This window comes from Meles meles, chromosome 6 (assembly GCF_922984935.1).
Source record: "Meles meles chromosome 6, mMelMel3.1 paternal haplotype, whole genome shotgun sequence".
Taxonomy (NCBI): domain Eukaryota; kingdom Metazoa; phylum Chordata; class Mammalia; order Carnivora; family Mustelidae; genus Meles; species Meles meles.
In genome coordinates, this window is record NC_060071.1 from 62141677 (window position 1) to 62430034 (window position 288358).

The 288358-nt window shown below is 41.7% G+C and overlaps 2 protein-coding genes across 3 annotated transcripts; one reads left to right on the plus strand and one right to left on the minus strand.

Annotated features, from left to right (window-relative positions):
* Positions 1-87706: 87706 nt before the first annotated feature.
* Positions 87707-121990, plus strand: FAM98B (family with sequence similarity 98 member B). The gene is made up of 8 exons (XM_046007972.1): positions 87707-87799; positions 93105-93250; positions 94408-94542; positions 101528-101706; positions 105447-105527; positions 106095-106211; positions 118367-118534; positions 121203-121990. The coding sequence occupies exons 1-8, from the start codon at positions 87729-87731 to the stop codon at positions 121602-121604; spliced, it is 1299 nt and encodes a 432-aa protein (XP_045863928.1). The 5' UTR covers positions 87707-87728; the 3' UTR covers positions 121605-121990.
* A 2185-nt stretch (positions 121991-124175) lies between these two features.
* RASGRP1 (RAS guanyl releasing protein 1) lies at positions 124176-209976 on the minus strand. Of its 2 annotated transcripts, none has more exons than XM_046007971.1 (17): positions 209702-209975; positions 205015-205199; positions 160844-160949; positions 154971-155033; positions 153867-153998; positions 151853-152006; positions 148410-148583; positions 147153-147269; positions 144606-144881; positions 142787-142867; positions 141366-141470; positions 140444-140553; positions 139640-139784; positions 138869-138905; positions 137812-137964; positions 136046-136431; positions 124176-127355 (listed from the first exon to the last, which is right to left on the minus strand). In XM_046007971.1, the coding sequence occupies exons 1-17, from the start codon at positions 209734-209736 to the stop codon at positions 127221-127223; spliced, it is 2394 nt and encodes a 797-aa protein (XP_045863927.1). In that variant the 5' UTR covers positions 209737-209975; the 3' UTR covers positions 124176-127220. The 2 variants fall into 2 exon arrangements, 1 of the variants encoding a protein (XP_045863927.1); XR_006818656.1 differs by lacking the exon at positions 124176-127355 and adding an exon at positions 134991-135734 and having other exon boundaries at positions 135946-136431; positions 209702-209976.
* Between the last annotated feature and the right edge of the window lie 78382 nt (positions 209977-288358).

A 288358-nucleotide genomic window follows, 5' to 3' on the forward strand; every position in this document is an offset into this window, starting at 1 on the left:
TGAAGAACTGATTTAAGAAGAGAAAGTTAAAACAGAGAGCAGGAAGGCCAATTAGGAGGCTGTTATAGTAGTCTTCATGAATTATTCTTGTTTGGATCAGGGGTAATGGTGGTAAGACTCAACAGAGGTGGACAGACTCCACATAAGTTTTAGAGGAGGACTTCCTAAGCAGAAGGACTTCCTAATGGATTGAAAGGGGGATGTGGGAGGAGGGAATCAATGAAGGAAAGTAAGTCTGGAGAGATGTTGATATAAGTAGACTTGGGGAAGGAGCAGGTCTTGGTGGGGGTGGAAAGGAAAGGCGTATCGCGTTTGAGGTGACTCTTAGACACCGATGTGGAGATTTGAATAGGGACTTAAATATAGGAATTAGTTTAAGGAGCAATCAGATTTAGAGAGGTAAAACTGGTATATAAATTATTTTGCTTTTGCCTTTCTTTAGCTTTCATTTTGTGGGGCTCATATGATTAGTAATTAATAAGTAAGCTTGATCTAATGAACACATACTGCACCTCAAAATTATAGAACATTCTTTATTTTCAAGCACATTTAGAAAAGTTACAGAAGTTGACTATATATTGGACCATAACACAAATTTCAGTACATTTAAAAGATTGGTCATAGACACACCTATGATCTCACAGAAATTAGGGAATAAAATAATAATTAGAAAAAAGGAAACTACATAAGGTGTATTAGAATCATGCTGTTAAATAACTTGTGGTTCAAAGAGGGACTTAAGATAAAAATTTAAGATTCTTTAGATCAGAGAAATGATAAAAATTACAGATAACAAATATCAAAACATGTAAGATACAGCTAAAGCAATACTTGGAGAGAAATATATAACTTTAAATTCTAATATTAGAAAAGAAGAAAACCTTAAAACTAACTTGCTACTAACGAGCCAATAGGAAATGTTAGAAAGAATAGTCTAATAAAGTTGAAGAAAAGTTATAAAGGAAGAAAATATGAAGATAAGCTAGGAATTAAATAAACTGGAAAATATACAGTAGAGAAGATTAACAGAGTCTAAAGTTGGCTTTGAAAAAAAATTAGTACAATTGACAAACCTCTGGCAAAATTGGACCAAATGAAAAAGGAAAAAATAAGATTGGCGCTCTATATCCAACGAAAACATATTTCAAAAACAAAGGTGAGACAAAGACTTGTTCAGATATAGGAAAGCCAAAGAATTCATTACTAGCAGTCCCACACTGTAATAAATGTGAAAGAAGTCTTAGCCAGAATAAAAATGATACCATATGGAAATCTGTATCTAAACAAAAGAGTGAAGACCACCAGAAGTAGTAACTACATGATCAAATAAATATTGCCCTCCTATTTAATTCTTTTTTATAAAAATATTGACTGTTCAATCAATGTAGCACGTGGTTTATAACAGATGTAGAAATAGAAATTATGACAATAGCACAAAAGCTGGGAGGGGAGAAATGGAATTATAATAATCTTAGATATATATGAAATGTTATAACTTAAAGGCAGACTGGTCGATATTTATACTATAAATTCTAAAGTAACCTCCAGCAATATAGAGTTAGGCAACAATTACCCTCTCTGTAAAGGAGATAACAAGTAACCTTTTAGACTATTAACCTTTTAGACTATTAACCTATTAACCTATTAGACTGGAAAACTTTCATCCTCCAGACTGGGCCCTAGGACCTAATTTGCATAAAAACACTGTCTAAGGTATTTTCTTTCCTTTTCTTTTAAAGGTTTGTTTATTTATTTGAGAGAGAAAGAAAGAGGGAGCATGCATGCACATGAGCAGGGGTGGGAGAGTAGAGGGAAGGAAAGAATCTCCAGCAGGGTCCCCACTGAGCACAGAGCCGGATGCGGGGCTTGATTCCACAACCCACAAGATCATGACCTGAGCTGAAATGAAGAGTTGGATGCCCAACCTACTGAGCCACTTAGGCGCCCCATCTTTAGGGTGTTTTCTTACACAAAGGTGCCAATTTCCTGATCCTTGGCTATCAGCACCACCAGAAAACCGGTCTTTAAAATGATAGTTTCCTGAGGCAGAGCTTCTAGCTCTAGTAATCTCAGCCTAGAGAAGGAGGTCGTCTTTAACAATCCTTTCGTGTACATATGGAAACTTCCCTAACAAGGTATGATCTCCCTTGGGCAGGGACTGAATGTTATTTAAATGTTGTTTATCGGGCACCTGGGTGGCTCAGTGGGTTAAAGCCTCTGCCTTCAGCTCAGGTCATGATCCCAGGGTCCTGGGATGGAGCTCCACATCGGGCTCTCTGCTCAGCAGGGAGCCTGCCTCCCTTCCTCTCTCTCTCTCTGCCTGCCTCTCTGACTACTTGTGATCTCTGTCTGTCAAATAAATAAATAAAACTTAAAAAAAAAATAATAATAAATAAAAAAATGTTGTTTATCGTTCAGCCTGACGGAGTACTCATTTTGATTTGTATCTCAGCTTAGAAGTTCACTTAATATTAGCTGAATAAGTGAATAATTGGTGACATATTATTTAAAGCCATGTGGAACAGTATAAGTGAATCACAGAAAGGGGGAGGTCCCTGCGGGTCCCACCTTCCACATTCCTAATTCACCAGTTAGAAATCTGTCTTCTCAGAACCTGTCACATGATTGCACTACTTTTGCCTTCTTTTGAACTACATCATGAACTCTACTACTTCTACTTTTTTGTCATTTTTATCCTGGCCTCAATTTGCAAAATTATCTGTACTCACTTCTAATACCTTGCTTGTCAAATATTACTGCCTGTTCTGCGCAGACATTTTATGTGCCAACAAATCTATCATTCTCTACGCCCCCAACACTGGATAAAAAGTATGTTCATTACTTCAGTTATTTACCCAGTGTTAGCTTCCCTTCTTTGAAGAAGTTCTGAACAGATTTTTGAAGATTAAAGTGGAGAAAATATAGTTAAGCAACTTCCAGTCTTTCCAAAAGGCTGCAATTTAGTGCCTCCTTTACAGAAATTTTATTTTCCTTCTCAGTCAATAAAGTGCAAATAATAATGTGTTCAAATACTAATTCATATGGTTAAATTTGTTTGTCTGTTTCTGTATTTGGTAAACCATTATGGTTTGTAGCTATCTGTTATGCTAGCTTTAAGAAAATCTTAACAGGCAATAATGCCACCTAGTATTTAAATAACATATGATTTCACAAATGAAATAACTGTATTTTTTGCATGAATGAATGGGACAGAAAGGAGTGTGAAGCATATCTCCTCCAAATTACAAGTGTCCTATGCCTTGCTGTCTAACTCACAATTTGAAAATAGTGTCTGGGGGTGGAAAATTGGTGTTGGGGACAGGAGCAGGAGGTGGGGACAAGAAGATGGAACTGTAGAGTGGAGAAAAAAGGTGAAAGGGAAGCTGGGTTGTGGTTCTCCTCTGGCCTTTCCTCATTAGCCCCTCAAATCACCCCTTGAATGCTTGAGTTCTGAAGATTCTGTTCCAGGATATCTTGGCTTCCTACAAAATGCGTACTTGTGGGGAAATCTCATTGGTCTTGGGGGCTTCAGCTGCGACTCACAGGCAGGTGATGCTTAACTCTATAATGCTGGCCCAGATATTTCTTACGAGTGTAAAACTTGTGTTTCCAATTGCCTGTGGACATAACCAGCTGGACCTCTCTCTAGTAGAGCAGGGCTTGTCTAACTATAGCATGGGGGCCAGTTCTGACCTGATGCCTGTTCTTATATAGCCTGTAAGCTAAGAAGTTTGTTTTCATTTGAAAGTGGTTGAAAAAAAATCAAAAGAATAATGTTTCGTGACATGAAAATTATATGAAACTCAAACTCATTGTCCATAAATTAAGTGTTCTTGGGATTTGAACTGACCATGGCTACTTTCATGCAACAGTGGCCAACTTGTGTAGTTATGAGTGGTTGTACCAGAGACCATATGGCCCACCAAGCTTAAAACATTTATCTGGGGTTGTAGAGAAAAAGGCTATCAATCCCTGCTGTAGAGTACAATGGAAGTGATGGTATGTGATTCCCTAGGTTAGATTATAAAAGGCAGTGCAGCTTCTGCCCTGCTGACTGTAGTACTTAACTTTGAAGCCTTCGCCACCGCATAAGCAGACTGAGTGCCCATGTGTAAGAAAAAACAAACCAGATGACTTGGAGAGTCCCTGAGAAGGAACTGCTCCAGTCCCCTTAAACTCCAATTGCAAGTGCATTATAATCTCCCAAACTAGAAATGCTCCGCCAAGTCCTTCCTGAATTCTAGAGCCACAGAAACCATGAGCAATAATAAGATGATTGTTTTTGCTTTAGGCCGCTACATTTTGGGATAATTTGTTATGCAACCAGCACTGTTATCACTTTTCACGACTGCAACAGCCTCTCCTTGTTCTTTCTCAATCCGTTTATAGCTCATTGTGTTATCATTTCTAATCATCCGTTCCCTCTCCCGAAAGAGTATTTTACATCACCGTCCTTGTTATACCTTCCTACCTCCCTGTAGACTAATTATACTTCCTCATTCCTCTGTTGGCCAAAGGAAATATGAGTAGACAGGACTCCTAAGCAGAAGGTTTTAGGGATATGGGAACTTTCCTCCACACCCTGTGACATGAGAACAGCGAGTCTCCTAAAAGGGCTGCTTGGTCAGCCTGTGTCCTAGAATGGGAAGACGTGGGGGGCTGACATAAGTCCACCTGAAACCTAGAGCAGTCCCTCAGACTCAGAGGGCTGCCAAACCTCCTCTGGTCCTTTGCTGATATATAAAGCAAATGACGAATAACCTTTGTTGTTACAAACCACTGAGATTTCGGTTACTTCCTTAGCATCACTGTAGCAAAACGAGCTTCTTCAGGGTGTGGGAAGACCCTGAGCATATAGAGAATATATTGTGGTGGAATGCTTCTGGTCCTTCTTCTCCTGCCATCACCTGACAGTTATTTTCCCAGTGGTTCCATGTTTCTGTGCCTTCAGTGTACATGATTTCTTCTTCCTGGGATGCCCTTGGCTGCCTATCAAATTAGATGTACTCCAACTTCATCACACCGTATCCTTCGTAATGTCTCTCCCAGTACCTTCTCCAGCACTTGCTCATGAGCCAATGAGCACCAATCTTTGTACAGTGTTATCTGTTTAGCAGTCTGAGTCCCCATTACACTGCACTCCCCTGGAGGACAGGAAAAGTGTCTTTTTCCATGTTTGTGTCATATCCCCAGATCCTAACACAAAGCCCAGCATTGAAGAGAACTCAAGGAACCTTGGCTGAACAAGTGACCTGAGGTGGAGGCAGAGGGAGTCCTGAGTGACAGATAAGATGTAAACTTGAGGCAAATCCTCTGGAATGCTCTCATTTCTTGCCTCCAGCATGTTCCTGCAGAACCTATCAGATTCAGATAAACATCAAGGGCAACTCAAAAGGTAAAGGAGTCACAAAAATTCATCTTGAAGACTGTTGTGGTCTTAGGAGTTTTGGAGTTGATTTTATGTATATGGAGCTCTGTTGGTTGGTTGGTTGGTTTAGCACCACGGTGCGACTGACTCATCATCTCCCATCTCTGTCTCCATCTTCTTGTCCTCAAATCCCCTAACCAGTGAGTTCCAGGAAGCCACCTAATTTACAGTACCCCAGCATACCTTCAAAGAATGATCCTGGGTCCCTGCTAGAGTGGACATTTCTGATTCACCTATTCACCCTTTGGGGGTCTCTATCAAAGTTCCAGGGCTGGGGAAGCTTTCTGAAAGAGGACAGTTGATGCCAAGTGTGGGTCAATCCCCGCCCAGGAGAGGCAGGGGTGAGGGGAATGAGGCTTTTCTGTCTTTTAGTGCCTACAGCACATTGCATGGAGCCATATACTTTTTGATGACTGATATCAGAGGACGGCTTGTTAGCAGAACTGGACTGTCATGTCAGCATGATGGAGACATGCTGAGGTGAGTCTTAAAATTTCCATGTATTTTTTAAAAACCCTATATGAAAGTAATACAGTTACTGTCAGAGATTGTGAGTATTAATTGGATGTGTACTTGTTTTATTTGACTATCATCCTGGCTCTGTCTCTAGCGAGCTCTTTGGGCCTCAGTAAAATGAGTGGTTTGGAAGTAACTGAGAGCTAATGTTCCCTTAAACCTCTGAGATTCTAAGATTTCATAATGGATTTAGCAGCTGCAGGTTTTTGATGATGTGCCCAGAAATACACACCACAATTGGATCAAGATTGTGAACGCGCTGATCTTTAAATAAGGATGAGTAGGGGGAACTCATGAAATTATGGTGAGGATAAAATAAAATGCTGGATGTGAACATGCTTTGAAAATGTTTAGGCATCTTATGCAAAGTCCTGCCCATCCTCAAGAGTGAAACACTACATTCAGCAGCTTGCTATCTCCTTAACGAAACTGGTGATTATTTTGTACTGATGGTAGCCCACAAAGGAGAGCAATGGCTGAAAGCAGCTTCTACAGAGAGATGGTTTAAAGAATAAAATGTTCCTCACATTCCTCGTGGTCCTCTGCCCTTGCCTTTCTCCATGAATCAGTGATTGTCCTTGCCATCTGACCAGTCGGTAAGCTAGAAACCCAGCGTCCTTCTGGACCCACCCTGTTCTACATTCCCATTCCTGGGGCCCCTGCTCAGCACCATGTCCTTGGCCCATGTTGCCGTCACCTCTTGCCCAGACTTAACCCTAGTCCATGCCACCTACACCCATCTGTGCCCTGGCCCATCTCCCTCAACTCCTTCTCTATACTTCAGGTCTGACCGAGTACCTCCCTGACTCTGAACCCTTCCATGGCTTTCCACTGGCCCCTTAGTACTTCTGGGGGCTCTCTACAGACCTCTCAGCCTCAGAGCTCCAGCTCCCCTGTCTTTCTTTTCATTCCTTCTGTCCATACTGTCACCACAAGTCCGTTGCTTGTGCAGTCTCCAGCTTGACAGTTCCCACTACATCTCCTCTCCTGATGAACTCCTACTCACCTTTTGAGAAGCCCTGCATTATTTTCTCAAAAAAACTTTCCCTGGATTCCCTGGTTGGTTATGCTCTCCCATAGGTTTAGGCATACATTTGACATTTACCCATGTGATTATTTGATAAATCAGAAGCTCTAACTCCCATGAGACCAGGAGCAATGTTTATTTTTTGTTCATTATTCGAATCCCCAACACCTAGTAGAGTAGGAGCTCAATAAATACCTTCTAAGAGATTTTTTATTTATTCTTTTGAGGGGTTGGGGGAGAGAGACAGAGCACAAGCAGGGGTAGAGGGAGAGGGAGAAGCAGACTCCCCGTTGAGCTGGGAGCTTGATGTGGGTCTTGATCCCAGGACCCAGAGACCAAGGCCTGAGCTGAAGGCAAATGCTTAACAATCTGAGCCACCCAGTTGCCCCTCAATAAATATTTTTAAAATAAATTAATACTGTTAAGCATTGCCCTCTTCCTATGGTTCTCCCCCGAGGTCCAAGTACCTCAAGACTAGAACACTTCAAGTTAGTAATCTGTTTTCCTCAGGACTGGAATCATGTAGAAGGGCACTGACATCATTTAATACACAGTATTGCGGCAGAAAGCAAGTGACCCCTGGGAAGGGAAATGAGGAGTGCTGAAGGTTAGGTAGGACATCCCTGCTGCCCCTGGTACCTGGGATAGCTTCTGCATGTGGATTTGTCTACTTGGAGATCCTGCAAGGACAGAGTGCATCTACCCACTGGTCCTTGAGCTCTAAGAGCCTGTCCGGTTCTGAAAACCAAAAGAAAGAACATTCAGGAAGCCATGAATAATTTAAGTAATTATATCTGAGAGTAACCAGAAAAATCATGGGCCTGGCCTAAATTCTATGCCTTTGGGTGAGGCAAAATTAGTCAACTCAAAAGAATTATTAAGGCAATTGTGAGAAAGGGATGAAGTTGTTTTTTTGTCGTGCCCTAAAGTTCTACTTACTCAATGGAATGAGTACATTTTTATAGAGTATTTTTTATACTTTTATGTCTATGTGAAAGACAATCAGGACCCTAGATGTCTCCTCCTTCTCTTGAAACATGCATTTTTTAGCTCTGAGGATATCACTTTCTGGTTTTGCCTAAACTCTTGGGGCGTCCTCTTCAGACCCCTTTCTTAGCTACTCCTCCTCTGCTAAGCTGCTGTATTATGCTCCAGGTCTCAGGCCTCAGCCCTTTTGTCTTCTCTGAGTGATCTCATCTGCAAAATGACTTTAATTACTATCTATTCACTGAAGAGCTCCCAAATTTCTATCTCTGATTCTGACCTTCCCCGACTCCCAGACTTGCCCAACCAAAAGAACCCTCTTAACATCTCCATATGGATGCGGTGCTGGATGTTTTCCATATTCCTTTCCAGATCCACTCTCCTCCCATCTTCTTTCTGCTCTGTGTCCTCTCTCTGAGGCTGACCATGACACACAGCACCACCAAGCTGTCTGTCTTCCAGCTTCCTGTTGGGTTTGCCTAATGGGAAGCATTGGCAATAGATGGGAAGGTAGAAGAAGAGTGAAGGCCGGTGTGCATTCCTTGTCTTCCTCTGCACCTGCTCACCATGGGTTAGATGTTTCCCTCGATCACGGGGAACCCTCCCCAGTGGCCACAACTCTTCTCTCTGGCTTCTGGTGAGCCCATCCTTCCTCCCCTTGTCCCTTCAGGCCCAGAGCCAGTCATCCTTCTGTGCTATGGTTGGTCTCAGGGAGCTTCCCCAGGGCCTACTGTTCTCTTTGCCCATGCTCTTGGAGCAGTCCGTTCACTGACCATTCTGCTGTGCCCCAGTTGAGAGTGCATCTGTTTCCTGCCTGATCCAGATGGATAAGGACACCAGCAGGCAAAGGTAACACAGCCCCAGTAGGACACCCATACCTCCTAGACCTCAGTTCTCCCACCACAGGGCGTGGTACCAGCATGCATCCCCTTCCTTAAGCCAAGAACCCAAGACTTGATGCTATTATAAAGTGTTGGCATTTTGTTAGGTCTTCATGGTTTTTATGTAGAGGTTGCCCATTGGTGGTTCTGCATCTTCAATAACTGCAGAATTAGAAGACTGAGGCCTGTCTGAATGCTGCGTAGCCCATCGGCAATGAGAATTTCGTGCCATTTTTCCCTGCACTGTGCGCCCTTCAATGGTGAAATCTTACTCATCTTTGTATCATTACCTAGCACAATATTTGAAATATACTAGATGCCCAAAATATACATATGTTGGATTTATGAGTTAATAAGGTTTGCTGGTTACTGGTCTAGTTAATGGGACCCTCTTTGTTCTTTTATATTTAAACTTTTAACAAAACAAAATAAAAGGGTAAAACTTTTATGTGATTTCAGTATTGTCTCCACTTACCTAGAAGTAATTCTCCCTCAGCTTTTGTAATCTGCGACTGTTAGTTTGAATTCTACAGTGCAAGGGATGAGGATTAAGTAGGACTGTTTTTTGGCTTTTGGGTTGTTTTCAAGCTGAATGAAGTTCACAAAACTACTGGGAGATTCTTCCATGAACAGCTGTTATGTGACCCTGTTGAAGGAAATGTGCATTTTAAAAAAAAGCAGAGTATAAACAATAAACATACTGGGAGGTCAAACTGAGAAGGGGAAGGGAAGGCTGGGAGTGGGAGGGCTGAGACAAGGGAATATTTCACACCAGCTCGGAAAGAGCTAAGCATTTTTCCTGATGTCTTTAAAAGAAGTTATAGCCGGTTTTGGAAAAGACATGATTGTGGCTATTTATGAACATCACGTTGCTAGGTGACACCATGGGATGAGCACCAGGCTAACCTATCACTCACTGATTTCCAAAACTAGCAATGAAGGGGTTCTATCGGGGTGGCGGACAGAATCCAGGAAGGAACATGGAGGCATCAGGACAAGAAGTGTCTGGAGTAAATGAATCAGTCCTAGAAAAACCATTTTTCTCTCTCTATTCCAGTAAAATGATCTGTTTAGGATCTTGGGTCCAACCTTTCTCCTGCTCTCTCACTTGGGGCCCCCTTGTTGCTTGCAGCCTTTTCCTCTTTTATGACATTTGGCCTCCTCTGGGAGAAAAGCAGATCTGCTTCCTGCAGAAGCCAAGTTGGGAAATCACCAGGGAGGAAGCCGGGAAGTCAGGCTCCCCGAGCAGTGAGTCTGAGAACGGACATATTCTTTTTGGTACACATGAAGTGTGGGAATGTACGGAGGCTCTGTGTCCATGCTTGAATGTGAGGTGTGGTGTGGGGAATGTCACCATGTCTACGTTGTGATGACATGGATTTCCAATCAACTGACCACCTGAAATTTAAACACATTTTTGGCCATTCTGAAATAATAGTGAACTGAAGCAAAGCCAGTCATCATTCAGAAATGCATCTATTGAAAACTAGGCTCCTAATGTCTAGTCACTTAATAAGCATAGATTTAGGTCAGGAATACCCAGGTTCACACAGCTGCCTGGAATCCGTGAATGGCCACCTGTGGGATATCAGCCAGCATCCTGTAGATAGCAAGAATTTATGAATGCTTAGGGACAGACTGGTATGTGTTCTGCAGGCTTATGTTTCCTGAGGCTCCCCCAACCTAGGGCCATGAGCTTGTGTATAACTCAACGTGGGTGCTTTGAGCCTTATCCAAAACTTGTCAGATGCAAGTTTGTTTTCCTTTGGTGAGAAGAATTCATGGGTGGCATGCTTCTATCAGGAAATGGTGTGGGTTGTTTCTCTTTTTCTGATATTATTAGCCATCAGTGTTCACTGTTTGGTTCCAATAATTCATTAAGTGCTATAAAATGATGCTGTTCTAATTCTTCTGTTCCTTTTTCATTTTATAAACTGGGGTGCTTCCATAAAGGGGAAGGTCTCTCGGCAACTATCTTGGTTACCATGAGGCTTATATCATGTGGAACAGGCAGGGTAAATGCTTCATTCTTTCCCTCAACTTACTAGTTTTCAAAATAGTGAGGTGGTTCCCTAGAATACTTCAGAAGCAGCCAATGAGGCGGCTTCTAATAATAGCTAATAATAACTAATGAGTTAGTTCCACGAACTTGTGGACTTAAACATACTTGATGGACTTTAATCCATGACTGATATTATTTTTATAATGTTCAAATTGTCCTCTCTTTGATCAATGGAAAATCAAGTGGTTTGACTTCCCCAGTATTATCTTGTTGTTGTTACACTATTATTTATTCATTCATCAAAGTCATCAAACTTTCCCCTGCTGATTTTAAAATCCTTTTGTACATTTTTTGTTGACATTCTACTGTAAGATGGAGCTTTCCCTTTTCCACATTTGCCTTTTATTTATTCTATTATGTGAGTGTGGAATCATGGTATTTCAAGGAGTTATGATATATTATTATCACTGTTTATGTTGATGACCTATTGTTTTAGATTTAGCCAGTGTGATCTCCTTCAAACTAACTTCTGATATGTCCCCATCATGTTTTGAGTGCTTTTAAATTTTCTAGCCTAACAAATGTTCCAGGCTTATCTTGTACTTTCCCTGTCCCAGCCCTGGAACTGGCCCATTTTTCCAATAAGCTCTAGCACCTGTTAGTGGAGGATGGCAGTTAGAATTCCAGATCTGGGCACAAGGTACTTCACTGTTACAGAGGTATTTTTGTTTCCAGGCGTTCTCAGTGGACACACATGGGAATTTATGTATGTATGTGTGTATGTGTGTACACAGGTGTATGCATGCACACATTTACATCTCTATCAGTCTATCTGTGTATTTTAAAAACACGTGTTCAATCTGATATCTCTGATTTCAGTCTAATACCACAGGGTTCATTCTTTCCTTCCTTCTTCCCATGGTTGTAAATTCCTTTTACAGTGAGAAGCCTAGGTCCCATTTCCTCAATGTATCTACCTACTTGCTCAATCCTTCGTTATCCCCCTGAGCATATATTCCTGATGTGGGCCCTCTACCTGTCTCTGAGATGTCACTGCCCACACTGGCATACTTTCCTTATGCAGGTCCTTGTTATTCCCCAGGGATACCATATGTATCTTTTTCACCCAGGTCCCTGACCCCAAAGATTTTTTGGACTAAACTAGCAAGAGAAGGGGAAAAGGAGGAGGGGATAAAGAGGTGGGATGGAGTGGGAGAAGAGGGAAGGAGGAGGAGAGGGAGAGAGGAAGAGAGGAAGGCAGGAAGGGAGAAAGGAAGAAAGAAAATATTTATGATATTTATGTTCCTTTTTTTAAAGTACTGTGTGATCTTTATTCCATGAAAATCTTGAACTCAACACAAATTTCATCTTTACATGGGATGGTAACTATACAAAGAATTAAAACGTCTTTAATAAATCAAATTAAATCATTCCTCCCGCCCTCCACCCCCACTCAAGGGAAGAAGACAAGATTGAGGGTAAGACAGGCAGAGGCACTCAGCTGACTGGGGAGTCCTTTTTAAAGACAGATTCTATAGAATTAATCAAGTTCTCCAAAGAATCCAGATCTCAAAAAAGCTGAGAGCTACTACTTATATAGTTTGTAGGAATATAGTTAAATGTTTTGGAGTTCTCAGATAAGAAAAGTATTTTAAAATAACAGGGTGCCATTGTTTTAGATGTTCTTTAATTTTTACATCCATGGTTAAAGTGGGAGTAAATCACTCAACTAATAAGTAACAATTCACTAGGGTCTGAGAAGAAAATAATAGAACTTCTAAGTATCTTTACTTGTAATTAAAAATTTAAAAAACAAATTAAGCTTTATAAGTATTTACTAAAACAGATAGGTATGTATGTTAATCACATTACATAGATGTTAACCAAGGCATTCTGAGATCAGGCAAGAAGCTCACCACCTCTGAGATCTACCCTTTTCGTAACTATGTGCTATTTGTGTATACTCAGTTGAGGGGGACTTACCCGTAATGTTATTTACTTCTAACAAATAAATTATGATAAATGGACAAATGGCTTTAAAAATTACTGCAAAGAAGATTAAGATTGAAGATAATACTATGAATGTCAGTTCATGTTTATAAAGGAAATGGTAGACAAGCCTTGGCCATAGCCAGTACAAGCTCCTCAACATGAGATTAAAGCTTAAAGTCAGCCTGAAGGATTAGAGACTGCCAAGAGACCATCTGAAGTATGAATTTCTATCTTCTGTCTTCAGTAATGACCCTCTCCTGGCATGGTTACTGAAGATACTATGAACACCATGTTCATAGCAGCATTGTTCACAATAGCTAAAACCAGGAAGCAGCCCATGTTCATTGACAGATGAATGGATAAACAAAATGTGGTACATACATACAGTGGGATATTATTCAACTTTAAAAGGAGGGAAATTCTGATATATGCTGTCATGTGGGAGAACCTTAAGGCCATTATGCAAGTGAAGTAAGCCAGTCAGAAAAAGGTAAATACTACATGATTCCACGTATATGAGATACTGAGAATAGTCAAAATCACAGAGACAGAAAGTAGAACTGTGGTTGCTGGAGTCTGAGGAGGAAGAGGAATGGAGAGCTGTTGTTTAATGAGTACAGGGTTTCAGTTTTACAAGGTGGAAAGAATTATGGAAGTGGATCGTGGTGATGGTTGCAGAGCATTACAAATTACTCAGTCCAGTACCCTATAGATTTCTCTGAACTCAACGATACATTTCTAGAAGACTCTTACTTGGTATTAACAAAAGATGGTTTTAAATTTCATTTGGAAATGCATTGTTAGGAATGGCACAGGAATCAACATGACGAAGATATAAATTGCATTGTGTTGATAGGATATACTGTTGGAAGACAGAAATCATTGCTGATCCTATGAAGATAGAAATACAAGAAAAAAATATGTAGAATGGGAGATTTGCTATCCAGTCAGATCAAGGGGTGAGCAAATTATAGCCTGCTTGTCAAACTGGCCTTTTGCTTATTTCTGTTGCTGGAACACAGCCACACTCATCTGCTTATCTGTTGCCTATGACAACTTTCATGGCAGAGTTGAATAGTTATGACAAAGACTGTAAGTGGCCCTCAAGGCCCAAAACATTTATTATCTGGCTTTCTACTGAAAAAGTTTACTGATGTCTAAGTTAGTTAATTAGGACTTAGATGATCCTGGTATATCAAAGTATATTGTATATCTTAGAATACTTCAATAATGAAATATAGAAAAACCTACTTTTGTGGGTGAACTTCTATGTAAGATTATATCACAGAATATGTGGTCTCAGTAAGAAGTGATATTTTAAAGGTAAAAAACACAAATATTATGGAAAGTTTTTATACATGTTACCCCACTGAATGGAGTGGCTGTGACTAGAATAAATAGATAAAGGATTCTGGAGTTACAAATATAGCACCATTTATGAAATTCATTCTCCACATGATTCACAGGGAAGCTATTGCTGAAACAAATGGATAAATCCAGACATTTATAGAGAGCCCCAGGTGCCATTAATTAAGTGAATTTTATACAACAAAACTGTTTAAAAATGCTTTGTACCTCACAGAAGCTTGTGTGTTTCCTGTGTCAAAGTCCTTATAACTATATTCTGTAGTTGAATGTCTATCATCAGTTATGGGAAATTCTCCATTATTGTGTCTTCAAACTTTTCTTTTGTCTCAATTTTCTCTTTTCTAATTATAGATGTTATTCATATTTATCACATACAGACATATCTAGCTTTATTGCTCCTCACTGTATTGTGCTTTGTAGATACTGTGTTTTTTTTCCAAATTGAAGGTTTGTAGCCACCCTGCATCAAGCAAGTCTATCAGCACCATTTTCCAATAGCATTTACTTACTTCATGTCTCTGTGTCCCATTTTGATCATTTTCACAATATTTCAAGTGTATCAATTACTATTGTATTTGTTATGGTGATCTGTGATTAGTGATTATGACTTACTGAAAGCTCAGATGATAGCATTTTTTAGCAAAAATATACATTTTAATTAATTAAATGTACATTGGTTTTAGACATAATGCTATTCTCTACTTAACAGACTGCAGTAGAGTATAAACTTAACTTCTATATGTACTGGGAAACCAAAAAATTAATTTGACTTGCTTTGTTGTAGTATCTGCTTTGTTATGGTGGTCTGGAACGGAACCAGCAGTATCTCCAAAGTATGCCTACACTGTCTATCTCCTTTCTTTATTTTCTATCCTTTCATTTCTTCATGCTTCAGTCTAGATATTTTCTTCTGACTTATCTTCCAGTTTACAGGGTTTTTTTTTTAAGCTGTGCTTAACTTGCTATTAAATCCACCCTTTGAAGTCTTGATTTCATTTATTATTTTTCAGGTTTAAAATTTTTATTTGATATATTTTATACTTTCCTATTCCCTGCCATCACTCTCAGATTTAAGTCCTTAATTACTTGAACTTATTAACTGTATATATTTTAAGGGTGTATATGAAAATTTCATTATTTGAATCCCCTGTTCATTTATATCTATGGCGTGCTTTTTCTCTTTTTTGATAGTCAATTATGCCTTGTCCTCTTGTATGCCTGGTTTTTTTGTTTCTGTTTTGTTTTTTTGAGATCTTGACACTGAAGAAATATTCTAAAGCTCTGGATTACGTTATCTTCAAGAAGATTTACTTTTGCTTAGGCAGTTGTCTAGGCAAGGATGCTAGCAATTTCATATAACTTTAATTTGAGCTAGAATTGACGTGCTTCAAAGCTGGGCTCCAGTCTTTGAGAGGGATGATTTTTTCTGTTCACCTTACTTACAGGTTTAGCCCATGAATAGGAATGTTAATAGGAATGTAGTTCTGAAACAACCTAGTCTACCAAAGATAGAAGTAGAATTCGCCTGAACGGGAAGGACAAAATATGAGATTTGATTTGTGAAAGATGAAGTGTGCTAAATGTGTTGATGTTTTTTCTGATGCCATATAGTTGTTGATAGCATGGTGGCTAGCAGATTCTTGAAAAAATTATAGTTGACAATTTACATTAGCTTCAGGTGTATGGCATAGTGATTGGACATGTCTATATATTACCTAACAGCTTTTTTTTTTTTTTAATTAAAAAGTGAACCAGTCTATTTGTGGTCTATTCCTTGGTCTTTTGGTCTATTCCTTTAAAGTAAAGGTGATGTTTAACAGTAAGCAAGGAATCACTTTTTAAAAGAAATTTGTGCTATGGAGAATTTTAAAAGAAATGTTTGAAAAACTTTTCCATCATCTCAAGATTTTGTTTTTGCAAATGGTATCAGGTTGGCACTTACAAAAATCTCTCATCGGCACAGCAGTTTAAAAGTAGGAATCATGGTTTTCTAACCTATTTAAATTTTTCTTTTTTTAACTTTTAAAAATATTTTATTTATTTGTAAGTGAGCACAAGCGGGAGTGCAGCAGACAGAAGGAGTAGGCTCCCTGCTGAGCAAGGAGCCGAATGCGGGGCTCGATTCCAGGACCCTGGGATCATGACCTGAGCCAAAGGCAGTTGCTTAACTGACTGAGCCACCCAGGCGTCCCAAACCTATTTAATTAATTCTAGCTAAAGAAATTTCAGTGAGTCTTGAAGTTAAAAATACAAAAATGCAGCACCTTCCAATTTTTGCCCAATAACAGCAATAGAAATTTACTAATCAGATCCTTTCCTCCCCCCCACAAAAACTTTTGTATATTTGGTAGATGAGATTTAAATAATAGAAACCGTAGTTTAATACACTTGGCCAGTGGTGATGTACTTTTTCCATTTGGATTTACATATCTTTGTGAATTTTTTCAAATTATAACTTCCAGGGGCGCCTGGGTGGCTCAGTTGGTTAAGCGACTGCCTTTGGCTCAGCTCATGATCCTGGAGTCCCGGGATCGAGTCCCACATCGGGCTTCCTGCTCAGCAGGGAGTCTGCTTCTCCTGCTGACCTCTCTCCTCTCATGCTCTGTCTCTCTCATTCTCTCTCTCTCCCTCTCAAATAAATAAATAAAATCTTTAAAAAAAAATTATAACTTCCATAAAAATCAAGTATAAAAGTTGAATTTGGGATCAGATGTTTGAAGCATATCCAGTAACATCACTCACATTAATAATTTTTAATGAAATAAAAAATAATTTTGTATTATTTTAATAAACATTATTTTAAAGTATTGTTAGTTTATCCTTTCTCCCAGTTTTTAGATGTTATTTAGAATGTACACAATATATAAGTATTGTAGTATATATATAACTTATAAATATAATTAAATATACTAGAATAATGCTCAAAAATATTTGCTAATGGGTATGTGATCAAAAAAGTTTGAATACTACTGCTCTAGGGAATATATCAGAGGCAGTGCATATAATAAAAAATCCAGTGTTTATATGTCAAAAACAAAACAAATGGTTATAAAGAAAAACAAACAGCTGGGTTAGCATTCCCTTGAATTGAAAGTCCAGGAGGAAGTTGGGAGTCTCTGCTTCAAATTAGTTCTCTTCTTTGTTTTCAGATGGGCAGTATGGTTTCCACAAAGCTCTCTTGAGGCTGGAGACATTTTCAGCCATCACTGTGTGGTGGTTGGGAGCACAAGTTTTGAGTCCTGCAAAGTGTGTGAACTCAGAAAAGTCAGAGAACCTCTGCATGCCTCAGTTTTCTCATCTGTAGGAGGGGTTGATGATAGTATTCTATTTATTTTTGTCACCTGACATCTGAGCACCTACCCCACTCTCCCCCTGCCGGTTCACAGTTGTCCCTTTGCCCATGTGGGAATCTCTGTGGAAGCCCGAGGGGCAGCTGGACATGGGCTCTGGCAGAAATAAACACCCAGTGCTAGCAGGGGGTTTCTCTAGTATCACCTTCCCAGTACTAGTTCTTTGCCCTTGTTAATTCCGTGAGCTACTCAACAATCTTCAAAATAAAAATCCTTTCCGCCTAAGTTAGCTGGAGTCATTTCTGAGGCTTGCATCTCCAAGCAATGTGAGAGTCATACTATCTTGCTGGGAGTTTGTTTTTGTTGTTAATTCTATTTTTTAAATTATCATGCAAAATAGGGGCGGGTTTTGTTTTGTTTTGTTTTGTTTTCGGTGTACGATGTTAGAATTTTAATACCTGCATGGATTCATTCACCATCACGATCAGGATCCAGAGCAGTTCCATACCAAGGAAGACTGCCTCCTGCTATTTCTTTCCAGTCATGCTTGCTTACTACCTCACATATACACCATGCAGTCTGCAACCTTGGTAGTGATCTATCGTTAGACCATTTTGGTATGCCCAGTAGGATCAAACCCATTGGAGCACAAGTAGAGCGTGAGCCTAGCAGTTCACAAAAAACTACTGGTTCACTTCGCCGAGCTCCTTCCTCTGTGCAATTTTCCTATAATTTCTGATTGCCTGGGTTTCACGTTTTGGTCCTCTAGCCAGAATGATGTATCTTTAGTAATCCCACTTTGCTGTCCATAGGGCCAAGTGGTAGAAGGTTGGAGAAAGAAAGAAGAAAACTGGCAACCTAGTTCACCGCACTCTTGGGATCACAGCTCCATCAACTGGAGAGGAAAGCTTCCTTCTGTCCTAGTTCTGGCTCCTGTTGAATTGTGTCTGTGATGGATGGCTGTTGTAGGATTGTGGGATACAAGAAAATGGACAGAAGGAAAATAGATGGAGGGAGACCTCTGAACCCTCTCTGAGTTTGAAGAGTGCCTTTTTCTGAGCCTGATCTGGAGAGCTTCTCCGGGAACTCTGTTCACACTAATGCCCACTTTCAGGTTCCAGGCTGCATTGAGTTCAGCCCCAAGGATACCACAAAGGAAAAAGAAAATGGTAAACATCACCAATTTGGTGGTCCTTTGAATTCTGATGTTCTTCCTCAGTCCATCTGCAACCATTTACCTTTGGAAGCTTCAGATCACTGCTCCATACATTCTGTCCAGAGTTTGTAGGAGTGTTTTCCGAGAGACTCTGGGTTTTTGTAAAGATTCAGTGGGACATTTTATGTTGTATCAGAACGCCTGACATAAAGTAAAGGCTGGTTAAATATTATATATTACTGTCTTTACTAACTTTATTTTAGTTAATTAATCTATTTACCAAGATTAATAAGAAATGTCAAATTCCTTTTGAAATATTTAAAACTGAAAGACTGAGAGCCTGGGTGGCTCAGACCGTTAAGCATCTGCCTTCCACTCAGGGCATGATCTCAGCATCCTGGGATCAACTTCCTGCTCAGTAGGGAGTCTGCTTCTCCCTCCGCCCCTCCTCTGTCTCATGCTCGCTTGTTTGTTCTCTCTCTCTTTCTCTCTCAAATAAATAAATTTTAAAAATGTAAACAACAACAACAACAAGCCACAATTCTGCCCAGGACCACATATGATAAAGTCTTCTTTTGAAAATTATTTGTGAGAAATACCTTTTGTCTCCATCCCTCCATTCAACTTGATCAGAAGTCATGTTTATTTACAGTTAGGATGTCCTGCTTTTAGTGGTATCTATGTCACAGGACATGGTGATTTCGAGATGCCATCCCCCTGTCATTTGTAGATCCAAATGGAGATACGAGGAATGGATAGGGCAGAGAAGCTCTGGTTCAAGGATGGTGTTTTTCTTTCTTTTTTTTTTTTTAAGATTTTTTATTTATTTATTTGACAGAGAGAGAGATCACAAGTAGGCAGAGAGGCAGGCAGAGAGAGTGAGAGGGAAGCAGGCTCCCTGCCGAGCAGAGAGCCCGATGCGGGACTTGATCCCAGGACCCTGAGATCATGACCTGAGCCGAAGGCAGCGGCTTAAACCACTGAGCCACCCAGGCGTCCCTCTTTCTTTTGAGTCCTTGTTTGTGAGCACAAGCCAATTCCCGTGTTTACTTATTTATTTGTAACTTAGCCCTGAGGAAAAAGAACAGAGTTTAGAGTCTGGAGAATTCAGTTCTTCCATACCAGAGTTCTTCTATGCCACCTATAGCTTATGAGCCAAAGAACTTTGGCTTATACACCACATGTAACTGTATACATAAGATAATAAATAATGTAGCAGGTAAAGGAAATTTCACTGGAAAACAGGCATGCTCAGTTCTTTACATACTGTCTACTTTCTCTTTTTTTTCCCCCACGGTTTTATTGAGAAATAATTGACATACATTGCTGTACATGTTTACAGTGTAATGGTTTAGTATATTGTGAAATGCTTGCCCCACCAGGTTTAGTTAATACCTATCATCCCATACAGATAAAAAAAATAGGAAAGAAAAAAATACTCCTTGTGATGAGAACTTTCAAGACATGTTGTCTTAACAACTTTCCTATGTAACGTACAACAGTGTTTATTATGGTCATCATGTTATATGTTACATCCCTAGTACTTATTTATCTTTGAACTGGAAGTTTGTACTCTTTGACAGCCTTCCTCTAATCCCTGCCTCCCACCTCTGGTAACCACAGATCTGATCTCTTTTTCTCTGACTTGGTTTTGTTTTTTGTTTTAGATTCTAAATCACACAGTATTTGTCTTTCCCTGTCTGGCTTATTTCACTTCAAGTTCCATCTATGTTTTTGCTACTGGTAGGATGTCCTCATTTGTTGTGGCGGACTAATGTTCCACTATATGTACAACTTCTTTATCCATTCATCCACTGATGAACACTTAGATTGTTTCCATGTATTGGCTGTTCTAAGTAACGCTGCTATGAACATGGGGGACAGATATCTTTTTGAGTTAGTGTTTTCATTTTCTTTAGGTAAATATCCAGTAGAGGAATCGCTGGATCATATGGTAGCTTTATTTTTAACTTTTTGAGGATCCTCCATACTGTTTTCCGCAGTGGCTGCACACTTTACAATCCCACCAACAGTACACAAGTGTTTCCTTTTCTCAGCATCCATACGAGCATTTTTAACTCTTGTCTTTTTGACCATGGCCATTTCTAACAGGTGTGAGGTGATATCTTTTTGTGATTTTAATCTGCATTTCCCTAATGACTAGTGATGTTGAGCATCTTTTCATGTATCTATTGGCCTCTTGCTTATCTTCTTTGGAAAAATGCCTATTTGGGTCATTTGTCAATGACGATTTTCATGCTGTAACAGTAGAGTTTATTATTACAATAGAAACCGGCCTGCAAAATCTAAAATATTTACTATATGTTTCCTCACAGCTTGCGGGCCCCTGTTCTAAACATACCTCTGTCCATTTGGGCCAACACTTTTTTTCTCCTAGGGTACCACTTTCCACATTTAAATGCAAAGAATAAGCTGAATTTGTTGATCTGTAAGGACCCAGGAGCCTAACATGCTAGGGCTCTGCCACCATTATTTTTTTTTTTTTTCTTCTCATTTTATTTATTTTTTCAGCGTAACAGTATTCATTCTTTTTGCACAACACCCAGTGCTCCATGCAAAACGTGCCCTCTCCATTACCCACCACCTGTTCCCCCAACCTCCCACCCCTGACCCTTCAAAACCCTCAGGTTGTTTTTCAGAGTCCATAGTCTCTTATGGTTCGCTTCCCCTCCCCAATGTCCATAGCCCGCTCCCTCTCCCCCAATCCCACCTCCCCGCAGCAACCCCCAGTTTGTTTTGTGAGATTAAGAGTCATTTATGGTTTGTCTCCCTCCCAATCCCATCTTGTTTCATTTATTCTTCTCCTATCTCCTACCCCCCCATGTTGCTTCTCCATGTCCTCATATCAGGGAGATCATATGATAGTTGTCTTTCTCCGATTGACTTATTTCACTAAGCATGATACCCTCTAGTTCCATCCACGTCGTCGCAAATGGCAAGATTTCATTTCTTTTGATGGCTGCATAGTATTCCATTGTGTATATATACCACATCTTCTTTATCCATTCATCTGTTGATGGACATCTAGGTTCTTTCCATAGTCTGGCTATTGTAGACATTGCTGCTATAAACATTCGGGTACACGTGCCCCTTCGGATCACTATGTTTGTATCTTTAGGGTAAATACCCAGTAGTGCAATTGCTGGGTCATAGGGTAGTTCTATTTTCAACATTTTGAGGAACCTCCATGCTGTTTTCCAGAGTGGTTGCACCAGCTTGCATTCCCACCAACAGTGGAGGAGGGTTCCCCTTTCTCCACATCCTCGCCAGCATCTGTCATTTCCTGACTTGTTCATTTTAGCCATTCTGACTGGTGTGAGGTGATATCTCATTGTGGTTTTGATTTGTATTTCCCTGATGGCAAGTGACGTGGAGCACTTTTTCATGTGTCTGTTGGCCATCTGGATGTCTTCTTTGCAGAAATGTCTGTTCATGTCCTCTGCCCATTTCTTGATTGGATTGTTTGTTCTTTGGGTGTTGAGTTTGCTAAGTTCCTTATAGATTTTGGATACTAGCCCTTTATCTGATATGTCGTTTGCAAATATCTTCTCCCATTCTGTCAGTTGTCTTTTGGTTTTGTTAACTGTTTCCTTTGCTGTGCAAAAGCTTTTGATCTTGATGAAATCCCAACAGTTCATTTTTGCCCTTGCTTCCCTTGCCTTTGCCGTTGTTCCTAGGAAGATGTTGCTACGGCTGAGGTCGAAGAGGTTGCTGCCTGCATTCTCCTCAAGGATTTTTAGCCAAAGTTGGTGGCATTACAATTCCGGACTTCAAGCTCTATTACAAAGCTGTCATCATCAAGACAGCATGGTACTGGCACAAAAACAGACACATAGATCAGTGGAACAGAATAGAGAGCCCAGAAATCGACCCTCAACTCTATGGTCAACTAATCTTCGACAAAGCAGGAAAGAATGTCCAATGGAAAAAAGACAGCCTCTTCAATAAATGGTGCTGGGAAAATTGGACAGCCACATGCAGAAAAATGAAATTGGACCACTTCCTTACACCACACACAAAAATAGACTCCAAATGGATGAAGGACCTCAATGTGAGAAAGGAATCCATCAAAATCCTTGAGGAGAATGCATTCTGCCACCATTATTAAGAGCCAACCCATTTGGGACCCAATAACAACCAAGACGTTGACTTTAAACTCTTGTTTTTGAAAAATTTCGAACACATACAAAAGTAGAGAGAATGATATAACAGTTTCTTCTGCTGTACTTATCAAACAACTTCAATAAATATGGTCTTATGTCCAATCTTGTTTCAACCATACCCTCCCAGTTCCCAAGCAAAGCCCCCACTCCCCACCCCACTAGATTTTTAAAAAGCAAATTCAAGGCATTGTCGTGCCATTCATAAACATACTATGCAGCTTTAAGGGATGAGGACTCTTTTTTAAGACATAATATATGATACTATTTCAAAAAAATTTTTATGGAGATGAAATTCATGAAATATAAAACTCACATTTGAGCCATTTTGAAGTATACAATTCAATTGCTTTTAGTTTTATTTACAAATGTTTTCCTTCACCACTGGTGAACACAGAAAACAGGAAATTCCAATGTATTTCCAGCATCCCATTAGCAGTCACTTCTAATTCCATCCTCCCCCACATCCTCACAACCATTAGTCTACTTTCTGACTGCATAGATTTACCTACTTTGGACATTTCATATACATGAAATTATATAGTTGTAGCCTTTTTCGTCTGGCTTATTTCACACAACATGTATCTTTTTGAGGTTTATTGATGTCAAAGCAGCCACTAGTACTTCATTTCTTCTGGATACAAAACATTTTGTTTATCCATTCAACAGCTGATGGACATCTGGGTAGTTGCCTCTACTTTTTGGGTATTGGGATTAACGCTGCTATAAGGATTCGTGTATAACTTCTTGTGAAAGTATATGTTTTCATTTCTCTTGAGTATATATGTAAAAGTAGAATTACTGGATTGTATGGAAAGTGTACATTTCGCTTTTTGAAGAGCTGTTGAACTGTTTCCCAAAGTGGCTGTACCATTTTACATTCCCATCAGCCATGTGTGTGGTTCTGATTTCTCTGCATTCTTGCTAACACTTGTTATTATCTATTTTTCTGATTATAATCATCCTGGGGATGTGAGATAATATCTCACTGTGGTTTTGATTTGCATTTTCCTAGAGACTAATGATAATGAACATCTTTTTATGTGCTTATTAGCTATTTATAATTATTTTTTGGAGGAATGTCTATTCAAGTCCTTTGCCCATTTTTAAACTGGGTTATTTGTCTTTTTTATTGTTCCATTATAAGAGTTCTTTATATTTTCTGGATATTAGACTGTTGTCAGAAATATGATTTGAAAATATCTTTTTCCATTTGTGAACTTTCTTTTCATTTTCATTATGGTGTCCTTTGATGCATAAAATTTTTAAATGTTTATGAACTCCATTTTCTCCTTAGTTGTTTGTGTTTTGGGGTCATATTTAAGATTATTACCTAATCCAAGTTCACATACTATTATTACAACTAAACAAATGACAACAATTTCCTAATGTTACCAGATTTGTAGTCAATGTTCAAGTTTCTGTGATGATCTCAAAAATATCTTTTTATAATTGCTGTTTGTTTGACAGAAGAACCCAAACAAAGACCACAAATTGCCTCTGTGTGATAAGTCTCTCAAGTCTCTTTAAAGCAAAGAGGTCCTCCTCTGGGTGTCCTTTTTCCTTGTCATTCATTTATCTCTAGAGTTTCCCACATTCTGGATTTTGCTGATTGCATCCACAAGAGAGCTTCACCATGTTTCTCTACTTCCTAGATGTCTCAGGAGATGAGTAGTTAGAGCCAGAAGCTGATCAGATTCAGGTTCCAAATTATGCCAGGAAGCCTTGTTAGGTGGTGCCATGGACTTGGTACTACCTCACATCAGGGAGCACATACTGCCTGGTTGTTTCTCATTTTGTGATGTTAAGTTTGATCAGGGATTTCCGATGTTGTCAACTTAGCCCATCCATTTTATAGTCCCTATCAGCTTTTAGTGAATGGTTTTAGCAGTCATTGTTGAGTATTGTCTAGCTCCATTATTTCATTAGAGGTTGGAAAGTACAGCTGGTTAACTTGCTCAATGGTTGCTGTCAACTGAATACCAAAACTTCCAAAGGGATTATTTATTTTGAATAATGTCACACAACCTACCAGTACCTGTATTCACCCTCCATCTCATACTCTGACTTTTAGCCTCCTTACTTTTTTTTTTTTTTTTTTTGAGCTAAATTGCAGCTGAGATCATGTGGTTCACATTCCACAGAATTGTCTTGTCATTTATTTACTATATGGTTTTAGACACCCAGGGAATGCATGTCCTAGATATTATTTACACCCATTGTGCTTGTCATAATTATGAAACCCTGAGATAGTCTTTCGAGTCATTCTTTTTTCTCTTATTTCCAACTCTTCGGTTTCTTTCCTCTCCCCCAACACTCATGTCTTTCATCTTCCAAAGACTTTTGTAGAGTCAGGAATGGAATAGGATAAGCTTTACACTAAAGTGCAAAGGATTTACTCTTGCCTGTCTGTGAGTTTGCATTTTTAACGGGAAAGGTACCTAAAGATTTAACCTAAAAAAATAAAACCCTAGTGATGAGATATCAAGCTGGAATGCTAAGATTTTTCTTTCAGCCAGAGTCCTCCCTGAAAAAAGTGAGCAATGACAAGTCCTTTTTAACCCTCAAAACACAGGGTGTGACCTATACATTGTGTCTATTCTTGGTGGAGAAACTCCTGCTCTCAGTCGTTCCATTTCAGAGGTCTTCCAGATCTCTAGTAGGTATTGGAAGCCACAGAGTCAAATGCCTAAATAACAGATAGGGATAAGATAGCCAATTATGACCATGTCATCTTAAAACCAGGTTTAAGTTGTACATATTAGAGAATTTTAGACTTCTCTGCTACTCCCCCAATAAAGCAAAAACACTTTTAAAATAGATTATTAGCTAGGCTTAGCTTTGGCTGCAAGTAACAGAGAAACTTAAAATAACAACAGCTTAAGCAGTAAGGGTGTTTATTCCTCTCATGTTCCAGGAATCTAGAGACTGTCAGTCTAGCACAATTGTGGCATTGTGCTGTGTCAGAGACCTACGCTTCTTCGATCGTGTTGCTTCACTGTACCTGGCTTCCATTCTCAGGGATCCCATGGCCCTAACTGATTACTAGTACTGCCCTGCCCTCATTACATCTGAATTCTGACCTCCACAAAGGAGGAGGAGGGCAAAGATGAGCATGCCTCCTCTCTTTAAAGATGCACTCTAGGGGCGCCTGCGTGGCTCAGTGGGTTAAAACCTCTGCCTTCAGCTCAGGTCATGGTCCCAGGGTCCTGGGATCGAGCTCCACATCGAGCTCCACATCGGGCTCTCTGCTCAGCGGGGAGCCTGCTTCCTCCTCTCTCTCTCTGCCTGCCTCTCTACCTACTTATGATCTGTCTGTCAAATAAATAAATAAAATCTTTAAAAAAAAAAGATGCACTCTAAAGTTGTGTATGCCACTTCCTCTTTGTATCAGCCAGAATTAGCCACATGACCACACCTGCCAGTCTTTATTCCAAGCAGCCATGGGTTTAATTAAAAATCATGGGTTTTATTATGGAAGAAGAAGATGGATAATAGGGAAAAAGTAATATCAGCCACAAAAGAACCCATATTATACCAGCAAACAAGAAGCTATGGGGTATTTTGTGCCCCCCTCCCCAAATTAAAAACAGGATGCTCTTTTTTTCTTTACAATTTTATTTATTTATTTGAGAGAGAGAGGTATCAAGAGAGAACATGAGCAAGGATGGGGGGTGTGGAGAGGGAGAAGCAGACTCCCTGCTGAGCAGGGACCATGACGACGCCAACACAGAGCTCCATCCCAGAACTCTGGGATCATGACCTGAGCTGAAGGCAGAGGCTTAACCAACTGAGCCACCCAGGGCCCCCCCAAACAAGATACTCTTAAATTATTCACTCACCAATGCTTAACTGTTATGTTATTTTCAATAGGACTGATTTTTCTTCCTAACATCACACCAAACTTGGATCCCTAATCCTCCCACAGAAAAAGACCAATTCTTTCTGGTGCCTTTTTGATGTCACTTGAAAGCCTACACTTGATAAAACAAAATTATTGTGGCCAGTTGTCTCTATTTCAGGAACTTTCCGTTTTAGGAGAAAAAGCTTCTAAAATAGTTTCATATGTATTGTATTTTTAAAGTTGGAGTAAATGCATGCTCATTGAATCTATTTAGTACTTGGGTTTGTCAGCTTGGGTTTTTGAATTGGTCATGTGGGAGAGGAATTCCTTGAAATCTTTTATTTATTTTCTGCTTTATATAAAGCACACCATGTTCCCAGGCTCAAATGTTGTAAAAGAAATCCTCACTTCCAAAATAACATATTGTCCAAAGTGGTTGCCCTAACTCACTCCTCTGGTTAATGGCGGCTGACTCATTGTGTGCTGGCAAGACTTCCACCTTCCACAAACAGTTTGAATTCTGTAGACATTAGGACAAGCTTCCTGTTTGGTCAGGCAGTGGCTAAGAATCAAATAAAGGTTGTGGTTTTTCTCTCTGGATATGATATCCAAGATGGAACTCACTGTGGGAGAGCTTCAGTGTTATTCTTGTTGTATGGCAGAGAATGGCCTAGGGATCCTGCCATCAGTCATCCCTTGAACCTCTCCCATGGTAGAGATCCAAATTCTCATATTTCCACTAAAAGTCTCCCCTGATCATCATTCAAGTCCCTCTGGTCTGTACCTCACTTTTCCAGACATGTAATCTCAGACGAGTATAACAATTTGCAAGCTTGTCTTCCAGGATTCCATCTATGACCAAAAACTTTGCCTGCATTTTCTTTGAGCTGCTCCTTTCCTCTTCAACAGCTCAGTCTGTAGAGCCCTTCCTATGTATTATGTATCACACATTTTCTTTCCTAACTTGCTCGCACCTTCTCCCTCATCTTTTTTTTTTTTTTAATCATTGTTAAACTTGGATATCCTCTCACTCCCCAATCACCACCACCAATTTCTGATTCTGTGAACAATGGCTCTTCTTTTGCAATGGGTTTGATCTGGAATGACCTGATGCTCTATTTGTATATGATATCTCTCTCCTACAAGAGTTATCTAAATTCTTGCCTATTCAAGATGTTAAGGATGAAGGTCAGAATTGCAAGTCAAAGAGAATCAAGGGAGTGATTATTATTCCTTGCCATAACTCTAGAATATTACCATATTTTAAAGGATAACACACCTAAAATTAAAGTACAACCCACCCCTAAACTCATTGATTCAGGGCCTTTTTTCCACTCCTTTTTTTTTTTTTTTTTTTTGCCACCACTGTTTTAGAGGACTGTGCTAGAGGGTAAGGTAGGAATACTAAGTCAGCTTCTGCATTTTTCTTTTTTTGGTTACCACTTTCTAAGGATTATAGCATGAGTTTATTGCCTATATTTCTCACTTGATTATGCTTATTTGTGGATACTTTTTCTTGGGTTTTGAAGGATATAATTAATATCTGACTTCTATTCTAGAAGGCTTTATTATCCCACAGGATTTTAGGGGGGGAAATGAACTATTCAACTGATTATTTCTCAAAACCAGTTTCCCAGAAGACTTTACCAGCTCCACATTAAGGTTAAGAAATAGTGATGATAGGGGTGCCTGGGTGGCTCAGTGGGTTGGACCTCTGCCCTCCGGCTTGGGTCATGGTCTCGGGGCCCTGGGATCAAGCCCCGCCTGGGGCTCCTTGCTCAGCAGGGAGTCTGCTTCTGCCTCTCTCTCTCTTTGCCTGCCTCTCTGCCTACTTGTGATCTCTGTCTGCTGAATAAATAAATAAAATATTTTTAAAAATAGTGATGGTAGCAAGAAAGATACAATAAAAGAAAATGAAACATTTTGGTGCTCTTATCCAGTCAAAAATTATTTCTAAGATGAAGGACAAAACCAGATTACACTTCCCAAGGCAAATGCTGATGAGTTACAAAATAACTTCAGTAAATAACTACTCTTTACCTACTTGAGTTCAATCTATTCCTTTTTTTAGTTATGGCAAAATAGACATAAAATATACCATCCTAACCATTTTTAAGTGCACAGTCCAGTGGCATTAAGTACATTCACAATATTGTGCAATCATCACCACCATCTCTAGAACTCTTTTTTTAAAAGATGTATTTATTTGAATGAGAGAGAGAGAGAGAGAGAGCGCGCACAAGAGAGCCAGCATGAGTGCGGGGAGCAGCAGAAGGAAAGAGAGAGAAAATCCTTCAGCAGGCTTCCCACTCAGCAGCGAGCCAAATGCAGGGCTCAATCCCAGGACCCTGAGATCATGACCTGAGCTGAAATCAGGAGCAGGCTGCTTAACCAACTGAGCCACCCACACACCCCTTCAGAACTCTTTTCCTCTTGTAAAACCAAAGCTCTTTACTCATTAAACATTAACTCCCCATTTTCCCCTAGGTCCTAGCAGCCACCATTCTACTTTCTGTCTCTATGAGTTTATGAACTCTAGATACCTCATACAAGAGAAATCAGACAGTATTTGTCCTTTCTGTGCTGGGCTTATTGCACTTAAAATAGTGTTCTCAAGGTTCATCCATGTTTTAGCATGTGTCAGAATTTCCCTCCTTTTAAGGCTAAATAATATTCCATTGTACGTATATGTGTACACACACACACACACACACACACACCATATTTTGTTTTTTCATTTATTTGTCTATGGACATGTGGGGTTGCGTCTGGTTTTTGCGAATAATACTGCTCTGAACATTGGTGTACAAGTATCTCTTGAGATTCTCTTTTCCATTTTTCTGGATATATATCCAGAAATAAAATTGCTGGATCATATGGTAATTCTATTTTTAATTTCTTGAGGAATCATCACACTGTTTTCTATCAATTTATTCCCTTTAGCTTAAAATGGAATCTCATGATAGGGAGCAATTCACCCAGGATTTAGGTTTGCTTTTGAAAAGACTGCTGAAAACAGAGTCTAAATATTAGTAATTTAATAGTAGCCCCAAGTTAGAAAAACTATATGGCAATTACAACCAACTTAGCAAAACACTAGGGGAAAGAACATATGAAATAAATAATGAACAATGGATTTGAATATAATTACTCTTTCCCTACTTGGAACTGTGCTGTGGGTAATGCTCACTAATTTTCTTCTATGTTAGGTATCCCCAAAGAGGCTCTGGGTGATCAGCACCTGGCAAAAGCTAGGATGCTCTCCCCAAAGAAACACTTCCATGGGAGTGAGACAGAAACAGTTTGAAGTCTATTCACCATGGTTTGGTATCCTGTGGATTTCACTGGAATGAATCACTAAGTTGGGTTTCCAGAATGCTACCCTGAGAAAAGTGGGCAGAGCTCTCTTTGAATTAAAACCAAGGGTCTGGAATACATCTTGTGTTCCCCTGCCAGGCGGAGGACTGTCTGTGGAGGAGGCAGAGTCGGCAGCAGGGTGGGCTTTCTTCCCACAGCTGCTAGGGGACTTCTCTGGGAAATGAGAGAACAGATTTGTCTGGACTTCAAACTTGTCACTTTTCATACTCTAGGTGAGGCCTGAGGTTGCCTGTTTTCAGGTTCTAGGCTTAGTTTTTATTGAGAAAAATATAACTTCCAGTTTTACGAATTATGGATAAGGGTGTGAAAGTGTGTATTTTTAGGTGCTTGTGATTTAAAAACGAAGAAAGAGGGGCACGCCCAGGTGGCTCAGTCGGTTAAGCATCTATCCAAGTCTTGGTATCAGCTCAGGTCATGAGCTCAAGGTCGTGAGATGGAGCCCCACATCAGGCTCTGTGGCTGAGCGGGAGGTCTGCTTAAGCTTCTCTCCCTCTGCCCCTTCCCCCACTCATGCTCTCTCTCTCTAAAATAAGTAAATCTTAAAAAAAAGAGAGAGAGAAAGTACATCAGGCTTCTTAGATGTCAAATGGGTCTTATAAAACTACATTTTGATGGGTTTAGTAGAAATGATCTCAAAACATGTGGATTAAATTTTCCAAGAAGCACACACGGATTTAGAAATTAGAAGGAAAGAGATCTTGGCAGTGCTAGTTTGGGGCCTTCCCAGCCTCCAAATGCTTTGCTGTTTTTGGTGCCTGGTGGGTTTCTAGAATCACACTCGGTGTTTTTTGGTGCCAGTGACTCACAGGATGGTTGACTGAAGAGTTGCCTGAGAAATGAGGCATCGCCAGTGGCCAAACTGAGAAAGTTAGACAGAAAACTACTCGAGCGCTCATCATTCAGGTTGGCTCTCCCTATACCAGATTCCCCGGTGACTCAGCCATTCTTATCCTATTTGTCACTTGGCACGTCCCTGGAACGAGCGCCAACAGTTCTCTGCCACCAGCAGCACGTCCTCAGTCAAGGTCAGGACGTGCACAGGGGTGCACTCACCCACCTCCTGCTTCACACAGTTGAAGCGGTGAAGGAGGCAGCGCAGAGCAGGAAAGGAAAGTAGGCCTGAAATCACAGGTTTGCCTCTTGGTGCCACCACTTACCAGCACTTCTTCCTTCAACTCCACAGCGCCATTTATCACAGCATTGTGAGGACACAAGGAGGTAACTGGCATAAGGGTGCCTAAAAACGTGCAGGGCACGTAGGAGGTGCCTAATCAATGGCAGTTGGTGGTGGTACGAAGATGCCTGTTTCAGTTCTTTGTTCCTTTTTTATTATGCCTCTTCCTGCTTCCTCTGGAAAAGCAACCTTTTACCCAGTGGTCTTGTCCCCAGATCAGAATCATAACATGCAAGGGTGGTACAAATTGCCTCAGGTGGTTTTCTAAGCATGCAGATTCTTGGGCCCCATGTCTGTTTGGAAGTGTATTAAAATAACACACACACACACACACACGCTGGTCCAGGCATAAATAAATTCTGGAAATATACACAAGAACTCATTACACAAATCCTGAGAAGTACAATGGGGAGTGGGGGGTGAAGAGAAGGTAATGCTTCATATTCCAGCTTTCTGAACTGTTGGGTATATTTTCTTTAAATATGGACATATTTTTATTTTATAATTTTAATTTAATAACTACAGAAATAATAAAAACAATTAAAAGAAGATACAAATAATGAATTATCTGATTTTGAGAGGGGAAACCATGAAAAGAAAATAATTACAAAGAAAGAAAAGGATGGGGGCACCTGGTGGCTCAGTCATTAAGCATCTGCCTTCAATTCAGGTCATGATCCCAGGGTCCAGGGATAGAGTCCTGCACTGGGCTCCCTGCTCAGTGGGAAGCCTGGTTCTCCCTCTCGCACTCCCCCGCTTGTGCTCCCTCTCTCGCTGTGTCTCTCTCCGTCAAATAAATACAATCTTAGAAAGAAAGAAAGGAAGGAAGGAAGGAAGAAAGAAAAGGATGGACTTGTGTCCATCACTACTAAAACTTGTGTAAATCAGTATACTACCAATACACACAAACACATGTAAAAGCAAAGTGACTATGAAAATGGACAGTCGCCTGGCAAAACTCATCAGGGAAAAAAGATATCACAAAAATTATTAATAATAGGAATGAAAAAAGGGACATCAATACATATCTTACAAATTAAAAAAGTAAAAAGAGGATATTATAAAATTGTTCCTGGTAAATAATATGGAATTTTAGATGAGGTGCACAAATTGCTAGAAAAACATACAAAAACAAAACTGATTCAAAAACAATTAGAAATCTGAAAAGTCCTATACCTACTGAAGAAATTGAATCTCTGATTAAAAACCTTCCCGCAAAGAAAACTGCAGGCCAATATAACATGACCAGTGAATTATACCAAACACTTAATAAGGAAAGATCTATAACTGATAAGGGACTAAAATACTTACTAAGTAGCTCTCTTAAAAGTCAATGGATTATGGACATTGAGGAAGGTATGTGCTATGGTGAGTGCTGTGAAGTGTGTAACCTGGCGAGTCACAGACCTGTACCCCTGGGGCCAATAATACATTATATGTTAATAAAAAATAAAAGTTTTTTAAAAAAGTCAGTGGAAAGGAAGTCTCGTTAAAAACAGAAAACAGGGAACCTGGGTGGCTCAGTGGGTTAAAGCCTCTGCCTTCGTCTCAGGTCATGATCTCAGGGTCCTGGGATCCAGGAGTCCTGCATCAGGCTTTCTGCTCAGCAGGGAGCCTGCTTCCCCCTCTCTCTCTGCCTGCCTCTCTGCCTATTTGTGATCTGTCTGTCGAATAAATAAGTATCTTTTTAAAAAAACAGAAAACATCACAAGAAGGCAATTGACAAAAAAAAAAGGAAAAGAAACTAAAACTACCTATAAACATATTAAAATGTTCATTCTTAATAATTGCACGAAGAAGGAGTTACCATTTTTGTGTTGTTGAAGGAAGGATTCATTGCTGATCACTAGGCACCTACAGAGAGCGATTCAGTGGTAACTACAAAATCTATATGTCGTTTGACCCAATACTTCCACTTACAGGAATTTAAGAAAATGAACATAGACAAAGAGGAAAAGTGTATAAGAATGCCCATCTATGTGTTATTAATAGTAAGACAATTACAGAAATCTTAAGTGTCCAATGATAAGTTAAATAAAATGATCTCCACCATATCCATACAATGGCATATTATGCGGACATCAGAAGTAATGTCAAAGAATAGTAAAAAGAACCCTTCAGCCAGGGTCATGATCTCAGCGTCCTGGGATTGAGCCCCATATCAGGCTCCCTGCTCAGCGGGAAGACTGCTTCTCCCTCTGCCTGCAGCGTCCCCTGCTTGTGTTTCTTCTCTCACTATCTTTCTCTGTCATAAATAAATAAAATCTTAAAAAAAAAAATAGTAAAAAGAAGACATTTGTAGAAAACAGTGAAAAAACGTCAGAAAATAGGATTGGCTTGCTTCTGTTTATGTGTACCCACCCCTCCCCCCACCTCCCCCACCACGCAAACGCTCATGGGAGGAAAACTGAAAAAAACACAGGAAATGTCCAAGTGGTTTTTCTGGATGGTGTGATTCTAGGTGATTTGTATTTATTTTCTTTTTTGTTTGGCAACATTTTCCAAATTTTATACAATGAATATTCATTAATCATATAAGAAATAGGAAAATTGATAATACTTGTGGCAATAAAGATGGAAACACAACAACATGAAGGATATTTGCATTTCCTGTGTGACAGAGGCTTAACCCAATTATTTCCATACACATTCTGACGAGTGCACACTGGTTATCATCCCCATTTTACAGATGAGCCTACCAGACTTGGACATAGGAAGTAAGTTTCCCCCAGGTCAACAAGCCAGTGTGTGGAGAAGCCAGGATGCAAATGAAAACCTTTCTGACTCTGGAAGTCTACATTATGAAGACCACCTCCCAATGTTGGTTGACTACAAGTCAACCCAGGGCCAGAGTCTGGAAGAACTTCACAGCGATTACAAAGCCCAAGTAGCTGATTTTGAGAACACCATTGGGCATCTATTCCATGCTACGCAAAACAGAACAAAGATGGGATGAGCCACCTTTTCATCTGTCATTCAGAAACAGAAGATCTGCACCAAATGAAAAACTGGGCCGACTTCCCTCTCCTGTGTTGGCGCTTTTCTTTTGAAGCAGCCAGTGTTGTCCCTATTTCCCATCTGTAGCTCTTTTTCTCTGTGTTCAGCAGAATAAAACACTTTCAGGAAACAACTGGGCAGGAAGTAATGGAGGACTGAGTTTCATCCTGGGAGGTTTGATTCCCACAAGTAAAGAGCTGTGGTGGGAGTGGCTGGGGAGTATTGTCAGCACATGGGGACTGTCGTGCTTTATGAACTCCATCTGTTCAGCGCATCTGGGACTCATGCAAAATGGCAGGACAGGATTCTATTTCATTTCAGCTTATCCCTATTAGAGCAAATCCTGTTAGAAATTGGGGGCTAGCTAAAAATTTTGTGCGTCAACTCATCAAGCACAGACATCAGATGTAGGTCTAAGAAGGTACTTAGTCCACCCCACTTGGAGTGGGGCCAAGTGAAAAGCATGCACTCCATGTAGGTATTACCAAACACAAGCTCTGAATGGAGCTCACCTCATTCTAGGATGAGAAGACAGAGAGAAATGTGGGTCTCATGGGGAAATGTGGGTCTCATGTCACCAAGTAAAAAGAAGAAAGCATCATTTTCAAGACTCAGAGAAATCTGAAATCTGAAAAATGGTTTATCATAAGAACCAGGAGAAAATTGTTTGGAGGTACTTCTAGGATATAGAAAGACATGACTCTGTGAAACATGTACAAAAACTAGAAAAAGCATAGCTTCCATTAAAAAATAATGGCATTGAGTGAAAAGAGATACATGAGAGGAGAAAAGAGAGCAAATAGAAAAACTGAAATCCTAGAGTCATCATTCATTTATTATTTGTTCAGGAAACTTGTAATGTTCACGTATGTGCTGGGCACAGAAATAGAAGCAGTAAGGAGTGGAGTTAACATGGTAAAAATTAAGTCGGAGAGGTAGAAGACAAACTTCAGAAGATTTTAAAAAATTCAGGGAGAACAAAGAGATGAACATTGGAGAGAAGATGAACGACATGGAGAACAGGAATTGGAGGTCTAATCCAGCAGCAATATATCCTTCTGGTGATTAAAAACGACAACAAATAAACAAACAGATAAAAACAAGGACAATGGGGGCATATACCATAACCAAAGATAAAGATATTTTCCTAAGCTTAAAAAATAAATAAATATGACAGAAAAATGAAACTAGTTTATTACATTCCAGGCAAAATCAATGAAAAGAGAACCATCTTTTGTCATAACATGAAGTTTTTAAAAATTAACAGTAATTTCTAGAAATGATTTCAAAAATACTCATGCAGGAGGAAAATTACCTATAAGGAAATAGCACCCAGGCTGGCCATAGACCTTTCACTTGTAAAACAAAAATCCCAGATGAAAATGTAGCAAAACTGCCAAAATTCTGAGACAAAATGGTCGGAAAAAAGTAAGTTTAGGCACAGCATAACTGTGCATAAAAATGTAAAGATGGTTTAAAATATGTTAGAGTTTGGAAAATATCATGAAAATTACTGTAAGTATTCCAACTTATTGAGGGTTTGGGGAGCAGTGAATAACACCCATCTTCTCTGCCCAAGTTCTTAACTGATTTAGAAATACAAGTTGGGCAGATGGGCTAAAATATTCACCTTCTGTTACTGATAAAGCTCCTGTTGGAGAATATGCCTTATGTCTATGTACTGGATTTCCTAACTGAACCCTAGGATTAGACACCTGTACCCACAAATATCTCCCTGATATTGATATCTGTCCTGGTAAACATTCAGCATGCAGGGGGCTGAGCAGAACAGATGCTTTCTGAAGGTAGGCTTGGTTTAGAATGGCTGATTTTTCACTCTGAACTGCTCCACTCCCACTCCTATCCAGGAAAAGTGAGAGAGAGGGTGAGAAAGGAGGCCAGGGGTTCTACTGGTGACCTCAGGACTTACGATGGAAGGGATGGAAGGGAAGGGATGGAAGGGAAGGGAAGGAAGAAGCACCCTTCTTCTCCCTGTCATATCATTCTGTATCTCCATTTCCTGCCCCTTTGCCCTCCCCACCCCGCCCTACCGCAGCTGCCTGAGAAGTAAGTACAAATGAAAAACTGAAAATTGAGGAAGTTGTGATATAAAAGGTTTGACATTTATGGTTCCTACTAGAACCTGTTCTAAGTTAAAAAAAAAAAACAATAGAAGTCAAGACAAAATTTATGTTATTCATTACAGGATTATGTATTATTTAAAGATAGCCCTGTACTGTTTATAATAGGAAAATACTTCAACGATTTAAATCATTATCTTTAAGAAATGGAAAAGTGCCTTAAAAATGATGTCTTTAAAAGCTCTCTAACAACATGGGGATCTGCAAGAATCACAATGATATGTTGCACAGGAGTTGTATGTAGTTTTAGCCCATCTGTCAACCAGAGCTGATGGTGAGTGCTTTTTTTTTTTTCTGGTAGATTTTGAAGGCATATCTGGGGTCAGTGGGAAGAATGGTGTGATTGAGAGTGGACATGGGATGTTGTTGTTTGGGGCAGGATGGGGGTCAAGGTAGGAAATGGTGTGATACCTGCCAATTATCTGCCCTCTATGTTGTTGGTGTGTAAGGAGAAGAAGGCAAACAAAACAAGATGTGAGGAAGTTAGACCAAAATATAAGTAAATGTGGCCTCAGGGAGCCAGGATCATGTGTGATGTAATTCCAGCTTCCCTTATGAGTTTCTACTATGGATGATCTAAGAGTTGGTCTCCCTGACTCTGGCTCCCTGGTTCTGGTTCTGCCACTTCAGGGCACATGTCACTTAACTTCTCAGGGCCTCGGTTTCGTCTCCCAAATAAATGGTGGTAATAATTGCACTTATGTCATGAGGCCAGGACTAAGGCACATAGGCCAAGACTAAATGGATTAAAATATAAGAATGTGTGTAGGACAGTGTCCAGCACACATCTCATACAAAATTTAGCCATTAGTATTAATAGTAGTAGCAGTGAGCAAATCTTTTTTCTATAATGAGCTAAAAAGAAAAAACAGGAAAGATAATGCAGAACTGTGAAAAAAAGTTTGATAACATGTGAACTAGCTAAAGCCTTCATATAAGATTTTTTATTGAATTTGAATGCAATTCTATAAATCTGTTATACAAGTGGGAAAACATTTGAGAGAAATAGCAAAAAATAAAAGACTTTTAAGAGATTAAAATAGGGGTTTTAAAAACCATTTCCTTTTAACTTTATTAAGTTATTTAAAAACATGCATGTGATTTAAAAAAACAACAACCCTCTCCCATTTCCTTACAGACAAATATCTTCATCTGTAGTAGATGTTCATAATTGTGTTTGATCAGAATTTCTCTGCCTTTGTTCTGGGAAGAACAGTGCCCCTTTTCTGGGCTTCATCCTCATTGGTAATCATGGGGGTTTGTAAAATACTGTTAAAGCTGATTGATTCAAGAGAGGGCACTTGACCCAAACCGAGCCAATTAGAACCCTTCCTTGGGGAATTTTGAACCTGGGAGTAGAGAGTATGAAATACATATATATGTGTGTATGTATAGATATGTGTATTTGTGTGTGTGTGTGTGTGTGTGTGTGCACATGTACATACTATCTGTCTCTCTTATCATCTGATCTGTCATCTGTTGAGTGTGTCTTGGTAACATTTATGTCTTTGGTCCCAGATATTCCACTAACCCTGCCTTTCCTACAGTTTCATTGTTTAATCCTTGTTCCATTTATGGAGAAACCCTAATATCATTCCAATAAACTTCCCTTTTTGCCTGAGCTAGTTTGAGTTGTTTGCAACCAAGAACTGTAACTAATTCACATATCAGTTTTGCTAATAATAGCAAAAAAATAGGGAACTGTCTTAATCAACAATCTTAGGGAATGCTTAAATAAATGGTGTCACATCCACATGATAGGAAATCGTGCGGTCTTTAAAATAATACCTTCAATGTATATCTGAGAAATCATTTGGAATGTTCTTAAATGAAAACAAGAGCCCACTACCTGACATTGGAAGAGGGGTGGAGATTGAGCGCCATTCAGGAAGAAGGACCAGCATGTGCAGAGGCCTGGAGGTCCATGAACTTGGCTTGGGAAGGTATTGACAGGAGGCTAGTTTACTTGGAACAAAGAAAGCATGGAGAAATATGGAATTAGATGAAAATGGAAGGTAGGCACTGTAGGCCAATGTCAGGCATTTGAATTTTAACTCAAAGCCATGAAAAGTCATTGAAGGGTTTTGTAGAAGAAGAGTAACATGGAAAATTTATATTTTTAGCTTCTGGAAGAAGAACATGTTGAAGATAAGCAAAAGTAGAAGCAGTAGAAATGGTCAGGAGGCTGCCATTAGACTGTCAAAATCTGGACAATTTTGAGAGTAGAAATGAGACCTTTTACACCGGGACCATAGGTTTAATCCAGGACTTCCTGGCCAAACCAGGGCAGATGGTCACGGAGCTATGATAGTGGTCCAGGCAACAGTGGTACTTGAACTACGGCGGAGAGATTGGTAAGCGTTCTAGCTATGGGACTTAAGGCTGAATCACAGTTTTCAATTGGCCATATTTGGCATAATGCTCTTTCAAGGTTCCTTGCTGTGCTTTACTGTGTTCAATAGGTAGCTTTTCCTGATGATTTTAGTGCCTCCGGACCAGTGGCTCTGAAAATTTAGTGAGTATCAGAATCACCAGGTGGGCTAAAGCCCAAACTTCTGGGCCTCACTGCAGGGGTTTGTGATTCAGTAGGCCTGAGGTAGAGCCTGGGAATTTGCGTTTCCCACAAGCTCCCAGGTCCTGCTGGCGTGTGGGACTGGGGACCCTACTTTGAGAACCATCGCTTTAGATGTATGTTGCTGGTGAAGGGTACTCAGGCTCTCCATGGACCAGCTGCAGGCCAGTTTCCATTATGTATGTTTTTTATGCCTTTTCTGATGCAAGTTTCCTGTTTTGGTTTTTAAATCTCTAGTGTATCTGTTTCCTTACATTCATACATTTGTGTATTGCTTTACACAATTGACGGGAGGATCTCTGTGATCTAGTCAGGAAAACTAGGACTATTCTTATCTTTTGCACTTTGTTCTAAAACTGCCCTGGGCTTAGAGGTTTTGTGTGTTTTTGTTTTGTTTTGTTTTTTGATGGTGTTGGCTCTAGGGTTTCTCACGTCTAAATCATTCCTTACTCCCAATGTCCAGTACCCATTTTTTATGATGCTGCAGTTTTCCTGTACTGGCCATTGTTGACTAAGCTCATCTTCTGCTCTTTATAAGTTTTCCATGAAGCTGCACTTTTTCTTCACCTACAGTCCCTGAGGTCTCCCACCCTCTGGCCTCCCGGGACCCTCGTCCTTACCTGCAATGGCTGTCAGCCTAGTGAGACCTTTCTGTTCCTACCTCACTGCCGGCCTTAGGGGACCCTGTGGCTGCAGTGCCCACAAGACAGCAGTGACTGTGGCAAACAGTCTATCACCGCTTTCTGGCCCACTCTGACTCTCTGCTTCAGCTCAAATCTCTCCTGGCCTCTGCTGATTTTGGGTCCCATGAATCCTCTGAATTCATCACTCATGAATCCCAACAAGACCATGTAGGAAGGCATCGCCTCTGAGAACAGTGTTGCCAGGGAAACATTAGCCTAGAAATAGCAGCCACTTTTCTCAATAGTCTTTTCCTGTTCCTGCTTTCAGAATCTTTCCCCTTTTTCACAGCTTCAGGATAAGAGACAAAACAGCTGCGCTTTATGTTTGAAAACTGCAACTCACATTCAAAATGCCCCGATCCCAGCGGAAAGCCTGTTTTCAGCACTTTTTTTTGGAGAAGTAGGCAAAACGTATTCTTTTATTTTAATATAAGTTTGCGTGTGTTTTAATTACCAAAGTAAGACTTTTTCATTGTTGAAAATTTGGAAGATGCTGCAGAGGCCGCTTTTGGGCAACCAACTTGAACAATGGAAGCCTGAGTCAGGGAGAGGGGCCCACAGGGAACCCCCACCCCCGGCTGAAAACAGACACATTGGGCCACCCACCTGAAAATAGTCAGAAGCCCTAGCTGAGCATAGGTACCACAGAATTCCATATGTTCCATTACCTCCTCACTTCCCTCCCTTAACTCCAGCACCCCCCAACCCCCAGCTGCCTCCTTGGGGACAGTCTCTCCTTTGCTGTCCCACCCACTGCTTCTTTCACCACGGGTGCTGCTGGCCTCCATCTGACTGGGGACGCCCCACAGATGTGGAATGCAAAAATAGGAAAATAACCACTGATGACACCCAAAATAAAAACCACTCAGAGAGAAGCTTCAGCACGTTTAAATTCCCTAATTAATATTTTTTAGCAGCAAAAAGCTTTTCTTCTAATAAAATTACACTTGGAAACCCAATTGGTAAACAGATGTGGCTGCTTGGGTTGGGTTGGAGGCAGGAGACTTGGGGTGCAGCTGCTTAAACTGACCCACGCTGCCCACGGCAGACCCGCAGGTCCATCTGCTGGACGTTCTGCCCGAGTGAAGACTGCCGCTCCAGGTCAATCCTATGCAAAATTTAAACCCTCCGGGTTCTCTGCCAGAGGCATTCTCTGCCTGACACTCTGGTTGCCTGGGGGCAGGAGGAACAGATGCTATTTTGGGGTGGATGGGCCTCTCCGCTTCCCCATATTCCATCTTTTCTTAGGGCCTATGTCAGTCAGAAGCAGAGATTATTAACGAGAAGCTCAAATCTTTCCTGAAAAATGTATATCCATAGCTTTAATTAATGTGGGGCTCATGCGATTTTTTTTTTTCCCTTTGTAAATGATAGTTTTGAAGATCTCAGCAATTTCCAGTTCAGTGGTATGATGGAAATCTTTGCATTTAAATAGTAAATGGTTGAAGTGTTAAGTATTCAGGAACAAAGGAGAAAACAATTTGAGTAGAGATTTTGTTCCCATTGCTTTTAAAGCTTGCCCTTACTGTGTCTGTCATGTTTTTTGAACAACTGATTTTTCCTCCCCAAATTTAAATTGTAATGTCTTGCATCTAATATTTTAATTACCACCATTACGAGATGATTATGCTGTGCATATAACTAACTTTCGCATAAAAAAGCAATGGGAATGGGACTGATGTCATATCAAGAATATGCTTTCCCCCCTGTTATTAGTGTAATTCAGTTTGCCATAAGTACATCGCTGGAAAGATATGTTGCTAAAATTTTGGTCAATTCACACCTTTTAAATTTTGGCAATTTTCATCTATCTTAAATGTACTAGGAAGTCTTCTTTCTGATGAAAGCCCACAACAAAAAGGGATAGTGTTTTTGTACTGTGAGCACATCTGTAACGTGAATAGAGGTCTGTATTTTGTTATTTTATAGGTTCCATCTGATCTCACATTTATTTTGAATTTTCTGAAAGTTGAGCCCATTTTGTAGTGGGCGTTTTTAGCTAGGCACTTGTCCTACACAGGGAGAGGCAAGCCTCACATTCTTGGACTGTTAAGAGAGGCAAGTAATTGAGATGTCTCTCACCTCTAAAGCATTCCCTTTGCCAGTCTGTAGCACAGTTTGCTGCCTTGAGGGTTTTCGACCTTGGTGGAGCAGGGCTGGTCTACTCTCCATCATGATCCTGTCACTGGGTCTCAGCATCTTTGCCCCCTAACAACATACAAAATATTTTACCCCCATCTATGCCTTCTAGCTCTTGTTTTGTGTTCATGCTAAAACTGAGAATCTAAAAAAGAAATGAACAACAAAGAAACAAAAACCAGATTCTTCTGGGTTTTTTTGAGACAGAGAGAGTGTGCGGGTGGGTGGGGGGCAGAAGGAGAGGGAGAGAATCTCAAGCAGGCTCATACTCAGTGTGGAGCCCATCGTGGGGTTCGGTCTCACCACCCTGAGTCCATGACCTGAGCTGAAACCAAGAGTCTGACGCTTCACCGACTGAGCCACCCAGGTCCCCCCCATAGAACAGATTCTTAAATACAGAGAAAAAATTGGTAGTTTGCAGGGGGAAGGATCGTAGGGGGACGGATGAAATAGATCACTTCCAGTTATAAAATAAATAAGCACAGGGATGAAAAGTACAGCGTAGAGAATATAGTCAATAATCTGTAATAACATGGGCTGGTGACAGCTGGTGACTGCACTTACCGTGGTGAGCACTGAGTAAAGCACACAACTGTTGAATCAATATGGTGTACACCTGAAACTAATATAACATTGTATGTTAATTGTAGTTCAATTTTTTAAAAAGTGAAAAGAAAAATTATGATGGAAATTAAAAGAATAAAAAAAAAATAAAAGGACAGATTGAGATGAAACCCTGAACTTCCTGGTCCTTCATGGAGACCTCAATTACTTTGTATTTAACATCCTTTTGTTTTCTAATGACTGTTTTTAACGCATATATGCAGCACCAGGCGCTCTCCTGTTCATGGATATTCCAGAAAAGAGGCAAAAATCCATGGTTAAGAATTTTGAAATTAACGCCTCAGCAGCGTCCATGGCCTCTTGGCATGTGCGGGAGTCTCCCTCTGCTCCCCGGAGCTGCAGTCCCCCCTAGTGGCCGTTTCTCCTAGAGCCTCCTCCTTATTCTGTAGGGCCGCCCTGCCTGCCAGCTGGTGGCTTCAGTGCGTTTGAATTAGAGAATCCCAGCGAGTCCTGCATCTCTTTGAAATCAGTTATATTCAGGGCCTTTTGTGTTCTGTTGCGTGGCTTTGGATGAGAAAAGGTCCTTGGAGCATGGAGCAGTAGGTAATTGAAATTCTTCATTTCCTCTTTTGTTAGTTGCCTGCCCTCTGCAAATGAATCCTTCCCCTGTTCTGCCGGAGAGAACATAAGTGAGGTGTACAGAGACACTGAATATGACGGTTCAGGACACAGCACCTCCAAAAATCCACTCCCGGGAAGCCTGGCTCTCTGTGAGCACGGCTCTGCTGATCTGTCTTCCGAAACCCTTCAAGAGAGCTAAGGAGGGGCCTGGGTGGCTCAGTGGGTTGAGCCTCTACCTTCCGCTCAGGTCATGATCTCAGGGTCGTAGGATGGAGTCCCACGTCAAGCTCTCTGCTCAGCCTGCTTCCCCCCATCTCTCTCTGCCTGCCTCTCTGCCTACTTGTGATCTCTGTCTGTCAAATAAATAAATAAAATCTTTTAAAAAGAGAGAGAGAGAGAGAGCTAAGGAGTTCTTTTAAGCTCTTGAAGACTCTGGGGCCCCCAGAAATTTCTTCTGTTGAATTGTAGACTAGCTCATGGAGTGCTGGACTCCTTTGTTTCTGAGCGTAAAGTCTTGCACATAGGATGCGCTTAATATGTTGAAACAATGTATAGGTACTCATGTATCTCTGACACCCCATCTCGCAACACGGTGCTCCCTGTGTCTTCCGATAAAGTTCTTTCATTGGGCCAGATATCACAGTTAGTTGTTGCCCTTGGAAAACTGGGAAGCCAGCAAACCAGAAAGCAAAGCCCCAAGGGGAGAAAGTGGAACAATTGTCGTAAGGAGATCAGGCTCTCCTGGGGTAGAAGGAACCGATATCCCAAACTGAAAGAGTCCTTTTGTGATGGACCAGTGAAACGGACTCTGGCTATGGGTCCTTTGAAGAAAAATTGCCCCAGCAATTTTTCTGACTCCTGGTTCACAGCAAACAATGCCGTATGACCTCATCACTCTAAGTAATAGGGCCAACATCTAAATCATTGGAAACTTGTCACAAATTATACAGAAAGAAGGGACCTGTGACACACCTATGCTTTTGCTCATTTTAGGTATAAAGATACTGTTTTGAGAGATTACTGCATTTCCAACAGTGTTAAATCTTACCTATTTTTTTTTTTTTAGCATGCACTTTAGAATGACAAGAAAATTGCTTGGTTCTTAAAAAATAGTTTTCCTTAATAATATCTTAAAGCAAGGATTATTTTGATACTGTTTCTTTGGGGAAAGGAAAAGTATGTTTTAAAAGAAATCACATCCAGACTCCAGGTAAAATCTTAACTTCAGAAATCTTAATCATGCTCCCTTCTAGTTTAATGATCATTAAATTTATCTTGTAATCAATTTGAAATAAACAGAAAAATAGTAATGAATAGAGATGGCTACAATTTAGGAAAAACCTGGCATCTTTGGTTAATAAAACAGGATTGATGAGAATGGAATGAAAAACGAGTCTCCTGTCAACATTATAATTTACACAGGACTTGGGCTCTAGGGTATTTCAAAGTTACAGGAAGCAGCTAAAGAACTCTGGATAAAGGTATTCTTTCCTTTTAAATGTATCTAAATGTTATTTTATAACATTTACTCCTAAATTTAATGTTGTTTTACTATACATCTTAGCTTCAATTAAATAGTTATTGAGTGATGTTTCCCTTTTTCTGGTTGTTTGCAACCAAATAAGAAATTAACTTAAACTAAAAATGAATTTTTGGACAATTGCAGATAGCCTCATGGGATTGAACAAAAAGCTGAAATAATATGCTGGAGTTTTAAGGACCAGTCTATAACTCCTCTCTTCTTCTCCGTGGTTTGGAAGCAGGTGAAAGGTATTTATAGGATCTATAAAGATGTAGATTCTGAAAATCATCTTTATTACAGAATAAAGCTAATTGGACAGTGTGACTTTCAACGTGTGGCCAAGTGGGCTTACTAATATAACATCGCTGAATTAAACTTATACATGGGACCTCGGCGCACTGGGCAACCACAGGTCTCTCTCACAAAGGCAGGCTCCTTGCCATGTGGCAAAGAGCAAACAGAATGAACTCTCCTTGTAAGCAAGCAATGCTGAAAAGACAAAGAGGAAGTGGCAGTCTTGGGCACACCAGGTTCCCTCTACAATCCCTTCGATCAAGTAACTCATTCCTGCAGAGAGGTCTATTAAGGGGTGGAGACAGCCCAGAAACTAGTGGAAGTTCCTCCATATTGAAGCAGGAGGCCAGGGAATCAGAGCATTATCTATTGAATAATGTGGGTTGTGCAGTGTACATCCTGGATGGCTATAAGGTGCAGCCCTATTAAATAGGTCTTCCTAATAAACTAAGCTAACACAAGATCTCCACTGTGAGAAACCTTTCCTCATGTCCACCTTTTTAAGAGATCTTAAAAAGAGATTCCTTTTTAAGAGAAACTGACTGCTCACTTTCTCTCCCACATCTGACTTTTGGAAATTGTGGTGTCATCATTAGGTGGCTTCTTCAAAGCTTTTAAAAAGCAGACTTAGGAATAAACAGAGAACAGCATTGGACAAAGCCAAGAGCATGAAGAGGAATTTGTGGGAAGATTTGGGGAAAGTCGACGTTGGAGAAGCTATGAGTCCTGAAAGAAGCACATGGCAGGGGGATGGGGTGTTTCTAAGAATGTTACTGGGAATTATGCATCACCTTCCCCCACAACCCCCACCCACGGTGTTTGAGAAATTCAGGAAAGAACTTCCATTACTTTGTAATTGGGCTGTGTTCCTTTGACCATGATACATCCACAAACCGTTGCATCCAGTTCAGTATGAAAGGTGGTTAATGGGAGGAAACAGGGTTTCCAGCAGGGCTACTGAATGATTTGGGGTGTCTTTAGTTAGGATTAAAAAAAACAGCAGGCATTCTTAGGGGACAGAGGGTACTGATTTTTAGCTCTGTCTTTTGCTTTGGGCAATTTAAATTCAACATGTCATTTTAATTTGGATGGGGAATTAACAACCATATTGAGGTATATAGCACACACACCATACAATTCACCCACTTAAAGTGTTTAATTCAATGTATGTCATTATATTCACAGAGTTGTGCAAACATCACCACCACCAATTTTAGACTATTTTTTTCACCTCAAAAAGAAACCCTGGACCCTCTAGCTATCATTCCCCAAATCCCTCCCCTACTCTTGCCAGCTTTAGACATCCACTAATACCCACGAATACATTTTTTGCCTTTATGGATTTACCTATTCTGGACATTTCGTAGAAGTAGAATCATATCATACACAGGGTTTTAAGGCTGAGTTTTTCCACTTAGCCTATTTTCAAAGTTCATCCGTGGTATAGCATGCGTCAGTTATTTCATTCTTCTTTGTGACCAAGTAATATTCCACCGTGTGAACGTACTGCCCTTTCTTTATCCACTCATCAGTTGGTGGATTTGTTTCCTCTTTTTGGTGATATGAACAAGGCCACTTTGAACATTCACATACAAGGGCAGAAGACACGAATAGACATTTTTCTAAAGAAAACATTTTCTAAAGAAGACATCCAGATGGCTAACAGACATATGAAAAGATGCTCAACACCACTCATCATCAGGAAAATACAAATCCAAACCACAATGAGATACCATCTCACACTGCTCAGAATGGCTAAAATTCACAATACAGGAAATAACAGAAGATGGCCAGGATGCGGAGGAAGGGGAACGCTCCTACACTGCTGGTGGGAATGTAAGCTGGAGCAGCCACTCTGGAGTGTTCTCAAAAAATGAAAAATAGAATTAACCTATGACCCAGCGATTGCACTACTGGGTATTTACCCAAAGGATACAAAAATACAGATTTGAAAGGGTACGTGCACCCTGATGTTTACAGCAGCCATTATCAACAGTAGCCAAACCATGAAAAGAGCCCAAATGTCCATCGACTGATGAATGGATAAAGATGTGGTATGTATTATATATATGTTTACACACACACACACACACACACACACACACACACACACAGTGGAATATTACTCAGCCATCAAAAGAATGAAATCTTGCCATTTGCAGCAACATGGATGGACCTAGAGGGTATTATACTAAGTGAAATAAGTCAGTCAGAGAAAGAAAAATACCATGTGATTTCATACATATATGGAATTTAAGAGACAAAACAGATGAACCTAGGGGAAGGGAATTATTATTTGTCTTTTTGATTATAGCCATTCTAGTGGGTATGGTTTTGATTTACGTTTCCCTGATGACTAATAATGAGCAGCATCTTTTCCCATGTGTTATAAATCTTGGGAGAAATGTGTACACAGATCCTTACCCATTTTTAAACCGAGTTATTTGTCTTTTTATTGTTGAGTTGTAAGAGTTCTTTACATATTCTAGGTACAAGTCTCTTATCAAATATCTGATTTGCAAATATTGTCTCCCATTATATGGGTTGTCTTTTCACTTTCTTGACAGTGTCCTTGAAGCACAAAAGTTTTTCATCTTGATGAAGCCCAATTTATCTATTTTTGTCTTTTGTTAACATGTTGATTGTTAAGGACTAATCATTTATGAATGAATTACCTTATGTTTTGCTTTCTATTGCATGTGCTTTTTAAAATATCTTGCCGTTACTGAAAATTTTACAGTCCACATATATACATCCCATACCTTGACAAAAACTGTTGTTACATCTATAGTGCTTCTTGTGTAGTGCTGTCTTATAAAGAAATAGTAGTGTTGAATTTTTCTTAATAACCATGACCGACTATCAGTTATTCTTTACTCTGACCCAGGCCTTAGTTCTAGAATTTGACTAGTACATATCTTTATAACTTGCACCAAATTCTATCAGACCTTTCCTGTCACTAGCACAGGCTCAAAGTATTTTTTAGCTAGCATGAAATGTTTAAAAAATCTTTGCACTTTTTCTCCTTTTCTTGAATCCAATGGCTAGTTCAGTTGAGGGAATCAAATGGTCTATTTGTTGGTAAAGTCAATTTTTTCTTCCACATCCTAAAAGCTGAGAGAGAGAAATGTTTGTTTAGATATGTTAAGTCGCTAAGCGCGCGCGCACACAAACACACACACACACACACACCACAAACAACTTCTCCTTAATGAAGTTAATGAAGTCTTTCTGATCAGATGTTTCACTTTGCTTTAGAAAGATCTCCCCAAAAGGTATTTTCACAAGTTACAGCTGGCTGGGCCAAATTTGAGTTGATACATGATAGCATTTCCTTATTTCATTTTTAGGTGATCCTTTGAACTCAGAAACTGTTGCCCTTACAGAATTTTCAGTTTTAAATCCCATCAGATTAGAACTATCCAGTGAAATTTAAACAGAGTGCTTTTAATCTGTTTGTTCCCAGTACTCCTAACTCAAGTGTAGGAAACCTTGTAACTCGAATCCCTCTTTCCTTACAAACCCATTCGTAAGAAGGTCTTATCCCTTCTTTTCTGCATGAGGAAGTGGGTTTTAACTGATACACTTACTCAGGGCTTAGATGTTTGCACGTCTCTATCGATATCTGCGTGAAGAGATGTGTTTCAGATTGTGGAACTAATGTTGCATTGATGTGTTTCAAAACCTTCCAAAGGAATAGGCTTTCTCTCCTTTAGTATTCTCACCTGTGAGAGACACAACACTGTTGAGAAGAGCTAAGGTAGGCTATTGAAAACAGCGCTTGGCTGATCATTGGCATTACCCGAAGAGCCTGTAAAAGCCTGGCCGGAGCAGCCGCGTCCCTCGCTCTCAGGATGAGACGCCAGAGCTTGGCTGTGGCAGCAGTGGCCCAGACTGGAAAAAACCAGGGAAGGCGAAGTACTGAAGGTATAATGAAGACCTGCCCTCTAAAGGCGGGAGGGGGGCGGGCTTACTGGACCAGTAGGGATCAGAAGCTGTAAAACTTGTGTGTGATGACCAACTGGTGAGAGAAGGATGTATGTGTGCATATTTTGAGAATTGGAAAGACCGGAGCCTAATACAAGGTACCTCACTGACTCTCTTCACCTTTCCCTGCTCTCCCTACCCTTTAGGAATATATTTTAAAAATCTATTTATTATTAATATTTTAAAATGTACAACTGAAAGGGGAAGCTAGGTGATCTATGCGATGGTTTAAATTCAAAATATTTGTAAATATTTAGGACAATCGCTGTTTTTTATTTTTGTTTATTTGTTTTCTTTAGATTTTATTTATTTATTTGACAGAGATCACAAGCAGGCAGAGAGAGAGGGAGAAGCAGGCTCCCCACTGAGCAGACAGTCCGATGCAGGGCTTGATCCCAGGACCCTGGGATCAGAACCTGAGCCGAAGCTTCAACCCACTGACCCACCCAGGCGCCCCACAATCATTGTTGTTAAACCTCAGTCTTTGTTAGATCATCTGAAGAATTTTAAAAACATGGATTCATAGGCCCCTTCTCTTTTATTGAATTGGAATCTCTGAAGCTGGAGTCTGGCTATGTGTTTGCGTAGAAAGTTCTCCAGGTGATACTAAGTAGCAAACATCCCTGCTTCTGGGTTAGGACAGGTGAAGTAAGTCAAGTTTCTGTGTTTTCACATATTTTCATCAAATAACACTGAGAAACTGGGATCCAAAATGCAGCTGGAATGCTGCCTTGCAGTAGTGGCCCTCAAAAATGTTAGAGGGGCACCTGGGTGGCTCAGTGGCTTAAAGCCTCTGCCTTCGGCTCAGGTCATGATCCCAGGGTCCTGGGATCGAGCCCCGCGTTGGGCTGTCTGCTCAGCAGGGACCCTGCTTCCCTCTCTCTCTGCCTGACTCTCTGCCAACTTGTGATCTCTGTCTGTCAAATAAATAAATAAATCTTTTAAAAAAATGTTAGAAATCTTTGTTCAAAGCAACGTTAGCTTGGTTTGTAAAAGGGAGAACAGCAAGAAGGTAAACTGGAATTTCTCTGTTTGGTGGCAAGGGGGGAAGCAGAGGGACTGGAGATGAGCTTCATCTGCCCCCTGGCTGGAAGAGGACAGGAAAGGAACCCCTGAGCTATGAGGGGGGCATTTACAAATCTGTACTTCATTTCTTTCTCTCCGTCTTCCTTCCCACTGGGGAGTCCCGGTTCTGTTGACCTCTCCATTCTTTTTGCTCTCAGGAATCAGAACCAAGAAGTCAGGAGGCTGCCTGTTAGGGGGCCCTTACTACTCCAACTTTTCTTCTTTTTTCTTCCTTGGGACATAAAGCCATTGATGCCCTAGACATGGTCCTTATTCTCGGGCATGGTGCCTACCAACCTGGATTTTAACTCTTGATCCTTCCTGGTGAACCAAGCAGGACAAACTAGAAGGAAAGGTGATGGTTCAAACTGAGCAGCGTCCTTAAAAGCCCTTCCTCGGGCTTCACTCTCTCCAGGTGAGCTTCTAAATGCTTTCCCTTCACAGATATTTCTCAGAGGGCCCTGTCCTATCAGTTGTCCAATACTCATAACCCCTTAACTTCCAGTAGAAACTCCACCCCCTAATATCTTGATGGCTTCATGTTAGAAACAAATTAGGGGGAGGCTTAGATCAATACGACTTCCTGCAGCCTCTTCTCCCTGGGCTATTATCTCTTCTCCTTCTCGTTTGTCAGTAATTACTATCCACTCTGCTCTGTGGTCTTTCCAGCCTCCTCCACTACTCTATCCTCTGATGTCCTGATGCCCGCGTCTTCACCCGGAAGACCTTGGAGCCAGGAGGATAGGCTTGGGTTTTATGGCAGCTCCTCAGCTCTGGTAGTGACCAGCATCACATGTGTGACTTTGGAAAGGTCATTCAGCTGCTCTGGAGCTGACTGCTCACCTGCAAAATGGGTCTAGGTTAGATAATCCCCAAGCACTCTTTAGTTTAGAAAAATGGAACTACTTCATCTGTGATTCTTCCTTCTTCCTATCCCTCCTAATCTATCGGTGGCAAGATCACCTCTTCCCCCATTTCAGTAAGTACTAGGCTGTCCCTACTCTTGCCTTCCTTCTGCTCCAAGGACCATCCACAACTTCATCACCTTACATGTTGACAATAGTAACAGGATGCAGTGTTCTCCATTTTATTCCCCAATCAAGAACTTCAAATCGCCAATTACATTTTTCTAAACACCTGTTTTTGTTTTTATATTACTCTAATCGGAAATCTACAATGGCTTGTTGGTTCCTTCCAAAGAAGACCTTTATCTTTTGTCTGGTATTTCAGAGTCTCCACAGGCAGATCTGAACTTATATTTCCAAATTTATGTTTCATTCCTCTCCCATTAGGAGCTCTTTTCCTGGCCCAAACTGTTCTAGTCATTCTTTCCATAATTGTTTTTACACCTCTTCATCTGGATCTATTCCAAAATATCTTCTCTCTTATCCAGGTTTAAATCTTACCTTCAGTAAAGCCCAGATACCATCCTGTTCTTGGTGGGGAGTTCCCTCTGGCTCTGCTAATCTGTAATGGTCTTTGGTCCCACTGAAGTAGTATTAAGGCTCACTGCCCACATGACTTTTGGCTTTGACTAAGAATTTGTAGGTAACTATACTTTTGAAGACCTGGATGATACTGGATCATTATCCATTCCTCCCCAAGGTATAGTTTAGTATCTTGTACAAAATGTGTACTCAATTGACAGAATCTGTTGACTATCAGATGCTTAGTTATTGGCTACCTAGAAATAGAACCTCATGTAAATGTCAAGAGTATGTGGATTGTAATGATAGTTCTCCTACACCAAAGCAAAGTGTTGCAGAATGCAGCCTTGTCTATGCACGTATGCGTGCACACATGTTCATGCACACACACAGACTGCAAGATTCTCTCTGGGGTCAGCTGAAAGAGTGTCTAGAGACCGGTCTGATTCGTAGACTCTTAGGAAACGTTATCAGGGTTATATTAGTCACAAGTAGCTCTTAAGGAGTGGCTTAAACAAAAACAAGTATGTATTGGCTTCTGTGATGGGGAATTCAAAAGAGAGATTTCAGATGCAGCTGAATTTAGGGATTCCAGTGTGTCCCAGCTCTGATTTTAGTGCATGTTGGTTGATTTCCTCTTCGGACAAGTTCTTTCCACATGTTGATAAAAGGAACCTTGGCAACTCCAGGGTGAAGCAGTCTTACAATGAGCAATCTCAGAGAACAGCTGTTTTCCAACAGCATGGTGATGTGCTCTTGGACCACTGTTTTCTTACTGCTAGGACCTGCTTTACCACACTCCTGTAGCAGGGGACACCTCATGACAGCACCGAAACCCTTGGCAATCCGCATTTCTCCTAATCCCTCTCAGAAACGGCAACCAATCCAGAACTGATGGCTGCTTCCTAGACCAGCCTCACAATCCTTCATTGGGACCCACACTTTCCATAAGATGTTTTCTTCTTGCTGAGTGGCATGGCATGGTTCCTGTGATGGTTCATTTTATTAGTCAGCTTGACTGGGCTAAGGGTGCCCAGAGAGCTGACAAATCATCATCTCTGTGTATGTCTGTGAGGGTATTTCCAGAAGAGATAAGCATTTGATTCAGTAGAATGGAATGATAAAGAAGATCCTCCTTCACCACTGTGGGCAGGCATCATCCAATCCATTGGGGACCCAAACAGAATTTAAAAAGCAGAAGAAGGGCCAATTCTCTCTCTTTCTCTTTTCTTGAAGTGGAACATCACCTTCTCCTGCTTTTTGGACATCTGAGGTCCCGTTCTTGGATCTTTAGTCTCAGACTGAATTATACCACTGGCTTTCCTGGTTCTCCAATTGACAGTTAGCAGACTGGAGGATGTTTCAGTCTCCATAACTGTAAGCCAATTCCTGCAATAAATCTCCTATATATATCTACATAGAAATCCTATTCTGTTTTTTCTGGAGAATCTTGACTCACACGTTCTTCTATAGTGCACCCCCTCATTGCAAATCAATCTATCTGATTTTGTCAGATAGAAGTTCGTGCTTTGTTGTCTCTAACTAATTAAATTTTAACAGACATGGGAGGAATGAGTCTATCTGTATAACATTTACCCTAAGTTAGTTCTTAGAGGATGTTTTCTGATTATATTTTCTTGTGGGATTTTGACTTCTTATGTTACACAGCACCTATCCATTTTTACTGGAAATTCTCCACATGGATCTGAATGCTTTTAACTGTGTCACCAAGGGCATCTCCTCCTGATATCTAGCAAAAACCGAGATTATATTGTCCTACCAGTCCCAATTCCACATAACTAATTTTCAACACAAAAACCTAATGTATACAGGAATGTGGAAAGGTAGGTGTTAAAGATCAAATGAAAAGGGAATATGGCAGACCAAGACAGTGACTATTGGCAACCCAATATAGATCTTATCTGTTTGATTATCTTTCTTCTAGAAGTTTTTCCTTTACTAGTGAGTTCAAGTTATCTATTCTGCTTATCAAATCAACTTAGCAGCTTAAAGTAACTATTTCATCATCTTTATGGATTCTATGGGTGAAGAATTAAGACTACAATGCGGATGGCTGATCTTTGTTCACAAGATTTAGAGCCTCAACTGAGATGACCCAAAAACTAAGGGTGAGGATTCTGGGGAACAAGTATCAGCTAGAAGTGTCATCATTCACATGTCTGGCAGTTGATGCTGGCCATATGCTGGAACATCTGCTGAGGCTCTAGGCCATGCTTCTTCAGGTGGATTCTTCTTCCTTTTACCATGATGGCCTCAGATTATCTACATGATAGATGAGAGCGCTAAAGGTCAGTGTCTCAAAAAGCCAAGTCATGAACAGTGTTGCCTTTGATGGCCTAGCCTAGAGTATAGCACAGCATACTTTCCAGTGTATTCTATGGGTCTATCAGTCACATGTCCTCCCACATTCAAAGGGAAGCTATAGCTTCCACCCCTTGGTGGTACAGATGTCAAAGAATTTGTGGGCATGTTTTAAAATCGCCACACTTAATGACTAAGATAATTATTTCCCACCCCTTCATCCCACCCCTCCATCCTCTGTCTTTATATGTATGCTGGTGGTTTCTATCATGTTAAATACACGGTTAAATGTGCTATGTAAATTACATGGTGTAGTGGTGTCAATCCAGGGTTTCCTTCTGGAACCCATGAATTTTTGGGGAAATACAGACCACAGTTTGGATATTTTTACATTTACGTTCAACTAAAACCGAATTTACTGAGAAAAGTGTTCTTTCAAAGAGTTGAATTTAATTTATACCAACTTGAGCTGGGGACTGAAGAACAGAGTTGTGTCCCATAGAGCAGCTTGAGGAATGGCATTGGCCTCCATTGTGAGTGGCTGCAATGCCTTTTTAAATTGAGCAATGGGATAGAGTTTAGGGAAAATAAAAGTCTATCTTTGTTGTTAGAAAACTACTAAAGAGAAAAGTGCTCCCCTACCAGTAGCTCTGACAGGGTGAATCTCAGGACAGTGGGAGAAGATTATTCAAAGATGGAACCAGTTAATAAGTGGTTTTGGACTCTGACTATACAAGAAAAAAAGAACAGTAACTAGAGTCCAGCAGAGACAAATGAGATTGATCCTAGTAGTCTAAGTATATACAATGTCAGCAAATTTCTTTAAAAAGGAATATTTGGTGAACTTTCCAGGGGAGTGTTTTACTGGGAGAATCCACTTTAGTGTTAAAGGAATTTTTATTGCTCTCCATCCAAATCTTTTGGAAGCAAGTAAGGCTTTTGAATTCTAAGCATAAGCCTCGGCAGTTTGGTAGAGGAAGAAATGACAGACTTCTGTTTTTACAAAAACAAAATTATTTCCTTCTGGGAAAACAGTATTACCAGATACAATATTTCTGAAATTGCTTTCCTTTTTAAATTACTTGTTAGTTTTACTCACAAGACAGGCATCACAATTCATGGAAGTTCCTAGTGGAATGGCAGTTACACAACATTGTCAATGAAGATTTTCTTTTTTCTTTTCTTTTTTTTTTTTTTTTAAAGATTTTATTTATTTATTTGACAGACAGAGATCACAAGTAGGCAGAGACGCAGGCAGAAAGAGGAGGGAGCAGGCTCTCAGCAGAGCAGAGAGCCCGATGCGGGGCTCGATCCCAGGACCCTGGGATCATGACCCGAGCTGAAGGCAGAGGCTTAACCAACTGAGCCCAATGGGTACCCCCAATGAAGATTTTCTGAAGTTGAACCAACACAGGGAAGAATACCATCCTCTATAAAAGGCAATATTGAGATTTGAAACCAGAACAAATTATGTGGGTTAAAATACCAAGCCTTCTGCAAATACTTTATATATTTCATGATCATGAACATGATGTTCTTCCTCCTCATTATAAACGATTGAAACTAAAAACCAGGGGCACCTGGGTGGCTCAGTGGGTTAGAGCCTCTGCCTTTGGCTCAGGTCATGATGTCAGGGTCCTGGGATCGAGCCCCACATTGGGCTCTTTGCTCAGCAGGGAGCCTGCTTCCCTCTCTCTCTGCCTGCCTCTCTGCCTACTTGTGATCTGTCACATAAATACAATCTTTTTTAAAAAATTTATTTATTTATTTTCAGCGTAACAGTACTCATTGACATAAATACAATCTTAAAAAAAAAAGAAACTAAAAACCAATCCAATGTTAATAAATTAGATATCTGATTTTGCATTTTTCTTTACACAAGAAAAGACTGTTGTAACTGTTTTGTAGTGGATGGTAATTAAGTTTATTGTGGTAATCATTTCATAATCTATACATAAATGATTATTGTACACCTTAAAGTAATACAATGTTTTATATCAAATCTCAATAAAAGAATATGGTAAAATTTTTTAACCTTAAGAATGGTACTATTTCTTTGATCCAGGAATCCCACTTCTAGATATTTATCCAAAGGAAGTAAAAGCAGGATCTTGAATAGGTATCTACACGCCCATGTTCACTGCAGCATTATTTACAATAGCCAAAATATGGAAATAACCTAAGTGTACATCAACAGCTGCATGGATAAAGAGGGTGTGGGCTGCGTGTGTGTATGTGTGTGCATACATCTAAATTTCAATATTATTCAGCTAAGAGAAAGACAGACATCCTGTCATTTGCCACAAAATGAATGGACCTTGAAACCATTATGCTAAGTGAAGTAAGTCAAAGACAAATAGTGTATGATATCACCGATATACGGAATCTTAAAAAGCCTAACACATAGAACATGGACTAGAATGGTGGTTACCAGAGTGGGGGGGGGGGTGGGGTGAGAAAAATATTGATCAAAGATGACAAACTTCCCATTGTAAGGCGAATAAGGTCTGGAGATCTAAAGTACAGCATAGGGGCGCCTGGGTGGCTCAGTGGATTAGGCCGCTGCCTTTGGCTCAGGTCATGGTCTCAGGGTCCTGGGATCGGGCCCGCGTCGGGCTCTCTGCTCGGCGGGGAGCCTGCTTCCTCCTCTCTCTCTGCCTGCCTCTCCGCCTACTTGTGATCTCTCTCTGTCAAATAGATAAATTAAAAAAAAAAAAAATTTAAAGTACAGCATAGTCATTATAGTTAATAATACTGTTACATACTTGAAATTTTCCAGGAGAATAAATATTAAATGTTCTTAGCACAAGGGGAAATAGTAGTTAGGTGATATAATGCAGGTGTTTCCTGGTGCTGTAGTCATGATTACTTTGCAGTATCTAAGTGGATTAAATCAACACGTTACACACCTTAAACCTGCATGTTACTGGGTCACTTACGTCTCATTACAGGTGGGGGAAGACATACAGTTATCTACATGATATTTACTCATGTAATGCTTGCCTTCATGTATGAATATATATATCCTATATTTGCACTATAATTTGGAAAATAAAATAACATCGGGTGAATCTTTGCTGTTCGGGTTACCCAGCACTCATTCTCCTTCCTCTCAGGAAGGGCTCTCTTGCTGTTTGGGTCTCCCCTTTCTATGTCCACACAGCCATGTGCTCAGAAGAAGCTAATCCTACTGTCAGCTTCTGGGATTGTGCCTAGTAGGCTTAAATCAATCAGCACAAACTTTCTGTCCAGCCTCAGGGATTAGTACAAGAATGGGGATAGGACGCAGACTCGGCCAATGAGAAGCAAGAGGATACGGCTGAAAATTCCCTTTCACAGGCACTTTCCCTTTTTGAGAGCATCCCCAGAAGAAACCCTCCTTTGTGATGTAAAGAGGCCATAAAAGAAGCTGGACACAAAGCCTGCATCAGAGACTTCAAAGCAGAGAAATAGAGCCAAGGCCTTCATAACAGTATGCAGTGTCTGGTTCAACCCCTTCCCCAAACCTTGGACTCATAAATTTACTTTAGCCAACACATTCCTATTGTAACTTAAGCCAGTTTGGATGGAGATGTGTTTCTTGCAGCACAGAATCCTAAAGGTGTTCTAGGCTAAAATGGTCAGTATAAGGAAGAGCAAGATGTTTAGCTGACTTGATCATCTTATTTAAATATAAAGGTTGTAAGCTAGAATTCATAATATTTCAATACCATCTTACACAGGTAGCTTTTCTTCCTCCCATCCCTCGCCTTTGTTTGCTCTCACAGACAGAGCTCAGAAAAGGAGCTGCGTTAAGAATGATGAAGTCCGGGGCGCCTGGGTGGCTCAGTGGTTAAAGCCGCTGCCTTCGGCTCAGGTCATGATCTCAGGGTCCTGGGATCGAGTCCCGCATCGGGCTCTCTGCTCAGCAGCAAGCCTGCTTCCCTCTCTCTCTGCCTGCCTCTCTGCCTACTTGTGATCTCTCTCTGTCAAATAAGTAAATAAAAAATCTTTAAAAAAAAAAAAAATATTTTAAAAAAGAATGATGAAGTCCACCCCAGGCTTGGCAGATGGGGCGACTGTCCCCTCCTGTAAAAGTCATAGGTGCCAAAGAGGGTCGTGATAGCTGCCATGCCATACCTGTGTCACCTAAATTAATTTGTAAATATAGTTTCATTAAAGTATAGTTGACATAATAAATGGCATATACTTAAGGTATACAACTTAATCAACATTGACATATTTACACATATTGAAACCATCACCACGATGAAGTGTTTCTTTGTGTTCCTCTGTAGTCCTCCATCTCTCCCCACCCTGACACCCATACCAGGCTCTAGGCCACTACTGATATGCTTTCTGTCAGTCTAGGTTATTTGGCATTTTCTAGAACTTTATATAAGTGGAATCGTACTCTATGTATTCCTTTTCTGTCTGGCTTCTTTCATCGTAATTATTTTGAGATTCATCCATATCGTTGCATGTATCCGAGGTTTGTTTCTTTATGCTGAGTAGTGTTTTATTTTATGGGAGTATCATGATTTGTTCATCCATTCTATTCAGCTGTGGATTGACATTTGATTATTTCCATTTGGGGCGATTACAAACAATGCTATGAACATCACAAACATTGGCTGTACCTATGTCTGCCTTTCTAGTGCATGAATGTCTGGTTGTGAATGGAGGCTCAGATGGTAGATATATGTTTAACTTTTTTAAAGATTTTATTTATTTATTTGACAGAGAAAGAGAGATCGCAAGTAGGCAGAGAGTCAGGCAGAGAGAGAGGAGGAAGCAGGCTCCCTGCTGAGCAGAGAGCCCAATGCGGGGTTCGATCTCAGGACCCTGAGATCATGACCTGAGCCGAAGGCAGCGGCTTAATCCACTGAGCCACCCAGGTGTCCCTATGTTTAACATTTTAAGAAGCCACCATACTATAGTCCAAAGTGATCGTGAAATTTCACATTCCTACTGGTGGTACGTGAGAGTTCTAGTTGCTCCACATCTTGCCCACATTTGGTATGATTGGTCTTTTGTTTGTTTGTTTAAATTCAGTGTAGTTAACATAGTGTAATATTGGTTTCAGTGTAGAATGTAGTGATTCATTAGCTGCATGTAACACCCGTTGCTCATTACACCACATGCCATCTTTAATGCCCATCACCCAGTAACCCCATCTGCCCAACCCCTCCCCTCCAGTAACTCTCAGTTTGTTTCCTATAGTGGTTTGCCATGATCAGTCTTGTAAATATTAGCCACCCTCAAAGATCCAGAGTGTTCTCTTACTGTTATTTTAATTTGTATTTATGACGAAGATACCGAGCCTAATTTTATGTACTTATGTGCCATCCACATATCGTCTTTGGTGAGGTACCTGTTCAAACCTTTTGCCCATTTTTTAAAGAGATTTTTATTTTGAGAGGGGGGTGGTGCACGTGAACATGGGAGCAGGGGAAGGGGTAGAGGCAGAGGGAAAGAGAGAATCTCAAGCAGACCGAATGCTGAGTGAGGAGCCTGACTCAGGACTCAGTCTCACGTCACTGAGATCATGACCTGAACCAAATCAAGAGTCAGACACTTACCTAACTGAGCCACCCAGGTGCCTTTTGCTCCTTTTTCATAAGTTTTTGTTTTAATTCCAGTTAGTTAAATTACAGTATTATATTAATTTCAGGTGTGCAATATAGTGTTGTACAACACTCAGTGCTCATCACAACAAGAGTCCTCCTTAATCCCCATCTGTTTAACCAACCCATCCCCCATCCCACCTCCCCTCTGGTAATCATCGCTTCATTCTCTATAATTATGAGTCTGTTTCTTTTGGTTTCTCTCTTTTTTCTTTTTGCTCATTTGCTTCTTAAATTCCACATATAAGTGAAATCATATGATATTTGTCTTTCTCTGGCTGATTTATGTCACTTAGCATTTTAATTTCTAGCTCCATCCATGTCATTGTGAATAGCAAGATTTCCTTCTTTTTTATGGTGGAACAATATGCCATTATGTATATATATATATGTATATATATATTATATAATATATATGTAATATCATAGATACAGATAAATATATATATATATGACATCTTAAAATTTTTATTTTAATTACAGTTAATGTACAGTGCTACATTAGTTTCAGGTATATAATATTGGAAGTGATTCAACACTTCCATGCAACATTTCCATTTTTCTACTGATGGACACTTGGGTTGTTTACATTTCTTCACTACTGTAAATAATGCTGCTATGAACACACAGGTGCATGCATCCCTTTGAATCAGTGTTTTTGTATTCTTTGGTAGTGTGATTGCTGGATTATAATTTAGTCCTATTTTTAACTTTCTGAGAAACTTCCGTACTGTTTTCCATAGTGGCTGCACCAGTTTGCACTCTCACCAACAGGACAGAAGTGTTCCCCTTTCTCCATACCCTCACCAACTCTTGTTTCTTGTGTTGTTGATTTTAGACATTCTGACAAGTGTGAAGTGATATCTCATTGTAGTTTTAATTTGCATTTCCCTGATGCTCAGTGATGTTGAGCATCTTTTCAACTGTGTGTTGGCAATCTGTATGTCTTTCTTAGAAAAATGTCTGATGGCTTCTGCCCATTTCTAATCGGATTATTTTGTTTTTTGGATATTGACTATTTTTATATATATATATTTTGGATATTAAACCTTTATTGGATATGTCATTTGCAAATATCTTCTCCCATTTTAGTTTGCCTTTTAGTTTTGATTATTTCCTTTGCTGTACGGAAGCTTTTTATTCTGGTGTAGTCTCAGTAGTTTATTTTGGCTTTTATTTCTCTTGCTCAGGGTACGTATATAGAAAAGAGATGGTACAGCTGATGTCAAAGAAGTTATTGCCTGTGTTATCTTTTGCCCATTTTCCTTTTTTTATTTTTTATTTTTTAACATTAATTCAAATATGCCTTTTAATGTTTTCTCATAGTCCTCATGGTTAGATAATCATTCCATCATATTCATAATATCACAGTCCCTGTAATCACTTTTCTGTTCCTGGGCATTTCTTTCTTTTTTTTTTTTTAATATTTTATTTATTTATTTGACAGACAGAGATCACAGGTAGGCCGAGAGGCAGGCAGAGAGACAGAGGGAAGCAGGCTGCCTGCTGAGCAGAGAGCCCAATGTGGGGCTCGATCCCAGGACCCTGAGATCATGACCTGAGCCAAAGGCTTAACCCACTGAGCCACCCAGGTGCCCCTGGGCATTTATTTCTACTACTTTCAGTTTTAAATTTTTTTTCCTCTGTATTTTATTTTATTTTCCATTTTTTAGTTAATTATTTTTATTAACATATAATGTATTATTTGCTCCAGGGGTACAGGTCTATGAATTGTCAGGCTTACACACTTCACAGCACTCATATCACATACCCTCCCCAATGTCCATAACCCAACCACCCTCTCCCTATCCCCTCTCCCCCCAGCAACCCTCAGTTTGTTTTGTGAGATTAAGAGTCTCTTATGCTTTGTCTCCCTCCTGATCCCATCTTGTTTCATTTTTTCCTTCCCTACTCCCCAAACCCTCCACCCTACCGCTCAATTTAAATTCAACTAACTAACATATAATGTATTTTGTTTCAGAGGTAGAGGTCAGTGAATCACCAGTCTTATATAATGCCCAGTGCTCATTATATCACGTGCCCTCCTTAATGTCCATCACCCAGTTACCCCATCTCTCCACCTCCCTCCCCTCCAGCAACCTTCAGTTTATTTCCTGTAATTAAAGTCTCTTAACTTTTGTCTCCCTTTCTGGTTTCATCTTGTTTTATTTTTTCCCTCTCTTCCGCTATGATATTCTGTTTTGTTTCTTAAATTCCACTTATCAGGGAGATCACATGATAATTGTCTATCTCTAATTGACTTATTTCACTTAGCATAATACACTGTAGTTCCACCCACCTCGTTGCAAATGGCAAGATTTCTTTCTTTTCTTTCTTTCTTTCTTTCTTTCTTTCTTTCTTTTTATAGTTGAGGAGTAATCCATCTTTTGCCCATTTTGAAAGATGAGTTGCTTTCTTCTTTTTTTTTTAGTTGAATTATTTATATGTCCTGGATATAAGATCTGTATTAGATGTATGATCTGTAAATATTTTCCCCAGGTATGTGGCATACTTTTTGTTCTCTTAGTGGTGTGTTTTGAAGAGCCAAAGGTTTTCATTTTCATGAAGTACAATTTATCAGTTTTTCCTTTTCTGGACTGTCCATTTGGTGCCATATCTCTGAAATCTTTGCCAAGGTCATGAAAATTTTCTCTTATGTTTTCTCCTAGAAGTTTTCTATCATTAAGGATTTACATTTAGGTCTCTAATTCATTTGAAGTTAAATTTTGTGTACAGTGGAAGTTATAAATTCAAGTTATTTTTTCTTTGTCCTATGATTATTTAAGTTTTTCCAGCACCATTTATAAAAATAACCTATCCTTTCTCCACTGAATTGGCTTCATACCTTAGTCAAAAGACAAAGGTATATATGTGTAGGTTTGTTTATGTATCGTCTGTCTATTGTTATTGATATATCTGTCTATCTTTACAATACCACACTGTCTTAATTATTGTATCTTTGTGAAAAATCCTGAAATAAAGTAGTCTTAATTCTTCAACTGTGCTCTTGTCCCCCAAGTTTTATTGAAAAATAATTGACCTACCTCACTGTGTAAGTTCAATATATACAGCATGATGGTTTGATTTACATATATTGTGAAATGATCGCAATAGGTCTAGTGTCACTCATCATCTTAGATAGATACATTAAAAAGAAAAGAAAAACAAATTCTCCTTGTGATAGGAACTCTTATGATCTACTCTTAACAACTTTCCTATGTATCCTACAACAGTAAAAATGATAGTCATCCTCTTGTACCTTATATTTCTGGTTATTTATGTTACAACTGGAAGTTTGTACCTTTTGACCACCTTCCTCAAGTTCCCCCCTCCAACCCTCTCCTCTGGCAACCATAAATTTAATCTCTTTTTCTATGAGTTTTATGGTTTCTTCCTTTTTCCTTCCTTCCTTTCTTTTCTTTTCTTTTTTCCTTATTCTACATAGAAGGGAGATCATATGGTATGCTTCTTTCTCTGACTTATTTTACTTAACATAATGCCTTCAAGGTCAATCGTGTTGTTCCAAATGGTAGGATTTCCTCATTTTTTTTTATGGTGGAGTAATACACCATTATATTCCATAAACTTGTGCATATACACCCACAAATACACCACAACTTCTTTATCCATGATGCATTGATGGACACCTGGTTGTTTCCACATCTTGGGTATTCTAAATAATGCTGCCATGAACACAGACCTACAGATACTTTCTCAAGTTAGTATTTTCACTTTCTTTAGGTATATTCTCAGAAGTGGAATTACTGGGACATATAGTAGTTCTATTTTAAATTTTGAGGAACTCCCATACTATTTTCCATTGTGGCTGTACCAGTTTATAATCCCACCAACAGTACACAAGGGTTCCCTTTTCTCCACATCCATGCCAGCATTTGTTATCTCTTGTGTTTTTGATGATGGCCATTATAACAGTCAGGAGGTGATATTCCATTGTTTTAAATTTGCATTTCCCTAATGACTAGTGATGCTGAGTAACTTTTCATGTATCTGTTGGTCATTTATATATCTACTTTGGAAAAATGTCTATTCAAGTTCTTTGCACATTTTTATTTTATTTTTTTATAAAGATTTTATTTATTTATTTGACAGGGATCACAAGTAGGCAGACAGCCAGGCAGAGAGAGGGGGAAGCAGGCTCCCCACTGAGCAGAGGGCCCAATGTGGGGCTTGATCCCAGGACCCTGAGATCATGACCTGAGCAGAAGGCACAGGCTTAATCCACTGAGCCACCCAGGTGCCCCAAGTTCTTTGCACATTTTTAAAGGATTTTTCTATTGAGTGGTATGAGTTCTTTTTTTTTTTTTTTTAAGATTTTATTTATTTATTTGACAGAGAGAGAGATCACGAATAGGCAGAGAGGCAGGCACAGAGAGGGGGAAGTAGGCTCCCCGCTGAGCAGAGAGCCTGATACAGGGCTCGATCCCAGGACCCTGAGATCATGACCCGAGCTGAAGGCAGAGGCCCAACCCACTGAGCCACCCAGGCGCTCCGAGTGGTATGAGTTCTTTATGTATTTTGGATATTAACTTCTTATCAGATATGTGGTTCACAAATGATTTTTCCTATTCCATGTGTTGTCTTTTCACTTTGTTGGTGGTGTCTTTTGCTGTGCAGAAGCTTTGCAGTTTGATGTAGTCTCACTTGTTTAATTTTTATTTTGTTGCTTGGTTTTTGACAGGATTTCCAAAAAATCACTATATATCAGTGCATATTATGGTTCTGTACATTTTAGGAGTATTTTTCCTATTTTTGTAAAAAATACCATTGGAATCTTGATAGAGTTTGCATTGAACCTATAGATGGCTTTTGGTGGTGGTAACATTTAACAATATTCTTCCAATCTATGAATACAGAATACCTTTTAATTTATTTCTGTCTTCTTTGATTTTTTTTCCTTAAGTGTTTTACAGTTTTCAGAGTAGAAACTTCCTTGGTGAAATTTATTCCTTGGTATTTTATTCTTTTTGAAGCAACTATAAATGAGATTGTTTTCTTAATTTTTTGATAGTATATTATTAGTGTATGGAAATGCAACAGATTTTTGCATATAGTTATTGTTTCCTGCAACTTTATTGAATTTGTTGATTAGTTGTAACAGCTTTTTGGCTGAGTGTAGGATTTTTCTACCTATAAAATCATGATCTGCAAATAGAGACAATTTAATTTTTTTTTTTTGATGAATGCATAGATACAGAGAGTAGACTGATGGTTGCTAGAGGTAGGGGTGGGGGGGTGGTGAGCAAAATAGGTGAAGGTGGTCAAAAGGTATAAACTTCCAAATATAAAATAAATCTGGAGATATAATGTACAGCATGGTGACTACAGTTAATAATATTGTGTTGCATACTTGAAAGTTGCTAAGAGAGTAAATCTTAAAAGTTCTCATCACAAGAAAAAAAGTTGTAAATATGTTCAGTGATGGAAGTTAACCAGACTCATTGTGGTAACTATTTTCATATATATATGTGTGTATATATATGCGTATACATATGAAATATATAGATGAATTTTCATGCATATATTTCTCATATATATTATCATCATTGTACACCTGAAGCTAATATGACGTTATATGTCAATAAAAACAATTTTTAAATCAATTCTATGTCTATAACAAGAAAGAATCAGAAATTGAAATTTAAAACTACCAGTAAGTTGTTTTCATGTCTTGACTATTATAAATAATGCTGCAGTGAACAGGGGAGTGGAGATATCTTTTTAAGTTAGTTTTTTTATTTCCTTTGGATAAATACCCAGAATTGGACTTGCTGGGTCACATAGTAGTTATATTTTTAATTTTTTAATTTTGAGGAACACCCATCCTTTTTCCACAGTGGCTGCACTAATTGACATTCCCACCAACAGTGCACAAGGATTCTCTTTTCTCTACATCTTTGCCAACACTTTTGTCTCTTGTCTTTTTAATAAAGCCATTTTAATAGGTGTGAGGTGTTATCTCATTGTAGTTTGGATTTTTATTTCCAAGGTGATTTGTAATCCTGAGTATCTTTTCACATTCCTGTTTGCCATCTATATGTTTTCTGGGGGGAGGGGGGAATGTCTATTCAGAGTCTGTGCCCATTTTTAAATTGAATTGTTTGTTGGCACTGAGTTGTGTGAGTTCTTTATATGTTTTGATATTAAGCCCTTATCGGATAACTCATTTGCTAATATCTTCTCCTATTCAGTACATTGCCTTTTCGTTTTATTGATGATTTCCTTCACTGTGCAAAGCTTTTTAGTTTGATATAGGCCCACTTTTTTTTTTTCTTTTGTCGCCCTTTGGTGAGGATACAGATCCAGAAAAAAATATAGCTAAGACCAATGTCAAAGACTGTTTTGCCTATGTTTCTTTTAGGAGTTTATTGGTTTCGGGTCTTACATTTAAGTCTTGAATCCATTTTGGGTTTATTTTGTATACAGTGTAAGAAAGTGGTCCAGGTTCATTCTTGTGCATATAGGCATCTAGTTTTTCCAGAGCCATTTATTAAAGAGACTGTTTTTTCTCCATTTTATATTCTTGCCTCCTTTGTCATAAGATAAATGACCGTGTAAGTATGGGCTTATTTCTGGACTACTATGTCCTATTGATCTGTGTGTTTGTTTTTCTGCCAGTATCATACTATTTCGATCACTATAGCTTTTTATACAGTTTTTAAAATCATGGCGCATGGAGGTGTCTGGGTGGCACAGTCAGTTAGGCTCTTGGTTTCAGCTCAGGTGGTGATCTCAGGGTCGTGAGATAGATCCCTGCTTTGGGATCTGTGCTCTGGCAGAGTCTGTTTAAGATTCTCTTTCCCTCTCCCCTTCCCCTCCCTGCTTTTGAATAAATAAATCTTTAAAAAAATCATGGAGCATGATATGTCCAGCTTTGTTCTTTTTCATGATTTCTTTTGCTATTTGGGGTCTTTTTTGGTTCCATACAAATTTGGGGATTATTATTCTATATCTGTGAAAAAGGTCATTGGAATTTTTGTAAGGATTGCATTGAATCTGCAGACTGCTTGGAGTAGTGTAGATATTTTAACATTAATTTTTTCAGTGCATAAGCATGGTGTATCTTTTAATTTATTTGTGTCATCTTTAACATTTATTTGTGTTAATTTATTGTGTCCTCTTTCATCATTGCCTTATAGTGTTTAGGGAATAGTTTGTTTTTTTTCCCCTGCATCCTTGATTAAAGTTATTTCTAGGTATTTTATTCTTTTGAGCAATTGTAAATAGAACTGTTAATGTCACTTTCTGATAGTTCATTGTGGTGTACAGAAATAGAACCAATTTCTATATGTTAATTTTGTGTCCTACAACTTCATTCTAATAGTTTTTTAGTGGAGTCTTTAATATCATGTCACCTGCCCATAGCAACAGTTTTGCTTCTTCCTTATCAATTTGGATGGAGTTTACTTCTTTTTCTTCTCTGGTTCTTCTAGCTAGGATTTTCAGTGCTATGTTGAATAAAAGTGTGAAGAGTGGCATCCTTGTCTTGTTTCTGATTTTAGAAGAAAAGCTTTCAGCTTTTTATCATTGAATATGATGTGAGTTGTGGGTTTGTTATCTATAGCCTTCACTATGTTGAGGTTGTTCCCATTATATACACTTTGTGAGAGTTTTTATCATAAATGGATGTTGAGTTTTGTCACTTTTCTGTATCTACTGAGATGATCATATGACTTTCAGCATTCATTTTTGTAACACAGAGTATCCTGCTGATTGACTAGTGGTTATTGAAACACCCTTGCATCCCTAGAATAAATCCCACTTCATCATGGTATATGATCCTTTTAATGTATTGTCCCTTTAATGTATTGCTAATATTTTGTTGGGGATATTTCCCTCTGTGTTCTTCAGGGATATTAGCCTGTAATATTCTCTTTTTGTGGTGCCTTTATCTGGTTTTGGTTTCAAGATAATGCTGGCCTTGTGAAATGAGTTTGAAAACATTTCTTCCCCTTCAATTTTTTAAAAATTGGACTTACTTAAAAAAGTAGTTTCAAAGGGATTGGTATTAACTCTTCTTTAAATGTTTAGTAGAATTCGCCGGTGAAGCCCTACAATCCTGAACTTTTATTGATTACGAGTGTTTTGAATACTGATTCAATTTCATTACTTGTAATTGGTCTGTTCAGATTTTTTATTTCTTTCTGATTGAATTTTGGAAGATTGTATGTTTCTAGGAATTTATCCATGTCTCCTGGGTTGTCCAATTTGTTGGTATATAATTGTTCATAGTAGTCTCTTAAAATGTTTATTTCTGTGGTGCTGGTTCTAACTTCTCTTTCAGTTCTGATTTTACTTACTTGGGCCCTCTCTCTTTTTTTGATGAGTCTGGCTAAAGCTTTATCAATTTTGTTTATCTTTTCAAAGAACCAATTCCTAGTTTCATTGATCTTTCTGATAGTTTTTTTTACTCTGTATTTCATTTATTTCTGCTCTAATCTTTATTTTTGTCCTTCCTTCTAATTTTATTTTTTGTTGTTGTTCTTCTTTTTCTATTATCTTTCATGTGAAGATAGATTGTTTACTTGAGGATGCCTGGGGGGCTCAGTTGGTTAAGTGCCTGTCTTTGCCTTAGGTCATGATCCCAGTGTCCTGGGATCAAGTTGCACATCGGGCTCCTTGCTCACCAGGGCGGGGTGGTGGGGGGGAGGAGGGGAGGGGTGCTCCTTTGCCCTCTGCCTGCCCCTCTCCCTGTTTGTGTGCATTTTCTCTCTCTCTCTGATGAACAAATAAAATCTTTAAAAAAAAAAAAGGGAGGGCACGTACTACATGGAGCACTGGGTGTGGTGCAAAAACAATGAATACTGTTGAAAAAAAATGTGGAATAAACAATGAATACTGTTATGCTGAAAATAAACAAATAAAAAATGAAATAAAATTAAAAAAAGAAAAAGATAAAAAAAAGATTGTTTACTTGAGACTTTTATTTCTTGAGATAGGCCTGTATTGCTATAAACTTCTCTCTCAGAACTGATTTTGCTGCATCCCATAGACCTGGGAACATTGTGTTTCCATTTTTATTTGTCAGCCCACACATTGCCCCTGCAGCAATCCTCAGTTTCTTTCCTTAGTTCTTTCCTTTCCTTCCTTTCCCCTATGTTCATCTGTTTTTTTCTTAAATCCACATGTGAGTGAATCATATGGTATTTTTCTTTCTCTGGCTGACCTACTTCACTTAACATAATACCCTCCAGTTCCATCCACATTGTTGCAAACGGCAAGATTTCATTCTTTTTGATGGTTGAGTAATATTCCATCATTTACCGCATCTGCTTTATCCATTCATCTGTCCCTGGACACGGGAGTTCTTTCTATAGTTTGCCTATTGTGCACATTGCTGCTATAAACAATGGGGTGCATTTGCTCCTTGGAATCACTACATTTGTATCCTTTGGATACTAAGTAAGGCAATTGCTGAAGGGTAGCTCTAATTTTAACTTTGTAAGGAACTTTCATACTGTGTTTTCCAGAGTGGCTACACCATTTTTGCATTCCCACCAAAAGTATGAGGGTTCCCCTTTCTCTGCATCCTTGCCAACATCTGTTGTTTCCTGTGTTGTTAATTTTAGCCATTCTGACCACTGTGAGGTTAGGTATCCCACTGTGGTTTTGGTTTGTACTTCCCTAATGCCAAGTGATGTTAAGCACTTTCTCATATGTCTGTTGGCCATTTGCAGGTCATCTTTACAGAAATGTCTGTTCATGTCTTCTGCCCATTTCTTGACTGGAGTTTTTGTTTTTTGGGTGTTGAGTTTATTAAGTTCTTTACAGATTTTTGAATACTAGATATGACATCTTTATCTGATAAGACATTTGCAAGTATCTTCTCACGTTCCATAGATTGCCTTTTAGTTTTGTTTACTACTTAATTTGCTTGCCAAAGCTTTTTATATTGATGACGTCCCAATAGTTCATTTTGCTGGTGTTTCTCTTGCTTTTGGAAATGTATCTTGCAAGAAGTTGCTGTGACTGAGATAAAAGAAGTTGCTGCCTGTGTTCTACTCTAGGATTTTGATGGATTCCTGTCTCACATTTAGGTCTTTCATCCGTTTTGAGTTTATTTTTTGTGTATGATGTATGAAAGTGGTCCAGTTTCATTCTTCTGCATGTGGCTATCTAATTTTTCCAACACTATTTTTTGAAGAGACTGTCTTTTTCCATTGGAAATTCTTTCCTCCTTTGTCAAAGATTAGCTGACCATAGAGATGAGGGTCCATTTCAAGGTTCTCTAATCTGTTCCATTGATCTGTGTGTCTTTATTTGTGCCAGTACCATGCTGTCTTGATGATTCCAGCTTTGTAATAGAGCTTGAAGTTCAGCATTGTGATGACTCCAGCTTTGGTTTTCTTTTTTAGCATCACTTTGGCTATTCAAGGTCTTTTCTTGTTCCATACAAATTTTATGATTGTTTGTTCCAACTCTGTGAAAAATGCTGATGGTATTTTGATAAGGATTGCATTGTCTGTATAGATTGCTTTGGGTAACATAGACATTTTAACAATATTTGTTCTTCTAATCCATGAGCATGGAATGTTTTTCCATTTCTTTGTGTCTCCCTCAATTTCTTTCATGAGTGTTGTATAGTTTTCAGAGTATCAATCCTTTACGTCTTTGGTTAGGTTTATTCCTAGGTGTCTTATGATTTTGGGTGCAAAGGTAAATGAGATCAATTCCTTGATTTCTCTCTCCTGCTTCACTGTTAGTGTATAGAAATGCAACTGAATTTTCTGTACATTAATTTTATATCCTGCGACTTTGATGAATTCCTGTATCAGCTGTAGCAATTTTTTTTTTTAAGATTTTATTTATTTATTTGACAGATAGAGATCACAAGTAGGGAGAGAGGCAGGCATAGAGAGAGAGGAGGAAGCAGGCTCCCTGCCAAGCAGAGAGCCCGATGCGGGGCTCGATCCCAGGACCCCGGGACCATGACCTGAGCCGAAGGCAGAAGCTTTAACCCACTGAGCCACCCAGGCGCCCCAGCTGTAGCAATTTTTTAGTGGAGTCTTTTGGGTTTTCTTCTAGAGTATCATGTTGTCTGTGAAGAATGAAAGTGTTAATTCTTCTTTGCTGATTTGGGTGTCTTTATTTCTTTTTGTTGTCTTATTGCTGAGGCTAGGACTTGTTGAACAACAGGGGTGAGAGTGGACATCCTTATTGTGTTCCTCACCTTAGGGGAAATTCTCTCCGTTTTCCCCTGTAAAAGATGATATTCACTGTGTGTCTTTCATATATGACTTTTATGATATTAAGGTATGTTCCCTCTGTCACTACATGGTGGAGAGTTTTTATCAAGAAAGAATGCTGTATTTTGTCATATGCTTTGTCTGCATCTATTGAGAGGATTGTGTTTCTTGACCTTTTTAATTAATATGATGTATTACGTTGATTGATTTGCAGATATTGAACTACCCTTGCAGGCCAGGGATAAATCCCACTTGGTCCTGGTAAAAATTCCTTTTAATGTACTGTTGGGTCCTATTGGCTAGTATTTTGGTGAGAATTTTTGCAACCATGTTCATCAAGGATACTGGTCTATAATTCTCCTTTTTGGTGGGGTCTTTGGCTGGTTTTTGGATCAAGGTAATGTTGGCCTCATAGAATGAGTTGGGATGTTGTCTTTCTAATTCTATTTTTTGAAACAGTTTCAAAAGAATAGGATTAATTCTTCTTTAAATGTTTGGTAGAAATCCCCTGGGAGGCCATCAAGCCCTCCACCCTTATTTTTTGGGAGATTTTTGATTACAGCTTCAATTTCCTTGCTGGTTATGGGCCTGTTCAGGCTTTCTATTGCTTCCTATTTCAGTTTTGGTAGCTTATGTGATTCTAGGAATGCATCCATTTTGCCCAGATTGCCTAATTTGTTGGCAAATAATTGTTGGCATATGATGTTGTTGACATATAATATTATTCTCTTATAATTATTTGTATTTCTTTAGTGTTGATTGTGATCTCTCCTCTTTTATTCATGATTTTATTTATTTGGGTCCTTTCTCTTTTTCAGAAGTCTGGCTGGGAGGTTATCAATCTTATTAATTCTTTCAAAGAACTAGCTCCTAGTTTCATTGATCTGTTTTACTATTGTTTTGATTTCTAGATCATTTATTTCTGCTCTAATATTTATTACTTCTTTCATCCTGCTGGATTTAGGCTTTAGTTGCTATTCTTTTTCCAGCTAGTGTAAGGTTAGGTTGTATATTTGAGACTTTTCTTGTTTCTTGAGAAAGGCCTGTATTGCAATATAATTCCCTCTTAAGACTGCCTTTGCTGCATCCCAAAGGTTCTGAACTTTGTGTTTTCATTTTCATTTGCTTCCATGTATTTTTAAAATGTTTAAATTTCCCATTCATTTTTTAGTAGGATGCTCTTTAACTTCCATGTGTTTGTGGTCCTTCCAAGTTTTTTCTTATGGTTGACTCCAAATTTTAAAGCATTGTGGTCTGAAAATATGCATAGGATAATCTCAATCTTTTTGTACCAGTTGAGACCTGATTTGTGACCCACTATGTGATCTATATTGTAGAATGTTCCATGTGCACTAAAGAATGCTTTAGAATGAAATACTCTGAATATATCTGTTAAGTCCATCTGGTTCAGTGTGTCATTCAAAGCACTTATTTCCTTGTTGATCTTCTGTTTAGATGACCTGTCGATTGCTGTGAATTGGGTTTAATGTCCTTATTATCTTATTATTATAGATGAGTTTCTTTAATTTTGTTATTAATTAAATTAATAATTCATAATTTGTAATAATTTATTAAATAATTAAATTTGTAATTAATTGGTTGCTCTCATGTTGGGATCATAAATATTTACAATTTTTTGATCTTCTTGTGGATAGACACTTTAATTACGATATGTGTCCTCCTTCATCTCTTATTATAGTCTTTGATTTAAAATCTAGTTTAGGACTCCTGGGTGCCTCAGTCTGTTAAGTGTCCGCTTTGGCACAGGTCACGGTTCTGGGGTCCTGGGATCGAGCCCCACATTGGCAGTCCCTGTTCAGTGGGGAGTCTGCTTGTCCTACTCCCCGCCCCGACCCCACTCATGCTCTCTGTCACCCTCTCTCTATCATAAATAAATTTTTAAAAATATTTCAAAAAATAAAGAAAATCTAGTTTGTCTGATGTAAGGATGGCTACTCCAGCTTTCTTTTGATGTCCTTTGGCATGATAAATGGTTTTCCACCCCCTCACTTTCAATCTGGAAGTCTCACTGGGGCTAAACTGAGTCTCTTGTAAGCAGCATGTTGATGGATCTTGTTACTATTATTATTTTTTTAATTCATTCTGATACCCTATGTCTTTTGATTGGAGCATTTCATCCATTTAAATTCAGAGTAATTATTGGAAGATACGAATTTAGTGCCATTGTTTTACCTGTAAGGCTGCTGTTCCTCTAGACTGTCTCTGTTCCTTTTTGGCCTTTGTTACTTTTGGGCTTGCTCTTCCCTCAAAGGATCCACTTCAGTATTTCTTGCAGGGCTGGTTTAGTGTTCAGAAACTCCTTTAGCTTTTGTTTTTGCTGGAAACGCTTTATGTTTCCTATTTTGAATGACAGCCTTGCTGGATAAAGTGTTCTTGGCTGCATATTTTTCCCCTTAGCACACTGAAAATATCATGGCAGTAATACTAAAAGACTAAAGAATAAAACAAACAAACAAAAAACTAGGAATGCTATATAGGGTTTTCCCCAAGATCTGAAGCTTTGTAGACTCTGTGATCAGTAAACTGGGTGGGAGCCGCTGGTTCCTACTGGTCTTCTGCGGGAGGGTCCTGTTGTGCTGATTCTCAGGTGCCCTTGCACTTGTGGAAATGCACTTCCTTTGCCAGGGGGCTGGACTCAGTGTACGTGGCTCCAGATTCCACCGTGTGGCGCTGTTTTGCTCTCTGAAGGCTTTCAGCACCCTGGGGCGGATGAATGTGGTTGCACCCTGATCTCTAGCCCAGGTGCTGAAAGTTCATGGCCCTGCTCTTCAGTGAGCCCTCACAGAAAAGCAGTCCATCTCTCTTGTCTCCCCAGTTTCTGTCAGAACTCTGTTCACCCGGCCTATGACCAAGTGTTTTTATCTCGGGCACATGGCTGAGTTTCAAAACTCCAATTTTTACCCACTCCTGTGGTGCAGACCCATGTTCTTCCTTCTGGGGGAATGAGGGGAACTCTCCTCATATTTCTACCTTTTGCTGGACCCCTACCAAGAAAGTGGTCACACGACCGTGCAACAATTCGCAGTTTATGGCAACACCAAGCAGAAAGCCAGCACCAAGACTCAGTTTTCAGCCAACTTCCCCACTCTTATGCCTGGAAACTCTCCCTCACTGAGGCACTCTCGTTCTTCTTGTGACCCCGGGGATCCTGAGACCACACTGCCCCACCTGGGACTCTGCCCCGCTTTGCCACCTAAGTACCTTTAAGCCAGGGACCTTCCCCACTGTAGCAGACTTCTGGAAGTTCCAATTTTGCATTCTGCTACATATAATACTTTGCAGTAGTTTCCGTAAGTAGGCTCCCTCCCCAACCCCATATCCTGAGATATATAGCACCTTGGATTCAAGTCTCCACACTTCCTACCTTCCAAAAAGTGGTCACTTTTCTATTTGTAGAATTGCAGCATTTCTGTCATCAGGTGCTTGATTGATTTTTCAGATGTCCAGAATGATTTGATAACTATTTAGCTGTATCAGAAGGACCAGACAAACTTAGGGTCCCTGACTTCTCTACCATCTTAACTCCACCTAGCCACCTTGTGTGTTTTGATAGAAGCATTAGGTCCACTTACATTTAAAGTAACTATCGATAGGTATGTACTTATTGCCATTTGTTCTTTTCTGTTTCTGTATTTTTTTCTCTATTTCATTCTTCTTTTGTTTTCTTTCCTTGTGATTTGACATCTTTAATGTTATGTTTGGATTCCTTTTTCTTTATTTTTGTGTGTGTTATTAGTTTTTGCTTTGTGACTACCATGAGGTTCATATAGAACACCCTATATATAGGGACACCTGGGTGGCTCAGTGGGTTGAAGCCTCTGCCTTCTGCTCAAGTCATGATCCCAGGGTCCTGGGATTGAGGCCCGCAGTGGGTGGGCTCCCTGCTCAGTGGGGAGCCTGCTTCTTCCTCTCCCACTCCCCCTGATTATTTTCCCTCTCTATGTATAGCAGTTTAAGTTGATGGTTTCTTAAGCTCAAATGAAATCTAAAAGCAATACATTTTCACACCCTCTCCCATATATATATATAATTATATATATATATAATTATTTGACAGAGAGAGAGAGAGAGAGGTCACAAGTAGGCAGAGAGGAAGGTAGAGAGAGAGGAAGAAACAGGCTCCTCACTGCTCGATCCCAGGACCCTGAGATCACGACCTGAGCCGAAGGCAGAGGCTTAAACCACTGAGCCACCCAGGTGCCCCCCCCCCACCCATTTTTGTTTTCGATGTCCTATTTTACATCTTTTTATTTTGGGTATCCCATAAGTAATTATTGTAAATATATTTGAATTTACTACTTTTGCCTTTAATTTTCATACTAGATTTAGAAGTGCTTGATCCACTGCCTTTACTGTTTGCTTTTACTAGTGAGATATTTTTTCCTTTCATAATTATCTTCTAGTTGTGGCCTTTCTTTTCCACCTAAAGAACTATGTTTGATATTTGGTGGTGATTAATCCCTTTAGTTTTATTTCTCTGGGAAACTAGCTCTTTTTCAGTTCTGAATGATCACCTTGCTGAGGAAAACATTCTCCATTGTAGGTTTTTGTCCTTTCAGCACTTTGAATATATCGTGCCATTTTGTTAAGGCCAGTGAAGTTTCTGCTGAAAAATCGGCTGATAACCTAGTGGAGTTTCTTTCCCTTGTATGTATCTAGTTACTTTTCTCTTGTTGCCTTTAATATGCTCTCTTTACGTTTAACTTTTTTTTTAAAGATTTTATTTATTTACTTGACAGACAGAGATCACAAGTAGGCAGAGAGGCAGGCAGAGAGAGAAGGGGAAGCAGGCTCCCCGCTGAGCAGAGAGCCCAATGTGGGGCTCGATCCCAAGATGCTGAGATCATGACCTGAGCCAAGGCAGAGGCTTAATCCACTGAGCCACCCAGGTGCCCCTTATGTTTAACTTTTGACATATTTTGGGGAGGGCTTAGAGGGAGAGAGAGAGAGAATCTTAAGCAGGCTCTACACCCAGCATGAAGTCCAACACAGGTCTGGAACACACAACCCTGCAATCATGACCTGAGCAGAAATCAAGAATCAGACTTAAACGGGGCACCTGGGTGGCTCGGTGGGTTAAGCCTCTGCCTTCAGCTCAGGTCATGATCTCAGGGTCCTGGGATCGAGCCCCACATCCGGCTCTCTGTTCAGCGGGGAGCCTGCTTCCTCCTCTCTCTCTGCCTGCCTTTCTGCTTACTCATAATCTCTCTCTGTCAAATAAATAAATCTTAAAAAAAAAAAAAAGAATCAGACTTAACCAACTTAGCCAGCCAGGCATCCCTCATTTTTGACATGTTAATTATAATGTGTTATGATGTGAATCTCTTTGAGTTCATCTTGTTTAGGGCTCTGTGTGTTTTCTGGACCTGGAAGTCTATTTCTTTCCCCAGGTTATGGAAGTTTTTAGCTATTATTTCTTAATATAAGTTTTCTGCCCTTTCCTCTCTCTCTTCTCCTTCTGGGACTTCTATAATACAAATGTTAGTATGCTTGAGATTGTCCCAGAGGACCCTTAACGAGCCCTTATTTTTAAAAAATTCTTTCTTTCTTCTTTTGATTCAGCTTCGTGATGCCCACTCTCCTGTCTTACAGGTCACCAATCTGTTCTCCTGCATCCTCTAATCTACTTTTGATCCCTTCCAGTATATTTTTCATTTCAGTTATTGCATTCTTAAGCTCTGATTGGTTCTTTTTTGTATTTTCTATTCTTTATTGAAGTTCTCACTGTGTTCAAATATTCGCCCAAGTTTGGTAAGGATCTTTATTGGGTAGATTGTTTTATTTCCATTTCTCTTAGGTCTTTCTGTCAAGTTTATCTTATTCTTTCATTTGGAACATATTCCTCAGTCTCTTCATTTTCTCTGAGTCTTCTATAATTAAGTAGATAATCTATGTCTCCCAGTCTTAGAATGGGCTTATTTTAAAGGGGTACTATGCAGCCAGACGTGTAATCCCTCTTGGTCACCCTAACCAGAGTCAGGCACTCCAGTCATGTCCTCTGTGTGCACTGCAAGTGTCCTATTGTGGCTGGGCTGTGACTTCTCCAGGTGTTCTGGTAGATGGGGCTGGCCCAGGGGCTGCTGACTGTAATGCCAGGTCATGTGCAGGGCTGGCCCCGGGTGTGGCGGGCTGAGAGGTGTGTTGGAGGGTGGTGGTAGCCCACCTCCATGGGCAGGAGACACTTGTGAAGTCACTAATCCCTTCTGAGATTGCCCAGCAGGTAAAATGGGGTGGGAACCTGAGAGCTGGCTTTCTCATCTTTTTCCTGCTCTTAGAAAAGTAGCCTTCAGCATTTTACCCTTGATATTGGTATAAAGAAATGCAACTGATTTCTGTGCATTGATTTTATATCCTGACACTTTACTGAATTCTTGTACAAGTTCTAGCATATTTGGAGTGGAGTCTTTTGGGTTTTCCACATATAGTATCATATCATCTGCAAAGAGTGGTAGTTTGACTTCTTTGCTTTCATCATTAAATATAATGCCTGCTACTGTTTTGTTTTGTTTTCTACAGATGGCCTTTATTTGAGAAACTTCTTGTTTTTTAATAGCTTGAATTACCCTGGGAAATAATCACAGGTGGTATCATGGACTAAGCAGAACTTCCCACCTCCATTTATTGCAATGAACTTCCCTCTTTGCTTCCCTCTTTGAACTTGGTTCCCACTGACCATAAAGGGAGTCATCCTGAAAATGAAGCCAGCCATGGGGCTGAAGCACAGGGATTCATACAGAAATGGATAATGAGAGCTGGAGCCCTGACTAATCTACATGTAAGGGAAATAATCACAGGTGGTATCATGGACTAAGCAGAACTTCCCACCTCCATTTATTGCAATGAACTTCCCTCTTTGCTTCCCTCTTTGAACTGCTTTTGCTGTACCCCACAAGTTTTGGTATGTATCATTTCCATTTTTATTTGTCTTAAGGTGTTTTTGATTTCTCTTTTGATTTCTTCTTTGACCCATTGGTTGCTCACTAGCATGCTTTTCAATCTCCTTATATTTACGAGTTTTCCAGTTTTCTTCATGTAATTGGTTTCTAGTTTCATGTTGTGGTTGGAAAAGATGCTTGATATGATTTATGTCTTTTTAAATTTACTGAGCCTTCCTTATGGTTTAACATGTAATCTATCCTAGATAATATCCCAGTTGTGTTTGAAAAGTATGTGTATTTGTTGTTTTTGCATGAAATATTTTGTATATGTCTATTAAGTCCCTCTGGTCTAATTACCAATTAAGGCCAATGTTTCCTTATTGATTTTTTTGTTTAGAAGACCTATCCATTGACAAAAGTGGAGTATTATATTCTTCTACTACTGTCGTATTGCTGCCTTTTTCTCTCTTTTGGTCTGTTAGTATTTGTTTATATATTTAGGTGATCCTATTATGGCTTCAAAAGTATTTACAAACATAATATGTTTTTATTGGATTGATCTCCCCACCCCTTATTTCGTACTGATGAAGATTATATCACACTCTTACTCTCACAAGGAAGATGGGGGTGATATTAGACCAAGTGACCCTGCCTCTGGACTGAGGATGAGACCAGCTTTCTTGAAAGTATATGGTTGCATGGAGAAGGTGTGCATGTCTAAGTTGAAGTTCTATTGGGCAATTTCAATGGGGAATGGATGTCAGGGAGGTAAGCAACCCTTTCCAGTATACCTGAATGATTGGAGGGAGCCCATTTAGATGAAGTTCTAGTCCCCACCCCCCAAAGGTTGTGGAAAGCAATTCTTTTCTTTGCCTTTGAGTACAAATGAAGAAGCATGTGGCCTTGGTTCCCACTGACCATAAAGGGAGTCATCCTGAAAATGAAGCCAGCCATGGGGCTGAAGCACAGGGATTCATACAGAAATGGATAATGAGAGCTGGAGCCCTTACTAATCTACATGTAAGGTTTAAACTTGGACTTTTCAAGTACCCAAACCATTATTACTTAAATTAATCTGAGTTGAATTTTTGTTGCTGATGTGTTTTGATTTTGTTGTAAATTAGTATGTTTCTAAGCAACAGAATTCTGAGATATGGAGGCTGATAACAGCAAAGGCCAATATTATAATCCATGATGTTAGAAAAAATAGAACTTTCAGGAAAGAGCCAGTAATGAGAGAGTTATGTCTAGCCAGCAAGTGGGATCAAGGGGATTCAGTCAGATCCTTTCTGCCAGATATTTCTAACTGGGGAGATAAGTCTTTTGAAAGAAAACTGTGGTAGAAAAAATGCAATGGCTTTACCAACCACTTATTTTTTCCTTCTAGGCACACAGGAAGACTATATTTTCCAGCTTCCCTCCATAGAGGCTGGGATAATGTGAGTGTGACTGAGTTTTAATCTGTGCAGTGTAAGCAGATAGTGTTTTCTTCTAGGCTTTACCATGAAACTCTTCATATAATCTGCCGTTCTCTCATTTTTCCTTTCTATACTGACTTTGGTTGCTATGTGTCCAAATAGCAGAGTTACAATAAGGATCCTACGTCCCTGAATTACTATATAGAAAATCATCATTTTGGTTATCTATTGCTGCATAGCAAACCACCTCAAAACATATTATTATTTGTAATGATTCTGTCCATTAGCTGGGCTCACCTGGTGGTTCCTATTTGAGATCTCTCATGCAATTGCAGGCAATTCTTGGCTGAGACTAAGTCATCCGATGGATCATCTGAGATGGGTGACCTAGAAGGTCCACTCATATTGACAGCTGAGGTTGGCTAACTGCTTGCTATGCAGATGGGGCTGTCCACTGGAGTGCCTACATGTGGTTCTCTATGTGGATCAAGAGTCTCTTAGCCTGGTGCCTGGGTTCCAAGAGGAAGTATCTTGGAAGTGTACGTTCTAAAAGGCAGGAAGTAGCGGACAGTTTAAGGACTTTACCTGGAGTGGCACAACATCATTTCCACTGTATATTTTTTAAAGATTTTATTTATTTACTTGAGAGAGAGAGAGAGAGAGAGAGACAGAGTATGAGTAGGGTGAGGGGCAGAGGGAGAAGCAGACTCCCTGCTGAACAGAGAGCCCAATGTGGGGCTCAATCCTGGCACTCCAGGATCATGACCTGAGCAGAAGGCAGACACTTAACCAAATGAGCCACCCATGTGCCCCTCCACCATATTTTATTGATTGAGGTAGCCACTTGGCGTGCCTTGATTCAATGGAGAAGTAAACTCTACCTCTTGATGGGGGAGTGGCAAAGTTACTTTGCCAAAGAAAATATGGTATTTATTTGTGACATTGTCATGACCATCCTTGGAAATGTAATATGCCATACCCTCCCACCAAATGCTTCACTGGACTATGACATGAGGAAGACATAAACTTATCTTAATTCACTGAGATTTTGAGGTTATTAGTTTACCGTGACTATCATACATCACATTAAAAATGTTTTTTAGTATAACTGACACACAATATTACATTAGTTTCAGGTATACAACATAGCGATTCATCATCTTTGCACATTATGCTGACTACCACAAGTGTAGCAACAATTTGTCACCATACACTACTACTATTGAATCATTGACTATATTCCCTATGCTGTATCTTTTATTCCCATAACTCATTCATTCCATAACTGGAAACCAGTAACAGACATAACATTGTGTTAATGGGGAACCACCTTTTTTCTCCTCTGGGATTCACAATAATACCTCTTCCCCGCTTGGGCAAAGAGCCTTCCACTACAAATGCAGATACTATAATTTAAAACAGAATATTCAGTCCTAGGTGCAAGGAGGAACCTGCCACCTCCACTTGCAAAGCCATCGGTTGTACCAAGTTCCAGGTGCCACACTGAAGGTCTGGCTTGAGTTGCACTGGAAAATAATCACTAGTGATGTCATGGAACAAGCAGAACTTCCTACCTCCAGACATCAGGCTAGCTCAAGTCAGGCATCCATCTCAAATCCTAGGTTCTATCATGCAAATTCAAGATCTTATTTCAAATGCCAGTGTGTTTTCCATAGATGTTCCCCCCTCACCTAATTTCCAGGATAGCAAGTGTCCAAATAAATTTTATATTTGCATTACTTTCAAATATCCCTCAAGAGATTATTGGAGCCCCTGTGTAGACCTCCTTATGTAGGTATACTTCAAATCCACCTCAAATTCTTTGCATGGTAGGTAGATACTGGTCAAGTGTATAGTCTCACATTTCTACTTTCTTAGAGTCTTCTTTCTGTAGTTTAGGAGCCTACGAAGCTGGTATCAAGGAGAGTTCATGGCTACTGTTGTTTTCTCTAGTTTGTATGATGCTCTGTAGAAACTCTCGTTGGATTTTCTATACATACAGTCTAGGAGGGCCCACCCATTCTTGACAACTAGTAAGGTAGAGGTAGTTTCCTTGGTCCAGAAGATAAGTTTGAACATAGATCATTTTCCTGAATATATCAGTCTATATTAAGATCAGTCAGATAAGTTCCCTGGGTTGATGCCAAAAAAGGGGGGAGCAGTTTTTGCTGTAAAGCCTTCAGTGTTTCAAGGTTGGAATTCATACACTACTTTTGGACTTTTGATGGGTACAAGGAGGCCAGCTTAAAGGGCATGACCTGTGCAGTTGCACTGAACTGCTCTTCCCAGAGCTCCATGCTTGGTTTAATACTCTGCTGTTGGCTTTCTTGAAGTTCTTAATAATTTTTTAGCTTTTTCATTTTGCACCGGGACTGGAACATGATATAATCAGTCCTGAGTACAGGGACTTTCATTTCCTTTCTCTAATCAAACCCACCAGTAGCTGTCTAAACGTGTTCTAGGATACTACTGATGTCTTTGGGATAAAATTCATCTGAATGTAATCTAGGAATTGCCAGGGAAGTTAATATCTTCTGATAATAGGTGATACCAAGGCCAGAAATTTTAGAATATTCACAAAATCAAAAACAGTGTATCTCTGGGTCCTGTGGTTCTATTCTATCCCATTCCATTCATTCCACAAATTGTTACTGAACCCTCTCTAGGAATGAGGACACAGTTCAACAGAGAAACTCATCAGGGACCAGTGTAGTGAATGCCGTGGAGATGAGCTTGGGGAGGTTTGCAAGTCAAATCCGGCATGGTGTATTAGGCCATGTGCTTGTTTTTCACAGATTTTATGTGCCTCCTCGGATTTCTCTCTGGACCATTAGCTGCTTGTTTCATCCAAAAACCTGAGTTTCCTTTCATTAAGTCTGATGAATTCCATACTCATTCACATATTGCTTTGTTTTCAATTTCTTTTAAAAAGTTTACTTTAAAAATGAGTAAATCATGGGGTACCTGGGTGGCTCAGTTGGTTAAGCATCTGTCTTTGGCTCGGGTCATGATCCTGGAGTCTCAGGATCGAGCCCCTGTTGGGTTCCCTGCTCAGGCAGGAGTCTGCCCCTCACCCGGCTCCTGCTCTCTCTCTCTCTCCAATAAATAAATATAATCTTTAAAAAAATGAGTGCATCAGGTAAAGTGTTTTAACAGTACATAGTAAACACTTAATGCTATCAATTCTCTGAGCTTGGATTCCTTAAAAAAAGAGTTTGAGGTGAAAGCTTCAGTCCTAACATTTTATTGGTCCATCCAATCCTACGGAAGCAAGGATGATGGAAGAGGGCCATGGGGCAGGCTGGGAGAGCACACAGATGGCAGTGCATGACCGCACTGCTGAAGGTGAACATGCTGCCAGCAGAGACCTGACTAGGGCTTTCTCCTGAGGGGTAATAGCTGGCCACCTGGTAGAAAGTTGGTTATCTTCTATTTTGGAGAGGGTTGTGATTCTGGATTGGGTGGGGCTTGCCTTTTTTCTCCGTTTCTCTGCTTGCATCGCCAACGGAAGGTTCACAGAATATCCCACTGATGACAAGATTGCCTTGATAAGAGGCATGTTTTATGGCAGAGATGCTGAGACAGTTGGTGAAACATGGAAGTATTTATAGGTGCTACCTACCCTGTACCTTACAAGAAGCAGATGTCCTGAGAGAATGGCAAAGTGGTCTATTGAGCGCTCATGAGATTAGGCTCAACATCCTGGAGACTGAGGTGCTGATTTCCTGTAAAAGGTATATGGGGTTGAACCAACAGCTGATCTGTAGTGCTGTACCCATTAGTTAGAGTACATGGGCTCAGGGTCTAAGGGCAGAAAGTAGGATTGGCTCCATGCCCATCACTCCCGAAGATACTTTTGGTATTTTTGCTTAGTGTTTCCTCAACTGTAGGCTCTTAGAGACCCTGGCTTCCAGGGTGGGAGGCTGTTGACTGAGTTAGTAGCAACTAACTCATTCAAATTTGGGCTCCTCCTGCCTGTGAATTTGGAGGCAAAGAATAGTTACATTAGGGTAACCCCACTGGGACCTCTCTCACTCTTGAGACCTTTTTCTGTGCCTTCACTTAATTAGTTTTTCTATCGCTTTACTCACACTCCATTGTCTGCGAGATTCATTCCTCCCCTAGAAACTAGCTCTATTGATTCATTTTGGTGCTGAGATCCAGGATCACTTCCACCAAAGGGTGAGTAAAAGCAGACTTTTTTCTTTTCTTTCCAGGGAGACATATCGCACTTAGATGACCTCTTCTCATAAACAGCAAAACCAGGCACTTGTGGGTCAGTTAAAGGGGTATAGTGTAGCTGGTGGTTTTAAGTTTCAGGTGACGGGCTTCTGGACAAAGGTTTGGTCAAGCCCCCCTCCTCAAAAGAAGGGAATGTTGGCCTAACCTTACCCAGTTCTGCTTTCTGTTCATTGGCTTTTCTTAAATGGCTTTCTTCTACCTAAGGGACTGCCTATAGTGGGGACTTTCTAGTCTCCCGTGATCACTATGCCTGTATAATCATAGATTTATTTCAGGAAGGGCATTGCCTATGTAGATAGAAGGTTTTTTACATTTAAGATGTCTTTTGTGAGAACTTAGGTTAGGAGAATCTTTGCCTCATTTTTGCTGCCCACTAAGACATATGTTTTTCTGTTAGGTACAGTTTAGGTTCAGTCAGGGCCAGGGATCAAAACCCAAGTTATTGGCAAATAGGATTAAAGCTATCTCTTTATATGTAAAGTTGGAGGGAGCTGAAGATGTCCTGTGCATACTCCCCTTGGAATACTTTGGGCATTAAGGAGGGAATTACAAACTCCCAGCCATTTTCCTCGATTGGTTGCATTAGCAGCTGGAACTTTAATGGGTCATATAATTGAGGCTTTTTTGTTCAAACGATAAAAATGTGCAATTATGAAGATGCTCGATGCTAAATCTTGATGTCTGTACTCGTCAACAGGGCCGTGCTTGTAAATGGGACCTCAGGTATATGGACAGAAAAAGCACCCAGGTGTAAGGTGAGGCAACATAATCGAATCAAAGTTTAAGCTCTCAGTCCTGCTTAGCTTTTACGATTGGGCCAGATTTGGGAGGGGAGAGGATGGTGGGGGGGGGCTGGTGTGAAACCTAGAGGAGAAAAGGAGGATCAAGTGACCCATGGGTAATCGAGTGGCTACTCCCTGGGGGCCTGAGCCCTGCTCAACCTAAGATATTAGACCATTTTTTCACCTTGGGTAGGAAACCACAGGATGCCTTTGTTCCCAGGGGAGAGCTGCTATGTAGGGATGCCTTTATAGTCTCTATAACAGGCACAGGATAACTCCTATTGGGATCACAAGATGGGAAACAAACCATTCTCCGTGGGGACTCCACTGGATTGTGTACTGCAAAATTGGATAATTTCCCCTTATAAAACTTTCTGGTGTTTTACATGGGTTGGTTAAACACGACAGGATCTTCAACGCAGGGTAAAAGAAGGTGTGGCCTTTGCAGCAAGGCATGGTCTCTTTAGGAGCTGCTGAGGTGTACAAGTAACCTGGAAGTGTGAGGGAGTCCTCCTCCACATGGAGGGACTTTGACAGATGGAGACAGGAGCTAGCTCTTAAATTCTTCCTTCCTCACCCAGAGAGATGTCTGAGAAATATGTTCACTTCATAAGACATCAGTGCAGAGATAGCAAACCAATTGTTGTTCTAAGCTGTGACCAACTTGGTAATACACTTCATATATTGGCTTTCCTTTCCTGTCCCACTCCCTTCTCGCATTGGCTCTGCTTTCTAGGGTTGAATTTCTAGGTCTTAGTGCCTAAGCTTTTTGCCTCAAACTCAGCTTTTTAAAAGACCCAGCCAAAGATTGTTGATACCATTTATGAAGTGCTTGCCATATACTGGACACTGTTGCAAGCACTTTATAGTAATTTTTTTTTTTTGCAAAGTATATATAACATGAAATTTGCCATTTTAACCGTTTTTAGGTATAAAACATTATTTTTAAAAGTAACTTAAAAGTTAAGGAGAAACATACATAGAGACAAGTAAAGAATTATTATAGGTATAGCTCAATGGATTTCTGTAAATTAAACATCTGTTCAAAGATTTATTTACTTGAGAGAGAGTTCAAGTGAGCCCACAGGGGTGGGGGAAGGGCAGAAGGAAGGGGAGAAAAAGAGAATCTGATGCAGGGCTCAGTTTCATGATCTGAGCTGAAATCAAGGGTTGTGGGTTGCTTAATTGACAGAGCCACCCAGTCTCCTCAGATATTCTTTTTAGTGATGTCCTTATGATGTCTGTGTTAAGGTAATTTTGTCCTCATAAAAAACATTGCAAAATGCTCTATGTTCTCTAGTCTCTGGAAAAGTTTGTATAAGACGGATGTTCTTTCTTTCTTGTTTGGAAACATTCATCAGGAAAGGAATCCTGGCTTGATGTGTTCTTCACGGGTGAATTTTAATTAATAACTTGATTTCTTTGATACGAAATTATTCATTTTTAATAATAATTTATATTATTTCTGTTAATTGTCTCTCAAGGAATTTGTCAGTTTCATCTAAATTTTCAAATTTATTGCATAAAGTTTTTCCTAACATCCTCTTATTAACTGTCTAATGTCTCATGTCTAATGTCCTCTTTTTCATTTTGGATATTGATTATTTGTGTCATCTTTTATTTTCTTGATCAACTTGACTGAAGTTTTGTTATTATTAGTTTTTATAAAAAAGATGCAAATTTGACTTAATTTTCTCCCATTTCTTTTTATTTATTTATTTATGAGAGACAGAGAGAAAGAGAGAGAGAGAGAGAGGCAGAGGGAGAGAGTCTGATGTGGGACTCGATCCCAGGACTCCAGGATCATGAGCTGAGCCAAAGGCAGATGTTTAACAGACTGAGCCACCCAGGTACTTTTTTCTCCCATTTCAATGATGTCTGTTATTGATGTCTCTTTATTATTTCTATTTGTTTTTCTGGTATTTAATTTGTTTTGTTTTTCAGCTTATCTGGATTCACATTTAGATAATCAATTTTCAATCTTTTAAAAATTTCTAATATTTAGGGGCGCCTGGGTGGCTCAGTGGTTTAAGCCACTGCCTTCGGCTCAGGTCATGATCTCAGGGCCCTGGGATCGAGTCCCGCATCGGGCTCTCTGCTCGGCAGGGAGCCTGCTTCCCTCTCACTCTCTCTGCCTGCCTCTCTGCCTACTTGTGATCTCTCTCTGTCAAATAAATAAATAAAATCTTAAAAAAAATTCTAATATTTACATTTAATGCTATCTCTTTTCTTCAAAAAAAAAAACCAACACAAAACGAGTCTAGAATCTCTTCTAGCATCTGGCCTTTTTTCTTTCCCATGTACCTGTCATGCTTTTTTTTTTCCTTGTATTTTTAATCTTTCTTTTTTTCTGTGCTTCAGTTAGTAAAAATTGTAGAACACTCGAGATCAGCGTTAACAAAGAACAGTTACCTCATTTCTATTTGATATTTGTAGACTTAAGATTTTATTTATTTATTTGTCAGAGAGAGAGCGAGAGAGCAAGCACACACAAGCAGGTAGAATGGCAGGCAGAAGCCGAGAGAGAAGCAGGCTCCCTGCGGACCCTGGGATCATGGCCTGAGCTGAAGGCAGCAGCTTAAATGGCCTGAGCCATCCAGACGTCCCTTGTAGAGACTTTTTTGCCAAGATTACTAAAAATAGTGCTTTTTATGACTCTGGAACTCTTTAAAGGAGGCAACAACCATCCAAAACATACATTCTCTCTTTGGTTTAGGGATAAATTCATATACATTAAACTGCAAATAATTTTATGTTTAAAGCCTGGGTTATATGGTAGAGTAGTCATTACTGACATGGATTCAAATTTAGAGTTTTACAGTTTTATGGGTAAGCTTTTTATCTGTAGCAATAATAGAGAGAGAGAGGTGAGGGCATGACTTTTAGTGAACTGGGTCAAGGGATGTTATCTTCCACAAGGGAGGGGACAGTACGTTACAAGGGCCAATCATTTTGTGTCTGCACAACTCTCCCAAGACCCACTGGATATTCATGTAGGTGATATAACTGGTTTTTGTTTTGTTTTGGTTTAGAGAGGGGGAGAAAGAGAAAAGAGGGGCAGAGAGACAGAATCTTAAGCAAGCTGCATGCCCAGCACACAGCCCCATACAAGTTTGGATCTCAGGACCCTGAGATCATGACCTGAGACCAAATCAGGAGTCCCACTCCTCACCGACTGAGCCACCCGGGTGCCCAATGATAAAACTGTTAGTAATGATTTTACCTTAAATCCGGACTCTTTTACATATGAACGATTAAGTTTTTTGGTTTTTGGTTTTTTTTTTTTTTTTTTTTTTTTTTTGCATGGCTTAGAGAGTCTGAATTCTCCATGAATAGTACACAGAAGGAATATTGTTTGGTTTGGAACTTTATGGAGAGTGAGTCACAATTTTGGAAAATCACATCAACCACCCTACTCTGCCCACGCATTTTTGTTTCCTATGCCGCTCGCGTGTACTGTGTCAGCACTACAACACGCTGTCTGTGTGTGCGAGAGGATTCCACACAGACGGAAGCACCCCATCACCCCGCTGACCCACGTTTCACAGCCTAACAATATTTTCATACATTCCTTTTCCTTTATTCTTTTAAGTTGGAGCATTGCTGTGCATACTGATTTAAAAATAAGTGTCTCTGGATGGTATTACGTACCAATTTTAGCCCAAGATAACGATTCCATTTTGGGACTTTCGTTATTAAAAGAGAGATCCGGAGCCTGATAGGTTGAGAACAACTTGGGTGGAATCACGGTGTTTGCTAGGATTGAGTTCGACACACAGAAGAGACCCAGCACAAAGAAACCTTTTTATGTCTATAATTTACTGTTATCTTAAACACGTCTCACTGTTCTCTCAAGCAGCTTTCCTCACCGCCAGCGGATCCCCTGCGCCGGGAACAGTTAAGCCCCCAGTCGGAGGCGCTCCTCGGCAGTCCTGACTGAGACTCCGCCCGGAACCTTGGCGCCGTGACGCAGGTTTCCGGCGGGCTTCTTAGAGCGCCGAACAGCTTTGGGCCGAAGGACCATGAGAGGGCCGGAGTTGGGTTCCGAATCTACGATGGAGGGGGACGTTCTGGACACCCTGGAGGCGCTGGGGTGAGTATTCCCGGGGACGCCCTTCCCCCTGCAAACGTAAGCTCTCCCTCCGCCTGGCTGCTGCGGTCTCCCGCCGGTGGGCCTCCGCTGGGCTCCGGCATCTCGGTGGAGGCCTCCTTCCCCGCCGTACTCCCGCCGGCGCCGACGGAGTTAAGAGGGAGGCGGGAGAGAAATCCGTTTGGGGGGTGGAGCAGGGCCGGAGAGCTGGGGCGTGTGGCCCCCTCTTCCAAACTCCTGGCCCCGAAACTCCGTAGCCACGAGCCGCGGCGTTGGGGTGGAGCAGCAGGGCTCGCACCAGCCGGTCCGAGGAGGAGCGTTTCCCTGCCCCACGGGTGCTGTTTGTGTTGACGTAGTTGTCCCGCCTGGGGCTGTGGAGTGCTGGAACCTCGACTGCGGCTGGGGGCTGTTGTCTCCTGCCAGGTACAACCTGTGGCTTAATTAGGGCTGGGGAGGGAATCTCTTGCTTCCTTGACCGAGCAAGTGTCCAAGTTAAGTGTGGGTCCATTCATTCAACCGTTTCATCCATTTGTTAACTGCATATTACTGTGGCGTTAATATGCATTAATTAATGCATATTTATGTGCTAGGCAGAGGAAGGAGACAGTTTACAGATTACCAGTAGCTCACATAGTTGTTGAGGGCTACAAAGAGTCTACCAGAATTTACAGTTCAGAATGCCAAGTGCCGAGAGAACTCCTGGAATGACGTTAAATACTTCGAAGAACTGGGATCAATGCATGCAAAGTAGTCTCCCTCCCGCTGTTGTCATCCCAAACTTGTCCTGTGTATTTATTTAGCCTCTCTGGTACTGCCACCTCCTTATCCCCCTCCCCCCCACGCTCCAGGAAATTAGGTGCCTTTACCAGTCTTGTTCCAGCAACCTCCTACAGTGTGTTCTGGGAGAATAAATAGCGGCCGAATAAATGGGTAAATGAAGAGAAGTTCAAAGAAGAGAGTGCATAGAGATAGACATAGGGACAGATAGTTTAGGATTAAAAAATACACCTTACTTAAAGAGATTGGAGCCATCTGCACAATTGTTTGCCTTGCCAAATGCTGGAATTTCTTGAATGGGAAAGGCTGTGCCTTTGCACTTTACAGTTCTGTAGTGAAGTTTGAAAACCCCACCACCACCCCCTTTATTTTTTTCTAAGACTGCACTTACCTCTTCTCCAGTTGCTTCTTAGAGACCCTAGGATTATCTACTTTGTGATGTAACAAAAGCCTTGCACTTAGTAGATAGGTCCAGGATAAATGTTTGTCAACTGAAAGAACTGAGCCAGTGATCATTTAAGGGGCATTTTTATTCTGTGAAATCTCTTGTAAATTTTCACCTGACTTGGTTAAGGAGGTAAGCAAAACAAGTTAAAATACTAACTAGAAGTGTGTAGACCCCAAATAGTTTCAGATTCCAGGGCCTCCAGATAAAAATAGTATGATTCTGTAAGTAGTTTATGACAAAGAGAAAGTGCTTTTTTTTCTTATTTCATTCCTTGAATTTCTCCCCCCCCCTTTTTTTTTTTTAAAGATTTTATTTATTTATTTGTCAGAGAGAGAGAGGGAGAGTGAGCGAGCAAGCACAGGCAGACATACTGGCAGGCAGAGGCAGAGGGAGAAGCAGGCTCCCTGCCGAGCAAGGAGCCAGATGTGGGAATCAATCCCAGGATGCTGGGATCATGACCTGAGCCGAAGGTAGCGCTCAACCAACTGAGCCACCCAGGCGTCCCATCCATTTTTTTTTTTTTTTAAAGATTTATTTATTTATTTTGGAGGGGCTGGGTGGAGAAGCAGAGGGAGAGGGAGACAGAACCTTAAGCAGACAATACCCTGAGCACAGATCCTCATGAGGGACTCAATCTCATGACCCTGAGATCAGGACCTGAGCCAAAACCAAGAGTCAAATGCTTAACTATGCCACCCAAGTGCCCCAGATTTCTTTTTTTGTAGGCATTTTGAAAAATGAACTTTGCTATAATCTTGACTTTTACCAAGGAAAGTTAGTTTCAGATTATTCCATATAGAAAGTAAAACAGTTTATATACTTTAGAATTGATTTTTCCTGGAATAGCTGAGGGTAAAATTTTGAAGTTGATTTTTCTTACAATGATAATGAAATGTGGAAGGTGGTATTTATTTACAATATATGTTGTATTTGAACACTGTAACATACCCATTTAGTTTGTGAATAATGAATTTTCTGTTGTGACTGGACATTTAGCCTATTAGTGAAAGTTCTTTAGTTTATAAGGTAAAACTGGATACTAAAGGGAGGTGTTAAAAGGGAAAATGTATGTGAAAGAAGAGTTCAGTGATACACGTGAAAACTGGGTGGAGATAACTTTGCTTCTTCATCTGAGAGGAGGAGGCTGAAGCACATGATTTCAGAAGTCTTTTTTTAGTTCTGACCATCTACGATTTTGGAGAGGGGATCTCAGCCCTGGTTGTGCATCAGAATCATGTATGGAGCTTGTGAAATAAAAGGTTCCAGTCTGTTCTGTACAATATTGACTGGATCATGATCTTAAGGGGTACAGTACGGCATGCATATTTTTAAAAATCTTCACATCTTAGTTTGGAATCAGCATTATGGAAGGACGTTTATTTCAGTTATTTATTGAACACAGCTGTATGTTGAAAACTGTTCTGAGGAGTCATTTGTGTGCAGAACAGAATTGATCTCTGTCCCCGTGGCGCTTACAGTTCAGTGGAAAAACGGATGTGATCACACAAGTACTATAAACTTTAATAAGCTCTTTAAAGGAAAAGAGCAGGGTGACATGACATGACAGGAGGTGGACAGGAGTGAGATTCGTAGGAAAAGAGGACAAGGGTATTCTTAAATTGGGAACAAAAGATGAAAGCTCTTGAAGTGGAAAGGAACTTGCTGTATTAGAATAACTAGAAGGAGGCCCATGCACCTGGAGAGCAGAGAGCAGTGGCCAAGATAGTGGAAGATCTGATTGAAAAGTTAGGGGAGGATGAAAGCATGCAGCACTTTTTAGGCTGTGTTGTGGATTTTGTTCTTTGTTTTAACAGCATTGGGACATGTTTGAAGGATTTTAAATAAAAAAGGGAGAGATCAGATATCTAGTTTGAAAAGTTACTTCAGTAAGGCGGAGGTGCTTGGAGAGTTTAGTAGTCAGGGCAAGAAGTGATGACTGCTCGGTGGAGATGGAAGTGGAAAAAAGTGTGCACTGTAGAACTTAGTGATTGATTGGATATTAGAGCTGAAGGGGATGACGGTATCAAGGATTCATTTCTTCAGTAAGTATTGAGAACCAAAATGAAATGATACACCTTGGAATCTAATTTGGAAAGGGAAGAAAATGAAGATAGCAGGGAGGTAGGAAATACAGAGAATATGGAGTGACCAGTGGAATGGAGGTAGAAATGAGATCCAAGGAGAGTTGAAGGGGAGTGGTCAAAAGAGCAAGCTAAAAGAATAAGTAGTAGGTTGTGGTCAGGGAGTGACAGGTTTGATTTAGTGATTTTGGAGGTAGAGTAGTTCCCGGTGATGGCAAGGTCTAAGGGGTGCCTTACTGACATCTCATGGCAAAGGTCTGAAAAGATGAACTTCAGGAATTGAGAGCTCAGGATATTGTATAGGGTATGCATACAGGCAAATAGCAGAAATGGGATTGGAGAGAAAAACAGCACAAGGAATTTTGGAGAGTGTCCAAGTAATTAATAGGTGAAAACCACAAAAGGGAGAGTGGCAAGTCTGACTGGCCTCGCCTAAAGAGAGAAGGAGGTATTTATAAGATGGTGGGGGACCAATAATATGGATACTGTTTTGGGAAGCAAGAAGGGCAAAAACCCTACCATCTGTCCTTTAAGAACTTTCAGAGAGCAAAATCACCAAAGCTAGAGGTGGTAGGGATAATCTTTCCGACTATCAATCTAGAATAGTTTTTTGTAGATGAAACATAGTGGAAGAGTTTGGGTCAGTAAGTGGAGAGCTGGATCAGAGGTAAGCCAGTAGGGCATACAAATGACAAAGGGAAGGAAAGGGTCTCATATTTTATATGTTGGCTGATGGAAATGGAAAAGAGAAAGTAAATTAGTCATCGCCTGTGTCTTTGTGGGGGTTTGCCAGTGGCCCTAATGGATTGAAGATTGGATCACCAGAGCTCGAAGCAACTGTGTTTCCCATATAAGTGGCTCTGGGGGAGTCTAGGCCTAGGGGAGGTGTCCCCAGTGTTTGGAATAAGAGTAGCGCTTTCCTACTTAAATAAAAATACCTGAATGAACTAAGAACATAATAATAATCCCTATCTTATTAGATATGGCACTTAAGTGAGGTGATATACATAGCACATATACATAGAGCACTGGCCTAGTGTAAAAGCAGTTTTTGGTGTTAGTTGCCGTATAATTGTGATTATTATTAGATGTTTGGTTTTGTTAAATGCATTTTTTCTTCTTTTTATTTTTATGTAATTTGGTGAGCTGAGGCACTAAGATTTGTAGGAGTTTTTCCCCTTCTAAATTCAATATTTTTGGTGATCTGAAAAATTTTATTGAATTTTATAATCAGCATTTCAGTTAAAAATAACCTCACCAATGATAAGAATTAATTAAATTTATTCAGGAGTTTATGATTATTTCTTTATTGTAGAGATGAAAGTAATTAGGGGAAAGAAGATGTTTACTATTAAATCTCAGTAAGAGGCACAGTGAGATATGGAGGAAAGGTAACGTATAGAAGAATCAGTCTTGCCTGTAGAAGCAGAGACAGTGGTCTAGTCCCAGCTCTCTCTCTACCTGGCTGTGTCAACTGCCCAGGTTATTTCATTAACTTCCCTTATTAGCATAGACAGAAGTTTGAGTTCATATGGAGTGTTTGGGTTCAACTCTGGATTTAAATGCTAGTGTCATCACCTAGCTATTATCTTCTGATCCTACAGCATTAAGATCATGCTGACTTCACAGCATTGCTCTGAAGACCAAGTGAATTATAAATAAATATAATTATGGCTGTATCTCTATCTGTGCATGCCTGTTACTGTGCCTAGCCTGCTACTTAAGGCAGGTCTTAACCTCATTAAGCCTTAAGTTCTTACCAGCCCAATGAGGATTTGAAAATACTCACCCTTCATGACATTAATATGCTGACCATATTAAGAACTCTGCAGTTGCATTGTGAAAGCAGCCAGAGACAGTCTGTGAATGGATATCTTTATTGGCTGTGTTCTGCTAAAACTTTATTTACAAAAATAGGCAGCAGGCCTTGGTATAGATTACTATCAGGTTTTTTTTTCTTTTTTTTTTTTGTTTTTTAAACCTTTTATGTCTTCCTTTCTAGGTATAAGGGACCACTGTTAGAAGAGCAAGCCCTTACCAAGGCAGCAGAGGGTGGACTGTCTTCACCTGAATTTTCAGAGCTCTGTGTTTGGTTAGGCTCTCAAATAAAATCATTGTGCAACTTGGAAGAAAGTATCACTTCAGCTGGTATTGTCATTGTGTTTTATTTACTTTTGTATAATAGTAATGAAATGATAGCTTATGATTTATAGTTTTGCCTGTGGTTCATCTACAAAGAAAAAGCGTTAATATTATAATAAATATTATATTAATAATAATAAATAATTAATATTATAATAATAAATATTAATATTACGAATGACTACAGTATATAAGATTAAATATACTTAGGTTAAATTATATATTAATTCAAAGTTGGTTCTTAAGTTTATATAAGATTATAAATAACTGCTTACAGTGTTAACCTTAGTATTCTTTAGAAAAAGTAGAGTCTGAATTTGATTATTTAAACAGTTTAATTTTTGAATACTGCTTGTTTTAAATTAAGGTTTTGTTTTTGTTTCATTGAAGTAATTTGAGTTGCATTAGCAAGCCTGCAACTCAGGACATGGGTTTACATAGGAATACATAAAAAAACTCCTGTGCTACCTCAGAAAAGTTTAATTCATTTACTGTCTTGGTAACTGGAGTCCTTGTGGGTCTTCAGTTTGTAGAATTTCAGTGAGAGAACTAAAATGAAAATTTTTTTATGTTTGAGCATTTGATGGGGTACAAAGTAGTCTTCCCTTTTGAAGCTACCCTACTTTAAAATTTTCTTTTCTTGCCACATCCAATAGAATTCAAAGTAGCAAAGTAAAATTAGCTGAATTTAAAACATGTGGCACAAATTTCTACATAGTTAGATTGTGAAAGGAAGATAAGCAATGAGGCTTAATTAGATGATTGCATTTGTTATCTGAATCTGTAGAAATACAGTAGAAATAGATCATTTGCTCTGAAGCCAGTTAATAATTATAGCCATAGTAATGCTTTTAATATTTCAGTTACTGACATAAAATATTCCCAGTTTATCTGCTTTTGTGGAAAGTCTGTTGGAAAATATCCATCAGGGATTGAAATACAAAAATACATATCTCATGATTTGATACTTAAGTTCTTAAATTTAAGTATTACTTTCTCTAGAAGTTGTTTGATTACCTGAGCATTGGGGTCACATGTGTAAGGATTTAATTTCAAGTTGAAAAGTTATAATTGAATGTAAAATTGAAATCATTAGAGGTAGATTTTATAGTTTCAGATTAGATTGTAAATACTTAGTGTTTTATGACTTTTCTTTTTTAAAGGGAGAGATGATCTAGAAAGCTTCCAGCTTGAGATAAGTGGGTTTTTAAAAGAAATGGCATGCCCATATTCTGTACTCATATCAGGAGATATTAAGGACCGTTTAAAAAAGAAGGATGACTGTTTGAAGCTTCTATGTAAGTTACCTTTCTTTGAACATTTAAACTCGTGTGTTTTTTGTTATTTTCAGTATTTATGAAATTTCATTAGTGAAGCTTTAGAAATTTTGTTAGAAAAGTTTTAATCTGAAGCTGACTTAGAGATACTTACATAAATGTGGTATAAATTCTAGAGTGCTAAGATTTCAACTACTTATGATCAATTTGGCCAATATAGAATGCCCTGTGTTTGTGATTTATATATTATTTTAGTTATTTTTCTTTATGTAATTCATCTCTGAGCATGCATGACTAAATGACTAAAGTTGGTCATTTAGAGTCCTATTTATTCTTAAAACTCTCTGAAACTAGGCAGCTAAGTAGATTATTACAGCTTGTTTGTAGTGATAGACGTTGAATGACAGTTCAAAAATATTTACTGATCATCAATTACTGTACTAAAAACTGCTCTAGGCACAAGGGTTATATCTGTTTTTTAAAAAAATTGTGTTCTCTGGGCATTTGAATTCTAGTGAGTGTGGCCTATTTTTTTCAGGGGTGAGTTTGGAGTATTGATTACCCTACATCCAGATAGTTACCATAAATAATATGTCTGTTTGTATTGGGGTCCTTTAAATTTTTTTTTAATTCAGTTGAATTTCATGTTGTTTTGAAAGTTCAACAGTGACCATTTGAAAGAATTTTTGTAGCATCCTTATTACTGAAGATTTCTATTATTTTGGGTTGCACCATTTATAAAACGTTCCATGTGATATATTCCTAATAGTCTCTAGTGTTAGTAATGTTTGTTTCATTGGTGCAGGAATCATAAATGTTGAGTGGTACTGATAGTAGTCTAGACATTTGAATTACCTTGTGTGTGTTGAGGGGATAAAAATTATGTGCCCCCTGCCCCTATCTCTTGCCCTGTTTCCCCATCTTCCATTTAGTATGAGTCACTGACTTAGTGAACCATTGTTAATAATGGTAGGTTGTACAGTATCCCTTAGATATATTGGGACAGAAAGGAAGCTAAGAAGCAATGGCCTAGAGGAACTTTTATGCTCTTTCAGTCAGTGAGAACTATGTACTCAATTGTGTTTCCCTTTTTGCATTATCTGCTAAAAATCTGAGCAATAATAGCAATACAGATTTATGGTACAAGTAAAAGTGAAGAGGAGATGTAAGAGAAATTGGTATAGCTTTTTCTGATTCTGAAAATGCATGCCTGCAAGGTGGAGCATAACAGGGAATTAGTGTTAAATGGGTGTAGTATTTGTTGGGGAAGATAAAAATGTTCTGGAGTTGGATGGTGGTGATGGTTGCACAACAGTGTGAATGTATTAGATGCTGCTAGTCCTTGAAAATAGAATGGAAAATTTTATATGTTAAAAAATGATATAATCATCCTAGAAATCTTAAAAAGTAGAAAGAATTGTAAGGGAAAAAATCATTGATAATCTCACTCCCCAGAGAGAATCATTAATAACTTCTTGGTATATTTTCTTTTCCAGCTCTTTTCCTTTACACACATACATTTAAATAAGATTAGAGTCTATTATAGATACAGTTCCTTCTCTTCTTTCTTTTCATTTAATGTGTTGTGAGCATTTTTTCATTACTTAAAATTTTTTTTGGAAAAAATAATTTAAATTGGCTACATAACATTCTATGCTATGGGCATAACATTTTTACATAATGGTATTTAGATTCTTTTCTGTTTTTAATTTGTTCATATTTTTTAATTTGCTCATTCATATTTGTTGTTACTTTTACTTAGATATATTGCCATATTTTGATTCAGAGATATACCAGTTCACAGTCTTACCATCATCTCTTCCATCTTGAGTTCGACTGTCTTTAGAACATACTGATTAATAATCCTCTTCATATTTTTCTTGGGTGTGTTTGCAACATGTAAAAGATAAAAAGGTCCTTACTATGTGAAGAGCTTTTATAAATCAAGAAGAAAAAGATAAAAACTCACTGGAAAAATGTGTAAATTACAAAAGACATGAACTGGCACTCTACAGAAAAAAGTTTTAAAAAATTGCTTCTGAGGGGCGCCTGGGTGGCTCAGTGGGTTAAGCCTCTGCCTTTGGCTTGGGTCATGATCTCAGGGTCCTGGGATTGAGCCCCGCATGGGGCTCTCTGCTCAAGAGGGAGCCTGCTTCCCCCTCTCTCTCTGCTTGCTGCTCTACCTACTTCTGATTTCTCTCTCTGTCAAATAAATAAAATCTTTAAAAAAAAATGCTTCTGAACATGAAAAGATGCAACAGTATTTCTAGAGTTAAAGAGTTACAAAAGTAAAATGACAGAATACCATTTTTCACTTTAATAGGCGAGTAAATACCAAAAAAATTCATTGGATTAGGCGGGAATAAGCATTCTCATATATGATAGGCATGAAAATATGGGAGAATAACTGTATAACCTTTTAGAAGGGCAAATTCTCAGTATCACTGTTAAAATTCACCTACCTTTTTTTTTTCACCTACCTTTTGACTTGGAAATTCCATGACTCAATACATACCTATTTCCCTAAGTGTACAAAGATATACAAAAATGATGTTTGTTATGGCATTATTCATAGTAGTTAAGTAGAAATGGTATATTCTGGGTGCCTGGGTGGCTCAGTGGGTTGGGCCTCTGTCTTCGGCTCATGTCGTGATCTTGGGGTCCTGGGATCGAGTGCCGCGTTGGGATCTCTGCTCGGCAGAGAGCCTGCTTCCCCCACCCCCACTCCTCTGCCGGCCTCTCTGCCTGCCTCTCTGCCTACTTGTGATCTCTCTCTCTCTGTCTGTGTCAAAGTAAAAATAAAAAAAAGGTATATTCTTCCAGTGATACCATTATATAGCCATGAGAATGAAAATAGATCAAATGTACTGATATGGACTGATTTCTGCTGTATTGGTAAATTAAAAAAATATACAGAACATGTGCCGTATGCTCTTATTTGTATAAAAGAAAAGTGTGTAGATGGTAGATGTGCATTCTCCATATACATACACATATGCCTAAAAAGATACCCAAGAAATTAGTATTGATTGCCTCTAGGGAGGGGAAATCTGAAGATCTGTGGTGGGAAGAAGACTTTTTACTATATTGTTTGCTGTCTGAATGGATTAGCACTTGAAGTATTAGACTGAACTCTTGTTTGTAGAATTACATGGAACACATTTCCCAGAACAAAGGCAGACCAACTTGGGTTCTGTCCAAAATACAGATTTTTGAAGAACTGGTGATCTGTTTAAATGAAGTTTTGAAATCAGAAGGACTTTGGCATAGTCCTCATAAACTTGATACATTTTGGTATTAACTTTTTGTGGGATCTTTTGACTGTCACGTGTAAACTTTGTGAAAAAGTCTTTAAGTCAGTGACTCTCAATCCTGCCTGCCCATGAGAATTACCTTAGTTCTAATAGCATATAGAAGCTCAATTCCTGCTTCGGATCTACTGGTTCAGAATCTTTGAGGGTGGGACCCTGACACCTCTACAGGCATATCTCAGAGAATACTGTGAGTTGATTTCCAGACTACTGCAATAAAGTTAGTATCATAGTGAAGCAAGTCAAATGAATTTTTTGGTTTTCTAGTGCATAAAAAAGTCATATTTACAATATACTATAGTTTATTAAGTGTGTAATAATAGCATTATGTCTAAAAAATGTACACAGCTTAACTAAAAATGCCTTATTGCTAAAAAATACTAGGTGTCATTGAGCTTTCTTTTTTTACTTATTTTTTAATTATTTTTAAAGATTTTATTTATTTGACAGAGAGGTCACAGGCAGGCAGAGAGAGGGGGAGGCAGGCTCTCTGCTAAGCAGAGAGCCTGATGCGGGGCTTGATCCTAGGACCCTGAGATCCCGACCTGAGCCAAAGGCAGAGGCCCAACCCACTGAGCCACCCAGGTGCCCCTGTCATTGAGCTTTTAGTAGGTTGTAATCTTTTGCTGGTAGAAGGTCCTGCCTCTGCCCTAATGGCTGCTGGCTCTTCAGGGTGGTGGTTGCTGAAGGTTAGTTGGCTGTGGCAGTTGCTTAAAATAAGGCAGCAGTGAAGTTTGCCACATCATTCGACTCTTTTATAAACAATTTCTCTGTAGTATGTGATGCTGTTTGATGGCATTTCACCTACAGGAGCACTTCTTTCAAAACTGCAGTTTATCCCCCCAAACCCTATTGCTGCTATATCAACTAAGTTGATGGAATATTATAAATCCTTTGTTGTCATTTCAACAGTCTTCACAATATTTCACCATGAGTAGGTTCCATCTCAAACCATTTTCTTATCCATAAGAAGCAACTCCTCATCTGTTAAGTTTGGTATGCGACTGTAGCAGTTTGGTCACATCTTCAGCTCTACTTCTAGTTCCCTTGCTATTGCCACCACATCTGCAGTTACATCCTCTACTGAAGTCTTAGACCCCTCGAAGGCATCCACAAGGGTTGGAGTCAGCTTCTTCCAAATTCCTGTTAGTATTTTGATCTCTACCCATGAATCATGGATGTTCTTAATGGCATCTAGAATGGTGAATTCTCTTCAGAGGGATTTCAATTGACTTTGCCCAGATCCACCAGAGGATTCATGATCTATGGCAGTGATAGCCTTAGGGATTATATTTCTCAGATAATAAGACTTGAAAGTCAAAATTACTCCTTGATCCATGGGCTGCAGAATGGATATTGTGTTGGCAGGCACGAAAGCAACATTAATCTCATTATAGAGTTCCGTGAGAGACCTTGGGTGCGTTGTCAATGAGCAGTTCTGTTTTGAAAGGAATCTTCTTTTCTGAGTAGTGGGTCTCAGCAGTGAGTTTAAAATAGTCAATAAATCATGCTATCACCCAGGCTTTGTAGTTCCATTTACAGAGCACATGCAGAATAGATGTAGTATAGCAGAATTTTTAAGGGCCCCAGGATTTTTACAATGGTGAATGTACATTGGCTTCAACTTTAAGTCCCCACCTGCATTAGCCCCTAACAAGAGGTCAGCCTGCCCTTTGAAGCTTGGAAGCTAGGTATTGGTTTGTCTCTGTGAGAAGTCCTAGATGGCCTCATCTTCCAGTAGTAGGCTGTTTAATCTGCACTGGAAATCTGTTGTTCAGTATTGTCACTTTCATTACTTAGCTGGCTCTTTTGGATAACTTGCTACAACTTCTGTATCACACTTGTTGCTTCACCTTGTACTTTCATGCTATGGAGACAGCTTCTTAAACCTCATGAACCAACCTCTGCTAGCTTCAAATTTTCCTTCTGCAGAGTCCTCATCTTTGTCAGCCTTCATAGAATTGAAGAGAGGTAGAGCCTTGCTCTGGATTAGATTGGTTTAAGGCATGATGTGGCTGGTCTGGTCTTTTACTCAAGACCACTCAGACTTTCTCCGTATCCGCAGTAAGGCTGTTTCACTTTCTTTTTTTTTGTTTGTTTTTAAAGATTTTATTTATTTGACAGAGATCACAAGTAGGCAGAGAGGCAGGCAGAGAGGAAGCAGGCTCCGTGCTGAGCAGAGAGCCCGATGCAGGGCTCGATCCCAGGACCCTGGGACCACGACCCGAGCTGAAGGCAGAGGCTTTAACCCACTGAGCCACCCAGGCGTCCCCTGTTTCACTTCTTATTTGTGTGTTCCCTGGAATAGCTCTTTTAATCCCCTTCAAGAATTACCAAAATGTGACACACAGAGCAAATGTTGGGAAAATGGCACTGATAGACTTGCTTGACACAGGTTTGCCACAGACCTTCCAATCTGTAAAAAATGGAATTGTCTGTGAAGTGTAGTTAAGTGAAGTGCCATTAAATCAGGTATGTCTGTACTTTAAACAGTTTTCTCAGATAGTTCTCAGCTGGAGTTGAAACTACTGTGTTGTGGAGTGTGTTTGTAGTGTGTATATAATTTTAAACAAAAACACAATCCAGTATTTTAACTACTACAGTGAAAGTTAATTTAAAACACAACTGTAACCATATAAGAGTATTGAGTAATTTTCTTCTGTATAGCTATTGAAAGGAGTAAATGAAATGATGGTAAAGGGGCTTATGAACAGCCTGGGGTGGTCTATCCTGAAGGCCAGTGGTTATTCAGGTTGCTCTGTCAGCTTATAGATCAGTGAAAGCTGTGCATTCTCCCCTGAGTTGAGCACTCTGTGCATATGAGAGAGCATGTTTTTAGTTTTACACATTCTACATTATTACATTATTGATTTACTGATGGGTCTCTCCTACTAGACCTTAAATTCTGCAGTAGACATGATCTCTTTTTTTAAAAAGTTTCCTCCTGCCCTCTTTATATATTTTTTTGTGATAAGAACACTTAACATAATGATCTACCCCTTAGCAAATATTTTTTAAAGATTTAATTTATTTTCAGAGAGAGAGAAAGGGAATGCAGAAAGAGGGGCAGAGGGAGAGGAGGAGGGGGAGAAGCAGACTCAGATTCCCTGCTAAGTGGGGAGCCTGATTCAGGGCTTGACCTCAAGACCCTGAGATCACTGACCAAAATGTATCAGATTTGCTTATGAGTACTGTGCCACGGTCCTTCGGATTTTAAAACCTTATTAAAATAGATCACCTGTTTCGTAAGAAGTTGTTTGATAACTTCCAGTTTCCCCCCTCCCCCAGCCCCTGGCAACCACCATTCTACTTTCTGCTTTATGAGTTGGACTGTGTTAGGTTCCTGATAAAAGTGATACTACATTATATTTGTCCTTCTGTGTTTGGCTTATTTCATTCACTTCGCATACTGTCCTCCAGGTTCATCCATGTGGTTGCAAGTGGCTGGATTTCCTTTTTTGTTAAGGCCTAATATTCCGTTTTGTGTATTATACCACATTTTCTTTATTCAGCTACTGAAGGGCACTTAGGTTGTTTCCTTCTCTTGGCTATTGTGAACAGTACTGCAGAGGACATGGCAGTGTAAATCTCTTTGAGATGTTGATTTCAGTTCTTTTGTATATATACCTAGAAATGGGATTTTTAAGTAGTTCTTGTATGTTTTAACATTATGTTTTTCCCTTTTTTTATTACAGTATTTTTAAGTACAGAGCTTCAAGCTTTACAGATACTACAGAACAAGAAACATAAAAATTCTCAGTTAGATAAAAACAGTGAAATTTATCAGGAAGTTCAAGCTATCTGTGATACTCTTGGTGTGCCCAAGTCAGCAACTTCTGACATTCCGCTTATGCTAAACCAAGTGGAATCAAAGGTACTGTATTTGTTTTATTTTTCATTTCCCAAAAATGGAATTAAATGCTAACATGTAAATGTTGCATTAAAAATGCAAATATTTCCTTTAAGATACATTCTATTTCTGGAGAAGTGTATCTTCCTGTAAACCAAGTTTGGGATTTTGACTTAATATGCATGTGATTTAATTTACTTATAGCTAATATTCAGGAATCAGATCTTTTTTTTTTTTTTTTAAGACTTTATTTATTTTGACAGACAGAGATTGCAAGTAGGCAGAGAGGCAGGCCGGGGTGGGGGGGGGCAGGCTCCCTGCTGAGCAGAGAGCCCGATGCGGGGCTCTATCCCAGGACCCCAAGATCATGACCTGAGCGGAAGGCAGAGGCTTTAACTCACTGAGGCACCCAGGTGCCCCAGGAATCAGATCTTAATGAGTGAGGGCTCTTAGGCCTTTCCAGAGTTTTCTGTGCTAGAAATCACTTTGCAAGTTAAAGGATCCCTTTCCTAAATAAAGTTGTGCCATTGTGTAATGAAAGGAGTAATCCTCCAAAGTCAAAGGCAAACTACATTTAAAAAAATATTGATGCAGACGGGGCACCTGGGTGGCTCAGTGGGTTAAAGCCTCTGCCTTCGGCTTGGGTCATGATCCCAGGGTCCTGGGATCAAGCCCCATGTCAGGCTCTCTGCTAGGCGTGGAGCCTGCTTCCCTTCCCCTCTCTCTGCCTCTCTCTCTGCCTACTTGTGATCTCTCTCTCTGTCATATAAATAAATAAAATCTTTAAAAAAAAAAATTGATGCAGAATTGTAACATGGTTGTCTTTGGCAGTGAGCAAGCAGTTTCTGGTGGATAAGGTTTAGTAAGTGTTTGTTATATAGAGAATGAGTGAATGAGTTACCTGATATAGTTTAAAAACAACCATAAACTGTATACCTTAAACTTCTTGAAAATTTCTTTTCAGTTATTAAAACTACCTGCCATTCTTCCCTGTTGAGCCACATATTAGAGAGAATGCTACTCTTGCACCAAATTCCAGCCTAGTTTCTAGGAGTCCTCTAGGGGAATAATACAGGATTTATTTTAAAGAAAAAGAACACTTGCACTCTCAAGAATAGGTACTAGGTAAACTCCATTTTTAGACACACTGTGTTATTCTAAATCCGTGAATAAAATAGCTTTGCTTTGATAATTTTTGAACTGAAAAATAGATTTGTCTTCATTGAACGTAAGATAATTTTGGTATCATTAAGATGAAAAACCCATTTTAAAAACATTTTTTTCTTTTTTTGTGAAACCTGCAGACCAAAGAATAACACTGTGAATCGCTCAGAAACATTGTTTTGGGGGGCGCCTGGGTGGCTCAGTGGGTTAAAGCCTCTGCCTTCAGCTCAGGTCATGATCTCAGGGTCCTGGGATCGAGCCCCGCATCGGGCTCTCTGCTCAGCAGGAAGCCTGCTTCCTCCTCTCTCTCTGCCTGCCTCTCTGCCTACTTGTGATCTCTGCCTGTCAAATAAATAAATAAAATCTTTAAAAAAAAAACAACCCAAAAAACATTGTTTTGGAATTAACAAGTTACTCTTCCATGTTTATTTTCTCTTTTCATCTGGATTAAGAATGATATGGAATTGGCTAAAATGTCTAGGATAATTTCAGATTGAGACAGATTTGTAGACTCTTTCTAATCTTCCCATGCCTCTAAATGTTGATCCCAAAGAGGCTTTTCCCTTTTATGGGTTTCAGTTAGTATTAAAAATATCCCCAAACCTTTTGTTTCCCTACTTGAAGTAGGCTATAATACCTGTGTTCAGATGCTGGCAGGCTAATTATAAGGTAGTTGTTACTTGGCCATTGTGGCCAAATATTTACTTAAAAAGATTTTTTTCTCCATTCAGTTCATATCAAAAGCAAAAATTTCCTTATTATATATGTGATGTGTCCAGAATACTCTTTGTCACCATTGAGAAAGAAAATTATTATTTTCTCACTTGAAGCTGCTCAGATGTGAATCTAATGTAATTATAGTAATATAATAACAGACCTACAGCATTTACGGCTCTAAATATTTATATATAATAACTCACTTATTTCTCACATTATAGATAATGAGGTAGTTACTATTATTCTCTATAATAGCCATATGAGGAAAGATTTAATAAATGGGATAAGTGTGTTTCTGAGCAGTAGTGGTAGACATGAGGTTTGAACACAGGCAACTTCCGGAGTCTGTGCTCTTAACTCCATCTCTATTTGGGTTTAATTCTGAAACTTACTAAAACTGTTGTCCAGTGTTGAAATCCTGAGAGTGGAGCTGAATGTGATTATGTGTAAGAAGTTGTAAGTATGCATTCAGAATCCTACATGAGTGAGGAGTTACAAATCATACTTATAGTAATACATGGAATGATTAAAGTTGGAGTTATATACAGTATTTGGGAAATCTACAGAAGTTGACTATCTTAAGAAAATAATTCTTGGGGCGCCTGGCTGACTCAGTCGTTAAGCATCTGCCTTTGGCTCAGGTCATGATCCCAGGATCCTGGGATTGAGCCTCACATCAGGCTCCCTGCTTGACGGGAAGCCTGCTTCTCCCTTTCTCACTCTCCCTTCTTGTGTTCCCGCTCTCACTGTCTCTCTCTCTCCTCCCATCAATTAAATAAATAAATAAAATCCTTCAAAAAAATCATTCTTATTGATATGTAAGAATTGGATCATTGTACAGGCAGATTTGCTGTGAGGCTAAGAAAGCTTAAACTTTGGGGCTCCTCATTTGCACAAGTTCTTTCTAAGCTAATTTTTAAAAAATAGCTTTCTGAAGATATAGTTTACATATCAAATATACTCATTTAAAGTAGGTCAATTTTAGTATTTTTTAGTTATGTTTAGCGTATTTAGAGGCACAACCATCATCCTAATAGAATTTTAGAACATTTCCATCACCCTCAAAATAACCTATGCCCATTTACAGTCACTCGCCATCACCACCACATTTCTAAACTAATTTTGTGTTCAAAATTTTTAACTTTTTCTGAAGAGTGTCCCTAACATTAAATAAGCTTCATATTCCTCAAAATCTCTTGATTATTTTCCCTAGTTACCTTATAACTAAGAAACCATAGATAGACCATTTGGTTTTGAAATTGTTTCTTTAGATAAAGTTACTTAAGATAGGAGCATGGGCCCAACTTAGGCTATTATTTTTCAGTCATTTTCTTAGGGCTAAATTACTATTACTGGAATGGGTGATATTGCTAAAGTAAAAACAAATGTCTGATATTTTGTTCACTAAAATAAAAGTGTTTGTAAAAGTAACCAAGTGTGTGTGTGGTCACTATAATTTGGAGGGATTGCTCTCCTAGGTTGTCTTGCTGAACTGTGAAACCATAATGCTTAGAATTGTACCGTGTATAAGAGTGTGCATAAGAATGCGCCATTTCAGGGAGAGATTCCGAAAATTATATCACATAAGACCATATAGATTCTCATAGTATAACCTTTCAGCAGCTATTCTGTAGTCATCTGTGTATATTATTTGTTACTCTGGAAGAGAGCTGTGCTGTAGTTTGAATTAATATAATTAATGCATTTGAAAAAGGTAATCTGCATTGTGGTGATACTCTTTCTTGGTATGTGAAGGGGAATTTCAGTTAATTCACTTCAACATTTCACTTACTTTTTGGCATTCAAAACAACATTTTAAGAAAGAATAAGATTGTTTTAAACTGGAGATAGACATTTTCACAATCTTCTATATTTACTTTTAGGTGAAAGATATACTCTCAAAAGTCCAGAAAAATCATGTGGGAAAACCACTGCTGAAAATTGACTTAAATCTGCAACAAGCGGTAAATTCCCTCCCTTTATTAGAGTAGTGAACATGGCTGAATTTTATTAGTGGACACCTAATTTTACAATGGGTAGCATGTGTTTATTATTTTGGAGAATTGATATCCTAAAGTAATAGGTCATAACATTTCTTCAGTCAGATTGTAAATTAGTTTTAATAATGCTTGGCCAAGAGTATGTATAGCACCCAATATGTTAGCATAGTTGTGATTTGAAAAAGTTAGTAGCTCAGAGTCAACAAGGTGGAAACATGGGGTATTTTTTTTCTTTATTGGTCGACCACTTAGCAAGTAGATATTTTACTTAACATGCTTGAAGGTGAGGTAAAGTCTCCCAGTGTAAGAGTTTAAGTCTTATGTTTACTATCTTCTGAATATCATAAATGTTCTATCAGATACTCTTTATTATGTAAAAAATTTTACCATAAAGTCATGGGAACAGAAAGTAGTCACCAAGTACAATATCTTTTGAGTCAGTAGGAAGTATTGAGTACAGTTTTCAATTTCCTTTCTGGACTATGCCAGAAAGAGTATAAAGTTTATGATTTTTGTTTCTGAATTCTTTAGGAACAACTGGAAAGAATCAATGATGCGCTTTCTTGTGAATATGAGTGTCGCCGGCGGATGCTAATGAAACGGTTAGATGTGACTGTGCAGTCCTTTGGTTGGTCTGATAGAGCAAAGGTAAGACTGTTTTCCCATATGTGTCCTGTAGGTGGTACTCTGTGACAGCTCTTCAGGTTGTTTTGTCTCTTATTGTATAACTTGCCACATTTGCACTGACCATCCTGTCTGAAGCACATGCCCAGGCCAACTGGTCTTATATAATGATCCTAGTCTTTTGTAAATTCTGTAAATTCTGTCTGCAGATAGAATTTCTGCTCTTAATTTCTCTCCAAATCTCTCACATTTATTTTAAACTCCTAGATGTGATTTATACAATGATATTCATAAAGAAAAGGACATTATATGAGACAATGACATAGAATGAGCAACTGGTCAAGAAAGTAGAATATTGGAGTAAGTACAGGTAGTACAGATACCAGAACAGATTTTATTTATTTATTTGACAGAGAGACAGCGAGAGAGGGAACATAAGCAGGGGGAGTGGGAGAGAGAGAAGCAGGCTTTCCGCTGAGCGGGGAGCCCCATGCGGGGCTCGATCCCAGGACCGTGGGATCATGACCTGTGCGGAAGGGAGATGCTTAACGACTGAGCCACCCAGGCACCCCAAGATGAAAAATTTTAAAAAAGTTTTTGTCTCAGATTATCTCTGTTTCCTCCAGGGTAATTTTTTGTTTGTTTTTCTTAGTTTCTTTCTTTCTTTTTTTAAAAAAAGATTTTATTTATTTATTTGACAGGCAGAGATCACAAGTAGGCAGAGAGGCAGGCAGAGAAAGAGGGAGAAGCAAGTTCCCTGTCGAGCAGAGAGCCTGATGCGGGGCTCGATCCCAGGACCCTGGGACCACGACCTGAGCTGAAGGCAGAGGCTTTAACCCACTTAGCCACCCAGGTGCCCCTCTTAGTTTCTTTCTTATGGTAGTTTTCTTCAAATGCAGAGTTTGGTTCTTGGTTGTTGGTTGTTGGTTCTTGGTTGTTCCTATTTAAGAGCAAGACACTGAAAACTCTGTGTTTGCTTTTTAGATTTCATATATGTGAAATCACACATATATGTGATTTCACATATATGTTACATATATTTCATATAAGTGAAATCATAGTGTGTTTTTCTTGGTGTGGCTTAATTCACTTAGCATTATACCCTCCAGATGCATCCAGGTTGTTACAAATGACAAGACTTCTTTCTTTTTTATAGCTGAATAATAATCCATTATTCATGTATATGTGTATATATATACACAGATAGCCTCCACACATCTTTTGTATCCATTCATCTGTCAGTGTCCACTGATATGTTAGGTTGCTTCCATATCTTAGCTATTGTAAAATAATGCTACAGTGAACATAGGAATGCATGTATCTTTTCAAATTAGTGTTTTTGTTTTCTTTGGGTAAGTACCCAGAAGTGGTATTGCTGGATCAGTTCTATTTTTAATTTTTTAAGGACCCTGAATACTGTTTTCCACAGTGCCTACACAACTTATGTTTTTACCAGTAGTGCATGGGGGTTCCATTTTCTCCATATCCTTGCCAACACTTTTTGTTTCTTGTGTTTTTGATAATAGCCATCCTGACAGGTGTGAGGTGATACCTCATGGTGGTGATTTGTATTTCCCTGATGATGAGTGATGTTGAGCATATTTTCATGTGTCTCTTGGCTCTCTGTATGTCTTTCAGGTCCTCTGCCCATTTTTTAATCTAACTTTTTTGGATACTGAGTTGTATGAGTACTTTATATCTTTATATCTAACATTTTTTGGATGTTAAACCTTTATTGGTAACATCATTTGCATATTAACTTCTCATATTCAGTAGGTTGCTGTTTAGTTTTATTGGTTTTCCTTGCTGTGCCTAAGCTTTCTTATTTGATATTGTCTCATTTGTTTATTTTTTTGCTTTTGCTGTCTCTGCCTGAGGAGACAGATAAAAAAAAAAAACAACCTGCTAAAACTGATCCCAAATAGCTTACTGTTTTCTTTTAGGAATTTTATAGGTTCAGTTCTTATTTTAGATCTTTAATCCATTTTGAGTTTATTTTTATGGATGATGTAGGAAGGTAGTCCAGGTTCATTCTTACGCATGTAGCTGTCCAGTTTTCCTAGCACCATTTATTGAAGAGACCATCCTTTCCCCATTGTATATTCTTGCCTCCTTTGTTGTATGTTAATTGACCATATAAGCGTGGGTTTATTTTTGGGCTCTCTATTATGTTACAGTGATCTATTTGTCTGGTTTTTGTGCTAGTACCATACTGTTTTGATTTCTATAGCTTGTGTATAGTTTATAATCAGGGAGTGTGATATGTCCAGCTTTGTTCTTTCTCACAATTGCTTTTGCCATTTGGTATCTTTTCTGGTTGCATATGAATTTTAGTATTATTTTAGTAGTAATAGTCTGGTTTTGTGAAAAATGCCATTGGTGTTTTTAGAGATTGCATTGAATCTCTAGATTGTTTTGAGTAGTATGGACATTTTTTTTTAAAAATTCTTTTTATTGGGCGCCTGGGTGGCTCAGTGGGTTGAAGCCTCTGCCTTCGGCTCAGGTCATGATCTCAGGGTCCTGGGATCGAGGCCCGCATCGGGCTCTCTGCTCGGCAGGGAGCCTGCTTCTCTCTCTCTCTGCCTGCCTGTGTACCTGTGATCTCTGTCTGTCAAATAAATAAATAAAATCTAAAAAAAAAAAAATTCTTTTTATTAACATATAATGTATTATTTGCTCCAAGGGTACAGGTCTGTGAATCGTCAGGCTTACACACTTCACAGCACTCAGCATAGCACATACCCTCCCCAATGGCCATAACCCAGCTGCCCTATCCCTACCCCCCCGCCCCCCAGCAACCCTCAGTTTGTTTGGTGAGATTAGGAGTCTCTTATGGTTTGTCTCCCTCCTGATCCCATCTTGCTCATTTTTCCCTTCCCTACCTCCCACAGCCCCCTGCCCTACCTCTCAAATTCCTCATATCAGAGAGATCATATGATAATTGTCTTTCTCTGACTGACTTATTTCGCTCAGTGTAATACCCTCTAGTTCCATCCATGTCATTGCTGATGGCAAGAGTTCCTTTCTTTTGATGGCTGCATAATATTCCATTGTGTATATATTGAGTAGTATGGACATTTTAACAATACTAATTCTTCTAATCCTTGAGTATGGTATATCTTTCCATTTATTTATATTGTCTTCATTTTCTTTCATCAGTGTCTTATAATTTTCATTGTACAGTTCTTTTCGTTCCTTACTAAATTTATTCCTATGTTTTGTTTTGTTTTTATGCAGTTGTAAATGGAATTATTTTCTTAATGACTCTTTCAGATAGTTATTAGTATATAGAAACACAACAGATTTCTGTGTATAAATTTTGTATCCTGCAACTTTACTGAATTCATTTATTAGATTTAATAGGGTTTTTTTGGTGGAATCCTTAGGGTTTTCTGTATGCAATCTCCTGTCATCTACACATAATGACAGTTTTGCTTCTTACTTTCAGTTTGGATACCTTTTTATTCCCCTTGCCTGATGATACCTGTGGTTAGCACGTCTAGTACAATGTTGAGTACCAGTAGCAAGAATTAGGCATCCTTGTTTTGTTCCTGATCCTAGAGGAAAAACTTTCAGTTTTTCACTGTTGAGTGTGATGTTTACAATGGGTTTGTCATACATGGCTTTTATTATGTTGAGGTACATTACCTATTTTGTTGAGCGTTTTTATCATTAATAAATGCTGGATTTTGTTAGATATTTTTTCTGCATCTATTGAGATGATAGATCATACAATTTTTTAAAAAAAAATTTTTATATATTTATTTGACAGAGAGAGAGACAGAGAGCGAGAGCAGGAACACAAGCAGGGGGAGTGGGAGAGGGAGAAGCAGGACCCCCGTGGAGCAGGGAGCCCGATGCGGGGCTCAATTCCAGGACCCCAGGATCATGACCCAAGCCAAAGGCAGACACTTAATGACTGAGCCACCCAGGCACCCCTGATCATGTGATTTTTATCCTTCATTTCACGAATGTGGTATGTCACGTTTGATTTGCAGATGATAAACCATCTTGTATCTGTAGAATAAATCCCACTTGATTATGTATTTTTAATGTATTGTTGAATTCCTTTTGCAAATCATCTGTTGAGAAGTCTTGATTCTATGTTTATCAGGGATATTGACCTGTAATTTATTTTTGTTAGTGTCCTTGTCTGGTTTCAGGTTAACGGTGGCCTTTAAAAATGAGTATGGAAGCATTCCGTCCTCTTCAATTTTATGGAATAGTTGGAGAAGAATATTAATTCTTCTTTAAGTTTTTGGTAGAACTTAGCTGTGGCACTCTCTTGTCCTGGACTTTTTTTTTGTTGGGAGTTTTTTGATGACTGATTGAATTTCATTGCTAATAATCAGTGTATTCATATTTTCTATTTCTTCATGGTTCAGTCTTGGAAGATTGTATGTTTCTAGGAATTTATTAGTTTCTTTCAGTTGTCCAATTTATTGGCATGTAATTGTTCAATAATAGTCCGTTATGACACTTTGTATTTTGGTACTATTGATTATAACTTCTCTTTCATGTTTAATTCCGTTTGGGCTCTTTCTTTTTTTCCTGGATGAGTCTGGCTAAAGGTTTGTCAGTTTTATTTATTTTCAGAGAATCAGTTCATTGTTTCATTGGTCTTTTCTTTCTTTCTTTTTTTTTTTTTTTAAGTCTGTAGTGCATTTATTTCTGTTCTGATTTATATTATTTCCTTTCTTCTGGTGGCTTTGGGCTTTGTTGTTGTTCTTTTTCTAGTTCCTTTAGGTGTAGCATATTTGAGATTTCTTTTGTTTTTTCAGGTAAGCCTGTATTGCCATGGACTTCCCTCTCAGAACAGCTCTTTTGCATCCCATAGATTTTGGCATGTTTCCATTTTCATCGTCTCAGTATTTAAAAATTTTCTCTTTGATTTCTTCATTGACTCTTTGGTTGTTTAATACATGTTGCTTGGTTTCCACATGTTTGTTTTTTCCAGTTTTCTTCTTGTAATTGATTTCTAGTTTGGTGCAGTTGTGGCTGGAAGAGATGGATGGTATGAATTTATTCAGTCTTAAATTTATTGGTACTTGTTTTGTGGCTTAACATCTGTTCTATCCTGAGGAATGTTCTACATACCTTTGAAAAGAATATGTATTCTGATTTTGTATGGAATGTTCTATGTATATTTTTTAAGTCCATTTGGTCTAATGAGTTTTTTAAGGCCACTGTTTCCTTGTTGATTTTTCTGTTTGGATGATCTATCCATAGTTGTAATTGGGGTGTTGAAGTCCCCCACTGTTACTGTATTGCTCTCAACTTCTCCTTTTATGTCTGTTAATTTGCTTTATATATCTAGGTTGCTCCTGTGTTGGGTTCGTAAATATTTACAAATGTTATGTCCTGTTGTTGGAATCCCCCCTTTTCATTATGTAATACCCCGGTTTATCTTTCATTATGGTCTTTATTTTTGTTTTAAGATTTTTTATTTATGTATTTGAGAGAGAGAGAGAGTGGCAGAGAGAGAAGCAGGCTCCTTGCTGAGCAGGGAGCCCGATGTGGGGCTCAATCCCAGGATCCCGTGATCATGAACTGAGCTGAAGGCAGATGCTTACCTGGCTGAGCCAACCAGGTGTCCCTTTTCTTTGTTTTAAAGTCTGTTTTGTCTGATACAAGTATGGGTATCCAGCTTTCTTTCCTTTTCCATTTGAATGTAGTACCTTTTTTTTATTCCATTACTTTAGTCCCTGTGTATCTTTAGATCTGAAGTAAGTCTCTTATAGGCAGCATATAAATGGATCCCGTTCTTTTATCTGTTCAGCCATCCTGTGTGTTTTGACTGGAGTTTATTTTATTAACATTTTAAGTATTATTGATAGGTGTGTACTTAATTGCCATTTTGTTAATTGTTTTCTGGTTATTTTTGTAGTTCTTCACTGTCTTTTCTTCTTGCCTTGCTCTCTTTCCTTGTAGTTTGATGCCCTTCTGTAGTCTTATGTTTGGCTTCTCTTTGCTTCATTTTTTATGTATCGTAGGTTTTTGGTTTTGGTTACCATGAGTTTTATATACAACAACCTGTGTGTATAATGGTCTGTTTTAAGTTGATGGTCACTTGGAATGAGTTGATGAATGGATATTAAAAGCACTACATTTTTTACTTCCCGTCATCGTACATATTATTTTATTTTATGTATCTTTTAACTAATTACTGTAGTTATAGTTGATTTTACTACTTTCGTCTTTTAGCCTTCATACTAGCTTTGTAAATGGTTGACCCACTACCTTAATTATATAATTGCCTTTACCAGTGAGATTTTTTTCTTTTATATATTATTTCTAGTCATGGCTTTTCATTTCTGCTTAAAGAATCATTTTAACATTTCTTATAAGATCTGTATAGTGTTGATGAACTCTGTTAGCTTTTGTCTGTCTGGGAAATTCTTACTTCCCTGCTAATTCTGAATGATAACCCTGCTGGATATTCTTGGTTTTAAGTTTTCCTTTCAGCATCGAATAGATCATGTCACTCCTTTCTGGCCTGCAAGAATTTTGCTGAAAAAAATCAGATAATATACTTATGAATATACTTTTGGGAGTTTCCTTGTATATAACTAGTTGTTTTTTCTCTTGTCCATAAAGTTCTCTCCTTATCTTTAGCTTTTGATATTTTACTTATATGTCGTGATATGGATCTCTTTGTTTGGGACTCTTATTGCTTCTTGGACCTGGATGTTGCTTTCGTTCCCAGGTTAGGGAAGTTTACAGCCATTATTGTTTCAAATAAGTTTTTTGCCTCTCTTTTTTTTCTCTTTTCTCCTTCTGGGACCCCTGTAATGCAAATATTGGTACATTTGATGTCTTGGAGTTCCCTTAAACAATCCTCATTTTTAAAAATTCTTTTTGCTTTTTGTGTTGTGAGCAGGTGATTACCACTACCTTATCTTCCAGGTCACTCTCTGTTCTTATCATTTAATATGCTTTTGATTCCCTCCTATCTTCTTTATTTCATTTATTGAGTGTTTCAGCTGTGATTGGTACAGTCTTACACTGTTGAAATTCTCACTTCACCCGTTTTTCTCCTGAGTTTGATGAGCATCTTTATGCCCATTACTTTGAACTGTTTCAGATATTAAGATCTGTTTCATTGAGATCTTTTACTGGGTTTTGTTTTTTATTTCATATGGAACGTATTTCTCTGTTTCCTCATTTTGTCTGACTCTCTCTGTATGTATTAGGCAAATCGGCTTCCTCTCCCAGTCTTAAAGGACTTTGTGGCTTTGTGTAGGTGATGTCCTGTGGGGTCCAGAAGTGCACTCCCTCCCGATCACCAGTGCCACCTGCTCAAGGGGCATTGTCTCTGTGAGCTTTGTATGGGACTCCATTATTTATGGGACCCTGCCTGTGAATGAGGCTCTCAGTGGAGCACTGCCAGCATTAGCACCTTAGATTGAGAGTTCCAAGATGGCACCTGCAAGCATCAACACTAGCAAAGTAGAATGTGATCTCAAAACTGTCACATAACAGTGTTTCCATCCCTAGAGTATATCTCAACAGTTGCCTGCCTCTCTGTGCCTGCCAGGCATCCCCAGGACTAGAGAGTGGACACGTTTACCCATGGTCTGGGTTCTTTTCCAACCTGTATTTTATCTTTGGGTTCTGGGTTCAGTGAGCCCTTTAAGAACAAATTTTCTCGGGACGCCTGGGTGGCTCAGTTGGTTAAGCGGCTGCCTTCGGCTCAGGTCATGATCCCAGCGTCCTGGGATCGAGTCCCACATCGGGCTCCGTGCTCGGCAGGGAGCCTGCTTCTCTCTCTGTCTCTGCCTGCCACTCTGTCTGCCTGTGCTCACTCTCGCTCTCTCTCTGACAAATAAATAAATAAAATCTTTAAAAACAAACAAACAAATTTTCTCTTCTGTGTAGCTCAGTGGTTTTCCTGGTTGTAATCTCTGTTTCCAAAGTCTGACTTTGGGGGGCTTATCTCTCTTGTGCAGGATATAATTCTTGGAGTGCCTCTGTTGAGCTCTAACCCTCCTCAGGGGGACATTCCATGTTTTTGAGATTCTTTTCCAACTGTGGATGGCTGTGCCTGGTGTGGGTTTTTTGGGGTTTTTTTTTCCCCCTTGGTGAGAGGAGGTCTCTGCTACTCCTACTTCTCTTGATGCTGCCTCTTAGTTCCTCTTTGTGGAGGCTCTGTTCATTCAGTTTTCAGAGCTTTTTCTAAGGGAATTATTCCTCGTGTATCTGTGTATTGGTTTTGACCAGGGGAGGAGGTGAGTTTCAGGATCCTCTTATGCCACTGTCTGATCCCTCCTCTGAGAAAAAAATTTTAGCATGGTAATCGAATAGCTATAAGGCAGCGTTGTAGACTGTCATTCATGTCTTTTCTCTCAATAAACATTTATTCAGCACCTCATATATGTCAGGCATTATTATGTACCTGGTTCTGGATGAGCATTTCAGTATCCTATATGATGAGGTATAGAACATTTTTAGAAGATCTCTGTATCCACCATACCTAATCAGCTTCTCAGATGGGGTAAGCCTGTTTGTATTCTCCATGTGCACCAGGATAAACTCCAGAAATGTGTGTGTGTGTGTCCCCGTCCATGTCACTGGAGTGATTGTTGTATGCAAGATACCCAGACACTCTAAGAGCTGTGAGTTAACAAAGAAGTAGATGACATGATTGGGGACCTCAAGAAATGGAATAAAGTTCAGATGTTTGGGAAATACCAATTTTATTCACCTCTGGTAACTTTAAATGGAGTTGCTTTAACTTTAAATGGAGTCTCCAGTTTAATATGATAGAACTTTCTTTTTTTAAAGATTATTTATTTGAGAGAGAGAGAAGGAGAGTGTGCCTGTGCCTGAGTGTGAGTGGGGTGGAAGAGCAGAGGCAGAGGAAGAAGCAGACTCCTTGCTGAGCTGGGAGCCTGATGCAGGCCTTGATCCCAGGACCCTGAGTTCATGACCTGAACCAAAGGCAGGCACTTAAGTGACTGAGCCACCCAGGTACCCCTTAACCTGATAGAATTTTAATGGGAAAAAGGAATTTGAGAATATAAGGAGAATTGCAAAATGTAGTGCATTAAAGGTGTCTTAACATGCTAACTCAGGATTAGTTTTCACTATTGTCCTTAAATTTACCCAGAAATCCAAAATGAGTTTTGGTATGTTGTTTTAACATTAGGAGGGGCAGTTCCTTCCAACACCATTTAAAGCACTATAGACATGTTGACTCTTTCCTAGCCTTAAACTTGGGGACTTTGAGAAAATATGCCTTTAGGCAATACCTTGATAATTATCTTCTCATCTTGGTCTTTTTTTCATCATGCTTAGGTCAGAAATTGTCTTTTTGTTCTTTATTCCTTAGTCTGGATGATTTCTCGAAATTCTTCTTCTTAGGCTATTTTCAGTCAGTTTTATCCTTTCAGTTGATCCTTTCCAATTAATTATATGAATACTTGCAATTATACACGAGTTTTCTTGTTAATTTAATATATCGTCATTTCACCCCATTTCATGTGTCTGAGATTGTTGAATGACTCATAAAATATTGTTCTACAGCATTTAAACTCTTTGTAGAATATTTTATCATGTAAGTATACTGTATTGATACTGAGGTTTTCTTTAATTTTGTCTGACCCTCTAATGATATGTTCAGCAGTTAAATTTTTGTTCATGTCCATGATGTATTCCTAAAATGGAATTTCTTGATGAAACAGTATGTATAAATAGATTTTAATGTTTTGATGCATACTCTAGAATTGCCCTTTGGAAAGATTATATATGTTTATTAGTCTGATTAATCAGATTTCTTCATTATTTTGCTAGTATTGAGATAAGACTGAGTATAATTTTATAGTTTACTTTTTTCCCCACTGTATTATGATCATTGTCCCATACCTCTAAAAGTTTTAATATTCTTTTTAAAGTTAATTTTTAGGGAGCGCCTGGGTGGCTCAGTCATTTAAGTGTCGGACTTCAGCTCAGGCCTTGATCCCGGGGTCCTGGGATCAAGTCCCATGCCGGGCTCCCTGCTCAGCTGGGAGCCTGCTTCTTCCTCTGCCTGCCTCTCCTCCACTTGTGCGTGCACTCTCTCACTCTCTCTCAAATAAAGAGAAAATCTTTTAAAAAATTAATTTTTAATTTTTTTTGCAATAAAATTTGCCATCTTAAAGTGCACAGTTGGGTGGTTTTTGGTAAATTCACTGTATTTTTGTAACCATTACTATTGTCTAGTTCCAAAACATTTCCATCACCCTAAAAAGAAACATGTACTCATTAGCAGTCATTCCCAATACTCCCTATCTCCCTTCCCTGACAACTACCACTGTGATCTGCTTCTTTCTTTCTGGATTACCTATTCTGACAGTTCATGTTAAGTGGAATCATATAGTATGTGGCATTTTATGTCTGATAGCTTAGTATAATAATGCTTTCAAGGTTTATCCATTGTTATTGAATGTAGCAGTACTTCCTTTCAGTATCCTGTTTGCATTATATTTTATCATATAATGATGCCCTAATTTCTTATTTTAAACATTTTTTCCTGTATTAACTACTGCTAGGAATATTAATGCTTGTAACTTTTATTTGTAAATTATAAGCTATATTCTTACGGTGGATTCCTAAGTGGAAATTTACTGTGTCAAAGGTTATGACTCTTAATGGTCTTGTTTCCCATGGCCAAATTATTTCTGGGACGTTTTTATAAATTTAAACTCCTACCAATAGAGTAAATAAAATTTTGTCCTTACTTTAGTTTCTTTAATATTTAGACTATCAAACAGTATGATTGCTAATTTGATGGTTAAAAAAAGATTAAATTGTTTTAAGTAAAGTTCAGCCTTTTTTCATAAGATTTAGTCCTTTGAGTTTCCTCTTATTTCGAAATTTCTTTTTGCGTCTTTTCTTTTTATCCCCTTAGGATCTTCCTATTTTCCTTTTGATTGAGCTTTTTATATACTAAGGAAGTTAGATGGTTGCTTTATTTGTTTAAAATATTTTTACCAGTTTTTTTGTTTTATGTTTTTGATGTATAGAAATTTTAATCTTTGTAATGTAGTTAAATTTTTCAATTTAAAATTAAACCTTAAACAATGAACTCTTTATTATATTTGGCATTCTCTTTGCTATATGGTGTGCCTCATTGTTCCTTTTTTTTTTTTTTAATAAATAGCAGCTCATTCCATCCAACACCATTTAAAAATTAGTCCATCCCTTTTCTCACTGATTTTTTTTTTTACGTCCTACCCATTTCTCACTGATGTTTGATGTCTCCTCTGTCATTTATTGCATTCATATATTTATGAAGCTCTGGATTTTAATCACCTGTTTTTTTTCATCTGTTTATTTTTTCTGCCAAGTTCCATTTAATTAGACTGAGGTAGGATATTATATTGTTATCTATACCTTTGCCTGGGAGTCAACTAGAACCTCTATTAGTAGACAAAACTGGGACTCTGTGTTTTGGGGAAATTGTTGAAGCTTTCCAGGTCTCATTTCTTTTTCTATCTGCAAAAGGGGATAATAAAAGCAACCACTTTAAAAGGATGTTTTAAGGATTAAGGAAATGACTATTAAGTGGATAGTATCCTGGCACATTTAATAAGTACTCAAGGAATGTTAACTGTTAAGACAGTGATAATGATTTCATATTACATATTAATATCTGGTAGAACTCTTCTTTTTCAAAATTCTTTTAGTTATAATTACATATTTAGCTCCTGGATAACTTTAGATTCCTTTTTTTCCCCCCTCCATCCTCTCAAAAAAAATTCCATTAGTATTACAGTAAATCTATAAGCTAATTTGGGGGAAAAATGACAGTACTCAATGTCCCTATCCAGAAGCTTGGCATTTCTCTTGATTCATTCAAGTTTTCTTTTTGTTTTTAAAAGCCTTACTAATGTTTCCTTCTTAAAGGTCCTATATGTGTTTTTGGTTAAAGCTATTTTTAAGTATTTTTTTGTTAGTATTGATGGAATCTTTTTTGTGTGTTATTTTTTAATGACTTGTTATTGGTAATTATGTATTTTTTGGCATCTGTTGGTCTTTTTTTTTTCATTCTGCGTACAAATGATGAGATTTAAATGTTTTATTCTTTTATGTTTCTTCTTGCGTTATCTCTTTATTCTTCTTTCTGAAGATGACGATTGCCATTGTTCTTTTATTGAAATGTTTTTTGGCTCTTTTTTCCTCTATCTTTGGTTATTTAGGTAAAAACAGATGACATAGCAAGAATTTACCAGCCTAAGCGTTATGCTTTATCACCCAAGACAACGATTACACTGGCACATCTGCTTGCTGCTCGTGAAGATCTGTCCAAGATCATTAGAACAAGTAGTGGCTCCAGCCGAGAGAAGACAGCATGTGCCATTAATAAGGTTGGTTTTCTTTCAGTATGGTGGAAAATGAATTTATATCTTCCTTTGATGTTTTTACCGATTTCAATCCATTTTTCTCTTACACCCTGATAAACTTCTAGAACAGAAAGTGGCAAAATTATTCCAGTTCATCCAGGCTTAGTTATGTTTTGCTTGTGCATGTTCATTTGAATCTCTGTGTTCATAAATCAAACCACAGTTTTATTTGAATTAGAGTAATTAAGAATTGATTTTATCAGTAACTTTAGCAGGAATTTTTTGCCTTCTTTTTCAAGAATGTATTTATTTTTTGTCAGTAAAAATCTGCAGTAGTTGTTTCAGGTAATGACAGGTTCCTTATATCCTTGGTGTAAAGGAAGAGTACATGCTTTGGAGACCTATAGGTCTGGATTCCTCGTCCAGTTCTGTCATTTACATAGACCTTGGGTGTTACTGAATCTTTTGGAGGCTCCATTTTCTGATGAAGAGTGTAGATCCATTTCTCCAACATTGCTTTAAAACAAGCTCAAAGAGATTGAATCTTTTACAACAGCAGTGATGGCGATAATCTAGATTTGTCAGTTTGACTGTCATGTACTCTGTATTTAGAGTACTTTATGTATTTAGAGCAAAAAGAAGGGATTTGGGCAATTTTGAAACATTGTTACTCAGCAAAAAAAATGTACTTGATACAGTATATCTTGCTATTGGGGTTGTTGTATATAAAGTCGATTTGTTGATTATTGCTAAGTTAGTCACCAGTGTTTGTTCCTCCCTCTTCTATTTTAGATCAACCTCCTCTGCCTTTTGAAACTGTTCTGTCTTTAAAGATTATTTATTTATTTATTTATTTGACAGAGATCACAAGTAGGCAGAGAGGCAGAGAGAGAGAGAGGAAGGGAAGCAGGCTCCCCGCTGAGCAGAGAGCCTGATGCGGGGCTTGATCCCAGGACCCTGGGATCACGACCTGAGCCGAAGGCAGAGGCTTAACCCACTGAGCCACCCAGGCGCCCCAAACTGTTCTGTCTTTAAATATGTTACTTAGTATCTTATATCAGGTCATGACCTAGTCTGATGGGATTAAGAGTTCTACTTTAAGTGACATTGCCCATTTCTTTTCCAAGTTTATAATTTGTAGTCTATTTGAAGGCAATTTTATCAGTTCTTGGAGCAGTGTCCCCATATGGTCACCAACATAGCACCTTTGTTTTGTGGAGAGACCAATGAAAATAACCACCAAGAAAAGCTGTTTTTTGCATTTGGTAATTAGGACATTATTGGTGACTTGAATAAAATGTTTGCATTCTTCCAACATTGCCCCACAGTAAGGATATTGTACTTTTTGTCTTTAATTTATGACATAAATTACTAAAACATGGTTTTGATTAGAGGATCAATGGAAGTAGAACCAAACTGATTTGTAGATCATTTTGGTTGAGGCAGTTACTGTTTTACCTTCTTTCCTGAAAGAGACAAGCAGGAAGCTAGTCTCCTAGCTTTCCTTGTTAGCGCTGTCTGTCTGTATTTATGGACATATAAAGTAGCCCCTTTCTACAGAAGGCTGGGGACTTAAAATCAAACTCTTCCTGGCTTATCCTTCAAGTATTGTGAAGCATGGTTAAGAGAGCCTATCAAGACTTTATTTTCTCTATGATAATATAGTAACTAGTATCATCATTGAAAATTAGTGAGCTTAAGTTTCATAAGAAAGGAATAATAGTTCATTGAGAATCCCTGTGTCTTTAGAAGGATACCTTGGATTATAGTCATATTCATCTCTAACAGCTTATTAAATTCACATGTTACCATATATACTTAATACTTTTAAAATAACATGTGCTGGGGCGCCTGGGTGGCTCAGTGGGTTAAGCCTCTGCCTTCGGCTCAGGTCATGATCTCGGGATCCTGGGATCGAGCCCCGTATTGGGCTCTCTGCTCAGCGGGGAGCCTGCTATCCCCTTTCTCTCTGCATGCTTCTCTGTCTACTTGTGATCTCTCTGTCAAATAAATAAAATATTTAAAAAAAAAACAACAAACATGTGCTTAGGAATAGAGTTTTTTATTGGATAATCCATGACCAAATGAATGGCAATGGAAAGTCCAGAGTTGTGTATAAATAGATACGAAGTTAATGAATATAGGGTATATAATTTATGTATATTGAAGTTATTTTGCTAAAAATGTTTTAGTATGGTGGGTACTGCATTTGTTACAGAATTTGGAAAAAATTTGAACAAGAGAAGATTAACAAGCCCTTAAGTTTCAGCAATATTCCCCAGATTTTTTTTTAGTTTTTGAAAAAATTTTATTTGTCAGAGAAAGCATCAGAGGGGGAGCAGCAGGCAGAGGGAGAAGCAGGCTCCCCACTGAGCAAGGAGGCCGATATGGGAATCAATCCCAGGACCCTGGGATCATGACCTGAGCTGAAGGCAGATGCTTAACTGACTTGAGCCACCAAGGCTTCCCTTCCCTGGCTTGTTTAAAAGTAGTCCACACTGTGAGGAATTTGTCATACATTACATTTCTATTTTCAGTATTAATTCATGCTGCATGTCTGATGCTTTCATGTCGTTAAATATTTGGCTTCTGTTGCTTTATTAGAACAGTAAGTTTAATATCACTTGAATCCTTAATATAAATTGTAAATTCTAAAATACTAGAAACTGAAAGACAGTGTTTCTTCACACAGGTGTTGATGGGAAGGGTGCCTGACAGAGGAGGACGGCCGAATGAAATTGAACCACCACCCCCTGAAATGCCCCCTTGGCAAAAGAGACAAGATGGCGGCGGAAGGGGTGGTTGGGGTGGCGGAGGTGGTGGGGGTGGTCGAGGAGGTGGTGGGGGTGGAAGAGGAGGTTGGGGAGGTGGGGGAGGTTGGGGAGGAGGTGGAGGAGGAGGTGGAGGAGGAGGAGGATGGGGAGGAAGTGGGGGAGGGGGTGGTAGAGGAGGAGGTTTCCAAGGCAGAGGAGATTATGGGGGGAGGGGAGATTATGGTGGAAGAGGAGGGGGCTATGGTGGAAGAGGGGGCTATGGTGGAAGAGGTTATGGAGATCCATATGGAGGAGGTGGTGGTGGATATAGAAGATATTAAAATCTACCAAAATTAGATAGCAGTGCTTACTTCTTGGCAGAGACATTAGCTGTAGTGTTCTAGATAACATACTTGAATGTCATTTTTGAAGTAAACACCATGTTAGATTCCCTATACCATTCTTGAATTGGGTTAATCTGTAAGAGCATTGTTTTATACTACCATTTGATCTCTTAGAGTGATGATTTTTCCATATTCTGTGTACCCTTGAGCATGTCTTTTTAAAAAACAAAAATGAGCAAAAATTATTTTTAAAAAATGTAAATATTTATTATCATCAAACTTGGAAAATGGAAAGTATTTTATTGTCATGATTGAATTTAGATTGTTACCTGTATTTTATTCAGGTTTGAAACATAAATTACCCAACTTGTAATGGAAAGGAATATAGACTGTTGCCTCATCTGTATTCCTGTGGCTGTGTTTTGTATTTGATTATTATACTTTATGAAATAGGGAAGGGGACTGATCTAATAGTTGTGTTCAATAGATAGTCGCCATGACTTGTTTGTTCTTTTATAGGCAGCAATTCCTCTGACCAGGGTTTCTGTTAAAGGTCCATTAACTGAAGCTCAAGCATATTTTTTGCTATGCATATTTGATTTATTTTCCAGGTGGATTTGAAATTCCTCTAAAGGGATGAGGATAAGTAATAATTTTACATGGTGATGTAAAAAATATTCATCATATAAACCCATCTCTTCATCATTTGTGCCATCACCTTAGGTGTTTGAATATTAAAAGCAGGCTGAGCTGCATTGCTCAGGATTAGGGCAGTAATTGCCAGTGTCAGTCCATCAGAGGTAGGATCTAGGCATCCCTTGGAAATTCTGATTCATAGCTCAATTTGGGAAATAGAGTCAGGGAATGGTTACATGTGATTTGGTGGTTGGAGCAGGTTTGGAGATCAAGAGTTGTGAATGAATCATGGCACTAGCCCAGGGGGTACTGTGGGCTGAAATGACCATAGTTCTCAAGGATTGATTTGTCCTCATTTGTCAAGTGAGTAATGGTGACACTTGGACTCTTCTCAGATCGTTTCATAAAGACCTAAGTACAAGTACCATTTATTGAGGGCTTGTTGCGAAGTGGGCCAAGTAACGCATTTTTCTCTTAGTATAGAGAGTTAGATAAGATAGTTACTCACACTTTTTCATTCACACTGTAAAATGTGTATCCCAGTGTGGGCTCTTGGTTGACCTGTGCGTAACAACTTTTTGTGATCTAGCAAACTCAACAGATAGAAAGCTGTTTACCAGTGGACACATGATATTTGATACTTGGCAGTTTCATTGTTGTTTTCTTTTGCTTTATAGTAAACCCTGTAGTGAAATCTAAAATAATTGTTAAAACTTTAAATATTGTGTATATACTGCAGTCTTTGCCATGTATTTTTCAAGCTAACTCTTTAAAGGAATTTGTTCAGGATAGGAAAACAAACTTTAGGTTATTTGTAAAATAATTTTAAAAATGTGTTTATATTTAATGAAGATAATTTCATTTGTGATAGTTCGGAAAAAAAGGATTCTTTTCAATAGCTATGAACTCTGAAAAATAAATAATTTTTAACAGTATGTAATCAAAGACTACTGGAGTATAGTTGCTGATATAGAAGGGGTTTACAACTGCTTTCATCACTAAAGGTTTGTGGTAAACAATGGCAGAAATGTTAATTTATCCATTTCTGTAAGATTTCCTTGTAACTTTACAGGAGTGCTGTTGAGTTACCCACTATACTCACTGTAAATCTTACCTGATTTTATCATTCCTGGAATCCTGTTGGAGCTGGAACCACTCCTATTTACATATTCCTATAAACTTCACTCAAAAAAACAGGGTGATCTGGACCCTAATATCTTATTCTTCCCTGGAAGGTAGGATTTTCATGATATTCTTTTTTATGAAAAAATTGTTTTGTAGAAGAGTGTGCTGAGCAGTATCTAGACTAATAAGCAGTAGGCAGTTTGGGGCTTTGATATCAACAGCCATAATGTGAAAGTTTTATAAATTGAGTACAATACAAATGCAGAGTATGATGAATGGTACCTTACTGTTTCCTACAATCTAAACCTTTTTATGGGCCTCCTCTTCATTCCTTTTTGCTTGGATCTCAGTTTCATTTTCCCCTATTACCTCATTTACCCCCCCCCCCTTTTTTCCCCTCCCTGCCTTAATCTAGCCTTTGGTATCTTAATAGCATCTACAGACATGACTTAACTGAGAGATTCTGGATTAAAGTAACTAACCTCTTGCCTGGACCTTATAAAGAATATGTGTCCCCATCCATTTTACACATAGCTCTTAGTAGAAGAAGAGACCAGGTGTTTTCTTTGAACCTATGGCCTTGTGTTCTGCAGATCAGGGAAACCTGATCTTGCTTCACTAAAGAGAAAAAAACCTTTCAAACAAGAACATTTCATTACCTATATTTATGTCAAGAGAAGGTATGATGACCCAAAAAAGATTTGTGACCAGGGAATGTTCTGAGCAATGAGATTATACCTTATAAGGAGCACAGGATAGATTAATTTGGGATGGAATCTGGGGATGGAAGAAAGGAGGCAGTTTAATCTCTCCTTCAGTGTCAGGTTGTCAGTGTGACTTACTTTGTATGAATTGTTAGGAATTGCCAAAATGATAAATACACCCACATCTGAATGTACCAGAATGCATTCCATAGTGGAATTTGAATGACTGAATTTACCCCTATTCTTCATTGGTCTGCTTAAACAAACGTTGGCTGGGGATTAAGAGGAAGTCATAGCTATCTCTTAATCACTCTAAGTAGTCATGAACACAAATGAATTGCTCTGGGTGGTCTACACTGGACTGAACTATATTTCAGTGAACCAATTTCACGTACAACTTCAAAGTTCTAAACTTGCTAGTTTTCTTAGAACTGTTGAATTAAAGACAAAAGCAACAGAAAGACAACCTTACATTTGTCTCCATTCTTAATTATTTATAGGCTTAATATTTGGGGATTGCTCTAAGTCCTTATGCAGTAAGAAAGGAAAAGGTTGAATATTTCTGTACTGTTACTTCATGTTATAAAAAGATTTAGAATAACTTAAATGAATAATTAGTTGCTTTGCTTTTCCTTCCAGGAAAACCCAGTTTGGTTAATAGAATAGGGAAGTGGTGTCAGCTTGGATTTTAGTAAAAATTCCAGAGAAGCTTCTACATATTCATGAACTAGAAGAAACACAAGACAGCTATGTGGTAGGGATCCTAATGTCTTTTATCATATAAATATTACACGAAAGCTTACATTATGTATAAAAAAAAACCCTTTACAATCTGTACACTTGTTTTTTCCTTGCATTTCTTTTACATTATAATCCTTAGACAGAAATTCACAAATGGTCAGTAAAAAGGCAAGTCAGTTACCAAAGAAAATGAGACATGATGTTGCTGTTGACAAAACAAGATTTGTCCTTGTTTTGATGGATAAATATATGCACAAACTTATTTCAAGTCAAGTCCGTATAAGATAGAAAAATGTGTATCCTAGGCTTGACAAACCAAGAATTTTTTCCAGATTATTTCTGTAGATACTACTAATCCCATGTAGCTCAGTGCAAATATTAACTTACATGCTATTCGTCTTTCGCCCTTGCTGGACTGCAAAAAGTTGTGATAAACCTATTGCTTTTTATACATTTCAGTGGTAAATTCTGGAGTGCTTGAGACCCTCTAGCCATATTAATTTAACTGATTAAGGGATCTCTGACCTTTGGAATTCTAGAATTATAGATTATGTACACAGGAATTAACCTGGGGTCTGTATTTTGGATGGAGGGTAAGGAGAATGAATAAATTTGTGTCACATGTCTGTGTTTATAAAGAAATTATGCTGTACCACCTTTGGTCTGTATCAGAGAGAAAGAATAATAATGAAGAACATGAATTTTAAAGATTATCATAAATTCATGTTTGCTACTAATATGGACAAAGTACTTCTTAACTTGTATACCAGGTGATGGACCTAAGCAGCCTGCTATGGGGATTTCTGAGTTTGGAATTAGGAAAGGGTGTAAATTTGTGTGTAAAGTAATTCTTTAAAACACTAACTGAAAGCTACTCATTAGTTTTGTCACTAAAGCTCAGTACAAGTATGCAAATGGAAACTGGTCTTTCATCAAAGAAACTTCTCAAGTGATTTGACTCCTCCAAGGAAGTTACACTGTATATATATACTTTGAATAAGATTTGGTGTTGCTGGCTTTAGGTTTCGACCTTTTAATTGTTGAGATTATGTTCTTGGCAGTTGGTCAGCCTGCGTATGAATTTCAAGTCTGCTTGGTACCAAGTTTTCCAAGTATGGAAGGTAAGTTCCCCTTAAAAAGAAAATGATTATATGAACTTTTTGGAGAAATCAAGAGTGTGGTAAATTTTGTAGATTGGGAGTTTGTAAACAGTTGTCCAGACAACTAATTGAGCCCATTTATCCTTAACCTTCATTAATAAAAACTCCTAGGATTCTTAATTGTAATTTTGTAATTGTAATTGTAATTTTGCTAAACAGTACATTTTACATTGTGAGCAATTTATGTATCCTGTAACAAACTAACTTTATATTTGTGCATTTGTGTAAATGACAAAGTTGTTTAATTCATTTCCATATTTTATAAAGGAAGAAACAAAATTCCAAGTCACATGCATGCTTGATATTGTATACACATAATATATACACATATACACACTCTCAGGTTCTTATTGAAGGCTCTCATCCAACTAGCTTATTTCTAAATAATATTAATAGTGAAGACAGTACAGCACAAAATCAGTTCAAAATAGTTACTTGAAAGAAAAAAAGATAAAGATGGCACATGAAAAGTTAAACGGACTCCTTCAAAAAGCCATAAATTCCTAATTCTATCCAGTGTAGATATACAAGGACAAATACCATGTTGGCAGTAAAAACAGCTACCTGGCCAGTCATGTATTAGGTGGTATTAGCTATGTTTCCAGGTTTTCAGTTTGCCTACTTATGACTATGAGACTAAAACTATGAGATATCCTCATGTGAGTATGAGCCCAGTGAGGAAGGAGTGGGACAAGGCTAATTGATTAGATATCTGAGGTAGTGAAGTGGGAACCAGATTCGAAAAGAATGCTGGAATACAGAGGAAGTGAATCTGTTTTTGGAATGTGATTATCTTCCCATTTTAAGCAAGCTTTGGATGGAACAAAATAAGTCCCTCAGTTCAAAGAAAACCTACAGAAGGAAGCAAATTGATTTTCCAGGGATTTTAGTTCTGAGGAAGTAGTAGTAGCTACACAGGCCACGTAGGAGAAGCAGCCTTGTCAGAAATCTTGGTCATGTATTTATCAAGCTGTTGGTATTAGTCCCAGGGGAAAAAAAAAAGTTTATGGTGTGAATGGCAAAAATTCTGCATTCTTCAGCTTTTCTACCCATTGATTCACTGACTGAAGACAGTTCCACTCATTAGGAGTCTTCTAAGTAAAAAAAGAGTAACTTGCTTTTCTGTGTTAAAGTACCCTTTTTATATAACTGGTTGATCTAAGGTTCCCCAGGTGTTTGTGTTACTCATTTCACTTAAGAGATCTCTGATACATTCCTCTACACATTGTGATCCTTCAGTTTCCGGGCTAAGAACAGTCACTGTGATCCATTTGAGCTAAGACATGATTTTTGCTTGCAAGTTGGAGGGTTTCTATTTTCTTCTGTGCATATTTCAGTTGGATCTTTAGAGCATCATTATCTGCTTTCAGGGTATTTATTTCCTAAAGGGAAGGAGATGAGGTATGTTAATAAAGCAGCAATGAATAGCAAATCAGTTACAATATTGGAAGTACTACACTTGATTGGCATTTTCTGTTCACTGTGGCTGAGAATTAAAAACTATTTTCAAGACATTTATTTTGTTCTGAATAGAAAATAACAAGTTAAATATCAAGTGAACGCGTACAAACAGCAGTTTTTGTTATCGTATCAAAGATGGCTAGCAGGCAGAATAAACCATAAGAGGGGGATATAAAAACCTTTGAATGCTGTATAGCGAGAGACCTAAACTTGGCAGAAATGGAGTCTCTGGTCAGTTCTGAGGTATGAAAACAGTGACTCAGAATATTGTCATATAAAATATTATAGTTCTTTTAGTCTTCAATCCCCCCCCAACTCACTGAAAACTAATGGACTCCTTTGATAAAGAATTTTATCCTACCCCCTAAACTGGGATTTAATTATCTAATTTTCTGAGGCAGTTGCGGTTTTTAAACTGAATTATGTCTGACCTATGGCATAGTATAAATTTAAGATGTACAGCATGTTACTGTGATATGTTGTAATACTGCCATTGTAAAGACAATCAACACCTTTCATTGTTATATTATCCTTTTCAATAATTGGAATAATTTAAGTTCTGGACTCAGCAGGTTTTAGGATGATAATGCAGTATTATCTACATTCATTGTACCATGCATCGTATCTTTCAGGCTTATTTACCACTTGTAAGTTGGTACCGTTAAACAACATCTGTACTTCCTGTCTTTACCCTGGTAACCACCATTTTATTTTTTATTTTCATTTTTTAAAGATTTTATTTGAGAGAACGAGAATGAGCGAGGGAACACAAGCTGGGGGAAAGGGCAGAGAGGGAGAAGCAGCCTCCCCGCTGAGCAGGGAGCCTGATGCAGGACTCCATCCCAGGATTTGGGGATCGTGCCTTGAGCTGAAGGCAGAGGCTTAACCAACTGAGCCACCAGGTGCCCTGTACCCACCATTTTAATCCGTTTTTGTAAGTTTGGCTTTTTAAAATGCCATATATAAGTGATGTCATACAGTACCTATCTTGCTCTGCCTTGTCTCACTTAGCATAATGTGTTTGAGGTCCATCCATGTTGTTGCAAATTGCCTTCTCATGGCTGAATGATACTCCATTGTGTGTATATATACATTTTCGTTGTCCATTCATTGATGAGGTATGGACACTTGGGTTGTTTCCATATTTTGGCTATTGTAAATAATGCTGCAGTGAACATGGGAGTGTATCTGTCTTTTTGAGTTAGTATTTTTATGTTCCTCAGCTAAATACCCAGAAGTGGAACTGCTGGGTAATATGATAGTTCTGCTTTTAATATTTGAGGAACCTCCATGCTGTGTCCCATAGTGGCTGCACCAGTTTGCATTTTCACCAACAGGGCACAAGGGTTCCCTTTTCAGCACATCCTAGCAAGCACTTGCTCTCTTGTTTTCTTGATGCTAAGGATTCTAACACGTGTGAGTTGATAGCTCATTGAGTTTTGATGTGCATTTCCTTGATTAGTGGTAGCGACCATCTTTTTTATGTACCTGTTGGCCATTTGTATGTGTTCTTTAGAAAAATGTCTCTTTACTCTTCTGTCCATTTTAAAATCAGATTTTGTTGCCATTGAGTTGTATGAATTCTTTACATAATTTGGTTATAACCCTTTATCCAGGTTATGGTTTGCAAAAATCTTCTCCCATTCTCTATATTTCTTTTTCATTGTGTTAATTCTTTTGCTGTGCAAAAACTTTAAAGTTTGATTTAGTCTCTTGGTTGAAGAGACTATCCGTTCTGCCTTGGCTGCTCTTGGCGCCCTTATATTAGCTCACTCTATAAGCAAGGTGTGATTCTGGGCTTTCTTTATTCTTCCATTGGTCTTTGTGTTAGTTTTTGTGTGAGTACCGTACTGATTTTATTACCATAGCTTTGAGTATACTTTGAAATCAGGAAGTATGATATCTTTAGCTGTGTTCTTTTGTGGTTCCACACAGATTTTAGGATTGCTTTTTTCCTATTTCTATAAAAGAATGCCATTGGTATTTTAATAGAGATTGCATTAAATCTGTAGATGGCCTTGGGTAGTATGGACATTTTAACAATTCTTCGGGTCATGAACATGAGATATCTTTTCATTTGTTTCTTTCACTTCCTTGGTCAAATATATTCCCAAGTATTTCATTGCTTTTGGTGCTATTGTGAATAGGATTGTTCTATTTCTTTTTTTAGATATTTCATTCTTAGTGTGTAGAAATGCAGCTGATTTCTGTATGTTGATTTGGTAGCCTGCAATTATACCTAAATTTTTGATTGGTTCAAACAGTGTTTTGGTTGTTTTGGCAATTTTATATATACAGACTCATATCATCTGTAGGTACTTTTACTTCTTTCTTGATTTGGATGCTGTTTATTTCTTTGTCTTGCTTAATCGCTCTAGCTAAGATTTCTAGTAATGTGTTGAGTAAGAGTGATGAGAGTAAGCCTCCTTATGTCTAGTTTCTGATCTTGAGAAAAAGTTTTAACTTTTTTCCCACTAAGTATATTAGCTATGGGTTTGTCCTTTGGGGCCCTTATTATGTGGAGGTATGTTCCTTCTATATCCAGTCTGTTTTTTTGTGTTTTTTTTTTTTATTTTGAAAGGGTGTTGTATTTTGTCAAATGTCTTTTCTGCCTCTATTGAGATGATCATGTGATTTTTCTTTTGTTTTACTAATGTGATGTATTACATTTATTGAGTTGTGTATATTTGTTTATGCTTGCATCCAAGGGATAAATCACACTTGGTCATGGTATATAATGAGGTTCCCTCATTATATATTGTATATATTGGAAGTGTTCCCTCCTCAATTTTTTGGAAGAGTTTGAGAAGGATTGGTGTTAATTCTTCTTTGACTGTTTGGTAGATTGCACCAGTGAAGCCCAATGTTGGGTGCATATATGTTACAACTGTTATATCTTGCTGATGTAGTATCTTGATGTATCGAGCCTTTTATCATTATATAATGACCTTGTCTCTTGTTAACATTTGTGGCTTTAAATCTGTTTGACATAAGTATGGCTATGCTCCATTTTCTTTGGACTTCTATTTGCATGGAATATCCTCTTCCATCCCTTTATTTTGAGCCAGTATGTGTCTTGAGAGTTGAAATGAGTTTCCTATAGGCAACATAGAATTGGTCTTTTTTTAATCCATCCAGCCGCTCTGTGCCTTTTGACAGGTGAAACCAATCCATTTTTTTTTTTTTAGCATGATTATTGTTATGTAAGAATATACTACTGCCATCTTATTCATCTTATTTGCCTGGTTGTTTTATATCTCCGTTTTCCCTCTGTTTCTGCTTACCCTTGCAAAGTGTGATTTTCCATAGTGATTTGAGCCTCCTAAACATTTTTATTTCAATTTAACATATATTGTATTATTAGTTTGAGGTAGAATTTAGTGATTCATCGGTTGCATACAAGACCCAGTGTTCCTTACATCCAGTGCTCTCTTTAAGGCCCATCACTCACTCACTTCAACCCTCCTCGCCTCACCAACTGTCAGTTTGTTCCCTGTAGTTCAGGATCTCTAATGGTTTGCCTCCCTCTCTGTTTTCCTTATTTTTCCTTCCCTTTCCCTATGCCCATGTGTTTTGTTTCTTAGAGAATTTTTTTTTTTTTATATTTTATTTATTTGACAGAGAAATCACAACTAGGCAGAGAGGCAGGCAGAGAGAGAGGAGGAAGCAGGCTCCCCGCCGGGCAGAGAGCCCGATGCGGGGCTTGATCCCAGGACCCCGGGATCACGACCTGAGCCGAAGGCAGAGGCTTTAACCCACTGCGCCACGTAGGAGTGAAATCATATGGTATTTGTCTTTTTCTGACTGACTTTGCTTAGCATAGTATCTTCTAGTTCCATCCACCTCATTGCAAATGGCAAGATTTCATTCTTTTTGCTTTGTGATTACCATGTGGCTTATATGTAAAACATCTCATAATTAAAATAGCCCTTTTTATCTTCAAACTTTATAGGTGACCAAAGATAAAGTGCTATCGCCACTCTTTTATTCCTTCCCTTTTATATTTTTGACATTACAATTTATCTTTTTATGCTGTGAATTCATTTAGAAATTATACTAGCTATAGTTACCTTTTAATGTTCCTTTCCTTAAGCCTTTCTCCTACAATTAAGAGGTTGAACACCTCATTCTAATATAGCTAGTTTTCTGATTCTGCTTATTTCTTATCATTGCTGGTGTATTGTGTACTTTCATTAGCTTTTATGTCACTATTTAGCATGCTTTCATTTCAGCTTGAAGAACTACTTTCAGCATTTCGTGCAAGGCAGGTCTAGCAGTGGTGAGCACTTTCAGTTTTTGTCTGAGAAAGCCTTTATTTCACATTCATATCTGAAAGGTGACTATTGGATGACGTACTCTGAGCTGGCAGTTTTAATACTTTGTCATTTCACTCTCTCATAGCCTGTGGAGTTTCTGCTGAGAAACCTGCTGAGAGCTAATGGGGTTCCTTCATAGTTTTCTTTTTTTCCCCCCAATTTTTAAGATCCTTTCTCATTGGCTTTTGACAATTGCATTATAATCGGGTGGCGCCTGGGTGGCTCAGTCGGTTGAGTATCTGCCTTCAGCTCAGATCATGATCCCAGGGTCCCAGGGGTTGAACCCTGCTTTGGGCTCCCTGCTCCTTAGGGAATCTGTTTCTCCCTCTGCCCTTTCTGCACCATTCATGCTCTTTCTCGTTCTCTTGCTCAAATAAAATCTTTTAAAAAAGTAACAATAATTGGGTGGTCCATTAGCTTCTTGGACTTGTATATGCTCCAATTTCTTCTCCAGATTTGGGAAATTCTAAGCTATTATTTCTCTAAATATGCTTTCTGCTCTTTTTTCCTTCTATATTTTTTCCGTCATAATGATAGCTCTTATAGGGTTTCTTCACTTTTTAAAAAACCTTTGTTTTTTTTTGCCTCTTCAGAGTCATTTCTAAGTTGCTAGTTCTTTCCTTGATTTGCCTTATTTCCTAAGCTTTCTAGTGCATTCTTTATTCTCATTAAATTCTTCAGCTCTAGAATTTGGTTCTTTAAAAATTTCAGTCTTTTTGACAAAGAACACCTTCTGTTCATTAATTTTATTCCTTAGTTCACTGAATTACCTGAGTGTTTCTTTTTTTTTTTAAATATATTTTTTTTAAGATTTTATTTATTTATTTGACAGATAGAGATCACAAGTAGGGAGAGAGGCAGGCAGAGAGAGAGAGAGGAGGAAGCAGGCTCCCTGCCAAGCAGAGAGCCCGATGCGGGGCTCGATCCCAGGACCCTGGGATCATGACCTGAGCGAAAGGCAGAGGCTTTAACCCACTGAGCCACCCAGGGGCCCCTACCTGAGTGTTTCTTGTAGCTTGTTGAATCTCTTCATAACAGCTATTTTGAATTTATCAGTTAGGCCCCAATATTCCATGCCTTTGAGTTTGGTTGCTGAAAAATTTTTTTTTTTTTAAAGATTTTATTTATTTGAGAGAGAGAGAATGAGAGAGAGCATGAGTGGAGAAAGGTCAGCGGGAGAAGCTGACTCCCTGCCAAGCAGGGAGCCGGATGTGGAACTCGATCCCGGGACTCCAGGATCATGACCCGAGTTGAAGGCAGTTGCTTAACTGACTGAGCCACCGAAGCGCCCCTGGTTGCTGAAATTCTTTTCTGTGATACGTGAGTTTCCATAGTGTCCCAGGAAATGTGCCTCTGGCATCGTATTTGAAGTAGCATACACCTCTCTAAGTTGTTTACTTTGTTACCATTCAGCAGACGGGCAGTTAAAGTCCTTTTGGTTTTCATCAGGTGGCCACATAATATAGCTAAGTTTTGGGTTTCTTTTTACCTTAGCTGGCTCTGATACTGCACTTGGGAGTGTGCATTAAAAAAGCTGGTGTCGGGGCGCCTGGGTGGCTCAGTGGGTTAAGCCGCTGCCTTCGGCTCAGGTCATGATCTCAGGGTCCTGGGATCGAGTCCCGCATCGGGCTCTCTGCTCAGCGGGGAGCCTGCTTCCCTCTCTCTCTCTCTGCCTGCCTCTCTATCTACTTGTGATCTCTCTCTGTCAAATAAATAAATAAAAAAAATAAATAAAATAAAATCTTAAAAAAAAAAAGCTGGTGTCACGAGTGCTGGCAGCAGAGGTGGAGGGCTGCCCATGGCATGATAGGGGGATCCTCAAGTGGGGGTACTCCCAGAGGTCCATGGGCAAACCTGAAACCCCAAGGTAGGGGGCGGTGGGGAGAGGAAGGATGTGTTCCTTTGATGCCTTTTGTTATTATATCTGCTTCTTTCCCTTTCTTCTTCCTTTCCTCAGTCCTGGAGGTCCCTTCTCAGAAACCTGAGTGCAGTTGGAGAGAAATGGATCCCTCCAGCTGTAGCCTGTGCTGTCAGGGGGATCAGTCACTCACCACTTTTGCTTTCCCTGTCCTCTGTGAGGGAGGAAGACAGTGCATTGCAGTGTCATCCTGGGGAAGGAGGCTGAGTCCTTAGATTCTCCTCAGCGTCTGCCCCCAAACTCTACGTGGTCGGGCTCCACTCCCATGGTGCCCCAGCTGGTGGGAACCTCCTCAGCTTGTATATCTGTCCAGCATGTCTGACCTGGTTTACACTTTCCAGGGTTGCTCTTGCCTGATCATGACAAGATAGGGTGGAGCAGGCTCACCCCCTCGTTTCTGGAGCACAGGCAGGTATAGATCCCCTGGGTATTCCGTGAGGTCACTTTTTTTGGTTATGATAACCAGTTTGTTGTAAATAAAAGGGGAGAGTAGAAAGGTACAACTCCCGCTGCCATGATGATGTCTCCAGTCTATGAATCCGGTGTTCTTACATTATACCATATTGATTACTCCCTCCCTGCAATGGTAAGCAGTTTCTGGGTAATATGAGTTGTTTCTTAATGGAAATTATCTGGATTGCTATGTGCTAGGTAAATGCATTCCATGATAACAGAGTAATTATTCAAGATCTGGAGCAAACCATAGAGTGCATAGACTCCTGGCCTTGTATTTTACAAAAGACTAAGCCAGGCACAGTATCTCTGAGATTAGAATCACAAATCTGTGTCCCCAAGATTAGTTCTTGTTAAGTTGCTTTTGGCAGTTTCTACGCCTAAAGAGAAAGGGCTTTGTGTAACCCACATTTTGTCACCTTCTGATTGATTTCTTAAAGCAGGTCTTAAAAAAAACCCACTCTGAGCCAGAGAATACCTTTCATCAAGAAAATCTGTTCTTTTTTCCTGTGTTCCTCCTACTATTATGTTCTTTGTTCCAGGCACCAAACCAAGAGTTTCACATGTATTATCTTACTTGTTTCTTCAATTATTTCTGTATTTCAGTTTCTAGGAGTCTGACAGGGAAGGTACAACACTGAGAAAAATGCAGGGAATTCTGAGGCCATTTTGGGCAATTTCACTATGTAGTATGTTGAATTATTTAACGAATCCTAGCTAGGTGGTTGTTGGTTTTGTGTTTGTACTGCTAGGCCTCCAAAAACACATTGCTAACCTTGACATTTTAATTTTTTTTTAATATTTTATTTATTTATTTGACAGATCACAAGTAGGCAGAGAGAGAGGGAGAAACAGGCTCCCCACTGAGCAGAGAGCCCGATGTGGGGCTCGATCCCAGGACCCTGAGATCATGACCTGAGCCGAAGGCAGAGGCCTAAACCACTGATCCACCCAGGTGCCCCTAACCTTGACATTTTAGAAAAATCTATGATGAAGTTGGATCTGAGCTTCCCTATCATTGGTAGGAAACCATCTGAGCCAGGCCTCACTCACCAGGAGCCCTGTACGCCAAACAAAAAGTACATTAGTAATTTTCCCTACAGAATTGAGTGTTTGGGCAACTTCCTGTTGTCCCCTTTCCTGTCCTCCTCTTTCATTATGCCCTTTTCTCTAACCTTGGAACCATATTCCCAAATTTGTGTTCTTTTCTTGATAAACTTTTTTATAATGCCTTTATGGGGCCCCTTATAATTAGGACATTGTAAGCTGAACAGAAGAAAAAGCAGCTTCTTCTGTAGTTGTTCATAGATTATATACAGCTGTTTATATGCACTTTCCAGATACTGTCTAATGCATATAGAAGATCTGTACATTCTCTGATGTGTTTGAGTTTCATTTAGAAAAAAGGGTGTGGTGTCAGCACTTTAAAGCTGATCAGTAGAAACTAGTTTATTTCTCAAAGCATCTACTTTGAACAGACTTTGTGTCCTGGCACCAACACTTGGGAAGGGCAATAGGGAGCCTGGTATATCTTGTTCTACTCATGTAATGTGAGACATGGTCTCCACTGGTTTGAAAGAAAGCCAGAATCCTTTCTTTCCTGTTTTGGTCTTTTTTTTTTTTTTTTTTTTTAAAGATTTTATTTATTTATTTGACAGATAGAGATCACAAGTAGGGAGAGAGAGAGAGAGGAGGAAGCAAGTTCCCTGCCAAGCAGAGAGCCCGATGCGGGGCTCGATCCCAGGACCCTGGGATCATGACCTGAGCGAAAGGCAGAGGCTTTAACCCACTGAGCCACCCAGGCGCCCCTCCTGTTTTCGTCTTATTCTGCTATTAACCAACCTGGTTGGAATTTTTAGCTTACATATTCTTCCCTGGTTTAACCCCATTTCTCTGAGTCTGAAAGAAAAGAAAAGGAAGGTACCTGTTCCAGCTCTTGGTAGGTTGGAGATCTGAGATGACGGAGATCCTCCTTTGACTTTATGAGGGATTCTTTGTTTTCCCACTTGACAAAAGCCCGCTTTCTGATCAAGACGGGGCTGGGGCATGGAGATGTGGGACTGGGAAGCACATACAGAGTATCCTGAGCTGTCTTCCTTGGAGAGGACAGCATGAAGGAACTGGAAGGGCCCTCAGTGCCAAGCCAAGGCAGTGATTCTGTCTGGGTGGCCTTGTGGGCAACAGTCCTCTTTAGCCGAACAGAAATCTTCTGTGAGGACACTCCCATGAGCATGATGGTCCGATCTTTACTTTCCTCACTGTGTTCCACAGTCTCCCCATTAAGGAATGTGAAAGGTCCTTCCTCAGGAGCTGTAGAAAGATACATGATGTATTAGTACTCTATCTCAGAAAAGCAGAGACTCAGGATTGACCTATTAGTTTCAAATGAGACCCTTCTTGTTGTTATAGGAGTTCCATGGGTCCAAAGTGGATTCCTTTTCAGGCACCCTCTTCAGGGGGTGAAGGGGCCTGAAGTCCAGGGGCTTTTGCTGGTGAAGCCACAGCTGCTGGTGCCAGGCTACATCTACCCCGAGGACAGGACATTTTTCTGTTTGCACAAAAGTTGCCTAGAAGATTTCGGTTTCTGTATTAGCTGAAGTGAGGCCCTGCTTCATTGCTCTAGAAATGGTCCATGCAGGTTTGCTGTGGACATTGGAATGTGGTAGCTCTCAGCATTCAAATTTTGGTCCTCATGCAGGTGGCCTCCAGGAGCTGGTACGAATTTTCTTTGGGACCTATTTGTACAGTTGAAGTGGCTTAACTGTGAGAGTTAATGTTCCAGCTTTGTGGAAATACGTCTCAAAATGTATTACCCTTAGTATGATACTAATTGGTAAAAGGAGAGAGGAATCATTCTGGTTTTCTTCTTTCAACGAACACCCTTGCCCAGGACGCAGCCTGAATATTGACCATTAGGAGTAATTTCTTGGAAAAGTAAAGAGTGGATATATTTGAGATGATTGGTAGGCTATAAGGTAGACTACTGATCATCTACATTTATTGTTTTACAAAGACTCAACAGTAATTCTGGGATGACTGAAACACATTTATAAATAGATTTTAAATTCTGTTTAGCCTTTTTCATTTAATGAGGATGAAAAGCTTACCTTCCAGGATTGGGGGAAATGAAACAAAGTGTTTTTTTAAGAAACATGCATTTCTATTAAAATGTTATATATTTTCATTACTAAACTTTATAGCCACGATACTGGATTGGTGTAGTCAAAATGGCTTCCGGACAACAAAAAGTTGTTCAAATGACAGTTATAATTTAAACCAGTAGTTCTAATACTAGAAATCTTATAAAGATCGTACTTAATTTTTCCCCAGGGGAACATAAATTGACTTGAAGTATTTACCCAAATAAAGCTCAAAATTGTAATTATACTGTTTCAAGTGTCAGAATATTTAAATTATTTACCCTAAAATAACAACCCTATATTTTTTGGAGTGTTACATTGATTTTTTTTTTTTAATTTCCCATTTTACAACCTGACCTTTGTGCTGCTCTCTGCCACATTTGTATTTTATGTGCCAGAACTGTGGTCCCCAAAAGTGATATGTAATTCTTGAAATATGTCTGCGGTGGTTTTTACTAAGAGGGAGAAGGACAAAGGTAATCTTTGCTCCCCAAAAACTTTATCCTTCCCACTGCATTTTCCAAGAGAAATGTTCTCCATGCCTACTTACCATGGAGCAGGTCTTTGGCTCCCAGTGAGTAAAAGCTAGATGTTGGCCCTCCACCGGGGCTGTTCTCTGTGAGAGCTGCTGGGTTCTTGGCTCGCTTCTTGCACTCAAACACCACCAGATCTTTGCATTGTTTGTGGCAGTTCATCCCGCAGTCTGTGGACAAGACACTCTGGTCAGGAAGTCTTTCGCTTTCTTCTCCAGAGTCTCAAAACCACGTTTGTGCAGTGCTGTCTTGTCACACATGCCTGTCCTAGTCTGGAGTTGCCACCTCCTATTCCTTATGCACCTAGTAGTCTTCTCATCATGAGTCTCAGAATCAGAAGCAGCATCCATTATCTTGGAGACAAGTGGTTTCTTAGTCATCCTACGTATACTGCCTACTTTACAGAGACGCCCTGGTGGCTCGCAGCTCTTACGTCTTACTCTTTCTTCCTCGCCATAAAAATCTCCTCTCCTTCACTCCTGAATTTTACTAGTTATAAGGAAGGACAGTTAGGTCCAGAGGAATCTACTGGTAAGAGAAAAGCTGAGGGGCACCTTGGTGGCTCAGTGGGTTAAAGCCTCTGCCTTCAGCTCAGGTCATGGTCCCAGGGTCATGGGATCAAGCCCCGCATCGGGCTTTCTGCGCGATGGGAAGCCCGCTTCCCTCTCTCTCCGTCTGTCTCTCTGCCTACTTGTGATCTCTCCCTCTTTCTGTCAAATAAATAAACTCTTTAAAAAAAAAAAAAAAGAAAAGCTGACAAGGGCCTTTGGTAAATACTTCTCTTCCCAAAATGCCTTTCTTTGGAGACCCACCATCCCTGTTTCCAGGACAGCCCACACAGAGAGAGGACCTTGCAAGGTGGGGGGAGCTTCATAACTGGTTGCTCAGGCATTCCTCTTCTCTGTGGTGGCAGTCATTTCAGTGGGTGCTCTAGGGAAACCAGTTTGGGAATGAGGCTGGGAGCTGTGCTGAGAAGTTGTGGATTCAGTGGACAACTCCTCTGGTAAAAAATGCTTTATTAGGAGAGCCTCTGAGACCAGGGAAAACAACACAGTAGACAAAGCTGAGCCTTACCTTTACATCGATATCCTTGTTTGATCACTCCCCAGAGCTATGAGACAGACAAGATACGGTTAGAGTGTGCCGGCCATCATTCATCTGTTTAGTATGAGGCTACATAGTGGCATCCAATCTTCATTTTCCCTCATTGTGTTCTCTTCCTCAGGTGGGAAGAAAATCTCCTTTATCTTCCCCATCTTAACTCTCCTGACCTTAAATTGCAAACAGGAAGAGTTTGTGCTGATCAAAGTAAAAAATTCTCAAGAACTCACTAGCTTGGACTTAGGAGGCCTTCCTGAGGCCTGAAGTAGATGAATCAAAGAACTAACCACTTTCTCAGGACTCCAAACTATAGAACAAGCATGCAGAATCCTGGGGTCATGGACTGGGAGAGCCGGGGTGGGAGGTCAGAGAGGAGCAGAACCACATGACTTCTTAAAAGTAGTTCCTTTTGAAGGGGAATGGGCAGGGATGTCTCATACTTCTTTTCTCTTACAATACCAACAGCATATGACTATAATTACTTTAAAAATATATCCACAATTCAACATTTCTTACCATTTGTCCCAGGCCTCACGGACCAAAGGAAGAAATCAGTCCGGGAGAAATGTAAAGAGGAGTTCAAGTAAAAGCCATGCATTTGAGAACGAGCTTATTCTAGGTGTTTGCTTAGGCTCTAAGCTGGGATGGTTGATAAGGGTGGTGAGGTCTCTGCCTGGCTTAATCATTTAAATTGTCTCATATCCCACCCCCAGTTCAGCCTCAAGCATTCAAACAACTACTTACAAATCCAGCACAGTTGTCACAGAAAGTAGGTTTCAGGTAGGTGGTCTCTTGAAAGTTGTGAGGAAAGCCTAGGCCCAGTTTGGAGTAGATTGAGCTGGCCCTCATGAAGTAGGCTGTGATTTCGTCTCTGCTGATGAGGCCTTCCCTGCCAGTAAGGGACAGACAAGGTGTAAGTGGGGTCTGGGGTAATGAAAGTGGCTTCTAGCCTTAGAAACTCATCTCTGTTTTTACCCTTCTTTGGTAGGTATAGTACTTAGTACTGGGGACTGCCTCCACGAGCCCCGCTTTTCTGTAGGAATACGTGGATAGCACGTCATTAGGAGAGAAGATGGCAACAGTCATTCCTACAGAGGTGTTCCTTGGCTAAAGTAAGTTTTCCTAGCCAATGTGAACACTCAAAAAAGACACAGAAACTGTAAGGGAGAGAAGTGCCTTATGCTGTGGTTTCTGACTTTAGACCGCACCTGACACATAACTGGAGCCCACCAGCCATCCTTCGATCTTACACAGAGAACCAATATAGAGCTTGTGTAACCTTCCGAAAAGTAATGGGCAAAGTGTTAAAGAATTGTTTCTCATAATCTGTCGGATCAAGCCAAAAGGAACACTAAAGGTTTTCTTAATTTACAGTTGACAATTCCTTAACTGGCAGATTTATGAAACCTTCAATTCTGACGCATTTAAAACACTTGTATTTTTCATGGTCTGTGGTGGTCCGAACCAACACCAGAGAGCAGACAGCCATTCATGTGGTGCTCGCTCCTCAGCACCAGGAGCCTCCTATTCCTGTTCACAAACACTCACCTATCTTTGTCCATCACACAGAAGGAAAAGGGAAAACTGGCAGCAATCTTTTCAAACTCTTCCTGAGAAATGTATCCATCCTGGTCATGATCATAGTTCTTGAAGACGGACTATGGGGAAAAAAGGAGTTTCTCTGGTGATTACCAAAGCAAAACCAATCGTTTCTCTCTGGGCCTGGAATATCTGACAAAAGCCTCTCCTCAGCCTGAATGAGAGAACGAGGAGACGTGCTCCCAAAGCCGCAGAGAAGCACTGGGGCACGTGGCAGGTCTGCCCTAGGCCCATGTCTGTGGGGGCTGGGAGCTTGCAGGTCCAGCAGCCCATCGACAGTGCCACCTCCCTGGCCACTGGGTGCTCCCTGCTCATTGCACAGGGGCTGCTCTCCCTCTGCTCTGCCCCCTTTCCAGTGCTGCTGCCATCAGCCCAGCGGAAGTGCTCCTTCCCCCTTAGTCCTCCACTGCTCATGGTTCTGTCACATGCTGGCTCTCACTTTTCTATTGGATTGGTCCACAAGGATGAATATAGATACCCAAAAGGATGTACTCCCTCCTCGACAGGAATAGTGAAGACAATCAAGAGGCCCCAAATTTTTGGTATTAGATTCTCCTTATTATCCTTACTCAAACCTTTTCTAATGCCCCTCTGTCTCACAAATCAACTGCCAGCCTTTAAATACATGCTCTCCTAACTAGGTCTTCAAGAGACAGCACACCTCCCCCCAACATGAGGCCTGAGTGTGTTTGCAAAATGTAACTTGTGAACTGTCCTGCACAGTATGAGAAGTGGCTCCCCATGCTCACTAGGAACAGGTTTCAAGTTTCCCACCTTTGTGTTTCTGCCATTGTGGGTGTGCCTCCCCTACCCCCATAAAGCTAAGCCAGGCTGTGCCTTGCTTTGTCTGCTGAAACATAGCTGTACTTACATCCACCATCCTCTGGACGTGTTTGCTTATGGTCTTTGGGTCCGGTTTGGGAGATACTCCAGAGGCCCAGTCCACTACGACTGGTGGTTTTGAGGGTGTTAGTGGCTGAAATGAAATATTCAGAGAAATCCCCATGACTAGAATGCAGTACAACGTACAGCTCTTTCCTTTCCCACTGCCTCATGGACGCACTGCAGACAACTGCCCACTCTGTGCAGGGGCAAGGAGCTGAGAGCCCATGTGGAATTGAAATCTCCCAGCTGTCATCGTGGCCAATGCAAGTGTGCTTCACAGCTGACAAAGTGCTCCTCATATATATTCAAAAATATGTATGTCTATTTGACATTGACAATTTTGAGGTAACTCAAAATTCTCCATTCCCTCTGCATTAAACCTTTTGTCAGAGCTATCAGCAAAAGTACAGTGGCTCCTTCAAATTTTCTCTCTGTTCTCTACTTACTAAAGACATAGATGAGAAGAAAAATAGCTGAAACAAAGGCAGGATGACAAAGAGAGGTCTAAGGCCTAGACAAGCTGCGATGGAATCCATTCCTAACATGAGACTTGGCCCCCATGAAAATCTTTTCCAAACATGGGAGAATGTACCCTTTCCACTGAAATGCCCTCTAATGCCCTGAAAACAAACTGCCAACTATTTTCAGTGAACAGCTTTCATTACAGTAGGACCTAGAATGTGATTTTTCTGTGTAGAGACAATGAAATCTAGCCACCTGAACAGAAAAATTGGATTACTTATGCATGCGTACCTCCCCGCTTGTACCACATGGTTGGGGGCTGAGAAGCTTCGCAGGAGACTGGAGGGTGGGGTGGTGGATACCCATCCTTCGGAAGGAAGGCTGAAATTCTCACCTGCCTAGAGGAGAGGCAGGCCAGACAACCTGTGAGGGTCCTACCAGGCAGCACCTGGACTGCGGTTTTGAGGACTCCTCCGCACAAGAGGTCAAAGGCCCCAGCAGACTGCTCTTTCTGACCCAGATGGATATAGGATGATCGGTCTTTCCTAATTGTGATGCATATGCTTATCAACAAATCAGAGAAAAGAAACAACTGATGCAGGGATACTCTCTAATAAATAGGAAGGAGAGGTCACTACGGCCAATGACTCTCCCTTCTCTACTGGGTAAATCACCAGCCACTCACTGGGATGTGCTTAGGGCACATGGTCGTTTGCTGTTCCTATATTCGTCTCATCCCTTCAGGCAGACTACAGGCTTGCTATGGTCAGGAACTACTGATACATATGTTGAAGCTCTGTTCCTAGCACAAGGTTGGGCACGTAGTGGAAACCCAATACTTATTAAACTAGATAAATATGTTCCTTAAGATGATGGCCTCGATGAGCAGCTTGTAAAGTACATGTTACATGCAGTAATCTTAGCATAAAAATATGCACAACTCACTGGGGCTTTGTGGTTCCTTGGTTCCCGAGCATAGGAAAGCTCATAGATTTCATCTTCGGTATAGTAGAGATCTAAAGACAACTGCAGGTCAAAGCAGAACACAGTTATTTGCTAGGATGCCATTTGTCTGTCCCACAGCTGATGTGTTTCTTTACTCTTCTAGGCCATTCTAGTAGCTTGTTTTTACAAGTCACAAAGTTTGGGGGTGTAACACTTACTACTGTAATTGGGCTAGCATTAGCTCCTTGTTAAAATGTTTTTAAATTGTGGGGAAATATCAAGATGTCCTCTTAAAATATGATATAATATCTAAGCCTTTAGAGCTTAGGCAAAAGGCTCTATCTGGTCAGATGGTCCACACCTCACTTCTCTACAGCCGGACCCAGTTTAAGTGATAACAGGTATTATTAAATGATATTAAGAGTTAATCAATTTGGGCACCTGGGTGGCTCAGTGGATTAAGCTGTTGCCTTCAGCTCAGGTCATGATCTCAGGGTCCTGAGATCGACCCCCGCATCGGGCTCTCTGCTCAGCAGGGAGCTTGCTTCCTCCTCTCTCTCTGCCTGACTCTCTGCCTACTTGTGATCTCTCTTTCTCTGTCAAATAAAATCTTAAAAAAAAAAAAGTTAATCAATTTCACATATCTTAACACCATAAAATCTAGAAGGGTGAGTTCTTAAAAATAATCTTATTCTTGGGCGCTTGGGTGGCTCCGTGGGTTAAAGCCTCTGCCTTCAGCTCGGGTCATAAACTCAGGGTCCTGGGATCGAGTCCCGCCTCAGGCTCTTTGCTCAGCAGGGAGCCTGCTTCCTCCTCTCTCTCTCTGCCTGCCTCTCTGCCTACTTGTGATCTCTGTCAAATAAATAAAAAATCTTAAAAAAAAAAAGTTTAAAAAAAAATAATCTTAACCTAGAGCCTGTGGATGACTTCAAGAGATCCAGAACTCATGTATATTTTTCTGGGAAGAATGTTCACAGTTTTCATCATGTGATTTTGTGATTCAAAAAAGTTAAGATCGGTATATCTTCACAGGTGACGCTTATGGCTGAGACCTGCCATGGTCACCTGGCCAACTGCCAAAAGGGCTAGGATGTGAACCATGGAGCTCTTGGAATTATCCTGTAAGGGCAGAAGAGGTTCTAATAATTATGCCACTCTATGAAAGCACAGATTAAGAACTGTGTAATTTTAGAACTGAAAGAAGTTACAAGTTATCCCAGATAACTGATCTCTGATTTACAGAAAAGGCAACAGATTTAGAGTTACACACCCACAGTCACACAGCTGGTAAACTACAGAACTGTGGGTCTGGAAGGGAGCTCATCTGATCTTACTGTGGACCCAAAGCACAAATCATGGTCTCCTGTACCACAGGTGTTCACATATTCTTGCCCTGAATGCCTCTTTTTTTTTTTTTCCCTCACTGCCTTACTCTTTTTTAAATGAGAATACGCGGTCTCCATCCCTTATGAAGCTTAGGTCCTGATTTGCTATCGGCTCCTCCCAGATAGTTAAGGATTGCTTTTGTAGAGGGGTGGGAAACAGTTTTAGAAGTCCTAAGGGCATACTGTTTATAAGCACGGCCTCTGGAGTTCCACTACCAGGGTCTGAATCCAGGTTCTGCTGCTTAATCATGTGCGGTACCCTGACCAATTAAACCTTTGTGCCTCAGTATCCCTATCCATAAAATGGTGACCATCACAGTATCTATTTCCGAGAGTTTTTATGATGATTAACTGAGCTAGTATCTTTGAGGCTGCAGGGAGTGGTGAGTGGCACACAGCTCGTCCTTAGTAACTGCCTCCTATGGGAACCTCACCGTCAGCAGGTGCACCAAGTCCTTGTTGGCCTCCAAGGGTGGGGCCACCTCTTGCAGCTGGACCAGTTCACTGATATGATTATAAAGGGCCAGCAGCTTGTGGACGTTGACCTTCCCATCTTCCAGATAGTCGGGCATGGCTTCGTACAGGGAGATGAGATCCTTGAGGTGCACCCCCAGAATGGGGATCTTGAATTGAGTGCACTCCCCATAGGCTCGCCGGTAGTTGTCATAGTTTCTACAGGAGGACAGCAGCTCGGTCATCTCACCCAGAACCTACAAAATAGAAGATACCCAGTCACAGGTACCCACCAGGCAGTGTGTGTTGTCTGCAATACTCTCAACTCCTCCCATGATTTCACCCCATCCCGAATGGGGCAGGAGCTGATTCACCTAGAAGCTGCAGACTGTGACTCCCAAGTTAAAGCTCTGGTTTCTTTCAAATGTCAGAATGCGTCTACAAACACAAGGTATGCTTTACTTGATTATACTATGTAACTGAAAAATTTTAAGTGCAGTCTTATCATTTTATGCTAGGTTTTTAAAAATACAAACCTGAGATGAGAACTAAAAAGGTACAAGAATATATCGTACATAGTAAATGTCCCTCTGACCTCTATCCCCGAGCCATGCTGTTCCCTCTCTGGTATCATCTGCACGCTTCCAGAGACACATGCGAAGTGTGCTGTTGGGAGCGCTGACTACTGCAGACATGAGGGGAAGCTGTGGGGTTTCAGCGGTCCACACATGCTCTGCGGGCTTTATCTCAGGGATTCTCAGATGGGCCTAAGTCAGAGGAAGCCCATGTACTCCATTCACAGACTGAAATCCTGCACCGGAGACTGATTCCCAGCAGAGGGCATGCAGGAGGACCAGGCAGAAGGCCTAGGGAGCTCTTCCCGAGAGCCCACCCCCTGCCCCAGCCCTGAAAGGGGCACGGCTGCTCACCAGCATGAAAAGGGAGCAGCCAGCTCTGGGTGCTCCACAAACATGCCTGGTTCAAGTGGGCAAGCAGTTCACAGAACCCCAGTCCTCGTGCATGACGAACAGCTTCCTCAGACGCAAAGGCAGGGAGGCAAAGACTGTCCACCAATCATGTTAGAGCACAAAATAACTTTTAAATGCTGCTGGAAATTCTTGTGGCCTAACAAGTACCATTTCTCTCCAGTGAAGGATTTGAGACTTGGAGTTAGCTCCCCTCAATCCCTGTGAGTGGGCAAGAGCCTCCTTCCCATTTACCTCTCAGCGAACAGTGCCCGTGAGCGTGAAGTATGGAAGGGGCTCACATGACGACAGACGAGCAGCAAAAATGAGATAGTTCTGCTCCCCTTGGGAGGTGAAATAAACTACTAGAGGAGAAGGGGGTTCTTGCTTTACTTCTGGCCTCACTAATGGGCTGTGCAGACCGCCCTGAAGGCCGAGCAGCTCCAGACACGGAAGCACTGCTGTGGGGGCGCCACACTGGAGGAGCAGGCTCGAGCTTGCCAGTGAGGTGACACGAGGGCATATTCATCTCCAGAACCGTCTCCCTCTGTCACTGCTTAGACATGGGCAATATTTTTGAAGGTTCCACTAAGTTTCACCAGAACTGGTAGGGACGTGGAAGGGGGATGGTGGGGAAGCATCCCCAGAACTCAGGATGGTGAGAGCAGGGGATGATGAATCCGAGACTTCCCAAGGTCGGCTGAACAGCTGGGAATGACAGGACAATGGTACACAGACATGTCTCCCGAAGAAGAGCCTCTGTGCAGCTCGGGAGGACAGGTGGGGGGCCTGGGGGTTGAGGTTAGTAAGGGAGGGCTGGTAGGTCCTCATGTGAGATGAAAATGCTCAAAGAGCCGTTTTTAGCTAATCCATACCATACATAAATGCATTTCTATCTTCAGTGTATCTTGTGGTTTGTATTCATAATAACAGCCCTATGTTATAAAGGACTAAAGCCTATTCTGTAAAATCTAAAGAACTGTCTGAAAAAATAAATTAATTAAAAAATCTAAAGAACTGAGAAAAGTGCATAGGGGCATTTAAGAAAAATATTCCTCAATAAAACACTATTACAAAATGGCACCTGAAAAGCTCGTTTTCAACTCTCTGGGAAAATTCAACTATCTGGAATGTCATTCTCCGAAAGATTTGGATAGGTAGTTTTCTCATGTGTCACTCACATACAAACTGAACTACGGTCCACCCAACCACTGTTTTAGGAAACCATTTTGGAACAAGTTGCTGGATCAAGGGAGCTGATAGTAAAGACTGTGACTCTGCATATTCATGGGCATACGGGAGAGAGGCACACATTATTTCAACTGACTCATAGGGACATGTGCAGTGACACTGAGGTCCGACTGAATTACAGTCACTCTCAGACCTGGGATATTCCCATCCTATGGGTTTTTGCGGGGGTTTGCCTCTCCAGTATTTTGCCTAGTTAGTTAACAAAGGGTGATATGGTTTGGAAATGCCTTCTGGTTGCCTCTCAGTAAGTGCTGAGGCTGGTCCTGGGAAGGCGGCTAAGCGGGCCTGGGGGAAGGAAGCAGTGACACTGACCTTATTGATTTCGTGCGGGACGTGCGAGCTTGTCTCCTTGAGCCTGGAGATCGAGCTGTGACAGAGTCCGCCTATCACAGCCATCAGTGTATTGAAGTTCTGTAGCTGGTGGAGCTTCTGTGACATAGAGAAGAGATGAAAGTAGTTAATGCACGTGTCAGTTACATGCCTCTCTGCTCTGAGTCTTCCTAATACCGCGAGTCTTCCTAATACTGGTCAAAGCCTAGCAGGCAGGTGCTGGGGTTTTCTATTTTCCCCTGTAGGCTTATCTTCGGACCGTATCTAGCAAGGTGTCACATCTCCTTCCTTTGTTGCACTAGTTCCGCGGGCCATCCTCTACATCAGTGTTTCTAAGAACAACCCAACATACTTGCTTAACGCAGATTTCTGGATCCAAGTGCAGCTATTCTGATTCCTGAGATGTGGGGCTGAACTTAGGTTAAATCCTCAGTTAACCATGAGCAAGTGGCCCATGTACCAAACTTTGAGAAACACTGGTCTTGACCATCTAGAGGTAATAATGTTTTATATTCTTCATCTCAAATAACCAGACTTTTATTTTTAAGGACAGAGACTTTGTCTTATTCTCTTATGTCATGCCAGTGCCTATGCAGGACAGTCACTGGGAGAGAGGAGCCAGAATTTCTGGGGAATTTTAATTATGTGTTCTTACTACCTGTTTTCCTCTCATCGGATGCTCAAACTCTGCCTTCATACATTAAACGCAGCCATTCAACACAATATGGGCTCAAAGAGCTAAGACAACTGAGGTGGTCCAGCCCCGTTAAAACCTGGGAGACTGCCCTTTGCCATGTGGGCCAGATTTGGGGAAACAATGTGGGCTGGGAAGCATCTTCTGAAAATGTTGAAAGATCTAAACAGACATTGGAACACCTGGCTGGCTCAGTCAGAAGAGCGTGTGACTCGATCTTGGGGTCGTGAGTTTGAGCCCCACATTGGGTGTAGAGATTACTTTAAATAAAAAAATAAGTAAAAATATTTTTTTTTAAAGATCTAAACAGATGTAAAAGAGTATCCTGACCCCTGAGATAATCAGCATGGTCCTCCCACATTGCTCTTATGTGGGAAATAGAAATGTCACCTTATCTAAATCTGGGACAGTTCACATCACACAAATTCCACTGTGGTTCGGGAGGGGAAAGCAGCTCTAATGGACAGACTGGCTGGGGGCGGGGCGGGGCAGGAATGGGGGGTACTTTGCCTCACAGGGGTCAAATTCTTAATCTAGTCACTGACCTGAGCCACCTGGATGAACTTGATGAAGACTTCTGCCCGGAGCTGCGGGGTGGGGCGGCTGAGAACCATCAGTTGTACCCACTGGGAGATGCCGTTACACAGGGCAATGGACCGCTCCATGGTGGGGTTCTCCTTCACACAGCTATTCACCAGGTAATTCTGATAGTCGGAGAACTAGGGGGAAAAAAAAAAACCCATCAGGACTGGCCCTCTGGTCATCTGGGAGATCCGAGAGGCACAACACTTCTGCTCCGCGGACAGTTCAGTCGATGCTATGGGGCTGAGGACCTTGTGGCCCCACTCTTGCAAGTCTTCCATTTGGCTGATGAGAATGGTGGGAAGGAAATCTTCCTTATGCTACCCAAAGCATGGTTTCTCTACATCCAAAGTCAGCGGCCCAAGTGGATGATGTGTCCACACACTAGCTAATCCAAATACTGTATTCTGAGTAAATAATGATACTGGCCCTTCTACAGAATACAATATAGAAGAGAAATCTCAGTATAGACAGTCCCTGACTAGAATGGTTTGACTTAGGATTTTTTTTTTCCAGGATTTTAAAATTGTACAATGTTGCAAAAGCCATATGCATTCGTAAGAAACCATACTTTGAATTTTGAATCTGGATCTTTTCCCAGACTAGCCACATGCAGTGCAAAACTCATGATGCCGGGCGGCGAGCTGTGGCTCCCAGGCAGCCATGTGATCACAAGGATAAACAACTGATATGCCTACAACCATCTTGTACTCCTATAAACTTTTTGACTTTCAGTACAGTATTAGTAAATCACGGGAGATACTCAACATTTTATTACAGATAGGCTTTGCATCAGATGATTCTGCCCAACTGTGGGCTAATGTAAGTGTTGTTTTTTTTTTTTTAAGATTTTATTTATTTGACACACAAGATCACAAGTAGGCAGAGAGGCAGGCCGGGGGGGTGGGGAGCAGGCTTCCCGCTGAGCAGAGAACCTGATGTGGGACTCGATCCCAGGACCCTGAGATCATGACGTGAGCTGAAGGCAGAGGCTTAACCCACTGAGCCACCCAGGCACCCCTAATGTAAGTGTTCTGAGCGCACTGAAGGCGGGCTAAGCTGAGCTGTGTATGATGCTGGCAGGTTAGAAGTGTTAAATGTGTCTTCAACTTGTGATATTTTCAACCTACAATGGGTTTATGGCCCAATAAACCCATCATACATTGAGTAAGATCTTTACTAGCTTGAACTCTGTTGATGAAGTTAAAGGGAAAAAAATCTCCCCTCACTCTCCTCCCACCCCGTGTACCTGCACCTGTTTTCTTGAAAGTGGGATCATAAACTCTGCCCTAAGTCAGGGAACTGTTATGAACATAACAATGTCTGAAAGCACTTTAACTTTTCAGAGTGCTGCACCTGTGAGGTGGCAGTGACAGGATAATCAACCTCGAGTGACAACAAACTGTTTGGCTTCCCTTTGACTCACCAGCTGGAGCAGAGGCCGTGTGGCTGGCTGTTGTGCAGTGGCCAGAGTTTTCCAACTGGACAGTGACACTGACTAGGGCTGGCAGCGGTCAGCTCCTGTGAAAGGGGAGCTCTCTGGGCAGGTCACTGGCTAAGCAAGGACTCTCCCTGACGATCCCCTGTTCAAATGGTACAACCAAGAGGGAGGAGCCATCTGCTCGGGGGAAGCTTTTGGTGCGGTTTCTCAGCTCTGTGGAGCTCTCTGCTTCTGAACCACCCGCCCCCTTAGAAATCAGACCTGGGGGAGCCAGTGATTGCTGCTGGGTGGAAAAATATGAGCAAAAATGACTCAAGAGGGATACGTAAGCAGTCTTCTTGGTTCCGAGAGAAAGCTCCCATGACTTTCTCCAGTGAATACATGGATATACCCCTCCCACTGTAAATAAAACATCAAAACCACTTAGTTTTTAGAATAAGTCCTATAATAAGGCCTATAATTAGCAGAAAATATCAAATGCCACTCTGTTCACAGCAGACAGAAATTTCCCTCCAACTACACTGAAGGAACATATTTGGGGAAACTGCTTAGAACTGTGTAGGAAAATGAAAAAATCCCCCACCCACCCACCCACCCAAATCCTCTCCTAGGAGGGGATGATGCCGCCCAAAAGAAAGTTCAAAGGGACGTTTTCATTGGCAAAGGGAGCACGGCCTCCACCTGGGGGAGCACTAGTGCTTAGTCCTAGTGCTCGGGGCCCTTCACTCCCACTTCTGTGGAGCTGAGCCTCCTGGAGGCTGCAGGAGCCGCCCTGCCTGCTGGGACCCCGCATGGCTCACACCGCTGTGTGCTCAAGGGCTCTTTTCAGTGTCCTTCCCTGTGACAGGAGCCGCACTGCCAGATGGAAACTCCCCAGGTGGAGCTTCCTAATAGGGGCCTGTGGTTTTGTTTGGGAGTGCCGGAGCCGGGGGGGGGGGGGGGGGGGGGGGGTAGGGGGCCCTGGAGGGCTTGGTGGCTTGTTTCCACATGGGAGCTGAGGGTAGGGGGGTCACGGTCAAACAGCCCAACCACTGTGAGAAAACAGGACGACGTCAACATCATGGGAGAAAAAAACTCTGAAACCTGGTTTGTCCTTCTTCCAGATACAAATTGGAGCTGAGTGACCAGGAGGCATGTGACTCCAGCCCCAGCTCTGACTGTGATGAGCTAAGTGACTTTGTTTAGACCCCTTTCTGAGCAGCACCCATCCCCACAACTGGGGAACCCAGGTCATTCCAAGAAACACATCCAACAGCTAGCTACGCTCTATTTTTAGAGAAAAGCCGAAGCTTGTATGTACCTCTGGGAGTGGTGGGCCCTGAGTGGGCTAAGGGTGTCACTTCTCAGGTAAGCCCACTGGCTGGTGGGGATCTGTTGATCTGACATGTTGACAAGTTCTCTTGGGTATCACATACAGAGTTTTAAGGAGCAAGATCTGGGGCAGCCTGGTTTAGATCTAGAATCATGGGTGACCGCTGGGCCCGGTCGGCACTACTTCAAGAACTTACGTATATTCTGGGTTAGACCATTAGCATCTACTTTATTTTGGGATTTCCCTGAGCCATTCAAAGCCTCTTCCAATAAAACTCTGAGAAGTCATATCCCTATTTTTTTTTTTAAGGAAAATTAAAAAAAATTCTGGAAGCTTAATGGTTATGAGGGTAAGGTTTGTCTGTGTGAGGGTGTGTATGCGGTACGCACACGTGTGTGTGTCTGTGTGCAGGGTGTCCCGTGTGCCCACAGTACTGGCACTGGAGTGAGTGGTGGGGTGGCACGGAGGATGGGAGAAGGAGAGCACAGCTCAGCTACAAAGGAATTTCTAGTGTACTCATTTTCCAGACTACACTAAGTCTGACGGGAAAGTTGACCATCCCTGAGGGGAGATCCAGGGTAGACGGGCCATTGAATTTCTCTCATTTTCTGAATAACCGAGGTAAGTTCTTTTCCTGCTCCTTAAATACATACGGATATCCTCCGGAAAGACTTGAACTCCAGGTAGGTGAGGTGCTCCGACAGCTCCTCTGGTTCCAGATGGTCAAAGAGCAGGGAAACTTTACGTTTCTTGCTGGTGTTTGATTTTATCCTTTGAGTCAGTTTCCTGGACCAGTCACGGGCATTGCTTTTGTGGGTAAACATGAAAGGGAGAAAATGGGGAAAAGTAAATCAAAATTACTTTTTTAATTCAAGTAAGTTCATTCACATTTCCCACAAGGAGATACAAAGCACCATTAATTAGCTAACTTTCCTCGGCCAAAACAAAGCATTAAATGGTTTCCCCCAATCACTTTTTTTTTTTTTTTTTTTTTTTTTTTTTTCTGTCCTATGGCACCAAGTAGGAAAGCCTTGCTGGTTTTCAGTGAACCTTCTGAACACATCATGAGACCTGGGTAAAATGTTTTTACTTTAAGGCCGCGGGAAGGACAGTCTCAGGCATGGGTCACAGTTTCCTGGCCTTTGGTCCTTGCTCTCCTTTGTCTAGCCCCTGGCATCTCTGCTCTCTCCGTGCCTTCTGTGGGTTCCTTCTTTCTTAGGAGGGTGATGGGGACTCTATCTCAAGGTGGTAGGGCAGCTTTCATGCCAGGAGAGCACAGAGAAGCACAGAGATGAGAAGCCATGATGCAGGGAATCGTGTAGGAACATGTCACCACTCTGGGCAGACTTGGGGCATTTTCCTCAAATATTCCCAGCTGAGAAAATGACCAAGGAAGGCTAGCTATCTCTAGAGTGCCCTCCACCCCCACATTTTCTTAGAATTGACCCATGTATTTCTTAGTTTCAATTGCTTTCACTAAGGAAGCAAAAGGAAGCAGCATTTTGAGAGGTAGCAGGATACAGATCTGTTTACCAAACTGGTATTGATGAGAACCTTGTCCCTTGACACAGGGTTCTGTGGTCAAGTGAGTTTGGGAAAGGTTACAAATTCTGTAGCCCCATTATACATGTTATAACATGTTACAGAGTGAGTACCAAAGGGAAGATTAACTCATTATTCCTCAAGTATATTTGGTTGGACAATATCCCACTGACTGCTTCCTTAAGAATATACTATGGAAAATCTTGGGAGATGACAGTCAGCTAGGGACACCCTAGGACAAGGAGATCAGGGTCTGAGAACTGCCCCGTGCCCCACGTTCTACAGCTTTAAAATAAGAACACTGTTACTTTGAAATTTTCTTTTATCTTTCAAGTTGTAAATTCTAAGCAGAGAAGTACAGGGAATCTAAACTGGCATCCACAGAGAGGTATCCAGGACGATTCAGTGTGATTCTGAAGTCAATTCTGTGGGGCTGTGGCTCAGTGCATAGAGGACTGCCCGAGTCCAGCTTCTGCTCTGCTGCTGTGTGACCCCAGACGACCTTGCCAAGCCTTTGGTTCCCCGGATGTTGCATGACATGATCTCTAGAATATGCTTCAATCCTAGAATTCTATGTCCTAGGGATTTCTATCATTGCAAAATAAAGTGGTCATGTTGCAAAAAACTTTAGCCATGACTGTCCTCTCTCAAAATCAGGAAAGGCCCTCATTTTTACAGAGGGCACCAATATCATAGATAAGAAACCCAAGGAATAATCTGAACTATTCCCGTGAGCCTTCCCATCTCTGCAAGTCTAAGTGTCTCTTGTAGACATCCCCATAGATTAGAAACCCACCACTCAATCCATTTCTCAGCAGTCCCTTCCCCCAGGCTGTAGCTGCTGAGGAACCTTCTAGGGGTGGTACTTTCAGTTTCTCATGATCTGGATACATTTTAGTCACTATCTTGCTACCTGATTTCTTCTTCACTGGGGCTTTTTTTTTACCCGCTCTTTGATATTAGTCACTCACAGCTTTATCACGGGGGTGGGGAGGAGGGGGGAGCTCTCTGCTTTTCTGCTAAACATCAGTCTTTTCCCTTTGGGGATACAATTTGAACCTGTCTGAGCAGGTTTTTGTACACGTAAGGTGGTCTGGAAAGAACAGTCAAAACCTTGACACTCACATTTGAGTTGTGTCGATGAGGCGGCAGTGTAACTCCTCACCACTAGCCTTCACCAGTTCCTGAAACTCCTCCATGGTGTCTGTCAAGCTGGCATCCGTTTTAAACATGATCCAGAATTCTGTTATCCAGTACCTGCGGGAGGGAGTTAAAACAACAACAACAACAATCCAAAACTGAAGCCAAGGACTCGTGCTTTTTGGTGGGTTCCTCCCATGAAGAGGAATCAGAAAAAGACAGAGGCTGCTTTGTCCTTCTATGTGCCTGGGAATATAGAATGTAAATTCTATATACAGAATATAAGGGGGTGGGGTGATGGTGTGGGGGATGGAAAGAAAACCACCTGCTGAGAGTCCTCTGCCCTTCCACACACCATATGCTTTGACAGGATAGGCACAGCACAGCAGAAAAAGCCACGGCAAAGATTTAGGCACAATCATGTGTATCAGAGATAATTACTAGGAGTATGGTTGCAGAAAAACCAAATGTCCAAAGATGGGGGAGTGAATCTGTAAATCACACTTTCTCGTATCTTACAATATATTACCATGAAAAATAATGTCCACAAAAAAGCTTTTAATGACTAAAGAAGATTCCTAGGATATAAAATTAAGTGAAAAATACAGGATACAAAATGTATTTTGATCTCAACTATGTTTAAAAGAAAAATAAAACTGCTTAGAAAACTGACAAAGGAAATATTCCAAAATAGGCAGTGGGATATGGGTAACTACTACTACAGTTATACTCTTTACTGAATTTTCAAAATGCTCTAATATAAGCTGTATTATTTTAATAATTAGGAACAAAACGAAATGACAAAGAGGTCCTTCATTATCTCTGTATCTCTCCCTATGCCATTTGATACAAAAATGCTTTAAGACTGAATAAAATGTCAGTATCAAATATTAAGCTCAAGTACACCAGCCAAAACCGTGTTCCAATAAGGAATCTCCAGTAGGCTGCACCGCCCTTTCCAGTCTGTCCAGAGCTGTCCTATAGACGGTACAGGAAAGATGGGGAGCATGAGGAAAGAACTAGAATCCTGTGCTTCAGGCTTTCATTTCACCCTACTCCACAAGTCCCAACTACACACAGAAACATTACCTTACAAAATAGCAGATTTTCAGGCAAAGCCCTGGGGAATTCTTCGCCAAGGCATCCTTATAAGTAGGGCTATAGTTAAGGGAAATAAAAGCCTTTGTCATAGAAACCAAACAACACCTCATCTTTGGAAGTATTTGCTAAAACACCCCGCACCAATATTTTCTTATTTTTCTGACCATAGGATAAAACCATTTTGATACGTGCAGCTGCGTGTGAATTACTACCTGGGTGATGATGGGGACTTTCTGTGGAGTCCACACCTCCTTATGGAAAGATGTCCCCAAATCTTCTTTGCAGAAGGGGAAGTAGGAAGCCAGCAGTGTGGGAAGGTTCTGGCATAAGGAGCCTATATGAACTGAAGACGGGGCACATGACCTCCTGCCAGTGCCCAAGAGATTAGGAGTCCCACTGAAACAATCTCAACAGAAAAGCCCCTTCTTCTCTCTTAAAGTGTGTTGAAGAATGGATAAACAATTTGTGCAGTGAATTAGGAGAGGAACGAATAAATATTCAGCTCTACTGTCATGATAATTAAGAGCAGTAATGTGAAAAACGATAATCTATGCCTGGAGGAGGTCAGCAGACAGACCTTGGAAGTGAGGGCAAGTGAGACAAAGCTATGTGAATAATCGAAAATGCGATCCAAGATCACGTTTAAGGGTCCGTGGAACTTGGAATATTCCATGAGAATGCGGCCATCCTAAGAATACGAAAGAGCAGTAAGATCACATTATGTTGAACTCCTGAGAGCTCTGTAGAGAGCATTTCATTCATTTTACAAGCCAAAGAATTGCAAAATCCAATCCAGTGGTACCCTGGGTGGGTCTACCACCCCTGGTCACTAGACTGAGGAATCAGGCTATGTGCACCATGTGCCCTGTGAGGCTGTACCCGTTCTCTCTTCTAAACACTGTGCCATCCTAACTGCGGTACGCGGTTTAGCGAATTCCTGCAGGGCCCCTTCCAGGAGTCCAGTGAGCAGGCTAGCAGAGAGCTCGAGTAACTGGGTGGAGTGGTCTTCCTTCAAGGGGAGCATGTGTATTTTAAACCTGGGAAAATGTAGAGGTAAACATAGCAAAGCCAAAGTTCACATCTTAGGATCCGTACTTTTGATTAGGAAGGAATCTGAGCATTTGGGGATTTTATATCCCTGTAATGTTTAAAAAGCATACTAGGATGAGAGTCTCGAAACTTCCCTTTAGAATATATAATTAAGTGCTTCAAACTTGTGGTTTTAAATTGAAATTTTGGAACTTCTAAAATGATGTTATCTGTCTATAACTTTAATAGTTATAAAAAACTATTTAGAATTCCGGAAGGCATCTGAAGTATTTAAAAATCATCCAAAATGTAAAATTCATAACTGTAGTTTACAACCATCAGAAGTATTTAGTTAATTAGCATTATTCAAATTAACCAAACATTTTTCAAGGCCCCTTAAAAACGCTAGGAGAAACATGCTAAATATATAGAAAGAATTGTATTTGCAAACTAAACTTGAAGCCGGCCTAAAGAAGAGCTAGGGCTGTAAAATTTGTACTTTTAATAAAAATCACTTTAGTTTAAAAACTAAATTTTTAATAGATTTAATGCCTATAATATCTATCCTCAAAAGCATCAAAACAAACAAAAAACCCACAAAAACGCACATGCACAGCAACACAGAAAAAAAAAAAAAAAGTCCAGGCAACTGGCAAACTGGATGAAATAAAAGGCTCTGTCTGACGCCTGCCTTTTCTTTAGGCATAAAAGCTAAAAGTGAAAACAAGGACTTTATCTTTAGTCCATATCACTGAGGAAGTGCGTGCCTTCAATGCAAAGAGCTCCAAGCACAGGGCACATTCTAGATAAATATGGCCCAGATTCTGTGTTTTTATTATTTGATGCACTTGTTGACATTTTATTCTTCCCCTTTTAATGAAGAAGGGACGCAAAACGCACTTCTCTTTTACAACAGCCAAGTAGCTCTCACAGTGCCTTTTACCGCAGAGCTTTTAGCTGGTGGCTCCCTGCCACTGTCCATCCCTGCCGTGCTCGGCAGCAGCGGAGGCAGCGGAGGCAGCGGCCCCTGAGTGCGGTGCAAGGCCGGCGGTGCGCGCTGGTGCGCAATGGCGGCGCGTGGCCGAGCCTGTGGGTAGGGCCTGAGTGAATGGCTCAGTATGCACAGGAGCGCTCCCTGCGCAGGGCAGGACGCTGGGCAGGAGCGCAGAGCACCTCCCTCATCAGAGCCCCTAAGCTACAACAAAGGGAGCCCTGAAGTGAGGCCAGGCGCCCGCTTTCTCACTTGGGGCCCTGAAGCGAAAGCCCAGCACGTGGAGGCGGGTATCAGAGGCTCCGGCATCCACCTCGCAGGGGTTCATGTCACTGCCGGAAGACTCAGGCTCCACACATCTTCTTTCTCTCCACAGCCAGTATTCTGACTGTGTGGTTCTGACTGTACTTTTCAGGCATTTAAGCCATTCAAAGCATGTTTTAAAATCTTTTTAATTATGAAAAACCAGGAAGCATCAGGAAACCATGAACTTACTTAACTAGTAATTCTATTACCTCCAGGTCAGAAACAGAGACCTTAAGCATGAAGAAAAAATTGTTCTGCTGTCAGTGTTTAACCCGGGTTTCAGTGACAGGCAGTCTCTCTTCATATTCCCTTCTTAGACTCTTGCTCCCCTGCCCCAGAACAAAGCCTACGTTTCTCACCTAAGAGTCCCAATACAGAAAGCGTATCCAATGTTTTGCTCCCATAGTCAGGCAACATTCATTATGTACTATCGTGAGATGGCCCCTGAGCTAAGTTCTAGAGAAACAAATCCAAAACCTCTGTTTCCCCTGAACCCTAACCTCAAAGAAAAAATAAAATTGCAGATAGAGAAACAAATATAAATAAGCCCTAGTTCCTGAGGGGGGCCAGACAGACAGACTACTATGGGAGACAGGTAAACAGGTAAGTTACAGCGTACGGATTTCTAAATCTATGTTAAAAATATATTTACATTTTTTTCTTAAGGTAACTTATAATTACATTTTTAGTATCTTTGTAACTTTCTACAATACGAAAACAACTCAAACTACAACAGCTAGACACAAAGTTGCTGCGGCGTCCCTGAAATAGTCACCTATAGAGGCCAGAGCACGGAAGCAGCACACTGCAAAACTTACAGACTGAAGTCTGGGTCCATCAATGTATTTAGCTAACAGAATAAAAATACTTGGCACTTTCTGCAATCGAAGATGAAAAGCTTTTCAAAGCAGATTACATCCAGACTAGAGATGTGAGAGGCACTCACTTAGGCAAGACGAAACGAAAGGCACAGGAATTAGATTTTCGAAGCACTGTCTAAGCTCACTACATGTGTTTTTAGAAGGGAGAGGTGTGTGGCAGGCTGACAATGTCAGGAAAGACTTCACAGAGGGGTCTGGAAAGAGTGTGCTAGGCAATGAGGGAGGAAGATTATTCCAGGCGCAGGAACCGTAAGAGGACCCGTTCCATCTGGTGCACCAGGAAGTTCAATGTGGGGGAGACAGGCCCTCTGAGAGAGCTGCAGAGAGAGTTGGGCATCCCCCTGCTGTCTGCAGAGGCTCTGAAGCAATGGCCTTCATGGTCTGCTTCTCAGGAAAGTGACTTCAGAGGTGGGTAATGAACTGGGTGGGAGGTGGGGAGGGCAGCACACCGGTGAGAACAGCAGTCCGGACAGAGAGGGGCCTGGGAGAGAAGACACAAGCCCATATTAAGGCCGCAGCAAGGCGATGGAGATAAGAAAGCAGCTAAGAGTCATTTCTGGGGTAGAAGCCCTGGGATTGAGTAATGGACTCTGTAGGAGGTGAAAGGGGGAGGAGTCAAGGGCACCTCTGAGGTTTCTGGTTTGGCTAAGTGGATGGGCAAGGACACCACAAACTGAAATTGAAAATGAAAATGCAGGTGTCAAAACAGAATTAATGGGTAGTAATTGGGGATGAAGATGAGAAAATGTATTAAGTTTTGGGCTTATTAAGATGGAAGTGTTGCAGCACAAACTAGTCCAAGTATTTTTTATAAAAACGGTCTGGGCTAAAGAAATACAGACTTGAGACAAACTGAGGGCCGCAGAAGGGAGGGGTGGGGGGATGGGGTAACCAGGTGATGGGCATTAAGGAGGGCACATGATCTGATGAGCACTGGGTGTGATATGCAACTGATGAATCCCTGAACACGATACCAAAAACTAATCATGTACTATGTGTTGGGTAATTGAACTTAATTTAAAAAAACAATACAAGAAACACAGACTTGAAAGGCCACAGCACAGAGGGACAGAGGTGGAAATCCTGGTGGGAAATCACCCAGGGAAGGAGGTAGAGTAAGAAGGACACCAGGACGCTGACCCCCTGTGTGAGAGGTGCTCAGAGAAGGGGCTAGATGGGAGGCCAGACAGAGGACTGGCCGCCCAAGAAGGGGAGGCTCTGGAGAGGTGGAAGGGTGTCCACAAAGCCCAGAGTAAACAGGGACAGGAAAGAGCCAAGGGGCTGAGCCACCAGAAGGCCAGTGGTGACATCAGAGGAAAGTCTGAATGCTGGGATGGGGCCCCAGCTGAGTGAAGGAGAGAGTGGGAGTCAAGAGACGGGAGATAGTGATGCAGACTATTTTAGGAGGTTTGTGCATCAAATTTCTAACCCTAACAGGGGAGGGAGGGCAGGGTGGAGAATTAGTTCTTAGGCTGGGGAGAGGTGAATGTGTTTTAGATTGATGGGCAGGTATCACTGAAGGGGCAGAGGTCAAAGTGAGGAGAAGGGACACAGGGGAAGGGTCAGACCCTGCGGGGCGCGGAAGGGAGCAGGGAGCGGGTTCTGCGCAGGGTGGAGGCAGTCCGGGGGCACAATTCAGTCCTTAGAGCAACAAGTTTCTCACTGAGGAGGTTTTAACCGCTGACACTGTTTAGAACTGCTGGTACGTGGAGTTAACAGAAGTCAACCGCCTCTGAGTCAGCTTTATAACGGCTTGAAAATTCTCTGCAGACCAGACACCCACTTATTACCTGCAGCTCTTACGACACAGACCTCTGCCAACACTCCACCCTTGGAATCCTTTGATACGAGAAGTGAAGATGTGTAAGTAGGTTTAGAGAAGAACTCAGTCTCTTCCGGTGACTTTTATTTTTCTGTGTGCCATGAGGCGAAAAGGAAGGAGCCAGGGGAGGGGTATGAGAATGAGAAGAGCCACCAGGCGTGACTCAGTGCCAAGGGCACGGGCTGCAGGTGCTCCGCGGTCTCCTCCCACCTGCAGTCCTTCCTCCCGGGCCTGTGGCTTACAGCGTCCCTCGTGGCGAGAGGGAGAGGGCAGGCTCCTCTCCATCCCACTCGAGTCACACCCTGTAGGAAGGTTAAAATCCAGCAGGGTTTACTTGGCCCACAGCCAGCGCCTCTGCCTGAAGCATAAAAGCACCAGCGGCCGCGTCAGATACTGTGGTGTCATGGACCCTTCCTCAGAGCCCGGGGAAAGGGGGCGGAATGGGACAGGACAGCCAGCTCATCACTGCAGTCACGGCTGCACCCATGGCAACCTGCACAGGACGAACAGGAATGCTGACTAACCTACGGGAAAGGGACTTTTACTCGCCAGACATACTGAAGACCAGTGATTTCTTGGACGTCTTGCCCGAGCCATCGGCACGGACGATATTGCCCTGCCCAACCGCAGTGACACATATGTGTGCACCTGTGTGCTCACAGACACACGTCGACACCCCCACGCACAACCCCCCTACCTCCGAAAGGACATTTGAACCCACTGACCACTCTGAGTGGTTCCAAATCACTCAAAACGAAAGCAAGTTTCAAACTTCAAGGTACTTCTGAATGAATCCCACTGGGGAATCGGCTGTCACTGTGCTAAAGGATATAGGGTGATGACTTTCTGGAGCAGTTCGGCAGAGGAAATGATAATTCGGTGCATGGTCAGCATGACTTGCAACAGCTGGTTACTCCGACACAGGTTTCCATCCGCATCTGAAAACACAAAAAGCAGCATCTGAGAAAGGCCCCCTGAGAGAAAGGAGTCCCCTGCTGACAGCCTCCATTACTCGAAGGTAGAAGGCTGGAGTGGGGGCCTCGCCACTCGCTTTACTGCCTTCTCCCCCTGCCTTGAGCACCATGAAACCCCCTTCTTTGCTTCTTACCCTCCTGATGCATTAACCACCCCGCCAGGAAGATGGTAGGATCTTGGGAAAGGGATAAACCTTGCACCATACACTCGAGTCTCTGTTGAAAGCAGAAACACACTCAAGTTTTATGCAGCCCAAAGCGCATATAAGGTGGGGGGTGGGGGAGTCCTTTCCAGGGTCAGAGTGAAAAATATATAGTCTTAAGAGGTTACAGTTAAACACCTAAACTTTGAGAAATTTACAAGAACAGGTGACCATAGGAATACATTTCTAGGGCTCTCTCACAGTCTTGGAAGGGATTCCTGCCATTGAGGGAAATCTAAGCTTTCCTAGTTTTATGGGCAAAATGCCTCCAGATGAAAATAAAGGAGGAAGACTAGAGGCAAACGTGACATTGGAGATGATGGCTGGATTACGAGCATCCATGACGGTTCATTTCCAAGATCATGCTTAGCTAGGTTTTCCAAATCCCAGCAGGTACCAAATGGTCAGATGCATTCTATACATGGGCACTGGGTATACAGATTCCCTTTGCAGTGACTTCCAAAATCTTTTCAACACTTACACCATGAAGTGTTAGGGGCTGTGTTGCATGGATTGCTTCAGCCTTGCCAGCCAGCTTCCAGGTGGGTTCAGTCACAGCCACGGGGAAGCATCAGCAAGGGGCAGGAGGGGAGAGGCGTCACAGTACTTCTCTCTTGTGCCCTCTCTGCTTTGTGCCACTTCCCTGATAGCAGCTCTAGGTCTCTTCAGTGAACGGCCTATCCTTCATGACCCCAGCTCTTACCGAGATCTAACCCTGCTGATCCTCACGGACCCCTGGGCCATGGGGGAGGGACAATGACATGTGGTTGGTGACAGTCTGGGTCCAGCATCCCTTAATTGCACCCTCATCTCTGTAAGCGGTTCCTTCTCTTCAGTGATCTCCTTCAACCAAGCTGTGTGAACTCGATTCTCTGATGGGAACTTGGATGACTCAGGGCAAAGCATCGAAGGAGAGAATGGACATGACTTGCTGTAGCACTTCAAAACTCTTTAAAACACATTATGCAAAAGAGGTTGTTATTTTCACTCTTTCCAAGGGCACCGGATGATAAATGAAGGGCACCGTGCACTTGGGTTCCGGATTTGGAAGTCCTGGCTCACCCTAGATGATGACCTAAAGTCATAGTTCATTGAGAAATTGCACGTTGATGGGCCAGATCGCTCACCTTCCCCTCACCAAATCCACGGATTTGTGTGTGCTGTTGCTCCCCCTGCTTGCCCTCCCTGTTTCCATGGGAGGCCGTTCTGAGGCCGTGGCTTCCACTGGGCACATAGTCTTCTTTCGCGAGGATGCCGATACTGCCTCCGTCCACATTCTCTCCTGTATCATCCACTTCCCTCTCCCTCTCCTGCTTTCCTCACCCATGCCATTAAACACAGTGTAACATGGGGCGCCTGGGTGGCTCAGTGCATTAAGCCTCTGCCTTCAGCTCAGGTCATGATCTCAAGGTCATGGGACTGAGCCCCGCTCCAGGCTCTCTGCTCATCAGGGAGCCTGCTTCCCCCTCTTTCTCTGCCTGCCTCTCTGTCTACTTGTGATCTCTCTCTTTCTCTCTGATAAATAAATAAAATCTTTTAAAAAAATAAGAACAATTAAAAAAAATAAAAATCATTAAAAAAAAATAAAAAACACAGTGTAACAAAACCTTAGGCTCTCACCAGCTCTAGGACTTCCCCTTTATAGCAAAGTTTTGTTCTCATCAATTTCCCACCTTCTATTCCATTTTCAACCATACCATTTTAACTTCTACCTCTGTTATCCCAGTGAACAGTTTATTTTCAATGCCACCAACCAGGTCCACGTTGCCAAATCTAATAAGTTTGTTTCACTGGCTTCGTCTGACTTCATGATTCAGGTTGCATTCAACCCAACCCAACCCAAGTTGACAGTCCTCTTTCCTGGAACACTTTCTTCTCTTGGCTTCCATAACATCACACTGTCTCAGCTTCTCTCTCACACTCTTCTTCTGTCTCCTCTTCCTCTGCAGAGCATTTAAATGTCACCGTGCTCTGTGGCTTAGCCCTCCTACTTCCTTTTAAAAACAGTTTTAAAAAATTGAAACTTCTTAAATTTTAACTTAAAAAATTTAACTTTCTTTTCTAGGGTGAACTCATCTAGTTCTTTGGCGAAAACGCCATCTATTTGCTGATGACTGCCCAAATTCCATCTTTAGTCTGAGTACCAAACTGACATGTTCAACATCCTCCTTGGCAAAGCAACGCAGAGGTCCAATTTCAAACTTAACTCATCCCATCAAAGCTCCTGACCTCTCTCTCTCTCCCCCTAGTCCATTGCTCCTCCATTCTTCCTCATCTCAGGAATGGCACCACCAACCATCCTCAGTTACCCAAACAGAAAACCTAGAAGTCATCCTTCATTTCTCAGTTGCCCTCACATCCAGTCCATCAGCGGGTCTTGATTCTACTTCCAAAATGAGCCTCAGACCAGTCCATTTCTCCCTATCCTTGCCATTGCACAGACTAGTTGTAACCAGCACCATGAGGCACGAACCCAAACGACCCCCTGCTTCCTCTCTTGTCCATCCTCCACACGGAAGCCAAGAGGCAGCCCGTAAGTCAGATCATGGGGTTCATACCCTTTAACAGATTCCATTCCACTTGTAATGAAACACAGACTCCTTGCTGTGGCCAGTGGAACTCCACATGTCCCACTGGTCACAGTGTTCTGGCCCCTTCTAACCTCTCCCACGTTTCATACCACATCGCTCCTCTTCAGAGGGGAAATACCTCTGTTTCTACCTCAGAGACTCCAAGTTTCTTCCTAACTCACAGACTTGCATTTGATATTTCCCGCAGTGTGACCTTTCTTCCCTCGGCCTTTCACGTCATTCTGGTCTCAGCCTCGATGTCACATCCTCGGAGAGGTCTTCCTTAAACTGCTGACGTGGCCATTATCCTGCCCGAGAGTCTTCGTAGCACTTACCAGGATTAGAAGTTATCTTTTAAATTTTTATTTTCTGAGTCTCCCCTAGAATGCAAGCTGTGTGATACCCCAGCCCTGTTTCTCCCACAACCTTGTTTCCAGGGCCTAGAACAGTGAGCACACAGGGCAGGTATTCAATAAACATCTGTTGAGTAAATGAGTGAAATGTATCAGCTAGGACATCCCTTTTCTTAGGTCTTTGGATATTGGATTTGCTTTTGCTTTTGTCATTATCTATTTCACTGATGATATACATAATATATGTATTTCTTTTCTTCTTGGCTGAAGTTCACCAAAAAACCCTCGAGGTTACAACTTGACGTATCATTTTTATGAAGTATTCAGTTAGGCTGGTTATAGTTTTGTTCATCTTCTTTTTTTAAAAGATTTTTTAAAAAATTGTATTTGGGGGAGAGAGAGACAGAGTGTGTGAGCACATAAGCAACAGGGAGGGACAGAGGGAGAGGGAGAAGCTGACTCCCTGCTGAGCAGGGAGCCCGATGCAGGGCTGGACCCCAGGACCATGACCTGAGTTGAAGGCAGACGCTTAACTGACTGAGCCACCCAGGTGCCCTCACTTCGTTAATCTTTCATGAATTCTTCTCAGCTTAGTGAGGCACAGTGGATATCATGTCAGGTATTTCTCATCATAAGCATCTTTGCCACAAGCTTTTTCATCACATAAGTAACAGGCAAAACTAAGGCAATTTTGCTGTAAAAGATAAAAAACAAAAAAACCCCAGTTGACAGTTTGGCTTCATCTTTCCATGCTGCTGTGCTCCCCATTTTTATAGGAGATGAAGCTCAGCCCTCACAATGGTCTATACAGTGGCACCGAGTTTTGAACCCATGTTTCCCACAGAACTTGGAATGTCCGTCAGCGGACACAGGACAATATGCCAAGAACAAACAGGAGTGGAGAAGGGCTTCACAATGCGGTCTGGAGCTCAGGTACAAATATGCATCCTGGTATTTGGAAACTGATACCTCTCTTAATGATGGAGGATATTTTATTTTATTATTATTTTTTAAAGACTATTTTATTTATTTGACAGAGACACAGAGAGGGGGAACATAAGCAGCGGGAGTGGGAGAGGGAGATGCAGGCTCCCCGCCGAGCAGAGAGCCCAATGCAGGCCTTGAGCCCACGACCCCGAGATCATGACCTGAGCAGAAGGCAGATGCTTAACCAACTAAGCCACCCAGGCGCCCCTGATGGAGGATGTTTTAGCAAGGAGACAAATCCATAAGAAAAAAAAAAAAGCTATAGTAGGAAAGACTTTGAAGACTGTGCTTTGCTACAGCACAGAGAAACACTCAGTTATCCGCACGGTACTGCCACGGCACATGTTAAAGACACTCAAACGTTTTGTATTGTGCAATAAAGTCGTTTTAATTTTGTTATTCAGTTTTCATGTTTTCTCATGTCCTTTTTTTTTTTTTTTTTAATTTATTTGACAGAGAAAGATCACAAGCAGGCAGAGAGGCAGGCAGAGAGAGAGAGGGAAGCAGGCTCCCTGCGGAGCAGAGAGCCCGATGCGGGACTCGATCCCAAGACCCTGGGATCATGACCTGAGCCGAAGGCAGCGGCTTAACCCACTGAGCCACCCAGGCGCCCCTCTCATGTCCTTTTAAATGAATATCCGTGTGTGTGTGTGTGAGATTTTTATCTTTCATGGCCAAATTGTCTTTCATCTGATTAGTTATGCAGCAAAAATGCTTGTGGGGAAAATGCTCACTGCACAGGTGTTGGTGCAGAAATTGCCTGGAACTGGTTAGCGTTGCGCTCTGTTTTCTGGCCCAATTTCTGTAACGGTGATATCTTGCCACGGAAATTCCACATAACAAACCACCCCAAACCTCAGTGACTTAAAACAGCACTCAATTATTTTTTCTCGAGTGAACGGGCTGGTGGGTCAGCTGCGAAAGGCTGGGCTTTGCTGAGGGCCTCTGTTACGCGACCCCCTGCCTCCTCCCCCCACCCCCAAACCAGGACCAGCTGGCTGGTTGAGCTCTGTTCTTCCATGGTGACGGCGGGGCATGAAAGGGTGACTGGGAATACGCAGGCCTCCTAAGCGTAGGCTTGGAAGCGGCGTGCTGTCACTTCTGCCTCGTTCTGCTGGCCAAAGCAAGTCATACTGCTGAATCTCCAGCAAAAGAGTAGGAACTTTAAGGTCACATTAAGAATATCACTGACACACAGAAGGTGAAAAATGGGGAACAGGTATAACAATGTCATCAAATCTATCACAATTATGAGGAAGCTAACTTTTCATTTTTTAAGATTTTATTTATTTGAGAGAGAGAATGAGAGAGTACAAGAAAGCAAGGTGGGGGGGAGAGGTGTGAGGGGCAGAGGGAGAAGCAGACTCCCTGCTGAGCAGAGAGCCTGATGTGGGGCTCGATCCCAGGACCCTGGGATTATGATGTGAGCTGAAGGCAGATACTTAACTGACTGAGTCACCCAGGTGTCCCATGGGGGGGTGGCTAATTTTTCCAATTCAGCATCGGACAATATGGTTTCTATAATGCTCCTTTCCTCACCAAGGTAGTAGGATCATATTTCAGGATACTATGGTAAAAAGCAGGGAAAATGAAGTATCTTTGTGGGGTATGCATTAGACCATTCAGGGGAGCTGTAGACACAGTGACAGGCTTTTTCGGTACGGGCAGGCTTGCTATCTCCACCATTCTCTGTGGCTGCCTCGCGTCTTTCCATGGATGCTCATGTATTAGGGAAAAGGGCTTAGAAGTGTCCTGGGTGAGATCAAAACCAGTGACATGTGGAAGGATTCGAGGAACTAAATAGGTTTATTCCAGAGTAAACTGAGGAGAGCTGTTAGAACTATCTTCAAATGTCTGCAGTACCATCTGTGGGAAAGGGTTTAGATTTGTTCTGTGGGGGAGGCTGAGAGGAACCAGGGGGCAGAACCAGGGAGGCGGAGGAGGAGAGAGGACTGAGCACCACACGGGGCAGAAACTTCTAACCACCAGGACTGCCAACAACGGGAGTACTCTCACCACAGAGGTGCTCACGGGGGGGCTGCACCCACAATGGCAGAGCCGCCATTACCCACTGAAGTCCTACTAATCCCAGGGGCTGCGCTAAGCTCTTGAATGTGTCATCTCTCATTCTTAATGTTGGTGTGGCCCCACACTGAGAGCTGAGGAAATCAAAGTATAGAAAGATGAGGTAATGTGTTCTAGGTCAAAGAGACAAAGAGCGAGGATCCGGATCTGGCTCTAGGTCTATCTGATTCCAGAACTCCAGCTCTCTCCACTAGACGCAGCTGTCTGCCGCGCGGCCATCCGTTAGGAGAGGGAATTCAAGTGCGAAGAGGGGACTGAAGGAGACCAGCTTCAAGATCTCTTCCAGTGCTCAGGGCTGAGTCTAAGACATGCTGCTGGGCTGCTAGATTGGGAGCAATGCACGTTTGGAAGAAGAGTTTTTATACTCGATGATTTCTGAAAAACTTTTGGATGCCTTGGCTGATACACACTGATCATTAAAGTTACCCTTAAGGTAAGAAGGGTGTTGTGCCTAAGATGCCAAACATATTTGCTCTCCGCTGCTACCCTGCACCCCCTCTTCCAGAGCTCCACAATGTTCCCCCACTGTGGCGTGGGAATCGTCACATGCTCTCTGTGGGCGTGAAGGCTGGCAAATGGTAAGGCCAGGAGTGGGTGACTCATGCAGCAAAGGGAGGCAGGAATGGGTTAAGGGAAGAAGCATGTCTGCACCTACACTCAGACTCCCTCCTTGGCTCTTCTTTCCGACAGGAGGCATTCGGCACGTTCCCTTGCCCTCGCTCCTGCCACCATCTCTCCGCAGTGCGATGTGCAGCCTCCGTGGGACCTCATCAAGGGTGCCTTCCCTTCCTGACTTCATCTCGCGAACAAGCACTTCTTTTTTGAGAAGAGCCTCCCTTTGAAAGTCAGATTTCTAAGTGGGTGGTCAATGGGAATTTACCTTCCAGACTGCAGGATTTAATTTTGATATTTCAATATAATTGCTGTAAGCGGATTTAAATATTTCAATGAATAATTTCATTTTGTTTGCATCTTTAGGCTTTTCAAAATGCAGGGTATCATACTAAAAATTCTAATAAGTAAAATGTGCAATGCATAATAAAATGTGCATATTTTCTCAGTACCATCTGCTTCTCACACTTCAGGGGAGACTTCTTTAAGGGGCTGAAACCTCAGCGGGTTATAAAATGTCAATCTTCTATACTCTATCACTAGACTTGGGGAGCAATACATGCTGCTGGGGAAGTATATTAGTTAAAGATCCATCCAACCTGTGGACCATTTGGTCTACAAAGCAAAAAGAAAAGCCACGTGGCTTCTAGATAGTCATTTATCCATGAACCAAAAAAAAAAAGAAGAAGAAGAAGAAAGAAAACAAAACCATTTTCCATCATTAGGCTCAGTGGCAGCAACAGTTGCACTTTATGGAATCACAAAATCTCAGGGTGGAAAAGACATTTGACATTTTCTACCTCAACCTTCTAACTCAGGAAAGCAAGTGGGTATCCAGCATCTACTTGTACCTTTCCAGGGAAAGGATATGGCTCCCCAACTATTCTAGGTAGTGACTTTTCATTCCATTTCAACTAAAGATTTTTTTTTTTTTTAAGATTTTATTTATTTATTTGACAGAGATCACAAGTAGATAGAGTGGCAGGCTGAGAGAGAGAGAGAGGGAGGGAAGCAGGCTCCCTGCTGGGCAGAGAGCCCGATGCGGGACTCGATCCCAGGACCCTGAGATCATGACCTGAGCCGAAGGCAGCGGCTTAACCCACTGAGCCACTCAGGCGCCCCATCAACTAAAGATATTTTCTGATGCAATTAACCTCTACTGGTGACTAATCTACTCTGTGTGAGGCACTGTCTTAGGTCCTAAAGGAGAGCTGAGGAGCGCTACAGAAGCCCCTCGTCATTAAGGAGCCCACAACCTACTTACGGAGTAAGACGCACACGCAAGACATAATCTATCAGGCAGTAAACATTAAGAGTGAGCACACAGAAGAATGCAAAGTTCGGAGGAGGGAGAGACCCTATCGAGTCATGATGGTTCAGGAAGCATCTTGGTGTCTGAGGAGAAGGGACTCAGAACTTGGAGATTCAAGAGGTCATCTGGTTCAGCCCTTTGCCCCTCAACTGGTCTGCACACTCTCTTCTTCCTTTCTGTGGCTTTATTTTAAATAAGTTATTTGCCTCTGATAGCAATGAACTACTCCCCAGTGATGAGAATCCCATGAGAGTAAACTAGCAATCCGCTGCATTCCAGGAACCGCTTCTTGCTGACAAGAGGTGGGGATGACTTTCCTACAGCAAATGTCTGTCCGGGCATGAGGCATGAATGACTTGCAGCAGAATGGACATAAAACATGACCAACACCAGAGAAACTGCAGAACGCAGTCTTTGCTTCCTCTTTGTTTTGGTTTCCATGGACATCTCTTGATATATGGAGAATTTTGTGTACAGAGGCAGAAGCTCAGAAATTGGCATACTGCGAGCAGGCAAGCTGCTGGTCTTGGGGGCACAGCACCAAATAGCAGTTGTGTCAAAACCAGGGACCAGAAAAAATGGTAATGGGAACTCTAGGGTCAAAAGCATGGGGTGCAGAGGTGGATCTAGAGCCTCGAGCAGAGCAGAAACCGTGAGTGGAGGTCAGTGTCTCCAGAAATGAGAAGACAGGATCCAGGGAGAAGTTGACAGACACACAGAGAATCGTGTTTAACACCAGATAAATGTTCTAAAGAAACAAAATCTACTTGACAGCGATACTAAAAATCCCGTTTGGAGAGGATACAAAAATCGGCAAGCTGAAGAATACGTCAAAAGTTTGTTGCCGTTCCTTGTTTTGCTTTTTAGCACTAACAGCTGCCACCAGGGCAGGGTGTCCACGGGAAGAGAGAAGGGGGTGCTCTGTACCCTGAACTCCCACAACTCCCAACCACCTGCACAGCCGAGAACACATGTCGGGTACCACCTTGGTCCTGCTTTTGGCCCTCGGGCCCCCGAGCCAGCGTGCCGGGGTGGGGGAGGTGCAGGGCTCGGCAGCCCACCCGAGGTCGAAAAGGTTGGTCTTGTCCAGCAGCCTGCGGTGCTCCTTCCTACCAGGTGCTCCTGAACCCACGTTCACCCCCCTCCTCGTCTCCCTCTGGACCTTGCCTAGTGATGGAAGGAACAGTTAATCCAGACCCAGCAGCTCCGCTGGTGGAGAAGGATGTCGAGGGTGAAGCTGCTCGGGAGCTGCAACAGCGATTTGCCCGTGGTCCACGCTCTAACCCACGGACAAAAATTTTAATGTAAGGTGAGAATTTGGGAAGAGGGATGCTCCCAGTTCCCTGTAAATCCAGCCTCGGCCTTATTCCCTTTGGGATAACCTGGCCCATCACAGCTGGGCCAAAGGTGCGGGGCCGGCCATGGGAGCGTGAAGACGTAGGCAGAGTATCTGCTAACCCGTGGCCCAGCAGGGCGTCCAGGGGCTCTGAGGATCTCGGTGACAACTGGCTTTATTTATTTGCAGTGGCCGGGGGACATCATGACATGGACAACACATAAGCCTCAATTTAACGATGACCTGCACCTGCAAACTTGACCAACAGGCCTCTAGAGGCAGAGTCCTCCCCAAGTGGGAAAGGGGCCGGCCAGGCTCACCTCTTCTCCCTACTCCCACCCAACCGCTGGGCCAGGGACCGGGAGAAGGTGAAAACCTGGCTTATCAGTCTCTACCATAAAGGGGATTTGGTGCCATCAGGCCTCCCTCGTCTCCTGTCCCAGAGAGGCCGACCAGGAAGACACTTGGTGGGGAAAAGCCCTTGTGCCTCCTCCCTTCATTCTACCTACTCTCCATCCTACTGGGGCTGGGTGGGGGTGCGAGGAGGGGCAGGCATTTCAAGTGGCACAGCACTTAGACACTTCATGCATGCGTGCGTGCGCACACACACACACAGACACACAATGTGCACATGAGCAAACCATTCCTGAAGCCAGCGGACAGAGAGCCACGCTGGCCTCCGCAGATGACAACACCCAATAGCAATACTTGGTTTTTACCGCACTTAGGTACCACGAACAGAATCACCCGTGTTGAACGTGGGAGTTTCACAACTCCATGCTGTGGCAGGGGCTGTGGGCTCAATGTTAAAGATGAAGAAACAAGGTGTCATGCCTTGGCCATGGTCACAGGGCTGGTGAGTGGAGGCTCTTGGGCAGGAATGGCCTTCTGACCCCTGCTCAGGGCTCCTCCTTGGCACAAATGTCTCCTCAGGAAGTAGGCAAATGGGGTGAAGACTGGCTATATTGGGAAGAGCCCTGCCTTTCAGCCATCCATGGTACAAGGCGAACCCCCTTACCCATAGCCCTACTTCTCTTTCTCTCCCCAAGAAGCCCTGCCCCCGTACGGACCAGTTCTCTCACTGCAGTTAGGGTACATTCTCTAAAAATCACCCCAGAGATCCTAACACTTAAACCTACCACTTCTCATGACATCCACGCAAGGCAGCTATTACTGGCACCATTTAGCTAGGACAGCCAGAACCCAGAATGCCCGCGGAGCCAGTGGCTGTGTGGGTGGAAATGCCAAGGCCCCCGGGAGCTCCCAGCCCTCCCGTGTTGGCCCACCTCCCCCCTCTGGCGCAGCAGGTGCTCTCTCCGCTCCCTTGGCCCAGCCAGCAGCAGGAACATTCCTCCCTGGGCACGGCTGTTCTTCCAACACGTGAAGCTCTACGTAAAAGATGACCCAGATTTTTTGGATGAGTGACTGCAATCTTTAAATGTCTAACCAAGTGCACGGACTGCCTAACGTGAAAAAGAGCTTTTAGCTGTGTTGTCTCTGCTGAGCAAGACAGCCGGCCTTCCTCGGGGACCGCTGCCTCAGTCTGGGCCTGTCACGTCTGAAGAATCAGGGGGCTGGCAAGTCGTGAGGGAAGCTGTCCTCTTCAGTTCTGCAAATGAGTCACAGTTGAGGCGGGAGTTGGGCTGGCACTAACAGGCCAGGGGAGGGAAAGCTGTGACCAGTGCCAGGCAGGCCCAGTGATCTGACTCTGGGATAACACCATGACCTCAGACTCTCTGAGCGGCCGTCAGAAGGTTGCACCCCCTGAACGCTGTGCGTGGCCGCTTCTCTGGCTCCACTCCCCAGGGAACAACTGGATTGTCTGCCTGGGGAGTTGGGCCGCCACTTGATTCTTGGGTGAGCTGCCGTCAGCAGAGCCTACTTGGCTCCGACAGCGATCATTCCCCAGCACAGCACCACAGGAATGCGGCCGGCAGAGGCCTGTCCCTGCTCCCTAGAGGACACACACACACAGCTGCCAGCAGGTGGCCGGGAGAGAGGCCAGCAAAGGGGGGTGGACCCAAAGAAAAAGAGACAGTGCCAACACAACAGGCAGGAAAATCTGGGGCAGCACTCTCACTTTGCTCACTGGAGCGCCTTCCTATCGCTTCATTCTGGTCTGTTAAATTTGGGGCCTCTTTTGCATGTTCGTTGACAGGCTGAAGAGGTACTGAGGAGCAACTTGGGGAACTTCCCACATACCACATGGTGAATTAACACAAGGCCTCCCTGAGATGGACTGGGTAACCCCACAATCAACCTTCTTTAAAAAGTTTTTCTCAACATGTGACTCGATCCTAACAGACCTACATGCCTTGGGCCCCTCGTTCCGGGGCACGATGGGGCTGAAGCAATCGGTCTGTGCTGACACGAACAGCAATACACTGAGTGTGGTCGTTCTCCAAGGACATGGTTCTCAGCTTATAATTCTCTGCCATGAACAGTCCTGTATGAAACCATGGTCACCTCACCACATATGGCAAAGGTAACTCGGCGAAGTCTTTCGTCATCAGATAGAAGTTACTCTGAGAGTCTCCCGACGCCTTCCTTAGTTGTAGTTAGGATTAGATTATGTTTGATAAAGGACAAAAAAGGGTCTAGTGGCCCATGAGGCGTTACAATGGTCGGTGAGCTGTTCTTGTTTCTCTGGCTGGATCTGGAACACCATTTTGTTTTTCTTTTTGCTTCTGCTGGTCTTCCGCTCCTCCAGCTGGAACTATAATTCTTCATGAAATGCTGTAATCACGACTCTGAGGGGCTGTCCACGGCGGGATGTCACGCTGCCCAGGCCAATGACACTGGACTTGGCTTCCTCTCAAGGGTGGTCCCACACCACGGCAGAGCTAACTGGGAGGCTTTCCAAACTTCCTCACCATCCTAGGTTTGAAGTGCCCCTGCCCCTCAGACCCTCAAGACAGGAGGACAGCTTAGAGTTTGGTGAGGTGCTAGAGAGAGGTCTGCATGAGGACCTGGGAAACAGTTCTGGTTCTAAGAGACCCACACACCTAGATGACCATGCTATCCAGACAGGACTCTCTTCCAGTCTGAAGGAGAGCAGCAGCCTCCCTCTACTCAGGAGCCAAGAGCGAAACAAGAATGTTCCAACACACCCCAATTCAGGAACCCGGGCTTGTCAGCATCTCACAGAAATAGCCCACACCGACACTGAAACTCACAATGTTGGTACCAACTGGAAGCTGGGTGAGCCAGGTGGGCTATTTGGTGCTGCTGGAGTAAAGGCAGCATCTGATTAGAAGAAATGAACTATATTCAAAAGTTAACCTGATGCTGTCTCTTTCTATCTTCTCGTTAACATACACGAAATGCTTCGTGTGTACGAGAGAGGCCTTACGTGTATTAACTCTATGCAAAAGGTAGTATTATTGTCATCTGACAGATAAAGATACTGAGGCAGAGAGGGTCTAACTTTCCCGAGTCCAGGTAGGAAGTGGCAGACCCGGAGTTTGAACCCAGGCTGAAGGGGCCTGAGGTAGCTCATTTCTGAGCCTCAACTTGCTCATTTGCATAATGAGAGCTTGGCAGTATCTTGCCCTCAGCAGCCCAGCAGAGAGCGATGATCATCGGGAGATCGGTTGAGATAAGGAAAGAGCTTTGATATCTTTGGGGGAGAAAGAGGTCCTGAACTGAGTCCAAACCATGTGACATCTGGTTGACTTGTGGGTCCTGAAAACCTGGGCTGCCTGACAGTTGTCACGTAGGCATATGAAACCCTCGCCCTGTGGCGGAGGTACCATGCACATGCATTTACCAGTGCCCTCTTGCCAACTACAGCCTCCTTGCATGCTAGCTCATTTGAGCCTCACCACAAATCCGGGGGACAGGTGTTAGTTTAATAATTTTATAGGTGTGGAAATGGAGAGTAAGGCGATGGGATCAACATGAAGTCACACAGCCCATGGGTGACAGTATTGGGACTTGAGTTCTGGTCTTTTGACTTAAGCTCTGCCCTTTCCCCCACAGCCATGGCTGTTCATCCTGAGAACTGGGAAGATCACTTCCCCTCAGCTCCAGAGGGCTGCGGGAGCCAGCTTCCCTGGTAAACGAGAACCCTGACATCAACAACCACCGCCAGGGACTGAACCTCTGCGTGCCAGATGCAGGCGACGCCGTGTGACATCTGCTCTATCGCCACGGCTCTGAGCTACACGTGTCTCTGTTTCACACATGGAGAAACACTCAAGAGGGGTAAAACCACTCAGTCATGGTCCCCAAGCAAGGACGTGGGATGAGGGAGAACTACTGTTCTGGTTATCCTTTTGACTCCAGGGTTTTCAGTCTATGATGGGTCTCCGTTATCTTTTAAATGGGAATCCTCCAAATGATAAGGAAAAGGGTTGGTTTCCTACAGTCTCTAGTGCCCTGCTGTACCCATTACACTGGGGCCATTTCCTCCCCCAAAAATCACAGTATAGAAGAACAGTCATTGACTAGCACCGATGACATGAAACAGTACATGCACACTTACTATGAGGAAAGAGTAAAACACCTTTCAAAGGAAGAAACAGCTAGGGATTTCTAGTCCCAGGACTTGGAAACATGAGAGGATGCAGGGAGGTGATGCTGAGGAAATTAACATAGTTTTAAAAAAAGAAAGGGTAAAAAGAGTCAAGAAACTTAAGGACAAAGCACAAACTAAGATTTAGACTGTTCTTTCGATCTGTGTTAATGTCGCTGGTGTTTAATTTTATTTACAGAGCTAGACAGAGCAGCCCCTTGACACAGTGACAATAAGAGCTTCTCGGATAGCTTTTAAGAATCCTTAATTTTAAGGTCATTGTGCAAGAGAACAATATGTCCTCCAGTGAGAAACCCAATCAAGATGGCAGAGTAGGAGGGTCCTGAGCTCACCTCCTCCCAGATACACCAATGCTACAGTTACATGGAGAACAACTCTCTCTGAAAATGACCTGGAGCAGAACAGCTCTTTTACAGCTAACAATATCAAGAAAAAGTCATATCAAGAAAGGTAGGTAGGGCAGAGATGCAGTCTGGGTCTATACCCAGACTGGATCTATACCCCCAGTGTGGCAGGGGTGCACAGTGAGAGGGCTATCACAGGCACTGATGTCCTCCCTGAGGAGTGAGGGGCTCAAGCCACACTGGATGTACCCCACCCTGGGGACCAGCACTGGGAAGAATAACCATTAGAAAGTGTGGCTTTGAAAATCACCAGGGCTTACCACTGAAAAAACCTGAGAGCTATAGGAAATCAAGACTCCACTCTTAAAGGGCCCACATACAATCTTACTTGCTCCAAGATCCAGCACAGAGATGGCAGATGAGAAAGTGTCTGGGCCATATGTAAAGGAGATCTACTGGTTTCGGGCATGTGCTGGAGGGGCAGGGATCTACAGGAAGTTTCTCTGGGAACGACATACTTGCAGGCACCCTATTTCTCCCCCTGCTTCTGCCTAACTGGCCCAACACTGGATACTAGTTCGGACACTGTCTACCTTGTTAGAACTGTTCACCTAACTCCAGTGTTTCCCTGCAGACCTGCGCCACTCAACTCGCTATGTTGGCAGACACCCCTCCAAAGGGGCTCTTGCCCTACTACACCAGGCAGGCAGCCTTGGCTGAAACAGTGCCCTCTCAAAATGGCTCCTATCACATCACACCCAGCAACTGGCCTTAGCCAGGACTGGCCCCTTCTACATAAGCCCAGTCCTTCAAGACTAGGAGACAGAGATAACCTATCTAATCCATAGAAACAAACACAGAGAGTTCAATAAAATGAGGAGACAGATACATTCCAAATGAAAGACAAAAACTCACAAAAATTACTAAAAGAATGGAGAAAAGCAATACTTCTGATCAAGTGTTCAAAGTAATGGTCATTGGGCACCTGGGTGGTTCAGTTTTTTGAGCAACTGTCTTCAGATCGGATCATGATCTTGGAGTCCCGGGATCGAGTCCCACATTGGGCTCCCTGCTCAGCAGGGGTCCGCTTATTCTGCTGACCTTCCCCCTCTCATGCTCGCTCTCTCTCAAATGAGTAAAATCTTAAAAAAAAAAAAAAAGCAGGACTTACATTAAAAAAAATAATAATAATGGTCATAAAGATGCTTACTGAACTCCTCTGAGAAGAATGGATGGATATGGTAAGAACTTCAAAAAAGAGAAAATATAAGATGGAACCAATAATACCCTAGCGGAAATCAAAAGCAGATTAGAGGATGCAGAACAACAGATCAGTGATCTGGAAGACAGAGCAGTGGAAATCACCCAAACTGAAAGAAAAATGAGGATAGGTTATGGGACCTTTGGAACAACATCAAGTATACTAACATTTGTATTACAGGGATCCCAGAAAGAAAAGAGAGAGAGAAAGAGGCAAAAAACTTATTTGAAAAAAAATAAGAGCTGAAAACTTCTTTAACTTAGAAAAGGAAATAGAGATATAGGCAAGGAACTTCAGAAAGCCCCAAACAAGATGAACCCAAGGAGGTTCACATCAACACACATAATAATTAAAATGTCAAAAGTTAAAGATAAAGAGAGAATCTTAAAAGCAGCAAAAGAAAGGCAACCAGTTACATACAAGGGAAGAACACCCATAAGACTATCAGCTGATTTTTTTTTTTTTTTTTTTAGCAGAAATTTTGCAGTGCAGAAGGGAGTCTCATGATATATTCAAAGTGCTAGGGGAAAAAAACTACAACCAAGAATACTCTACCTAGCAAGGCTATCTATTAAAAACTGTAGGAGACATAATTTCCCAGACAAACAAAAGCTAAAGTAGCTCATCACCACTAAACTGGTTTTATAAGTAATGTTAAAGAAAGCTCTTTAAGAAGAAAAATAAGGCCATAAACAAGATAATTATTAAAGAAAAAATATCACTGGTAAAAGCAAACATACTAAAGGTAGTGGATCAACCACTTATAAAGCTAAATAAAGGTTAAAAGACAAGATTGGTAAAAACAATATCTACAATAATTGGTTATGTGATACACAAAATAAAAATGCAAAATATGATGTCAATACATACATTTGGGGAAGGAGAGATAAAAGTATAGTGCTTTTAGAATGTGTCTGAACTATGTGCTATGCACATAGGGTGTTTGTTATATATGAACTTCAGGGTAACCACAAACCAAAAACCCAAAATAGACATACCAAAAATAAAAAAGAAAGAAAGATAATAAGGAATCTAAAAATAACATTAAAGGAAGTCATCAAACTATAAGAGAAGAGACCAAGAAGAAAGGAATGGAGATGAACTACAAAAACAACCAGAAAAATAATTAACAAAATACCAGTAAGTACATATATATCAATAGTTACTTTAAATGCACTTGGTCTAAATGTTTCAACCAAAAGATACAGGGTAACTAAATGGACTAGAAAAATAAGACTCATCTACATCCTACCCACAAGAGACTCACTGCAGATCTAAAGACACACAGAAACTGAAAATGAGGGGATGGAAAAAGATATTCCACAAAAATGGGAACAAAAAGCTGGTGTAGCAATAATTAGATAAGACAAAAGAGACTTTAAAGCAAAGGCTATAGCAAGAGACAAAAAAAGGACATTCCATAAAGATAAAGGGATCAATCCAACAACAGGACATAACAACTCTAAGTACCTATGCACCCAACATGGGAGCACCTAGGTGTATAATGCATATATTAATAGATGTAAAGGGAGAAACTGATATCCCATTTATATCAATGGATAGATCATCCAGACAGAAAAACCAATAAGGAAACAGAGACCTTGGATGACACATTTGACCATAGGGACTTAACAGACAGACACAGAACGTCTCATCCAAAGACAGCAGAACATACATTTTTTTTCACCTGCACATAGAACATGCTCCAGGAAGATCACGTTAGGCCACAAAACAAGTCTTAATAAATACAAGAAGACTGAAATCATACCATGAATCTTTCCCAACCACAACAGCATGAAACTAGAAATCAAGAAGAAATGAAGAAGAAAACAGGAAAAAATTAACACAGGGGACTAAACAACATGCTACAAAACAACCAAGGCGTCAGTGAAGAAAAAACAAAACAAAACAAAAAACCACCTTGAGACAAATAAAAATGGAAATACAATGTTCCAAAATCCATGAGACAGAGAAAAAGCAGTTCTAAGAGGGAAGTTTATAATGATACAGGTCTACCTCAAGAAACAAGAAGTCTCAAACAATCTAACCTTACACTTAAAGGCAAGAGAAAAAGAAGAACAAGGACCAAAGTTAGTAGAAAAGGAAATAACAAAAAATCAGAGCAGAAATAAATGAAACAGAGAATGAAAACAAAACAATATAAAAGATTAATGAAACTAAGAGCTGGTCATCAAAAAGGTAAAACTGATAAACCTTTAGCTAGATTGAAAGAGAGAGAGAGAAGGAGGAGGAGGAAAAGCAGCAGCAGCGGCAGGGGTAGGAAGGAGGGAGGGCTCAAATTAAAAAAATGATAAGTTATAATTGACACCACAGAAATTCGAAAGATCATAAAACAATACTATCAATGATTATATGCCAAATAATTGGACAACCTAGAATATATAAATTTCCAGAAACATATAATCTTCCAAGACTAAATCAAGAAGAAATAAAAAACCTGAATCGAGTGATTACTAGTAATGAAATGAAGCCAGTATCAAAAAACGCCCAACAAAAAAAGAGTCAGGACTAGATGACTTCATAGGGGATTCTACCAAACATTCAAAGAAGAGCTAATACCTATCCTTCTCAAATTACTCTAAAAAACTGAAGGAGGAAGGAACACTTGCAAACTCATTCTATGAGAACAGCATTACCCTGATGCCAAACCTAAACAAAGACAATACAAAAAAGAACATTATAGGCCAATACCTCTGATGACAATATATGCAAAAATACTCAACAGAATATTAACTAAATTTAACAATACACAAAAAAGACCCTACACCACAATCAAGTGTGATCTACTCCAGTTTTCTATGAGACCAGCATCACCCTGATGCCAAACCTAAACAAAGACAATACAAAAAAGAACACTATAGGCCAATACCTCTGATGACGATATATGCAAAAATACTCAACAAAATATTAACTAAATTTAGCAATACATAAAAAAGACCCTACACCACAATCAAGTGTGATCTACTCCAGTTTTCAAGGATGGTTCAATATCTACAAATCAATGTGCAGTATCATATTAGCAAAATAAATGATAAAAACCTTATCTCAATATATGCAGAAAAAACATTTCACAAAATTCAATATCTATTTGTGATTAAAAACTCTGAACAACATGGGTATAGAGGGAACATACTGAAACATAATAAAACATATATCACAAACCCACAGCAAACATCAAAACAACAGGAAAAGCTGAAAGCCTTTCTCTAAGACCAGAAATAAGAGAAGGATGCTCCCCCTCACAACTTTTATTCAACATAGTACTAGAAGTCCTTGCTGCATCAATCAGACAAGACAAAGAAAAGGCATCCAAATTGGTAAAGAGAAATAAAACTGTCACTATATGCAGATGACATGATACCATATATAGAAAACCCTAAACTCTCAACTAAAAAGCCATTACAATTAATTACATGAATTAATTAAAAACCATTAATTAGGTTTAGAAAACCCAAAACTCTCAACTAAAAAACTATTACAATTAATTACATGACTTAATTAAAAACTATTACAATTAATACATGAATTCAGTAAAGATTCGGGTTACAAAATTAATATTCAGGAATCTATTATGTTTCTATACACTAATAACAAATTATCAGAAAGAAATTAAGAAAACAATCTCCTTTACAACTGCATCAAAAAAGAAATATCAGGAATAAATTTAATGAAGGAGATGAAAGAGCTGTAGTCTGAAAACTGTAAGACAATGATGAAAGAAAGTGAGGATGACACAAATAAATGGAAAGATACACCATGTTCAAGGACTGGAAGAACGAGTATCATTCAAATGTCCACACCACCCAAAGGAATCCACGGATTCAATGTAATCCCTATAAAAACACCAATGACATTTTTCCAAAGAACTAGAACAAATCATTCTAAATTTTGTATGGAAGACCCCAAACAGTCAAGAAATCTTGAGAAAGAAGAACAAATTTGGAGGTATCACAACACCAGATTTCAAGATACACTACAAAGCTATTGTTACCAAAACATTATGAGAGTGGCACAGAAACAGACACCTAGAGCAAAGGAACAGAATAAAGAACCCAGAAATAAACCATGCTTATATGGTAAATTAACTTATGACCAAGGAGGCAAGAATTTACACTGGAGAAAAGATAGACTCTTCAATAAATGGTGCTGGGAAAACTGGACAGCCATATGCATGAGAATGAACCTGGACCACTTTCTGACACCATACATAAAAATAAACTCAAAATGGATTGAAGACCTAAATGTAAGATCCAAAACTCTACAACTCCCAAAAGAAAACAGAGGCAGTAAACTCTTGGACATCAGTTTTAGCAATATTTTTTTTTTTGAACTGGGCAACAATCCAAAAAAGGCAAGGGCCACAAAAGCAAAAATAAATATTTGGGACTATATCAGACCAAAAAACTTTTGCACAGCAAAGGAAACCATCCACGAAACAAAAAGGCAACCTAATGACTAAAAGAAAATATTTGAAAATGATATACCTGACAAGGTGCTAATATCCAAAATATATAAAATACTCATACAATTTAACACCTCCTGAAATATCTGATTAAAACAGGGGCAGAGGGCATGAATAGATATTTTTCCAAAGAAGACATACAGATGGCTTATGGACACATGAGAAGATGCTCAACATCACTCTTCATCAGGGAAACAATCAAAATCATGACTCACCCCTGTCAGAATGGACATTGTCAGAAAGATAAGAAGGGGCGCCTGGGTGGCTCAGTTTGTTTAGCATGCAACTCCTCGTGGAGTCTGCAGAGAAAAGGCAACACTCATGCACTGTTGGTGGGAACTCAAACTGGTGCAGCCACTGGACAAAACAGTATGGAGGGTCCTCGAAAAATTAAAAATAGAAATACCATATGATCTAGCAATTCCACTTCTGGGTATTTATCTGAAGAAAAAAAAACAGTACTTCAAAAAGATATATTCAACCCTATGTTCACTGCAGCATTATTTACAGTAGCCAATGTACAGAAGCAACCTACTTGTCCACTTATCAATAGATGAATAAAGAAGACGTGGTGTACATACACAGTGGAATATTTCTTTTTTTTTTAAAGATTTTATTTATTTATTTGACAGACAGAGATCACAAGTAGGGAGAGAGGCAGTCAGAGAGAGAGAGAGAGGGGGAAGCAGGCTCCCTGCCAAGCAGAGAGCCCGATGCGGGGCTCGATCCCAGGACCCTGGGATCATGACCTGAGCGAAAGGCAGAGGCTTTAACCCACTGAGCCACCCAGGCGCCCCTCACAGTGGAATATTTCTCAGCCAGAAAAAAGAATGCATCTTGGGGCACCTGGGTGGCTCAGTGGGTTAAGCCTCTGCCTTCCGCTCAGGTCATGATCCCAAGGTCCTGGGATGGAGCCCCACATCAGGCTCTCTGCTCGGCAGGGAGCCTGCTTCCCCCTCTCTCTGCCTACCTCTCTGCCTACTTGTGATCTCTGTCAAATAAATAAATAAAATCTTAAAAAAAAAAAAAGAATGTATCTTGCCATTTGCCACAATATGGATAGAACTAGAGGGTATTATGCTAAGTGGAATAAGCCAGAGAAAACCAAATATGTTATGACTTCACTTATACGTGGAAACTAAAACAAAAAACCACAAAAACAAAGGAACAAGCAAAAGAAAACAGAAATAGACTCATAAATACTGAGAACAAACTCGGGGCTGCAGGTGAGGGGGTGGGAGGGGGACGAGTGAAATAGGTAAAAGGGGTTAAGAGGTATAATTTTCCAGTTATAAATAAATAAATCACAGGGATGTAAAGTACAGTGTAGAGAATATAGCTAATCATACTGTAATCACTTTTATGATGACAGACGGTAACTGGACTTGTGATCATTTTATAATGTATATAGATGTCAAATCACTATGTAGTACACCTAAAACTAATGTAATATTGTATGTCAACTACACTCCAATAAAAAATAATTATAATGAAAGCTTCAGTGAGAAAAGCTTTAGATTAATGTTCAAAAAGCATTTTCTTTTGATTTTGATTAGGTCTTCCAAAACTTATTTATTGAAAATTTAAATTTTCAGGGCTGAAAGTTAAAGGGAGATGCTTCAAAGAGTTGATATCCTGAGTTTCTGTAGGCTCCAAAAGGTTGATTCCAAGATTTCTCTAATTTCTGTGTCCTATTCAACTGACCAACAACTCCCCAGTCAGATCCTGAGATCCTGCTCTGAGCAAAGCAGAAGGAAATGCTAAGGGCAGGGTAACCAACCCCACACACACAGCCCAGAAATCCCACTCAACAACCCTGACTTACATTTGCTAACACTTCTCACTTTACAACATACTTTCAGGTGCATAATCTCATTTGACCATCACCATCCCCTTGGGAGGTGGGGAGGGGCTGTATCCGTCTTAGAGATGAGAATGGCACAAGAGGGTGGGTGTTCAGTCTGACCAACTGGCATCTGCTTCATGTTGATGAGGGCCTGTGCCACAGTGGGTAAGTATTTCGGGTATCACTCCCAGATAGACAACGGGCCCGTGGATAACACCATCACCGAAGTGCGCAGGTGGAGTTTCAGATTCAGTTGGGGGTTTTCTGTTTCAAGAGTGCTGGACTAGGTACTGGCGGAGGGGACGGGGGATGGGGGTGGGGGGGCTTGCAGAGATAACCAGGATCCTGTCCCAGGAAGTATCCAGAAACAACCAGCTAAAATACGGTACAGAATACAGTAAGAGCCGGGAGAAAGGTGTGAACAAAACAGTAAGACAGTGTGGAGAGGCAAAGCCAGGTTTGGCTAGAAGCAACCTCTTCATCTTCATGAAGATCGGGCCTCTGAGATGGGCCTTGAGATTGGGCATCTGAGAGGGCTGAGATTTTGACAGATGAAGATGGAAGTGAGCATATTCTGGGTTGCGGAAGAAACATTTTGTGGGAGACGAGAGAGGTCCGAGTATATCTGGGAAAAGATGTGAAGTCCAGTTTGGTTGAAACAGAAAGCACTGGTGAGGCAGGGAGAGAAATGTGGAAATGTCCCTCAGGGTTGCAAGTACTGAGTTGGGGAGCTGCCCTTGCCCTGACATTTACCTTGAAATTCTGCCAGGGTAGATGGTATACAGAAGGAGCAAAGCAGTGTCCTCTCACCCCACATTCTGTCCCAATTGCCAGGCTATTGCACCTCACAACCTTGGCTTTAAGGCCTCTTTCCTGGTAGATCATTTCTAAAGTACCTTGAACTTATTTTCATCTCCACTTGCATAGTCTCCCCTAACCGCAAAGCCCCCAAAGAGGAGACACAGCCACCCAGGGAAGCCTTGGAAGTGTGTGAGTGTGTGTGTGTGTGTGTGTGTGTGTGTGTGCCCTTTCTGTTACAGCAAGTGACGTCGGTGTAGGATGAAACCCCGTTTTTTTACTAAGCTCAGCTGATTTTGCTATTGGAGCAGCACTATTATGTGTAGTCACTATTCCTCCTATCTCGCTTTGCTGGCATCAGCACCGTGACTCCCAACCTCCCTCCCTGTCCACGTGCTTCCCTGCCTGCTTAGAAGCTCAGGAACCAGATGGAAGCCAACCATGATTACAAGGAAGCAGAGACTTTAGGGGTCCCCAGAACGGTCGCCAGGATGCTGGATCACTCACTGTCAAACAAATTCAGACACTCCCCCCTTCTTCCCCGTCACGTATTAGAAGTCGGCAAGGAGGGGGCTCACGGTTGGCTTTCACTTCACCTGCGTGGCTGAGTTTTATCACAGGAAGGTAGACATCGTCACTTCATCTTTGCTCCCTCCTAAGGACCACCTGGCACAGCTGCCCAAGCCACGCTCGTGACTTAGGGAACATGACACCCTTTCGCCAGTCCAGACAGGTCTAGGGCTGAGCACGAAGGAGGTAAGCACTTCGATGCTTTCCCCACTTGCTGTGTTTACTCCCTTTCGCTTCCATGTCTCTGCACACCAAGTGACTTATGGGAACCTTAGAAAGATGTACTTATGTTAAAAGGTGTTGGAGACTTTAATATTCTTCCAACTCATATTTGCATAATAACCGTCATCCTGAGGGGAGATAACATAATGAAGAACAGTTTGCAATTTAGGGTAAAATTTGGGGCTTTGGTGGGTGAATCCCTTTTTTTAGTGAGGAGGCCTTAATGTTAATGGGGAGTTTCAGGCAGGAGGTGGGGAAATCAGTGGTTTTCTCTATTAGAATGAAGACCTTCAGGCTTATCCAGAGCAAATGAATATATGAAATCTGATGGACTTTTTGAAACCTCCTGGGTAGCTTAAACACAAACGAGAATAAAACGGACAACCTCCCCCCAAATAGGCTCCTCATCTCAGGTCTGCTGGCATCAAGATATCCATGGACGGGGCACAGAATTTATACTTTAAGAAATCTCTTTGGGGTGCCTGCAGTGGCTCAGTTGGTAAGCATCTGACACTTGATTTTGGCCTGAGTTTTGGCTCAGGCCAAAACCAAGTCATCTCAGGGTGGTAAGATCTAGCCCCACACTGGGCTCTGTGCTGAGCGTGGAGCCCACTTAGGATTCTCTCGCCCCTCCCTGCTTGCACTCACTCTCTCTCTCTCTCCCCACCACACCCCCCCCCAATCTCTTCAGAGCTCTGATGACCAATCAAGTTTGAGAAGACTAATTGAAACCATTTAGCTCATTCCCTGCCCTGGGGTAGGTCTATGAGCTACTGAGGGACCCCGTGAGGACACCTGTGGTTTCAGAAATCAGTGGTCCTTCAGTTGTCTTCAGGGCTAGAAACAAGGGAAGTACTTAAAGAGGTGACTTGGTACCAATATTACTGGTTCCTGGTGGGGCTGAGTTAGTTCTAACTTATAAAGCACAATCAGTAGCACACCAGAAATCAATCTGGGGCGAGCCAGAGGCCCACCATCAAAGGTAAGAGATCTGGGCCACAGAGTTTCCTACTGTAGCTAGCAAAGCTCACCTCTGGATAGGGCCTGCACAGCCATATGCTGAGGTGACATTTTATCCCTGAGGCCAGAGAGGAGGGCCCTTCATACTCTCCAAAACAAAGATGTCAGTTCTCCGGGGGCCTTCACAGGACCTTCTCTTCAGTGGTGTCTATGGTGGTGTGTGGGCAGTCTTCTTCCCCTCCACTCCCGGTATCCTAGGAAGTGTTCACTGAGGTCTATCACTTTCCAGGCATTAATGAAGGGACACCAAAATCTCAATCCCAGGGATGACGCTGGTCTCCTTTGTTTAAACTGGGGAATTTTATCCAGGATATTAAAATACTTCTCTTTCTCACCACCCAACTCTTGGGCCTCTTACCACTAATAACACTTCTGCCTGAGAGGACTCACAGGGGGACTGAACCCTAGTTATGATATTTCACAAAATAATTGGAACTCAAAAGAATGATTAAAACAAAATGTGTGGAGTTCCTGGTAAATTTCAGGGAACCTCTCCTGTAGACTGGTGTGGTCTCCTGAACCCACTTTCAAGAAATCTGGCATTTCACTTCCTTGGTTCCTAGGTTTTCTGAAGGGTATTTCGTTAGCAGCCAGTTGGCGGATTAAACAGAGATGTCCTCTCCCACAGGGTCTTATTTATCTCCCCACCCCTGCCCAGTGAGTCCTCGCAAAGGAGGTTTGCAAGGTTTCTGATTTACTGGACATTTCATCCTCAGATCTGGGCCCTCAGATATCAGATCACACACGACCGCAGAGGAACCTGAAGGATTAAACCAGAGGTGAACTGGAAGTTAGTCATTTTCACTGGTCATCTACTGTGGTCTTGAAAGGTCTCAGTCTGCCTCCTAACAAGTTCTGCTACAGGTGCATGGATTGTTAAAAAGACATCTCCCCTCAAAATTCCTATAGAAGGAAATTCTACAGTTTTCTCACAGCCTGCCTGGGTGTTGCTGTTTTTTTTTTTTTTTTTTCCAATAACTTTTTCTACTTTAACTGAAGTACAGTGAAAGGCACGTATCTCACTGTATAGTTCAATGTCTTCTGACAGATAGACCCATGCAACCCAGACTTCTCTCAAGATCTAGCATATTTCTAAGACCCGGCAAATTCCCTAATCTTCCCAGTCAGCTCTTCTGACCCCAGCCACCATGAAGTCACCACCGTCATTTTTTCAAATCCCAGATTAGTTTTGCCTGTTTCAGAACTTCATATGATTGGAATCCTACAGTATGTATTTTTTGTGCGTAACAAAGCAAAATGTTTTAGAGGTTAACCCATGTCAACTCTATTGGTGGTCCATTCCTTTTTATTGATGGGTAGGCATTTTGTTGAATAAATAACATATTTTTCTTATTCTTTTTGATGTTGAACAATAATCTGGGTTGCTTCCAAGTGTGGGATTTTTAGGTCCAAAGCTGCTGTGGACATTGTCGTATAGGTCAGATTGGGGATATAGGTTTTCCTTCCTCTTGCATCAATACCGAGGAGAGGACTTGATGGGCCATAGGGCAGATACATGTTTAACTTTATAAAAAACTGCTAAACAGTTTCTCAAGGTGATTCTGTCATTTTATGACCCTTCCAGACGCTCCACCACCTCACCAGTTGCTCTTGGTGGTCTCCAGGTGTCATTAGCCTTTCTAGTGGGTGTAGCGTGGTAACTCAGGGTTATAATTCATATTTTCTAGTGATGCTGAGGATGTTTTATGTGTTTATTTGCATTTTAGGTCTTCCTTTGTGAAGCGGGAGTTCAACTATTTCTTCCATGTCATTATAGTTGTCTTTATTATTCGGTTGCAATGGTTCTTTATATATTTAGTATATAAAATTATATACCAAATATATAAAAGTATACATAAATATATATATTTAATAAATATAAATATATATGATATATAACCACATATTATAATATATAATGTATATTTTATATTTTTATATGATATATAAAAATACAAATATATGAAATATTTATTTATAAATATATATATAAACACATAAACGTATATAAAATGATATACTTTTATATAATAAAAGTTCTTGTAAGACATGTATTACCAAGCATTTTTCTCCAATTTTGAGGTTTGGTCATTTCTTTCTTTCATGGTATCCTTCAATGAGCCTAAGTCTTTTATTTTTATGAAGTCCAACTTACTACATATATCATTTAGAGTAAGTCCTTTGCATTTTGTCTAAAAATACCTACCCCAAGTTTACAAAAGTATTCTTTTATATTTCCTTTCAGAAGCTTTATTGTTGGAACCCTCCTACACTGCTGGTGGGAATGCAAGCTGGTGCAACCACTCTGGAAAACACTATGGAGATTCCTCAAAAAACTGAAAATAGAGCTACCCTATGACCCAGCGATTGCACTACTGGGTATTTACCCTAAAGATACAAACGTGGTGCTCCAAAGGGGCACGTGCACCCGAATGTTTATAGCAGCAATGTCCACAATAGCCAAATTATAGAAAGAACCTAGATGTCCATCAACAGATGAATGGATAAAGAAGATGTGGTATATATATACAATGGAATAATATGCAGCCATCAAAAGAAATGAAATCTTGCCATTTGCGACGATGTGGATGGAACTAGAGGGTATTATTATGCTTAGCGAAATAAGTCAATCGGAGAAAGACAACTATCATATGATCTCCCTGATATGAGGAAGTGGAGATGCAACATGGGGGGCTTTGGGGGGCAGGAAAAGAAAAAATGAAAGAAGATAGGATCGGGAGGGAGACAAACCATAAAAGACTCAATCTCAAAAAACAGACTGAGGGTTGCTGGGGGTAGTGGGGACGGGAGAGGATGGTGGGGATATTGACATTGGGGATGGTATGTGCTATGATGAGTGCTGTGAAATGGGTAAACCTGGCGAGTCACAGACCTGTACCCCTGGGGATAAAAATACATTACATGTTTATTAAAAAATTTAAAAATTAAAATAAAAAAAAGAAGCCTTATTGTTTTAACTTTATATTCAAGTCCCAGGCTCATGTCAAATTATTTTTCATGTATGGTACCAAATGTAGGTATCAGTTTTTTGTTTTTTTTTCATGGATATCAGTTTGCTGTTCCCATTTGTTGAAGGGACATGCCATTTCCACGGACGTGCTTTGGTGCTTTTGCTCATGATCAGTTGCCCGTATATGTGGATTTCTGAATTCACTCCTCTTTTTTTTTTTTTTTAAGATTTTATTTATTTGTCAGAGAGCAAGAGTGAGCACAAGCAGCAGGAGTGGCAGGCAGAGGGAGAAGCAGGCTCCCTGCTGAGCAAGGAGCCCGATGTAGGACTCATTCCCAGGATCTTGGGATCATGACTTGAGCTGAAAGCAGACACTTAACCGACTGAGCCACCCAGGTGCCCTGAATTCACTCTCCTATTCCATGGTTATGTTTGTCTGTCCTTACGCAGTCTTGATTTTTATAGCTTTAAAGTTAATCTTGAAATCAGGCACTGTAAAATTTCCTTCTTCATTCTTCTTTTTCAGGTTGTTTTCGTGGTCCCAGGTCCTTTCATCCCCCATATCAGCTCTAGTTGTGTCACCTGAAACTCTAGTTTTTGTTTTTTTTTTAACTTTCACTCTTTTCTCTCTGAGATACTGACTTGCCTTCAAATTCAGATCTTTGTTTTTTCAGTGTCCAATACAGTATTAAGCTCATTCAGTGGATTTTTCCTTTTGGTATTTTTTTTCACTTCTAGAATTTCTACTTGGTTCTTTTAATTGTTTCTATTTCTCCGTTAAGGTTACCCATCTGTTCACGTTATTTTGAATCCTTCAACATATTTCTAATAGCGCCTGTAATTCCTTAAATACTAGTTCCAACATTTGCATCAACTTAGAGTTCATTTCTATTAAACTTTTTCTTCTGATTATGGGTCACATTTTCCTGCTTATTAAAAGGTCTGGTAATTTTATATTACACGCTGGGCACGGTGGATACAATACTGAGGATTTGGATCATGTTTCTTTACAGAGGCATTTAATTGATGGGAGCCTTAAATCAATACTGTCAAGGCTTAGATTTAGGCTTTGTTAGAATCGGTAGCTCTTAATCTAGGGCTAGAGTACCTCAATGCCTACGTTGCACTTATTTTTTATTTTTAAAGTTTTCATTTATTTATTTGAGAGAGAGGGCACAAGAACAAGTGGCAGGGAGGGGGAGAAGCAGATTCCCTGCTGAGCAGGGAGCCGGACAAGGGACTCAATGCCAAGACCCTGGGATCATGACCTGAGCAGAAGGCAGACCCTTAGCCAACTGAGCCACCCAGGTGCCCCTGTTAAGATATTTTTTATGTTTCAGAGCGCCTGGGTGGCTCAGTGTGTTAAGCCTGGGATTAATTAATTAATTAATCCCCTCCTGGGATTGAGCCCCGCATCAGGCTCTCTGCTCAGCAGGGAGCCTGCTTCCCCCTCCCCCTCTGCCTGCCTCTCTGCCCACTTGTGATCTCTGTCTGTCAAATAAAAATAAATAAATAAAAAATTTTTATGTTTCAACTGATTGTCCAAGGCGCTCTATCTTTCCGTTTTGGTTGGTTGGAACTGTAATATTTCCATTACAGTTCCAACCAACCAACTTCCTCTGACTCACAGATTTCCGTAACTATTTGGTATCATGGCTTTCCATCATATTCGTACACAGTTTAGTATTGAGCCAAAGACTAAAGGAGATGCCTCCTCTCCAGGGCCCAACTCCTCCAATGCCAGCCACCCCGGAACCATAAAGTCTGTTCCCTGCATCAGGTGAGACGCTCCTCTCTGGGCTCTGGTTCCCTGTACCACAATTTGTAAAGTGCCCCCAGGCAGAGAGCCAAGATGAATTTTAAGTTTACCTCTTATCTTTTGATTTTATTCACCATCCCAAGTCTGTCCTGTTCTCTAATACCTCAAAGTACTTGCTTCACATCTCTTATCCAGTCTTTATAGAAAAAATAGAATTCCAGTACCCAATATTTCATTATGGCCCAAACTAGAAGTCCTTATTTTGATGTTTAATACCTTTAGAAATGGGAAGCTGCAGTTCTTTGCTGAAATATAAATCCAATGTACTCTTTATCTGTCCTCTTGGAAGTAAATAACTCATTCTGACTCTTCTATGCTTAACAGTATTGGGACAAACATGTGCTTAGCCCTGTGAAGACAAAGGAAAAAGAAAGAGCCACTTATCTGTCCTCTTTTCAGCTGCTGCCATCTTTTATCCTCACAGGTTCTACTTCTGTATTTCTGTATCATGTCTTAACTGTTTATCGCCTCTGTCCTCTCTAAGCATTCCATTCCTATCCCGAGACTCAGGGAGCAAGCCTGAATTTAATAACACTCCCTAGTCTAGTGTTGGATCGGATCTTGGCGCAAGAGGCAGATACTGTTGTGTGTGCCCAGAATATCAGCCTTCCTTTGGGAAACATTATTTCCCCAACTTCACTCATGTGATTTTAGGCAGGAATGCTCCATTCCTAAATTACTCCATCCTTGTGACCACAGTTAATTGGTTCAAACAGTAGCCACCCGCCTCAATTTCAACCACTCAAAGTTCTTCCCGGCAATTTTTTTCACTGAACTTGAGGGGGAAAAAAACTAAATATTGATAAGAGATCCAAGATTTGTAGTCATTAGTACCGTATTTCCTACCCATGAAGGAAAACAAATCTTCAGTGAAAGAGAATGATTAACTGACAAGCAGAGAGAAGCAAGTTTGAGAGAGAAGAGGGGGAAGAACGAAGGGAGAGAGACAGAAAAGTGCTTGTGTCTCCTGATGCTGTTCTAGTCTCTGATTTTAGATGTTCCCAAGGCCTGCACAGGCATCCTATATCCGTCCTGTGCTCTAGTTACAGGAAATGTCTGTATTCCTTCTAATAAATTCCGTAAGATAGCTCATGTTGAATTTCTGTTATTGACCTGGTATTTTGAAAGATAAGAGAATTACTTTTTGGGGTCTTATTTACTCAATACATGTTAATATAGCGTAAATTAATGTAAAATTTTAAAATATATATAGCAATATCTACTAGACTCATCCCTGCTTGTCTATTATGACAACATTCTGGTCATTTCTTTGACACAGTCATTCCAGCCAGGTATCTCCAACTTATATTTCTATAATGTGGTTTTGGATCCCTAGACAGTTTGCATTACTCTGAGGGAATGAAGTGTTACACTAACATTCAAATCTACAGTAATAATGATTACTACTATTTTTGAGTATCCACTATGTAAAGGCACTTTGATAATATTTTATGTAAATGCATTGTACTAAGGCAACTATATTTATTTTCCAACCAAACTAAAACCTTCACAATTTTTCACCATTATCATCCATTTTATAGATTAAAAAAACTATAGTAAAATAACTTGCCAAATAATCTGGTAAATGGTTGAGCCAGGAGTAGATTCCAAAGACCATGAATGCTATGTGGTCTCCCAGGGCCCCCTCTGTAATCTGTTCACTGCCCCCTGAAATCAGGCTATGCCACAAGCATGGCATTTTCCAGATCAAACCTGGGTGTGTGTGAGGTAAGGTGGGGTGGGGAAGAAGAGTATTACATTCTCTCACTTACTTAACTCCAACTCCTACCTCTGATAGTGAGATTGAAGATTAAAGATTTCAGTTTTGTTTGTCTGTCTTTCTGGATACCAGATATTCAACATCTCTGTGTTGAATAGGGAATGGGCTGAATGTGATGGGGAAAATCAAGTGGAGGACATGAATAAATTATTTCTTTGGTAGGGAACCAAAGTATCCCATTCTTATTTTTTTTGAGATTTTATTTATCTGACAGAGAGGGAGAGATAGCCAGAAAGGGAACACAAGCAGGGGGAGTGGGAGAGGGAGAAACGGGCTTCCCGCAGAGTAGGGAGTCGGACGCAGGGCTCCATCCCAGGATGCTGGGATCATGACCCCACGACCTGAGCCAAAGGCAGATTCCTAACGACTGAGCCACCCAGGCATCCCTCCCATTCTTATTCTTTACTCTTTGCCTCCCTCTTTAATATATGCATAATATTCTATTTCATCATCCAAGAAAGTTAGAATAGAACATTCCTTTGAATTTTCTGTAGTTCTTAATAATCTATTTTTCTTAGGTTTGAGGACACTTTTTAAGATCTTATGGAAAATTACTATTTTTGATTTTTAAAAAATATTTTAAAGTAATCTCTTCAGCTAGCACGGGGCTCAAACTCACAACCCTGAGATCAAGAGTCACATGCTTTTTGGACTGAGCCAGCCAGGTGCCCCAAGATCTTATGAAAACCTATAAGCATTTACCCCAGTGGGCAAAGCAATTTAGAGAGCATTTATGGACTTAACCCAGCTTTAGCAATGATTAGCACATAGCCAGTTTTGGTCCCTGTGTACCACACTCACTTCTCTGTCTCATATTATTTTAAAACAAATCCCAAACATAGAATGTCATCAGTTAAGTACTTCAGCATATACATTTAAAAATAAGGATTCTTAAGAAAAATATACATTAAAGTGCCTAAAACAAAATGAATATTAATTCCTTAATATCATGGAATACCTAGTCAGCATACCAATTTCCAACTACAAATAATTATATACTAATGTAATATGAATCTATGTGTGTATGTATACATATACACACAGTTTTTAGAAAAAATATTCACTATTTTTTCTTTTAAAAATATTCACTATTTTTAAAAGAAAAAATAGTGAATATTTTTAAATAAATTAAATATATTTATAAATATATTTAAATATATTTATTTTTAAATTTTTTTTAAAATTTATTTTTAAATTTTTAAATTAAATAAATATATTTAATTTAAAAATTAAATATAAATAAATAGTGAATATTTTTAAATTAAATATATTTATTTTTTATTTAATCAATAATTATTTAATCAATAATTATTTAATAATTATTATTAATATTAATATTATTATTAATTAATATATTTAATTATATTATTAATATATTATGTTTTATATATTTATATATTTATTAATTAATAATTAATTATTATTGCTTAATATTAATTAATGTATTTAATCATATTATTAATATATTGTATTTATATATATTTATATATTTATGATATTATAAATATTATATATTTATATATTTTATATATTTATATATATTTATATATTATTAATATATATTATATCAATAACAATTAATATTAATTAATAATAATTAATTAATAATATTATCAATATTAATATTATTAATTATTAATTATTATTTATAATAAATATTATAATATTTAATATTATATTATATATAATATTATATTATATATTATATATATTTCTATATATAATATATAATATATATTATAATATATATAATATATATATTATTATATATATAATATATGATATATAATATATTATAATATTATATATATAATATTAAATATTTATAATAAATATTATAAATAATATTTAATTATTTAATTAATTAATAATTTTTATTTAATTAATTTTATTAATTTATTTAAATTAAATATATTTAATTTAATTTAAATTTATTTAAATTAAATTTAAATTTTATTTTTATTAATTAATTTATTTATTTAATATAAATTAAATTATTTAAATTTAAAATATATTTAATTTAATTTAAAAATTAAATATAAATAAATAGTGAATATTTTTAAAAGAAAAAATAGTGAATATTTATTTATTTATTTGAAAGCATTCACTATGACTGAAGTGTCCCTTAAGTCTCTTTAATCGAGAGGGTCCTCCTCCACCTTTCCCGGGATTTTGAGGGCACACTTTCTTAGCTAACTGAGGCTAAGTCCATCTCAAGTAGACATGGGTGGTTGCTGGGCAGGTAACAGGACTCAAAGCCACTAGGGACAGAGAGGGTTGGGGAACCACAGGCACAGTAAGTGTGGGGAGCTCTTTCTTTGGGGCTTAAAGCAGAACCAGACGGTTGAACCCCAGGGTCACTCTCTGAGACCAAGCACCCTGCTTCTCCTTGGCAATAACAGAAGAGCCGGGCAGCCGGCAGCATGGGTGCTCCAGCCATGCTCTGGGAGGCAACACATCAGAAGCTGGACTGACGCACTGTGCCACCTCAACTACCTGCAGGTGTTAGTAAATGGTGAACCCACCAGAGCAGGTTTGGATGGAGTAAATCTCGAGCCCGTGATGCTGATGAACTGAAAAAAGCCTCTGGCATTGAATAACTGGATGCCAAAGTCACCAGAACGATTAACTGCTCATCAGTTGGAAGGATGCTCTGTAGGCTGCACCCCATTCTAACACAATGGACCCATAAATGCTAAAACTAGAACACTTCTTGGCCTCTTCAATGGCCTTGGTGCCCTCTTAAAATGGGGTTGTTCACAAGATGACAAAAACAAGTCCTGGAAGGGGGTTCAGGGAGATCAGTGAAGGGAAGCCAGACCTGGCTATCGTTGCTCCTCCACCCCAGAAATTCCCGGATGACTTCGTCTCGGAGCACCTGCCTACTCTCTGGTTAGTCCATTCTCTCCCTCACCGTAAAACCGGTCATCTCTGCTTCTCCCTCCCCTGCCAAGAGCAGTGCCTCTGGTTTCCACTTCTTTAGTCCACTTCAGTGAATCACTGGTGTCCCTCAATCCAAGCTCCGTCCCGGCAGCTTCAAGATTTTAGAAATACCTCTGCAATCTCCCCAAGGCCTTTGACTGTTCTCTGGAAAAAACCAAAGTACTCAACATGGCCTGCCACACCACCACCCACCACCTCTTTCACTCTGCAGAACAATCAGAGATGAACCAAATTGTAGCATCTTTGTTTCTTCTATGTACCTTTCCCAGTTTCTATGTCTTAAGATTCCTTCAGAAAGTTTATTAATAAAGACAGATTTTCTCATTGTTTCTGAAAGTAAAGCTTCTTTTCAACAAAAGCCACCTGACTTTCTCTACGCATTAAAATAAAAGAAACACATCTTGAATTTTGAGTTAATGGAAGTATTTTTGTTTCCTTGTTTTGGATTTTTGTTTTTTTTTAAGATTTTACTTATTTATTTGACAGAGAGAGAGAGAGATCACAAACAGGCAGAGAGAGGAGGGGGAACCAGGCTCCCTGCTCAGCAGGGCTCGATCCCAGGACTCTAAGACCATGACCTGAGCCAAAGGCAGAGGCTTAACCCACTGAGCCACCTAGGTGCTCCTGTTTCCTTGTTTTATTTCAACTATGGTCAGCCATGGTTATCATAATTAGCACTCAGCAGTAAAAAGAAATGAGTAGCTACTCTTCTTGTAACGCCGTTCATTCCTCATTAGACCCATTTTAGTTGCCAGACAACCCTTACTTTTATGTCCCACATTTGAAGGGACTGTGCTGAAATCATTCCTCAAAAATCCATTTTAGGTTTGAATAGCAACTCTGTGTGTGAGCACAGCTCTACAAATACTAATACTGACTATAAGATCGTAACCATTTAAACTGCGAATGATGGAAAACAAAGAGTTAGTTACAGTGACTCTACCACGGAAAAGTTACCATGATTATCGCACATGTGAAAAACACGTATGGAAGAGAATCCAGAGAGATACACTGAACAACGTTAGTACGGCTTATCTTGCTCTTGGTGGTAGAATGGATGACTACAATTTTCTTCTTTTTGCTACACTGTGTTTTCTAAATTTTCTGTAGTGAGCATAAATAAGTTTTAAAGTTATTAAAATTTAAAAAGTAAATGAGGGCTGAGTTACAGTTAGATCTTTGTAAACGTAAGAACTGATCAAACGGTGCAGATTAAGTGACAATATATGTCTAAGGTGTATTAATACGAACACCAGGGGCGCCTGGGTGGCTCAGTGGTTTAAGCCTCTGCCTTCGGCTCAGGTCATGATCTCAGGGTCCTGGGATCGAGCCCCGCATCGGGCTCTCTGCTCGGTGGGGAGCCTGTTTCTCCCTCTCTCTCTGCCTGCCTCTCTGCCTACTTGTGACCTCTCTCTCTGTCAAATAAATAAAATATTTAAAAAAAAAATACGAACACCATGTTGTTCACAGTAAATACTCAGGAGTTAACTATTACTAAATAATATTGTAAAAGTTTATGTGAGTGGTAAAGTGGATGCTGTGTACTTTTTTTAATTGCAGTAAAAAAATAAGAACACACTCACTCTATATTAATAATTTAGAAGAAATGGATTTAGATTTGGTTGGTTATGTACATCTCCACGGTGAGGGTACTTCAAAGAGGTCAAAAGTATGTTCTTTAAATACATAAATAGGTAAAGGACTTTCTTCAAATTTACAGTCAATATCATGATCAAGAACACATGACAACTTCCCCCAGACACTGTCAATACCCAGAAATCACTTCAGTACCATCATAGGAAGGGGAAACTGAGGCTCTGAGTTACAAAGAGACTGTCCAAACTCCCTAGTTCTAAGCCAATGACAGTCTCAGAAACAAAACTGGAGCCTTCTTTTTTTTTTTTTTCCTCAGCAAAAACCTACTGACAAACTTTCACTGATCACCTGAAAGACTAGTATATGGAACTATTATCATACAATGGATTTATTTTGTTTGAAACTTTGATTAAAATGACAATGCAACATTCACTAACACTTTGTAATAAAGATCTTTTTTTCAAGTTTAGAGTATATAAAGGAAAAGATTTTAAAAATGAGGAACAACATAAAAATGTAAAATTTCTAAACATTAAAATCCTAAAACTGACATAAAAAATGGAAATGGGATGCAGGTGCGGGAAATGTCCATAGCAAATGGCATTCAAAGAGTTAATAGCTTTATCATATAAAAAGCTTTTGCAAACCTCTAATAATAAGAACACTAAACAGCGAGTGATAAATAGGTAAAGGATATGAACAGTCCACACAGTTGGAAATACAGTTAGCAAACAAACTTACGAAAACATACTCAAAGGAAGCTTGGATAGAGATATACATATATATCTCAGTATACCTGTTACCACATAGCGGGAAATGGAGGTAAATGATTACATAGATGCAATCAGAAAGAGAGACAGCATATAACGCATTTAGAACAGAGGTCACAAAACTGAGACTGGGTTGGCCAAAAATAAGGGATAGTTTAATGACGGAGAATTTTTAGAGGATGTAAAGTTAAAAACAAAACAAAACAAAACAAAAAAACCCAGATAGCTTCAACTCCAGAATGAGACTCCCTGAGTTTTTAAGTTCCACTGTGGCTTTAAGACAAATTTGCAACTTCACTGTTGTTTCATTCCCTTATCTCTCAGGTAAACTGTTCCTTTGTGAAGTTATTTTATAGGATACTTACAGGAAGGAAGACAAAAGATGACAAATAATTACTTCTCCTACTTAGGTGATACAAAGCAACCTTTCCAGTTTTCAGCTCTCCTTCCCACAGACACTTTGCTAAGAACCCTCAGCAGCTAGAGGAGTGGTAGGCTGGGAAAGGGTTAACAATGCCTCTTGGTTGGGGGTGGGGTGGTTCATCAGGAGTAGCATTTGTCTATTTCCATAGTAGGAACAGGGGCCGGAGGAGAGGCACACACCACAAAGAGACTCCCCGCAAGGCATCCACACTGTGTGGATACAACAGGCAAAACCTTGAGAGCACAGAGAACAGTAAAATGCGATCGTACGTTAGGAAATGGTGAGTCTAGAGACTTCTTGCCTTCATTTTTAATATAATTGTAAGCTGACACGCTTTTAATTTTTAATGGCTTAAAAACTCCTGAAAACGCAGCATTGCTTTTGCAGGTTAAGACTTTCGGGGCTGTTCCAGTGCGGAATCGACTGCGGTGCCTGTGAGGCTGGTTGGCCCTGCTCCCGCTTGTGGTCTTTCCCTAACTGGGAGGCAGCCCAAACTACCTGCAGACCAAGGCTCACAGTCCAGCAGTTGGAACTGGTCCAGGCAGAAGAGGGCCTGGGGGAGGGCCCTCCAGAGGCCTCTGCCATCAGGACTGTTTTAGCCAACTGCTGAGGACAGTGCGTTTGCTTTCACACCATTTCCTACTGTGTTTCTACCATGGACTTAATAATCTTCATGTCAACATGTGGCCTTAAAAAAATCTGTTGGATAAGTGGCACTTTTCAAAAAATATTATTTATTTATTTATTTATTTGTCAGAGAGAGAGAGAGAGTATAAGCAGGAGGAGCTGCAGGTAGAGGGAGGAAGCAGGCTCCCCACTGAGCAGGGAGCCCAATGAGGGACTTGATCCCAGGACCCTGGGATCATGAGCTGAGTTGAAGGCGGAGGCTTACCCAACTGAGCCACCCAGGTGCCTCAGAAAAGTGGCACTTTGGGGAAGTACTTAGATGAAGCACCTCTCCTGCTTCCCAGCATTGCCACTACTTCCAGGCATCCGACCTCTGGGGAACACGCACACAACAAGGAGCAATGCCCTAAAGCACCCCAGTTAACTGGTCTGAGTGTGGCTGACAGGTGGAAATGAAGGCAAGGAATACTGCCTTGGAGTTCAAAGAACGAAAGTGTAGTTGTAACAGAAAACACCCATGTTGTTTATTTCCACGGTTAAACGACTAAAGGGTGGAAGTTTTGAAGGGAGTCTGCACACCTGAGAAGGGCCAGCAATTGTGCTAGAGAACAAATTTCTCAAATCAATTCATGGGTCGCCTCCCTCAAAACCATAGCGACTGGGGCGCCTGGGTGGCTCAGTGGGTTAAGCCTCTGCCTTCGGCTGGGGTCATGATCTCAGGGGCCTGGGATCGAGCCCCGCATCGGGCTCTCTAATCAGCAGGGAGCCTGCTTCCCCCTCTCTCTCTTCCCGCTTCTCTGCCTACTTGGGATCTCTCTCTCTGTCAAATAAATAAATAAAATCTTTAAAACAAACAAACCAACCATGGTGACTGTGCGGTGAATGAAAAAATCTCTGGAGGTGACCTTCAAGAATCTGAATGAAACCCTCCCTCCTGGGGACAATTACTGCTCAAGTTCAAGTTGGAGAACCTCTAGTAGAGTAGAAAGAACAAGAGTCTCCGAGATAAGCCAACCAGAGTTCAGACGCCAGCAGCTCTCCCACTAATGAGGTGGGCCACTTTCCACAGGCTATGTAACATCCCCAAGCTTCAACACGCTAGTAATTAAAAAAGCAAAATAATACCCACCTCATAGGGTTGCTGTTAAGATTCACGGGCCTGGCTCAGGTAAAGGCCCAGCACCCCACATAGCCCACAGTTAGTGTTTGGCTACTGTCTGTCAGTCTCTCAGCAGTAACCCTTATCTCTCTGGATGGACTCACCGACTTAACGTGCTCAGGATTCCTGAGACACTGTCAACCTTATGCACTGACATTTTTCTGTCACGGAGGGAGGGCTGCCATGGTCACCACCACAGAGGAGAGAACAGATGAGAGTGAAGGGACCTCCCACCTCCTCCTTTCTCGAGCCTCGCAATCACTGTACCTCACACCCGAGAGAGGGCAGATGCGTCAGGCTGGGGCACTGGGTGCTGCCAGCCCGTCGAAGATGCAGCAGAGCACTCCTGGGAATCAATAGCATCTTGGTCACAGAACGCTGATACGCTCCAAAGGGTTAACAACAGTCATGACTGGCAGCTTCTCTGAGGCCTCGACGCCTTACAACATGGGTGTCCCAAGGACCATTCTCACAAGTGACACCCCAGCAACTGGGGGTCCCACTGAGGAGGCTACTGGGTGCTCTGGTCTTCCTCACAAAGGACCTGTCATGCACAACAGACAGGGCTTTAAGCCTCTTCTTAACACTTGGCTTTGTTCCTTGGAGCTGCCCGTTCTTGGGTCGAGTGCCCCTCAAGATCATGGCCCTGGGCTTCTGGTCATGTGTCCTTGCTGCCTCTGGGCAGCTCACTTTGGTGTGCAGACTGTAAGTTGCAGAGTGGTGAGGAACACCTCGCCTTCCCTTTGCCACAGAGGGAACTGTGTGTGGTCCCAACACACGTGTGTCTGCCTTCTTTGGCTCTGATTTTTAACAGTTTTTGCCTTTACTAAGTTGAGGTCGATAAAATGCTTTCAACACCTAAGTGTTCCATGGTGCAGAAAATATCCCTATTAGCTTGGGAGGTCTTTGTATAGCACTAGTACAATGCGTATGGTTATTTTAATTAACACTTTGTTCAAGATAGAGTTTCGGGGGACATATACACAGGGGGTCCAATGAATATTTCTCATATTGAACGGAGTTTAATTTCTCACCTGGAGGACTCCAGACCTGCAGAATGTGGGTACAGGGTTCAGGCCTATTCTGTGTCCCCTGCACGAAGGGAGGCCTCCCTAGCAGAAGGCTCTGAGCGCACCCCAGCTCAGGTCACAAGTGGCTGGTGGGGACAGAGGAAAAAGCACCCAAGCAGCATGTTTTCTCTCTAGACCTGGGGGCATGAGGCAAATTGCCACAATCCTCAGAGACTCAATTTATTTTCTCATTTGTCCAATGGAGACAATACCACCTGACCTGTCAATTTCAGAGTGGTTTTGAGTTTAAAAGAAAACCAATACATATGGAACTCCAAGAAAAATTAAACACTATATAAATATAAGATATTAGCTAAGCTGCGTTTCCCTTCACACTGACAGGTACGACAAAGACGCTGAATATCCTCCCACACTCCACCTGGGAGCAGGAGGGCTCCTTGCTGGGGGTCCCTTCCTGGGACATGTTTGCAGTTTTCTTTCTGATGCAGTTGAAAGCTGTCTTGCATTCAGAAGGCAGCAAGGGAAGAGTTCTGTGAATTGGGACATGCGAAGCCTTCCATTTTGCCCCAAATGCTGGCAGCCCTCTTAAAAAGTGAAAACATTAAAAACCAGATGATCTCATAGGTCTTTTCTACCCCTTAAACAGATGGTGTGATTCACATATGTTTGACATAAATGTACCAGGTTGTGATGATGTGTCTCATTATGCTTAGCTGAAGAGTAGATTAACGAGCAATAATATGCAGAGAAGGTAAAGCATGCCCTCTGATTACTACCAAAGGTGGGAGTGGCTTGTCTCATGGCTGAAGCAGCCAACTATGACTCAAGGCTCTGAGTTTCTCATCACAGGTCTGTGACCTTGTCTGTGACAATGGGAGGCTCGCTGGAGACCTTCAAGAATGCCCTTAGTTTGAACGTGCTGGTCAGCCACCCTCTAAAGCACTGTAGCAAGTCCCTCCTCGGAGAACAGTGTGGGTGGTAATTAACGGTTAAGAGTACTAGAGAGGCGTCAGTAAAGATGCTAGATCCAAATGTCCATGACGCCTTCTACAGCTCTCAGACTATTATCTAGAGATGCTAGCAAAATGCAGATCCCACAGTTTCCAGGAGGTCTCTCTGTTGCTTTTCCCCTCCAAGTCCACCATCTACCCCATGTAACTGTCCAGCAGACCTTCTGCTGTGATGGAAATAGTTTCCATTTACTCTGTCCAGCAGTAGTTACGACTCCTGGCTATTGAGCCCTTGAACTATGGCTAGTGAGGCTTACTGGGAAATGTTGGGAGGAACTACATTTTACATGTGATTTAGATTTAATTAACTGAAGTGTGTATGTGAATAGCCTCATCTGGCTAGTGGCTACCATACTGGACAGCACAGACCTAGCTAATCCAATCCTCCTCAAAGTACTGCATGAAGGTGAGGTTGAGAAAGCTGGGCAAAGTAAATTAACTAATTACTCTTTAGGTTCAAAACAGGCTTTTTTCCCCTTTTTTTTCCCCCAAGTTGGTGCGAGTAGCCAAAGCCAGAGTCTGAAGTGCGAGATTACCAAAAAACAAAAGTTTTGCCTCATTTCTGTACTATTTCCCTCTCTTTTCACTGGTTTTAAAATGAGAAGGCATCTAAACTCATTAACAAAAAGCTAGACTAGATTTGTTTTATGCTGCAGCAAAACTTTTCGGTACAAACCTAAGAAAATAACCAGTAAGATAAGGTTCAAGAGAAACACGAAGCCGGTCCTGCACTATTTTCGGATCACCTCTGAGGAGACCTGCAGAAGCACAAGCAGGCATTTTGCCCTGGATTGTTCTTTGTCAAGGGCTGCTAGCCATCCATCCCCAGCTCAGCTCACCTCTGTAGTTCAAGATCCGCTCCCCTCCCCCACTACACAGGGCCCGCACAACCCAGCACTCAAAAATCACTCTGCGTCTCCCGCTCCCTCCAGACAAGCTGTGGCTTTTCTTTTTCACCTATTTCATATAAATTTCTGCAGCACGAAACTGTGTAGTACGTACTCTGCAAAACCTTGAGATCAGACTTTCTCGCTGCAGTCCCATGGCCAGGGAGCAGTGAGAACAGTGGCTGTTCTCCCTACTGTGTCCTCACCCATGAAGTGAATTTCCTCAAACTCTACGTGTATGAAGAATTTATTCTTCCTGCATTCCTTGCTGATCGTTGTCTTGCCTCATGTATCTATTTTCTTCCTGAATAGTGCATCCCCCAGGTCTTCTAAGCTCTAATAACGGAACAGGGGTCTGTCTGGTCCCTGTAATTTCCCTCATGCACTGCCCAGCCTGTGTCAGATGCAAGGGGCAGGGGGCGGCGGCTTAATCAATGCTTCCTGAGTGTGGATGAAAGACTATTGGACTCGATGGGATTTTTACAGCTTTTGGATGTTAAGATACTTTTTTCTCAGTTTAACATATTCCAGAAAACAATGTATCTTTCGCCCTTGTAGGATTTGTTGTGGGGTGGGGGGTAGATTAGGTTTGATTCTTTCGGGGAAGGACTTCAGAATTGGTCCTGGATTTCTCAGGCTGATGTCATGATTATTGGAAAGTTAGGAAAACAGCCTTGACCTCACCTAGCAGTTGCCAAATTGGCACACGAGGAAGAAAGTTAGCACGATAAATACCATTTCTCCGTCCCTGGTCCCTATTTTCTCAACAATGAAATGGAGAAAGAAGAAAAACCCTTATTCCTGAAACAGTTCACAGCGCCCTGCAGCAGACACAGCTATGACTCCCAACACCCTGTAAGGAACTTTGCAGTTCATTCCACTGGGGAATTGAAAGTAAAGTACCTGATGAACAAGGCTGCTCACAGCCATGTACCCACCAGTCTCCTGACTGCTAGCTCCCCACCTTGCCTGCGTATTTTCTAAAGCTATTTAAGAAGAGAAAACCACTCATCCTGCTCCCAAAGTCATTCCTTACTGAAAGATTAGAGATAAATACAAACTTAATTAAAATTTAAGACTAACCCAGGTATAATAAAAATGTTCCCTCTTTTCCAAGTTTTAAAAAAAGAAAACTCTACAACAATAAAGCAGCGATTCTCAAAGTGGGTTCTTGGGTCAGCTGTACCAGCATCATCTGGGAACTTGTTAGAAATGTAAATTCTCGGGTGCCACCCCAGACCCACCAAAGCAAAAACTTTGGGGGTAGGCCCCAGCAATTTATTAAAAAAATAACACCTCCATGTGATTTTGCATGAACATTTGAGAAGCAGTGCTTCAAATCAAGGTTGAAATCATTAAAACTACTCAATGTTGTAGTAGAATATACTAAAGGAGTATCCCTAAAATGTTGTATCTTCTCTAATTCTATAAATAAGGTCTGACCAAGCAGTCAACATGTCCAGCCAATAACCCCTAGCTCTGAATTCTAACCCACGTGTGCTCTCCGTGCCATGCTGCCTGGGATCTGGTCACACCACCCCTGCTCCCCCAGGAGGCTCCATGAGGGCCTGGGCTGAGAAGGCACTTGGGAGCTGAGCCACATGTCCACGTCCCCTTCAGGGTGGGAGAGACACAGACTCAAAGGGGGCACCGAGAGGGGACAGTGATGCTGGAAATCTATGAATTTCCCATCAATTGTAAGCATACCTTTTTTGGAGCAGAGCCCATACTTAGTTCTTTCCCGTCACTACTCACAAATCACAATCCCAAGAGAGACAGTGCTTATAAAATTTTTTTTTAAATGGGCATCTTTGCAGATAATTGCTTGTGAGCTACACGAAGCGGTGCATCCTTCATGCTGAGGATGGTGATGACCGCGTGCAGTGTTCTAGACAATTCACAGTCAGTGTGTGTCTGTCTGCTTCTTCCCCAGATCCTTGACCTTCAATCACAATACTTACTGACCAGTATCTTCCAGCCACACCATTCTAGCTTCACCCTGTCCTTCCCTAGTCCATCACAACCACCCTCCGATTGTAAGGAGAATTATGAAACTTGACTGTCCCCATAACCCAAAGGCTTTCAAATTTCTGTTTACTGACAGTGTTTTCTCATGGAACCGAGGCTTTGTGAGCCCTAAGAACACCAGGGCAGAAAAATGTCCCAGCACCAGAGGCACAGTAGCATTTTATGAGATTTCTCATCACGAGAAAAACCTCCGTCCTAAGAGAAATAGAAATGCAAACTCTCCTCAGTAACTTTTCTCACTTGAAATCACACCTCTCATCACGACCTATTACACCCACACAGTCACGTGCCAGCAGCGCTGCGCACGTTCTCCACCATTTCAAAGGCTCAGAAGATATTTTTAAAGCCCAAATACAATCTAGGTTGCTCTTCTACAAAGCAACTTTTTAGGGAAGGACAAAGTAATACAGAGATTTTTATGCATGTGGGCAGTTAGCCAACTCACCGAATGACTGAATGCAGCTGTCGATGAGCTCGTCCAGGCTGGCTCCTTTGGCTAAATGTCCCAGAGACACCATCATTCGGAACTGGGTGATCTGGGCCGGGATGGGATGGGAGGGGACGGGGCTGCCGGCTGGCTTCGCCTCTAGTCTGGCTTTTGTGGCAGCTCTGCAGCCATGAGAAGGTTTCCTGGGGAAAAAGAGGAGGCAGTGAGAGCGAGCGGAGCAGCCAGGCAGGGGAAGGCAAACCCGCAGCTCCAAGAACTGAAGGCAGATAGGACAGGAAAGGAGTAGAGATAAGACAATTAATCCTGAGAGCTGGGCTGATAGAAGACATACCCCTCCCACTTGGCAAAAGCACCCAACGGACTGGTTGGCTGTTAAAGAGATAACTCCCCAGTGAGTAAGGAGGTGAGATTTCAGGGCTGCAACCGGGGCTCTTCATCGTGGGCTGCAACTGCTTTGGCCTGCTGGCTGCAGCTCCCAGAGGGGAGATGCTGAGGCGAGACCATCTTGAAAATCCTTTGCGCCTAGCCATAATTGATTTTAGCGGGGAGTCCGCTGACTTGGTTCTGAAGAATTGCTTAATTCTGTCTCGTCTTCGGCTAAATTAATTCAACTTTAGAAATACCAGAGATGCTGCAGAAAGGCCAGGGACCCCCAGAAATACCTTTGGCCTTTGGGGGAGAAGTCAAAGACTAAGGACCCGTATGTAGAGGATTATGGTGGTGGTGGTTAGATTTGAAGCTAATCCTGCCTTTCTTACAAATCTTGGATTTAAGGTTCTGTTTTTCATTGCTGATAATACAGGCAATCACTGAATCATTTCTTACCACTAAATATTCTATTAAGTCCTTACTGACTTAAAAAAAAAAAAAAAAAAAACACCAAAAAACCCACAGAGCTAAAGGGAACTTTACTCCAGAACTGAATGTAAAAGGAGAAGTCTGGATCTGGAAATGGCTTAGGAGTTCAACAGGGTACCCTCACCCACTCTCACTTAGCTTTATCTTTGGTCATGACCTCATGAGTACATGTCAAGTTGTTTGAAAAAGGATATATGAAAGTTACCTAAGCATTTTACTTTCCTTCCCATTTAGACACACTCGCAGATACATACCTATAATCTTTTCAAGTTTAATAGTGATGGGTGTTGTTGCTAGTAACTTCTTCAAAGATATAATTAATTCTGTGGTTTTGGTTATTTCATAGTTTACCAACAAAGAGGAGACAAAAAAATATGTACCTCAGATCCATAACTCCAGCTACTCACTCTATATTTTGATAAACACCTAATGGCATCAACTAACAAGTGCTTATTCTATAAGTGTGATAGGCCAGAGGGGCAGGGGACCGCAGTCGGGGAGTCTCCGGGAGGGGTCTCTGTAAACTGGAAAACGTACTCATTATGTGTTAGTTGTTGCTGTTGGCGTATAAAGGTGAACGAGGAGTTCCTTAATTCAAAAATCTAGTTGGAGAGTCAGACCTAGTCCTTGAAAAGACAACCCTATAAATCTAAAGTGTCCTGTGGGTGTCAAGCCTGAGAAGTGTGATGTTCTTAGAGGAGAGAACCAGTTCCAGGTGGAGTGGTGGGGAAGCAGCTCCAAGAAGACTGAATCTCATCCAGAAGGAGGAGAAACGCTCAGATCAAAACAAAATGCTGGAGGCACACGTGGATTTCGGGAATCCAGCTAAGGGATCATGTACTAAACTCTGGGCCACTCTTAGTCCACAGCCAGACTAGTGGGAGGAAGACCATGCCCTTTGAGCTCTGTTTCAAACTAGCTCCAGGACGCTGCCTAGCAGTGGCCACTGGACTCTGCTTTTGACCTGGGTTGAGGCCACGGAAATTGCTTCAGCTACTGGCTTCTGAGAATATACTAACCCAAGGAAGTGATTTCTGAAAGATCAAGTTGGTGCTACCGGATCTGATCAAGTGTCTGACCATTACTGATTTTTATCTAGGCCCTGTGATAACCCTAGGATCAGATCAGTATCTGAAAACAAGAGAAAATAATGAACATAATCAATTGAGTACCTATGATATGACAAGCACTGTACTGGGGATTTAAATGATTTTCAAAGCTGATACCCCAGAAAGATCTTATCTCCATTTCATGAAGTTGAAACTAATTCTCAAAGCTGGTAAAGGACATAGCCAAGGTTGTACAACTCACCCGTGCTACATCTGGGCTTTGTACCTGGCGCCTCTCTGGTTTTATTTAATAAAGATGTACTGTGCTTGGAACCATGTGCCCTTTGCTATACAAGAATCTGCAAGTAGACAGTCACAGAAGGGCTGGAAAATTCAAGACAAAAAAAATCCTCCCAAAGCAATGCTGCTACCCTAAAGACTGAATCTCAGGTCTTACTCTTCCTGCAGGCCTCTGGAACAGTCCTCAGACACCAGAGCTAGGCAGACTCTTCATTGTCATTTCTAAATGGGGAGGTCCAGGCTCCGAAAGCCAGTGCCACTGGCTGCTGGTGCGGAAGCTGGTAGAAGCCTGGCCTCCTGTACCCCCAGGCCTTGCTCCCCAGCCAGGCTCCCTTCCCTTCCTGAAAGTACTGACAACTCTCTAAACCTGGAGCTGAGTGTCCAAAGGAAATGGTCAGCTTCTGTCTTCACTGTTGCCTGTTCACCATGAAGACCTCCACCCAAGGCAAAGCAGGGAAAGATGAACACAGAGTCCTTTTCAAGAGGAGTCCTTTTCTCTTAGGCCATCCTCATAACTTCTCCTCAGCCCCTCAAGAGGAGGCAACTGCTACTGGAGGCTGGGTTTCCACATCCGGCTTTTGCCCCTGGGGCTCACAGGTGTTAACTCTAGTCTCTCAACTGTTGGATCCAGGGAAAATTCCATTTTGTCTCTCGGTTGGTGGTATCGACCACCACCAAGGACTACTCTGAAAACTGCCCCTGGCTCTAATTCTAGTCTCCTAATGTCAGCGGGGGGGGGGGGGGGGGGGGGGGGGGGGGGACACGGGACACCACTTTGGTTCCCAAGGTAATTCTCAGAGGTAGATGCATTTACCAGAACATAAGAGGGATCGGGGGAGATAAAAGCAGAAAGAAGGAGTGTGAAGGGAGTATTCAGGGTGGGGGTAAGGGAAAGTGAGAGACCTAGTCTAGGAGTACTGGGGCGAGACAGACTCAGAGGCTCCGGGCCTGAGACACGACAGAGAAGAGAGGCTACTAAAAACCAAACTGCAATCTGAGAGGTCTGGGAAAATGGGGTTATCTGCGCCATAAACTAGGAAACTCTGCTCTTTTTGCTGGCAGTCTCCTGACCAGCTGCTTCCTGTCAAACCTGCAAACCCCGTTCTCTTCTGGTGAAATGGCTGTAGGTAAGGATGCATAAAATGTTCCATTACAGGCATATCTAAGGGTATCAAACAATCCACAGAAAGAATAGTCTAAATCTTCAAAGGCATATTTTTAAAGGACTGTATCCAAATGTTCCCATGTAAATTAAAAAAAAAAAAAAAAAAGCCGAGAGAGAAGCAGGTAAACTTGAAAGTGTTTTCTGGGACCAGAAGCGGCCAAAGGCCCATTGAGGTTTGCCAGAGGAGGCTGTCAAAATTCCGAAGTGATTCAGGTCAAATCCTCTCCAGGCACAGGTGCCTCCCTGGAGGGCACACACACTTTTGGGTTGAACTTTTTATGAAATCTAGCCAAGACGAGGAAGGGACGAAATGGAGGACGAGAACACAGATTTCCCCAACTTTCTCTGCAGTGGAGGGTGGCTTTAATTGGCTTCTGGTGAGGATTCTTTCCAGTCCTGTCCTCTCCCTTAGCCCCTACAGTATAGACGGAATGTAATTTACCAATGCCCACCCCCCTACCCCAAACTAGCTGAAGGTGCCCTGCTGTACCCTTGGGGCAACAATTCCCCTACCCGCCGCTGCCTCCCCCCCACCCCCCCCATAGGAGGAGTGCAGAGAGGGCCAAGAGCCTTTGGCTGCATAAAGTCCAGCAGGTTAACTCTTCCTGCCGCTCTGGGCCTGTCTGTGTGGGCTGGGCACAGCGCAGTCACACCGGAGTCCACGTGGAGGGAGCTGGGCAGAGCACCACTTGTATGCTGTGGCCAGGCCCTCCCTGCTCTAGGGGGACACGCTCCAAGTTGCCTGGCCCCTCCAGGCCTCCTTCTCCTCTCAAGAGACTCACTATCACCCTTCCTTCATCTTCAAGACCCTCATAAGACATCTCTCTTGAATCGCAGCTGGGGGGAGGGGGGTACGGTTTCCACCCAGAAAACTGTGTGTTTAGGGGGGCCGCCACCAGCCTTTCCGGGCCCTGCCCGGGGTCCGCTGGGAGCCGGAAGAGGCCGCCAGGTGGCGCTGCCCGAGCCCCGCGCCCCGCGCCCATAGGAGGTGCGGATTTTGCGTAAAGTCTGCAAGCGAGAGACCCAGGTGCCGGACGCCGGAGAGCCGGGGGAGGCGGGGGGATCGGTGCAACTCCGGAGCTCGCGGCGCGCACAACCCAGTTCCCTGCCCCACTTGCCCCGCGCGCCGCTCCGCCCGAACTTGAGCCGAGCCCCCGGCCTGCTGCCGCTCGCACCTAGGGTCAGCAACTTCCCGTAGAAGGAGGCGCCCTCGTCGTCCTCCCACTTCCCACCCCCTCCCCGAGAGGGCTCAGGGGGCCACCCGCCCCGAGAGAGGAAGCTGGCGCCGCCGAGGTCCCGGACCCCTACTCACCGCGGGGCCTCTCTCGCCTTGCCCAGGGTGCCCATGGCCACGGCCGGCGCTCCCGCGGCCGCCTCACCTAGCGCGCCGGGAAGGGCTCGGCGGGGCGCGGCGCATCGCCGCCACCGCAGTCGCCGCCGCCCGCGGGGCCCCTCCGCCCCGGCCGCCCACCTGCAGCGCTCCGAGCCGGAGAGCCAGCCCGAGGCGCACCCGCAGGCACAAAGTTTCTGGGAGCGCGCCCTCTCGCCCTCCCGCGCGCGCGCACTCTCGTCCGCACCAACCACCTGACACGCGCTGATGCTATCGGCGGAGGAGCCGTGTGGCGCTCCTCCGCTCCTCTCCGAAACCCGCCCCCATCACTCGCGAGCGCCCCACCGCGCCGCCCGCGGCTCCCAGCCCCAGGCTGAAGTCCGAAGGGGAGCGGACGGCTGGGGAGGCTCGGGGAGGGGGGGGGGCGCCGCGGAGGAGGCGTGAGCCCGAGGGCTAGGGGCTTCGCGGAGCGGCTCTGGGGAGGGGGACCCCCCCGCACTTCAGTCCCGCTTTGCCGGGCCCCCTGGCCCCTTCGCAGGGCCCCCTGTATCTATCTGCGCGCCGCAGGGGTGGGGTAGGGAGCTAACTCCCAGGTGTGGCTCTGTCTTGGCCCGCGCGTGCCATGCCTTCGTAGTAGCAATTTGCAGGACTTTGGCTGGGGATTGGCGCCCTGCACCCTGCGGGAGGCGGCGGGTGTGGAGGTGCGCGCCGGAGGTGTGATCCGTATCTGGTGGGAGACAGCTGCCTGGCGTCTGTGGGTGTGGGAGATGCGGGGAGCGGTGGGAAGAACTTCCTGACAGCAGGCAGGGCCAGGAATGGTGCCCTAGCTCTGCTTGGCCCAAACAGCGATGATAGCAGTAGCTGACTGACGGAGTGCATTGTGCTGAAGGACCTTCTATAAGTTGCCTTACTGAAGCCATCCCCCCAAATCCGGAGAGGTCACTCTTTTCGAGATGGGAAAATGACGGTTTAGAGAATAACATGCCTCCTGTCACACAACCAGTAGACAGCAGACAGAAATGTGACCTGGGCTGAGATCTGTCTGACTCCCTGTAATCCCTGCGGGGCTGTCCTAATAACACCTAATAACACACCCATTATCACTGTCACATGCCTTAATTCTGGCCACAATAATAGGTGTCTTCCCAGCCATAATGTTCTGGACCTTAAAGTCTCCCTCTGTGATTTCATTTCCATATGTCTTCATGTTTATATGCCACCTCCTAGAAAAAGAAACTTGCAAAGGTAACTTACAAAGGTTCACAACTTACAAAAAAAAGTGTGTGAAATAAAAAGTGAAAAATAAGTCATATAAAATGGAGCCAGAAGTGAGTCATTTTTTTTAATGCACCTAGAGTCCAATGCACTTGGCTACAAGTGGGACCAAAATTTATCTCCCAGATTTCTAGCAGTCATGTTCAAAAGGAAGCTTTGTATAAAAATCAATTTCTGTCACATGCAAGATAAAAAAAAAATTGTTCAAGAGAACATCAACTCTTCTTAATAGTAAGACCACTAAGAAATTTCTCCAGAGAATCCTCATGAACATTAGGTAATTGAACCAAGTTCTAGTCACAGCCATATATATAGAAGGAGCACGTGGATATTTAATAGACATTAAATTATAACACTTCTAGACTATACTGTACATGCATATGTATATATGTGAAATGGATGAACATACCCTTATGTAAATGCAAAATTATATGAAAGTATATGTTCATATCTACATATACAGATAACTAGGCTATTTGGTGTATTTGCACAATACTAAACACACATGTAAGCAGTTGCAGACACCTGTACATCTGAGTCCATTGTGTATGTAAGTATAGAAATTATTAGTTATTCATTCAGTAATTGAGTTTTGTTGAATTTTTCTAAAGAAAGAGGCCTACTTCTGCCTGGAAAGCATCTTTCTCTCTGGGTCCCTGAGAGCCCTGCATTCTGCATGCACCTAACTCTGTGTCTGGGCCCACCCTGAGCTCTTTGATGAGGCTTTCTAACTATTCCTACTTAAGCGATTTGTCTTTTCCAAACATCTAAAAAAATCAGAAGTCAGCTCTATCTCTTTCTTCATCTTCTGCCATGTGGTTAGTCTTCCTGGTGTTGTCTGAGGCACCTCTGACCTCAAGAACAAAGTTCTCCTTTTCTCTTGTTCTCTCTTCTGCTTCTCCTCCCTCTCTGATGGGCAGTAGTCAGTGTCTCTGTAGTAGTTGAGAAGGTTTGGGGACCATTGTCTTCCTCTGCCTGCTTCTTGGGTGAGCTCATTCCTTGGGACTCTGTCATTCTTCCTCTTTTCAATCAGGTGTTCTTAACTGATTGACCTCTTTTCAATCAGGTGTTCTTAACTGATTGTCCATGGACCTTTTACTTGGCATTTTGGTGGGTATCTGTGAAGCTTCTGAAACATAAAACACCCGCTTTTATCAGATTTTCTAAATGATACATTACTCGATTAGGTGTTTTTATTTTCTTCCATGACTTCCACAGGACCCATGTGACTTCTGTCTGAATATTCGACTTCAATATCTAATATCCACACCCATGTTTCCAGCTGGTAACCTCCTTTGATTGTCCCAAAGGGCTTCCTCGCCATCTCCCCTGCCACATGGTGGTCTTGACCCCCCATTATCTCTGAATCTGGACATGTGTCATAGACTTATAATTGGCTTCCCTAATTACAGGACATCCTCTTCTCTGATCCTGCTCTCATTTCACTTTCAGAATTACCTGATCATGTCATTTCTCTGCTTCCAAACTGCCAAGAAATCCCCGTTGCCTACAGAATAAAGTGTGAACTTGTCAACATTGTGCCCCTTCAAAACCAGAACTCATCTGTGCAGCCTAGCCTCTGACTGTGTCCTCCCAGGCACCTGACCTCTTAGGTTGCACCGCAGCACTCTTGCTATAGCTGTGCCCAGTGCCCTCACAAGACTCGGTGCTTTTGCTTCTGCACTTCCTTCCTTTCACCTGGTAAACACACGAAGGCACAGTTTTACCCAAAGCATGTCAAACTGACAAGTCACCCCAGAGGACACATACAGGGCTACCTCCCAGGTGCAGAGGGGTGCAAACCCAACTGCCTGCTTGTGCTTGGAGAACCTATCAGAGGTCACAGCTTCTACTCTGCTGCTTAACATCTATTCTTCCATTTAAGATATATATTCACTGGTTGCCTACTTAGTGTCAGATGCCATCCTTGGCATTGAGCATCAGGTAGACAACAAGACAGACAAGATCCTAGTACATAGCTAACAGGCAGACAGGAATCAAGTCAACAAATGAACAAAGACACCACGGTTTTACACTCTCGATTTCCAGGAGCTGCCACTTCTGAGTCGGGTTAGCCCCCCGTGATGAAGACACCATGAGGTGTCCCAGTTGAGGCCCCCACATGGACCTGTGAGGAGGCAGCTGCTACATTTAGGGGCACAGAGTTCCAGCGGAGAGTGACGAGAGATGGAGAGGGAAAGGAAGAAGCCAACGTGGAACCATCCTTTGCTCTCCTGCTGAGTGCTGCTCCTTTTCTGAGACACAGAGAACTGGCTTCATTATTTTGCTGCTATGTTCCCAACATGTCCCAAGCAACACCGCACTGAACACTGTAACTTCCCGCTGCTGCTCACCTTGGACCAAGGCTAGAGGGCTTGTCCACATAAGAAGCAGCGCCATTTTGCTCCGTGCCTGTAAGCTGGGGGCTTATGTTGGAAATCCTGCTGGTTCCTTTCTCCTTGTGTGTCCTCTCATGGATGCAGCAGCATGCCTCCCTAGGAGCCTCTCTGGTTATAGGCCAGCTATTCTGGACAGTATTCTGTCCCCTTGAGGCACCCCCAGAACTCTCCAAGGGAGACTTATGAATGTCCTAAAATTATATTTTAAGATAACTCATCCCAGATACAGATCTTAATTGCAAATATCCATTCTTAATTTCAGCTGCTTTGAAGGATACTGCCCGGCTCTGTGAAGCCCTTCCCCCACAGTCAGATTTATTTATATCACACAACCGATATTTTTTATTTTGGATTTTTTTTTTGGCTTCTAACACAACAAACAAGCAGAAATCCCCATTGTCTCATGGCTTTTATTCTCCTCAGATGGGCACCCCTTGAAGGGGGCTTTGAACAGAGGAGGAAGGGGATGGAACTTCTGCTTTAATGGGGTCACTCAGGTTGCTCAGTTCCAAAGTGACTCATGAGAGGGAAGGATGGAAGGTTCTCTGTGGAAGTGGCTTTCATAGTTTCCAACTCCTAGGTTGCCCAGGCCAGTGGCTTTCCAACTACTTTGAACATTACCTCACGATGAGAAGTACAAAATTATATGTTTTACACTCTGTGACTCAGATGTACATTGACACTACACATGAGACTGAAACACAAGCTCTGTGAAACACAATCCTTTCAAATATATATTTTTTGAATGACATTAAGACATGAATTCTGGTCAGGACCCACGAGATTGATCCAGGACTGGGTTGGGATCATAGTTTATGAACTATAGCTCCCAAGCCTACTTGTCATGATAACAATAGATCTTGATGAATACCTCTGGAAAAGGGAACTGGTTGGCTCTGCGAATGGGGGGGCTGGCATCTACAAGTTCATTGTTTCTCCTTTCATAACTTTTATTTTTGTATTATGTGCAAGCATTTACTCAATAAATAGATCCTATTTTGAATCATTCTGGCAGAGAGCTTACTTTCTGATTCTGACCCTCATGGCTTTGAAAAACCAGAGGCTGGGGCCAGTAAAGGTGAGTTACCAGTGAATCTATTTTGTTCAAATTCATGAAAAAAAAAAAAAGAAAGAAAGAAAGAAAGAGGGGCGCCTGGGTGGCTCAGGGGGTTAAACCTCTGCCTTCGGCTCAGGTCATGATTTCAGCGTCCTGAAACCCAGCCCCACATCAGGCTCTCTGCTCAGCAGGGGGCCTGCTTCCTCCTCTCTCTGCCTGCCTTTCTGCCTACTTGTGATCACTCTCTCTGTCAAACAAATAAATAAAATCTTAAAAAAAAAAAAAAAAGAAAGAGAGAGAGAGAGAGAGAAAGTCAAACAATATGTTTTCCACAAGTATCTGGGAGGCAGAATGGCACAGTAGTTAAAAGCAGGAGCTTTGGAGTTCAACTGATTTTGGATTTCAGCCCTCACGCTTCCTGGTAATGTGACCCCAAGCAAGGTAACTTTTCTAAACCTCAGTTTTCATGTCTATAAAAATGGACGCAAGCAAAGCCTACCTCATGGGACCTTGCTAAGGATGATATGGCACGGTCTATGCCTAGCATGCAGTAACCGCTGAGGACATACTGTTTGGAGTGATGATTCTGTGCCAAGTTGTGGGCATTCAAAGTGATTGCTTTGAGAACCTAGTTAAGGGCTAAGAGATCACACCGAAGGGACAGTACCATAGCTCTTGACTGATGGGGAGCCAGCTTCTCAGAGGAAGTGAGGTCTGGGTTAATATGCAAAAGGTAAGATGAACAGTGAGCAGAACAGAGAGCAAAGGGGAGGATGGGGGAAGAGAAGAGAGGATGGGGGAGGGGAGAGAAGAGGACGGGTGAGGAGGGGGGTGCTGGGGACTGAGGAGGGGAAAGTCTTTCAGAGAAAAAGAAGGTGGGGGAAGTGAGGAGAAGGAACACCCGCTTTGCTGAACTACAACACTCAGGGACTGACTCTGATTCCCCCCCACCCCACCCCTGCCAATGTATAAATAAGGTTTTCAAGTCTGACTTAATCTTATTGCCTTGGCAGAATCTGAGAGGCTTCACACCTTGAAGAGTTCCCCGTGAGCTCTTTAAATCCCCTCCACTTTAGATGCGATTCAATTAACACCACTCCTCAAGTCTGCCTTTGGGTGCTTGAAATGAACTGTTGAAAAAGGACCCAGTTAATTAAACTCCAACACTGGGCTCCTTTTCAAGTGGCTGGCATTGCAAACCCAAGGGCAATAACTTAAATGCTAAAACTAGTTTTGTAATGCAACCACTGTCTTTAAATAAAACTCCAATTGTGCACCCAGGACCGTACCCACATTAATGCTACTCAATAATTTAACATGTACGAAGACACATGGGTAAAAGCTGGGGAAAAAAACCGTTCATAGAAAGATTCAAATGGTCTGGACCCGTCAAAGGATGTGGTTTTCTGGGTACAAAAACTGTTTAATATGCACTCAAAAAGGTACTGTAATAAGTATGGTATAGAGATGAGAACTCCTGAATATTAATACATTGTATTTGCATATGGGCAGTGGAGAAAATCATTGTAAACTAATGGGGTAAGTGCTTTTCAAACTGGGATCGTCTGCAGACACATAGTTAAGAATCTAAAAGAAAAATGTTTTCCCTTTAAAAAGGGATCATTCTTCCCTCCTATTTAGGAAATACTAAAGTAACTTATTTCACGCCCAATTTACGAGCAGTAGGTGGGGTTCGAACACCCAATCCCACTGTTCTGTGCTAAAGCTCAGTCTCCCCCTACCCCACCACGTGGGGAGTATCTTTTCGTTCAGTCTGATCCTTTGTGATCCTATAACGGGCTTCTGTATTCCTCTGGTTTTGGAAGTAGGAAGTGAGGCTCTGTGGGCCCCACTAAGAAGGGTGTTTCTTTGACCTTGTGGGTAACTGTGTTGTGTTTCATGAATAACAGAGTCACACCCAAGAGAACATCATGCCAATTAGAAATGCATTGACTAAAAAACAAAGCCCAAAGCTTCAATTTGCTGCAAGTATTGATTGACATTGATCGGCCTCCATGCCTAATTGGCAACTGACTCAAACCTTTTGGTCAAAGTAATTTCTCAGCATGCATCCGAACGATCGCCAAAATTTACTGTAAAGGAAAACTGTCTTTTTTGTTTTATATTGCCTTTTTTCCCCTGCACCTTGCACAGACTGGGGATCCTTTGAACAAAGCCTGTAGCCTGAGAAGTCTGCGTTATGGCTTCGTAAGTATGGATAGAGACCTCACTGCCAACCAAGGAAGTCAACTGGCTGTTCAGTTGAATTGATTTTAAATTAATCAGTGAAAAGCACTGCCAGATGATGTGATAAATCCAGTCAGTGCCCATTTAGGTGTGATCTTTCAAGTGTTCCAGAAGTGAGGCTTCGCTCCTTGAGAAAGGTTACCACATGCTGCACCTTAATTTGGCCCAGGCAGGTGTGATCCTGCTGGAGTGTTACTGCTTTGACGTCATAAGTTTATATTTGGGTGGGGGGCGGTAGGGTGAAGAATCTGGGTTAGATTTATGATGGAAAGAGACAAGTTGTATATAATCAATGTTGGCAGTTGTCTAGAAAGTTCTCCTAAAAATCTGAGTTGTTGTGACTTTGGCCTGTTCCAGCCAGAGGGAGGTAATGGGTTGAGGAGGAGGTGGGGATGGATGGTAGTTGAGTTTGCCTCAGGGCTTCCCCATAGTAGAGGCCATATTTTGATATTTGTGGGCCCCTTCCTCCATAAAAATGTATTTTATGGGGACTCCTGGGTGGCTCAGTCGGTTAAGCGTCTGCCTTCAGCTCAGGTCATGATCCCAGAGTCCTGGGATGGATTCCCACATCGGGTTCTCTGCTCAGCAGGAAGTCTGTTCTCCTTCTCCCTCTGCCTCTCACACTGTTTGTGCTCTCTCTGTCTCTCTCTCTCAGATGAATAAATAAAATCTTTAAAAATATATTTTATGATTGTATTAGCATAAAGATGAATATCGTCCAGGATGAATTTATTATTATATATTCACTCATCAATTTTTTTTCCCTTCTAATTTTGAAAGAAATTAAATTAAAACAATTTCATGAGCCTAAACAGTGGGGTCTAGGCACTGCACCTCCTGGATTCGCCGGCCCTGGGAGTTAGGCTGTCTTCATGAAAGACAGAGTGTTCTTTCTTGGGTCCAGGCAAGGCAGTGGCTTCTAGATGTTGAAAAATGTTGGTATAAAATAAGGGACAAAGTGAGCTTTAGGAGGAGCTCCCTCTGTCACTTTTGGACATGCAGGAGGGAGGCATAGGAAAGATTACCTGGAGAACAGTAAGATGAGAGATGGGATGGAAAGCCAAGGCTTGCCTGGAGAGGAGAGGTTAAACGAGGGGCTCTGAAGCGTCGTTCAAGGTCAGAGGATCCAGCCTAGAGGGACCAAAACAGTAGTACTTACTGACCAGCTGCCTTAGGGATTAAGCAATGCTTGTCCTATACCTATAAGTACCTATTGTTTCCATGTGAGACTTGAACTTGGGGCTAATGTATCTGAGGCCCAGCCAGAAAGGGCTTGCCAGCCCCCAAGGTACTGCAGAAAGTAGGCTCTACCCTTGGGCACAATTGGTATGTGGCAAAACAACAAGCAGACAGTAAAGGGCCAAATTCCATGTCAAACTACACTGATCTAGATCGTAGGATCATGTAGAATGCTTTTTATTTTTTTCTCTGCATTTTCAGTTTACCCTGAATCCCTAATGATGATTATATGAGCCAACATGGTGAGTACTTCCCACATGTCACTCACTATGCCAAGAAATAAGTAAACATTATTTTATTTCAACCTCACACAAAAAATCTATGATTTACCTTTGTTGTCCCCACTTTATAAATGGGGATTTAAGGCTCAGAAAGGTTGTGTGATTCACCCAGGGATGCATTACTAGTGGAAGGTGAATCTGGGTTTCAAGTCCATATGATTCTGGAGTTTATCATCATGTGCTACATTGCCCACTCGCAATTAGATTTTGCACCCCAAAACAGTTGAGTTTGTTGGCAATTACTCATTATGAAATTCTGGGTAGGCACCCAGTGCTAACCATATTGTTGAGGACCCCAGTGTTGGGATGTTGATGCTATCTTTCATCTGTCTTACCAACCACAAGTTATAAACCCGAGCATCACAGGCATCAAAATTTTGGTCTGTTACAGCTGCTCCCTGACCCAGCTCAGGCTAGAACTGTCCCTAAAAAAGAGTTGGCCACTGGTGTGGGGACAGAGAGCCACTGATTTAAGCCTTCTTTGGGCCCTACCTCAAGGTTTCAATGTAAGTTATTTGAAAAAGCAAAGTCTAAGCTTGTCAATGTGCTGTGAATATGGTGTTTACCTTTATATATCAGTTCTCACTGTGACAGGTGTCAGTGTGGTGACAGGTACCATAGCTCTAGAGCGTGTGTGTCTAACATGTGAATGGTTCCCAGATTGGGCCAGTACATGGTTCCCACTACAGCCTCTTCTCCATGATTCCTTTTTTTTTTTTTTTTTTCCAGGGCTTTGATCTTCTCTTTAAGAAATGAGAGATTATTAGATCAAGTGATTCAAGCATTATTCCTTAGGGCTTTCTTGCTACAACCCCAGATATTTGATTTGTTTATTTATGTGAAAAGAGTTTTAGCTGTTATCACACTTTCTTTTTTAAGTTCTCCCAACTGAGCTATTACTGGAATTGCATTCCAACATTAAAACCTACTCTCAACCAGTGTGCAATATAAATACAGATATTTATCCTAGCCTGATAAATTAGGAGTGAAGACTGATTTTGACTTTTCTGGGTTTTGGATTATTTTCTCCAGTTCCTCAAGTGCCCAGCCCAGACCATAACCCAGTATTATCTGCGTCTTCCTACTCTGTTGCCCACTTACAGCTTCTGATACAGACCCGCTCCTGAAGAAGAAGAGTCCCTCACTCGTCTTGCTCTCAACTCAAAGCAAATCCCGTGCCAGAAATCTCCTGTCTCAGCGGTGCTGCTTTTCATCCCGATCCTCGGCTTCTCGAGAAGACTCAGAGGTGACACACAAACTACTTGTTCTTGCTATTATTCTATTAGTGCCTTGCTTTTCCTTTCACTCTTTGAGGACCTTTGAGGACTACTTTTCATTTTATGTTGTTCTACTTAATGCGATGTCTGGCATCTCTGCCAGCCCCGAGGGTACATACCAAACCCTGTTCTTGCAAACACTGGAGAACACGAAGGAAGACGCAGGTGATCAGCAGCTCAGGACGCCTATAACACAGAACCTACAACAGGGTCTAGACGTAAGGAAGGATGGAGCTGCAGCGGGTAGGATGGCCCACCTACTTTCTAGCTTTTGCTACAAAGAATCATGTTCCGTCCAGGTTCCTGAAACATAACTCAACGATGTCCCATGCTACTTCATCCTCTGGGGAAAGGTTTTTCCTCTATTCAGACTTAGGTTCTTGCCCTTGTCACTTGGAGACAGCGGGTTGAACTGCCTGAGACGGACAATAGTCTTCCTATTTTTTAATGCTAAACCTTTACTAAGGTCCTATACCCCAAACCTCCAAAAGGCTTCTAAGAGTCAAGGATGACTTCTGACTCACAGGGTCAAGGCCCAGGGTGTTAGGCAGGAGCAGCTTTACCTGACTGGTAAGTCTTTGTTACGTGACATGAATAGGGAAAAAGCTAAAGAAAAGTAGGCTTTCAAGAGATGATCTGAAACAATCTTTGGGTCCCTGGTATTCAGGGTTTCATCCCTCACCGAACCAGGCCGCTCATTTTGTAGGGAGAAAGTTCATGGAACTGTGCTTGCTGGAAGCCAAGCGGACTCGGACGGGCAGGCCAGTCGTCACTTACAGAGAGCAAGTGCTCATTGCCTTGATTGATCTGGAAGGGGAAGAAATGGATAACCCTTTCCTGTATTTTCTGCATTTATTCTCATCTGGTGTTTCATGAGGGCCATGGCTATACTTACAAGCACATATCAAACCAAACAGAATCATTGCAAAAGAGAACCAAACTCAGGGAAATTGTTGTCAGTTTACCAGGCTCCTTCTTCCATTCATTCATTCATTCATTCATTCATTCATTCACTTACTCCTTTTGAAAGCTATTGAAGTCTAGTTGTTTCTTAGGGAGGTCTAACTCGGATCTGGAGCCAGTGCTGATCTGGAGGACTCAGGGGGGTCTTACCAACTCTAACACTGACCTTAGGAGGCGAATCCTGTTCTTGGCATGGCTGGGCCCAGCACTTTTATACCTCCAGAGACCCTATGGACATTTAAAGATGCACCGATCTGTTGGGGGAGATTTAGTGTTGTGGGAGTCCTCTGGAAACATGCTAGACTCAGTCTTCAGGGCTGGAGTCTAACACAGAGCAGTTCTAGACTTTCAGTGCTGAGGGAAGGTTTGGAAGCCCAAACCTTCCTGAATTTTTCCTGGGATTTCAGTAGATGGGTGGTGCCTCTTGGTTCACAGAGGAGTTTCCCTTTTGTGTCTTTATTACTCACAAGAGTTCTTCCCCAGGCACAGAGATAAGTGGCTTGTCTTGGGCTGCAGGGTGATTCATTAACAAATTGAGAGTTTTACCATGCCTTCAAAGTCTAACTTGGCCTCCGGACCAAAACAGTACGGAGTCTTTCTTCAAAAGATCAAGTCACGTGGTAAAGCATTGGTCTTTGCCTTTGTTGATCTCATTTCTGGTTTCTAGCAGGTACTATTTGAAAAGTTTGAAGAGCCTTCATAATTGATCTGCATCACACAATTTTGTTTTTATAGGCTCCTCCTCTGCTGCATTTTTGTTTCATGTAAAAGACAGAAATCCATGTAATAAAAAATAAAATGGCATAATCAAGATTGTCTATATCCTGGAAACCATCCCTGCTGAAGACCTTGCTATGGGCTGCACCTGCTCTCACAGTTTAGGGAAGCAAGCACTCAGCTGAATGACTAAGAGCAAGTTCCGTATTGACCTTGAACGTGTCATTTTTTGTTTTCTCATGGGGACTTGTATATAAACTGGAAGCACACATTCATACCACAGACATAAATGTCAAAAGTCTGTGAAACTTCATAGCTTGTTTTGCTGAGAAAAAAAAAAAAAATCCCTAAGAACATTGATCAGAAATCTGATGAATTTCCGGAGGGGCTAGATGACCTCAGACGTTTACTCCTCTTCCCTCTCCTCTAAATCTGCACCAGCCAAGACACTGCTAAACTAGTTCCCAAAGAGATGAGGGGCCATCAGACATTGAGTTTCATAGAGTTTCCCTCACCTTTTAAGTAAACGATGTTAGGCTGCTAGTTCAATTCTTTGTTTCTTTGCTTTGTACACTAGACAGGTCACTCCTGAAATCTTGGTCTTTCCAGCAATGCTGTAGTTAGCAGCACCTGTGATAACTTCCATTTCACATAATCTTGACTGAACTCCATGCTCTGCAGATAGTGACGTGGTATAGTTAAACATCATTAGTCCAGACTCAATCTTTTTTGAGATTAGTCATTCCAGGGTAGGAGATGAAGCTTACTATTTTTTAAAAAAAATTCATATGAAGAAACTGTTTATTAAGCCTAAGTATATGATTGTAGGAACAAAGGGCTCAACTGCTAAGAAGAAAACTCTTTGAAGATCCAAATACTTTTTTAAAGGTTGTGGCTACTAATTACAGAGAAACTGAACAAAGTAGACTGAGAAACATTCTAAAAGAATTTTCAATTATTATGTGCTGTGAAGTTAAAAAATAAAAATAATACAAATTCCATATCCTTAAAGATGTTCTATAGATGAGACTTAAAAGAATATATATATGGCATTGGCCTTCTTCACATCATTTGGTCCAAACTTGAGAAGTTTAACTAGGTGTCATAATGTTGTAAGGTTTGGAGGGACTGACTGAATCACGATTTCTGAGGACCGTCTCAAGCTCTGGGTTTTGAGTGTGGTCTTCAAATGCATGAGTCTGTCCAGGGATGTGTGTGTGTGTGTGTGTGTGTGTGTGTGTGTGTGTGTGTGTGTACCCATGCAGGTGTGTGTGCTGTGGACGTTTAGTGCTGAAGGAGCATAAGGGAGCAGACCCAGGGAAGAGAGTAAGGGCATCTGAGGTTACCTACAGAAAAGAGGAAGGAAATCCATCTTGGATTTAGTTAAGTAAAAGAGAAACTTTGCAGCATCAAAAAACAGAGAGGGAAGTTAGAGGTCCATATAACTTCATCAGAAGTATTAAGATCTTTGACAGAATAAAATTGGAACCCACCAGAAAAGAACTTCTGAGATAGATAGTTATTTCTACATTTGCATAGGGTTTATGTTTGGGGATAATAAATGAGTTTTGAGGTTTGTGGCTTAGAATAAGAGGCCTGTATTATATTCCTGACTCTAGCAATGAGGAAGAAAATCCAATTCGACCAGTTTTTAGGGAGAACAAGGACAGGCAAAACTCCTTCAGGAGCTTTTTTTTCTAGTTAGTAGAATCTTTCTTATTTTTCCTTCTTTCTTTGATGCTGGCAAATTGCTTCATTCCTCTGAGGCTGATTTTTAAAAAAAAATTTTTTTATTATGTTCAGTTAGCCACTGTATAGTACATTATTAGTTTTTAATGTAGTGTTCAATGATTCATTAATTATGTATAACACCCAGTGATCATCACAGCATGTGCCCTCCTTAACACCCATCACCCTGTTATCCCCTCCTCCTACCTCCTTCTCTTCTGAAACCTCCCTCTCTTCTCTTCTTTGTTTCCTGCAGTCCATAGTTTGTCATGGTTCCTCTTCTTCTCTGATTTCTCCCCTTTCAGATTTCCCTCCCTTCCCCTATGGTCCTCCCTGCTATTGTTTATGTTCCACATATGAGTGAAACCATCTGATAATTGTCTTTTTCTGCCTGGCTTACTTCCCTTAGCATAATCCCCTCCAGTTCCATCCATGTTGATGTAAATGGCGAGTATTCATCCTTTCTGATGGCTGATTGTGTCTATGGACCACATCTTCTTTATTCATTCTTCTGTTGAAGGACATCTTGGCTCTTTACACAGTTTGGAGATTGTGGACATTGCTGCTATGCACATGGGGTACATATGGCCCTTCTTTTCACTACGTCTGTATCTTTGGGGTAAATACGTAGTAGTGCAATTGCTGGGTTGTAGGGTAGCTCTATTCTTAACATCTTGAGGAACCACCATACTGTTTTCCAGAGTGGCTGTACCAGCTTGCATTCCTGCAAAACAGTGTAAGAGGGTTCCCCTTTCTCCACAATTTTGCCATCATTTGTTGGTTCCTATTTTGTTAATTTTTGCCATTCTGACTGGTATAAGGTGGTATCTCATTGTGGTTTCGATTTGTATTTCCCTGAGGGCTAGTGATGTTGAGCATTTTTTCATGTGTCTGTTAGTGACTTGTATGTCTTCTTTGGAGAAGTGTCTGTTCATGTCTTCTGCCCATTTTTTGACGGATTATTTGCTTTTTGAGTGTTGAGTTTGAGAAGTTCTTTATAGATCTTGGCTATCAGCCCTTTATTTATAATGTCACTTGCAAATATCTTGTCCCATTTCGTGGGTTGCCTCAACAGTTTTGTTGACTGTTTTCTTTGCTGTGCAAAAGCTTTTTATCTTGATGAAGTCCCAAAAGTTCATTTTTGTTTTTGTTTCACTTGCCTTTGGAGGTGTGTCTTGAAAGAAGTTACTGTGGCCACGGTCAAAGAGGTTAGTGCCTATGTTCTCCTCTAGGATTTTGATGGATTCCTTTCTCACACTCAGGTCTTTCACCCATTCTGAGTTTATCTTTGTGTGTGGTGTAAAGGAATGGTCCAGTTTCATTCTTCTGTATGTAGCTGTCCAATTTTCCCAACACCACTTATTGAAGACACTGTCTTTTTTCTATTGGATATTTTTTTCCTGATTTGTCAAATATTAGTTGACCATAGAGTTGAGCATCCATATTTGGAGTTTCTATTCTGTTCCATTGGTCTCTGTGTCTGTTTTTGTGCCAATACCATGCTGTCTTGGTGATCACAGTTCTAAGGCTGATTTCAAATGACAGATGTGGACACCACATACCTGTCTTTATCTTACATCCACTACAGTGCTCTGAGCACGAATGGACACTATGCCAAAACCGATTATTTTTGTGGCTGTCTAGGGTTCTTTGTCCATAGGGATGACCCCTTCCTACATTATTTGGATAGTTCTACTTCCAGATGTTATTTGGCATTTCATAGTTTCATAGCCCCTTCCAGCTCTCAGTGAAGCCAGCCTGCCCACTCATCTCCTGCTGGTGGAGCAAAGGTGAGCCACCTGGGCAAGGCAGGGACTCTGTTGCCATAGCTCTGGAGCATGTGGCTGGGGACAGAGGTTTCAGAGGACCTTTCTCTTTCCAGGAGGCCAGCATTTTGAGCCAAGCTAACACATAACAAAGTGATATCATTGGGGTTCCTCCAAAAAAAAACTGCCTTCCTCACTCATTGGCTCCAAGGCCTGGATTCCTATCAAAAGAGCTAAATACATATGGCTACATGTATGAATTGAAGCCTTCCAAAATATGGTTACTCAAGTTAGAGAGTAAATGGTAAACCTAGAACCGGCATCTTGATCTTTGGTCTTTACCTTTAGTGTTTTTCACTACTAACCAGGTTGCTTCCTCCATAAAATATTTCACCTTTAAAAATATTTTAGCACAATTAGTTCAGTGGACTAACGGCTTCAACAGATAAACAGTCTCTATTTAGAATGCAGTCTAGAGCAGATGAGTGTGGATGTGTTTTCTCCAAGTTTCTATTATGAATTTCAGACATAGAAGTTGAAAGAAGAGTGTGTGGAACATCCATCTACCTTCCGCCTAGTCTTAACATCTATTAACAGTTTGTCCTATTTGCTTGCTTTCTTCTAAAAAATAATTTGTAGGGGTGCCTGGGTGGCTCAGTCAGTTAAGCGTCTCCCTTGGGCTCAGGTCATGATCGCAGGGTCCTGGAATCGAGCCCCACATCAGGCTCCCTGCTCAGTGGGGAGTCTGCTTTTCCCTCTGCCTCTGGCTCTGCACCCCTTCCCCCTCATTGTGCTTTCTTTCTCTGCTCTCTCTCTTAAATAAATAAATAAAATCTTTAAAAATAAACAAATAAAAACTAAAAATAATTTGTAGATATCATGATACTTTACCCCTAAATACATCAGCTTAAATCCCATAAGTATAAGAAGATTCTCCTACATAACCATAATTTTCATTTATAACAACAATAATTCTATAATAATAACAACTAATAACTAGTCTATAGTCTCTTTTTTCCCCAGTTGTCCAGTTCCTATTCAAATATTCTCAGTTCCCCTAAGAATGTCTTTTATAGCTCTTTTCTCTAGAACTAGGATCCAGATTAGAATCACTTACTGACTTTGGTCATTATGTCACTTTAATTTCTTTTAATCGAGAACCGTATTTATAGTACAGTAGGTATTAGCCAGATATAGCTAGTAAGCACTTAAAATATGGCTAGTCCAAATTGAGGAGTACTTGATCTAAAAAAAGTTTTTTCATGTCATCTCTATACCCATTGTGGGGCCTGAACTCACAACCCTCAGATTAAGAGTTGCTGTACCAACTGAGCCAGCTAGGTGCCCCTGAGATGTACTTTAAGTCCAAAACATACATCAAATTCTGAAGGCTTAGTATGAAATACAGTATGTAAAATATCTCATTAGTATGATTTTAATGTTGATAATGTGTTGCAATAATATTTTGGCTATACTGAGTTAAATAAAATGTTATAAAAATTGGTTTCAGCTATTTATTTCTCAAATGTGACCACCAGCAGATTAAGAATGACTTATGTGGTTTGCATTGCATTTCTATTGGACAGAACCAGTTCTAGAATATACTTCATTCCTTTCTGCTCTATGACATTGACTTAAATGTTTGACAGTTGTCTTTAGACTATAACAGATATATTTTAGTGGGAAAGAAAAGGCTAGGAAAAACCTGCAGGAAGTGCTATTTCTTGGGAGGGCCTGGATGGATGTCGTGATGGGAGGAACCCCAAAGGATCTGCTGAAAGAAGGTCCTGCAAACCTCTCTCCACATCATGCATTTGCTTGGCCTAGCTGGTGGGTTGACTTTTGCTCTGTCTCTTTCACATAGATTCGTAAAGTGTCTGAGAATTCACTTTCATGTCATATTTTAATTTTTCTTTTTTTCCCTAGTGGATTTTTTTTCTCAGTCTTTTTCCTTTTCCTTCCTGTGCTTGCTCATTTCTAAATTCATCCTCTCAGTTCATTTTGGGGGAAGCCAGGTGCCCTGGAGTGCTGTTTCAGCCATTTCTCAAGAGTTCCTGGACACTGTTGCCTGGGTAGATCAAGAGGTGTTAGACACGGCCCAGACTGTATGGGGGATCATCCTTTAAGTGTTCCCTTCCCCTCCCTGAAGGGCTGACACCTGACCCTGGGGCCAGCTACCTGCCAGGACCGTCAGGCAATGAGTCCTCAGACGTCTGTTTTGAAGACAACAACTTTTCATTTTTTATTACAAAAATTATGTGTGTTCATTTTAGTAAAGATATGAAATATAGATAAGGAGAAAATTTTCTTACTCTGCCCTGACCATATATACAATAGGATAGTTTGGCTGTTCCTGGCATGACAGCCATCTTCTTGAAGTTCCGCTATTCATTTCCTATTGCTGCTGTAACAGTCACTCCAAATTTAGCGATGTAAATTGACACAAATCTACAACCTCACCATTGAGTAGGTCACGGTCTGAATTGAGTCTTATGGGCTAAAATCACATGTTCACATGCTCCTTCTGGAGGATCCAGGGGCAAATCCTTCCCAGCTTCTGGAAGCTGCTGGCACTCCTTGGCTTGTGGTCATTTCCTCCACCTTCACAGCTCAGCACTCTGATCTTACTTCCATTGCCACATCACCTTTTTCTGACTTTGTCCCTCTTGCCTCATTTTATGAGGACCCTTGTGACCACACTGCACCTACCAGGATAATCTCCCCATCTCGAGATCTCTCGTGTCTACCTGCAAAATCCCCTTTGCCATGTAAGGTAGCAGATTGATGGGATTAGGTGGCAGATTCCAGGGATTAGGTCATGGACAATTTGGGGGATCCACCATTCTATCTAGTCTATCACCTTCCCATCCTCAAAACACATTCTGATGGGGATGTCTGTGTGGCTCAGTTGGTTAAGCATCTGGCTTCAGCTCAGCTCATGATCCCAGGGTCCTGGGATCGAGTCCCACATTGGGCTCCTTGCTCAGCAGGGAGCCTACTTCTCCCTCTGCCTGCCACTTTCTCTCTCTGTCTCTGACAAATAAATAAATACACACAAAAAAATCCACATTCTGTTGTTTGTCTGCACTTATGTACATGCCAATGGTTATTGTTATAATAGGAGGAATAGTGAGATTTTAATTTGTTTCGTGGTAAGAGAGAAAAGAAAAAGCAGAAGGGGAGAATGGAAGGTTCTGGAGGTCTATTCTAGGTCTTGCTGAAGTACTGGGATTGAGGCCTGCTGAGAGGCAACCATAACGAGATGTGGATTTGAAAAAGTCTCTGTGCCTCTGGTCACATGCAGGCCTGCTTTGGGATCGGGAGAAAATGTGGCTCAGAGATACCTCTTTTATCGAGGACCCAACAGATGTCCCATGCACTGGGGATGGAAGAATGGGGGCAGCTGGATAGGACAATGTGGTATGGACATGCTCATGCTTTTGGTGCCAGTGGTAGAGGTCGTGCATGAGAGAGAGCTGGTAGGTGAGAGAAGGGACAGGTGCATGCCACAGGTCAACTAGACGATCATGGGCACAATGATGCCCCATTTAGAGGCTCCCAGAAAGTTCTCCTCTGACACAAATGGAGATATGTGCGTGTGTGTTCCAGTTAGCAATATATCATGAGTACCTTTTCCATGCAAGTAATTTCCTTCTACGATATATGGGACTTGCCCATATTCCATGTTTGGAGATGTACCAATATTTGTTCGACAACTACTTTCTTGCTGGGGTTTCCCAATTTTCCACTTTAAACCATAGTAGGATGAACATTCTTGAAGCTTTCGCAAACCCACGGTTACTTCCACGGGATAACTTAGCTGAAAGTAGACTTGCTGGATGTATAGGAATCGTTCTGAGGCTTTGGAAGTATGAAGTACAGTTTCCTTACTTGCAAAGGGAAAGGGTGAGATGAAATTGGTGGCTTTCAAGCTCTTTTCTTTTCTTTCCAGCCGATTGACTCTGCCAGCAGAAACTTCTGCAGCAACTGGGAAGTAAATCAATCAGAGGTGAGCACACTGGCACCGTGGCAGAGTGAGGCTGGGCCCATCTGTTCCTGCCTCCCCACCGAAACTTCAGGTCTCTGAGACACAGTGTGCAAACCACAGGGCAAGGTGACCTCACATTCCTTTCCACTAACATCTTTGCTATCAAGTGCTTTGATTGAACTGCCAGGAGTCTAGACCATGCTGAGATCACTGTCGCTGGGTCCCCGCCAGACCCCTCCCTCCACTAAGAGGTGGTTGGTAGGTACTTGTTCATCTTAGATGGCAGCCAGTTCACAACAGGCCAGCCGCCGGAGGAGTCCCGCAGGCCACACCTGCTGGAGGGAGATGACTGGGGAGCCTGGATGTGACAGACAAATTGGGGAAATTCCTGTGACTCAGAACTCAGAGAATGTAGACCGTATAGAATAGAAATATAATTTGAGATATAGGGGTGACCTCAGGAATATCAAACCCAACCTCCTATTTTTGCAGATGAGAGACATGGAACTGGAGAAGGTAAAGGTTTTGTCCCAAGGCACACAGCAACTCAGTAGCACAATCCAGCATCCTGCAACCTACTTGAGCCTTCTTCTGCTTTTACTACATTTGAACATCCCACCCTCCCCCTAAAGGGAAAAGGAGATAAGGGAGGAAGAAACTAACATTCAAAACACCAACTATGTGCCAAACAATCATCGATGTCTCCCTTAACTTGGTTCGCCCTGCCTGGAGGGAGCACTGTGCCATCTTGCAGGGGTCAGGGTGGGGTCTTTTCTTCACAACTTTCGTCCTGGCCCCAGAGGCACCCTGTGGTGAGGGATAATGCTGCAAATCTGACTTCATCTCTGACATCAAAGACCATCCTTCTCCAACTTGGATCTATTTTTGCTAACCTAGAGACGTGCCTGTTGCCTAAATATCAGATTGCAGAGGAATTTGGGAAGTAATTTTAAGAACAAATAAAGTGGGCACCTGGGTGGCTCAGTGGGTTAAGCCTCTGCCTTGGCGCGGGTCATGGCCCTGCATCAGGCTCTCTGCTCAGCAGGGAGCCTGCTTCCTCCTCTCTCTGCCTGCCTCTCTGCCTACTTGTGATCTCTCTCTCTGTCAAATAAATAAAATCTTATTAAAAAAAGAACAAATAAAGTAAAAGATGATAAATAAGACCCGATAATAGATAAAACTCCAAACAGGATGTAGACATAGCGATTTGATTCAAACACATCACCTGGAGAACGGAATATGACCTGAAACCCTGCCCAGAACATGTCCTTGGAGATGCTTTCTTGGCATGAAAGCTGGTGCTACAGGGAAAGGTATAACACATAAAGAAAAATCCTCTGCCTCGAATCAGATTCCTCTGGGAAAGAACGTCTAGTGTTTGACACTGTAGAGCCCTCTCTGAGGGGGAAAACCCAACGTACTCTTCATAAGAATGTGAGGCTTGGGTCCAAATCTCCAGTCATTCAGAACACGCGGGCCCCCAAATGGCAGGCATGGGATATAATCCCCGGGGAGATGAGGATATGTGCATAGTTACCTTGAGTTTGAACTTGAACACCTGTTTTCATCCAGCTCACATCTATAGGAGATCTTGCCATGATGGGGTATAGGGGTGGGGGACGTTCCAGGTCTTGTCCACCAATGTCAAACTTGTCTTGGAAGTTTACAACGCTATACACAGACATGAGTTACGAGAACATTAGGAAAACTCTTGAGTTTACTGATGGGATTTGGTTTCCCTTGCACAAAAGCTGTAAGGTTCAGGAAGTCCACTGTAATGTAATTCATGAGCCCAAGGTTTCGCGAATCAAATGGCCTTCAAAGTTTCTCCTAAAGGCAAAGGTAGCTGGAGTCTTACTCTACTTCCCCACTCCATCGAGTGGATTCCAAAGCCACTTCCCTTGGCGCAAGTCATTTAACAGTAGTTTTTTTTTTTTTTTTTTAAGATTTTATTTATGTATTTGAGAGAGAGGGAGGGAGGGAGGGAGAGTGAAAGGGAGAAGGAGGCTCCCCACTGAGCAGGGAGCCCGATGCAGGGCTTGATCCCATGACCCCATGACCTGAGCCAAAGGCCGATGCTTAACATACTGAGCCACCCAGGTGCCCCAGGAGTAGCTTTTTACTACGGAGAACTACCAGTCCGGCATGCTCTCCACTGCATCCCCTCCTCCGCCACCAAGGCCCAGACCCTGTTGCTTTCCCGACTGATGGCATCACCCTCTACTGTCTTCCCTGTGCTCAGCACATCAGTTTGTTACTTCTTTCCTCTATTATACCACCGAGATTGTCATTAGCTGCTGTACTGTATTTAAGTTTTCCATGTGTGTGAATCCCATTGAATGAAAATTTACATAGTTCTTGAGCTTAGGGAAGAGCTGGGGTGATGAATTTGACTACCATTCCAGTGCAGGAAATCTTAGAGAACGTAGGCATGAGAGCAGGACTTGGAAGTCAGACTGCCTGAGTCTAAATGCAGAATCTGTTGGGTCAAGTCAGTTAACTCACCTGTGCTCCAGTCTCCTCATCTGTAAAATGGGCATACTGGTGGTGCCTACCCCACCCGACAGGGAATTCACGTAAAGTGCTGGCACATTTTTAGTCCTCAAAAATAACAGCTGCTATTTCCTTATTCTCCCTTTCCAGGCACCGAGTGGCCATTTTCATCCACGATCTCATCTATTCATGGTAAGAATTTAATAGGGTGTTGTGGCAAACAGGGTGGGCTACCAACGCCCCCAGCCGGCTCCCACTTCCTCCTTGTCTGGGAAGTCCGGCTGTTGTTTAGGTTTGTCTTCCAACCACTGTGTCCTTGGAAAAGGTGGTTCAGCCCTCCAGCCAGCGGTAAGTGCTGAAGGAACCGGTCGCCGCACCCGTCACCGGTGCCTGGTTAGGAGGTGGTCCTGTGACCGTGTTCCAGCCCGTGAGGCGCGTGTAAAGCTCAGGCTGTCCTCGTTGACGAAAGAGAGGGACTTAGAGTCATCCCTCTTCCTTGCTGTGGACCTTGTGGTGTCTGGACGTTTGCCTGGAATTTCTAGAGCTGGAACGGAAGCCAGAGCAGAGGGAAGAGGCCAGAGCCGAGCAAAGCAGAGGGAGGGCCCAGCTCCTGCCATCGCTGAGCACTTGCAGTGACATGAGATGGGGCTTCCCTCATTATCCAAGCACTCAGGTCATGCTTCTTGGGGGAACTGATGCCCAAAGAAAGCATCCTAACCAATATATGCAAGTATTTGGCTCCCTGTGCCCCGGATGAGGAAATGGAACTTCAGCAAGATTTGCAGTATTTGCTCCCAGCCAGGCAGACAGCAGGTGACCATGCAGAGCGGCGCTCACACGTGCCCCACGGCCTCCAGTGCCCAGGACGTCGCGGGACAAAGCCGACTGTTTACTGAGCAGGCTGCACGTTGGGAGACTCGTGCATGTCGAGACAGACGATGCAGTCTGTGTTGCCTCTGGGTCGTCACGGGGTTCTGCGACACAGAACACGGTGACACACCACGCTCCGGCGGTTTGCATGGCTTTCCAACCCGGGTGCGTGCTGAGTCTCCTGGGTTCTCCCGAAAGCAAGAGGATCACCGATCTGAAGTGATTCTCATTTCTAGGGCATACTGCAACACGCTCAGCTCTATCATAGTCGTGCTCGCTCTTGATTTCCACGACAAACTTGGGTTTGGTAATTGCCACTTCCGGATGGCGTCTTTTTTTTTTTTTTTTTTTAAAGGACAAGTTTCATGCTGTACGTGCCCAAGAAGAGGCCGGTTTTCTTTTCCGCAGCAGCTGTGCAGAATTGATCTCGACATTCGTCTCCGCCCTGAGAAAGTCCTCTTTCCCAGGTTCTGGAAGGAGAGCTCTTGGGGTGAGGTATGTAAGAACAAGGTCCAGTCCCCTTGGGAGGTCGATGTCTCAAACCGTTCTTACGGAAGGTGCCCTGCCCTGTCTTAATAGATGTTCTCTGACTTTCTTCAGGGGATGGGATATTAAAGCATGTCTTTAAACCTACTGGAAGCCAACCAAGGGAAAAGTCACCAACAAGGACATAGCTCACAGTCACAGAGGCATGATTGGGTCCCCTTTATGTCCCTACCTCATTCAGTCTGGGCCAGCCAATCCCAGTCCTCACTGAACCTGCACCTGGGCAGACTTCAAGGTCAGTGACCTCAACTCCAAACGAAGGAGTTTAAGCCAGTGGGCTCAGAATATAGCTGGATTGTTGCCTCTCCGTATCAACCCATGATACCCAAATTAATTGCTCAACCCTCCTTCTATCTTAATTGTAGGAGAGAAACAAATAATCATAAAAGGGGCGGTTATTACTCACTGAGCACTTAATACATACCAGGCTTTCTTGAAGCTCTTTGCCTGCATTCTTATTTGAATTCACACAACCTGTGTTACTTCAACTGTCACAACTTGGATTAATTAGTACACTTCTCACAATAACAATAGGAGAAATACTATAATTACGCATGAGAAAACCGAGGCATAGGGAGGCTAAATGACTTACCCAAGGTTTCAAAGCTCAGAAGTGGCAAAGTCAGAATTTATTTTTTTTTAAGATTTATTTATTTATTAGAGAGAGAGAGTGCACACAGGTGGGAGGTGCAGGCAGGGGCAGAGAGAATCTCAAGCAGACTCCATGCTCATGTGTGGAGCTCACCGAGGGGCTTGATCTCACAACCCAGAGATCAGGACCTGAGCCAAAACCAACAGTCAGATGCCTAACCAACTTCATAACCCAGGCGCCCCATTGGCGAAATCAAAGTTTAAATCTTGGTATTCTAACCTACCACCCATGGACATGGATGGAACTGGAGGGTATCATGCTAAGTGAAATAAGTCAATCACAGAAAGACACTTATCATATGGTTTCGCTCACATGTGGAACATAAGAAATAGCCCATAGGGTGCCTGGGTGGCTCAGTGGGTTAAGCCTCTGCCTTCAGCTCAGGTCATGATCTCAGAGTTCTGGGATCAAGCCCCACATTGGGCTCTCTGCTCAGTGGGGAGCCTGCTTCCCTCTCTCTCTCTGCCTGCCTCTCTGCCTACTTGTGATCTCTCTGTCAAATAAATAAATAAAATCTTAAAAGAAAAAAAAAGAAAAGAAATAGCCCGAGGATCATAAGGGAAGGGAGGGAAAACTGAATGGGAAGTAATCAGAGAGGGAGACAAACCATGAGAGACTCTTGACCCCAGGAAACAGACTGAGGCGGGGGGATAGGGTAACCTGGTGGTGGATATTAAGAAGGCATGTGTTGTGATGAGCACTGGGTGTCATAGACAACTAATGAATCATTGAACATTACACCAAAAACTAATGATGTACTACTATATGTTGGCTAATTGAATTTAAATAAAAAAGAATAGATCTTGGTATTTTAGATCCAGAATGCAGCTCTAATCACCATTCCCTAGTGCCTTAATAGCCAAAATAATTTGCAGGAAGGAACAGATGGTTTGAAAATGGTAAACAGATGGTGAACAGCAAAACACTTTTATCAAGCTAGTTTCATTTCTCCACCTTCACTGTGCCCGAGAGGCAGCAGGGCACGGTTGGGAAAAGCCTGTATGGTGTGTTAGCTGGAGCCCAGTTCTGACTCTGCTCTGGCTGGTTTTTAAGGTACACAGAGGGTCAGCAACACATTCCCCTCTTTTTGATGTTTGCTGTCTGAACTAAACCTTCAGTACAGGGGCGCCTGGGTGGCTCAGTTGTTAAGCATCTGCCTTTAGCTCAGGTCATGATCCCAGGACTCTGGGATCGAGTCCTGCATCTGGCTCCCTGCTTTGCAGAGAGCCTGCTTCTCCCTCTCCCTCTGCCTGCTGCTCCCCCTTCTTGTGCTTTCTCTCTTTCTGTCAAATAAAATCTTTTTAAAAATTAAAAAAAAAACAAATCATCAACGGGTTCAGCATATTTAGGAATGGAGAATGGGATTCTGCATTTCTAATGCACTTTCCAGATCATTCTGATGCAGGTAAGTCTTTGGACCATGACTGGAAACAGCTGATTCTTCGGCCTCCTTTCTGCTCATTGTTTAATGATGCCAGACTCCTTGTGGGGGCAGTGGCGGTGGTGGTTCTGGTCTGCTTTTGTCGTGGGAGTTGGGCAATGGTGGTGGATTACTCACAGTTCACTTCACTACTTCTGACCCTTTTTCCTCAGGTAAAAGCAGAATTAAAGGAGCTCAAAACTTGGGGGCATGGCATGGATGTTGGTGCCTACCCTGATTATTATATCATTATAGCCATTGCAGAGAAAAGCTGAAATTGTAAAGAACCCCCCAATTCTTTTCTAAGTTTCTTATCTGTTTTTTTCCTTCCTCCCTCCCTCCTTCTCTCCTTCCTTTCTGCGTTCCTTCTTTCCTTCCTTCCTTCTTTCTTTGTTGTGGTAACACGACATTGTAAGGGCTGAGGGCCGGCTACCTCCAAAATGGCCGCTGTGGCATGTAGATAATTCTGGGCTGACGGCAATCAAGACGCTGCAGGTCCAGAGACATTTTGGCCCTTCCTTAACAACATGGAAACGTATAAGTTGGAGGTCTTTTCCAGAATCACGATTGTTACCACAGATAAATTTTATCTGAGTGACCCATCTGTATGGTCCGACGACACTAATTACCCAACATCTGCTCTTTTCATTGCTTTGTGAACTGCAGACCCCTCCCCGCCTCTCCTTAGTTCAGGATGACATATATATCTTATTTTACCTGACTGTCTTTGGAACTTCCATGTCCATGTGGATTCCCCATGCACAAGGTAATAAATTTGATTTTCTCCTATGAGGATCTATCTCATGTTAGTTTGAGTCTTAGTCCAGTTAGAAGGACCTTGAAGGGGACAGGACATTCTTGCTCCCCAACAAGATCTACCCTCTCAACAAAACAAAATTTTTAAAGTCTACCATATGATATTGTTATTTATAGACAATGTTGTACAAAAACCATCTCAGGAACTTCTTCATGTTGTGTAACTGAAACTTTATACCCATCGAACAGCAACCCCATTTCCCCTCCCCTCCCCCCGCCCCGGGCAACCAGCGGTTTACTCTCAGTTTCTGTGAGTCTGACTATTTTAAATACCTCATTTAAGTGGAGTCATGCAGCGTTTGTCCTTCTAAACACTGGCTTCCTCTGCTTTGCCCAGAGTCCTCCAGGCTCATCAGAGTTGTTGCATATGGATGGGTTTCCTCCTGAGGCTCAATAATATCCCGCCGCTCTTGGCCCTGATTCCATGGATGTGATACCAAAAGAACAAGCCACAAAAGCAAAAATAGACAAGTGAGACTCGATCAGCGAACGAATCGCCAATTCTCAAATCACTCCAGTGATTAGAGTTAGAACTCTCTCCCGCTCTCTGCACCCCTGCTTTGGCCACCCCCCTCTTTAAGACAATGTTGTCCAAGCTCCTCTGGTGTAGGGCGAGTGTAGGTGAGGCATTCTTGCAGACACACCCCTCCCATCCTTTCTTTGGCCAGATGCTTCTCATTGGTACTTTCCTGCCAGCTGGGGAGCCACCCCCAGTGAGCCAGGCCATCTTCACCCACGAATTAAACATGGCTGCTGAGGTCCTAGTCCCCTTGCAAGGAACCTTTGAAATCTTTATTTACTTACTTTTAAAGCTGAGTCCTTTGGAGAAACAACGTGATCTGGCATCTAGTCTAATTTTAGGGTCACGGCTGAGAACAGAGGAGTGAGAAAGAATTTTATGGTTGGCTATCACATTGTGGACTCTCTCCTGTTAGAGAGTAATTTTTTTAAAAGATTTTATTTATTTATTTGACAGAGAGCTAGAGAGCACAAGTAGGCAGAGGAGCAGGCAGAAGGGGAAGGAGAAGCAGGCTCTCCTCTGAGCAGGGAGGCCCATGTGGGGCTCGATCCCAGGCTCTGGGATCATGACCTGAGCCAAAGTCAGACGCTTATTCAACTGAGCCACCCAGGTGCCCCAGGGGGAAATTTTTTTAAAAGTACAAGCATGACAGTCCCACACAAATATAGAATGAACACATGTCAAAGGTTTTATTTAACTCACGGATATTGAGAGACTAAGAAGATGTTACAGTTACGTCAAAGGCAAAGCTCTAGACGGTCATTTACATGGGCAACTAGAAATGCTGATTTTCACTTGCTCACAGAGGCAAAAACAGCCTGCACCACAGGGTGGAAATCAATTGTAATTTCATGGGGCCAAATTCGTTTGCTTTTTCATGGACAGAAATCATTTTCATCAAATCTCAGTTCTCCACAAGTTAAAAAGGTAGAGTTGTACAATCATTGAAGACCAAGAAAGGCAGAGACCTCCAATGAACCTGACCACCCTGGAAGGGTCCTCCAGACACTATGTAGCATTCCACTGAAAGTAGATACAATCATCTGGGCCGTTTCCAAGTTTTTTTCTCATTCTTTTTTTTCTTGACGGGACTGTATGCTTCAATCTGCAGGAGGCTAGATGGTCTTTGTCTGAGATCATGACAGGAAATACTTCCCAGCGCTGCTATCCCCTCTGGTAACATTGTTATGCAGCTGAAAATCAGCTCAAATGAGCATTAGGTTCTCCTGAAAACCTGCGCAGGGCAACAGACTTGCTTTACCTTCTTGCCTCCTGCCGCTCCCCGAGCACTCTGCCTGACTGGGCCTGGTCAGACCTCGTGCTGATCAGGGGGACACCAGATGACTTCTCTCTTGCCTTTCTCCACCACCCAGGAAGGACGTTCTCTGGGAGTCCTGTGAAGAGGGGAATGCTTGCTTCGTGTATCCTTACTTATCCTGAGGGTTCACAGGTAAAGAACTCAAGTTTTCTGATTACTAAGGTGACCCCTTAGTAGTGGAACTGCCAGAGGGCAAACCCAGTATTTGTGTGTGTGTGTGTGTGTGTGTGTGTGTGTATACATATGCTGATAACGATTGTCTCCTTAACTAAACTTTAGTCGGGTTCCTCTCAACTAGGCCTCCCAGTCAGCTCTTGTCCTGTCTTGGGCCTGTGAGCCAGTTTAGCAAGAATCCCCCTAGCCTTGGTGTCTCCTCTTAGTAATGTTTCACCCACTGACCCCTCACTCTGCTCTTTGGCTCTCAATTTCCACATGTCCTTGTTGTATCTGGAGTTGAGGATCCTGCCCCATGGCAATACTCCTATTGCAATAGTCTTGAATAAGCCAGAATTACTTTTTCTTTAACTGTGTGTGTGTGTGTGTGTGTGTGTGTGTGTGTGTGTGAGAGAGAGAGAGAGAGAGAGAGAGAGAATGAAAGAGAGAGAAAGAAGGAGAGAGGGAGAGAGACCGTTTTCTAGAGGGACTAACACCTTGCAGTGAGAACACCAGGACAGAGAGTCTGGGAGGAAAAAAGTAAACACCAGCTCTCCCACTCACTTTACTGGCTGGACAGGGGATTTAACTTTCTCTTCCTCGGTTTTCCAATCTGTAAAATGGATATAACAGTAACTATCTCATAGCATTGTTCTGTGAGTTTATTAATACGGATTTTATTTATACAGTATAAACAGGAACATTTATCAAGTACTTATGTGCATTTCACACGTGTTTGATTTTATTATTTAAGGGTGTTGTTCCTCACCTTTAAGAAAAGCACCACTTCTCACCTAGGTACAGTGATATAAATAGCACAAAAGACCTCACAAGCTGCTAAGAAGGGGAATCATGAGTAGGCGTGCTTTCTTCTGCCCTGCGTGGTTAAAATCCTCCAGGAAGAATGCTTTGCTCTGTAATGCCTAGAGCGTTAACTTGCTCTTGCTCGGAGCAAGAGAGAAAGCAAAGAGAGAGTAGCACCCTGGCCTTCCCAGGAGCGGGACTCCAAAGTGCTTGGTGTTGGCCTTCCCGTTCTGACCAAATGATGGAGCAGGATGGTCTCTGCTCCAGGGCCCAAGCTCCCAGAGGGGAGCTATGAGGATGCACACGGTCTCACTGCGAAAGCTCTCCTTCGGGGTGTTGGGAGATAGTGGAGGTGGGGCAGATGGAGGTGGTAGCTGTGGGCCCCCACCTGTCTCCCAGAGAGCACTCAGGAAGGTGCTAACCCATCACCACTCTTACCCACTGTTTGTGGAGAGAGGCCTGAGGCCACGAAGGAAGTGATGCCCACAGCCTGCGGGCTGGAGGAGGGCCTGACCTCTGGGGCATGTGGTCCTAAGCCTCAAGACTGTCTCCTGAGAGAACTGTCCTGATGGTGAAGAAGAAACTTTAGACATGAGAAAGTCTTGGGTCAGCTGAAGTTGGACTTTATTCCTTTCATCGGCCCTTGCCTGAAACAATAGTGTGATTAATCTATCGTTGGTTTGGAGGGTTATTTCTTTCCTGGCTTATTAAAAGACATCCTGTACATGGTTAGCTTACAAAATGTCCACAATGAAGCTGTGTTAAATCAATGGCTGGAAAGACAAATCTGGTCTCAGAGCATTAATCATGAAGAAGAAGACATGAAGAAAACATGCATCCATGATGAGAAGGTCATGGAAAGTAGTTTGATAACGAAAGGGCTCGCTCTGTTTGTGCAGTGGATTTCAGTTGGTTGGTTAATTGACTCTCAAGAAAGGTTTTTGAAAGGCACGCAAGTTTCAGTCCCTTTTTCCTTAATGCTGCCAGTCATCGTTCGCGTCAACCACAGGGTGACCTTTCTACTTTACATATACGAGGCTAGTCTCCGAGAAGCCAAAGTTTTCTCCCTCCAAATTAGAGAAAGTTCTCTTTGTGGAGAAAGCCACAAGATGAGAAAGAGAAGGGGAAATATCTTACTCCCCACACCACTGACATAACTGTAGATACGTGAAAAACTATGCAGGTAGAGAAGAATAATGAAGAGACTCCTGGACTTTCTGTAGACCACCAGGAGGTTGGAGATGGAAACTCTATTTTTATATTAATTTCCCTCCTAAAGCTTACTTTAATTTTTGAAAGTTTCATTCTCCTTATATACTTCCTAACATTTCCATAAATGTTCCTTGCAATTAGTATTACTTCTGGAAATCAGTTAGGGCCTAAGAAACTAGGGATTAGGTGAAATGGAATGAGGCATAATTTTTAGTTAATTTACTTATATCCCTGAATAATTGTTTTTTTTTTAAAAGATTTTATTTATTTATTTGACAGAGAGATCACAAGGAGGCAGAGAGGCAGGCAGAGAGAGAGAGAGAAGGAAACAGGCTCCCTGCTGAGCAGAGAGTCCTATGCGGGACCCTGACATCATGACCTGAGCCAAAGGCAGAGGCTTTAACCCACTGAGCCACCCAGGCGCCCCCCCCGAATAATTGTTTTTAACATAATCTAAAATATCTTCCAAAGCATATTCTTCCGTGAGATATTAACACACACACACACACAGAATTTTATGGTCAAAGGAGTTGGAGGAAAACATGGTTAATATGTCGTACATGTTTCTTTGGGGTAGGATGCTTGCTTGGGGTCTCAGAGGTGGTATATACATCAAGGGAGATTATCTGGTGAGCAGTAATTCCCAAAGTTTAATCTTGAAGTGTCATGGCACGTTAGAGGAGCACACTTTAAGAGACACTGACCATTTTTCAGTCAGTTAGTTGACTTCACTATCTGGAAGTTTCCTTCCACCGTTTTCACCAGGGCACACCATAGAGCCACCATGGAGCAGAGAATTGACACAAGTCAGGGACTGGGGTTCTGTCTTATATTCTTCTTACTAGCAGTGGCAAGTAGTAGTGAGTTGCTGGGCCTCAATTCTATCATCTGTAAAATGGAGTAATAGTGGCCTTTGCTTGCAAAGCGATAGTTGGGAATATCAAAGGAGGAATCTGCAATAGCATCAGTGTAACTTGGTAATTGTTCTGCTATCTGGGCTGGGAAATCCCTTATCTTCTTTATTTGGATGAGACTTCATGGCAGCTCCGCTTCTTTTTGTTCCTTATTTACTCTTTACCAAGTGAACAAGAGTCTGAACGTCTATTTTGTGTAAAGCACTGCTTGAGTTGATTCTAGAAGAACTCTGCTAAGATTCATAGCAATCATTGGGAAATACTTAAAATCCCAAGATTGCTGGGGTGGCATTGTTAGGGATATTGTGGAAATTCATACATCACTTTGGTTGTCTGGACAAGCTCAGTCTGATCGCCCTCTTCCCCTGTTACTTACAGTCATTAATGAATCAGTTCCTTGTTAAATGGACCAGTGGAGGGAAACGTGACTTTCAGGGGCAGATTCTGCTGCAGGGCATTTCTGCCTATCACTTCTGTGAGCTGAGTTTTCTTCCTATAAGACCTCGTTTTGTGGGGCGCCTGGGTGGCTCAGTTGGTCAAGTATGCACTCCTGATATCAGCTCTCGTCTCGATCTCAAGGTCATGAGTTTGGGCCCTGTGTCAAAACAAAACAAAACAAAACAAAACGAAACAAAACAAAACAAAACAGACCTGGTTTTTTAACTACCTTTCCAAAGAAAAAGGCTAGCATTGACTTAGATCATTTTAGAGTAATAGCTCTGGACATCTTCAGACTGTGAATCACCTAACTTCGTTGTGTGGGAGAAGAAACAATGGGTCCAGAATGGAGTTACTTGCCCCTCTACAGCAAACCAAGACTTCTCCCAGCGATGTGACCTTTAAATCGTCAGTTTGAAATTTCCTGATCTGTGCTAGTTTGGTAATCTGTATAAGAAGACCCCTGCCATTCCCTTTCCCCACAAGATGAACTGGCCTGAAGCAATCTTTCTTCTTTTTCTTTTGCTAATAACTTCCTTGCCCCATCCTCTTCTGCTTATATAAACCTTTCACTTTGTACAACTCCTCAGAGGGCCTTTCTAACCCCTAGAAGGTATGCACGCTTCTGGAGTCAACCATTTAATAAAGCATAGATCTTCAAATGTACTCCGTTGAATTTTAGGTTTCTTTTTTTTTTTAAACCATTGTTTAAGGGTGTTATCAAACCCGCACTAGAAAAGGATTTGTTTCCAGGGACATTTAAGTTTGGCAACTGTTGACACAAATGTTCTTGAAAGGGGTGGGTCCGGCAAACAAACTACTTTGCAAGCCAAGGGCGAAGCGTGCTGGAAGACCAGCACAGAAGTACCTGTAGTTGGTGTTGAATAATAATGCCATTCATAGCCTCTTGTGCGTGTTATGCAGTGTTCTCTGCAGCTGGCATAGATTGTTTCCTTTAAATCTCATAACACCATGGGGGTGTACCATTGTTAACTTGATTCTACATGTGAGGAAAGGACCAGGTTTACAATGTGCACTCCAGGGTTCTGGTTTCAAGGATAGTAAGAGATGTCCTAATATGGTGGACATATCAGGCAAATTGCCTGGACAGCCTGAAGCTCTGCAGTGAGCCAACAGGTATCCATCCAAGAGCCAATCAGCCTTAGCTGATTGGACTAGCCATAGCTGATTGGATCCTTGAAGGACAGCTGTCTCAAAGCCCACCAATTCATTGGCCAGTCATACTTTTTCAAATGAATGAGGAGTCCTAGAGATAAGAGTCTCTTTAAAAGCTCTGGGGAAGAGGCAGCCATTTTGGGTCATATGTAAGTAGATGAGGAAGTAGAGGGAACTCTTGAACTGAGAAAGGCAAAGAAAAGAAAGAGCCACAGGATACTGAGAAATGGAGAAAAAACCCAAAAACAAACACTTCAACTCTGGGGTCTGATGGACTGGGGTTTGAATCTAGACTCCGTTAATTATGAAAGTGGGCCAATTACCTAACTTGTCTAGGACTCAGTTTCCCTATCTGTAAAGTAGGAATATTGCTATCAGGTGAACTGCTTAGCACAATGCCTGGCACAGAATAAGCACTCACTACATGGTAGCTCTTATCATTATTATTAATATTTCTGGTGGCTTTTCTGTTCTCCGAGGTCTGACTTTCCTTAATTTCCATTCCTATAAGATTCCAGCATTGTATCCTTATCATAACCCTCCTTTTACTAGAGTGAGACTTGATGGGAATGCATGGGCTGTCATATGGTACAGAGATAACTTACCCTCTCCCCCGCTTTTTAAAAATAGACTTTATTTTTTAGAGCAGTTTTAGGTTCACAGCAAAATTGAACAGAAGGCACAAGGATTTCTCATGTATTCCCTCCCCGCACACATGCAGAGCCTTCTCTATTATCAACATCCCCCCAAAATGGTACATTTGTTACAACATTTGTTAAAGCTTGACGAACGTATACCGACCTCCCACCCAAAGTTCATAGTTTACATTAGGGTTCAGTCTTGGTGATGTATATTCTTGATTTGGACAAATTAATAGTGACATTTATCCACCATTATCATATCATATAGAGTGATTTCACTGCCCTGAATATCCTCTGCTCCATACATTCATGCCTCCCTCTCCACCAGCCCTGGCAACAACTGATCTTTTTATGGTCTCTGTGGTTTTGCCTTTTCCAGAATGTCATAAGTTATACTCATCTGGTAGGTAGCCTTTTTGGATTGGCTTTTTTCACTTAGTAGTATGCATTTAAGTGTCCTCTGTCTTTTCATGGCTTCATAGCTCATTTTTTAGCATGACAGAATACTCCATTGTCTGGATGTACCACAGTTGGTTTATCCATTCACCTACTGAAAGATATTTTGGTTGCTTTTAAGTTTGGTAATTATGAATAAAGCTGATATAAAAATTCATGCTCAGATTTTTGTATGGACATAAATTTTCAACTCACTCGAGTAAATACCAAGACATGTCATTATTGGATTGTATGGTAAGAGCATGTTTGGTTTTGTATGAAACTGCCAAAATGTCTTCCAAAGTGGCTGCACCATTTTGTATTCCCACCAGCAATGAATGAAAATTCCTGCTAATTTCCATTCTCACCAGCATTCAGTGGTGTCACTGCTCTGGATTTTGGCCACAACCCAGCCCTTTTAAGACTAGTTCTTGAGAGAATGGTCTAGGGCACATGCAGGATTTGTTCTTCATAGAATCACAGCAAAAGGAAGACAATACAAATAATTTACTCTCCCACCATTCCATTTCCTTCTTTCCTCATCAAGGGTGGCAGTCCAGCAAGAATGATTTATTTTCTTTTCACCATGTACTTAATACCACACTGCTGTGTGTGTGTGTGTGTGTGTGTGTGTGTGCGCGCGCGCGAGCGCGTGTGTGTAGCCCTGTCTCTGGCCAGAAGAGCTGATGGTTTGGTAGAAAAAACAAAATAGCAAACTCAAAATAGTTGAAAGATTATATGATAGTATGTGTCAAGTATGACATGTTTCTTTAAAGACCAACGGTTCTTAAATGAGGGCCTATAGGAACATTAAAAAAAAACAACAAACAAAACCAAAACCAAAACCAAAAGACAGATTTTTCTAGCCTAGCTTCCCAAATTTCAAATTCAGACAGCCTGAGGAAGGCAATAGTAAATATTTAAAAATCTCCTTAGGAACTTTTTTTTTGTTTTTGTTTTTTTGTTTTGTCCCTTTGTCTTGTCCCTTTGGAATTGCCCCTAGAGGTCACAAGTATAGTTAGAATTTCTGGACTCTGGGGTTCTCAACAATACTTGGATAGAATGTTGAAAATTAGACTGGATCACAGAGGCTGTGAGAGAGAGAGACCAAAGAGGGAAATATTCCAGACTAGCGGGACAGGAGGAGCAAATGCAGGGAATTTGGGCTCTCTGTGACCGGGGGGTGGGGGGCAGAGGAAGGAGGATGATATAAGGAGAACTATGAGACAGGAGTAGCACGTCCAAAAGGGAGAGCCACAAGGGCAGAGTGTCAGGCTAAAAATTTGCATGGAAATTTGCAGATTCAGCATCATCTTGGCCTATTTTTTTTTTTTTTTTTTAAACAGTCTCTTCTAAAGTAGGTGGAGCAGTGCTCCTGCCGCTCCTGGTAGCAAAGCTAGGTAACCTCTAGTTAGCTCCGAGGATGTCTCATTTCTATTCTTGGCCTCCACTCTCATTGCTATAAAGAAAAACCCAGCTCCAAATCAAGAAGAAGACCAACGGTTGTTGCTGAAGAGAAACCTCATCTTTGCAAGGAAGTTCTGGATCTGTTGGTTGAGGTGAGACGCCTGGAAAAGCCAGTTCTGTCCAGTCTGAGCCAGCCTCATGCTCCGTGATGGCCTCCAGGAAGTTGGCAGCTCCACTGACTCACAACTTGGTTTTGTGGTACCGACACTGTCTTTTACAAGAAAGATTTATACAGGACAGAGGAGTCTAGCCAGGAAGACTTCTAAGAAACTAGAAAGATTTTAAAAGAAAAAGTGGCTATGTGCCTTTGCGATACGTAACTCTGTGTTGAACCCAGGACTACGCCTCCCTTCCTCCCGGCAACAAACAGCCTGGGCATGGATCTGATGTGGAATTTGTCTTTCTGAGGGATTCCCTTCTTCCACAGCCTGGTCTCCAACAGCGTTGCCTCCCTGGGACTGCTCTTCTCTGTGTCTACCCCAAGTCTGGACATAGTCTGTCAACTCTTCCCTTGTTAGGTCTCCCCAGTCCTGTATCCTTTGAGAGAAAATGCAGACATTTGACAAATGGTACCTATGCAGAGTAAATTCTATAACAAATATAGAAAAAGTGACAGAAAATCTTATAGTGTTTTGGGCTCTGACAGCTCCGTGAGTCAAAATATTTAGGGCTCAGGGAAACTATTGTCAATCACTGTCATTGGAGTTTCTAATGTCCACTCCCCTTCATGGCTATCTAAACATGGAGCTTCTAGAAACATATTACCTCAGGCAGAGTTCCATGGTGGAAATTTCTTGCTTTGTGGTGAAGAGTGAGGGTAGAAATGTGTTTTGGATGGAAGGTCCTTTCCAGGCCCATTGTCCTTAGGGCACCCTCTAGGAGAAGACTGTCACTGTCAATGAGTTTGCTGCACAGAATTTCCTAGCTCTATAGATTCAGATTCAGATATTCTCTACTCTTGTGATCTGCCATATTGTTATTGTCCTTCCCCCACCTCACATAAAGAAATACAACAAAACAGTAGTCCCATAACCTAGGACCTCAATAAGCCATATGTTCTTATGAGAAGTGAGGGTAAGGACATTTGCTATGGGATCATCTTTTTTCCTCCCTTTCTGCATGCACAGACTGGTGTCATTTGCTGGGGAAGCCTGGGTGGGGTGTGTGCTCAGGTGACTCATGGGGAGGGCCACACCCCTCTGGGGAGCATAAGCTCTCTCATGAAGTGTAAAAAAAGTCCCCAATAGTAGACTTTCAGGTCACTCACAGGCCCTGTTTTGAATAAATTGTGCCATCGAATGGGTTGAATCCACATCAGGGAAATAGGTCAGACATCTCCAGCAGTATTTGTGGCTGCTGTTTAGAAGTGTGCTGGGCTTCCATGTTCAGTAGTTGAGAATCTCACTGTGCCTATTTTCTGGGATGCACCTGCAAGCAGCCCAGCACAGACCAGGACCTCAGTGAGGGAGATTCTATGGGATGCCGCCATTGTTCCTGGTTTCCTTCAAGTGCCATGAAGGCAAAGATTCATCTGTCTTGTTCACCATGGTGTCCTCAGTGTTGGCTCAATAAGCCCATGTTGGGTGCATAAATTGATTACTTTCAATGGACAGAGTATGGTGCTAGAGGTATGAGCTAAGTAGGGTATGGTATGAGTTGACGTAGAGGTATGAATTGGCTAAGACATGGGTGCTGTCCTGCAGAGTTCTTAGGCTACTATGTAAGGCAAAGAGTTGGGGGGAGAAAGCAACACAAAATATGATAACTGGTTGATGTAAGGGTCCTAAGGGAGCTCTAAGGAGGGAGTTAATTGTGTTGGGGGGGGGGCATGCTGTGGATCAGGACTTCACAGAGGAGGCAAACACAGAGGGGACATGTGAAAGCTTGAGAAATATGAAAGACTGAGAAACATTAGCCAGTTAGAAAAATAGAAAAAGAATTTATGCTTCACCTAAGGAGTAAAGAATGAGCTGGATCTTGAAGGATGTGAAGGGGATGGACAGTAATGGGAGAGAATGACACAAGCACAATTCCTATTGCTGAGGAGCTCGCTGTCTAAAGAGAGGGTCAGGGACCCTCTGTGAAGGGGTTTGGCCAGCAGGCATTACAGAATATTACAGTGGGACCACTCCTGCCTCTGTTCTGACTGAGGCACCAACACAAGAGTTATTACCTGCCAACGACCATGTAAAACAAAGCCCACCACCTCCATACCCTCTGCAGAAGAAGTAACTCTGAGGACATGCTTCCTGTCTGTCAGCCCCTCGGTCAGATCAAAATCAGTGCAGGGCAGGGAGGCATTTCCTGCAGACTAGACAAAGGCTACTTGGGAAAGATGTGAGGGGGAGCCAGCTTAGGTTGCATCCAGCAAGAACTGTCCTATCTCAAGAGACAGGAGAAACCCTGTAGCACAGAGCCAGAGGCACACTGCACAATGCTCAGGGGATGAGGAAGTTGGAAGAGGCCACCAAGAGTGGAAGTGCATTGCCCAGGTCAAAAGGGCCTTCAGGACAAATGAGACCATGAAGAACTAGAAAAGCACTTCATAAGAGAAAGAGTTCTCTTACCCAAAACACTAGCCTGAGCCATATGCTGGGCTCAGGGAGCACAGAGCCATGGTCAAGTAAGTATGGTCCTATTCCCTTACCTCTCCCCTCTCCCTCTCTCCTTTAGGTCTGACAGTGAGGGAGTGGACAAGATTGTGGTAGGAAGAGGAGAAGGGAAGTGTCAAGCCTCCTTCCTCACTGTAGGTGTCCAGCCTGAGACTGGCCCTTGGAGAGAGGATTCAATACTAAGTTGAGTTCAGCCTCTTGATCGTTACATGGGGCTAGACGTCACTGGGACAAAAATGGGAATGTCTTTGTGACTTAAAGTGATCCAGTACTATGCTATTACCTAGAAGTGAACCAAAAAGCCCAAACACCTGCCAGGGTTTTTACCCAAGAGGTTAACCCACTGAAAGAAACCATTATGGGACATTGGGAGACAAAAACAGTTCTGAGTACATCGTGAGTCATACTTATTCAACATGCCTATTACACATATAAACAGTACTTGACATGCAGCAGGTGTTTTTACCGAGTAATGACAACAAGGTTATGGTGATGATACCAGAACTCCCTACGTGGAGATACAGAAGTTATACGAGCACCGGAAGTCAAACCTAGAAGTTGTGGTTTGGGGTTGCTATGAAGTATTTAGGATTGTTGACTATTTGGCCTCACAAAAGTCACCATTACAGGGTGACACCAGGGTCCACATGACATTCTAAATGGGGTAGAGGGTCCAGGGAGCCAAAGCCCATAGATGATGTCCCTTCGTGGACAATAGCTAACAATCAATAATTCCTGCTCTTCTGTCTCCTTACAAAATGAGGTGAGTTGTTTTCAATCTTTCCACAAGTGAGGATGCAACCCTACCTTCAGATTGGCCCCCAGGCACCCAGGATGTTAGTGATAGAAGGTGGAGAACAAGCCCTTTTTTGGGGTTTCCTCATGGGGGGCTATGGTGGAATGGCTCATCCATTCATTCTGCTCCACTTGGAGAGTGCTGGCCTTTCTCCCGCAGAGGCTGGAACTAAACAAACAAAACCATGACATTCTCTCAAGTCCCTGGAAGCCTGGCTTCCTGAGGTGATTCAAGTTTGACCCACCAGTGGCGATCATGTGCCCTTTGCTGCTTCTGAGGACCAACAAGCACATGGAGGCATGTGGCCTTTCCAGCATCTTTTGTTACTTTCATGGGTGGTGAGAGGCTGTGTGGGACGTTCGCCGGTATCCCAGCAGGTGTGGCCTGATCCAGAGCTGGTGGCCCTGGAAGATTCCAGAACCCGGCAGCTTCCTTATTGTTGCAGCTTCAGTGTAGTGCTGGCAGAGGTAGCTTCCCAGTTGTAGAAGAGAGAAGCAGTGCCCAGGCTGGGCTGGGTCGCGTCTGTAGTGTGCCTCAGGAGTGTGTCCTCACAGCTCAACCTACAGTCTGTTTCTTCCGCCCGACCAATGAGTCTACGAGCCGCTTAATATCCGGAGTAAAGCCCTTCCTGCCTAAATGAGTTAGAAAGGATTCTGTCCTCTACCGCTTAACCCCAATGGATGTAGTGCGGTAGGTAAAAACAAACAAACAAACAAACAGAAAACAAAATGAGTATGTCTGAGAAGCTCAACACAGGGAAGGATAAATGCGAGCGAGAACTGTCTTATCTGGAAGTGGGGGGGTGACGTTCACCGGTCATTCATTCCTTCATCCCATATTGAGTAGGGGCATCCCTGTGCCAGATGCCAGGAGCAGGAGCCAATCACTGGGGGAAAAGACTAATGGGATCCTGTACTCATGGTGCTTAAGGTCCAGTAGCTCATTCCTCTTTCCCTCTCTCTGGCTGACAGCGTGGCCTTGTCCTTCCTTCCACTTAGTGCTCAGACAGCTGAGTGGCTTGCTCAAGCGAAGAATGTGGTTCCGTGGGAGCTAAGAATGAGCTCCAGGACCAAAGCTTTACCCTCAACCCAGGTCAGTCACAAATGCTAGGGATTGAGTGTTTCCTGCTAGACACTGGTAATTAACCAACAAAAACAACCTATGATTAATGTTAAGATCAGAACGAGTTCCGAACTACCAGCATAGTCAATTCCTCTCTAACTTCTTTTTTTCCAGGATGACACACGTGTGCGGCAGCCCTGGGGATGTGTTGCCGTGATCTTTCTTGCTGCAAGAGCTGGCGGAGAGACCCGCTGTCAGCAGCAGGGTCCCTGGGGATCCGGCCCGGCTTTGGGACTGATCGAGCACTGCCCAGGACGCCCTAGCCAAGATCGAGCTCACTGAGGCCCAGGAGCCCAGTGTTTCGTCTCTCCCATCAGTCTTGACACCTGGACTTCGTACCCCACCCTCCTTTCTGCCCTTTACGGTTCACAGGGGTCAGGCCTCTGTCACAGTCGGAGGCCTTTCCCTACCCACTCCTGCTTCCTCTCCTCTTTCCCTCTCATGGGGCTTACCTCCCGCAAATCTCTCAGATCCCTAACTTGGTCTTGGTGTCTGCTTCCTGGAGGACCCAACCGGTTCGTTGTGCACCAATACTTTTTCTGTTGAGAAGTTACCCACTTACTCCTCACTTAAGAGACTACCCATTTGCTTTTGGCTTTCTTTTTCTTTTCTTTTTTTTTGGGGGGGATTAAAAACTCCCAAATCTGAGGTTCTAGTTTATTTGATCGAGGCCCACTTCAGTTTCAGTAGTAAAGATGGTGATGAAGGACCCTGGGAAGTAATCTGTGTAAAACAAACAAATCAGGAATGATACCGGTGACTGGCATTTGGCTCAAGAATGTCCCCGAGCCTGGCACAGCCTGGAACAGCCCTTGGCTGCCTTTCACGGAGATGGAGCGTCCCGGCAGACGCAGGTGTGCGGCTGCTGCCACACGTGCCACCATAATTTTCGTCACCGTGAAATCCGTGACTGCGTGAGAGTGCCCATCCCAACACCTGTACCCTTCACCTGCTTCTTCTTCGAGGCCTAACTCATCTCTCCTCTTTGTGAAGATTTTTCTGCGCTGCCTGGGAGCTTCTCTCAGTACCTTTGGTGTGCCTGTGGCGGGGTGGACACGTGCCACAGTGTTTGGCAATTACTGAACACGGGACTCCTCCCTCGCTGGGGCGTGAGTCGGGTGGGATGGTGTCCATCTCAGATATTTTATTATTCTCCTTGTAGGTGTGGAACTAACATTTTGTAGGAGCCCAGTAAGTGCCGAGTGAGTAGTAGGTGTGGGCCTGACTGGAGCAAGGCAATGAACTAGACACTTCTGAGGAGGCTCTTCAGCCTGTGAGTCCAGTTCTAGCTTTGGCCTGAGGCCTTCCTGGGCATCTGGTTGGTTCAGTGAATTTTGACTGTTTTTCCCAGCAGGCTGAAAGGTAAGGAGCAGAGGGGAGGAGTCCAGCCCTGGTTGCTCATTAGACTTTGGTTTCCTTATCTCTGAAAGAGGAGATTGGCCAGATAATCTGCTGGGGTTTTCTAGCTCCAGGTTTGTGTGTGTGAGGACACGTGGCTGTGTCATCCGCTAGCCACCTCCTTCCTTGTGGCTAACTGAAGACAGACCCCCTCATGTTGCCTGAACATCTCCCAGAACTATTTGCTCAGGTTTGGTGCAGAGAGAGGCTCTTCTGCCTATGGACATGGGCTCAAACTTGAAGGAACCCAAAGAGGAGAGATACACATCTATCAGGCACCTACAACAGCTGATGCTTTCACAGATGTGACCTAATTTTTTATTTCTTTCTACGACAACTCTGCGAGGTTAATATTATGATCTCTAATTTTAAAGATGAGGAAATGAACCTGGCTCAGTTGGTTAAGAGGCTGCTTTCAGCTCAGGTCATGATCTCGGGGTCCTGGGATGGAACCCTGTTTCTGGCTCTCTGCTCAGTGGGGAGTCTGATTCTCCCTCTCCCTCTGCTCCTCTGCCTGCTTGTGCTCTCTGTCAAATAAATAAATAAAATCTCATAAAAAGAAAAAGAAGAAAATGAGAATCACCAGGCAAAAACAAAAAGCAAAAAACAAACAAACAAACAAAAAAACCCAAGTGCCATAGGTCACATAGCTAATGAACTAATAGAGGTGAGATTTAAAGCCAAGTGTCCAGACTTCTCCTGTGGAAGGAAGGCATGAGTAAAGGGACAGAACTCAAGAGCATTGGGAGTGTTTGGGAATCAGAAAACAGTGCAGAGGGTAGAAAGCAGAGAGCATTTAAAGGGGAAGGGGTAAGACATGGCTGGCATGGTAGTCTGAGCGTGCCCATCCGCCACTGACCGTGGACTTGATAAAGTGTGTACTCTAGGGAACCATGGACAGTTTTGAGTACAGAGAGACATACTCAGAATCATATATCACAAAGGTTAATCTGGCTGTGGAGTTAAGTACGGAGTGAATGGGGAAAGTCTATGGGAACAGCCTTCCTCCATGTTAAGCCGACCGACAATCAGTGCCTTCTCTCTGCAGAGCACTGTGCCCCGCACTGAAACATACAGAGATGAAATAGACCTGAGTCCTGCCTTCACGGAATTTACTATCTCAGAAGAGATGACATGAAGATGGTGAGAACAGAGGGTCTTAGAGATGGAAGTGCTAAGGGATACATTTGTATCCCTGCCTCATAAAATTCTCCCTTGGATAAAACCCACTGGTTTTAAAGGGGTCAGAAATGAGTTTTTGGATATCTGTACTGCAAAGTGGGTCTGAATGTTTGCCTCTCAATATAAAAACAAATTGTCACTCCCCACCTTTTCGCCTTCCGTCTTAAGTCTCCAGTCTCCTTCACACGGGTGAGTCAAGGTGTTAGAGACCACCTCAGGGCTTCACCTGCTCAGGTCTGGGTCGGGACCAAAGTCCCGAGGCAGGGAGGCCAGAGCTTCCTTTGCTCCCAACTCCACCTGGAATTATGGATCCTCTTATTAGCTCCTCCTCTTCTCCACCAAGTCCAGGACTTCCATTAACTCACCAGGGTCCTCAGATCTCTTTGCCTTGGGAGATGTGGAGCAGCTCCTGCTTCTGTTGTCTTTGGCTTAATGTGTTACCTGTGTGTTACTTTGCAGGTGCCCTGCACATGACAGACTGATCTGAACCTTCCGCTGCCCACTGAGTGCTTACATATCAGTTCTTGGATATTTCAATTACAGTTTCAGGAGGGACATTCCTAGCTTTTAAAGCTTTTAAAGCTAGGAATGTCCCTCCTGAAACTGTAATTGAAATATCCAAGAACTGATAACATAATTTGAAATGAACATGCGGGCAAGAGAGGAACCAACACATTATTATTTTTTTCCCACCCCCCCCAACCCTTTTTGGCTTCTCCTTTTGTGTGTTCAAGTGTCTCTTCTGTGCCCAGGACTGTGTTGCAAGAAATGGAGCAAGGGGAAATGTTATTTGTGTATTTTTCAAAAATTCATAGAATGCTCTATGCCAGGTGTTTTCCGGAGACCCTCATGTTTTGGATTCCAGCTCCTCAGCAAAGAGCTGCCGCTAGTTAGGTTGGTGCCTGTCTTGTGGATCCTGAGTGCTTGAAGATCATACTTCCGTTTGTTTTTAGATGTTTCTCTCTCTTCCTGACAACCACCTGCACCCCACACGGCAGCCAGCCGGGAGAAAAGCCCATGGAACGAGAGCACAGAAAGTGAGAGGAATCCTAAACTAGAACCAAACCACAGCTCTTTACAAGGCTCCCCACCCTTGTCATCGACTTTCCCGTTTTGCAGACTACTCAGGGACCTGCAGAAACCTTCATGCTAATACTGATAGTAGGAGCTTATCAGCACTACCTAGGTTTGTGCCATTAAATATTTAGAGAGTTCCACCCAGTACAAGGTGCTGTGTCCCACTTACACCCGGAGGCAGAGTTTCTCCAGAGCCGCAAAATCACGATGTAATAAGGTCAACGTGGAGGAGGAAAAGCTCTGAGAATCCAAAGAGCCCTGTTCTGATCCCACCTCTGCCACTTGGCCTTAGTTGCTTGATGACTTAAGAGAGGGTTGGAGAAACGAGTTTGTGCTTCCAATCTCAGCACTTCTAACCTTCTCTCATCACTGTTTCCTTATTTTCTTTCCTTCCTTATTAATTAATTAAAGCTTATTTATTTATTTGACAAAGAGAGAGAGATCACAGGTAGGCAGAGAGGCAGGCAGAGGAGTTGGGGGAGGGGAGCAGGCTCCCTGCTGAGCAGAGAGCCCAATGCAGGGCTCAATTCCAGGACCCTGAGACCATGACCTGAGCCGAAGGCAGAGGTTTAATCTACTGAACCACCCAGGTGCCTCGCTCCTTCCTTATTTAACCATCCTCCTCTCTCCCTTCTCTCTTTCTGTCTTCCTTCCCCTTCTCAGCCCAGCTGATCATCAACTCCATTGCCTTTGTTTGTAAGTAATAGCTTCTAGAACATAATGCACCAAAAAAGCATGATTGTTATTCCACGCTCTCAGAGGAATAAGGAAGAGAAGGCTACTCTTTGCCTTTATTGATGAACTCCTGGGGAAACTGAGTCCCTTGTCTCTTAGCAATTTGTAGAAAAGTGGTCATTAGGGTTGAGACCCCAAACTGCTTGTTCTCCTTAGCTGCAAACTTTAAAAGAGGTTTTGGGGAAACCAACGAAGGCAGGAATAAACTATATGTTGCTAAATCTTCTGTTCTCCTGGCCTCTCTCCTTGTCATGTAGTTTACCTAGGCTATGTGTTATAACTTCTACCCAACAGAGTTGAAAGAAATTAGCTCGTGATGACCAAAGGTTATTTACTAAATTCTTATTGGACTGCCAGGTAACAAGTCTGCAAGGAGTGCTTTCTTTTGAAGGGGTCAATGATGTACAAAGTTACACTTCTTGCAACTTTCTCAGGGACAGAGCTTACTGATGATAGTGGCATTTTAGAAACAAGATTTGGAGAGAGGGCTTGACAAGTAGTTGTTTCCTATTTTGAGACTTACATGAAAATACAACCACACACACACACACACACACACACACAATGTTTTGTTATGTATTGAATGAGTCACCTTTATTGCAGAGAATAATATATAAAAATTGGGGTGATCTCAGAAAATTAAACATGTAAGGTCATGCTCATGGCTTGCAAAATCAGAAGTTGCAACCTGTAAAGGATTTAAAAGTATGATCTTAGGGGCACCTGGGTGGCTCAGTGGGTTAAGCCTCTGCCTTCAGCTCAGGTCATGATCTCAGGGTCCTGGGATCGAGCCCCACATCAGGCTCTCTGCTCAGCGGGGAGCCTGCTTCCTCCTCTCTCTCTGCCTGCCTCTCTGCTTACTCGTGATCTCTCTCTGTCAAATAAATAAATCTTTAAAAAAATAAATAAAAGTATGATCTTAGAAACAGTAAATGCAAACTTTGTCCCTTAGTGCTGTCACAAGCCAGGAGTAGCTATGGGATTGGGGTGGGTATTAGTTAAAGCATCTGTGGACATTCTGGATTCAAACTGGAGGACAGGAATCGTCTAGCAGCTTCTTTCTGTTTAATCTTGGAAGGCTAGAGGAGATGCTCTTGCTAAAATATGCAAAACATGAGTAAAGATAATATATTAGTCAGCTGGTGTCATCAACTGCTACCCAAATTCACTGTGGTCTGACACTCGCCTTCTGCTCATTCTGACCAATGTGGGTTTAGGTCAAGACCCTGGAAGATTAAGGAAGGAAATGAAGTACGCCACACTCACCACATTTCTAGGTGCAAAAGGATATGTAGGAAAAGTTTATCCTAATCCCCATTACTTTAACCCAATAAAAGGAAAAAAAGACATGCAGGGCAATATTCTACTCTGTGAAGGCCTAAATTAAGATGTATTTCTTTGGCCCCCCCTCACAGGGGCTGTGAGGATATTTGACTGCCCTTCCCCCATAGTAGCAGGATAGAGAGGCCAAGAATATTCCACGTGGTCCTTCAGTACTCCAGTCTTCTCATAAAAATGCAAATCAAATTGTGTCACCTTCTGTATTAAATTGTCCAGTGGTTTTCCATTTTCTTGTTATTCTTGTCCTGGTCCAGTCATTGGATTCTTACTTTGGTCTACACAGCCCTGTAAAGCCCTATGAAGTCCTGACTCCCACCCAGCCCTCCAACCTCATCTCAGGCTACAGACTGCAGTCCAGGCACAATGGTTTTCTTTCCGTCCCTTGAGCATGTAGAGCGTGCCCCTGCCTCAGGGCCTTTGTACTTGCATCCTTAGTCACTCTGACCTCAGCTTTTTGTTTTTGTTTTTGGTTTTTTTAAATTAATTTATTTATTTTCAGTGTAATAGTACTCATTGTTTTTGCACCACACCCAGTGCTTCATGCAATACGTGCCCTCTCTATTACCCTCCACCTGGTTCCCAACCTCCCACACCCCGCCTCTTCAAAACCCTCAGGTTGTTTTTCAGAGTCCATAGTCTCTCATGGTTCATCTCCCCTTCCAATTTCCCACAACTCCCTTCTCCTCTCCATCTCCCCATGTCCTCCATGTTCTTTGTTATGCTCCACAAATAAGTGAAACCGTATGATACTTGACTCTCTCTGCTTGACTTATTTCGCTCAGCATCATCTCTTCCAGTCCCGTCCATGTTGCTACAAAAGTTGGGTATTCATCCTTTCTGATGGAGGCATAATATTCCATCGTGTATATGGACCACATCTTTCTTATCCATTCGTCCGTTGAAGGGCCTCTTGGTTCTTTCCACAGTTTGGCGACCATGGCCATTGTTGCTATAAACATTGACCTCAGCTTTTTGAATGGCTCCTTCATCTCATCCTTTGGATCTTAGTTCACTGACATCTCCTCCATGACCTTGTTTAACCTCTTAAATTAACTTAGGAAACCTCACAATTATATAACCGTATTTTATTCTTTTCAGAGTCCTTATCACTTTCTAAAATTACTATGCTTATTTAACAGTTTACTAGTTTATTGACTGTTTCCCAGGTTCCTGGCACATAGTAGGTCCAGAATAGTTTGGGTAGGTTGATGAATGATGACAACCTGCACACTACCCCATCCCCACGGCACTGACACGCTTCATGGATGGGACAAAGCTTTCCTTTTGTAAAATGGGTCCAAGTGCCTGGTTACTACAGAGAAAGAGCTAGCCTAGGACCTACACCAGAGCACTTTTCAAGCTCTTAGTGTTTAGCGATAGCTCATATATGGCATCTGATATTACCCAAGAGGGGCAGTATGACAGTCTCCAAAGATGGCACCACCAATGTCTTCCCTCCCTGTGTAGGCACGCCACTTGACCCCTCAAGAGGTGTAAACCATTTCCTCTTCCCTTGAATCTAACCACGCTTGTGATTTATTTTGACTAACAAATAGAAGTCAGCAGAAGTGATGTTCTAGATCCTCTGAGCCCAATCCTTAATAGAATTGGGAACATCTGTTTTCTCCTTTCTGGAAGCCAGCTGCCATGTAAGAAGTCCCAAACCCTGAGAACACTGTGTTTTGAGGAAGCCCATGCTATCCATGTAGAGAAACCCAGGAAGGAGCACTGGGACATGGGATATATGAGTGAAACTTTGAATCTTCAGGTCCAGCCCATTAATGTAGCCTAGTAACTGACCCTAGCCCATGTCTCCTGAAGCAGAAGAACCTACCAGCTGATCTAAGTCAACCTACAGCATCATGAGAAATAAATCATTAGTATTTCAAGACAGCACATTTTGGGTTGGTTTGTTGTGCCACAGGCAGCTGATGCCAGGCTATTGTTGCTATGAAATTTTATATAACCAAATCCTGAGGCCTGAAGACACTTTGAGCTTCTCGAGCTTTAATCTGCCAAAAAAAAAAAAAAAAAAAAAAAAAAAATCATCAGGGCATGCTGTTAAAAGGCACTTTCTGATTCTGTAGGTCAAGAACGGGGTTGAGGGGCACCTGGGTGGCTCAGTGGGTTAAAGCCTCTGCCTTCGGCTCAGGTCATGATCCCAGGGTCCTGGGATCGAGTCCCACATCGGGCTCTCTGCTCAGTGGGGAGCCTGCTTCTCCGTCTCTCTCTGCCTGCCTCTCTGCCTACTTGTGATCTCTGCTTGTCAAATAAATAAAATCTTAAAAAAAAAAAAATGGGGTTGAGATTCTGTATTTCTCAGCAGCTCTTAAGTCGTGTGTATACTGATGACACAGCACACAGACTGCTCTCAGAAGGGCAGGCTAGTCCCCAGGTTCCAGAAAGTTCCAAATGAAATCATTGTAGCAAACCCATGTGTATTTGAGGAAAGACGAGTCTGCCGAGAAGGTTCTGGTCAAGTACATTTGGGAGACACTCCCTACTAGATTCTGCTACTAGAGATTCACAACACAGATTTGCTGACGGAAAGCTCCTAGAGTTCCTCCAGCCAGGAAAGTTGTTTGGCTCTGATTAGTGCAGTGGTTCCCGGATCTGTTTTGTTATACCTATCAACATCTTCAAGATCTGATGTTCTGTGGATTGTTCCTGGAGAACCACAAAACCACCGTGCATGTGTGTTTGTAATTAACTTAGCAGACTTCTCTCTGTCCCTCAATAATGAATCCTACGTCACAGATTTTCATAACCCAGATGTTTGGTTTTTTTCTGGATCTAACCTAACACCCTGCCTCTTGCTGAAGTGTAAGAAGTCCTTCTTCATTTCTCACAGAGCCAGAGGACAAGCATCTCCCCATTGTCCAGCCCTCTCTGTACTTGAACATCTGTCCTTCTTCTCCAGGTCTTTGATCTTCCACTTCTTCCCATTTTTCTTCTTGTTTCCCAGAACTCTATTTTCTTTTTCCAGCTCTGTCGCTTAACCAGCTCTGTGACCTTGGAGGACTGTTTGGATATCTCTAAGTTACAACCCCCAGGTGCAAGGTGGAGATACGCTTAGTATTTGGGTGAGTTTTAAATGCATCAATCTATGTGGGATGCTTAGCGTAAGGCCTGCAGTCCTCATCACTCAAATGCCAGCTTTTGTTGTCACTGTTTTGGGTTTGTCCCAGAACTCCAGCTCTCCAGCGTTAGGGAGGGTCATGTCCCACTGAGCTGGGGAGAAGGGGAGAGAAGGCGGTGGGGGGGGGGGCGGGGCGTGGGGGGCATGTGGCCGATCAAGACACCTCTAATTCCACTGCCTGATTTGAGCTGCTATTCTTAGCCACCTTCACACCAAATCTTTCCCCCCCCCCACCCCGGTACTGCTGAGCAGCTTCAGAAAGTCCAGGCTAAAGTTAGAATCCAAATCTGTGTCTCTGGAAGTCCACCCACTCCTCATCTCTGGGAGCTGTTCTTTGAGGCCGACACTGGCACTCTAAGGGTTATCTGCTATTTTTACATTTTTGTTGTCTCTTTGTCGAAACAAATCAGGGATTGTCTCCCAGAAGCCAGACTCAACACTGGTGGGTTTCCCACTGCAACGTGGCTCTGAACAACGTCACCTCTACCGTCTACCCTTTATTCCAGAGGCTACCTGTAAATGTGGCTGAATTCCTTGCCACTCTTGTTCCCCAGGAGCTTAGGAGAGAGCAGGCAGCTTCTCATCCATATTAAAAAGCTGTGGCACTTTTCTTTTCACTGGCTCCTCTCCCCTGCCATTTGCAGACCCCACTAATAGCATCACACTGTGAGGCTCTGCTCCTATAAAGGGCGCACAGAGTAATGCAAGCTGTCCCCGCTTCTCTCTTCCGTGGCCTTAAAAAGAAGGAGCCCTGGTCACAAGACCAGCTTCCTTTTCCATGCAGTGGGAGAAAAACCTGCCGGATTTTGTTTGCTTTCAAGCGTCATATGGTTTCTTTGTGTGTGCCGATCTGATGGCGTTGTTATCACGTTTCTTTGTGGGCACCCGCAGATGTCCTTCACTCAGGCTACAATCGAAAGCCAGAGTGGAGGGCTGAGGGCAGCAGGACTTTGGCGTGCGTGGCACTCGAATGCGACAATTCAGTTTCTTTGTGCAAGGGACGTCAAAGCTCCCATTTCCATCTAACTCCTAAATAGAGGGAGACCCATGGCAATAGCTAGCAAAGATTTAACGTGACAGATGAGCCAGGCACCAGGCTAACAAAACATGGGAACTGTAATCTCATCTGGGGGCCCATCTGTATTCCCTTTTGCTGGGAGATACCTGAGGGATCTCAGCAGGAGGGAGGGGACATAACTTGCTTGGGGAGCACCTGCGTCTCACCCCTGTCCACTCTACATGGCAAGGAGGGTGCTGTCGCTCCTACCTGAAAATACTTGGGAGGGAAGTCATTCCACAGCTAAGTCTGACCAATCTTATGGGGGTTTCATGACCCGGAGACAGGAAGCTTTAGCCTGAGGTTTCTGACTATTTGCGTCTGAGAGAAATCTGTGCTGGAACTCAAGCCAGTGTTCTTCTCTCATTAGCTTCCCACAGATAGGAAACGCATCCAGGGAAGTCGCGACTTGAAACTGCAGCGCACATATGGTGCCCGTCTTAGGACCGTTGTGGATCCAAAGAAAGTTTTCTTTTCTTTTCTTAAAGATTTTATTTATTTATTTGAGAGAGAGCGAGAGAGAGAGAGAGAGCGAGCGAGCACCAGCCGGGGTGAAGACCAGAGGGAGAAGCAGACTCCCTGGGAAGCAGATGGGTAACTGACCGAGTCACCAAGACGCCCCTACAGAGAAAGTTTTTATTACCGTTCTCATTACAATATTTATTCTGCTTCTGATACGAATTATAAAGGATAAAGTGGCCATGCCTTTGGTTTCAAGGTGTTTTTGTCCCGCATTTTTTTTAAGGGCCTTGCTCCTCAGAGTGTGTCCCAAGGACCCGTAGCAGCAGCACCTGATAGCTTGTTATAAATGCAGACTCTGGGGCTTCTGGGTGGCTCAGTCCTTAAGCGTCTGCCTTTGGCTCAGGTCATGGTCCAGGGTCCTGGGATCGAGCCCCCGCATTGGGCTCCCTGCTCAGCGGGAAGCCTGCTTCTCTTTCTCCCACTCCTCCTGCTTGTGTTCCCTCTCTCACTGTCAAATAAATAATTAAACTCTTAAAAAAAAAATAAATGCAGACTCTCAGGCCTCATCCCAGAGTTATGGAATCAGAGGCTGTATTTTAACAGCATCCCAAGCTTCTCTGTGTGCACCAGACATTTGCGTGGCACCGTCTTCTGGAACTAAAAGCTTGAGAGTGGGGGGGAACAGAGGGCCTAAGGCTAAGACAATTGCTCACCAGGCTGGCTGCACCTTAGAATCACCTGGGGAACTCTAGAAGTATTAAAGACTGGGTCCCATTGCTTCCGATGCTGCATTCATGTATCTGGGGCGGAAATACGTGAAAAAGTTTCTTGGGTGCCATCAGGGCTTTGCTCCATGGCCCAAAGGAAAGCCAAGTCCTGGCTATGGAGCATTGGACGAGTTGTCATGAGGATGTGGATCTGTACAAGGACGAGGACTCTCTAAATCAGCATGGACGTAGACCAGGCTCAAGGAAGGACATTAGAATAAACACTACAGCACACAACGAAGCCCTAGACTGTGTAGATTGATCGACTGAATTTTTTTTTTTTTTTTTTTTTTTTTTTTTTTTTTTGAGAAAGCAATGAAAAGGGAGCCATGGGGACTAGGTTCAGAGAGAGTCAAGATTTAGAAAAAATGCACCACTGTGCTTCGGACTCAGTGGAGGGAGTGCTTACGGACAATATCTAATGTCCTTCATTCAGTATTCGAGCATCTTTTGTTTAGGGCCTGTGCTCGTTTTAGGGCTGCTGGAGTTAGCAAATAAAAAATACAGGATACTCTCTCGAGTTTAAATTTCAGACGAACAAAGAATAATTGTTCAGCGTACCTTTCTAGTATGCAATATTTGGGACATACCTTTAAAAAATCGTTCACTGTTTATCTTAAATTCAACCTTAACTGGGGGGTCCTGTGTTTTATCTGGCAACCCTCACCTGCTTAAAATAGTGACTCTCAATCAGTGCTTCCAGACACAATGGTATATTCAAAATAGAGGCCCTTGATGCACCGTGAGAGTGAGTGGCTGTGTGTGGGTGTGAAAGGTATTGAAGGGGCAGGGATGCTCGTTGTTGGGAGTGAGGAGAGAGGGAAAAAAAATATCATTAATGGTAAAGAGAATGAGAAGAATTTTCCCCAGTATGTCAGGAAAAAATTCACCTATAAGTTAAAGACTGAAAACACCGAAGAAGGCTTCATGAAGGAAAATTTTTTTTCCATGATAAATTGATTTTTTTGTGTGTGTACAATTACAGAAGGGATACATGCTTATAAAAATTTCCAACTGTGCATACAGGTATAAAATAGAAAACACACGTATCACAACCTTTCCTTGTCATCCCTAGAAGTTATTGCTCTTAACTTTCACTTGTGTATCCTTCTAGAAATTTTGTAAATTTAACGTGTATATATAAGATTTTTTTGAATTTCTTTTTTTTTAAAGATTTATTTATTAGAGAGAGAGAGCACGCCCACACGCAGGCAAGGGAGCGGGAGAGAAGCAGACTCCCCTTTGAGCAGGGAGTCCAATGCGGGACTCGATTTCAGGACCCCAGAATCAGCTCATGACCTGAGCTGAAGGCAGACACTTAACCGGCTGAGCCACCGAGGTGACTTCAATTTCAATTTTTTTTTAAGATTTTATTTATTTATTTGACAGTCAGAGATCACAAGTAGGCAGAGAGGCAGACAGAGAGAGAGAGGGGGAAACAGGCTCCCCGCTGAGCAGAGAGCCTCATGTGGGGCTCGATCCCAGGACCCTGAGATCATGACCTGAGCCAAAGGCAGAGGCTTAACCCACTGAGCCACCCAGGTGCCCCTCAATTTCAATTTTTTAAAGCTTTTACATACTTCTGCAAGTTGCTCTTATGTTTACTTAACAGTATTCTTAGGTATCTTTTTCTAAGAATCACATGTAGATGCGCTTGTAGATGTACCGACCTAATTTTTCAACAACTATATTATAATTTATTTACTCGTAGGTCTATCTTCATTGATCATTTATTTCAATTTATCTTTGATACCCAAACTCGGTATCAGTCCAAATAGCATCCCCTCCAGGGAGCCCCCTGTTCCCTGCAGCAAAAGAAGCTTTGTGCATACCGAAACTCTCAGTCTTCCTAAACAGTTACCCTGCGTGGTTTCTTCAGTGGTGATTATTTCCATCTGAAACGATCTTACATATTGGTTTCTTCCATGCTTGATTGCTTCCTATCTGTCCTCCCCCACTGCCATTTAAGCCTGTGGGCAGGAACACTGTCTGGTTGATGGCTGTCTCCCCAGCACTGAGAATATCACAAAACACACAGTGGATATGCAAAACATATCTTTTAATGGGTGAATGATCACATGATGGACTTGAACATACGGTGGTATATATCAAGATAGACAAGGCATGACCAGGGAGCCCATGATTTCTTGAATGGGGCCAGCAAGTGGAAATCACTTTAATTTAAGGCATGCTGTTTTAAGAGAGGGATACTGTCCATGCAATGGGAGCCCATGCAAGCACAATTCATGCAGAGGGGACGGAAAGAAAAGGTGTCCCTGACTGGTGGAGACTGTGGGCATAGTTGCCCAAGGCAGAGAACCTGTCTAGATGGAGTCTGGAGATAGTGACTATCCAGCATGTTTGGGGAGTGGTACCTTGGCCACCACCGAAGGAGCTCAGAATGCATTTGCAAAGGCACCACGGGTTGTGGAGGGATTTGAAGGCTGTACTGAAGAACTTTGATATTTTTTTTTCCCTCTAAGCCCTGAGATACTATGAGAGGTTTTTAAGGTAGAGAGTGCTGGGTTAATTACCTATCCTGAGAAAACACGATTGTCAGCAATGGAAATAATTGTTGGAGGAAGGGGACATGGGTGTCCGGAAGAGGTATTAACAGATGAGAGCGATCTGCAGGCGTGGCCTTTCCAGATGGAGAATTAGTTACTTTGATGTTTTCCCTCAAGATCAGGAATTTGCAAAGGAGGGCCTATTTTTGTCAGTGAAGTTTTATTTGGAAACAGCCACACCCATTCTTTTACATATTGTCTGTGGCGGCTTTGGGTGTAGTAGTAGCTGAGACCCAATGGCCTGAAAAGCCAAACAGATTTCCTTCCTTACACTTTCCAGACAAATTTCGGTGGTACCCGGTCAAGATTAACAACATCTATATATCCTAGGACTTTGGGCGCTCAGATCAGTGGTATCATAAAAGAGAGCGAGCTCTGCCCCAATCTTCTGGGAATGGAGAGTCACACTTTCCCCATCAACCAGCAGCAGCTGTTTGCCTTGAGCTTTGTTCTAAATTCCAGCGGAGTTAGGAGCCATGAATGGCCAAAGCCAGGATACACAGCTCTGGAAGGCTGATTGGGAAGGAGATGGTCATCCCTGGGCAGCTACCACAGAGCTCAACTTCCTCAAGAACCAACCGCTGCCTTTGCAGAGCCCACATAGGATGGCTGCACTCAGGGCCCTATTTCCTTGCCTTCGGAGCTGCTTGCCACCCTGTCTCCAGTCTCCGATTGGACTTCCTCCAAGCACAAGTCAGAATTTCCTGATCTTCCTTAGCATAAAGTAGAGCGGCCGTGCCATGACCCCCTTTCAGAATGCTGAGGGACTTCACATTCACACGCACATGGAGACTTATCTCAAAGAGCCTGAGTGGGGAACCTCACTCTTGGCGACAGCAAGTTACCAGCAGCCCCGTTGCTAGGATACTTGTCATCTGATTGATGTTTCCAAGATCCTGGTTGAAATCCCTTTGTTTCCTGAGTCTTAAGGCTAAGTCTTCAGGTTTGTATGTTTTAAATGGAGTCTGCGGTTGTGTCTAAAGGAATGAGTTGACATTTTTAACAAGCTGAAAATGCCCCAAAACATCATCTCTCTGTTAGTAATAGTGACGCAGACTTTCCGTTTTGGTGAATGGCCCTACAGTTCCTCACTTCAAGATGCTGGGTGAAGGGGAGTTTCCTTGCTGACTTTTCTCACCTCGCTTTTTCTTTTGACCTACCCACTTAACAATCAGGTTTTGCATATAAATAGCTCCTACTTCTTTCTAGAGTGTAGAGTTTGTTTGGAGGTTGCTCACTGGGATCTCACCAGCTGCTCAGGGGAAAGCTAATTTCCTTTTGAAAATTGCCATTCTGAAGGCTGCACAAATTTGATTGCATCGTCAATAGGAACTGAAGGACATGTATCTTCATGCTGAGTGATATACCAGCAAGCTAAGTAAAAGTGATCCTACTCTTGCAACCAAAAATAGATAACATTGATGGGGACTGACCCCACCGTGACATGCACAAAATTAACTTTCAGGCTCTCTGAGCCATCATCCTTCAACCAGAGGCCTGGATGACTGCCAGTCAAGAGAAGCGAGCCATATGTATTAAGGCTCTTTGAATAGAAGAAAGAAGCGGTAGTTTCAGATAAGTTTCACATTGAAAGTGACAAGGGCAGATGCTTCAGTTTATAGGCAATGATTTGCAAATGAGCTATTTCAGACACTGGCAACTCTAGGTAGTGTGCTTCAGGCCACGGAGCTTAGGGCCATGATTCTCAACTGGGGTGATTTTGCATACCCTCCCCCCAACAAGGGAATGTGTGGCAATGTTTAGAGATATTTTTGATTGTCACTACTGGAAATGGGGATGTTACTGTCATTTAAAGAGGCCGGGGATGCTGCTAAACATCGTACAGTACACAGGACAGCACCACATAACAAAGAATACAAACTGGGCCAAGGCTGAGAAACCCTGTCCTAGGAATTCAGTTCTTTTACCACGGTTGATGATCAGCCTGGGCAGACAGATAACGCTACACGCGTGTTTGTAGTAAAGTGTCTGCAGTGAGACCTGCAAAGCCCACTTTCAGTAGGTCTCACTGGGAAGCAGAGGTGGGACTAGGGAGTCTGCAGTGAGCTAGGGTGGGGGGGGGTGGTTTCCATGCCGGGGTGTGTGGAACGAAAAGTTCAGTCTGAGACAAGTGGAAGGAGGATTTGATAGAAGGTAAGCGATGATCCTATAAATGGGAGCAGCGGAACGCCTGGTGCTTTAGGGGCAGAAGAATTTCTTGTGAGTGCACACATAGCTTTGTGCGCTCTGGCCTCTGCGCCCACTTTTGCTCCAAGTGTGATGCTCCATGAAGCACCTCCTCCTCCATGGAGGGAGAAGGATTTCCACCACTCCTGGTGCTTCCCCTGCTCACCTCTTCTTCTAGATGGACCTATAGGAAAGCAGTAACAAGCTGTCTCCTGGGAGATCCCTGGGCAGCTCTCAGCAAGTGAAGAGTATTTAGGGAGTGAGCTCCTGGAGACGGACAAAGTCATTCTCCAGAATGATTCAACCTTGCTAAAACCGTTCCGATAAAAATCAGGAGCCAGATGGGATTGCTTATCATCAATATTATTACTTAATATTGGCTTAGGGATTCTAGTGAGTGCAATGGTGTTTTAAAAAATGAAATAGTTTGTATAAACTTCGGAAAATAAGAAAAAATAACCCCTTTTGCTGGATCTGCAGTTGTATTCTTGGAAAATTAGTGTCTGGAAAAAAAAATACTAGGAGGAATAAAAGGATTGTGTAGGTGGCTCTGTACAAGATAAGCGCATACAAATCATGAGATTTTCCCCATATTACCATAAGCACCTAAAATAAACATGCAGAAAACAATCCATTCTCAGTAGCAGTAACAATTATAAGAGATTTACAAAGGCATACTTTGTTCTTGGAGAAGAAGATGTAGAATTATAAATACATTTTCCTAAGCCTAATATAAAAATCGAATCAAGCTTTAATGAGAATCTCAATAGATTTTCCCTTGGAATCAGATAAAATAATCTTAAATATCACATTGCAAAGTGAATGTCCAAAAATAGCTTAAAAATGAGACTAAAAAGGAGGATTTTCTAGAGTTGGATTTGCACTCCAATATATCAGAACAATTAGTAGTTGTATAAATACGATGTTGTCTTAGGCATAAAGAGACAAGCCTAACCAAATAAGGAAACCAGAAAACAATTGAAATATACATGAGGAATTAATATGTTTCAAAGGTGACGCAGTGGGGAAATGATGGATTTTTACATAAATGGTGCTGGTACAACTGTTTCTTCATCTGGATAGAGACAAAATTAGACTCGATCTTATATCGTGTTCAAAAATCAAATAAATTTCAGATGGATTAAAGATGCACATGCAAAAAAAAAAAAACCCCACAAAAAATGCAATAAAATCTAAGAAACTTCATGAATAATCGAGCCTACAGGATACTTTCTTAACTAAAAGCAGACGCTATGAAAGAATATATAAATGTATACATATGTATCCAAAAATACCAGTGAATTCAGAGACCATGAGTGATGTCCAGAAACAAATGATAAATATGGAAAAACAGCTCCAATGTAGAAGACAGAGCAAGATTTTCTCTGTAATATTTGGAGAGCTCTTATAAATAAATCCATAAGACACAAATCATCCAACAGCAACAACAACAACTACAAAATGGCAAAGGAAATGGAAAAGCAATTTACTACAGAAAAATAAAAATGGTGACAAACACGGGAAGAGGTGCTCACTCTCACTCCGGGAAATGCACCAGTAACAAAAAGCCATCTCTTTAATCCCACCGCACTGGAACAGTCTTTCAGAGCCGAGATATCTATTCCCTTCCAGCCAGAAATCCCCTTTCTTTTTTTTTTTTTTTTTTTTTAAAGATTTATTTATTTGACAGATAGAGATCACAAGATCACAAGTAGGCAGAGAGGCAGGCAGAGAGAAAGAGAGGAGGAAGCAGGCTCCCAGCTAAGCAAAGAGCCCGATGCGGGGCTCGATCCCAGGACCCCAGGATCATGACCTGAGCTGAAGGCAGAGGCTTTAACCCGCTGAGCCACCCAGGCGCCCCAGCAATCCCCTTTCTGGGTATATATTCCGCAGAAGCAAACACCGAGTGAAGCTCTATTTGTAGCTCTTACTGCAGCCTTGTTTGTACCGCTAGAATAATCGAGAGACAACAAGTAAGGGCCAGTTCAGAAGGGAAGGATACAAAAAGTTGGGCCCATCACACCGTCACATATTGCGCAACTTTAAAAAGGAAAATTTAGGGACTCCTGGGTGGCTCCGTCAGGTAAGCCGCTGGGCTGCCTTTGGCTCAGGTCATCATTTCAGGGGCCTGGGATCAAGTCCCCTCCTATGGGGCTTCCTGCTCAGGGAGTCTGCTTCTCCCTCTCTCTCTGTGAACTCTTATGTTCTTGCTCTTTTTCAAACAAATAAATAAAACCTTTGAAAAAATAAATAAAAATTTTCAAAAAAAGAATTTGACTTGGGGGGATTTTTGTGACACATTGCTGACTGAGAAATGCATGACGTTAGAGAGTTTATGTAATAGAATTTCCATTATTGTCCAATAAGTCATGACCCATTCTCAGTAGATGTACCGGTGTGCATGTCAGCGTGGAGAAAAAGACACAGAAGGATTCCTATTAGGTTTAGCACCTCATGGGAAGGATGTGGGGAAGAGAAGGGCAGAAAAAGGAATTAAAAAAGGGGGGAAGAAAAGACTGCAACGTACCCTCACTCCCATATCTGTGACATGATTTAATTTATAATTTAAAAAATAAAATATTATATTTACATGCATATTTATTTTTGTATGTGTTACCAGTGTAACTGGTAAAAGAAGAAGTTAACACAAACTATGATTTTCAAAAACATGCTCATGCTACCTTGAGTTTATATAGCTGTTTTCTTTCAAAGAATTCTTAATGCTTTTATGTATACCATTATTTTTCATCCTCATGACATCCTGGGAGGTGTGACCTTTAAATGTCGAAGCCCATAGGGCTCTTTGCCCAGCTCCTCCCTCTCTCCCATGATGGATATCTACCGGGAGACACTGGGAGCAGCCAGATGCCATTCTTTGTGGGGGAGCTGGGCTCTGTTGCTGGGCTCTGCTGCCCTGCGGGGGTTTCTCTAGGCTGCTCTGTAATGCGCCTTCTCCGGGAGATACAGCTCACTCTCTTACAGGAAAAGGAAACTTGAAGGTTTTACCTGGGTTTGGAACACAATCAAGGCACCAGGGAAGAAAGAAAAATCAATCAGTCAAGGAAAGCCTAACAAATGATTACCGGGGACTGTCATAGCTGGATCACTGAGTGAGAGAACTAGTTTTAGTAGGTAGTGAAGTCACTGTTCAATACAGCAAAAAGCATGGGGCTCTTCCCTCAGAGGCTGCGGGGATGGGCGGGGAGGGTGGGGGTGCAGGTGGGGGAGACATGGGGGTGTGTGAAGACCATGGGTTTGGAATGCAAGAGTCAAGAATAAAATCTTGGTTTTACCACTTCCGTGGCAAATTATTTAACTTTTCTGAGCTTGAATACCAAATCCTCCCCCAAATAACTCTTAGACGTGCTAGATTATTGCAAGGTCATAAAGAGGGCTGACTATAAAAGCATCCAACGCTGTCTGGCACCTAGGAGGAGATCAATCAGCAGATGGTAGGAAACCCGTGGCTGGAAAGCCTGTCGGGATTTGGCCCTGTGTTCTCTCCGTTTCTCCTCCCTTCCCCTCTCAAGCTTTCTCCAAACTTTTCCTGAGTTGCTGTCACACCAAATACCCCGCCTTGGCACTCTCTCTCACAGTCTAATGAAGGAGATGGAGAGGATGAGAGGAATACAAATACTCCGCTGTGAGCTAAGGGCTTTTATTTATTTTATATTTATATTTAATATTTATTTTTATATTTTTTATTTTTATTTTTTATTTTATTTTTATTTTTATTTTTTTTAATTTTTTTATTTTATTTTTATTTTTACTTATTTTATTTGGCTAAGGGCTTTTAATTGAGAGATGACGTACCAAGTGCTGTGGGGACGTAAGAGAGTGATGGCGCAGGTGTGCAGGAGACAGGAAAGGTTTACAGACAGTGCTGTTGGAGAGCTCATCTGCTTGCTGAGGGTGGGGGAAGGGAGAAGAGTGGTAATGGGTACGATGCACCAGCATGAAATAAGCTTATGGACAGGAAGACAGATATGTAAAAAAAAAAAAAGGCCCAAAGATGAAAAACATTGCTATTTATGCTTTCCATTTTTGGTAAAACCAACAGGATTTGACAAAGAATTTTGTGCAACTGCTTTTTACCCTGACTTCTACAATGATTTAGACCCCGTAGAAGAGACGTGTAGAAAGAGCTTGGCAGCTTACAGGGGCAACTAAATAAGATCTTTTAAATCAGAACTGGAACAGGCAACCTTCTGGATGGCCCCCAGTGATCCCTGCCTTCTGGTTTCCAAGCCTTTATGTAGCCCCCCTCTCACAGTCTGCCAGGCTTGGTCTGGGGGACCACTTCTGAGTGGAAGTGATCACATTCAGTGGCTCCGTCTTGAGCTCTCTCTTTCTTGGGTCACTTACTCTGCGGGGACACTCAGGCAACCTTGGGAGTCCACATGGAGGAGATGAGGTCTGCCCACAAGCATGGGGTGAGCTTGAGAGCTGTCAGTCATCGAACCTCAGATAACCACAGCTCTGGCTTGATTGGAACCTCATAAGAGACAACGAGCCAGAACCACCCAGCTAAGCTGCTTTTGGATTCCTGATCCACAGAAGCTTCCAGATAATAAATATTTTCTGTTTTAAGAAAATGTATTATGCAGCAATAGATATTCATTCCTTATTCTTTGCTCCTCCCCCCCCCTTTTTTTTGCCTCAATGCCCTTTGCTATATAATAATACAGTTTCTCCCACTAGAGGTAGAATATATTTCCCTGCTCCACTGACATTAAACTGGGTCGTGTAACTTGCTCTGGCTAAGGAAATGTGGGCAAATATGACAGTTGTCTGTTCTTAGCCATCTAGGCCTTAAGATGTAGCATATGTTTCTGCCCAGCTTTCTGGGAGTTTCCATATTCCTCCATAAAGAGGAGCTGGCAGCTACTGCTCTGGTAGCCGATGCCCTTTGAGCCTGGGCCCCATAAAGGGCACATGTTACAGAGCCACTCCTGCCAATTTGCAAACCTGGGAGCCTGAGAACAAATTATTATTGTTTCAAGCCACGAAGTGTAGGGAGATTGTGACACAGAATTAATGTGGCAATAAATGATTGGTGCTGTCTCCTTAGACATGTCAGCAGAAAAGGCACATGAAGATTGGGAATGATGGATGGGGTTAAAATTCAGGTCATGGCCACCTTTAGAAGAGACTCGAGAGCCAAGTTACGGAGTTCAGATTTTATTCTGTGGGTCCTCCAGAACAATTCATTTTTGGAAGAACACTTTGGTGACTGTGCTGAGCATGGATTAAGGAAGGCAAGACTACAGACCAAAGTCCAGGCGGGAAACTTTGTAAGAGTCCATACGAGAGGTGACAAGGGCCTGCATTAGGGCTCCAGTAGTGACAGTGAACGGAGAAGATCAATTTAAACTTGAGCTTATCTCCTGAAACAATTTCTCTGTTTACCAAGGGAATGTATAAAGAGGGAAAGTCCCCCACCGCAGACTTATATCTGCCTTAAGCCAGGAAGCCCACTGATGGGAAGAGTTGGATTAATTTGATTAAATTTCCAGGCAGCTCTCATTCTTCACTCCTCTTGGATCCTTGGAAAAAGTTCAAGTTACTCCATACAATGTTGGGCAAATCCATTGTCCAAATGCCTACCAGGGTACAACTAGCCTAAAGTGGGTATCCCACCCTGCTTTCAAGAGAACATTCCCTTTGCATAGACATGGATAATTTCTCTTTCTTTCTTTGACCATACTCCAGCTGTTTTCTCCAAAGTTAGGGGAATATGGATTAGCTGTGGGTTTCTTTGCTAAAGAGCTCTCAGATGAAGTTTGGATATTGCCTATAGAAAACTTGGTTGAAATAAAGCAAAGGCTTCTTGAGAAATCTTTTCAGTTTCTACCATGAGGTATGAATTAAAATGAGTATTACAAGTAGGACAGGTTTGGAAGACTTTCCTCCTCACTCTGAAGTCACAAGTTGGGCCAGCAAAATTTGGATCCATCTGGCCTTGTCTCTAACGTATTAGCTGGGAGGAGTCATGTTATTGCCAAAGGGTGATTATCATGCCTACATGTTGGAACAGAGGTGTGTTTTTTGCACGTGGGAGTATGCTCAACAAAGCCCAATAGATACTTATTAATGTGAAGTAGTCATAGAATGCGATTGGTGTAGTCCACCTCTGTCTGGCAGAATTACAAAGTCCATATTCTTAACAGTGAAGATGGAATTTGAGAAACCTGTAAATGGATCAGGGATTTCCAAGTGTGAGAGACTTAGAGCCAGGAGAGACAGAATCATATCACTTTGGTCAACTTGTGATGTAGTGAAGGGCAGTTCACGCTCTCCATGTCTCAGTTTTGTCATATTTCACTATAGAAACTTCCCTCTTGGTCTGTTGAGAGAATTAATCAGCATTTGCAAAGAATTTACAAAGACCTTTGATAACTGGACAAGCAGCTAAAGGGTATAACAGAATAGCCCTTTCCTCCAAGGGAGGGGAGTATGGATTGCTGCGGGCTTCTTTGATAAACGAACTCTGAAGCTGGGCACTAAAGACATCAGGAACAGTATTTTTGGTATGATCTACAGTGGCAGCTTTTACAGCTGGCAGTAAGATTCAGAGCTTCTAGCATCCAGGAGACTGATATGACTTGAAGAGAAGTTTGAGTTAAGTGTGAGGTTGAGTACAAAGACCCATTCTGAAACCACAACCACCTGTTACCTTGAATATCACAGCGAAGATGGCTTCACAGTAATCTTTTTTGGAAACAGTGCCGTTAAGTCAACAAGGGCCACAGATACCAGTGATGGCGATGACCCCATGAGTTCTGGGCACATTGGCCTCAAACATAAGGAATCCGGGTCTGTCAGTGCCGAATGTGGTTGTTCTGAGAACTAAACACAAAACTTGTCCTCATAAACTGCAGTTAGACTTTGGGACTTGTGTGGATTAAAAAAGAAAAAACAACAAACCAAAAAACACAGGTGCCTGGCTGGTTCGGTTGGTATGACTCTTGATCTTGGGGTTGTGAGTTCAAGCCCCACATGGGGTGTGGAGTCTACTTGAAAAAAAAAAAAAATTCTGTTGTGTTTTTGTCTAGTGCAGGGGCTCTATCAGGGGACTTTTTATGGTATGTGAAAACAGGAAATGTTCCCTGAGGATTCTCACTTTGGGGAAGAGGATGAGAACAAAGAGGTGAAGTGACTCCCCCAGGTCATACAGCTATTTGGTTGGGATCAAGGTGGAGCCTGGCACCAGTTAGGTCTCCTAATTTCCAATCTATTAATTATTCTTACATTTTGCCACTTTTGTTCCTGCTTCTTGAAATTGATCATATTCCACTCTGACTCCCAGAAGCAAGCACCTGCCTCTTTCAAATGAAGTAGTAGATTAACCTGCTTCTGACTTCCCTGCTCCAGCCTGAGGAGCTTCTTGGAGTTCTGTCTGCCTCCAAGCATAGTGGTTGCCCATCAGCTTGGGCTTCTCCTCTACCAACCTCACTGGACCTGACCTTTCTCCTCCACATACGTTCTCTTCCCCCCAACCTACCTGAGCAGCAGAAAAATCTTTCATACCTACATTTTATGTCACACTTCTCAAGAAATATTTGAATTTTACTAGCTCCTTTTAATGTAAGAACCCAAGGGGTGATTCATGGTAGCAAGTACGTACTTAGGGAATCTAATTGGGGAATTCAGTTAGGACAAATTGATTGCCTGTGCTCCTGAAAATCGTGCCTTGTAGCTGGCCCCTTACCCTGCCAAAGCAGACAGCTACACTTGGACGTATTACTTTGTCTTAAACAAAAAAAGGTGACTCAGTTTGGGGGATGTTTTCATATAAAGTAAATTAGTAGTATTATAGGGACGCCTGGGTGGCTCAGTGGGTTGAGCCTCTGCCTGCGGCTCGGGTCATGATCTCAGGGTCCTGGGACCAAGCCACACACTGGGCTCTCTGCTCAGCAGGGAGACTGCTTCCCTCTCTCTCTTTGCCTAGTGGATCTGTCTATCAAATAAATAAACAAACTCTTAAAAAAAATTAGTAGTATTATAGTTGTAACCTATTCTGTGAGATACTAAGCAAAGAAGTTGAGATAGGGATGGGCAACCATTAGCATGATGGCCAAATGGTAGTTAGCCTATTGCAAAACGTAAAGGAATTTTTTAAAATCCTACCACCTACTTTGCAAACGTCTGTTAGTTAAATGGGGTATGATAACCTCTCTGCAATATAATTACACCTTACTTTTATATGCCATCACACCAGAGAATAACAATGGGACACTTTCTAATATTATCCTTTGTGACCTTACACAAGTAAATTGCCTTCCCTTATCCCTCAGTCTCTTTATTTGTAAATAGGGCTAACGCCACTTTATCACATCTAAAAAATCAGACCCTTTGAACTTAACCATCCTACATTTCCTTAAATCAATGGTATCAGTTACCTGCTGCCACACTAAGGTTGTGTAACAAACAACCACAAAAATGTCAAGGACATATAATGTTGATTTTGTCAAAGGTTAGAGTAACCAGTGTGACTACTGTGAGACAGACTTGAGTCAAACTCTGTTTGTTCATCACTCAGTCTCCCGTAAAATCTTACTCTGACTAGTGGACCCAGTGGTGCTCTAGATCTCCAGGAAATTAGGGAATGTCCTCTAATCCTTAAAAAGTATGATTAGTTTTTCTTCTCCAGTGTATAGTTGCACTGATAAATGGCCATAGTACCTTTGGGGAAAGTTGGAAGATTTACAATATAAATTGTGCATGTGGCAGGGTTCTTATTCAAGGGGACCCTCTTTGTTCAAGGGATTCTGGGTCTGTGAGCTGGCTCAAGTCTAGGAGTTGGTTGTCAGATTTCTGTTGATGTAATCTGACAAAAACATTCAGTTCTTTTGTTATTTATTCTACCTCCTCATGACTCATGCTTTGTACCTTGCTCTCTTGGATCTTTTGGGACTTGAGTCTAATTATAAGAGCAGTAAGAGGTGGTAGGATTTGGTCTGAAGGAAGATCAGCAACTCCTTGCAAGGCAAAATATCTCTGGGGTTCTTCATGCAAAAGATCCTAACCTCCATAGACAGGGAATGATGGGCTGCTTCTCCTGACAAAGGAGGCTTAGTAGAGTTCAAGGGTTCAAGTTGCCCATCTTCATTGGAATATACCCATAAAAACTCATCCTGATATTCATTGGAATATACCCATAAAAACTCATCCTGATATTCAAGGTCCCACTCTTTGCCAAATAATACTCTAATATGGGAATCTGTGTGACAGGGAAGTCAATTTGCATCACAATTCAGCCAGCTTCAAGAGTGGCTTTTGGAAATCTTGGCCCTAGGACTCTAGGAGATAAAGGATTCTACTAGGGAAGTCACATATTTTGGGCCCCGGATGCAGAGCTTGAGCTGGGAATTTGCCCTGGTTTCATCATTTTCTTTCTCTAAGTCTTCCAGAGCATTTAGAAACAACCAACCAAACCACTCCCAGAAACAAATTTGATATTAGTCAAGGTTCAATCGGAGAAGCAGAAACCACTATAAGCAATTCTAGATCATTATATCATAATAAGGAGTTTTTGACAGAAATCTGACCTTCTCCAATTGTGGGAGTTTATGTGTCATTGTCGCAGTTGTATTGGTATGTTGTATACCTGTTATTTATATATGTGTTTCACATATACACACATATACATGCATGTATATATACCTATGTAAGTGTATAGAGGATGTAGAAAATACAGAAGATGTAAATGCATAGAAAACATGTACAGGGGCACCTGGGTGGCTCAGTGGGTTAAGCCGCTGCCTTCAGCTCAGGTCATGATCTCAGGGTCCTGGGATCGAGTCCCGCATCGGGCTCTCTGCTCAGCAGGGAGCCTGCTTCCCTCTCTCTCTCTCTGTCTGCCTCTCTGCCTACTTGTGATCTCTCTCTCTCGCTGTCAAATAAATAAAATTAAAAAAAATAAATAAATAAAAAAAAAAAAAAGAAAACATGTACAAATATGTGGATGTATACATAAATATACACACATACAACTACGTAGAAAATCTGTGGCTTCTGGAAAAAGAGCAGACCAAGAGAACCTGAAACTCTCCCACTATAAATTCTGAGGAAAGCTAAATAAAATGTTTAAAAATTCTTTGAGGGGCGCCAGGGTGGCTCAGTGAGTTAAGCCTCTGCCTTCAGCTCAGATCATGATCTCAGGGTCCTGGGATCGAGCCCCGCATTGGGCTCTCTGCTCGGCAGGGAGCCTGCTTCCCCCTCTCTCTGCCTGCCTCTCTGCCTACTTGTGATCTCTGTCAAATAAATAAATAAATTAATAAATCTTAAAAAAAAAAGTCTTGAAATTTAGATCTGAGCCTATAAGGAAAAAAAATAAAAGGGGAAATCCCTAGATCCCAGAAAGTGAAACCAGATCAGTAAGCTTAGAAATGGACATAGGCCGCCCTTGGGGTGCAGATTATGGGTTCCTGCAACCAGGGCCTTGGGTTTGTAGGACTTGTGCATGTGAAATGAGCTAGAGTTTACATGGTGCAGAGAGTGAACTTGATCTATCTGAAAAAGCCAAGACATTCAGAGGCTGATGCTGTAATCTCAGTGAAAGGACAAAAAGGAAAAAAAATCTACTCTAAAAGGAAACTTTTCTGTTTCTATATGGTTCTTGGTGAAAAAAAAACTCTTGACCTGAGAAAATGAAACTACAGACATATGCCTTGTATAGGCTTGATATCCAAATTTATATTGCCCACATGGTCCAGGAATTCAAAATGCATAATAAATGATGTAAAACTTAGTGATAAATTGTAAAGCAGTGATATAAATAATAACAGCACCCCAAAAAAAAAAAAATGATGACTACTGTAGGGATGTAATTTCAAGGTTGAATTAAAGTAGAAGGTAATGATGATATATAGGAGAGCTTACTGACTTAAAAGTTCTAATGTTCTATCATGTTTGGGGAAATTAGAAATATTGGTTAAATTTAGATTTTGTTGATTAATCATGTATGTAGAATTTTAAGAGTAATTCTCAAAATATAGAAATTAAAAAAAAAAAAAGCTTCAAACACAGTAGAAAGCAAAGAGGAAGTAGAAAATATGGCAAGTCCAGAAGAATTTAGGGAAAGCAAAAGTAGCAATGAAATGGGTCATTAGGAAGCACAATATAAAATTATAGAAATGGACCCAGCCAAATAGACCAGGAATTGTGATAAATGTAAATGGGCTAAATTCATAAGTTCAAATACAGAGGCTCAGATTATATTTTAAACGCCCCACGATTCAGGGGTGCCTGGGTGGCTCAGTGGGTTAAGCCTCTGCCTTCAGCTCAGGTCATGATCCCAGAGTCCTGGGATCCAGCCCTGCATCAGGCTCTCTGCTCAGCAGGGAGTCTGCTTCCCCCTCTCTCTGCCTGCCTCTCTGCCTACTTGTGATCTCTCTCTGTCAAATAAATAAATAAATAAATAAATAAAATCTTTAAAGGAAACAACAACTACAAGAAAAACAAACCCCATGATTCTATAACCTAGATATATGATGGCTTCAAAGTACATAAATACAGTATCACAAAAAGTTGAAAATAAAATACCAGTGAAAGTGACACCATGAAAACACTAATACCAAGAAACATATCAAATAACACACACACATTAGGGGCACCTGGGTGGCTCAGTGGGTTAAGCCTCTGCTTTTGGCTCAGGTCACAATCTCAGGATCCTGGGATCGAGCCCCTTGTCGGGCTCTCTACTCGGTGGAGAGCCTGCTTCTCCCTCTCTCTCTCTGCCTGCCTCTCTGCTTACTTGTGATCTCTCTCTGTCAAATAAATAAATAAAATCTTAAAAAAAAAACAAAAAAACACACACACACATTATTATAAATGACGGTTATTAAAAGCAATTTCTAAAAAGGAACAATTTTTGAGAAAGGTATTACAACACAGTGTCAAAGTATATAAACCCCAAATTGAAGAACTCCAAAGAGTAACATAAATCAGCAATCACACAGTAGGAAATTTTATCACATATATTGCTTAGAATTTGATAGCTCAAGAAGATAGAAAACAAGTTAGGACATAGGAATTCTGACAAATACAGTTAGTATAGTAGATCTGATGGACTTTTATAAAACCCTATATCCATCAATTAGAAAATACATGTTGATTTTAAGGGCAATTGTAGCATTTACAAAAGTTGATTATTTGGAGTGCATTGATTAGGGGTGGATCTCGGGGATCAGTTGTTTTAAAGCTCCCTAAGAGATTCTAATGTGAGTTGGGGTTGAGAAACACTATAAAACAACAATTAAAAATGAATGCACCAAGTGCTCATCATAGTAAGTGTACTCTTACTCCCTTTCACCTATTTCACCCATCCCCTCTCCTCCTCTCTGGCAATCACCAGCTTGTTCTTTATATTTAGGAGTGTTTTTTGTCTCTTTTTTCTTTGTTCATTTGATTCTTAAATTCCAGATATGAGTGAAATTATATGGTATTTATCTTTCTCTGAGTATTTCACTTAGCATTATACCCTCTAGATCCATCTACATTGTTACAAATGGTAAGAGTTCATTCTTTTCTTATGGCTGAGTAATATTGCATTGTATATATATACACCGCATCTTTATCCATTCCTCTGTGGTTGAACACTTGGGTTGTTTCCACATTTTGATTATAGTAAACAATGCTGCAGTAAAAATAGGGGTAAATATATCTTTTCAAATTAGTTTCAAAATAGTTTCTGTTCACTATATTGTGCATCTGAAACTAAGATACCACTGTACGTTAATTATATTGGAATTTTAAAAATAAACGAATGAAAATTCTGAAAAAAAAAATGAATGAACTGGGGTGCCTAGGTGGCTCAGTTGGTTAAACAAGTGACTTCAGTTCAGGTCATGATGTCAGGGTCCTGACATTGAGCCCCATGCTGGGCTCTGTGTTCAGTGGAGAATCTGGCTATCCCTCTGCCCTCTCACCACTCATGCTCTCTCTCTCTCTTTCTCAAACAAATGAATAAAATCTTGGGGAAAAAAAAAAAGGAATGCACTATTTTTTCATATATTGATAATGGATACATCTCGTGAAGCTAATGTTAAGGAAAAAATCCAGTTATAAAAGGATCACATACTATGTTTATGTCATTGGAAAACACAGAACAATGGTTCTGTTATTTCTAAAAAATAAATATAACAAATACAGCAAAGTATCAAGATGTTTAAATCTGATCATAGGTGTGTGGATAGCTGTTACATGATTTTTGTACTTTTGTATATTTGAAATGTTTCATATTTTAAAAATTGAACAAAAAATAAATTTACAGATGAGTTAGATTCATGTCCACGGGTAACTCAAAGTCAGTTTATTGACCAAGGAAGAAGAGGTAACAGGCCTTTTTTTAATAGTATTTTAAGAATGACATTATCTTAGTGATTCCACAATGAACCTAGATCTTTCAGACTCAAAATTTTGATTTGATAGCAAATCAATTCACAGTGAAAAAAGCATTCAGCAACCTTAATATTCCTGGTGTTGGACACGTTCTCAGGCTTATACAATGTTGGAATAAAAGTCCTAAGGGGAAGTTTGTTCAATGCATACCGGCTCAGACTAAGTGGAATTGTTTAAACAATGATTTTGTTTAACAGCATCAGGCTCTGATAACACCTGAGGCAGTCGTCTCATAATTGGGTTGACCTTGGCAATGTGATTGGAAATTCTCTAAGTCCATTTGCAAAGTTTGTGTCTCCTCTGGAGAGAGCTGGATGGGCAGTCTACATTTGACTTTGTGAATGTCATTTTTAAGGTATTCAAGACTGAACAATACTTCCCCATTCCTTCCACTTCCAAGTATCTTTAGATTGATTGATAGAGGTTCTAGTCTACAAAGGCTTGAGACATTATGTCTCCTTATGGTAACTTTCCATTTCTTAGCTTCAATCAAATTTGGGTTGGTTTCATAATTTTGCCCCAAGTATCATCTTGTTCTTTTATTTCCAAAGAACGTCAGGGATAACGTTGGACTGTATATCCCAAGGGATGACACAGTGACCATAGCACTTTCTTGCTTAAAATATTTCTATGCCTCCCTCTTTCGGGTTAAGGGTCAGGCTCCCTACAATGGCAGGACCTGGTTCCTCCCTATAGCTCGTCTTCTCCTCTGTCCTTTCTGGTCTAGCACAATACACTCAGCAATGTTGCACCAATGCCCTGCTTCCTGTTTCCCATACACTGAGCTCTTTCTCTCCTCTGCCTTGGCTCCACCTGCCTAGAGCACTAACCCCTTCCCTGCTCTCTCCACTTGCTAGATGCCGCCTACTGTGCACTACTCACTTGGGTGTTACCTTCACTAGGGAGCCTCTGGTACCCTCCACGCTTCCCATTTGGAACTCAGCACCCTCCCCCTGGACCCCATAGTCTCTTTTGCAGACTACAGTCTTGGCACTCAGCACACAGTGTTTGAAAATTTCTGTTTATGTCTGTCTACCCAACTGGATTGGTTGCTCCAGCAAATGCAAGAACCATGTCATTTTAGTCGTTTGTCTTGTAATGTCTTTAATGCTGGTCACTGACTGTCTTTAGCTCTCTGCTTCATGGTAGGATCATTCTTATGCTCCCTCTGGCGCCATGTGACCGGTTCTGGCCAACGACGGATGCATGAAAGTGATTTGTGTAAATCCTGGGCCAGAAAAGTGAATTGTCAGTAGGAAACCTTCTAGAAATCTCTGGCTTCTCTTAGGTGACTGGCAATATACTGGTACCGACTGCTCTGTCAGCCTAGTCGCAGAGTGAGGATGATGAAGATGGTGAACAGATAGATCCCCAGACAACCCATGGGGCACATTTATTATGCATATAAAATAAACTTTCTCTGTTTTAAACCACTATGATGTGGGCTTGTGTGATATCATGATATGAGCAAGTCCATCCCGACAGATACATATCCCCAGCGTTTGGCATGGCACTAGCACCTGTAGGTGCTTAACAAATGTTTACCGAAAAAAAAACTCGACTACTCTAGGAGAAAATTTAATCAGAGTGTTTGTGAAAGTACCAGGCATCTGGTAGGCACTTATTAAACATTAACTGGATCTAAGGAAGACATCTATATTTTGGGTTTCTTTTTAAATAGTGACTTCAATTGTGTGTGAGAATAAGTGTCTGCTGGAATAAAAATTAATTACTAAGTTAGAAATAGTCATCAGGAAGAAAAAGAATATCATTTATAGCCAAAGATGAAAAGTGCTTAGGGAACACATTTCGCAAGTAGAATATGTAATATCCCAAATTAAACAAGCATCCTATTAAAAAAGAGTCAGCATTTGATATTCTGTCCTAGGTCTCTTGTACTCTTGGGAGGCTGTCTAATTTGTTTTATAATTATTCATTTAGCTTTTCGCTGCCCTTTCCAGATTCTACAGGTTTTTCTCAGGTAGAAAAAGACTCATTTATTATCAGCAGTGGGGATGGGAGGGATAAAGGGGTAAAGCATGGGAAAAGTTTATTTTTAATCATTTTCTTGGCTTCTCTCATTGTTGTTGCTGCTTGCAAGAGCAGCATGGCAGCTGAAACTGGATTCTTGATAGCCGAACATGTAAAATTAATAAATAAGCAGCCACTAATGTTTACGGAGAATGTGATAATGTTCTAAGAATTCACAGAGTGCAAAAGAGAAATAAAACTCCCACAAGAAACTTCGAAAGTGCCTAGATAAACTTTGCACAAGAAGCCACTTGCAAAGGTACAAGGGATCTTTATTGATTTGTGCTGGTCAAAGACCAGGGGTCTGTGTTAGCAGGTGTGAACATGTATTTTCCTTCTGTGCTTGTATATGTTAACTAGTAATCTTCACACTGCTTTTCTCTTCCAGGAAGAAGGGCTGCAAGTTCCTGGGAAAATAAGAATGGTGCTCCAAATCTCAGACAGATTTGCAGAAAAAGAAAGGAAGATGGTTTTTGAAAAAGATGGGTTTTGCAGAAAAAGAAAGGAAGATGGTTTTTGAGCATATAAAAATGTTTAAGGCCTTACTTTTAATAACAGAAATACACACAAAACTTCACGGGGATACAATATTCTTACCTATCAGATTGACAAAAACGTAAAAGATTGACAATATATTTTGTTGGTGAGGCTGTGGTGAAAGAGGCAATCTAATACATTGCTAGGGGAATGCAAGATAGTACAGATCCCATGGATGGGAATTGGACATATTCAGTAAAATTACATATACATTTGCCCTTTGATCCAGTAATCCAACTTTTGGGAATTTGTCCAATAATACGTTGGAAAAGTACAAAAAAGCCTTTTATATATGATCATATACTGTAGAATTTTTTATAATAGTAAAAGATTGGAAACTAATTGAATAAACGATGGAAAGTTCTCCCAGTGGAATACTATGCATTTATAAACAGAAAGGTAATCTCTATATACTGCTAAGAGTTATCAGCTCAGTAAGATATTTAGTTAAAAAAAAAAAGTATAATAGTATTCTAACATTTATCTAAGAAAGTGTGATATGAGTATATGTGCATATACTTGCTGATAATTAAAGAACCATAAAATAAATAAAATAATTACTTAAAGGAATAAGAAGGAGGAGGATAAAGAGGATAGAGACAAAGTTAGATTTTTCTGAATGTACTTTGTTTCGTAGATATAACATTGGTACAATGTAAATGTCTTATGTAATGGTAAAAAATTAAATCAAAATTAAAGAAGCAATTCCTTGAAATAAAAAACAAGTTATTTAAACTTGTTATGTGACTATATTATAGCCCTAGTGTGATAAACTGTGAGGATAAAAAGAACTGCAAACTCCCCCCCCAAAAAAAACAACAAACAACTTAATGATGCCATGGTATGTCATGAAATGGCAGTTTCCTGAAATGGTTACATATATTATAGTATAAAGCAAATAAATGATTATATTAGAGACTACGATTTGTAAGAGGAGAAAGGAGACACAATCACAGAAGCAAAGACTTGTAATCCTTAAGTTGAAATCACAATAAGAGTATGAATTTATATTAAAAAAATACTTTTTGCCTGGTTCTCTCAACCCAATAGCAGTAAACACCCCTTGTGTCTCTAGCATCTAAAGGACATTTTCCAGTAAAAAGAACCAGGGCTTTTTGGAGAAGTGGATGTTCCAGGTCTAAAGGCAGAAAATGGGCAAGAGGAACCTGGATATCTTGTCATATTAGATCACAGGGAAGTTATCAAAGTCTATTAGGCTTGTGTCAAACTTTCTCAGGAGCCAACTAAAGCTAATCGGTCATCTTTGGCGGATGCCGAAGGACCAACGCAGAGCCCTGAATTATTCACGGTAGAAGGAGAAAGTCAAGCATTTTTCGTTCCTTTCATGTGACAACTCCTCTCAGGGTAAGCAAGTAGTTAATGGGAAGAATTTTTCTCTTTACAGGAGTATTACAGCTAATAAGGAAGAACGACAGAATCGGGATAGCACTATTTTACAACTCCTAATTGAAATAATAGATCTAGGTATCAACCATCAATAGTTCCTAATAGCGCTAAGAGAGAGAGACAACCGGTGGGTGCACACAAGTGAAGTATTCTCGTAAAAAGATTAAGTCTGAATCGAACTCAGCTTCTAGATCGATAATCAATTTACTTAGGAAGTTGAATGGACAAAACTGAAACAAAACGGTGAGAATACAGTCAGCCAAATCCAGAAGGTGAGACTCCAAGGTCAAATAAACCAGTTTATTCAATAAATACACTTCTTATAAAAGGCCGTGTATATCTATATACGGCCTTTTATAAATAGCCCTAAGGTCACTATCAAACAGATGCTACTGTACTCTGTTTAGAGCCTAATTTGGATGAATCAAAATGAACAACAATAAAAATTATGTGCAAATCTAGTCTTCAAATTTTCCTGGTCATCTTATGAAAGTGAACAGGGTCTGGATATTTGGTGATTTTAAAGAACTGTTCATTTTTGGAGGTAAAACACCGACATTATGGTTAATTGTAAGCCTTAGTCCCTAAGGTTTTGGAAGTTTATACTGAAGTCTTTGTGGATAAAGTGGTATGATATCTGTGATTTCCTTCAGAATAATCCTAAGTATGAGTATGTTGGAGGGGCAGGGGGAAGACTGGCAGTGGATGGAGTTCCAGATAAAATAAGAGGGACAATGAGTTCATGCTGTTGTTGCTGAGTGTTTCTGTGTGGTTTGTTATGTTGAGTATTTCTGGATTGTATTTGCTCAAGACAAGGCCTGGCAGATTGTAAGCACTCAGAGAATGGGTCTCTGAGGGGATCTGGGGCTTGGACGTTCTGGAGTTCTGGGAGACAGTGTAGAGTAAGTTCCTTTGTGGATCCTAGATAGTCCATGTGTGGAAAAACGAGAGGAGACATTTTTTTTTTTTTTCTAAATCATAGCAGCAGACTATCCGCATTATTCTGTACCTTACTTTTTATCACTTAACAACATCTCTTGGTAATTGTTCCATATCAGTGCCCAGAGAGCTTCCTCATTCTGTTTTTTTTTTTTCTTGTAACTGTTCTGTTTTCCACTAATGGTTATGCCATATTATATTTAACCCACTCTTTACTGATATCTGTTCCCATTTGTTTTTTCGTTTTGAGTGCAGTATTTAATAACTCATTCCCGTAGGACGCAGGAAGGGTTTTATTTCCCACAAGGGGCTCCGTGGCTCCAGGAACTTGCTCAGCTGTCAGAAACAAATCAAGACACTCTTGGGACAGTTGCAAACCCCCACCCACCGCACCATCACAGGAGTGCACGCCACGACTCTCACACAATAACAATTGAATCAACTTATTTTTGAGTAAGCACCTTAGGGGACACACCCCTCAAGTGTGGGTTTAGTTTGGTTTGCCTGGGGTGTGTGTCGGGTGGGTGGGGCAGGATGGTGAGTTCTTTTTTATTGTTGTTTGTTATGTTTGAATTTAGGCCTTCTTCACTAGCTGGGGCCAGAGTCTTCAAGCTTCCAACAGGAGTTTCTAGAGCCCCTGAACCTTCAGAGAATGATAGCAAAGCTCTTGGCAGGTGTAAGAGAGTCAAAGGAAGTGCCTTTACATGGGGCTGCTTGGAAATGGGGCAAGTAGCTAGGTTAAAAAAAAAGTGCAAAAGCAGAAAATGGTCGAGGGTATTTTTAAACCTCTTACAAATAGGAGCAAAGCCCAAATTTAACACCGGCTCGTTGTTTGATGTGGCTTTCTCTTTCACCCACCTTCTCTTCAAAGGGATAGTTTTTTCCTCTCTCTGCTGCAATATATATGGGCTCAGGTAGTAACTACTGAACTCCAAGGGGCAGAGCAAGCGAACACTTGTGAGAACTGCGCTCAGCAAGCAAAGGAAGCTGAAGTTAAAACCACACCTCCTTCCCCTCCAGGTGACAAAGATAACCTTCCCCGGTCTGGCCTCAACGCTCCGGCAGTAAGCAAGATGAAGCGAAGGGCAAGAAAAAGAAAGCAGAATTGGGGTCCTGCCCACCTGCCCAGTTCGCTTACTCCTCTGTCTCCTGGCCTCTCCAGTCCTCCACTCCCCCGAGAGCTGGCCCAGCACAGAGAACTGCCCGGGGAACACACAGCACCAGCTGTCTCTGTCTGATATACTTCTCCAAGTCTCTTGAACATGTCTTTTCTTCTCTCAAAGTAGCTCTTAGAAAGGGTGTGATAAAAATGCATTCGCATTACGGTATAGAAAGACATCGTGGAGGCATCTATGCTGTAGATAATTAATGAGCTTTTATGTGCCATTCCTTCTGGGGATACTCTTAACTTTAAGACAAATGACTCTGTGGGGCACGGCAGGCATCTGAGATTTGTGAATGGGAGACGGTGTGGGAGAGGATGTTCTGCCTCTAAAATCATATGAATGGCTACCTACACGGGTACGCAGAAACACAGCAGTCTACAGCCCTAAACACATTTAAAGCATGCATAAATCCTCCCTGTTAAGAGACCTGTATTCCTACACTCCTGTGCAGAAAGGCAAAGGACCCTTGATCCGAGTGAAACTGGTGCAGAGATGCCAGGACCAGGGCCCAGGCCATTGAGCCCATCCCCCTGAGGCCAGCTGGCTCGCTGTAGCCTCCAGGTCTTGAGGTTTATATAGTATGAAGTTCCGTCAAGGAGCTTAGGTCAGAAGCTTGGCGATACTCTCAACATAAAAACATTCACCCATTTCATTATTCACATTCAACATTTTAGGTGGCCCAAAGCATAGGATCTGAAACTCTGCCCTGCGTCGGCCTCTGTGTTCTGAGACCCTCCGCCTGGAACAGACGCCGTGCAGGGTATACTCAGACTTGTCCTGCTGATTAATTCATAAAATCGATAACTCCCTGGCTTTAATCCCTGAAACGGAGTAACTTCAAGGGCTGGAGTGAGAAGGTACTCAGACTGAAAATACATGCAAAGCAGCATGCAGATGAGAAGGACCAGCAGATTCAAGTAAGTAACCTCCTGTGCGTTCTCCTCTGCCCTTGTCTGGGAGCCACTTTCTTGCAGCCTGGCGTTCTGTGCTGTCAAAACCCCAACCTTAAAACTATTGGCTTGGTGATTAGACTCTGGGTTTTGGGGTCAGGAAGTGAGGTCGGGGAGGGGGGTGGAGTTTTCCTGTGGCTGTCTGAGCAACCTTAGAAGAACTCTTTGATCTTTGCAGGCTTCAGAAATGATAACCACCTCCAGTGGGCCTTTGGTAAGTGATAGGCCATGGTGGGGGTAACTTTCTACCTATCTTTGAAGAATGTGGGACTGGGTCAGCGAATTGACATTCAGAGGGGCTGCTCTGAAAGGGGACCAAGCCCCAAAGGCCAGATAAGTATCTGATGCGAAGGAGGGTAACAAAAGAGGGGCGGGGTTCACGCCTTCACAAGCTCGCTCCTCCCTAGGTTCTGACAGATTCTGGAAGCGTGCTCTAGTGACCTGACTTTAAACCATCCAGGATCCTTTAAAATCTCACTGTGAAGATCAAGAGACCATGAAATCTTCAGAAGAAATCTGTGGACAGATGTTAGAATGATGTCACTGAATGTCAAGGTTGTCCAACAGGAGTTTTTTACTCTCCAGCCATTCTGACAGAGGGAAATGCATTCAAGAGAATCCTATTTTCTGAGACCTCTCTAAGGAAAACAGTAGATCAAGTCAAATCTCTTCATAAGAAGGTGAGAATAAAAGCCCCTCTTTCCTGGTGAGTTGACAGGCACTCTCCCCACCCACGTTACACAAGAAGCTCGTCTTTAAAACGCAAATAAACACAAGGGTCTGTGATTTCCTTGTTTCAGGAGAAGATTATGGCGATGTCTCCGAGTGATAGAGTCAGCATGCAAATAGGAATAATGTCTAAGCAGGATAATCTGGGCGGTACTTCTGAGAAAAGGACACAGAGGGAAATAGGAAACCTTCCTTCCAAGGAGGAGGAGCTGGGGAAGGGCCCATCAGCAGGCCTCTGAGCCTCAGAGAGGAGAACCACGCAGTGGAATTCCTGGAGAGGAGCTCTTCAGGACTTGGTGAAGCAGGGGAAACACTCCTTTCAATCCCTAGCCAAAGAGCGTTTTCTAAGGAACAAACTTGCTCCTCTAGACACTAACGGGAGCTGACAGCATAGTCCACTTGGGACTGCAAGATAGATAAGGATTTGAATAAAGAAACTGCAACCTTAAAGATAAGGTTCCAGACAGCTCCATTCAACAGAAATACAATGTGAGCTACGTATAGAAGTTTAAATCGTCTAGGGGCCACATTTAAAAAGGGAAGAAGTAGGTAAAATTAATTTTATGAATGTATTTTTACTTAGCTCAATATATCCAAAATATTACCATTAACACATAACCAATATAAGTAATGTTTGAGATATTTTACACTAATTTTAATGTTGCGTTCATTAAAATTAGTTCAAATAGAAAATTTGGCTCTTCATACATTTCAAGTACTCAACAGCACACGTGACTAGCGGCTACCATGTTGGACAGTGCAAGTCTAGAACCAAGGGCCCTCAAATTATGGAACCTTGTAGCACTTTAAATCTGGATCCAGAAAATGGAATTAGATGAAAATCTATGTTTTTCCTGAACTTCAGAGTTTATTTTCTCTTGTGAAATTTAGTTGTGTGTGGTTGAACAACCATAGGTGGGACTGTGGTGTCCACGGTGGAGAGACTGTCCTTCAGGTGACTCTAAGAATGTAGAAAGGGTCAGAAACGTAGTTGTCTTTACTAGTCAGGATAGACTAAACGCTGGTGGCTTTACCCAACAAAAGCTGGGTATGCATCCAACCTGGGCTGGTAAAAGAGAGATTCGGAGGGATGTGGAGACTGCTCCGCAGGCTTGCTCCTGATCCAATCTGGCAGAGCATTTGCTGTCTGGAACACTGGTAGTCACCACAGTTGAGGAGAAAAGTGCTCTGAACAGACTCACAACTAAATGATGGACCCAGAAGTGACATGAGTCACTTCCCCTTATTGGCTAGAACCAGTGTCATGGTTACACCCAATCCCAAACAATTCTGCAATGTACCCAAAAGTCAAGCAGAGAGGTGGACACCTTGGTGAACAGGACTTGTGACTATCTTTTGGACCTTGGCTTGTTGTTGTGAAGTAAACTCAGATTATATCCAGGGATAGGAGCTCGATGTTGAACTTTGTGGAGGGGAAGGTCCAGAAAGACACATTTTCAGGTAGGGAAGTTTCAAATAGGAGACAGGTGAGCAGTTATTTTTTTTCTTTTTCTTACCTCTGACAAGAAATCAGAGACTCAGCTTCTTAATTGCTCTGGGACAAGAGCAACAGTTTCTGCTCAGATACCAGATATGGTCAAGAAGCAAAAGTAAACACAAAGGCATTGCCTGTGTTTGGAGAGCAAATTCATCCCAGCACTAACCAATAAAAAAATAACCAAGCTCAGATATATTTTCAAAAGTAGTGTGCTGACATTAATTAGGGGAAAGGAGATTGTTTAAAGTGGAAAATATTGCTTTGTTTATTTTTGAATCACAGAATCATCATCTTTGCAGAAGGAAGTCTTTTTTAAAAAATAGTTTTTATTAACATATAATGTATTATTTGCCCCAGGGGTACAGGTCTGTGAATTGTCAGGCTTACACGTTTCACGGCACTCACCATAGCACGTACCCTCCCCAGTGTCCATAACCCAACCACCCTCTCCCTACCCCTTACCCACCCCCGCAACCCTCAGTTTGTTTTGTGAGATTAAGAGTCTCTTATGGTTTGTCTCCCTCCCGATCCCATCTTGTTTCATTTTTAACTTCCCTACCCCCCAACCCCTCTGCCTTGCCTCTCAAATTCCTCATATGAGAGAGATCATATGATAATTGTCTTTCTCTGATAGACTTATTTCACTCAGCACAATACCCTCTAGTTCCATCCACATTGTTGCAAATGGCAAGATTTCATTTCTTTTGATGGTGCAGCAGGAAGT

Coding starts and splice junctions, on each gene's coding strand:
- FAM98B (XM_046007972.1), top strand. CDS start 87,729: ATGAGAGGGCCGGAGTTGGGTTCCGAATCTACGATGGAGGGGGACGTT. Junction 93,251..94,407: donor AGAAAGTATCACTTCAGCTG/GTATTGTCATTG, acceptor TCTTTTTTAAAG/GGAGAGATGATCTAGAAAGC. Junction 105,528..106,094: donor ACTTAAATCTGCAACAAGCG/GTAAATTCCCTC, acceptor TGAATTCTTTAG/GAACAACTGGAAAGAATCAA.
- RASGRP1 (XM_046007971.1), bottom strand. CDS start 209,736: ATGGGCACCCTGGGCAAGGCGAGAGAGGCCCCGCG. Junction 147,270..148,409: donor AGTTCATCCAGGTGGCTCAG/GTCAGTGACTAG, acceptor TCTATGTCACAG/AAGCTCCACCAGCTACAGAA. Junction 138,906..139,639: donor GTGACAACTGTGCTGGATTT/GTAAGTAGTTGT, acceptor TCTGTCTCATAG/CTCTGGGGAGTGATCAAACA.